Genomic DNA, 288358 nt, shown 5'->3' on the forward strand with positions numbered 1-288358 from the left:
AATAAGGGTGGATAAAGCACCTGGACCAGATGGCATCCACCCATGCATCCTAAAAGAATTGAGTGCTGCCATTTCAAAGCCCTTGCTTCTAATTTTTAGGGACTCGTTAAGGACTGGAATAGTACCACTGGATTGGCGTAAGGCCAATGTGGTACCTATATTTAAAAAGGGATCAAAGTCTTTGCCAAGTAACTATAGACCTGTTAGTTTAGCTTATATAGTCGGGAAGATACTGGAGAGTTTATTAAAAGACCACATAGATGAGTTCTTGCTGGAAAAAAAAATTTTAAGCAACAGACAGCATGGATCCATGAAAGACAGAAGTTGTCAAACAAACCTGATTTCTTTTTATGAGGAGATAAGGAAAACCTTGGACAGAGGGGTGGCTGTGGACGTAGTATACTTGGATTTTGCAAGAGTAATGTAGAGAGTAGTGGTTAATGATTCTTACTCTGAATGGTCTAAGGTTATCAGTGGTGTACCCCAAGGTTTAGTGTTGGGACCCTTGCTTTTTAATATCTTTATAACTTATATAGGTTCTGGGATTAAAAGTACAATTTCAGTCTTTGCAGATGACACCAAGGTTTGCAATAATAACTTCCTTACAGGATGTCTCCAACTTACAAGCTGACCTCAATGCACTGTTTCATTGGTCAACTATGTGGCAAATTAGGTTTAATGTTGATAAATGTAAAGTTATTCACTTGGGGGCTAAGAATATGCATGCATCATACATACTAGGGGGAGTAGAACTGGGGAATCCATAGTGGAGACGGATCTGGGTGTTCTGGTGGATCCTAAGCTTAATAATAGCATGCAATGCCAAGCTGCGGTTTACAAAGCAAGCAAAGTCCTTTCTTGTATTAACAGAGGCATGGACTCCAGAGAGAGAGATATAATTTTGCCCCTGTAAAAATCATTAGTAAGATCTCATCTGGAATTTGCAGTTCAGTTTTGGGCACAAGTTCTTAAAAAGGATATCGGGGAACTGGAGAAAGTGCAGAGAAGGGCAACCAAACTGATAAGAGGCATGGAGGAGCTCAGCTATAAGAAAAGATTAGAGGAACTGAAATTATTCTCTCTTAAGAAGAGAAGATTAAGGGGGAATATGATCAACATGTACAGTGGGGATCGAAAGTTTGGGCACCCCTGGGAAACATTTGTAATAATGTGCATAAAGAAGCCAAGGAAAGATGGTAAAATCTCCAAAAGGCATCAAATTACATATTAGACATTCTTATAATATGTCAACAAAAGTTAGATTTTATTTCCATCATTGACACTTTCATAATTACAGAAAACAAAAAAATGGCATCTGCAAAAGTTTGGGCACTCTGCAGAATTTATTGCATGTACTGCCCCCTTTGAAATGCTGAGACCTGCCAGTGTTATGGATTGTTCTCAATCATTGTCTGGGAAGACCAGGTGATGTCAATCTCAAAGGTTTTAAATGCCCAGACTCATCTGACCTTGCCCCAACAATCAGCACCATGGGATCTTCTAAGCAGTTGTCTAGAAAACTGAAACTGAAAATAGTTGACGCTCACAAAGCTGGAGAAGGTTATAAGAAGATAGCAAAGCGTTTTCAGATGTCAATATCCTCTGTTTGGAATGTAATTAAGAAATGGCAGTCATCGAGGGGGGCGGAGCGACCGCGGACGTGCATGGCCGCATGAGATAGGAGCTCCGGCACAGGACCAAGGAATTTACCTCTACAAAGCCGAGCCCTTCTCCACATTCGCACCCCCCGAACGGCGGTGAACCCGAGCACAAAGCGGAGATGTCTAGGAGACAGCAGGACCCGCCACAACCGCGTAAACTGACCCTGTACTTCCCTCCAGCAGCGGGCCGCTCGAGTCAACATGGCACCCGGACCTCTCTCAACAGGGATGCAGCCAGCGCTCTGGCAGCAGCAACTCTCCTGCGAGATGCACAGATCTCGACGGACAACAATCCGGACATAGCCTCAGGTCAGTCGACTCCCTCCACCCACAGCCCAGCTAAAAGTAAGCAGAGGCGATCCTCAATTTCTGAACTGTCCGGCTCCACACATGGCGGGAACATGGCGGGGGACACACTGGATATGGAAACTACCATCCCGGACCCCATTGCAGCTTTCCCAACCACAGGTCAGCCCATATCTGACACAGCCCTTAAGGACATTGTGATGCTGCTGCATTCCTCCCTGCAAGCTGATTTGTACTCTGGCTTGAAGGACTGTAAGAGAAGTGTACAAGTTGTGGAATCCAGGGTTGATCATATGGAGAATCAAATGACAGATTTTGCGACCTCATTTAATACCATGGTGGACGCTCACACGTCTCAGGCAGATGACATATCATGGATCAAGTCCAAATTGGCGGATCTGGAGGACCGATCAAGAAGGAGTAATCTCAAGATACGCGGCATCCCTGAAACGGTTTCCTCTAACCAACTCCCGCACTTTGCAAGAGACCTCTTTCTAGCTGCGGTTCCAGGTTTCTCTCCCACGGATGTGACATCGATCGTATTCACCGCATCCCTAAACCTTCACATCTTCCTGCGGAAGTGCCGAGGGATGTGCTGCTCAAAATGCACTATTACCAGGCTAAAGAAGGTATACTCCTGGCCTTTAAACAAAAAGACCAACTGCCTGAGCAAGCAAGGAATCTACAAGTATTCCCAGACTTCTCCCGTTACACGATGCAATGCCGCAACAATCTGCTAACCGTTACCAAGGCCCTGCGTAACCATGACATTCCTTATAAATGGAAATACCCGGCGAGCCTGACAATTACTAAAGAAGGGTCTACTAAGACAATACATTCGCTGGAAGCTGGATTGGAACTCCTCCACACCTGGAATATCATTCCCCCCCAGTTCCCAAATCCTGCGCCGCCTCAGAAGGCGAACTCGTCACTTGGGTGGTCCAAGCCCGCCCACAAAAACCGCAACAAGTTTTAACGGCAATCCTCAGACTCTACCCTGCTCTACGGACTTCCCTGGTCCAGTGCCTTGGTACATACTACCGTACCTCACCCTGCTAAATGTTGCAGGCTTGCCTGCCCGAATGCCTTCTGAGGAATTCCCTTTTTTATGCCTGGCAACAGGCTTTTCTGTTACTCCCGCTGGAGTTAGTTGATATCGTCCATCAGCATTCAACTTCCTGCTTTGGCGAATACTTAAGCAACGCCCGAAAACCTTGTTCCCATGGTCCAGTGTCTATTGTCAACTCCAAACTATTTCACGTCCTCTTTTCCACTTGCCGCCCCAAAAGATCGTCAAGATTCATTCTGGTACACCACAGATCTAGCAATCCAGTCTTTGAGCTCAAGACGCACAGACCACCTAGCCCATCTCTTCTGCTCCCTTTCCCATGGGTCTGAAGATCCTATCTATTAACTCCAATGGACTTAACCACCCAGCCAAACGGAGGACCCTGTGGAAAGACGCCATTTTGCAAAAAGCTGACATTTTGGTAGTCCAGGAAACGCACTTCCAGGCGGACGCATCTCCCTACTGCCAACACAAGAACTTTCCTCACACCTTCTTTGCCTCAGCTCCTGTAAAGAAGAACGGCATTCTGGTCGCCATCAGAGACTCAGTGGTGTTTAACCTTAAATCGTCCCATCTCGATCCGGAGGGTAGATATGTCATATTGATATGTGTAATTGATAATGTACCTTTAACATTGGTATCTGTATATGCTCCTAATGTTAAACAAATGTGCTTCTTGCGAAAGATCCTTAAAAAGGCTCGGGCGCTGAGGGAAGGTCACCTCATCATGTGCGGTGACTTTAACTTGCCCCCCGACCCTTGGATCGACACCTCCTCTTCTTTTCGGCCCGACATAAATCATATTCACGAATCGACCTTTTTATTCTTAATTCTTGGTTATTGCAGCTATCTCCATTGTAATCCATCTGGAGAAGCCTGGTCCTGGCTTCTCCACCTGGAGATGTGACAATAGGCTGATCCAGCTACAGCAACATTCCACTACACTCCAAAATCACCTAAAATCTTTCTTCCAGCTCAATGATAACCCGACTGTTTCTCCACAGATATTATGGAATACACATAAAGCTGTCATGAGGGGCATATTGATCCAGCTTAAGTCTAGGGAACGGAAATCGCACAAAACGGCTGTGGACTCCTTGCTGGCGGACATCCATAAACTGGAGGCCGCAAACAAGGCCTCCACCACTGACGCACAATCGACTGCTTTAACTAAGCTCAGACATAAATTGCGTTTACTCCTGATTCGAGATCATGATAAGGCTATGCGATCTCTCAAGCTATTATTCTACTCGCAACACAACAAGGCTGAGAAATTCCTCACTAACCGCTTGAGAGCCCGCAGAGCTAAAAGCAAAATACCCCATATTCTCCACCCCTTCACCAAGCAGAAACTCCTAAAACCCCAAGATATCGTGGACGCGTTCTCTGACTACTATGGGGCGCTGTATAATTTGAAAGATGATCCTTCCTGCCCTATCCCATCTGACCAGTGTATTATGTCATTTCTTGATGACATTTGCCTTCCCACCCTGACGAATGCCCAACTCCTGACTTTGAACTCCCCCTTCTCCCCTGAGGAAATTACCCAAGCTATCAATCACCTACCTAATGACAAATCTCCAGGCCCTTACGGTTTTACTAATGAGTATTTCAAACAATTCCAGGATATACTGTCCCCATATCTGCTTCGACTGTACCGGACTATCTCCCAATCTGGCTCTTTTCCACCGGAGATGCTTAAAGCGCACGTAGTGGCTCTCCCGAAACCGGGCAAAACGCTGGATGTCCCAGCGAATTTTCGCCCAATCTCCCTGCTAAACATGGATGTAAAAATATATGCCAAAATAATAGCCACCCACCTTTCCGTTATCTTGCCCACCTTAATAAACCCAGACCAGCTGGGATTTATGACAAATAGACAAGCGGCGGACGCCACGCGTCGAGTCATTAATCTAATCCACTATGCAGAGATGACAAAAACCCCCTCCCTTCTTTTATCTATCGACGCTGAAAAAGCCTTCGATAGGGTCTACTGGAAATATATGCGGTTGGTTTTGGAGAAGTTTGGATTTCAGGGGCTAATTCTATCGGCCATCCTGGCGTTATATTCTACTCCTTCGGGTCAGGTGTTTATATCGGGCATCTTGTCCAAGCCCTTCTCCATAGCCAACGGTACCCGCCAAGGCTGTCCATTATGCCTGAGTATATTTAATTTGATGATGGAGCCACTAGCTGAACGTATTCGTTCACACCCCCATATCTCCGGCTTCCGCATAAGAGGTACCCCCCACAAAATAACGTTATTCGCTGACGACGTCATCCTGTCTATTACCAACCCTATAGTGTCCATGCCATTCCTGCACCAACTTTTGGAGTCCTTCTCATCCATATCATATTATAAAGTAAATTTTACTAAATCGCTTATCCTCAATTTTGGGATACAAAAACACACCAGACAACACCTTGAATCGCAATTCCCGTACATATGGACTGACCACGAAATCTCGTACTTGGGGCTAAAACTGACTCCGTCGATTTCCTCTATGGTGGAGGCCAACTATAAACCACTGATTGCAGACATACAATCGGACCTTACAAAAAAATCATACCAGGAACTCTCTTGGCTGGGTAGACTAGCAGCCTTCAAAATGATGGCTCTCCCCAAAATACTGTACGTTTTTCGAACCCTCCCAATGCCTCTCCCGCCTGCAACGATCACTACTCTCAACCGGGTCCTTAAACAATATATTTGGCAAGGGAAACATCCCAGATGTTCATGGGCTCACCTTATCAGACACAAAAAGGTAGGAGGAACAGGTATGGTACAACTTACTGACTATTTTCTAGCGTCCCAACTAACCCAGCTACGTACGTGGTTCCCAGAACATCCTGGCATTCACTGGTCCCACATAGAAGCCGCACATAGTAAAGTAGACCATTTATACCTACTACTCCTAGCAGACATGTGGAAGCCCCAAACCATGACAGACCTACTGATTACAACCAAGACGTCCATTTTGGCTTGGAGAGAATTGCAAAAACATACTGATGTGTAAGAAGCACAATATAAACAGAGACTACCCATTAACCTCCTAGACATATTGATCCCGTGTCTCTCCACCCTGAAATGGAGAGATAGGGGCATACACTGGCTTGATGACCTCTTTCTCATAGACCGACTGAAACCGTTCGCAACTCTCACACGTGAATATGACATTCCGAACTCAGAACTTTATACATATACGCGGATCTCCAAGTTTCTGACTAAATATCCCCCTCCCAAGATCACTATCCCACTTCCGACAATCCGATTCCTTACTAACCTCTCTGGACCAACAAAAGGCATCACCTTCTTCTACAATATGTTTAATGCTAAGACCAAATTTCACAAGTCCGGCCCCATGATAAAATGGGAAGGTGACATCAAACGATCTTTCTCGCAATACCAGTGGATGTGCGCATTCCGGCACTCATATGGGGTGTCGAGATGCACCAACCACTGGGAACTATCCCAAAAAATTTTGTCCAAGTGGTACCTAACGCCATACAGGTTGTCCCAGTTTTACCCGACACACTCCCCGCTATGTTGGCGGGAATGTGGCCAAGTAGGTAATTTGTACCACATTCTTTGGACATGTAAAAACCTAACTAGTTTCTGGAACCAAGTCTTTGGCCTCATTTCGTCGGTGACACGTACTCCTATTAAACCGAACCCTGCCTTAGCTCTCCTCACTCTAGATATTGATGTGATCGCAAACAAAGATAGGTGGGTTACAGCACATATACTATTGGCCGCTAGGGCCACCATCACTAGGAGGTGGAAAAATACAGAGGCTCCAAATTTGTCTGAAGTGGTGGCATCAGTGAATCTAACATATGAATATGAGAAATCACTGGCGTTACGTTCCAATTCTGTTTCTAAACACAATAAACACTGGGACCCATGGATCATTTGGAATGACAATTGATAGTTGACTGTACCTGCTATATCTTGCGACTTATTATGACATATATTTGGTTGCAAATGTGAATTACCCTTTCTGTTGTATGTTGACTTGTTGAATGCATCTCTTGTATCTGCTATTTTAAAACTAATAAAAATTATTTGAAAAAAAGAAATGGCAGTCATCAGGAACAGTGGAAGTTAAAGCAAGATCTGGAAGACCAAGAAAAATATCAGACAGAACAGCTCGCAGGATTGTGAGAAAAACAATCCAAAACCCATGTTTGACTGCATGATCCCTCCAGAAAGATCTGGCAGACACTGGAGTTGTGGTACACTATCCCACTATAAAGTGATACTTGTACAAATATGGTCTTCATGGAAGAGTCATCAGAAGAAAACCTCTTCTACGTCCTCACCACAAAAAACAGCGTTTGAACTTTGCAAATGAACATATAGACAAGCCTGATGCATTTTGGAAACAAGTTCTGTGGACCGATGAGGTTAAAATTGAACTTTTTGGCCGGAATGAGAAAAGGTACGTTTGGAGAAGAAGGGGCAAATAATTTAATGAAAAGAACATCTCTCCAACTGTTAAGCATGGGGGTGGATCAATCATGCTTTGGGTTTGTATTGCAGCCAGTGGCACAGGGAAAATCTCACGAGTAGAAGGAAAAATGGATTCAATCAAATTTCAGCAAATTTTGGATGGTAACTTGATGCCATCTGTGAAAAAGCTGAAGTTAAAGAGAGGATTGCTTCTACAAATGGATAATGATCCTAAACACACCTCGTAACCCATGGGGGATTACATCAAGAGGCATAAACTGAAGGCTTTGCCACGGCCTTCACAATCTCCTGACCTCAACATAATTGAAAATCTATGGATAGACCTTAAAAGAGCAGTGTGTGACAGACAGCCCAGAAATCTCAAAGAACTGGAAGACTTTTGTAAGGAAGAATGGGCAAAGCTACCTCAAACAAGAATTGAAAGACTCTTGGCTGGCTACAAAAAGCGTTTACAAGCTGTGATACTTGCCAAAGGGGGCAGTACAAGATATTAACTCTGCAGGGTGCCCAAACTTTTGCAGACGCCATTTTTTTGTTTTCTGTTATTTTGAAAGTATAAATGATGGAAATAAAATCTAACTTTTGTTGACATATTATAAGAATGTTTAATCTGTAATTTGATGCCTTTTGGAGATTTCTCCATCTTACCTTGGCTTCGTTATGCACATTAATACAAATTTTTATCTGGGGTGCCCAATGTAAGGAGATTGGCTGTAAGAAGAGATTGGCTGTAAGAAGATTGCCAAGACCCTGAACCATGCAGCGGTTTAACAGGACAGGTTCCACTCAGAACAGGCCACGCCATGGTCGACCAAAGTAGTTTGCACATGCTCAGCGTCATATCCAGAGGTTGTCTTTGGGAAATAGAAGTATGAGTACTGCCAGCATTGCTGCAGAGGTTGAAGGGGCGAGGGGTCAGCCTGTCAGTGCTCAGACCATATGCCGCACACTGCATCAAACTGATATGCATGGCTGTTGTCCCAGAAGGAAGCCTCTTATAAAGATGATGCACAAGAAAGTTCGCAAACAGTTTGGGCCGCAGGGCAGTATTCCAACATAATAATGACCCCAAATACACCTCCAAGACGACCACTGCCTTGCTAAATAAGCTGAGGGTAAAGGTGATGGACTGGCCAAGCATGTCTCTGGACCTAAACCCTATTGAGCATCTGTGAGGAATTCTGAAATGGAAGGTGGAGGAGTGCAAGGTCTCTACCATCCACCAGGTCCGTGATGTCATCATGGAGGGGTGGAAGAGGACTCCAGTGGCAACCTGTGAGGCTCTGGTGAACTTCATGTTCAAGAGGGTTAAGGCAGTGCTGGAAAATAATGGTGGCCACACAAAATATTGACAATTTGGGCCCAATTTGGACATTTCCACTTAGGGGTGTACTCACTTTTGTTGCCAGCAGTTTCGACATTAATGGCTGTGTATTGAGTTATTTTGAGGGGATAGCAAATTTACACTGTTATACAAGCTGTACACTCACTACTTTACATTGTAGCAAAGTGTCATTTCTTTAGTGTTGTCACATGAAAAGATATAATAAAATATTTACAAAAATGTGAGGGGTGTACTCACTTTTGTGAGATACTGTATATTGTTTAAATATTTTTTGCAAATGTTTTTACAAATTTTTTTGCAACATTTTTTACAAATGTTTTGGCCTTTATTTTTGGAAGTTATGTTGACAAAAGTGCAGCTATGGCCAATTTAAACCCAGGTCATGCAGTGCTATGTATTTTGTGGAGTTATGAGGGGCAGGGGAAAGAGCTACAGTACGAACACCATGGTGCAGACAGGGACCACCAATATAATTTATAGCGTTCACATTTTAACCCTTTATGCATTAATCTGTCTCTTATTAATTTTGCAGGCCACACAGCTGAAAACAAAAAAATAAAAATTACAAGGTATTGAATTGTCTGCAGCTGAAATGCAGAAAAAAGCAGAGAAAAGGTGAGAGAGAGCAAAATCATGTACACAGGGCTGGCATGTCTTATGGTGGCCATTTAGTGTCTTAGATATTATTATTCTTATGTAAACATAGTCCATATTGTAGTTTAGCACATGAGTGGTGTGGTGTGGTTCACACTGTGTTCATACAATAGACTAATGCTCAAGCTCACTAACCCATCACAATAGTTCTGTGTATGATTTGAGTCTGGAGCGTGTATGTGAAGATATATACCTCTTAGACTGTTGCAGCTTCAAAGATTTCAACACCACGTCCTCATGCAGCAATTCTCACACTCTGCTTAAGACTAGAAATTACACCTGACAGGCTGATTGTTATGGATAGATGGAGCCAAAACGCTAGTGAAAGGAGAAGGATCAATGCTGTTGCCTCTCCAGAAAGGTAATTAGAGAGACTACCTCATTAGTTTCCCAAGACTGCGCTGTGTATAAAGGCTGTCCATTTAGATTCTTTTTCTAGATAAGAAAGTGCTTGGGCATCATTTCCTTGTGTCATACAACGTTAAGTCCTTTACATCACATGAAGGATGTTTGGCATTTGGGGAGTTGTTTGTACCCATGTAGGCAATGCTTCTAGAATGATAATAGCAGAGGCATTTGAAAATGACTTTGCTTTTTTGGCACAGAGCTATATGCTGTAAAATAGCAGACTTTTACGGCATGAAGGTTATTCGCATATTCCTATATCTGTAATTCTGTCTGTAAGAAAGGTAAAAAACATGTGATTCGTGATATTAAAATTCCACATGTGCAATGGAGGTGCACCAAGGTTATGTGCTGCGGTTTTTGATGCAACACAAAAAGCCTGATTGGTGATTGAACCTGTAATGTTTAGACAGGGGATTATTGTTAGGTACGTACTTTGTGCCAGCAATTTGGCTTGCCATTTTTTCTTAAAAAAAAAAAAAACAAATTGGCCTTGGTGGGTCTGGCTTGTTTCTTAAAGGGCATGAGTTTAAAGAGTAGTTTACTGTCAATCAGATTGTTGAATGACCAGACTATATGGCCAGAGGGAATAAATACATAGCTCTGTGTCAAAGGTAGATGGAACTTAAAAAAAAATGCCGCTGCATCCACAGTCAGTATGTGTACAAAAAGTTCATAGAGGCTTGTTTGTATATCTTTTTTGAATTTGCTCAATAAAGCACTTTATTGTGAAAAAAAAAAAAAAGTTCCAGCATCATTGTTCAGTAGCAGTAAAGAATGTCTTTGCAGTGGTGACCAGTGGGAGTAATTGGTTTCATTGGGATTAAGAAAGCCCAGCAGCATTAGGGCATTTACTCTTGAATACTCGTCATGTCCCATATTGCTCCTCTAATGCTTGATGATGCAGCAACTGGATCTATTTAGGCACTGTCAGGCAGGAAATCACTTCATCCGACCATTACTAAGATATAGTGATCAGCTCCGTCATATTTGGGATCATAGTCCCAACCCACCTGAGTAATCCCACCAGGAAGCCAACACTGCACACCAATTTGTTTGTTATTCCCATGAAGTCCACATTCAGTTTGTACTGGTGCATATTGTTGTGTCATGTGTTCCAAAAGATATCTTCAATGTGCTCTCCCTCGACTATTTTGTACACTCACCAGATGATGAAATAAATAAGTTCTGTATCGCTGTCCACCAGTGTGTTGGTAATGTATTGCCCTATGACAGTCCCACAGTCTCTATTCTTGTGATAACCACTGTGTAAAAAAGCTTACCAGAAGGAGCGCTTACTTATCGCTGCCTTCTGCCTCAAGCCGCACTCTGTGCACAGGCCCCACAGCCGTGACTTCCCGGGTGACTATGAGGTGCTTCACTTCTTGTTTTTCACAGCTGAATTGTTGGCTTGTGTCTGGTGAGTGTTCTGGCACTCTGTGTCTATCACTGGAGGAACCTTTTCTGAACACTGAGCGATTTATGTAGCTGTTTTTGGACTGCTAATCATACATTTGGATTCTTTGTTTGGACTTCATGTTCACAAACTAATATATTTTGATCACTTTATGAGGAAGATTTTTACTCTTTGGACTGTCACCTGTTTAAACACTGTTGTCATTATCAGCGCTGCATTTAATTTTATTTTACTTAATCAGTGAAACTCTTGTTGTTTGGAATGATGTTTCAAGTGATTTACATCAAAAATAATTTTTCTTTTCGTACATCAGGGGACACAGAGCCATAAATCATAACATATGGGTTATATAGACACCTATAGGTGAAGGACACTAGCAACCAATAAGAAAGCATGTCACCATATATAACCCCTCCCATACGGGAAGTACCTCAGTTTTTTTGCCAGTGTCTAAAGATGATGGTCACAGTGGAGAGTCTCTCCACATATTCTTCAAAGAAGATTAGACTCTCCTACCGAGAGACCCGGGCATCCTACCTCCACCGCCGTTGCCAAAGAGAAGACTCGGTATAGCATGAAGATGTGTCCCCATGACATGTGCCGATCTCCATGTAAAAAACCCGGTGTTCCGTGAGAATTACCTACCCTGTGAGAATTACCTACCCCTCGTCACTTCCGGCCAGAAGCATCTGAGCAGCGCAGCAGTGCGCATGCTCAGAGCGCCGGATACCTAATGGCAGAACAGAGGAGCTAAAACGATCACGGTATACCGTGAAAAAAACCTACCGACGCGGCGCTTACCTAAAACAGCTGTGCTGACATACGAGTCATCCCCGCACCTGTCCCGGTCACTTCCCTGCTCTCGGCAAGTAAATATAAAAGCGGCTTTCGGCTCAGTGATTTATGTTTTCATACAGCCGCCGCCGCTTTTATATTTACTATCCGAGAGCAGGGAAGTGACCGGGACAGGAGCGGAGATCACTCGTATTTCAGCACAGCTGTTTTAATGTACCCGCTGCATTACATACAGTGCGGAGTACCGGAAGTGACGAGGGGTAGGTTTTTCTCACGGGTAGGTAATTCTCACGGAACACCGGAAGTGATGTCATGATATCACTTCTGGGTACTCGGCGCTGAATTCAAATAACTAACAGCATTCAAAACAGCCAAACTTGGCATTTTGAATGCTTTTCAGTGTCGAGGAGGGGTTTGGGGTCTTTTAGACCCCCAGATCCCTCTACAAGGAGTACCTGAAGAAAAAAAATGTTTTACATGTCCGAAAATATTGGCCGATACCGATATCTGATGACCAAAATATCGGTATCGGCATAAAAAAAACGATATCAGTCGATCACTAATGCAAACACATCTTGTTAAAAGCTTTGGATTTTCCTCAGGGATTAAATGTACCAATTATGCCAATTGTGATAATTTGAGCTTGTGTAGTTGTGGGATTGTTGCAAAAATTGTTTAAACATTATTTCTTTGCTTATTTGTTTGACACACTGTTTTCACCCTGGGCTGATCACCTCAAAGTACAGCTGTGTCAAACCAAATTCAGCCTAAGCTGCCTCCATGTTGTTGTTTTCGCCTTGGCTCGTGTGTTCGTCTTCTCCCTCGATAACGTGTCTGTGGCGAAGGACCATTTGCGCTCACAAATCTTCACATTTTAAAAAGAGCATACGTCGCATGGAGGGCGTGTTTGAATGCAATTGGCGTGCACAAGGATGCCACATAGCATTTCCCCAAATGTGCAATACAGCATAAATAGGAACTGTTTCCCAACACACTAGCCTCAGTCAGAGGCTGAAGGGGACACAGAGAAGCAGCAACTGGGTTGCGTGAGTCACTGTGGGTGTATGCTACTGGCATACACAGGTCCTGTATCTTTGGGATAATTTGTGCCGGGTGTGATAAGCTGTATAAGCTTGGCACAAGCCTTAAGTACACTGAAGTTATTACCTCAAATTTGTCTTGCTATAAAGCAATGTCTACCCAAAAGAGGGCTGGGGGGGGGGGGGGCACAGTTGGAAGGGGCACTGTGATGCCGTCGTCAGGCCTTGAAGGTCCTAGCCGTGCTTCCTCTGTGTCTACTCCCCATGAAGAGCCAGAGGCGACTAGCCAAACAGACCCATTATGGTTGTCAGGCATAGTAGCTACTCCAGGTGCTTCTGCCGCAAAAACCTCTGTCACTAAGGAAGATTTGGCATCGGCATTAGCCAGCCTTGAGGGTAAGATTGCTGGCATGATTGCAGAATCTCAAGGAGGGAGGAAACATGATAGATCCCTCTCACCTGAGCCACCCCCTGAATCAGTTCAAGATTGGGCAGAGGATATGGAAGAAGTAGCTGTTGATGACCCTATGGAAGTTCAAGCTGAGGTTTCCACTTCTGGGGAGTCAGGGTCAGAGGAGTCTTTATCAGCTTCTCAAACCCAGAGATCGTTAGTTCAGTCTTTTACTGAAATGGTCCGGTCTGGATACAAATTTTCTCCCTTAGAGACATGTGAAGTCTCTTTCCTCTCTAGGCTCATTACGCCCTCATAGTCCTCGGACGTTTCCCATCCGCTCTTGGAGACCTTGTATAATGATTAGGATCATCCTGATAGGATTTTCGTTTCTCTAAAAATGTTTACTCTATTGTATCCTATGGAGGAAAAGTTTACCAAGAAATGGAATATACCCACTGTGGATGCTGCCATTTCTTCGGTTAAAATGAATGATAAAATTTAACCTGCCCTGTGGATAATGCCCAGGTTTTTAAAGATCCGGCAGATAAAAAGTTGGAATCTTTTGAAAGCCTCCTTTGCTGTTGTAGGATCTGCGATACACCGAGCAGTAGAAGCCATAGGAGTTTTTCAGTCTTTAAAAGATCGTATGAAGCGAGTGTACAAGACAGTTCCTTCTCAAGGAGAGTATGTGGAAGATCTATCAGATTTTCCTCACACTTTATGTTTCGCAGTTGATGCTTTTACGGACTCTATATGCCAAATGTCACAGTTTGCTCTGATGACAGTGCATATGCGCAGAATCCTTTGGTTAAAGAGCTGGTCTGCGGAATTACCATGTAAAAAATGGCTGTCTGGCTTCCTTTTTCAGAGAGAACGCCTTTTTGATGACAATCTGGATAAGTATATACAAAAGATCTCGGGGGGGGGGGGGTTGGGGGGAGAGTACGTTGCTACCTGTAAAAAGAAAGAGCAAGCATCCCTCTTTTAAGATCCCCAGCACTCATACTACCAGTTTTTCTAATTCCAGACGGTGGCGACGGCCTCAGCCATCAGGGTTCGGAATCAAGCCTTCAGGGCAGGGACAGAAAAACCCCTGGGCCCAGAGATCAGAAGTCTTCCTCTAAGCCTACTCTGTGAAGGGGTGCTCCCACTCACTTGGGTGGGGGGGAAGGCACTTCGGTTCTCAAAGGTTTGGGTGGAAACGATCCAAGACAACTGGGTTATCTCAGCCATCTCACAGGGGTACAAACTGGAATTTCAGGTGTTTCCACATCCTCGGTTTGTAAGGTCAAGTATAACGACAGATCCCTAAAAAGAAGATCTCTATTTCTGGCATTGGACCAGCTGAAGACCTAAAGAGTGATAACGGAGGTTCTGGAGAATGAAAGGTTCAGGGGTTTTTACTCAAACCTGTTCATAATCCACAAACCAAAAGGGAAAGTGAGACCTATTCTGGATCTCTAAGCTCTAAACCAGTTTCTGAATGTTCATACTTTCTGTATGGAGTCCTGCAGGGAGGGGAATTTCTAGCATCCGTAGACATCAAGGAAGCATATCTTCAAGTGCCTATATTCCAGGCTCATCAAGGGTTTCTATGCTTTGCAGTAGAAAACTGTCATTTTCAGTTTGTGACCCTACCTTTCGGGTTAGTTAAGAGCTCCAAGAGTGTTCACAAAGATCCTAGCTCCAGTATTGGATGTTCTAAGGTCCCAAGGGATATCTTTAATAGGATATCTGGACGAACTATTACTTATAGATCGATTGGCTCTAAGCCAAAATGTCCTCGAGACAGTACAGTTCCTAGAATGTCTTGTTTGGATCCTGAACTTGGTAAAGTCAGCATTACAGCCAGTCCAGCATCTGGAATATCTGGGTTTTCTTGTGGACACCATATTCTTGCCAACAAGAAAGGTCACAGACCTGAAGGATTTGGTTTGGTCCATCGTAAGGTTGAGATACCCTTCTGTACATCTTTGCATGAAGTTATTGGGAAGAATGGTGTCCGCGTTTGAGGCAATTCCCTATCCTCAATCCCATGCCAGACCCTTGCAGAACAACATTCTGTCTACATGGACCAGAAAGGTTCAGTCTCTGGACTGGTCCATGTCTCTGGTACTAGGAGTACGTCAGAGTCTAAATTGGTGGTTGGTGACCAGAAATCTGGAGAAGGGGAAATCCTTTCTTCCAGTAACCTGGAAGGTGGTGACTACAGATGCCAATCTCTCCGGCTAGGGAGCAGTTCTGGAGGAAGCCACTGTCCAGGGGAAATGGTCTTGGGTAGAGAAAGGTCTCCCCATCAACATTCTGGAAATTCGAGCAGTCAGTCGGGCTTTGAAATACTGGACGCCCAGACTTCGGGGTCACCCTGTCTGGGTGCAATCTGACAATGCCACGGCTGTGACTTATTTCAACCATCAAGGTGGCACAAAGAGTCAGTCAGCCCAGAAAGAGGTGGATATAATCCTGTCCTCGGCAGAGAAATTTGTGCCATGCCTGACAGCAATTTTTATTCCAGGAATAGAGAACCGGCAGGCAGATTTTCTGAGCCGTCAACAGATGTTTCCGGGGGAATGGTCCTTACATCCCGAGACTTTTCAATCAATCTGCCTATGCTTGGGGGTCCCAGATGTAGATCTGTTGGCATCTAGGTTCAACAACAAGTTGAATACATTTGTGTCCAGCACCAGGGATCCACTCACAGTCGAATCGGATGCTTTAGTGACTCCTTGGAAAGAGTATTCCCTGAATTATGCCTTTCCTCCGATGCAGCTGATACCACGTTCGTTGTGCAGGATCCAGCTAAAGGAGAAACCAGCAATTCTGGTAGCTCCAGCATGGCCGAGGAGGGTTTGGTATGCACAAATCCAAAGGTTGGCAGTGACAGGGCCTTGGCCCCTTCCACTGCATCCAGACCTACTCTCTCAAGGCCTGATATTTCACCCTGCTTTACAGTCTCTAAATTTGACAGCTTGGCTATTGAAGCCTTAATATTGAAGGAGCGAGGTGTATCTGGCCCTGCAGTTTATACCCTAATAAATGCTAGGAAACCAGTCTCTAAAAGCATTTATTACAGGGTCTGGAAATCCTACATTACCTGGTGTGAAGCCAGGAAATGGCTTCCCCCCAAATATATCATCGGGAGAATTCTAGCTTTCCTTCAAACAGGGGTAGATATGAAATTAGCCTTGAGCACTAATAAGAGGCAAATTTCAGCCTTATTGGTTTTCTTCCAGGAACTGATCGCTTCCCATGCGTTGCTTCAGGCCTTCGTTCGGGGACTGTTACGTTTGCTTCGACCTGTGAAGCCACCATTGTGTTTTACAAAAACAGCCATTAGAGCCCATGGAACAAGTTCCCCTGGTTCTTCTGACTAGGAAACTAGTCTTTTTGATTGCGATAACTTCGGCTAGAAGGGTATCGGAACTAGCAGCTCTTTAAAAAAACATTCTTGATTTTTCATCAGGATAGGGTGATTCTACGTCCACACCAAGGTTTTTGCCAAAGGTGGTGTCCACCTTTTATTTGAATCAGGACATTATACTACCTTCATTTTTTCCAAAGTTATTGCATTCTCTTAATGTAATGCATGCACTTAAGTTTTTGGAAAGATCAGCTCAGATTCGTAAGTTCGATCTCTTGTTTGTGCTGCTGAAAAGGCCCAAGAAAGGGTTGGCAGCATCTACAGTATGTCTACGATTTCTCATTGGATTCGCCAGGTTATGATTTAGAAGGGAAGGTTCCACCTTTTCCTGTAAAGGCACATTCTGCCAGAGGAGTAGATGCCTCTTGGGTACTTCACCATCAAGCCTCTATGGCTCAGACTTGCAAGGCTGCGACCTGGTTGTCGGTGCATGCTCATTTCTATCGAGTGGATGCTGGGACCCAGGAGGAATCTGCATTTGGCCGCATTGTTCTGCAGGCAGCGGTGTAATCCTTTTTAGGTCTGTTGGCGGTATTTTTGGTGTCCCAATCCCCTCAAATGCATTGCTTTGGGAGATCCCATATGTTATGACTTATGGCTCTGTGTCCTGTGATGTACAAAAAGAAAAATTTATTTTTAATAAATACTTACCTGTAAAATCCATTTCTTGAAGTACATCACGGGACACATAGGTTACTCCCCTCTTTATGGGGTCTTTATTGCTTGCTACAATACTGAGGTACTTCCTGTGTGGGAGAGGTTATATAGGGGGACATCCTTTCTGATTGGTTGCCAGTGTCCTTCACCTGTAGGTGGCTATATAATCCATATGTTATGATTTATGGCTCTGTGTCCCGTGATGTACTTTAAGAAATGGATGTTACAGGTAAGTATGTATTAAAATCCATTTTTTTTGTGAATAAGTAACCATGATCTGTGCACAAAAAAATAGCAAATAATAAATGGTGCAAAAAGTTTATATATAGTTCAGTGCTCCACAATTCAATGTGTTTACTGAAAAGATGATGCTCCAACTTTCCCACATGCAAATACAACAAACTATTTGTAGTGCAGCTAAAATAATCCACAATGGAAAGTGTGTCACCGCTGTGCTCTATATGTGAAAATTGTCCGCTTACCAAATCAAATGATCCCACCAAGAGATTATATGCGTGTGAGTGGAAACGCCTATGAAGACAAGTGTTCAGCCAGCTCCAGGGTATGTATCCAGGCTTATGCTGCTCCTTCATCTCGTTATTCACATCATGTGGTTTTAAAAGATAATGGAAGGTACTCATAGTGCATTAATGCGGTTCTAGGTAAATGTATAGTGGGCTTTGTCTGCCTAACAGCAGGGCCATGATTTCTTTTAGTAGGGTGTCATGGTTTCCAGGTGTGTCTGCTGAAGGGGGAGTCTCCCCACTGGCTCTGTGAGAGACTTCTCATAGGGCAGTGGAGGAAATCCAATAAGGGATACATTCAGGCTTGTAACTACCCCAGAAGGCAGATTCTGCCGCAAAGGATTCTGGGAGTGGTTATAAGTTTGATGGAGAGCATGAATTATTGTATTGTCTTTGGTGGGAAGCAGAGTCCCAGGAGGGAGAGGATAGCTGTCTCTCCTCCTGTCAGAGGAGGTGGGTGTCTCGGGGTGCTGACGGAAAATCCTCAGCTGAGCTGAGGGGGATCTGGTGTGCCGAGAACCAGCGGAAAGCAAGAGGGGTCCAGTCCCAGGAAAGCCTACACAGGTCGTGAGTACTGAGGATTGCCCCTGGGGGTCTGCCTAGAGTCAGTGGGGACCACTCCGGGAAAAAGTTCTAGGATCCAAGTGTCAGATAGCGGTAAAGGGGGTACCTAGTCAGAGGACCCTGAAGTGACACAGGGGGTACCTAGTCAGGGGACCCTGAAGAGTTAAAGGGTGCACCTGCAGTTTGGGCCCTGAAGAGACAGTGTTCAGTGTCTTAATTGAGAGTTGCAGCCATACAGGATTTCACAACAGTCTACCTCAAGCCAGTGCAAGGCTGGGGAGGGAATTAGTGACTTTGTGGTACAGCAGTGTCTGTAGAGCTCATTGCTCTACAGTCCTGGATCTTCTAGACTCAAGGTTGAGGATCTAGCACTTCATTCAAGTTACAGTGTGTTCTGAGCGTCAGTGAGCATTGGCTGGCATCGGCTTGTGTCGAGACAGCGTTAACAGACATTTTCCTGAGAAAATGTCCCAAGTTGTACTTAGTCAAGCCTAAAGGAGTATCCCACTCATTCCCTTCTCCCATCCCCTAAAACTACAATAAAACAACCAAACAAAGATGCCGGAGTTGTCAATGTGTATCAGTTCTAACACCCAGGGCCGCAGCTCACATGGGTTGGAAGGGTAACTGGTATCAATGGCAGACCCATCTCAGGCCACAGGCCTGGAAACCTTGCTACACGTATAAAGCTGGTTTATTACATAAAAATTGCACTTACATCGATTGAGTTTGAGCGATATAGAATAAAATCTTGCATGGCTGCCTGCAGTGCGGCCCATGCTTGTTGACGTCATGTTGCTAGCTCCAATCCAACTCCTCTTAGAAGGCATCGACTGGGATAAAGGCTAGCGAGTGACATCTCTCACTAATAATGGATTAGGGAAGAACAGAAGGTGACACACAGGTGTGTCAAATTAGCAATACAGATAAAACTGTTTGCCGTTTTTAACCATTAAAAGAGTAAATATTATACGTGGCAAAAAAGGAGCAATGTGTGTGTCAAAACTATCACATTTTTTTTTATGCTTACAGAGGAAGTAAAGTCTAAAGAATAATTTGTACCTATATGTAAGCCTTACTTAAAGGTACTGTAAATATCTCCTAAACATGTACCGTTTAGGTGATCTTTACATTGCATGCAGCCGATGACGTCATCGGCGCATGTGCTCTGAAGGAATGGCCACCCGGGCCATTCCTTCAGATACCTGTGCCATGAATGACGGCTCCCCTGCACATACGCGAGAGGGACGTTATCGCGGCTTCGGCATGTCACACAGCTGGAGTCTGCAGACCCAGAAGGAAGACCGGGAGAAAATAGACGCTGCCTCCAGCGACTACATTGCATCGTTGGAGGACTTCGTTCAGATCGGGAGATCAGATCTGTGGCAGCCATTGGGAAACCAGCTGTCACTTGTAATCACATAAGCCAGACTTCTGTGTTCACAAGTGACAGTGGTCAGCAAGGAGAAGAGTGCTGAGCCAGAGGTGGTGGAACTGGGTTCCACCAAGTTCCAGCTGAAAAAAATCCCTGCTCCCAGTACTTCAAAGTCACTTCAGATAATACCCCGAGTACTCTAAAGTTACTTCAGATATTACTACCCGTACTAAAAAGTTGCTTCAGATATTACTCCCAGTACTCCCAAGTCACTTCAGATATTAGTCCCAGTACTCCCAGTACTGTATATTAAAATATCTCAACCAGTTAAAAGATGATTCATATTAATTGACTCTAAACAGTGATTGTGTCTAGTGCGAAGACAATGCAAAATAAAAACGGGACGGAAAACATGTATCAGATAATTAGGATAAACAAAAAATAAATAAATAAATAGAAATATAAAAAGAGAATAAATTAGAATAAAATAAAAATTACAAGTAAAAATTAAAAAATGAATAATGCAATATTAGAAAAAAATAAAGAATACAAAATAATGTTAAAAATAAATAATAAAAAAAGTAAAAAAAATAAATAAATAAAAAAATAAAAATAAAAAATAAATAATAAAAGTGATAATGAAATGACAAAAGGAAAAAAGAAAATAAAACAAGCAATTAAAAATGAGCAAAGATATAACAAAACTCAACTGTAAGGACCCGGCACGTCAGTATAGTGTAGGAAAAGTAAAACAGTCTTACATAGATTAAGAACTGACTGCTAGAAAAGTTTGAAAACATTAAACCTACAAAATATGTGTTTGTCCTCAATAGTTAATTTTAGTCCAAAGCATTAAAAGTGGACAAGACAAAAATATCAACTTAAAATGAGCACAATAAGGGATAGCAGATAATGTGATTAGATCTCAGGCTCCTTGGTTGGTTTATCAAGGAATGCATACATGGGGTAAGATGTGCACTTGGTCGCATCACCAATCTTGTTGGACATTTTACCTGCTACTCTAATGGGGATTTTAAATGGTTACTCTCAGTACTCTACATTACTTCAAAATACTCCTTGTGCTACAGTTCCATGTTGTTTCAAATTACTCAGTTACCCCCAATACTTCAAGTAACTTCAGGTATTACTCCCAGTACTTCATAGACGCTTCAGGTATTACTCCCAGTACTCCAAAGACGCTTCAGGTATTACTCCCAGTACTCCAAAGACACTTTAGGTATTATTCCCAGTCAGTGCTTTTTTCTCAGAAAATAGGGGCAGGAACCTAACCACGACTCCCCCAAACTCCTCCCCAAACACACACTTTGCAAGTGGATGTGGACAAATTTCAGTGGGAAGGTCTTAAAGGGGCATTAAATACCTGGAGTGCATTACATGTAGAGTTCTGGGGTGTGCTACATGCAGAGTTTTTTTGGGGGGGAGGTTACACACAGAGTGCAAATTTCAGGGGTGCGCTATGTGCAGAGTGCAGGGGCGTGCGGCATACAGAGTGCAGAGTCCAGCCTTCTTCCACATCTGCTTACCCCTGCATCCACATCTCACTTTCACTACTCTTAAGCTCTGACCTCTGCATGTAACCCCCCCCCCATCCCCCCTCCTCTCCATCCACTACCCTTGGACCCATCTTCTCCCCACCTTAAAAGTTCTACCATCTTTCACATGTCTTACTTCTGTTGCTGTATTAGGCTGAAGCACCCAACTGGCTCTAGTACCTCCCTGCGCACTGTAGGTTGCTCTATTTATCTCACTTGCAGGGAGATCATCCAGTGGGGATGATGGCATCTGCACTGCCCCCCAGGCACCCGAATCTACGGTGTCCCCATCTTGCACATCCTGTGGGAGCAGATCGGGAGATCAGATCTGTGGCAGCCATTGGGAGACCAGCTGTCACTTGTAATCACATAAGCCAGACTTCTGTGTTCACAAGTGACAGTGGTCAGCAAGGAGAAGAGTGCTGAGCCAGAGGTGGTGGAACTGGGTTCCACCAAGTTCCAGCTGAAAAAAATCCCTGCTCCCAGTACTTCAAAGTCACTTCAGATAATACCCCGAGTACTCTAAAGTTACTTCAGATATTACTACCCGTACTAAAAAGTTGCTTCAGATATTACTCCCAGTACTCAAGTTACTTCAGATATTAGTCCCAGTACTCCAAAGTCATTTCAGATGTTACTCCCAATACTCCAGTTACTTCAGATATTACTCCCCGTAATAAAAAGTCACTTCAGATATTACTCCCAGTACTTCAAGTCACATTGGATATTACTCCCAGTACTCCTAAGTTACTTCAAATATTACTCCCAAGTTACTTCAGATATTACTCCCAGTACTCCCAAGTTTCATTTCAGATATTACTCCTAGTACTCCCAAGTTTCATTTCAGATATTACTCCCAAGTTACTTCAGATATTAATTCCAGTACTCCCAAGTTACTTCAGATATTACTCCCAGTACCCCCAAGTTACATCAGATATTACTCCTAGTACCCCCAAGTTTCATTTCAGATATTACTCCCAAGTTACTTCAGATATTAATTCCAGTACTCCCAAGTTACTTAAGATATTACTCCCAGTACCCCCAAGTTACTTCAGATATTACTCTCAGTACTCCCAAGTTACTGCTGATATTACTCCCAGTACTCCCAAGTTTTTTCAGATATTACTCCCAAATTACTTCAGATATTATTCCCAGTACACCCAAGTTACTTCAGATATTACTCCCAAGTTACTTTAGATATTATCCCCAGTACTCCCAAGTTACTTCAGATATTACTCCAAGTACTCCCAAGTTACATCAGATATTACTCCAAGTTCTCCCAAGTTACATCAGATATTACTCCAAGCACTCCCAAGTTACTTCAGATATTACTCCAAGTTCTCCCAAGTTACATCAGATATTACTCCCAAGTTACTTCAGATATTACTGCCAGTACTCCCAAGTTACTTCGAATATTGCTCCCAAGTTACTTCAGATATTACTCCCAGTACTCCCAAGTTAATGCAGATATTGCTACCTTTACAGGAACACAGGATTCATGTCTTCTGTACTGACAGAATGGCAATCTGCCTTGTTTACATGTGCAGACTGCTGTTCTGCCTGTGTACCAAACAATCAGTGGGTGCTGGCGTACATCGTAAAATCACAACGGGAGCGAGCTACCGCCAGCGCAGACTCACGCCCGATATGCAGAAGTGCAGGATCACATGTATATAAATATAATCCTGCGCAGCCACCCTGTAGCAGTAAATGTGCTATAAGGCAGTCAGTGAGTGGTTTACTAACAGGAAATATTGTATGTGAAATTATTTCCTAATAAAGTGTATGTATGCTGACATTTTTTTTTTTCCGTTTGTCTGGCATCATCTACCATTTAAATTTTACCAAGGAAATAATTTCTGTGTATCCAGAGAACTTCTTGTAGCAGCAGTCTGACAATGTTAACCACTTTAGCCCCAGAGGATTTGGCTGCTCAATGACCAGGCCCTATTTTGCGATTCGGCACTGTGTAAATTTAAACAAAATTGACGTCCTTTTTTTCCCACAAATAGAGCTTTTTTTTGGTGGTATTTGATCACCTGTGTGATTTTTATTTTTTGTGCTATAAACAAAAAAAGAGTGACAATTTTGAAAAAATAACAATATTTTTCACATTTTTTTTTATATGAAATTCTCAAAAAAAAAAAAGTAAAAATCAAAATGTTTTAACATTTTAGACCAATTTGTTTTCTGCTACATATTTTTGTTAAAAAAAAATTGCAATAAGCATATTTTGACTGGTTTGTGCAAAAGTTATTGCGTTTACTAACTACGGGAAAGATTTGTCATTTTTATTGTTTTTTTTTTTTTACTAATAATGGCGGCGATCTGCAATTTTTTTGCGGGACTGCACTATTGTGGCAGACAGATCGGACCCCTAACTGACATTTTTGACACTTTTGGGGGTACCAGTGACATTACTACAGTAATCAGTGCTATAAATATGCACTGTTACTGTAAAAATGACACTGGCAGGGAAGGGGTTAACATTACTGGTGATCAAGGGGTTAAGTGTGACCCTAGGGGCGTGATTCTAACTGTAGAGGGGCATGGCTTGTGAATTAATCACAGAGACATGCGATCCTATATAGCAGGATCGCATAGCCTCTGTGATTACTTCAGGGAGAATGACAGACGGCTGTGTTTACATCAGCCGTCTGTCCTTCTCTCACTACTGTGGGAGATTGCGAGTGGCCGGTGGCCATCGGAGCCGCCGGTCAAACGCGCTGGCTCCCCAGATAACGAGCGTGGGTGGGAGCACGGTGCCGGCGGCACGCGCTCGCCCCCTACAGTCTCCTGAGCGAGCAACGTAGGGCTACGTTGCTTTGCCAGCAGCGTCAGAGTGCCACAGTTAGAGCCCATTCACATTAGCGCGTCTTGTCAGGCGACTTGTCAGCCTGACAAGTCACGCTCGGTCGCGGTCCATTGATTAGCACAGGACCCGTTTTTTACTGTGCGTTCTTCTTTATACATCTCGGGTATGATAAAGTGGCAAACACAAAATCAAAAATTATAATATAATAAATGACTATAAATAAGTTAAAGTATATATATATATATATATATATATATATATATACACACACACACATACACACACACATCACACATTATATATATATATATATATATATATATATATATATATATATACATATACGTATACATATATTATATATATATTTATATATATATGTATATATATATATATATATATATATATATATATATATACATATATTATATATGATATACGTATATATATATATATATATATATAAAGTACAGTAAAACTGCAGGAAAGGGCACTGGGGGGCAAACTAATATCAATTTATTTTATTTTGTAATGAAATCAGTGTGTTTGAGTATTTTACTTTTCAAATTTTCCGCTGGTTCCACCCCCGCTGCGAGCGTCATGTCACAGGAGACGGAAGTCGGGGCTCACAAGCATTGGGTGGAAGATCCGAGCGCCGTATTCCGAAGGGACAAATCGCTGGATCCCGGCGACAAGGTAAGTAGCCTTCTACAAGGATCCAGCGATCCTCCCTGGCGGTACCCCGAGTGTGGCTCGGGGTTACCGCTTATGGCAGTGAAATCCCACCCCTAACCACACTCGGGAATACTGCCAGGGAGGTTAACTGTTCTGAATTGGCTGTAACTGGTTACAAGTGACAAGCTTCATAGCACATTTCCAACCCTTAATGTGGCAGTAATTTTGTTTTTTTCCTGTCCTGTGGTCAAGTCACATCAATACCAGTCTGGCTGATGAAATATGGGCTAGATAGAAATCTTACTAGGAATACAGGTGCAGATAGTACTTATTCCCAAACCATGGCCATTTCTATCACGAGTAAAGGAGAGTTTTGTCTCAGTTGACACCCTCTAATGAAGATTCTCACCTTTGCCATTCTTTAAAGTGCTACAATATCCTGCCCTGTTATCCTAGTACCCACAATGGCATTAAGGGTTGTTGAACAGATGGAGTTTAGAACTGAAAGGCAGATGTTAGGACCACAATCACCTGCTGGTGGCACTGTGGTGCTCTGGGCTGATTGCTGATGTTCCAGTGTCCACCAGCAGCAATTCCCAGAGGCCATCAGGCCCCAGTAATCAATTCCAATATCAAGGCCCCAGTAATCAATAGTTTCAGCTGCTAGCAGGGCGTATAATGCTGCTCCCATTCAAACATGGCATGTCAGTGTTTTGATTGCCATCCTTGCTTCCAGATCCTTATGTCTGTGTATCCTACTCCTGAGCTAGCCTTACATCCTGTACTAAACTGTTTACTCCTGCTGCTTGTTCCTGTATCCAGTATTGATTCCCTCTTTCCTTGAAATTCATGGTATCCCCTGGTACCCGTGTCCCTCATTTTTTTATAGTTAGTTGTTAGGTCTCTTGTTAGGTTAATTAGGTATTTTGTTACTGGAGTTTGTTCATGTTTACGGTTTTCTGCTGTGTGATTGCTTTTTGTTTCACTGTAAATAAATCTCACTATAAAGATATATACATATGGTCTGGTCCCAGTTTCTTTTCTTTTTTTGTAGATACATACTATATATCTGGTCATCCCCCAGCTGCTGACTCCAGCCTTCAAGTATCTAATAAACAAGCAGAATGTCAAGTAGTAGCCAAGGCCCTAAATGTTACTCTTACCCAAACATTTTTTTATTTTTTTTGCACTGCTAATGATGGTTACACTTCCGCTGAGCAGGCGGATGACGGGTCCATGTCTTCTCCGGACACGGACACAACCCGCTCTTTTCTATGGGGCAATCAATTGGAAAAGAAGCGCCTGTACATTTCCATCCGATGCCATCCGATCCTCTAGACATATGGGGAATAGGTCCCCCATCTGTCTGTTTTTGGCAGACAGGATCGGATCAGATCAGATGGCGGCAGGTGTCCGCTGACATCCACTACTCCATAGAAGAGACTGGAGGGTCCAATCAGGAATCAGGTCTGCCTGAAAAGCTGACAGGTGTACCTTATCGAATCACCCATGTGAAAGGGGTCTTAGTATGCATTTATTTCTATATGATATATACACACCAATACATCCAAACTCAGCAAACTGCCGTTACTCATGTTTTTTTTGTAAGTTTTCTGATTCTGTAAGAACCGAAGGGTTAATCTCCTTCCTGCATAATGCATAACATTAGCATTGGCTGAATTATTTCTTCCAGGGTTCACTTAATTAGTCAATTCATTTGTGTGGGTTATAGAAAACAGTTCCATGTGATAGCGGTAGGATACTCTGGAGGAAATACAAAGGTAACGTCTTTAGCTCTCATTCCTGTTTAAAAATTTAAAGCAAGATTGACCTGTGAGAGATTACTTGTGGTTGGACAGCTTAATTGTTTCAGTCCAGATAATGAGACTAAACACCCTTCCTTATAAAAGGCAGCTTGGGAAATGTGAATATAAATGAATAGCGGCAGGTTTGGCAGCTCTCTTGATGGGCGTCCCACAACTCTATTGTTTGGTTCTGCATTTGCATAATATTGCCTTACATTACAATATCTGCGAGTTACAAATAAGATGTGGAAAAAAGCTTCTTTGTACAGGTAAGTAGTGCCGTCTTTAAGTAGATAGAGAAATAATGCAATGTGCTGTTCTCAGTAGAATGTTTTCATATAACAGACAAATGTAACTGGTATTCTAAACACACGTCTGCAATGGAAGCAGAGACCAAGAACCAGCTACTCATTTTTGTCTTTATTATATGTATGCCAAGGGGAAATTAAGTAGATATTTTAGACTTTGTAATTTACATAAGCATTATTTATTTGCAAAATGGAAATATCACAGATGCAGGCCATGCATGACACAGTGAAAGAATTCTCATGCAAGCTGTATAGCAGAGTGCCCATTTACTCACCATGCTCAGATGCAGGCTCAGTCTTCTTTTCCAACTCCATTTTTCACAACTCCCTGGGTTCATATATGTAGTATACTTGGATTTTGCAAAAGCTTTTGACACAGTTCCCTACACATGGCTAACGTGTAAAGTAAAGTCTACAGGCTTGGAAAGATCAGTTTGTATATGGATAGAAAATTGGCTAAAATATAGAATTCTGAGAGTAGTGGTTAAGGATTCTTACTCTGAATGGTCTAAAGTTATCAGTGGTGTACCCCAAGGTTCAGTGTTGGGACCCTTACTTTTTAATATCTTTATAAATGATATAGGGTCTGTATTAAAAGTAACTTTTCAGTCTTTGCAGATGACACCAAGCTATGCAGTGGAATAACTTCCTTACAGGATGTCTCCAACTTACAAGCCGACCTCAATGCACTGTTTATCTGGGCAACTATGTGGCAAATAAGGATCAATGTTGATAAATGTAAAGTTATACACTTGGGGACTAAGAATATGCATGCATCATACATACTAGGGGGAGTAGAACTGGGGGAATCCATAGCGGAGAAGGATCTGGGTGTTCTGGTAGATCCTAAGCTTAATGATAGCATGCAATGCCAAGCTGCGATTTCCAAAGCAAGCAAAGTCCTTTCTTGTATTAACAGAGACATGGACTCCAGAGAGAGAGAGAGAGAGAGAGATATCATTTTGCCCCTGTACAAATCATTAGTTAGACCTCATCTGGAATATGCAGTTCAGTTTTGGGCACCAGTTCTTGAAAAAGGATATCGGGGAACTGGAGAAAGTGCAGAGAGGGGAAACCAAACTGATAAAAGGCATGAAGGAGCTCAGCTATGAGGAAATATTAGAGGGATTGAATGTATTCTCTCGTGAGAAGAGAAGATTAAGGGGAGATATGATCAACATGTATAAATACATAAGGGGTCCATATAGTGAACTTGGTGTTGAGTTATTCACTTTAAGGTCAACACAGAGGACAAGGGGGCACTCTTTACGTCTAGAGGAAAACAGATTTTGTCTCCAAATACGGAAAGGTTTCTTCACCGTAAGAGCTGTGAAAATGTGGAATAGACTCCCTCCAGAGGTGGTTCTGGCTAGCTCACTAGATTGCTTTAAAAAATACATGGATTCTTTCCTAGGTGTACATAATATAAATGGTTACTAATATTTATAGGTAAAGTTGATCCAGGGAATATCTGTTTGTCTCTCGGGGGATCAGGAAGGATTTTTTGACCCTGCTGTAGCAAATTGGATCATGCTTTGCTGGAGCTTTTTCGTCTTCCTCTGGATCAACTGCAGGAATAGGATTGTGTACATGGGATTGAATGGTTGGGTTTTCTTTGCTTTTTTTTGTTTTTTATTGGTTGAGCCAGATGGACTTGTGTCTTTTTTCAACCTGACTATGTAACCCAGTTTGTAAGTTTCTCCACCTCTCTTAGCAGCTCATGTAGGTCACAGCAGAGGTAACTGGACAAATGATCTGCGGCCAGGTGAGTGACCTTCCACTGCCAAAACTGTTGGCCGACAGCCAGGCAAGATCCTAATAGTATGCAACTTCTCTATATGGCTCAGCCACTGTGGGGAGCATGTCCATATTGCTACTAGAGTATTCATATAGGTCACACCACATGTAGCGGGGCAAATTATCTGCAGCCAGGTGAGTGGCCTTCCACTGCCAGAACTGTTGTGCAGACAAATAGGCCAGAGCCTAAGAGTATGCAGCTTCTCCATAAGGCTCAGCTACTGTGGAGAGCATGTCCATATTGCTTCTAGAGTATTCATACAGGTCACACCAGATGTAGCGGGGCAAATGATCTGCAGCCAGGTGAGTGGCTGTCCACTGCCAGAACTGTTGTACAGCCAGCCAGCCCAGAGCCTAAGAGTATGCAGCTTCTCCAAAAGGCTCAGCTACTGTGGGGAGCATGTCCACAATGCTACTAGAGTATTTTAGTTCTAGTAGGGTAGACATTTGTCCTTGGGTAATGCAACCCTCCAGTTGTTTACTTGTGTTACCAGGGCTACCTCTTTATTAAACTTTAAAATGTACTTTTCAAAATGTTGGTTGTTGTTTGGTTTGTTCATTTATATTAGTGTAAGAAAAGCACATCATTCTACAAAAAATAAATGTGTAGCTTAGTATAGTGGATCTACACTCTGTCTATATCAGGTATCTTAGCAGGAAAATAGTGAAGGGCTACTGCATTCAGGATGTTGGCATGCCTGAGGCAGAATGACCAGTAGACTAGCCATCAATACAACAACAGTGCAAATCTACAGTTAGAATCCTGAGACTGATATGTAATTTTTTAAAGTAATGATTGTGTCTAATTCCAGCAGCCATGAGTCTAGGGTTGGAGCTTGGTTACAAAAGCATTAAAGCACAACCATTCAGTGTGCGACAGAGAATGCCCTGGAGGGGGCCAGGAAGATGTGATTATCTAATTAAGAAGAAAAAAAAAACAAAAAACAAGATACACATGCATGTTTTTTTGGTTAGTGTAAAAACCTAATTTACGGTAGATATGCTCCTTTCCCAATAACATACTAATTTGGGCATTTCCAAAGAAAGTGTGTTAAAGATCAGTGGTTTAACTTTGGAGCAGCAAGGGTCTTATCTGTGGCCTATTTTTGTGAGTCAACCTATAAGTGGCAGAGAATGATACTCCTAAAGGCTCTAGTGAAGCTTCCTCCCAATCTTCTGCTGATGTACAGCCCATTTCAGACTCCTATCTCCATTTACAATGTCGAGGAAATTTAGGAAGGTATTTGCATAGAATGCAGCTAGGTTCAAAAACTAAAAAAATGTATAGGGGGTATCTATCCCTATAGAACAATACAATAATCCATGAAGGGATACAGAAGGTAATTAGGACTATAGAATAGCCAGGAATTAATAAAAAAAACGTAGGAAATAGCCTAGAAAAGAATAGTAATGTAAAAGTAAAAAATGTGAAGTTTATTTAGACAATCATTAAAACACCTCAAATGAGGAAACGCAGATAAACAACCAATTAAAACATGAGATCCCATAAAGTGGCAACACAACAATACATTAAAGATGTACCCTAATGGACCTCGAAAATAAAAAAAAAATATATAAAAACCTCCATGTAATTGGGAGAATTCAAACTAGAATCCTAAAGGTTTTCCAGTCAAAGGCCCGGTATTTTTTGTAATGATGGACATAGACAACAAAGGCCTGTATAAAAAAATATTAATAAACATGAGACAGAAAAAAAAAGAAAAATGAAATACCTGTAGTTACCAAAGACTGAAAAAACGGATGTAAATCCTCCTCCAGAGAAGAGAGGAATGAGGCTGGTGTCTAGAGGCAGTTCTATATGGCTGTGCCATCGGAGATCACATGGGAATGGAACAGCCAATCCAAATGTTAAGGCAACAAATCACACCTGCAGTTCAATTACATTTACCAAAGGAGACAGAAAGTCTCCATACATCCTCCGCTGACATCTCCATATACTGGCCCCAGTCGCGTGTGACATCATGGCCTGTGCGCCGGGCGCTTGCGGCAACGTAAACAAACGCGTCTGGGCCTAAGCTAAAATGTCAGTTCCGGAAACGGAAGCAACTGTGCCGCCATTTTGGAAAAAGTCGGAAATGGAGAGGGGCACAGACATGCGTAAAGCCCAGAAACAGAAATGCTGGAATTAGCACAAGATTTCCGGGTGCAGAAGACGGAGCAAAAAAATGACCTAGTGTGCTGCCAAAGTGCCCCTTCTAAAGAAGGAGGCTACACGTGCCGGGTGCTGCCAATGGGATAAAGGGGACCGATGGAAAAGACCGCTGATAAGTAGGGTTGAGCGGACACCTAGATGTCCGTGTTCGACGGGTTCGGCCGAACTTTAAAAAAAAGTCCGGGTCCGTGTCCCGGACTTTTACCGAACTTTTCCCAAACACCGAACCCCATTGAAGTCAATGGGGACCCGAACTTTAAGGCACTAAAATGGCTCTAAAACACCAATGGAAAGGGCTAGAGTGCTGCAAATGGCAGCAAAACGTAGTTAAGAGCATGGCAAGTGCTCTGCAAACAAATGTGGATAGGGAAATAACTTAAAACAACAAAAAAAAAACAGAAAAATAAAACAATGTTCTTCATCTCTGAAGGACGAGGCCCATATGGAGTAGGAGGGAGGTTGAGGTGGTGGTGGATGTGGCGGTGTCATAGGCGTGCGCACAGGGTGTGCCGGGTGTACCTGGGCACACCCTAATCACCTAGGGCACATAGCATTATCGCTCTGTTTGCCAGTGAGGAGATGGGAAAGATCTCCCTTGGACCTGCTCTGCTCTATTTCTCTTTGCCAGCAGGGAGAGTAATGTATCGGGGCCATGTACATGTAGGCAAACACATGCATGTGTATTTCAACTTTGGGGTGCACACCCTAATGCAATAGGCTGCGCACACCTATGGACGGTGTAGGTGGAAGCGGCGGTGGAGGAGGACCAGGGCCGGATTAAGAGCATCATGGTCTTGGTGCTGAGGATTTTGAAGGGCCTTAAGGGCCGTGCCTTGGCATGCACCCAGAGGAGGAAGGGTGCAGCCATGCATGCCTAATTCAACATGGGATGCTGTCTCTGAAGCCCATAAACACATCCATGCATCGGCAACTGTCCCTCCTTGTCAGGCCTTCGCGCTGTGTGGGGAGGTTCTGAGGGTGCTGCCTGGGGAAGCGAGCATAGAAGCCAGACTTCTGTGTTTACAAGTGACAGAAGAGCGGTCACAGTGAATATGGCCAACCCGGGGCCTATATAAAAGGTAGGGGCCTGGAGCTGCAGCTCCAATAGCCCCTACGTTAATCTGGCCCTGAGGAGGAGGACGAGGTAGCCAACAATGCTTCTTTTCACAAATTTTAAATGAGGGTACACCCCAAAAGAGTGAGAAAGAGCAAAAATGGAACAATGGGTGGGTAAGGTCGGTATCCATTGCTATTCTGCACAAGGTACGGAAAAGTCCAGTGGGATCCATGCCTGGTTCATTTTAATGAACGTGAGCTTGTCCACATTGTCTCTGGACAGGCGGCTGCGCTTGTCTGTTATAACGCCCCCAGCCGTGCTAAATACCCGTTCAGATAATACACTGGCTGCAGGGCACGCCAGCACCTCCAAGGAGTAAAGGGCAAGCTCAGGCCATGTGCCCAATTTGGAGACCCGGAAGTTGAAGGGGGCAGACCCCTCATTCACTACATGTAGGCGTGTGCACACATACTGCTCCACCATGTTGGTAAAATGCTGCCTCCTGCTAAGACGTTCCATCTGAGCTGCTGGTGCTGCTGTTTGTTGTGGCGTGCTGACAAAGCTTTTCCACATTTCGGCCATGCTAACCCTGCCTTCTGAGGTGCTGGCGATGCCCTGGTTGCGTTGACGACCTCCTCCTCCTCCTCCTCTGCCTTGTGCTTCCACTGTGGCCCCGCTGTCAGATGGGAATGCCAGCAGCATCGCATCTACCAGCGTGCGCTTGTACTCGCACATCTTGCGATCGCGCTCCAGTGAGTGAATTAAGGACGGTACGTTGTCCTTGTAACGGGGATCCAGCAGCGTGGCCACCCAGTAATCAGCACAAGTTAGAATGTGGGCAACTCGGCGGTCGTTGTGGAGACACTGCAGCATGTAATCGCTCATGTGTGCCAGGCTGCCCAGAGGCGACGAAAGGCTGTCCTCTGTGGGAGGTGTATCGTCCGTGTCCTCTGTATCCCCCCAGCCACGCACCAGTGATGGCCATGAGCTGGCCTGGGTGCCACCCTGCTGTGAACATGCTTCCATCTCCTCCTCCAGCTCCTCCTCCAGCTCCTCCTCCTCCTCATCCTCCAGAACTGTGCCCCTGCTGGACAATTGTGTCCCTGGCATTTGTGTGTGCAGGAACCCACCCTCGGAGCCCCTTGCGAATGACTGCCCTGAAAGCCTTTGAAATGTTACCTCTTCATCCTCCTCCTCCTCCTCCTCATCCTGTGCCACATCCTCTTCCATCATCGCCCGAATTGTTTTTTCAAGGAGGCATAGAAGTGGGATAGTTAAGCTGAGAACGGCGTCATTGCCACTGGCCATGTTGGTGGAGTACTCAAAACAGCGTAACAAGGCACACAGGTCTCGCATGGAGGCCCAGTTATTGGTGGTGAAGTGGTGCTGTTCCGCAGAGCGACTCACGCGTGCGTGCTGCAGCTGAAACTCCACTATGGCCTGCTGCTGCTCGCACAGTCTTTGCAGCATGTGCAAGGTGGAGTTCCACCTTGTGGGCACGTCACATATGAGGCGGTGAGCGGGAAGGCCGAAGTTACGCTGCAGCGCTGCCAGGCGAGCAGCAGCAGGGTGAGAACGCCGAAAGTGCGCACAGACGGCCCGCACTTTCTGCAGCAGCTCTGACATATCGGGGTAGTTTTTAAGGAACCTCTGCACCACCAAATTCAGCACATGCGCCAGGCAAGGGATGTGCGTCAAACCGGCTAGGCCCAGAGCTGCTATGAGATTTCGCCCATTATCGCACACCACCAGGCCGGGCTTGAGGCTCGCTGGCAGCAACCACTCATTTGTCTGCTGTTCCATGCTCCTCCACAACTCCTGCGCGGTGTGTGGTTTGTCCCCCAAACAGGCAAGTTGTAAAACTGCCTGCTGTCGTTTAGCCCTGGCCGTGCTGAAGTTGGTGGTGAAGGTATTACGCTGTCCGGATGAGGAGGCGGTAGAGGATGAGGTAGCGGAGTAGGATGAGTTAGGAACAGGAGGCAAACTGAAGCGCCCTGCAATCCTCGGTGGTGGAAGGACATGCGCCAAATTGCTATCCGCCTCAGGCCCATCCGCCACTGCATTTACCCAGTGTGCCGTTAGGGAGATATAACGCCCCTGACCGTGCTTACTGGTCCACGTATCGGTAGTTAGGTGGACCTTGGCACAGATGGCGTTGCGCAGTGCACACCTGATTTTTTCCCCCACTTGGTTGTGCAGGGAAGGGATGGCTTGCCTGGAAAAGTAGTGGCGGCTGGGCACGACGTACTGTGGGACAGCCACCGACATAAGCTTTTTAAAACTGGGCGTCTCCACCAGACGGAATGACAGCATTTCAAAGGCCAATAATTGTGAAATGCTGGCATTCAGGGCCAGGGATCGCGGGTGGGTAGGGGGGTACTTCCTCTTCCTCTCAAGTGTTTGGGAGATGGAAAGCTGAACACTTCCACGGGACATTGTGGAGATGGTTGTTGGTGACCCAGGTGGTGGTGTTGCTGACAGATCGTCTGTTTGCGGGGTGGCAGGTGCTGGTATGACTACAGAGGTGGCTGGAGCGGCCGAGACTGCAGCAGAAGAGGAAGCAGGATGAGCCAGAGACGTTTCTTGGTTTTGAAGGTGTGTACTCCACTGCAGCTCGTGCTTTGCACTTAGATGCCTGATCATGCAGGTTGTGCTCAGGTTGAGAAGGTTTATGCCTCGCTTCAGGCTCTGATTGCACAGGGTGCAAACCACTCCTGTCCTGTCATCAGCACATTTTCTAAAGAACTTCCACGCTAGAGAACTCTTTTGAGCTGACTTTGGTGCGCTCGTTCCCTTGCTGCGTTGGGCAGTAGCAGGCGTAGTGTCTAGGGCACGGCCGCTCCACTTCTGCACCCTGTTCCCTCTTCTGCTGTGCTGGTGGCTCTGTGCGACCACCGCCTCTTCCTCCAAAATACTCAGGTCACCTGCATGACCTTCATTCCATGTGGGGTCGAGGACCTCATCGTCCTCCACATCATCTTCCACCCAGTCTTCACCCCTGCCCTCCCTGTCGGTCTCCACAATGCTGAACGCCACAGCAGTTGGCACCTGCGTTTCGTCATCATCGGAGACGTGCTGTGATGGTCCTTCCATGTACTCATCTTGAGAAATAAGTGGTTGGGCATCGCTGCACTCAATCTCTTCCACTTCTGGGGCAGGGCTAGGTGGATGGCCCTGGGAAACCCTGCTGACAGAGTCCTCAAAAAGAATAAGAGACTGCTGTATGGCTTGGGGCTCAGACTGCTTGCCTGATTTGCAAGGGGGTGAGGTGAAAGACGGTTGGACATTGGCTGCAGGTGCCAACTCTGACCTTTCTGCAGTAGACTGGGTGGGAGACAATGTGAAGGAACTGGAGGCACTGTCAGCAGCAAACCAATCTACTATCGCCTCTCTGTGTTCTGGCCTCATCACTTCTAGAGGCGTATGATGCCCTACCAAATACTGCTGCAGGTTCTGTTGTCTACTCACACTTGAGGACTCACACTTGAGGAAGGTGTTTCACTTGTGCGTGTAGCTGGCACAGATCGACCACGTCCTCTCCTTGCAACAGGAGCTCTAGCAGCAGCACCACGATACCGGCCACGGCCCCTATTTGACGCTCTCCTCATATTTCTGAAATTTAAGATCTTGCCCTAGAAAGGTCTTTATTGAATAGCAGAACAAAAGAACAACAGTATCGCACGGGTGTATCTCACAGTCAAATATGCAAACTATGCCGCAATTTAATGTTTTTTACACCAAAAGGGTGTGTATTGAATAGCGGAATAGGATAAAAAACTGTGTATCTCACACGTACAAACACAGACTAGGCCCGATTAAATTTTTTCCTACCCTAAAGGGAGGATGAGGAAGAGGAGTATGGAACAGGCAGCACCCTCAAATCTTCAGAAGTATGAGATGAACCTCAAAAACTTGGAAAGGTGGATCTCACACGTACCGACACAGACTATTCCGCAATTTAATTGATCCCCAAAGGTTTTTATTGAATAGCGGAATGAGAAATATGATCAAAAAAAGTGTATGTATCTCACACGTACAGAAGCACACTAGGCCCCAATTACTATTGTTTGTACACCTAAAAGGATGGATGAGGAGGAGGAGGAGTATGGAACAGGCAGCACCCTCAAATCTTCAGAAGTATGAGATGAACCTCAAAAACTTGGAAAGGTGGATCTCACACGTACAGACACGTACTATTCCGCAATTTAATTGATCCCCAAAGGTTTTTATTGAATAGCGGAATAGGAAATATGATCAAAAAAAGTGTATGTATCTCACATGACAGAAGCACACTAGGCCCCAATTACTATTGTTTGTACACCTAAAAGGATGGATGAGGAGGAGGAGGAGTATGGAACAGGCAGCACCCTCAAAGCTTCAGAAGTATGAGATGAACCCCAAAAACTTGGAAAGGTGGATCTCACACGTACCGACACAGACTATTCCGCAATTTAATTGATCCCCCAAAGGTTTTTATTGAATAGCGGAATAGGAAATATGATCAAAAAAAGTGTATGTATCTCACACGTACAGAAGCACACTAGGCCCCAATTACTATTGTTTGTACACCTAAAAGGATGGAGGAGGAGGAGGAGGAGTATGGAACAGGCAGCACCCTCAAAGCTTCAGAAGTATGAGATGAACCCCAAAAACTTGGAAAGGTGGATCTCACACGTACCGACACAGACTATTCCGCAATTTAATTGATCCCCAAAGGTTTTTATTGAATAGCGGAATAGGAAATATGATCAAAAAAAGTGTATGTATCTCACACGTACAGAAGCACACTAGGCCCCAATTACTATTGTTTGTACACCTAAAAGGATGGATGAGGAGGAGTATGGAACAGGCAGCACCCTCAAAGCTTCAGAAGTATGAGATGAACCCCAAAAACTTGGAAAGGTGGATCTCACACGTACCGACACAGACTATTCCGCAATTTAATTGATCCCCAAAGGTTTTTATTGAATAGCGGAATAGGAAATATGATCAAAAAAAGTGTATGTATCTCACACGTACAGAAGCACACTAGGCCCCAATTACTATTGTTTGTACACCTAAAAGGATGGAGGAGGAGGAGGAGGAGTATGGAACAGGCAGCACCCTCAAAGCTTCAGAAGTATGAGATGAACCCCAAAAACTTGGAAAGGTGGATCTCACACGTACCGACACAGACTATTTAATTTAATTGATCCCCAAAGGTTTTTATTGAATAGCGGAATAGGAAATATGATCAAAAAAAGTGTATGTATCTCACACGTACAGAAGCACACTAGGCCCCAATTACTATTGTTTGTACCCCTAAAAGGATGGATGAGGAGGAGGAGGTTTAAACAGGCAGCACCCTCAAATCTTCAGAAGTATGAGATTGTGTTCACTGTACCCCACAAAGATTGTGTTCACTGCACCCCAAAAGGATTGTCTTCACTGCACCCCACAAAGATTGTGTTCACTGTAATCCACAAAGATTGTGTTCACTGTACCCCCCAAAGATTTTGTTCACTGCACCCCACAAAGATTGTGTTCACTGTACCCCACAAAGATTTTGTTCACTGCACCCCACAAGGATTGTCTTCACTGCACCCCACAAAGATTGTGTTCACTGTACCCCACAAAGATTGTGTTCACTGCACCCCAAAAGGATTTTCTTCACTGCACCCCACAAAGATTGTGTTCACTGTACCCCACAAAGATTGTGCTCACTGTACCCCCCAAAGATTTTGTTCACTGCACCCCACAAGAATTGTCTTCACTGCACCCCACAAGGATTGTCTTCACTGCACCCCACAAAGATTGTGTTCACTGTACCCCACAAATATTGTGTTCACTGCACCCCAAAAGGATTGTCTTCACTGCACCCCACAAAGATTGTGTTCACTGTACCCCACAAGGATTGTCTTCACTGCACCCCACAAGGATTGTCTTCACTGCACCCCAAAAAGATTGTGTTCACTGTACCCCACAAAGATTGTGTTCACTGCACCACAAAAGGATTGTCTTCACTGCACCCCACAAAGATTGTGTTCACTGTACCCCACAAAGATTGTGTTCACTGTACCCCACAAAGATTTTGTTCACTGCACCCCACAAAGATTGTGTTCACTGTACCCCACAAAGATTGTGTTCACTGCACCCCAAAAGGATTGTCTTCACTGCACCCCACAAAGATTGTGTTCACTGTACCCCACAAGGATTGTCTTCACTGCACCCCACAAAGATTGTGTTCACTGTACCCCACAAAGATTGTGTTCACTGCACCCCAAAAGGATTGTCTTCACTGCACCCCACAAAGATTGTGTTCACTGTACCCCACAAAGATTGTGTTCACTGTACCCCCCAAAGATTTTGTTCACTGCACCCCACAAGGATTGTCTTCACTGCACCCCACAAAGATTGTGTTCACTGTACCCCACAAAGATTGTGTTCACTGTACCCCACAAAGATTTTGTTCACTGCACCCCACAAAGATTGTGTTCACTGCACCCCAAAAGGATTGTCTTCACTGCACCCCACAAAGATTGTGTTCACTGTACCCCACAAGGATTGTCTTCACTCCACCCCACAAGGATTGTCTTCACTGCACCCCACAAAGATTGTGTTCACTGTACCCCACAAAGATTGTGTTCACTGCACCCCAAAAGGATTGTCTTCACTGCACCCCACAAAGATTGTGTTCACTGTACCCCACAAAGATTGTGTTCACTGTACCCCCCAAAGATTTTGTTCACTGCACCCCACAAGGATTGTCTTCACTGCACCCCACAAGGATTGTCTTCACTGCACCCCACAAGGATTGTCTTCACTGCACCCCACAAAGATTGTGTTCACTGTACCCCACAAAGATTGTGTTCACTGTACCCCCCAAAGATTTTGTTCACTGCACCCCACAAGGATTGTCTTCACTGCACCCCACAAGGATTGTCTTCACTGCACCCCACAAAGATTGTGTTCACTGTACCCCACAAAGATTTTGTTCACTGTACCCCACAAAGATTGTGTTCACTGTACCCCACAAAGATTTTGTTCACTGCACCCCACAAAGATTGTGTTCACTGCACCCCAAAAGGATTGTCTTCACTGCACCCCACAAAGATTGTGTTCACTGTACCCCACAAGGATTGTCTTCACTGCACCCCACAGGGATTGTCTTCACTGCACCCCACAAAGATTGTGTTCACTGTACCCCACAAAGATTTTGTTCACTGCACCCCAAAAGGATTGTGTTCACTGCACCCCAAAAAGATTGTGTTCACTGCAGCCCACACACAGAAAAATGGATGTGGATCACTGACACCTGCCTATCTCCTATCCCACACCACACAGCAATATCGATTGTAGTTTGTAGAACACACTGACCCTATAATTCAGCAGACTCTATCCCTAAAATGCCTACAACTCGCCCTGCCTAAACACTCCGACCTGACCCTAAATTCTATCCGGACACCAATTCGTTTTCCCTGCCTGTCTTTCCCTAATCAGCAGCCAGCACGTATGTGTGCTCTGTCCCTGAGCTAAGCAGCAGAATGACGCCGCTGCGGCTGCCTCGAATTTATAAAGACTTGGTCACATGCTTCAGACGGCCAATCACAGCTACTCATACATTTGCAGGCATGGCTGGGATAGCTTAAGGCACACCAGTTAAACGATTGTTGATTGGCTGTTGAAAGCCCGCCATGAAAAGAGCGCCAAAACATGCAAAACCCGGAAATAAAACGACCGAACACGGATTTTTTACCCGAACATACAGTAAAGTGTCCGTGTCCGTGTTCGGGTAACAAAAATCCAATTATTCGGTACGAACACGAATAATACAGTCCGTGTTCGCTCAACACTACTGATAAGTAAGAAACCCACAGTTGCCTTATCATGCAATATTAGTGAAATATTAAACATTTAAATATACCAAGCACAATGAACAAAAAAAGAAAGTAAAAACATATTACATTAAATGTTCAGAATGGCCTGTAGTAAAACTTTCCGGAAAAGGTCCATAGCTGAGGATCTCATTGAGGCCTGGAGGGTCAGTAGCCCTAAGGGTATATCCTATGAGATTCCTTTTGTAGGAGTAATTTATTCCAGTCAGCGCCTCTGGGGGTCCGGACTGATGGTTTCCAGAGCCCAGAAGCTCAGTGAAGGCATGTGATAATTGTGAGTCTGGGCTACATGTCTACCAATGGTGGTATAAAGATCTCCTGCCTCCGCTGCCTATACATCCTCTTTTATCCTACGCCAAAATTCCCTCTTGGCTTTTCCTATATAGAAGACCCAACAGGGACAATTGATAATATAGATCCAGAAAACAAACAAAAAGTGCTGCACCAGACAATAAATATAATTAAAATTAAAATAAATGTTCAAAGTGATATACAAATTAACCACATGAATCAAGTGATATACAGAATATAAACAAATCTCGTGTGAGTATATTAATAATAATGAAGTCCCAGTGGCCAAAAGTGTACACAATATCATACACCTCCGTGAAAGTACACAAATTAACGTGCTCCTTGATCCACCTCCACCGAAATATTAAAGCCTCTCACCTCCCTATCTGACCCAAGAATCACCAAGGGTCAGATACAGCAATACCCCTCAAGAGTTAATGGATGGATGGAAAGATCAGACTAGGGAGAACGACAAATGATTCCAGGACCAGGCTTCCCTTTTCCTTGTGGCAAATCCCAGGCATAGAAGAGATAAATGCAAAATAATCTAATGCTCTCTGATAGGTTTAATGGATGATTTATTCAAAAGAAAAACACATACAAAGGTGCCACTTTAATTGCAGTTCCCTACATACACAGGAGAGGATGTGACGTCTGACAGACAGGCTCCGCCCCCTATACCCATTACTTCGGCGCATACAGGGTTGACTTCATCGGTAGTGGTGGAGACTGAATGTCCGGAGTCTAATTTAGGGCTGAACCTCCTGAACCCGAAATTAGACTCCGGACATTCAGTCTCCACATAAGTCCTGCTGCTCATTACTGTAATTAGCTAAGCCTTCTTCTCCAACTCCACCTACTTAATGATGTGGGTAGAGTTTAAGTAGAAGAGTTTTGGGGGTCTAGCTGTTGACTGTCTCAATCTGGTGGGCTCAGTTCAGCTGCCTAATGGATGGTTGATCCTATCATTCCCTACATGTCATAGTATGTGTCTTGACAGCACTGTACAATGTTCTCCAGTTTATCTTTATGTACTAGTATATAGGTGTGCACAGCCTTTTGCATTAGGTTGTGCACCCCAAAGCTCAAACACATACATGTGTGTGTGTGTGTGTGTGTGTGTGTGTGTATATATATATATATATATATATATATATATATATATATATATATACTGCTCCAAAAAATTAGGAACACTTTGAAAACACATCAGATCTCAATGGAGAAAAATATCACGTTGGATATCTATACTGATATGGACTGGGTAATGTGTTAGGAATGAAAGGGTGCCACATCGTTTGATGGAAATGAGAATTGTCAATCTACAAAGGGCTGAATTCAAAGACAACCTGAAAATCAAAGTGAAAAAATTATGCAGCAGGCTAGTCCATTTTGCTGAAATTTCATTGCAGCAACTCAAAATGGTACTCAGTAGTTTGTATGGTCCCTACATGCTTCTATGCATGCCTGATAATGTCTGAACATGCTCCTGATAAGATGACGGATGATGTCCTGGGGTATTTCCTCCCAGATCTGGACCAGAGCATCACTGAGCTCCTGAACAGACTGAGGTGCAACCTGGCAGCATCGGATGGACAGAAACATAATGTCCCAGAGGTTTTCTATTGTATTTAGGTCAGGCGAGCGTGGGGGCCATTTAATGGTATCAATTTCTTCATCATCCTGGAACTGGCGGCATACTCTCGCCACACGAGGCCGGGAATTGTCGTGCACCAGGAGGAACCCAGAACCACAGCACCAACATAGGGTCTGACAATGGGTTCAGGGATTTCATCCTGATATCTAATGGAAGTCAGGGTGCCATTGTCTAGCCTATAGAAGTCTGTGTGTCCCTCAATGGATATGTCTCCCTAGACCAACACTAACCCACCATTAAATCAGTCATGCTGAACGATGTTACAGGCAGCATAATGTTCTCCAGACCCTTTAACGTCTGTCACATGTGCTCAGGGTGAACCTGCTTTCATCTGTGAATTGTGGTGTTCAATGGAAAATCTCCACAGTGCCGAGCAGTGAACACAGAGACCACTAGAGGATGTCAGACCCTCAGGCCACCCTCAAGTCTGTTTCTGATTGTTTGGTCACAGACATTCACAGCAATAGTCTGCTGGAGGTCATTTTTAGGGCTCTGCCTGTGCTCATCCTGTTCCTCCTTGCACAAAGGTGCAGATACTGGTTCTGCTGATAAGTTGGGACCTTCTATGGCCCTGTCCAGCTCTCCCAGAGTAACTGCATGTCTCCTGAAATCTCCACCATGCTCTTGAGACTGTACTGGGAGGAACAGTAAACCTTCTGGCAATAGCATGTAATGATGTGCCATCCTGGAGGACCTGGACTGCCTGAGCAACCCTTATAGGGTCCAGGTATCCCCTCATGCTAATAGTAGTGACACTGACCCTAGACAAATGCAAACCTAGCGAAGAACAGTCAGAAAAAAAGTAGGAAAAAAATATACACCTGTAAAACCATTCCTGTTGTGGAGGTTGCCTCATTGTTGCCTGTCTAGTGCCCCTGTTGTTAATGTCATTAACATCAAACCAGCCAAAACTGATTAACAACCCCCTTTGCTACTGACCAGATCAATACAATATCATAGGAGTTGAATTGACTTGATACTATACTCTGATTAAAAAGTGTTCCTTTCATTTTTTTTGAGCAGTGTATATATTTTTTTCAGCTTTTATGTTTATGATAATATGTACCTATAGATATTATTCTGCATATATCCATTTTAGATATCTCCTTCAAGTGGACATCCTTACCCCCTAAAGAAGACTTTTTGTTGAAACGCGTTGGGTTTAATGTGTCCACCTATTTCAGCATCATCCTTTATCTATTAGGGTCCATCTTTAATGCATTTTATGTTGGCACTTTATGTGATCTCATGTTTTAATTGGTTGTTTAACCACTTGCCGACCGCTCACATGGAGCGTAGTGCGGCAAAGTGGCTCGTTCCCGTCCAGCGACGTAGACCTCCTCCCCCTGTAGGCGGCGCTCACCCGCCGCCGGAGGCGCGCTCCCGCTGTTTTTCATTCACAGCGGGAGTCGGGCCAGGAGAGGAGCGGCGGCGATCGTCGGGGAACCGAGTGAGGAGATCCGCCCGCCTGTGTAAACAGAGTGGGCGGATCTCCTAAGTGACAGGGACTGACAGATCGGAGTGTTCAGCATAGCTGAACATCCGATCTGTCCTTCTGTCACTCAGTCACCTCCCCCCCACACGTCAGTAAGCACCAGGCATACATTAACCCCTCCCTCTCCAATAAAATTAACCCGTTCACTGCCAGTGTCATTTTTACAGTAACAGTGAATATGTATAGCACTGATTACTGCAGTAATGTCACTGGTACCCCCAAAAGTGTCAAAAATTTCAGTCAAGGGTCCGATCTGTCCGCCGCAATGTCGTAGTCCTGCAAAAAAAATCGCAGATCACCGCCATTACGCGTTAAAATAAAAACACCAAAAATGACAGAAATCTTTCCCATAGTTAGTAAACGCAATAACTTTTGCGCAAACCAATCAAAATACACTTATCGTGATTTTTTTTACCAAACATAGGTATCAGAAAACAAATTGGCCAAAAATTAAAAAAAATTTGATTTTTACATTTTTTTGGGGGGAATTTCATATAAAAAAATGTTAAAAATATTGTTATTTTTTCAAAATAAACGCTCTTTTTTTGTTTATAGCACAAAAAGTAAAAAGTGCACAGGTGATCAAATACCACCAAAAGAAAGCTCTGTTTGTGGGAAAAAAAGGACGTAAATTTAGTTTGGGTATGTCGTCGCACGACCGCGCAATTGTCAGTTAAAGTCACACAGCGCCGAATCGCAAAAAGTGGCCTGGACGTAAGACAGCAAAATACTCCGGTGGTATAGTGGTTAACTGCGTCTCCTCATTTGAGGTTTTTTATGATTGTCTGAATAAACTTCATCATTTTTACTTTTACATTACAATTATTTTCTGGTCTATTTCCTTCTAAGTTTTTCTGTTAATTCCTGGGTATCATATAGTCCCAATTCCCTCCTGTATCCCTTTGTGGATTCTTGTTTTAGGTATTTGCTTAGAAATCGGGAGTGGAAAAAAAAAATAACGCTTTTCCTGCCAGTTTTAAATAGTATTGCTAGCATGGGGGGGGGGTACAGTGTGGGGTGCACATGGCCAAACTTGGCTCTTAGAGCAAGGCATAATTGAAGATAGTTTATAAAAATCATTTTTATGTAGAGAGGAATCAGATTATAGTAGTTGAAACTAACAAATAAGTCCTTCCTTATAGATTTGGGAGATACTTTGATTACTGGCGTCTGTCTTTATATGGAAATGATGGCGTTTACATACCTCAGGTAGACTGTCTTTGTCTCCTAAGGGTGTAAATTATGTGCGTTTTTCAATACTCAGGGTACGCTTAACCAATTCCCAGACCCTACCAATAAGACAAACAGTGGGTAAAACTAAAAATACCTTGCAATGCTTAATACCAGAATCATCATTTTTATGTCTTTCTAAATGGGACAAATAATAGAATAAAATAATACATTTGATCTACAGCAAAACTTTTTTTTTTCAAAATTGCACCGGTGTTTTCTTCTTTTTTTTATATTTTTTTGTCTAAGGATTGCACAAAAATATTTTTTACATTCAAATATCACAAAAAGGAACCATTGTTTGTCCAATATATATTTTACTTTATAATAGGTTATGACAAAGTTATTGCTACCCAAAAACTTAAAACAAGCCCATAGCAGAAATGTACAAATTACTCTGGTCCATAGGTGGTACATAGGTGGGAATACTAAAATAGTTAAAATAAAAGATTTTTTTGGTGTTCATTGTATGTCTTGTTGCAGACCTTTAGGTACACCATGTATGCTGCCACATTTTACTGACTAAGTAAACCTATACTCATTACAGGTTTAAAAAAAAATATTCCTTTGCTACAGACACACTAGGATGTCTGCTTTTTACTTTAATGCTGCCCCACCTCATAGCTGCAGCCCTATGAAAAAATAGTACTTACAGGCAAAGATCATATGTGACACTCCCTTGCCTCCCACACTTCAGGAAAACAACAAGAGAAGGGCGCACCGACCTTGTGCATTACCACTTAAAAGTTTATTAAAATCAAAGAAGGGTAGCGTACAATATACTCACAGATGTAGCATATGAACAAGCATATAGGAAATGGGCATCGCTCGCTTCCAGGACACTTCTCTACTGCTGGATAGCGTGATGGCGTCCTCAAAACCTGATGTGGCTTACGCGTTTCGAGGGAGGACCCTCTTCCTCAGAGCCAGATTTTGGCTCTGAGGAAGAGGGTCCTCCCTCGAAACGCATAAGCCACATCAGGTTTTGAGGATGCCATCACGCTATCCAGCAGTACAGAAGTGTCCTGGAAGCGAGCTGTGCCCATTTCCTATATGCTATGTTTGTGAGTTTATTGTACGCCACCCTTCTTTGATTTTAATAAACTTTCAAGTGGTAATGCACAAGGTCGGTGTGCCCTTCTCTTGTTGTTTTCTTGTAGTGCCTTTTGGATACCCTTGATCCTGAGGGGGGCAGCAAGACCACTTCATTTGTGTCATAAAACCGCCTAGAAGATTCACCTTCCCGCATACCACTTGAGCGCAGGAGAGATATTGTTGTTCTCCCACAATTCAGCACTTGATGCTTGAGCCGCCAATCCACAGGTTTACATTCTGTCACATGGAAGGGATGCTTAGTGCTCTGCAAATACCAACTTGTGAAAAGCCAGTATTTGCAGAGAAGTTGCAAAACCCTGCAGAATAGAGAACATAGAAAAGGTATTGCTGGGCACCTAGGGCTTTGCTGCAAAGTTTTGAGTGCCAGTTTATTAAACATATAGAAAGTCTAAGGACTTCTTAACCACTTGACCTCTAGAAGATTTAACCCCCTTAATGTCCAGGCCATTTTTTTTTTTCATTACAGCACTGTGTTACTTTAACTGACAATCGGGCGATCATGCGACAATGTACTCAAATCAAATTCATGGCCTTTTTTTTCGAAACAGAGCTTTCTTTTGGTGGTATTTGATCACCTCTGTAGTTTTTATTTTTTGCGCTATAAACAAAAAAAGGCCGATCATTTTGAAAAAATGTATATACAGTATCTCACAGAAGTGAGTACACCCCTCACATTTTTGTAAATATGTCTTTACATGTGACAACACTGAAGAAATGACACTTTGCTACAATGTAAAGTAGTGAGTGTACAGCTTGTATAACAGTGTAAATTTGCTGTCCCTTCAAAATGACTAAACACGCAGCCATTAATGTCTAAACTACTGGCAACAAAAGTGAGTACACCCCTAAGTGCAAATGTCCAAATTGGGCCCAAAGTGTCAATATTTTGTGTGGCCACCAATTATTTTCTAGCACTGCCTTAACCCTCTTGGGCATGGAGTTCACCAGAGATTCACAGGTTGCCACTGGAGTCCTCTTCCACTCCTTCATGACAACATCACGGACCTGGTGGAGGTTAGAGACCTTGCTCTCCTCCACCTTCCATTTTAGGATGCCCCACAGATGCTTAATAGGGTTTAGGTCTGCAGACATGCTTGGCCAGTCAATCACCTTTACCCTCAGCTTCTTTAGCAAGACAGTGGTCATCTTTGATGTGTGTTTGTGGTTGTTATCATGTTGCAATACTGCCCTGCGGCCCAGCTTAGTAAAGTTGGCTCTTTTGAAATTGAGTGTATTTATCCTTCCAACTTGTCTCACTTTCTTATAATATATGGCATAATTACTCTGTGATCACTGTTTCCTAAGTTATCCCTTATTTCCACATCTACAGTCAGTTCTGAGTTGTTTGTAATTAGTAGGTCCAGCAGAGCATTTATTCTAGTTGGGCCTCCACTATTTGAAATTGTCTTGCAATACGTTCAAGAAATACAGAGCTTTAGTTGGGTGAGCAGTTCTGTCTTTCCAATAAATATCAGTATAATTTAAGTTCCATAAGATTGCAACATTGCTATGCATCCACAACATCTCTGTGAAAGAAGACAGGTCTCTTCCCCCCTCAATGTTAGGGGGCCTATAGCATACCCCCACAAATAATTTACCATTTGTTTCATCCCTTCAAAGCTCCAGCCACAAAGAGTCCACCTCCTCACTAGCCCCATTAGCATTGCCATCCCTCATATTCACAAAAAAAAAAAGTCCACCTGGACAGTCACAAACTGTTAGGTAAATTGAATAAACCATGTTTTGTGTAAACCTAAAATATATCTAGAGTTATGCTTTAAGCTTACTTGTAACTAATACGATATGCTTATCCGAGGAAAACTAAAGGAAACAGATGTTCTGCTCTATTTCGAAAAAGGACAGTGACACCACGATAAAGACCAACGGCTTACTTCCCTGTTTGATCAACGAATAGACATTTGTGGTCAAAGAACCAACGAAGTTGACCACCAGTTCTAATGTTTAACCCTCAACCAACCATAAGAAGAAGATGGACTATGATTGGACCAGTTACATGGCCACACCTAGGTTTCAGCCCAGGATACATCTATGTCTCATGCATATTCATTACTATAAAAGTTTAAGCCCTATGGGGGATCGGGAGGAACTACATACAGGCAGACTGAACCTTTAGCTTACACCTGTTTGCATTGTGTATTCCTCCATGTGCACATGAAATAAAACGAACATACTTGTTTTCCTACAAACACCGGTTTCCCAGCCTGAAATTCTTCCAACACAAACCAGTTATGTGAGCAGCCAAACATGATTTCTGATATTCCCGCAAAGTCAGAATCCTCTGCATATAGCAAAAGTTCTGGTTCTTCCATTGTATTACCCAGACTTTTGGTGTAAGATGCAATACCACAGCCTAATATATTAGGCTCCTGTATTCTGTTTTTGGGATATCTATTTGGGAAAATGAAATGTGAATCCGGCTGTTACCTATCAGATATGCATGCAACATGCAGCATAATGAACTAAGGTTTTAAGACTTGCTCAACTTTAGAAACCTAAAGTCACATGTGAAAAAATGCAACCACAAAAACCAATACTGATTTGGAGACAAACTGTTCTCCTGGGTTACTTTTTCATGTTCGATGCAAATGTTTGGACCTTTGAGAGGCAATTATGCATGTTTCTAAAATAATAAGGCTCCTGTGTGGTATTTGTCATCACTTCAATTACACATTCCAAATTATGCAGCCTGATTTGCCTATGAACATCTCCCAACATAGAACACAAATTGTTGCAAGGAATATTCGATGCAGGCAGTATAAATTGACAGTATATTAGTTGTTTTTGTTTTTTTTTGTGTTTTTTATTTTAGTTTTTCTTTTTCAAGAAGAAATGAAATGTACAATTTATATTACTTCCTAAAGGAAAAAATAGTACTTAGGTGTCATTGAGCACTGTTCTTATGTGCACATTAATTTTGATTTCTGGATTAGAATTAAACTCATTATAAATCATATCTTTGACATCTACAACAAGCAAGGATATGATGCAGACAAGTGTCAAGTTTTTTTTTTTTTTAATCTTTTATTTATGAGAAAGACAAATTCCAAGGCGTCATAACAGCAATATTCAAAAAAGTACACATTCTGAAACAATATGGTAATGCACAAAATACTAGACGTTCATAAGACGCAGTCCTGCATCTTACATCGTTAGTCAAACATTCCAATATTTCCTTCCTGGGAAGGAACTAACAAGAAACTAGTTCCAGTGAATGCCCGGAACTGTCTAACACAGTTTTGCGTTTTTAGGATAAGGTAAATAATCCAAGAGATTCATGTAGGTAGGAAGAAAAGAGAAAGAGAAAAGGGGGGTGGAAAAACAAAAAGACAGGTGAGAAAGATAAAGAGGGGGGAGGGGCGGGACATGGGAGGAAAGAAAGGAGGGGGGGTGGGGGGAGCATGGGGAGATGGTCAAGACAAAGACGCAAGGAAGTATGTACATATGTCCGCCATTCTCTCCATCAATAGTCTCCAACATCACACACCTGAATGTGGGATTGGCATCACTCAGAGGTGTTATTGTTAAGAAGGGATCTCCCTTCATTAGAAAGGAAAGTGTCAGATTTAACTACCTATTGAACATGACCAACGAAAAAAATATAAGGGAAAAAAATAATCAGGGTAGAGTTATAGGAAGAAGAAAATATATCGGTGAAGACTGGTAGGATTTTTAAGACACTTAAGACACTTGATTCAGCTAGGTTCTCTCCAGCCAAAAGAAATGGAACTTGGTGTGATGTCAAAATAAGAATTGTTGCAACAGAGCTTGTTTTTACTGCATTAGTGACTGTAGCTTTCATATCTTTTCCATTTGCAACCTTTGTTAAGACAATTTTTTTAGTAATGGATAGAATAGGGTAGGATTAAAACCTCTGTCAGTTTTTTATTGCTGCTCCAAACAAAATAAGGTGAAAGACACACCTTTCTCCTGCGCTCAGAAAACGAGGCTCCCCTACTGCTCTTCCCACAGAGCTTTCCAAAAGGTGTCTCAGATGGCTATGGTCTTGCTGCCTTAAAGGACTGGGGCAGTCCAACAGTACTGCAAACAAAAAACTCAAAAAGGGCGCACCGACCTAGCGCATTATCCTCAATAATGGTTTTATTGTTGTAACATAAAAAATGGCTACTCACAAACGCAGATGAAATCAATCATATCGGACTCAGAAACTTGAGTGTCAAAAGTAGTCCATACGAAAGTCCATTGTCCTATTAGGATGTTTTTTGCCTCTGTAGAACCATGGGTCAGTTCAGTAGTGGAACAAATAGGTATGGCAGCACTTAAAGCAGACCTTCAACCCTGAAAGTACCTAGATCTCTTCTTTCTTCTCTACCCGGACCCTCCCTCTTACACAATTATAGAATAGAGATGAGCTTGGGAATCCTCATTTCTAGCTGAGCTCTGACCCCGTTTGTTTGTTTTTTTTTTCTACTCCAATGAGCTATGGGCCAGATAATTTCCACCCTTCAGCTCATGCACACAAAAAAGCGGTCTGCGGGGTGGAAATGACCAAGCCCAAAGTTCATTGGAGCAAAAAAGTAGTGCAAGTTTGGAGTTCAGCTATATTTGGATTCAGAGAATGCCCAAGATCCTAGACTCGGCAGAGACCTGCAACAAATCTACATGTACACGAGAGATTACCATTGGGTGAAGTTCCTCTTCAACATCAACATTTCTGTCCTGGTTGCATTATTATTTAAAACCATCTTTTACAAGTGTTGTTTCCTATAAAGGATAGGATAAGTAACACTTTCAGTTCCTGTGTGTTTTTACTTTATCCCTTTACCAGAATGGATCCTAATGAAATCAGACAGAAAAATGAAGCCACATTCGAAACAGAGAATGTTTTTAATGTTCTTTCACAAAGGCAATAAAAAAGATTTCCAAACTTATATGACCTCAGTCTTTTCTTGCTTTTTATTTTAAAGGAATTTAAAGGATAAAGCATTTCAAGATATAGCATTTCAAACCGATAAAGTCAGAGATTTGTGAAATAAGTACTAAACGCCTCACTAGCTCCAAATTACATCTCTGGAGCTGTAATCTATATGACTATAAAATACATATTTCTATGTTGCTGCAAACCTTGGTAGCCTTACTCCAATTTATTTACTGATTGTTATGCAGCAGCATTCCTTAGTTATCTACATGACTATCAAGGAATTGTTTATCATTGGAAAGAAATCCCGTTGTATTGAAATAGGGCAATAGCTGCCTTTGAAAATGTTTCAAAATGCTTGGTGCTAAATTATTTCTGTAGCCTCAAGTGTATGAGAAACCATGGCACTAGCGGGCTTTTTTTTCAACTATTGTGGTGGCATTTGCAGGTCAAAACTATCACTCCAATCCTAGTCATGGGTAACATGTTGGACAAATAAGCAATTCCAGATTTTTCATGGAATAAACCACTTTTACTACGCTGTTTCCATAATTATACACCTTTGTGGCTGCACATCACCATTATCCTTGCATAAAATGAATCAGAGTTTTATCTCTGCCTGGAATGGTTCTGTTTTCTTCTCTCTGCAATAAGCACCTCATATAAACTCACTGTTAATGCCAGCCAGAAGTTAGTGGTATTTTACATGAAAAAAAAAAAAAAAACTGCTTGAATTCAGAATACTGCAAAAGGAAAAAACTCAAACTAACAACAGAAATTCTATAATAGCAAATACACGGGCAAATGTTAGGACTGCAAAATTATTTTTTATTGAAATAGAATTACCTTTAAACTATGGCCTCCTATTAAAAAATATGTGCTGCAGCACTGCATGTATATTTAACCTCCCTGGCGGTGTGATTGTTTCTGATTTTAGGTGCTGAAAGCGGTACCATTATTTTGCATGTAATTCTTAAGGACGAGCAGCCCAAACAAACTATATATATATGATTTTTTTTTTACTGTGCGTTCTTCTTTATAACATCTCGGATATGAGAAAGTTTGAAACACAAAATCATAAATTATAATATAATAAATAACTATAAATAAGCTAAAGTATATATATATATATATATATAGATAGATAGATATACATATATATATTGTATATACATATGTATACATATATATAAAAGTACAGTAAAACTGGAGGAAAGGGCACGGGGGGGAGCAATAGGATTACAATATATCAGTGTGTTTATGTGTTTTACTTTTCAAATTTGCCGCCGGTTCCACCCCCCTGCGAGCGGCACGTCACAGGAGACGGAAGCCGGGGCTCACAGCATCGGGCAGAAGATCCGCCCGCCGTATGCTGAAGGGACACAACGCGGGATCTCGGGGACAAGGTAAGTACCCTCTACCAGGATCCAGCGATGCTCCCTGGCAGCCGCACTCGGGGTTACCGCTAATGGCACTAAAATTTCACCCCGAGCCACACTTGGGAATACCGCTAAGGAGGTTAAAGGGTAACTCCACTTTAGTGGGGAAAAAAAATTGCAAATAAAGAAAAAAATAATATAGTGTATACAATTGCAACACAAATCATATTGTAATTGAATGTTAGTAAAAATTGCCTTTCCTTTTCAATCTGCAGCCATTGTAATTTTCTGAAAAAACAATACAATATGGCTACCTGGAGCTGATCTGTACACAGAATGTATACTGACCACACCCCAGAAACAATATTTTCCTGCTTGTGTGATTGGCTCACCAATTTTTCCAGAAGTCTGCCTAAGATACAAGTCAGATTTCTGGCATCCCCTGCAACAAAAATGTAACTTTTGGTCGGATACTCCCAATAGGAACACGTCTAAAGGGATGCGGGCCCAGTATCTTTTCTCATTAGAGCCCTGCAATTGCTGCGTAATGATTATGAAACCACTCCCATTTGAACCACTCAGCACAGAGCAACAGAGGAACAAACAATGATTTCTTCAAAATAACAAAAGGTAGGAATCTTCAACAAAGTTTGTTATAATCCTTGCAATGTACAGAGATCACCCAGAGGGGAATGTTTTTTTCTCAACTAAAATGGAGTTACACTTTAAAGTTTTCCCTTAGTGCCCCATGCAGTCTCAAAAATATATGTTAATTCTGGCAGTCCACCTTACGCACCTTCCTGTAATGGGTTGGCACAGCTATTGCACTACTTCTGATTTCAGAGTAGAGTTGTCATGTCGGTTGTGCTAGATAACACTGCAGGAGAAAGCACGAATGTTGCTGGGGGTTTGTCTAACAGCATTGTCACTGCTGATTCACAAGCCATTAGTTTCAATCAGCCATTTTCCCCATTCCTTCCCCATCCATTGCTTTCTAAATTAACAGTACTGCCTCTGCTACGGAAACCCTTGGGAAAAAAATTGGCTGCACACCTCGGTAGGTCCAATAGATAGTTTTTTGTTTGTTTTGTTATTTTACTTCATGAGGCTTGTGCATTACATTGTACCTAGATTTGGGGCCTGTTTAGATTGTACTGCATGTTAGTAGACTAACAACCCATATCCAATAAAACATGTAAAGTTGTAGAAAAACTCTCATAAGGGGTTGTTTTTCTAAAATAAATGTATACTAATATACACTCACTGGCTACTTTATTAGGTACACCTTGCTAGTACTGGGTTGGACCCAGTGGTGGGATTCAAAAATTTTAGTAACCAGTTCCGACTTTCCCAGCAGAATGACCAGCGTGCCCCCTTTCAATGCACAGTGACCAGCGTGCCTCCTTTCAATGCACAGTGACCAGCATGCCCCCATTTCAATGCAGAGAGATCAGTGTGCCCCCTTCCAATGCACAGTGACCAGCGTGCCCCCTTTCAATGCAGAGAGACCAGCGTGCCCCCTTTCAATGCACAGTGACCAGCATGCCCCCTTTCAATGCACAATGACCAGCGCTGCATGCCCCCCTTTCAATGCACAGTGACCAGCGTGCCCCCCTTACAATGCAGAGAGACCAGCGTGCCCCCTTTCAATGCACAGTGACCAGCGTGCCCCCTTTCAATGCACAGTGACCAGCGTGCCCCCCTTTCAATGCAGAGAGACCAGCATGCCCCCTTTCAATGCACAGTGACCACAGCATTGCCCCTAATCATTGCAGAGTGTCACAGCATTGCCCCCAATCATTGCAGAGTGCCAGCCACAAGATTGCCCCCAATCATTGCAGAGTGCCAGCCACAGCATTGCCCCCAATGATTGCAGAGTGCCAGCCACAGCATTGCCCCCAATGATTGCAGAGTGCCAGCCACAGCATTGCCCCAATGATTGCAGAGTGCCAGCCACAGCATTGCCCAAAATGATTGCAGAGTGCCAGCCACAGCATTGCCCCCAATGACTGCAGAGTGCCAGCCACAGCATTGCCCCTAATGATTGCAGAGTGCCAGCCACAGCATTGCCCCCCAATCATTGCAGAGTGCCAGCCACAGCATTGCCCCCAATCATTGCAGAGTGCCAGCCACAGCATTGCCCCCAATCATTGCAGAGTGCCAGCCACAGCATTGCCCCCAATTGCAGAGTGCCAGCCACAGCACTGCCCCCAATTGCAGAGTGCCAGCCACAGCATTGTCCCAAATTGCAGAGTGCCAGCCACAGCATTGCCCCCAATTGCAGAGTGCCAGCCACAGCATTGCCCCCAATTGCAGAGTGCCAGCCACAGCATTGCCCCAAATTGCAGAGTGCCAGCCACAGCATTGCCCCCAATTGCAGAGTGCCAGCCACAGCATTGCCCCAAATTGCAGAGTGCCAGCCACAGCATTGCCCCAAATTGCAGAGTGCCAGCCACATCATTGCCCCAAATTGCAGAGTGCCAGCCACAGCATTGCCCCTAATTGCAGAGTGCCAGCCACAGCATTGCCCCCAATTGCAGAGTGCCAGCGATCCCCCCGCGAGACCCATTGTTACGGAACCATGAACCAGATGTACAACAACAGATAAGTGAAAATAAGAAGGCTTTATTGAAAATCAAGCTGTAAAGCAAAAGTCCAAACGGATGGCAAAACCGAAGCAGAGTCTTTGCGAAGCCAGAGGTCAGGAGCCAGGAGGGTAGTCAGACGAAGCCGGGATCAGGAACCAGCAGGGTAGTCAGACGAAGCCAGGATCAGGAACCAGCGGGGTAGTCAGACGAAGCCAGGATCAGGAACCAGCAGGGTAATCAGACGAAGCCAGGATCAGGAACCAGAAGCAGCAGCAGTCTTAGAAGCATGTGAACACAGGAGGACCAAGCAAGGAACTGAAGCCACAGACCTCCTATATATATGAGCTAGGCATCCAGCTCCTCCCAGTGGGAAGGAGGAGTGGGAGGCTACAAGAAACCCAGAAACCAAGATGGCCGCCAGCACATGTCAAACGAAGGAGAACAGCAAGAAGGTAAGACCATGACAGTACCTCCCCCTCAAGGGCCCCTCCTCCGCGGAGTAAAGAACGGTTTCTGAGGGAAGCGTGCGTGGAAGGCACGGAGCAAGGCAGGAGCATGGACATCTGCGGAGGGAACCCAGGAACGCTCCTCTGGACCATAACCACGCCAATGAACCAAAAACTGCACCCGACCGCGGACCAGACGTGAGTCCAGGATATTGCTCACCTCATACTCCTCACGATTGCCCACTTGGACCGGACGAGGCCGAGGAACCGAGGAAGTGAAACGATTACACACCAGTGGCTTCAACAAGGAGACATGAAACACGTTGGAGATCCGCATGCCAGGAGGAAGCGCAAGGGCATAGGCTACCGGGTTTACCCTGCGAAGCACTCAGAAGGGACCAACAAAGCGAGGCGCCAGCTTGGGAGTGGGCACTCGAAGGTTGAGGTTGCGGGTGGACAACCATACACGGTCTCCGGCCTGGTAGGAAGGAGCAGTCGCTCGTCTGCGATCAGCCTGGAGTCTCTGGCGCTGCGCAGAAACCTCAAGGGACTTCTGGATCTGTACCCAAGAAGCACGTAGGACGGAAAGGTGATCCTCCACAGCCGGAATATCCTGGGGAGAGAATACCTCCGGTAACACGGCAGGTTGGAACCCATAATTGGCCATGAAGGGAGACGTCCCAGAGGAAGAGTTCACCGCCGTGTTCCTGGCAAACTCAGCCCAAGGCAGGAGGTCAACCCAATTGTCTTGGTGATCGGAGACATAGCAACGAAGGAATTGCTCCAAGGCCTGATTGGATCGTTCTGCGGCCCCATTGGACTGAGGGTGGTAGGCCGAGGAGAAGGAGAGATGAATCCCCAACTGGGAGCAAAAGGCGCGCCAGAACCTGGACACAAACTGACTCCCCCGATCCGACACAATCTCCTTGGGCAAACCGTGCAACCGGAAAACCTCCCTGGCAAAAATCGTGGCCAACTCCTGTGCAGAGGGTAACTTCTTGAGAGGAACACAGTGGCACATTTTGGAAAACCGATCCACAATCATGAGAATGACCGTATGGCCTCGGGATGCAGGGAGATCCACAATGAAATCCATCCCCAGGTGTGACCATGGGCGCTCCCCGGTGGCTATGGGTTGCAGAAGGCCCAACGGAAGGTGCCGAGGGGACTTACTCTGGGCACAAACGGAGCATGCCGCTACATATGCGGCGATGTCGGAACGTAGGGAGGGCCACCAGAACAGACGTGAAACAGCCCAGGACAGCTGATTCTTTCCAGGATGCCCCGCGGTCTTGGAGTTATGGTAGGTTCGCAACAACCGAGTGCGCAACTCCTCAGGCACAAAACATCTGCCGTTGGGTCTCCCAGAGGGAGCACCAGATTGAGCCGCCAAAATCTGCTCACCCAGGGGAGAGGTCAGGCTGGTGCGAATGGCGGCCAGGATCTGATTCGGAGGTATGACCGAAGTCGGAATCGACTCCTCCCTGGACAGGTCGGAGTACTGCCGTGATAAGGCATCCGCCCTGATGTTCTTGGAACCGGGTAGGTAGGAGACCATGTAATTAAAACGTGACAAGAACAGAGCCCATCTGGCCTGACGTGGTGTCAATCTCTTGGCCTCAGAAAGGTAGGTCAGATTCTTGTGGTCCGTCAGGATGAGGACCGGAACCACCGAACCCTCGAGCAAGTGCCTCCATTCTTTAAGGGCCTGCACGATGGCCAATAACTCCCTGTCACCAATCTGATAGTTGCACTCCGCGGAAGACAGTTTCCGGGAGTAAAACCCACAAGGAAGCAGAGGACCCTCTGGTGTTCTACGCTGAGACAGAAGGGCGCCTACTCCCGTCTCAGTCGCGTCCACCTCGAGGACAAAGGGCAACCCAGGGTTGGGATGCGACAGAATCGGAGCCGACACAAAGGCGGACTTTAGAGCCTCAAAAGCTCAGATGGCCTCGAGCGGCCAGACCTGGGAATTACTGCCCTTCCTGGTCAGATCCGTGAGAGGCTTGGCTAGCATGGAAAAGTCCCTGATGAACTTCCGATAATAATTGGCGAAGCCCAAAAAGCGCTGCAGGGAGCGAAGACCACTGGGCTGGGGCCACTGTAAGACAGCCGAAACCTTCTCAGGATCCATGGAGAACCCCTCAGCGGAAATGATGTAACCTAAGAAGGTTACCTGGGATCGGTGAAATTCGCATTTCTCAAGCTTACCGAACAGCTTGTTCTCTCGTAACCGTTGCAACACTCGTCTGACATCCAGAATGTGGGTCTCCATGGATTCAGAATATACCAAGATGTCATCCAAATAGACCACCACACACTGCTGCAACAGGTCACGGAAAACATCGTTGATGAATTCCTGAAAGACTGCGGGCGCATTGCACAACCCAAAGGGCATAACCAAGGATTCATAATGACCGGTCCTGGTGTTAAACGCGGTCTTCCACTCATCGCCCGCCTTGATCCTTACGAGGTTATATGCCGCCCTCAGGTCGAGTTTGGTAAAGACCGTGGCCCCTTTAAGGCGATCGAACAGCTCGGAAATCAAGGGTATCGGGTAAGCGTTCTTGATCGTGATGCGATTGAGACCCCTGTAATCGATGCAAGGCCTCAACTCACCGCCCTTCTTTTTCACAAAGAAAAATACAGCACACTGCCGGGGACGAGGATTTGCGAATGTGTCCGCGTGAAAGCGCCTCCTTCACGTACTCCTCCATGGCCTCATTCTCCGCTACCGACAGTGGATAGACCTTGCCACGAGGAGGAACGGCACCAGGTTGTAACTCGATGGCACAATCGTATGGGCGGTGCGGAGGTAGGGCAACCGCGCGCACCTTATCGAATACATCCCGGTACTCCTCGTATTCAGGAGGCAACAGAGAGTCCGAGGAAGTACACAGCAACTTGACAGGCCCATGGATGCAACTAGCCCCACACTGTGGTGACCACGAGAGGATCTCGGCCGATCTCCAATCGAAAGTCGGATTATGCTTCTGGAGCCAGGGGTACCCCAAAACCACCGAGTAATGTGGAGACGAAATAACCTGGAAGCAGACCGACTCTCTGTGAACGGCACCAATGGCTATCCCCACTGGAAGGGTCTCATGAGTCACGTGTGGCGGCAGAAGGGGTCTGCCGTCTATCGCCTCAAGAGCCAGTGGAGAACCTCGGGCCTGCAGAGGAATGGAATTGGCGGCAGCGAACACACTATCAATGAACAAACCACCAGCACCAGAGTCCACCAACGCCTGGGTCGTCACTGAGCCCCCGACCCAGGAGAGGACAACAGTGATCAGTGGTTTGTCAACACGGGAAACCGGGGACGAGGAGACTCCACCCAAGATCTGCCCCCGACAGGATCTCAGGTGCGAGCGTTTCCCGGACGGTTTGGACATGCCAACCGAAAATGCCCACCGAGACCACAGTACATGCATCGGCCCTCGCGTCTCCGGAGTACCCTCTCCCCCTCGGACAGGCGAGCAAAGCCCAGCTGCATGGGTTCATCCCCAGCCAAGTCATCCCCAGGAGGCGTGGGAGGAGAGGGAGGCACGGGTGGGACAGCAAAGGTAGGCGCCAATCTGTTAGGAGGCCTCCGCAGACTCTCCTTAAAGGAAGGTCTCTCCCTGAGTCTGGTGTCAATCAAAATCAGGAAAGAAATAAGAGACTCGAGCTCCACTGGTAGGTCCTTAGCTGCAACCTCATCCTTCAAGGCATCCGAGAGACCATGAGAGAAAGCAGCGACCAGAGCCTCATTATTCCAGCCCACCTCTGCTGCCAGGGTACGAAACTCAATGGCGTATTCAGCTACGGATCGTGAACCCTGTCTGATGGACATAAGGAGCTTCGCAGCAGAGGCAGCATGAGCCGGCACATCGAATACCCTCCGAAGAGAAGCAACAAAACCGGAAAACTCGGCAACCACCGGATTGTTGTTCTCCCATAAAGGGCTGGCCCAGGCCAAGGCCTTGTCCGAGAGCAGCGAAATTAAGAAGCCCACCTTTGATCTCTCAGTAGGAAAAGCATGTGGCAGCAACTCGAAATAAATGCCCACCTGGTTAAGGAAACCTCGGCACTGAGTTGGCTCTCCCCCAAAGCGCTGTGGAAGGGGGGCAGAACCGGTCATACCCCGAAACACCGCAGGCGCAACAACAGGTGTCGGGGTAGACTCTGGCGCAACAACCGGAGCGGCAGTAGGAGCGGGCCCAGGAGCGACAACCGACCCATCGGCAACGGGAGCGAAATGAGCCGTGCGTTCAAGCAGGATTTGCAACGCCACGGCGAACTGACCCAACAGGTGATCCTGCTGATCAAGTCTGGCAACCACCGTGGGTAGCGAGGATGGCCCTGTACCGTCAGAATTCATGGCTTGGTCCTAATGTTACGGAACCATGAACCAGACGTACAACAACAGATAAGTGAAAATAAGAAGGCTTTATTGAAAATCAAGCTGTAAAGCAAAAGTCCAAACGGATGGCAAAACCGAAGCAGAGTCTTTGCGAAGCCAGAGGTCAGGAGCCAGGAGGGTAGTCAGACGAAGCCGGGATCAGGAACCAGCAGGGTAGTCAGACGAAGCCAGGATCAGGAACCAGCGGGGTAGTCAGACGAAGCCAGGATCAGGAACCAGCAGGGTAATCAGACGAAGCCAGGATCAGGAACCAGAAGCAGCAGCAGTCTTAGAAGCATGTGAACACAGGAGGACCAAGCAAGGAACTGAAGCCACAGACCTCCTATATATATGAGCTAGGCATCCACAGAATGGGCGGGTCGGGGCGCACTGCTCCGCCCTCAGCCGCCACGTCTGCCCGAACGCGGGACATTCAATTGTACTGCGCATCCTTAGACGCGCAGAGGGATTCAGCCGGTTCTGCGAACTTGCAGAAAGTTAGCAACCGGTTCTATGAAACCGGTGCGAACCGGCTGAATCCCACCACTGGTTGGACCCCCTTTGCCTTCAAAACTGCCTTAATTCTTCGTGGCATAGTTTCAACAAGATGTTGGAAACATCCTTTAGAGATTTTGGTCCATATTGATATTATAGTATCACGCAGCTGCTGCTTATTTGTCAGCTGCACATCCATGATGTGAATCTCCCATTCCACCACATCCCACAGGTGCTCTATTGGATTGAGATCTGGTGACTGTGGAGGAGTACAGTGAGCTCATTTTCATGTTCAAGAAACCAGCTTGAAATTATTTGAGCTTTGTTACATGGTGCATTTTCCTGCTGAAAGTAGCCATCAGAAGATGGGTAAACTGTAGTCATAAAGGAATGGACATGGTCAGCAAAAATCCTCAGGCAGGCCGTGGCATTTAAAAAATGCTCAATTGGTACTAAGGGACACAAAATGTGCCAAGAAAATATCCCCCACACCATTACACCACCACCAGTCTGAACCATTCGATAAAAGGCAGGATGGATCCGTGCTTTCATGTTGTTTTCGGCAAAATAAAAAAGTGGTCTGGTGCCACCAGTGGTGCACCTCCATCCTTATTAACTATGCAAAAAAATCAGAACTATACCCTGGGACTTTAATTGAGATCTACCACAAATAGTCATAGACTACAACATATATATATAAGTAGATTTATTGAAAAATCAATACACTGGTCGTAATGTTTCATCAAATGCAGATACAGTAAACAAACCAATTCATAGTAATTAAAGTGTATAATACATGATTGGTACATGTCAGTACATGTTTAAAACAAGGCATCATAAAAACTCAACACGTTTCGTGAGCTACAGCTTACTTCCTCAGGAATGGATGCACATAAAACATGTCTTTAGGGTAAAACATAAATATTTAGAATATATAACATATAGTCATGATAAGTATTGCCCTTCAAGTAATAGGAATAACAGGGGACACCATAAAGGACCCCATACTTACAAATCGGCTGAGTTTGAATATTGTAGCAGCATTCGCAGATGGTAACGGCCAGGAAAAATGTCTGGCCCGGGAGTTGTAGGTGCGGGACCAGGAAAGACCAGGGGGGGGGGGGCAAATGGAAGGTATACACAGCATATGTGAAACCAGATTGTGCCCCTTAATTAGTGTCATCCAGAGTAATAACTGAAATAAAATATATAGATGTGTCTGAATATTTAATACAGCAAATTGCTGGCGTGACAAAATGATTTGGAAAATAAGGACTTAGAACCAAATGCAAGGATAATGGGGCCAGGTGAACCAACTGCATTGGTATTATAACCATTGCTACAAGGCAGGATGGATCCATGCTTTCATGCTGTATATGCCAAATTCTGACCCTACCATCTGAATGTCGCAGCTGAAATCAAGACTCATCAGACCAGGCAATGTTTTTCCAATCTTCTATTGTCCAATTTTGGTGAGCCTGTGCAAATTGTAGCCTCATTTTCCTATTCTTAGCTGATAGGAGTGGCACCCGGTGTGGTCTTCTGCTGCTGTAGCCAATTTACTTCAAGCTTTAAGGTTATGCATTCAGAGATGGTATTCTGCATACCTCGGTTGTAACGAGTAGTTATTTGAGTTACTGTTGCCTTTCTATCATCTCAAACCAGTCTGCCCATTGTCCTCTGACCTCTGACATTTACAAGGCATATTCATCAACACAACTGCCGCTCACTTAATATTTTCTCTTATTTTAGACCATTCTCTGTAAACCCTAGAGATGATTGTGTGTTAAAATCCCTGTAGATCAGCAGTTTTTGAAATACTCAGACCAGCCCTTCTGGCACCAACAACCATGCCACGTTCAAAGTCACTTAAATCCCCTTTATTCCCCATTCTGGTGCTCGGTTTGAACTTCAGCAAGTCGTCTTCACCACATCTAGATGACTAAATGCATTGAGTTGCTGCCATGTGATTGGTTGATTAGCAATTTGTGTTTCCAAGCAATTGAACAGGTGTACCTAATAAAGTGGACAGTAAGTGTATTTAACCCTTTTCAGTCTGCATTCTGCTAATGGGAGAAGAAATTTAGGTCTCAAAAGGGCAGCTAATCAATTGATCTATAAATGTGTCACCAATCAACAGTAATAATAACCCAACCTATGAACTTATTTATATAGTATCAATCGGAAAATGTTATAAATCAAACTAAAACGATCATGAATATATAAACCCTGATTATTTAAGGTATACAATCTAAACAATATACCAAAACAACATATGCTAATGCATAAGAATGTGGTGAGTAAGACCCAGAGCAGTCTGTTTCTGTAACGTGGACAAATGTTTCATAGATACTTCACATGTTTTTATGTGATGAGTAAATTTCTTCAGAGCTGTCAGATTACAACAAAATTGATAATATAATATGCATGTGGAAAATTCAGCAGATCTGTACAATAAAACAAGTGATGAATTAAAAAAAAAAGTGACTATTAAAATAAGCAAATGTGCACGGTGCTAGAAATACTGCGGGCATTGTGCTTTTGTGAAGTGATGCTACTGCACAGTTAAGTGTTTTATATTTATGTCTTTTATTGAGGCTTTTAGCCTTTTTTTTTTTACTTTTTAATTGTTTCCTGACTTCTTGTCTTTGCAAATAATTTTTAAATTCATTCAAACATGTTAACATAAAGGTATACCATGCACTACAATGCGACTGAGATTTTCATAATGTTTACAGTATTTAAACTAGTGTAACAGGTTTACCTTTTACATAAATTATTGCAACCTCAGTCTATTGATTTCTGTAAGCTTCTAACCAGACTGTAGTCTGTGCATTGGTTTAGTGTACATGGCCTGGCAGTAAAACAGTGCATTAGTGTTATCGCATTGGCTGAAAGTAGCTGCAGCTCTACATTAGTACATGGAAAAAAGTAACCATGTTAGAGTCAAGCCACTTGGATTTTCCTTTTTCCTCCTCTACATTTTTAAGTGACCACAGTGCCGACCAGAGATGTTTTAAAAAATGGATGGGACCAGTGCAAATTTCTCATTGATAAGTCCCTTGTTACTTTAAACAAGCGCCAGAATTGTCAGCAGTCCTGGATGCTGAGGATTAGCCTTCATTACATAGTTAGTTAGGTTAAAAAAAGACATCAGTCCATCCAGTTACGCAGTGCCAGCTAACCTATCCTCCATCCTTAAATTCTCTTTACTTCACCCCTCTTCTCCACCCCACAGCTTATATATATCATCCTCACTTCTGTCCTCACCTTATTACTGCACTCACCATCTCCTGCTATTTCTAAATCCACATGCACACAAATCTTCAAGGACACTGAGGCATGTCCCTTCATATAAATCACACTCTCATATTACCACCCTCACCTTTCTGCTTCTCCTAGCCTCTGGAGACATATCCCCAAACCCTGGGCCTCCATCTACCCATGCTCAATACACCACCTACCCTACACCATCTGGCTGCAGTCGCAGTCAGCACAATCTAGTTCCTATCTCTCTTCTTCCCAAGACTGGACTCCCTTTCTCTTGCGCCCTTTGGAACGCCCGCTCTGTCTGTAACAAACTCACCTCTCTCCATGACCTTTTCATCGCTAATTCATTTAATCTGCTCGCCATCACCGAAACCTGGCTTCACGAATCCGACACTGCGTCTTCTGCTGCCCTATCCCAAGGTGGTCTTCTATGGACTCACTCCCCTAGACCCAACGGACGCAAGGGAGGGGGTGTCGGGATCCTTCGAGCCCCACATAGCTCCTTTCAGGTACTTCAGCCGCCTCCCTCTCTGTCACTCTCCTCATTTGAGGTACACTGCATTCGTCTTTTCTCCCCTGTCTCTCTAAGGATAGCTGTGATCTACCGCCCCCCTGGACCAGTATTAACCATTTCTAGATGACTTCTCCGCCTGGCTACCCTACTTTCTCTCTTCTGAAATCCCCACAATCATTCTTGGCGACTTCAACATCCCTATTAATACTAACACTCCTACCACTTCCAAACTTCTCAATCTAACCTCCTCCTTTGACCTGAAGCAATGGATACATGCTTCTACTCACTCTGAAGGCAATATCCTTGACCTTGTTTTCTCCCACCTATGCACCCCGCACAACTTTTCCAACAATCCTTTCCCTCTCTCTGATCACTACCTTATTAGTTTCACTCTTTCCCTCTACTCCACCTCCTCTCCCTCCAGCTACCGTACAGTTACCCGCAGAAACCTACGCCATCTCAACCCTTCTCTTCTCTACTCTGCTACCGACCACCTCTATGACAAAATCGCACCCCTGTCCTGCACCAACCTAGCCACTTCTGTCTACAACACTTCACTCTTAGCCTCCCTGGACACATTGGTCCCCCTCACCACACACCGAATCAGGCCCAGACCCCTTCAACCTTGGCAAACCGATAACACTAGAAGTCTGAAAAAGCATAGCCGTGCTCTTGAGCGCCTATTGCGTAAGACTCGGTCTCAGAATGATTTCAACCAATATAAATCCGCCCTCCAAAAATACAATTCCAGTCTCCACACTGCCAAACAGACCTATTTTATAACTCTCATTAACAGCCTGTCATCACGCCCCCGGCAACTCTTCGCTACCTTTAACTCTCTACTCCGTCCTCCACTACCCCCTCCCACCGACTCACTCACTGCCCAGGAGATTGCCAACCACTTCAAACAGAAGATTGACACAATTCGTAAGGAGATCGTTGCTGTTCAGATACCTTCCTCCATGCCTTATGCTTCACGCCCACAAGTGCGATCATTACTTCCCTCATTCAACCCCGCCACTACAGACGAGGTTGCTAAACTACTTGCTAACGTCCACTTAACAACCTGCCCTCTGGATCCTGTTCCCTCGCAAATGCTACGTTCACCTTCTGGCCCTATTCTACACTCTCTAACCCACATCTTCAATCTCTCTCTCTCTTCTGGCATCTTCCCCAACTCTCTAAAACATGCACTAGTCAGCCCCATACTTAAAAAGCCCTCACTGGACCCAACCAATCTGAACAACCTACTGTAACGCTCCTGCGTTTCATGTATGGTGTGGATTTTCAGCTGCAGAAATATTCCACTTCAGTAGTCATGTAAGAGAGATGCTGAGATACCATTCCCAACCTCAATGACTCATCATGTGTGGAAGGTCTTAATTCAGCTAGTAAATACACACACTCAACAAACTGGTTCCTAGAGTGACTTTATGTATGTAGTAACACAGTGATGAAGATTTAAGAGACAGGTTGAGTGGAGGTGGTAGGTGACAGACACTTGAAGGTAAGACAGTAGCAGATGGATGCAGGTAGGTTTAGCAATCATGTATGGTAGCAGATGACAGAGTAGCAGGTGGACATACAAGGGAGATCAACCCAGTGCAGGAATAAGTAGCAGTAGTCTTAAGAGCTAGCAATCTAGATATGCAGATGTGATAAATAGTCTTTACTATGCAGAGCTAGATAGTGTAAGCTTAGTATAAGTTTATAAAGGGTTCCCCTGCGGGGTACTTAGCACTAATAGCAATACAGCCGAAGGTTGGTTCAGGAGGAGCGGATGATCCGGAAGCGGGATACAGGGATCAGCGCAGCGAGGTTCCGTCAGCGAGGTATGCTTGCAAGCACGAAAGCTTCAAGCCAAGTTAGCATCCAGGTAAGGGTGTTTGAACGAACACATGTGAGTGAGAACCGGCGATTTAAATAGCCATCTAGTCCGGCGCTGAGTGATGACAGCTTCAGTCTTAAAGGTGTATGCGCACCTTTCCAAAAGAGAATGGTGGGGCGCATACACTTGTAAAAAGAGTAATTTAGGGTACCAAAGGTACCGGAACATTACAATACCCCCCCCTTAAGGCCGGCTCCTGAAGGCCTCTGGAGCTGGTTTGTCTGGGTATCTCGCATGAAAATTGAGGATTAATCTAGGGGCATGTATTTCAGAGGTGTTTAGCCAGGTGTCGTCTTGGGGCCCATAGTTCTTCCATCTAACCAAGTACTGAAGTCTTCTTCTGTAGATACGAGAATCCAGAATCTCTTTTATCTCGTATTCTTCTCCACCTTCAACTTGTACAGGAGGCGGAGGTGGAATATTAGGCCTTATTCCTTGGTCCGGAACATGGGGCTTCAGTAGCGACACATGGAAAATGGGATGGATTTTTAGGTCTATTGGCAATGTAAGCTGTACTGCAGCTTTTCCAATAAGTTTTTTGATTGGGAAAGGTCCCAAGAACAGAGGTCCAAGCTTTTTGCTAGGGATCTTCAGTCTTAAATTTTTTGTTGAGAGCCAAACGAGGTCCCCGATAGTGTACTGTGGAGAAGGTCTTCTGCGAAGATCATAGTACTTCTTTTGTTGACTGTGAGCGTGTGCAATGGTAGTATTTAATAAACCCAGAGAATCCTTTATTTGGGTAAGATAGTCTGAGGCTACTGGGTTGTTTGAAGGAAGGATGCGTGGTGGAAGAATAGAGGGATGAAACCCATAGTTCAAGTAGAACGGACTCTGCTTGGTTGTACTGTGGGTTGCGTTGTTGTAGGCAAATTCTGCCAGAGGGAGAAGATCCACCCAATCATCCTGTTGGTAAGAAGTGTAACAACGTAAATACTGCTCGATGCATTGGTTGACTCTTTCCGTCTGTCCGTTGGTCTGCGGATGGTAAGGAGAAGTGAGCTTCCGCTCGATCCGTAGTATGTGACATAGTTCTTGCCAGAACTTAGAAATAAATTGGGATCCACGGTCAGACAGAAGAGTTTTTGGGATACCATGTAATCTAAAGACATGTTTCATCAGGAGTTCTGCCGTTTGTTTGGACGAAGGTAGTCTGCGAGTAGCAATGAAATGTGCCATCTTTGTCAGATGGTCCACTGACACCAAGATGGTATTAAATCCTTTGGAAAGAGGCAATTCTACGATGAAGTCCAAGGACAAAACTTCCCATGGAGTTTGGGGTATTGGTAGACTGCATAGTAGACCGGATGGTCTCGTAGTGTCAATTTTGGACCTGGCACAGACATTGCATGAAGAGACGAATTTTTGTATAGATGTTTTCATGTCAGGCCACCAGAATTGCCGGGAAATCAAATTCAGAGTCTTTGTCATACCCATATGTCCTGCCATAGGCACATCATGAGATAATTCCAAGATCTTGGTGCGTAGGGTAGGTGGTATGTAAAGTTTGTCGTTGTAGTAGAGGAAGCCTTCTGCATCAGTATTTAGTTGTGGTGGGGGTGAATCCAAACTTATACCATGCAAAACCTCTTCCTTCAAGGAACGGACAACTCCAATAATGCGTTTGTGAGGTATTATAGGAACGGAAGGGATTTCAAAGTAGTTTTCTTCAGTTAGTCGTGATAGTGCATCCGCCTTTTTGTTCTTATCTGCAGGTGTGTAAGTCACTAGGAAGTTAAACCTTAGAAAGAATAGTGACCATCGTACCTGTCGGTGCGAGAGAGTTTTGCTAGTCTGAAGATATTGGAGGTTTTTATGGTCCGTGTATATAATTATTGGTAATTGGGTGCCTTTGAGTAAATGTCGCCAATTCTCCAGAGCCAATTTTAAAGCAAGCAGTTCCTTTTCACCCACGGGGTAATTTATCTCGGGACTGCTTAGGGATTTAGAAAAAAAGGCGACTGGATGAAGTGGTGAAGTGTGGGTTGGTCGTTGGGAGAGTATTGCTCCTACTGCCATGTTTGACGCATCTACCTCCAGAATGTATTGGAGGGATGGGTCTGGATGGCGTAATATGGGAGCGGAAGTAAACCTTGTCTTTAACAAGTGAAAAGCTTTATTTGCTTCTTCTGACCATTTGAATGGATTTTTATGCTAGTGAGCTGTGTGAGGGGTCTCACAAAAGCAGAAAAGTTTTTAATGAACTTCCTGTAGAAATTTGAAAATCCCAGGAATCGCTGTAGCGCCTTGCGTGTGGTTGGTGTAGGCCAATCCTGAATGCAGGATATTTTACTCATGTCCATCTCGATTCCTGTTTTGGATATGATGTAGCCTAGAAAGAGTACCTCGTCTTTATGAAACAAGCATTTCTTCAGTTTCACATAAAGGTTATGTGCAAGCAATCTCGATAGTACAAGTCTTACATGTCTTATGTGTTCAGACAGGGATCGTGAATATATAAGTATATCGTCCAGATATACCACAACACAGACATCTAGTAATTCTTTAAAAATATCGTTTATAAATCGTTGGAAAACTGCAGGGGCGTTGCATAGCCCGAATGGCATCACAAGATATTCGAACAATCCGTATCTGGTTCTGAATGCAGTCTTCCACTCGTGTCCATCACGGATTCGAATGAGATTGTATGCTCCTTTCAGGTCCAATTTTGAAAAATAGGTAGCTCCACGCACCTGCTCAATGAGCTCAGGGATAAGCGGTAGAGGATAGCGATCTTTTATTGTGATAGCATTCAATTTCCTGTAGTCGATTATAGGTCTGAGACTTGAGTCCTTATTGCGAACAAAAAAGAGTCCTGCTGCTGTGGAAGAAGTGGAAGGTCTAATAAAACCTTTTTCCAAATTCTCATCCAAATAGGTTTTGAGATGGGAAAGTTCATCCTGTGAAAGAGGATAAACATGATCGAATGGCAATTTGCTATTTGGGAGTAGATCAATGCTACAATCATAGTCTCGATGAGGAGGTAATGCTTGAGCATTTTTCTCAAGAAAAACCTCAGAAAGATCCTGATAACATAGTGGTGCAATCTCATCTGTCACCATAGACAGAATCTTCCCGGAAGACGGGAGGTTACACGTATCCTCGCAATAGCAAGAGAGGAAGGCCAAGGACCGTTCCTTCCAATCTATGGTTGGTTGGTGTGTGTGTAACCAGGGAAGTCCCAACACAATGGGAAAGTGGGGTGAAGGTATTAAATCGAAGGTAGTAGTCTCCCTATGAGACTCGTTAATAGTGACTAGAAGTGCTTGTGTCTGATCGGTGATCGGACCAGAGGATAACGGAACACCGGTAATAAGACTTACTGAGACAGGTTTAAGTTTAGAAATAATAGGAATTTTATTTGAAGCAGCAAAACATATATCAATATAATTTCCACAAGATCCTGTGTCAATCATGGCCTTAGTAGTAATCCTGTTCTGGTCCCACTGTAATGTCAAACAAACAAAAATGTAAGGGTTAGTGAATGAAGTTGTCAATCCCCCTAGGAGGACATGTGAACACTCACCCTTCTTTTTGTTGACTAGGGGACAGACATTTATCTTGTGATCCGGGGATGCACAGTACAAGCAGAGATTTTCATATCGTCTTTTGGCTTTTTCCATAGTTGATAGCGGTGGGCGTATGGTTCCTACCTCCATAGGAACGGGGTTAACGGCCGGAATCCGAGAGGAAACGGATAATGGCATTCCCATGTTCTCAGCCTTTCTTTCTCGTAGTCTTCTATCTATGGTAATACTGAGTTGTATTAATGCATCCAGGGTTTTTGGTAGATCCGCTCGGGCGAGCTCGTCCTTAACGGCTTCTGATAGGCCAAGCCTAAATTGGGTTTTCAGAGATGGATCATTCCATTCTGAATCAAGGGTCCATCTCTTGAATTCTGCGACAAAGTCTTCTACAGGCCTCCTTCCTTGTTTCAAGGATCTTAATTGAAGATCGGCAGTACTCTGCCTATTGGGGTCATCATATAGGCTAGTGAGTTCTGCTAGGAACAAGGCATAGGAGTTGAGAAGCTGGTCGTTTTTCTCAAAAAGAGAGTCTGCCCAGGCTCGAGGATCGCCTGTTAGGTAAGAAATAATAGTACAAACCTTAATGTGATCAGTAAGGTAGGTACGAGGTTTTAGCAAAAAAAGTAACTCACATGCGTTTTTAAATTCGCGAAATTTTTTGCGATCGCCTGTAAATACCAAAGGGGGATTTATCTTGGGTTCAGGGGACTGAGCAGAGGTAAGTTGTGTCAGTCTAATTACCTGCTGCGACAGAGCCTGATTGTCTTCTTTTAATTCAGCAAGTGCGTGTATTAACGCAGTTACTTGCTGTTTTAATTGTGTCACCTGAGTGGTTATTTCTGCTGAATCCATTTGTAGGTTCGTTCAATCTGTAACGCTCCTGCGTTTCATGTATGGTGTGGATTTTCAGCTGCAGAAATATTCCACTTCAGTAGTCATGTAAGAGAGATGCTGAGATACCATTCCCAACCTCAATGACTCATCATGTGTGGAAGGTCTTAATTCAGCTAGTAAATACACACACTCAACAAGCTGGTTCCTAGAGTGACTTTATGTATGTAGTAACACAGTGATGAAGATTTAAGAGACAGGTTGAGTGGAGGTGGTAGGTGACAGACACTTGAAGGTAAGACAGTAGCAGATGGATGCAGGTAGGTTTAGCAATCATGTATGGTAGCAGATGACAGAGTAGCAGGTGGACATACAAGGGAGATCAACCCAGTGCAGGAATAAGTAGCAGTAGTCTTAAGAGCTAGAAATCTAGATATGCAGATGTGATAAATAGTCTTTACTATGCAGAGCTAGATAGTGTAAGCTTAGTATAAGTTTATAAAGGGTTCCCCTGCGGGGTACTTAGCACTAATAGCAATACAGCCGAAGGTTGGTTCAGGAGGAGCGGATGATCCGGAAGCGGGATACAGGGATCAGCGCCGCGAGGTTCCGTCAGCGAGGTATGCTTGCAAGCACGAAAGCTTCAAGCCAAGTTAGCATCCAGGTAAGGGTGTTTGAACGAACACATGTGAGTGAGAACCGGCGATTTAAATAGCCATCTAGTCCGGCGCTGAGGGATGACAGCTTCAGTCTTAAAGGTGTATGCGCACCTTTCCAAAAGAGAATGGTGGGGCGCATACACTTGTAAAAAGAGTAATTTAGGGTGCCAAAGGTACCGGAACATTACACCTACGCCCTATTTCCTTGCTCCCCTTTTCATCCAAACTCCTCGAACGTCTAGTCTACAACCGACTGTGCGACCACCTTGCCGAGAATAGCCTCCTTGATCCCCTTCAGTCTGGATTTCGGCCTCAACACTCCACTGAAACTGCACTCCTAAAGCTGACAAACGATCTGCTAACGGCCAAAACCAATGGACAGTATTCTGTACTCCTACTTCTGGACCTTTCTGCTGCCTTTGATACGGTTGACCATCCCCTCCTCCTCAAAAAACTCCATGCCTTTGGTCTCCGTGACTGTACTCTTAACTGGTTATCTTCCTACTTATCTAACCGCACCTTTAGCGTTACCTACAATTCTACTTCCTCCTCTCCTCTTCCCTTCTCTGTTGGAGTTCCCCAAGGCTCTGTTCTTGGACCCCTCCTATTTTCAATCTACACCTCCTCTCTAGGTCAGTTGATAGCCTCCCACGGCTTCCAATACCACCTCTACGCTGACGATACCCAAATCTACCTATCCACTCCTCAGCTCTCTCCCTCAGTCTCCTCACGTATCACTAATTTACTATCAGATATATCGGTCTGGATGTCTCACCACTTCCTCAAACTCAATCCATCCAAAACCGAGCTTATAATTTTTCCTCCACCTCGTGCCCCTTCCCCTGATTTCTCCGTCAATATCAATGGCATTACCATCAGCCCATCCCCACATGCCAAGGTCTTAGGTGTTGTCCTGGACTCTGAACTCTCCTTCAAACCCCACATCCAATCGCTGTCCAAATCTTGCCGCCTCAGCCTCCGCAACATCTCCAAAATACGCCCCTTTCTAACCAAAGACACAACAAAACTCCTAGTTCACTCCCTGGTCATCTCGCGCCTCGACTACTGCAATTCCCTTCTCATTGGCTTACCTTTACACAGGCTATACCCCCTTCAATCCATCATGAATGCTGCCGCCAGACTCATCCACCTCACCAATCGCTCAGTGTCCGCTGCTCCTCTCTGTCAAGCCCTCCACTGGCTTCCGCTCACCCAACGAATTAAATTCAAAATACTTACAACATCTTACAAAGCAATCCACAGCCTAGCCCCCAGCTACATCACCAGCCTCATCTCAAAATACCAACCTAATCGCTCTCTTCGTTCCTCTCAAAACCTCCTGCTCTCTAGCTCACTCATCACCTCCTCCCATGCTCGCCTCCAGGACTTTTCCAGAGCCTCTCCAATCCTATGGAACTCCTTACCCTTATCTGTCCGATTATCCCCCACTCTATTAGCTTTTAGGCGATCTCTGAAAACCCTCCTTTTCAGAGAAGCCTATCCTACCAACCCCTAACAAATGTACCTCCTTTTTCTCCATCAACCCATCCCCCACGGTTATTGCCTTTTGTTTCACTTGACCCTCCCTTCTAGATTGTAAGCTCTAACAAGCAGGGCCCTCTAGTTCCTCCTGTTTTGAACTGTATTGTAACTGTATTGTCTTCCTTCACATTGTAAAGCGCTGCGCAAACTGTTGGCACTATATAAATCCTGTATAATAATAATAATAATAATAATCCAGTTAAACCTATGATGTGTGTGTGTGTTTTCTGCTAGCCATACATTGTATACCCCTGTATGTTGTGATTTTAAACTGCTTGCCGACCGCCACACAACTATTTACGGCGGCGGTCAGCCCTGTACAGGCAAAGTGACATAGGGCTACGTCACTAGCCTGTGAGCCTCTAGGGGGCGAGCGCACCACGTGCGCCGCTGGAGGCGCGCTCCGCCCCCGCTCGTTTCCTAGCAAGTCCGCGCATGTGCCCGGTAGACTCGATGTCCGCCGGTCACTCGCGATCGTCCGGTGCAGAGGGAGAAAGGCAGGCGGCTAATGTAAACAACCTTTAAGGTTAAACCATTTTTCTTCTAGTTTTAGTGAATGGCCCCGTGTCTTATTGAATTCCCTTACTCTGAAAAGTTTGTTCCTTATGCTAGGGACACCAGTACAGTATTTGTACATTGATATCATATCCCCTCTCAAGCGTCTCTTCTCCAGATAGAATAAGTTCAGTGCTTGTAGTCTTTCCTCATAGCTGATGTCCTCCATTCCCCTAATTATCTTTGTTGCCCTTCTCTGGACTCGCTCCAGTTCCAGCACATCCTTCCTGAGGACCGGTGCCCAGAACTGGACGGAATAGTCGAGATGTGGCCAGACCAGAGTCTTGTAGAGTGGGAGAATAATCTCTTTATTTCTGGAGTGAATCCCCTTTTTTACACATGTCAGTATTCTGTTGGCTTTGCTTGCAGCGGCTTGGCATTGAATGCCACTGCCAAGCCTGTTGTCCAGTAGGACCCCCCAGGTCCTTTTCCATCTTAGATTCACCTAGAGGTTCCCCCCTTAGCGAGTAACTTGCGTTCGTATTTCTGACACCCAAGTGCATACCATTTTTCAACATTAAACCTCATCTGCCATGTAGTTGCTTACCGCAATATTTTGTTCCGGTCTGCTTGTAAGGTTACCATGTCCTGCATAGAAGATATTGCCCTGCTTAGCTTAGTATTGTCTGCAAATACTAAGATTGTGCTGGATATCCCCTCCTCTTAGTTTATGAATAAATTAAAAAGGATTGGTCCTAGGACAGATCCTTGAGGGATCCCTCTTTCCACATCTGCCCAATCCGAGTACTCATCATTTATCATCACCCTCTGCACTCTCCCCTGGAGCCAGTTCTATATCCAGATACTCACCCTATGGTCCATACCTACCATATGTACCTTAGTTTGTACAGTAAGCGTTTGTGGGGATGGTGTCAAAGGCCTTTGCAAAGTCCAGATACACCCCATCCACAGGCCTTTCTTTATCTAGATGGCAGCTCACTTCATCATAGAAGGTTAATAGATTGGTCTGGCAAGAATGATTTTTCATGAATCCATACTGATTACTACTAATAATACTGTTTCTACAACTATAGTCTTGTATATAATCCCTTAACATCCCCATTAAAATTTTGCAGACTACTGTTGTTAGGTTAACTGGCCTATAATTCCCTTTCAGTCCTTTTTTAAATATTGGTACGACGTTGGCTTTTTTCCAATCAGCTGGCACCATACCCGTCTGTAAACTATCCATAAACTGAATGGACCAGCGCGTGTCTACCCTTCACCGACAGGTGCGGCTAACCCACTGAACCCCGTTCGTGATAGGGATCGGGGATTGCAATTATTTCCCATGAAAAAGGAATTCCCAGGAAGTGAGGGTCATAAGCTTGCATTGATTAAGTCCCTGCCCTTTGTACACACCGCCCTTATACCCCTTGCATAAGCCCTGCTGCTCATTACTTTAATTAGCTAAGCTTTCCTCTCAAACTAGACCTATATAACAACGTAGGTAGAGTTTAAATAGAAGAGTCTTGGGGGTCTGGCTGTTGACCCTCTCAATTTGGTGGGCTCAGGTCAGCTGCCTAATGGATGGTTGATCAAATAAACTCCCCTCATAGCATATGTCTTGACAACACTGCACAATGTTCTCCAGTTTATCTTTATTCATTAGTACACATGTGTATAATAAATATATATATATATACAGTATATATATATATATATATATATATATGTGTATAAATATATATACATTGCTCAAAAACATTAAAGGAACACTTTGAAAACACATCAGATCTCTATACGGATTAGGACTGGGTAGTGTCAGGAACGAAAGGATGCCAAACGATGGAAATAAAAATTATCAACCTACAAAGGGCTGAATTCAAAGACAACCCAAAAATCAAAGTGAAAAAAATGATACAGCAGGTTAGTCCATTCTGCTGAAATGTCATTGCAGCAACTCAAAATGTTACTCAGTAGTTTGTATGACCCCTACATGCTTGTACGCATGCCTGACAGCGTCACGACATGCTCCTAATGAGATGACGGATGGTGTCCTGGGGTATTTCCTCCCAGATCTGGACCAGGGCATCACTAAGCTCCTGAACAGACTAAGGTGCAACCTGGTGGCATCAAATGGACCGAAACGTAATGTCCCAGAAGTGATCTATTGGATTTAGGTCAGACGAGCATGGGGGCCATTCAATGGTATCAATTCCTTCATCCTCCAAGAACTGGCTGCATACTCTCGGCATGAGGCCAGGCATTGTTGTGCACCAAGAGGAAACCAGGACCCACTGCACCAGCGTACGGTCTGACAATGGGTCCAAGGATTTCATCCCGATACCTAATGGCAGTCAGGGTGCCATTGTCTATCCAGTAGAGGTTTGTGCGTCCCTCCATGGATATGCGTCCCCAGACCATCACGGACCCACCACCAAACCGGTCATGCTGAACAATGTTACAGGCAGCAGAATGTTCTCCATGGCTTCTCTAGACCTTTTCACGTCTGTCACATGTGCTTAGGGTGAACCTGCTCTCGTCTGTGAAAAGCATAGGGCACCAGTGGTGGACTTTCCAATTCTAGTGTTCAATGGCAAATGCCAATCAAGCTCCACGGTGCCAGGAAGTGAGCACAGAGCCCACTAGAGGATGTAAGGCTCTCAGGCCCCCCTCAAGTCTGTGTCTGATTGTTTGGTCAGAGACATTCACACCAAATTTTGTAGGGCTCTGGCAGTGCTCATCCTTTTCCTCCTTGCACAAAGGAACAGATCCTGGTCCTGCTGATGGATTAGGGACCTTTTACGGTCCTGTCTAGTGGTGCCGTAAGCAGAACTCCCAAAAAAGGAATGAATATCCCATATATATTAGCTTTAATCATACGAAAAATTTGACACTACAACTTGGTACAAACGGCCACGGCCTTTATTAAATATTATAAAAATACCATGTGGGATTTAAAAACAAAGGTATAGCTTGGCCCTAAAGCCCAAACTAACCACAACTGAAATATTAAACAAATAATACATATATATACTGTAGGCTAGCCAAAAAGCTCAGCCTATACCACCAAATAATATTAAACATCCCACAAGCACTAAGACCGTGACAAAAACAGAACACAGGGCGGGCGGGAGGGACAAAACTCCTGAAGCTCTTGTCTGTTGCTCCCGCTGCTGAGTGATGTCACATTATTGTGACGTCACTGGCGCAGTTTGCTGTCCAAGGGGCAGTTCAGCCCTCGTTTTCACCCTCACTCTCCGGAAGCCGGTTCAACATCCATACTCACAGAGGAAACGAAGAGGAAAGAATATATCCAACCTACTGGAAGCACACAAGGACCCACCGTCCAGGACTCACAAAGGGACTCTTTACCTTTACCCTCCCATTTCAGGCTTCATTTACTCATGACAAATGTGAGATTTGAGGAACCTGTATGCGTTTAATACATTTTCAACAGTCTTAGAGACGCTTCTGTGTTTCTTCTCTTTCTGAAAATTTTGGGAATATTGCTTCAGTCATTCCCCCCCTCCTGCTGACGGCTGCCTGGAAGACATGTGGACTCACCTTCTTATGGTGACCCTTATACTTCAGGACACTGTAAGTTCAGAATAGACTTGATATAGCCCATGAACTAGCACCAATTTATCCATAATTGTACACCCCGTGCACACGCCTATGGTCACAATTCAACCTGTAAGTATGTGGCAGCTGTCTTGCAGGATCCTAAGTGCTCACCTGACATAAGCTATCTGAAACTACCCTGTAAACTGCATTAATGTTCTAACATTGACAACAACTTGCCCCTTCATCACTAACAGAGAAGTATAGTGTAGTATATGCAGAAGCAGCACTATAGTTCTTTCAAGGACTTAAAGTTTAAATTACTTTAATTAACAGTTTCTTCATAAAGACTGCTAGCATAGACACCACTTCTAGAAGGTAGGCTTAAACTCTATAAAACTGATATCAATTACAAGACTTGAGAATATCAATTAAAAAAAACTACAGCATATAACAATAGTATAACATAATTAGTGGTTCAGCCAGCGCAGCAGTTTTAAAATAACCTTCAGCATTACTCCTTAAGTGTATTAATAATTTGTTCAAATTTTTAATATCAGGGTGAAAGGAGCAGACTATTGGGAAGTATTTGTATACCTATAGCTACAGTACATGCAAACCACTGGTCTAGATTGACCTTTGAATATTAATTTTACTTCAATTTGTTCTAAAAGCTTTCCTTTTGTAATTTAATCAGTGATGGGTCCCTTATCCAGCTCTACATACACTAACTAAAAGGTACATTAGATTGCATCATATTACAAAAATATGTATAATGTTATGATAGCAGTTTTTGGTCAAAGCTGAATTCCAGGAATTTTTTTATTTGAATTTATTCATTGGTCTATTTTGGCACAATGTAAGTATAAATATCTTATATCTGATGGACCACTAGAGAAGCTGCACGCTGCATCAAATTGGTCTGCATGGCTGTCGCCCCAAAATAAAGCCTCTTTTAACCACTTTACCACTAAGCCTATTTTTGACACTTTTTGTTTACAAGTTTAAATCAATATTTTTTGCTAGAAAACTACTTAAAACCGCCAAACATTATATATATATATATATATATATATATATATATATATATATATATATTTTTTAGCAAAGACTCTGGAGAATACAATGTCGGTCATTGCAAAATTTTTTATCACGCGGTATTTGCGCAGCGGTCTTTAAAACGCCATTTTTTTGGAAAAAATTTGAAAAATCACATTTCACTGCATTTAAAAAATACTAAACAGTAAAGTTAGCCCATTATTTTTGTATATTGTGAAAGATGATTTCACGCCGAGTAAATAGATACCCAACATGTTACGGTTTAAAATTGCGCCCCCCCCCCCCCGTGGGATGGCGACAAACTACGGTCAATAGAGATCTCAATCTGCGACGCTTTAAATTTATTTAACGGTTACCAGTTTAGAGTTAGAATGTAGCTCTTTTTTTAAAAAATTGCCCACGCTCTGGCGATCGCGGCGATACCTCACATGTGTGGTTTGAACAGCGATTTCATTCGCGGCTCGACTTGCGTATACGTGACGGGGGCGGCTAAATTTTTTTTTTTTTTTTCCTATTTATTTTTTGCTTTTTTTTAACTTTATTACAGGTTTTTTTTTTAAAAAAAAAAATCTGATCACTTTTATTGCTGTCACAAGCAATGTAAACATCCCTGGTGACACCAATATGTAGTGACAGGTACACTTTATGGAGGGATCGAGGGTCTAAAAGACCCTAGACCTCTCCACTACACTTCCCTGTATGCAAAACGCCGAAACGGCATTTTTGCATACAGCCGTTTTTCAAATCTGCCGCCTTTTGCAGCACAGTAACCCGAAAGTGACGTCATGGACGCCGCCTCCGGGTTACGTCATCGGAGACCCGATCGATGCCGTTTCCGGCATTCATCAGGACTCCATCCAGCCAGCGGACGTGCCGGATGGGTGCTCGGGGCTCCCGGTGGGACCGGAGCCCCGAGCAAAGCCACGGAAGGCAGCGGGAGGGGGGTGAACGTCCCCTCCCGTCCCCCCGGGTAACGATCGAGCGGCTCCCGAGCCGCATCGGTCATTACCGACGGAAAACCGACCATCGGCTTCAAACCACGGTACCGGGATGATGCCTCTAGCTAGAGGCATCATCCCGGTATAACCCCGCAAAGTCAGCCGACGTAGGTCTACGTGGCTAGACGTTAAGTGGTTAAAGATGATGCACAAGAAAGCCCGCAAATAGTTTGCTGAAGACAAGCAGACTAAGGACATGGATTACTGGAACCATGTCCTGTGGTCTGATGAGATCAAGATAAATGTATTTGGTTCAAATGGTGACAAGCATGTGTAGCGGCAACCAGGTGAGGAGTACAAAGACAAGTGTGTCTTGCCTACAGTCAAGCATGGTGGTGGGAGTGTCATGGTCTAGGGCTGCATGAGTGCTGCCTGCACTGGGGAGCTACAGTTCATTGAGGGAACCATGAATGCCAACATGTACTGTGACATACTGAAACAGAGCATGATCCCCTCCCTTCAGAGACTGGGCCACAGGGCAGTATTCCAACATGATAACGACTCCAAACACACCTCTATGATGACCACTGCCTTGCTAAAGAAGCTGAGGGTAAAGGTGATGGACTGGCCAAACATGTCTCAAGACCCAAACCCTATTGAACATCTGTGGGGCATTCCCAAATGGAAGGTGGAGGAGCGCAAGGTCTCTAACATCTACCAGCTACATGATGTTGGAAGAGGACTCCAGTGGCAACCTGTGAAGCTCTGGTGAACTCCATGCCCAAGAGGGCTAAGGCAGTGCTGGAAAATAATGGTGGCCACACAAAATATGGACAATTTGGGCCCAATTTGGACATTTTCACTTAGGGGTGTACTCACTTTTGTTGCCAGCGGTTTAGACATTAATGGCTGTGTGTTGAGTTATTTTGAGGGGACAGAAAATTTACACTGTTATACAAGCTGTACACTCAATACTTTACATTGTAGAAAAGTATCATTTCTTCAGTGTTGTCACATGAAAAAATACCATAAAATATTTATAAAAATGTGAGGGTGTACTCATTTTTGTGAGATACTGTATATTTGTACATGTTGATCATATCTATTCTATTATATTTCATTACATCCTTTTCTATTATATTCCGTTACTTTCCATTCTATTGTATTCTCTTCTATTCTATTCTCTTATAATCTGTTCTATAAGGTAGCCTAAGTAGGATTTATCATCTTACTTCACTTTTTTACCTAACTGTATTTATTGCAATATGTCTCCATTTCAAATGTGAATTCATATTCTAATTTGAATTATTTTAAAAGTAGAATAGAAAAGAATAGAATGGAGTAGCACTGAGGGTGTGGCTGGCTTAAAACAGGTTTAGTCTCCACTCAGAGACTGGCTACATTAATCACCTTGCAGGTGGACGAACAGACAGTGAGAATACAGCTCAGCCAAAACCAGGATGCTGGAATGAGACTGACAATTATCATGGAGCAGAAGCTTTACACACTCCTGCCAATGATCTGCCAGAACACCCAGGGCCTTCTCTACTGTTGACTACCCCAGCTGCTCTCCTCCTAGTATGTACAGTATGATGTATGCATTTTTTAGCCTTAAAGTGCATTACTTTACATTTATCAACATTAAACCTCATTTGCCACATAGTTGCCCAATTAAACAGTGCATTGAGGTTGGCTTGTAAGTTGGAGACATCCTGTAAGGACGTGTCATCTGCAAAGACTGAAATGGTACTTTTAATTCCAGAACCTATATCATTCAAATATATGTTAAAAAGTAAGGGTCCCAACACTGAACCTTGGGGTACACCACTGATAACCTTAGACCATTTAGAGTATAAATCATGAATCGCTATTCTCTAAATACGGTCTTTTAGCCAGTTTTCTATCCATTTACAAACTGGATTTTCTGTGCCTGTAGACTTTCATTTAAACATTAGCCGTGTGTGGGGAACTGTGTCAAATGCTTTTGCAAAAGGCATGCTACATCCACAGCCACTCCTTTGCCTAAGATTCTGCTTACCTGCTCATAAAAAGAAATCCGATTAACTTTACAACTTCTGTCTTTCATGAATCCATGCTGACTATTGCTTGAAATAATATTTTCTAACAAAAACTCTTCTATTTCTTCTTTTATTAAACTTTCAAATATCCACTGGAGATAGGTTACACCCCCCCCCCCCTCTTTTTGTAATTTATTTTTTATTTTTATTTTTGTCCTTTTTCTCTTTTCTTCTCTTCTTTTCCTTCCCTTTCTCTTCCAAGATACTTGGCCTGTTCCCTATAAAATACCATGTTTCATCTTGTTATAAATACTGAAAATAACACCATCACAGGGAACATATCTGTCACATCTAACATGTTTGAACCATATAATGATTCACTCAGGCTTGTATCTACCCCACACAGCATTCTGGGAGTGGGTATAAGTTTGAGGGGAGCACATGACACAGCGTCTTTGGTGGGAAGCAGAGTCCCAGGAGGGAGAGTATGGCTGTCTCTCCTCCTGTCAGAGGAATTTGGTGTCCCAGGCGGCTTGCTTGAGGTGACAGAGGGCTTAGCTGAGCTGCAGAGAGGATCCGGTGTGCTGAGGACCAGCGGAGCTGAGAGGGGTCGAGTTTCAGGAAAGCATTCCCAGTTCGTGAGTACTACAAACTGCCCCTGGGGGTCTGCCAAGTGAGAGGGGACCACCCTGGAGAAGGTCAGAGGGAACCGGGAGCCACCTAGCAGGTGCAGGAAGTAAGTGTAAAGGGGGTGCCAGAGTTTGGGCCCTGAAGTGTACAAGGGGGTGCCAGTGTGTGGACCCTGAAAAGTAAAGGAGGGTGCCAGTGTGTGGACCCTGAAGTGTAGAGGGGGTGCCAACAGTTGGGCCCTGAAGTGTTCAGTGTACAGCGTGCAGTGTACAATGTTGAGAGTAGTTGCAGCAGAAGCAGTTTACAGAAGCTACCTCAGTCAGGAAGGAGTGTCAGAAGTTATTTCTCAGTACAGTCCAGGACTTTTAAGCTAACCAGAGTGTCAGAAGTCAAGTTTCAAGTACAGTACAGCAAGTCAGAGTTTTTCAAGCGTCAGCAAGCGTTGGTCGGCACCCAGCCTGCATCAAGACAGCGCTGAAAGGCATTTTTCTTCAAGTGTCCCATTTTTTACCTAGTTGAGCCAGAGGAGTATCCCACTCATTCCCTTCTCCCATCCCCATTATCAAATAAACAAAACAAACCAAAGATGCCGGACTGGTCTTTGACTCAAATCTCACACTTGGGTATTCAGCTTAAATGGGCTGAAGGTGTTACCGGTGACCATGGCCGACCCACATCAGGCCCAATGCCTGGAAAATCTGCTACATTTTGATAGGCTACGGTATCAGGTTTCATGTGCACCTTCCTTACAGATGAACAGGACAACATTAAGCCAGTAAAGACAACTCAATTGTTACATCACCTGTCTTAGTGTCAGCCTGACAAGTCGTGCACCGTCGCGGTCCATTGTGTGGTACAGGAACGGTTCTACTAGGAGCGACACAAGTCGCTCTGACTTAGAAAAAGGTTCCTGTACTACTTCGGGGCGACCTGGAGCAACTTGCATAGACATTCATTTTATGAAGTCCGTGCAAGTCGTGCCGAAGTCGTGGTGCACGCAACTTCACAGGTCGCCCCCGAAGTCGTGCCGCTTCAGTGTGAACCAGCAGTAAAAGGGAAAGCAAATCGTTACTTTGTAATGGAATGCCCCCCTTTTTTTTTTTTTTACAAACTTTCTCAAGAGAGTGGGATAAAGTATTCAAAGAGGGGAAACATTAAAGTAAATCCTAACAATGAACTTTGTGTATATGTTCCTTTTGGTCTGCTAAACATACAATTTAAAGTGTTTTGTTATATCTGTTTGATAAGTGCAAAAAATACTTGCTGACTTTACCAGAAAACCTGTGAGCTGATCAGAGGGGATTATTATGAGAGGGAACTAGAATCTGGAAGCCAGGAGATCCCTATCTGGCATCCCCCACCTGCAACAGAGTTCCTAAAAAAGAGATAATTTCCCTGAAACATTGTTAACTGAAGAAGTCTGCCTTCCTAAGCCAGAATTTGCCGGTGGAGAATATTTCCAGACAGCGGCCGATTGGCCAGGCAGGGATGCGATCATGTGACAGCTATCTGCTGGTTCTGCTGAACTGGGTTCAGAATGAGTTCCAACCCAGCTCATCTTTAGTCCCTAGTTAAGTTGCTCCAGATTTTGGTATATTTTCTGTCCAATCAAATTGTAAGGGCATGAAAAATCCATTGTTCCTAAAAAACGATTTTAACAATAATGTGTTGCTGTGAGCCATTTTGAAAAACAATTCTATGCTTCACTTTTTGGCTCAATTATCTGCATTCTCTAATTCACTGGGGTTCTTTAGAATGTACATTAAAATAAATCAAAATGTGTTTTAATGTGCATTTAAACATAGTAAACAAACAACCTTAAAATATTGCGCTCGTGATATACCACAATTAAATTGAAAGCTGCACCACTAGTGGTGATATGAAGGTTAAGGAAGCAATGCATTTGCAAGTTAAGTCATATTTCTACAAGGAAGATTTATTTTTGTTAAAATATAGTATGTTACATTAAAATTTGCATTTTTTTTTTGCTGGAAATTATCCTGAAAACCCCAAACAATTATATATTTTCTAAAATAAGAGGCTCTGTAGAATAAAATTATAGTAGTTGCGATGTTTACATTTCACGATATATGTGCAACTGTTTATCAAATGCTTATTTTCAGGGAAAATTGCACTAAAATGAAGTTTAGTGCAAACAAACACAATACCCAATTTTCTGTAGAATTTAAAAGATGGGACTGTGTAAAATAAATAGATACCAAACATGTAAAACCTTAAAATTTTGTGCACTCATGAAAACGCAGAAACCTATTGTACACAAAATGTTTCCATAGATGACCATTTAAAAGGCTTTACAGGTTTCCAGTTTAGAGTTAACTGTAACTTTCGACCCTAGAAGTGTTACTTCACATTCCGATGTTTGTGGTGATACCTTACGTGTGTAGCGCAATTTATGCTTGCAAACACTTGTGCACTCTACACTGTGCGCTTGCATTGGTGGTGCAGCTTTTTTAAATAAAAAATATATTTGTTTTATTACAATTTATTTATTTTTTCATTTGTTTCATTGTTTTTGTTATCACAGGGGGGCTAACAAACCCCCTATGTGAAAGCACGGACAGGTGACAGATCCTCCTTATAGAGGTACCAGGGGTCTATTAGACTTCCCTAATCCTTTAATTTACTCCTCTGTAGGTGTGAGTTGTCAGAGTAGAGATGTTAAAAGGGCATTATGTGTGGAAGACAGATGCCAGTTTTATAGTAAAGTAAAGTTTTTTGTTTTTTTTTAAGTACCAAAAATATATATATATATTTTAACAAATAACAAATGCTTCTTGATACATTGTAATTTGATACGAGAATAGAAAAACACATATAAACAGAATATGTAGGCATCAGGAGTAACAAACATATAAAAAATTACAGGCTCATGTTAACTTCATAACAGGAACAATAGATCCCTATTGACCCCATTGGGACCATACTGTCAACAGGAATTGTTCCTCATCTTAAAGGGGTGAAGGGAAAACCAGAGGTAAGGAATAAGGAAGCTACTTTTCGTGATACAAAACGTAGCTAGAGTGTACTCAATGCTTATTAAAGTCTTTCATGTAGTTTGAAGCTCTGGGGTGTAACAGCCAGGCTTGCCATAGCTTTTTATATTTTGTGGTGGTAAGGTTCTTGTGAGCTAGCATCAGTTCATAATGAGCCTGTGTAATCTCAAAATGACCTCAGAGAGGTTGGGAGCAGCATTGGATTTTTGGATTTCCATAGCGTGGCTATGGTAAGTCTTGCTGCTATTAAGATATTGGCTACAATAGTTCAATAGTTAAAAGGGTACATATCAAGATTAATTCCTAGTAGGGCAATTGCAGGTGTGAGAGGGATTAGATTACCTGTAAGGGATGCAATAAAGGATGATACCACTGGAAAGAAGCAGGGAAGAGTTTTGTAGTTCCAGAGTGTGTGATATAATATAATGTACCCGTATGGTCATTGCATAATATAATATAATGTACCCGTATGGTCATTGGAGAGTTTATAGGGTGTCATATACCAGCATTTTAGTATTTTCTGGGAGTTTTCCCAGTGGCTAATGCAGGATGTTGTGGAGCAATTTATTTTAATGTCTGTTTGCCAGGACTTCCAGGAGAATGTTCGGGATAGTTTGTTTTTCCTATTTGAGCATGTGAGTGCTCTTAATGTCATAAATGGTACTCTCTGTCCAAGATGTGCACCCCACTCTCGAAAGAATGTCACTTTTCCTTAAGTTGTAAGGAAACCTGTGGGCTAGAAGTATTGACCTGTAGAATTTGTCCTGCTATGTTGGGCCATTCATTTGCTGAGGGTTTGTTTTTTCTCACTAATGCTCACGTTTTTGCATTCCTTACTACGCTGTACTGCATATACCAAGTTACTTTGCCTTTGTTTGGGTATAAGGTATTTTGAATGTGCAAGCTTCTGCCTCTATAATTATAGACACAGGGATGCAATGTTTGGTAAAGATCTTTCTATACTACATACTACTAGACTTTATTACTGTGCGAGTTCTCCTTCTCCCCACTTTCTCACGGTTGTTAATGGCCCACTTTTTGCTTGACCTTGTGAATGTTTTAAAAAACCCAGTTTGGATAGACCCATACTTTCAAAGCACGCCTGAGATGTCTGTATATAGATTTCCTGTAGACCTCATTGTCCAAGTCATCCCCCTCCTTGACATGTGACATACAGTCCAAAAAGGATAATTTATTATTCTTTTGCCTCTTCCCACATAAATGTGATGGTTTTGTCCACTGAATTGATCCCCAAAAGATGTTTACTAGGATTAAATATTTTGCAGACTTCTTGGCACCAAGGATAGCATTATGTAACTAGAACAGAGTGGTAGCACAACTTTCACACCTCCTATCCTGTTTTTGGACAACCAGTATCTGCCTTGACACATTCCATGGTGATAGAATTAAGGTGTCTGTACTACCTGTGTGCAAATAAATGCAGGCGTATGTTCAAGACACTCATTAGAATTGAAGAAGTGGCTTAGATTAGCAAGGAAACAAATTCAACATTACAGAACAAGCCCAGTTGATTTTGACTAGGTACTGCTAGTAAAAAGTGCAGTGTATTTTCAGGGAGCGCCTATTCTAAGTTATTAAGGCAGTATTTTTTACAAATAAACTTATTCTTCCATATTTTCTTTATTGTGTTAAATATCAAGATATGCAGATTAGTCACTAGAGGGAGCTTTACATATGCTTCACTTCTACCTATTAAAAGTAAAGCTGGCATAAGAGAAGACTGGAAGCAAAAATCACTGACCCTTTCTCATAATTCTAGTTGCCTGGCTGTTTTTGAGACCCACTGGTTTAGATGCTTTCCGACCTAATGATCTTGAATAAGTCAAAATAGTAAAGTCCGAAATCTGAGAGGGAAACATTACCATTCACACATTAATAATATTTTTTACAAGCTCATTTTTTTTACTTGAATATCAAACAAAAATATTTAAAAGATGATATAGTCCTTATAAGAAAAATATACTGTATCATGATCAAATATACCTCTCATTTAAACAGTGGATTAATGCAGAAGCAGATTTAGCCCCTCTGCCCATCTCTTACGCAAACAGAACTTTGTCAGATGGCTGTTCATGAATATTGCAAAAGACCAACGATTGGACTGTGGTTTTTAATTACACATTGGAAGCCAACACAGCCATAGAGGACATTTATTATTCTGTCTTACATTCTTTTTTGAAATTTGTCATCACTGACCATATATTGAAAGACAGCAGGAATTCTTATTACCCCTCGAGTGTAGAAATTACTAGCACATTAGCTCTACTCCTACTTAATCTCCTTTAGTAATATCCCTGTCTCTGGACACCTACAGACAGACCCCCAGGTTATGATTTTTATTTAATGTATAGATTAGTCAGTAGTCATTAATGGCTGATGATTTGTCTGTGATCATTACATTTGCCCCAAAGTCATTACAGACATTAATCTATCCCACTGCGTATTGGCAACCAAAAGTTTACTAGCTGCTTCTTGATGCATGCAATAGACCTCAGCTATATCCCAGGGTGAATTATGTTGTATCCTCCTACTAATATAAGCCATTTTCACAAAATGATGGATGTGTAAATGACCGCGCTACCCTAATAATTTCCTGTGACAGTATAAATATAAATATAAAAAATATATATATATAAAAAGTGCCTGTGCAATCTTATAACCAATGCTCATATAGTACCTTAGTAGGATGGATAAACAATATATTTCTGTGAAATACCGTGATACCTCTTAAAGTGCAACGTGCTGATAATAAATATACTGTAAAATATACCACTCAAGAGATAGATAAATAAATATAATAAATAAAATAAAATAAATAAATATAAATGTCCAATGCAATCAAGTCCATAAAGTGAATACAAAAAAGATTGTGCAAAAAAACGTGCTCAAACACTGCCGGTGTGGGGATGAAAGTGCTGCGTGCCGGTGATCCTTGGGTTCTCACTCTGTGCCCAGGGGTAAGGTAGCACACTTACCGGAAGGTGTGGATTCCAATGGCATACGCCAAAAGGAATCAAAATCGCTTTGTCTGCTGCTCCTGTATATCGATAGGTGGGTGGACGGTCTCCTTATGGATATAGGTAAGCGTAGTATTACCTATATATATTTTGAGTGTCTCATCAAATTCATTCCATCTGTGTCACGGAACCATGAACCAGACGTACAACAACAGATAAGTGAAAATAAGACAGCTTTATTGAAAAACAAGCTATAAAGCAAAAGTCCAAACGGATGGCGAAACCGATGCAGAGTCTTTGCGAAGCCAGGGGTCAGGAACCAGCAGGGTAGTCAGACGAAGCCAGGATCAGGAACCAACAGGGTAGTCAGACGAAGCCAGGATCAGGAACCAACAGGGTAGTCAGACGAAGCCAGGAACAGGAACCAGAAGTAGCAGCAGTCTTAGTAGCATGTGAACACAGGAGGACCAAGCAGGGAGCTGAGCCACAGACCTCCTATATATATGAGCTAGGCTTCCAGCTCCTCCCAGTGGGAAGGAGGAGCCGCAGGGTGGGAGGCTACAAGAAACCCAGAAACCAAGATGGCCGCCAGCACATGTCAAACGAAGGAGAACAGCAAGAAGGTAAGACCATGACAGTACCTCCCCCTCAAGGGCCCCTCCTCCGCGGAGTAAAGAACGGTTTCTGAGGGAAGCGTGCGTGGAAGGCTCGGAGCAAGGCAGGAGCATGGACATCTGCGGAGGGAACCCAGGAACGCTCCTCTGGACCATAACCACGCCAATGAACCAAAAACTGCACCCGACCGCGGACCAGGCGTGAGTCCAGGATATTGCTCACCTCATACTCCTCACGATTGCCCACTCGGACCGGACGAGGCCGAGGAACCGAGGAAGTGAAACGATTACACACCAGAGGCTTCAACAGGGAGACATGAAACACGTTGGAGATCCGCATGCCAGGAGGAAGCGCAAGGGCATAGGCTACCGGGTTTACCCTGCGAAGCACTCGGAAGGGACCAACAAAGCGAGGCGCCAGCTTGGGAGTGGGCACTCGAAGGTTGAGGTTGCGGGTGGACAACCATACACGGTCTCCGGCCTGGTAGGAAGGAGCAGGCGCTCGTCTGCGATCAGCCTGGAGTCTCTGGCGCTGCGCAGAGACCTCAAGGGACTTCTGGATCTGTACCCAAGAAGCACGTAGGACGGAAAGGTGATCCTCCACAGCCGGAATATCCTGGGGAGAGAATACCTCCGGTAACATGGCAGGTTGGAACCCATAGTTGGCCATGAAGGGAGACGTCCCAGAGGAAGAGTTCACCGCCGTGTTCCTGGCAAACTCAGCCCAAGGCAGGAGGTCAACCCAATTGTCTTGGTGATCGGAGACATAGCAACGAAGGAATTGCTCCAAGGCCTGATTGGATCGTTCTGCGGCCCCATTGGACTGAGGGTGGTAGGCCGAGGAGAAGGAGAGATGAATCCCCAACTGGGAGCAAAAGGCGCGCCAGAACCTGGACACAAACTGACTCCCCCGATCAGACACAATCTCCTTGGGCAAACCGTGCAACCGGAAGACCTCCCTGGCAAAAATCGTGGCCAACTCCTGTGCAGAGGGTAACTTCTTGAGAGGAACACAGTGACACATTTTGGAAAACCGATCCACAATCATGAGAATGACCGTATGGCCTCGGGATGCAGGGAGGTCCACAATGAAATCCATCCCCAGGTGTGACCATGGGCGCTCCCCGGTGGCTAAGGGTTGCAGAAGGCCCAACGGAAGGTGCCGAGGAGACTTACTCTGGGCACAAACGGAGCATGCCGCTACATATGCGGCGATGTCGGAACGTAGGGAAGGCCACCAGAACAGACGTGAAACAGCCCAGGACAGCTGATTCTTTCCAGGATGCCCCGCGATCTTGGAGTTATGGTAGGTTCGCAACAACCGAGTGCGCAACTCCTCAGGCACAAAACATCTGCCGTTGGGTCTCCCAGAGGGAGCACCAGATTGAGCCGCCAAAATCTGCTCACCCAGGGGAGAGGTCAGGCTGGTGCGAATGGCAGCCAGGATCTGATTCGGAGGTATGACCGAAGTCGGAATCGACTCCTCCCTGGACAGGTCGGAGTACTGCCGTGATAAGGCATCAGCCCTGATGTTCTTGGAACCGGGTAGGTAGGAGACCACGTAATTAAAACGTGACAAGAACAGAGCCCATCTGGCCTGACGTGGTGTCAATCTCTTGGCCTCAGAGAGGTAGGTCAGATTCTTGTGGTCCGTCAGGATGAGGACCGGAACCACCGAACCCTCGAGCAAGTGCCTCCATTCTTTAAGAGCCTGCACGATGGCCAATAACTCCCTGTCACCAATCTGGTAGTTGCACTCCGCGGAAGACAGTTTCCGAGAGTAAAACCCACAAGGAAGCAGAGGACCCTCTGGTGTTCTACGCTGAGACAGAAGGGCGCCTACTCCCGTCTCAGACGCGTCCACCTCGAGGACAAAGGGCAACCCAGGGTTGGGATGCGACAGAATCGGAGCCGACACAAAGGCGGACATTAGAGCCTCAAAAGCTCGGATGGCCTCGGGCGACCAGACCTGGGAATTACTGCCCTTCCTGGTCAGATCCGTGAGAGGCTTGGCTAGCATGGAAAAGTCCCTGATGAACTTCCGATAATAATTGGCGAAGCCCAAAAAGCGCTGCAGGGAGCGAAGACCACTGGGCTGGGGCCACTGTAAGACAGCCGAAACCTTCTCAGGATCCATGGAGAACCCCTCAGCGGAAATGATGTAACCTAAGAAGGTTACCTGGGATCGGTGAAATTCGCATTTCTCAAGCTTACCGAACAGCTTGTTCTCTCGTAACCGTTGCAACACTCGTTTGACATCCAGAATGTGGGTCTCCATGGACTCAGAATATACCAAGATGTCATCCAGGTAGACCACCACACACTGCTGCAACAGGTCACGGAAAACATCGTTGATGAATTCCTGAAAGACTGCGGGCGCATTGCACAGCCCAAAGGGCATAACCAAGGATTCATAATGACCGGTCCTGGTGTTAAACGCGGTCTTCCACTCATCGCCCGCCTTGATCCTTACGAGGTTATATGCCGCCCTCAGGTCGAGTTTGGTAAAGACCGTGGCCCCTTTAAGGCGATCGAACAGCTCGGAAATCAAGGGTATCGGGTAAGCGTTCTTGATCGTGATGCGATTGAGACCCCTGTAATCGATGCAAGGCCTCAACTCACCGCCCTTCTTTTTCACAAAGAAAAATCCAGCCCCTGCCGGGGACGAGGATTTGCGAATGTGTCCACGTGAAAGCGCCTCCCTCACGTACTCCTCCATGGCCTCATTCTCCGCTACCGACAGTGGATAGACTTTGCCACGAGGAGGAACGGCACCAGATTGTAACTCGATGGCACAATCGTATGGGCGGTGCGGAGGTAGGGCAACCGCGCGCACCTTATCGAATACATCCCGGTACTCCTCGTATTCAGGGGGCAACAGAGAGTCCGAGGAAGTACACAGCAACTTGACAGGCCCATGGATGCAACTAGTCCCACACTGCGGTGACCACGAGAGGATCTCGGCCGATCTCCAATCGAAAATCGGATTATGCTTCTGGAGCCAGGGGTACCCCAAGACCACCGAGTAGTGTGGAGACGAAATAACCTGGAAGCAGACCGACTCTCTGTGGACGGCACCAATGGCTAACCCCACTGGAAGGGTCTCATGAGTCACGTGTGGCGGCAGAAGGGGTCTGCCGTCTATCGCCTCAAGAGCCAGAGGAGAACCTCGAGCCTGCAGAGGAATGGAATTGGCGGCAGCGAACACACTATCAATGAACAAACCACCAGCACCAGAGTCCACCAACGCCTGGGTCGTCACCGAGCCCCCGACCCAGGAAAGGACAACAGTGATCAGTGGTTTGTCAACACGGGAAACCGGGGACGAGGAGACTCCACCCAAGATCTGCCCCCGACAGGATCTCAGGTGCGAGCGTTTCCCTGGACGGTTCGGACATGCCAACCGAAAATGCCCACCGAGACCACAGTACATGCATCGGCCCTCGCGTCTCCGGAGTACCCTCTCCCCCTCGGACAGGCGAGCAAACCCCAGCTGCATGGGTTCACCCCCAGACAAGTCATCCCCAGGAGGCGTGGGAGGAGAGGGAGGCACGGGTGGGACAACAAAGGTAGGCGCCAATCTGTTAGGAGGCCTCCGCAGACTCTCCTTAAAGGAAGGTCTCTCCCTGAGTCTGGTGTCAATCAAAATCAGGAAAGAAATAAGAGACTCGAGCTCCACTGGTAGGTCCTTAGCTGCAACCTCATCCTTCAAGGCATCCGAGAGACCATGAGAGAAAGCAGCGACCAGAGCCTCATTATTCCAGCCCACCTCTGCTGCCAGGGTACGAAACTCAATGGCGTATTCAGCTACGGATCGTGAACCCTGTCTGATGGACATAAGGAGCTTCGCAGCAGAGGCAGCACGAGCCGGCACATCGAATACCTTCCGAAGAGAAGCAACAAAACCGGAAAACTCGGCAACCACCGGATTGTTGTTCTCCCATAAAGGGCTGGCCCAGGCCAAGGCCTTGTCCGAGAGCAGCGAGATTAAGAAGCCCACCTTTGATCTCTCAGTAGGAAAGGCATGTGGCAGCAACTCGAAATAAATGCCCACCTGGTTAAGGAAACCTCGGCACTGAGTTGGCTCTCCCCCAAAGCGCTGTGGAAGGGGGGCAGAACCGGACATACCCCGAAACACCGCGGGCGCAACAACAGGTGTCGGGGTAGACTCTGGCGCAACAACCGGAGCGGCAGTAGGAGCGGACCCAGGAGCGACAACCGACCCATCGGCAACGGGAGCGAAATGAACCGTGCGTTCAAGCAGGGTTTGCAATGCCACGGCGAACTGACCCAACAGGTGATCCTGCTGATCAAGTCTGGCAACCATCGTGGGTAGTGAGGATGGCCCTGTACCGTCAGAATTCGTGGCCTGTGGTACCGTGCGTTCAAGCAGGGTTTGCAACGCCACGGCGAATCGACCCAACAGGTGATCCTGCTGATCAAGTCTGGCAACCAGCGTGGGTAGCGAGGATGGCCCTGTACCGTCAGAATTCATGGCTTGGTCCTAATGTCACGGAACCATGAACCAGACGTACAACAACAGATAAGTGAAAATAAGACAGCTTTATTGAAAAACAAGCTATAAAGCAAAAGTCCAAACGGATGGCGAAACCGATGCAGAGTCTTTGCGAAGCCAGGGGTCAGGAACCAGCAGGGTAGTCAGACGAAGCCAGGATCAGGAACCAACAGGGTAGTCAGACGAAGCCAGGATCAGGAACCAACAGGGTAGTCAGACGAAGCCAGGAACAGGAACCAGAAGTAGCAGCAGTCTTAGTAGCATGTGAACACAGGAGGACCAAGCAGGGAGCTGAGCCACAGACCTCCTATATATATGAGCTAGGCATCCAGCTCCTCCCAGTGGGAAGGAGGAGCCGCAGGGTGGGAGGCTACAAGAAACCCAGAAACCAAGATGGCCGCCAGCACATGTCAAACGAAGGAGAACAGCAAGAAGGTAAGACCATGACAATCTGCAATAACTCTTTATACACATAGGAAATCAGGTGGAATAATAGGCACCTACAATGGGAGGCTGTGTTTCCTTTTTTTTTTACATACATTTCATAAACAGATGTGTTTTAAAAATATTAAGTAATATTCAATTGAGACCTGTCATATTGCCTTTGGTGCTGCTTAAAGTAGTGGTGAAGGCACTTCCCTGTATCAAAGAACATGAGGTGCAGACTTTTCCTAAAACCAATCCAGAAGGCTAGTATATGTAAGAGGAAAGGATCGCTGCTACTCCCAGGCAGCCCAGGTGAATAAATGATAAGGAGCGGCCTCAGCCTACATGTTTTCACCAAACCACACAGCCTTGAAACATTTTGACCTGCCAATTTTCCATCATTTGAAGTAATGGGTAAGAATTTTAGAAAACAGTGGACGAATGTACTGGATGAAACATCTTTTTAGACTGATCATTTATCATAAAAAGAGATGTTTGGAGGCTCTGAAGTACAACATCTCTAAAATTAAACATGACCTGGATAAATCCTGAAATCAGTCAGATTTCCTATGAAAAGGGACGATGGAATGCTAAGGACGCATGGTAATAAGCTCTGTGTTTTCCCAGTGATAGCCAATGTCTTTACCACTTGCTTCTACTCTCTGGCTACATGTCGGATCATAGCTCTCCCCACTGTCACTACAGAGGCTCACAGACAATTTATCCAGCGCTATCTCCTCCACACAGCCCAGACAGAATCCTGGCCTGATTGAGAAAAGATGGCAAAGGCCATAACCCCTACCAAGCCACGGGCAGGTAGCAGCGCTCCGGCAGCATCCTCCTCCTCACAGGCAGATATGCACAGCCTGCCCTCTGCCAGCACTTTGGACTCAGTACCATCTGCCCATACTGAAACTCGCCCATCCCCAGACATATTAGAAGAAAAGCCCAGAGGTAGCACTACATACGGAGATAAAGGGTTCATCTGGCTCTGAATTCGCAGCCCTGATTTGAGTGTTTCGGGTAAACTTTGAATCCTGGACTACCAAAAAAGAGTCATCCCTCCATAAAGAAATAGATGCTCTTTATCGACAGGTGAACACCTCCTCAGCAACTATCATTACCCTTGCTCTTACCCAGGCAGACCATGCTACTCAGCTCTCTGCTTTTGAAGCCGCATCATCTGCAAACCTTTCTTGACTCCAGCAACACCAGGTCCTCATTGAAGTGCACATTGGAGCCGCAAAAACCAACATTTGCCTAAAAGGAATCCCAGATGCCAATACTGGTAAGACCTAAAGCCCAAAGTCAAGGAAAGCATGTCCATAGTGCAGAGGGAGTTTCTTGGCGCATACACAACAGGCTTCAGTAAGGGCTCATTGCTGTTTGCTCTGCAGCTTCTGTGTGATGTTCCCTGATTCCTGTGTTTGACCTCTGATCCTGACATGGCTTACTTCTGACCTGCGTTTGTCTGCTACCTGACCCAACCTTGGCTTGTCTCAGGATTATGTTTCTGCCTTCTGTTTCTGCTTGATCTATCTCCCATTGCTGACTTGACTGGTGACCTAACTATCCTACTGTTTTCTGTCTATGCCTGATCTGCCCGACCATTACTGACCTGGCTCATCTGACCCTGCATCTTGCTCATCCAGCCTGCTACAACTCTTCAGTCCAGCAAGCTCTCATCTGGCTCCTGCTTCCAGCTGCCTACAACAGTCTGCCACCAGCCAAGCTCCATGCCAGCTTATCTGCCAACAGCTTGTTCTGCAGCCAAATCCACCTGCTGAATGATGCCACGCAGACTACTGGAGTAATCACAGGCACTCATACCTTGCCATGCTCCCGTGGTGGCTGTCTTACTACCAGTGGCCCCTGAGCCAGAGCTGTACGAGAAGCCTTCCTCTGCATGCCAGGCTCACTGACCAGGTACATGACACCCTTTATAACCTCTATCCTCAATCTTGTGCTGGTCAAGACCAATAGAGCAGGACAGGGTTCATAGGGTAGTGTGCCCTGGAGATCTCCTGCGGGATGCATTGTGCCAGCCACATTATTATACGTTAAAGGAGGAAATTATGCACAAAGCCTGGCATCAGGGGCCGTTGGACTTTGACAAATCCACCATTCATTTATTTCCAGACTTATCCAAACACACACTACATATATGTCGGGTGGTTAGGCCCCAACTTGATGTAATATGCCAGGCAGGTGCCACCTACACATGGGGACACATCTTGATCCTCTCAGACCCAGACCAACTCCCTGCCCCCTCCCTCTTTCTAGAACAGGAACAGATACAGATCTTGACCTAGTTGGACCCCCCCTGATGACTGTCTACAGCAAACTTGGATGGCTTCCCTACCTCAACATCGTAGACGTCCTCAATCCAGATATGTCTTTAGGAAAACAGGGCCTTGACTACTCACCTCTCTGTAAGACTGATTCTGACTTGAAAACTAAGCCTATAGTCTACTGGACACTGGTTGGACTTATCAAACACAGTACTGGTACCCATTGTTTCTCTTACCAATCTGGTTTACATGGAGGTCTCCGATGCCTCATGCTCCATCCCCTAACCCCAAGACCTCTACGTAAGTTTTGATTGTTACAGCTTTATTGCTTTTTTTTTTGCCTACATAGACTCTGGTTATATGCTTATTGTATATAAACCCCTGGGCTCCTGCTCAGGCTCAGACCCAACTTGACCCAGGCCAAGTACTCTTTGACGCTATGTATTTCTGTGCCTTCCTTGCCCTTTCACATTACCATAGTTTGGGACTAGTTATGGCATCATTATGCTGCTCTCGGCATACAGTATTTGGCTACATAGCCCACCACACTTATCTATTATGTTACATTTGTTTTGGGAATGGGTCCGGGGTAATGAGATGGAGCAAGCAACCTACCACCGTTTTGTATAGGCCTTACCTCCTGTCCTTACCCCCAGCTGTAACAAAGGCTGAAAAAAGAAGTCAAGGGGCTCAAGTAATGGGAGAAACGTACAGTGGAGAATGAGCGGTCCCAAATTCAAAGAATCTGGAGGGTAAAGTCTATAGGGGAGATGGGACAGCTACAAAGTGTAGGCGGTATCCAGGGAAAGGCACATAAGTCAATGGGGTTCATATGGCCTTCTAAGTGGACCCATAGCTTAGTGGAAGAATGAGGGAACCTGTCCAATATTCTGGTGAAAATTTCTGCCTTGTGGTAGAGAGAGGTGTCCGGTATCCCCACACTGCCCTGACATATCAGAAGTGACAGGATTTTATAGCAAAGTCGTGGACAAAAAGCATTCCAGCCCCTGGGCCTTGACTCTTTTTTTCAGTAACCCAGTTTTTCCACCTGCTCTCACCTCCTCTGCCTTTTGGCCCTTGAAACAAAAGAGACCATCTAAGGCTCTCCCAGGTTCTCCAATCCGACCCATCATTGACTAAAGCTAACTCATCAAACACATCACTACGCACTCCTATACAATTCCTATAGAAGCAGCAGATTCTATCCTATCTTCAATCCATTAACAAACTCTCTGCTCACTGCTGATCCCACTAATTTCAAATCTATCTTTCTACAGAAAGACCCACAGTAAAATTCACTGCTATAAGCCTACAGTACGTAGTATGTAAAAAACAAAAAATCCTGATCAACTCCCCAGTGTAATACAATGTAACTATGGGTTTTTTTTTTACATACTGTCACCAGTCAGTGTCCCTGGTCACTGCCACGCCAATCATATTATGACACTGTACTGCACTGGTGACAGTATATAAAAAATTTCAAGAAAACTGTGAAAAAAAAATTTTTTTTTTCATTTTCCAAAAAAGTGACAAAACAATTTACAACTTCAAAAAATGTGCCATGTCTCTTACTATTTGGCTCACACTGTCTCCTTTCCAAAAAAGGGGTCATTTTGGGGTATTTGTAATCTCCTGGCATTTTGTGCTTCAAGAAATGATATAGGCCAGTGATGGCGAACCTTGGCACCCCAGATGTTTTGGAACTACATTTCCCATGATGTTCATGAACTCTGCAGTGTAGTGGAGCATCATGGGAAATGTAGTTCCAAAACATTTGGGGTGCCAAGGTTCGCCATCACTGATATAGGCCATCAGTACATCAGGATTGATCAGTTTTGGTCTGGTGCCAGTTTCTGTGTGATTTTCCTTTCTTTTCAGTTTCATACAATGAGATGGCTATACATGTGGTGGACAATTGCTAATATGCCCACTGGTATTTTCTCTGAAATCTATGTTACATTCCCTTGAACAGGATAACATGAAATATTTTAAAGTTTTAAATTTCAACATAATATTTAATATAACATTTTTTTTTTTTAAGACAGACTTTTTTTAAAACACACTTTCACATAAAAGAAAAATCCCAACCTCTACATTTATACTGCCCATCAAAATATTCCCTTCTTATATTTATACTTTTATTTTTTCACTTCTACGTTTCTATTTGGATTTTTTTACTCACTTTTCCCTCCTTTTTTCCCATTTTGTATTCTTTATTCTTTCATTGGGATGTTTTAATTTTTTATATTTTATATTTTATGTTTTAGTCCTTCCTTTCTTTTATATTCCATTTTTTCACAGTCACTTCTCCATATTCTTTAACACAACACAATTACAATAACACATATTACCGTATTTTCCGGCGTATAAGACGACTTTTTAACCCAGGAAAATCTTCTCAAAAGTCGGGGGTCGTCTTATACGCCGGGTATCATCTTATACGGCGGATGCTGGAGCCGAACTGGAGAATATGCGGTGGGGGAGTGAGAGAACTTCAGCTATGCTGCCACACAGACTGCCTAAGCTAACAGAACTCCCATCCAGGCTCCCCCGCCCCTACCTCTGCCGCTGTCTAAGTTACAAAGCCTGTGATTTGTTGTTGCTAGGTCCTAGCAACCAATCTGCCTGTTAAATGGAAAGTTGGACACTTCCTGCCTTATGCTCGGACATGCTGCATCCTCTATCTGCTGTGTAAGGTAAGGGGGGGGGCTGTAAAGGGCACTGTGAAAGGGAGTAATGTGCAAGTAAGGGGGGGACAACTGTAGAAGAGACTGGGATACAAGGAGGGTGACTGTGGAGGGGATTGGGAAACAAGGAGGGGTACTGTGGAGGGGACTGGGATGCAAGGAGGGGGGTTGTAGAGCATGGCAGCTCCCATGGATTTATTGTTTTATACTTCCTTTCAGCTTTAGAGTGAATTTGTAAAAGTTTAATCCACTTGCACTGTTTTATGCATACTCTATATTTTAACTGGAAAAGTTGGGGGTCGTCTTATACGCCCAGTCGTCTTATACGCCGGCAAATACGGTAATTGTTCCTATTTATTTATTTTTATTCTTCATTATATCCTGTTTATTTCTTGTCTAGATATTTTTTTATTACTTTTTTTGTTCCCATCTCTAGTCTTTATTTCATTATTTCATCGTATATTTGTTTTGTGTTTTTATTGTTGTCTATAACAACACTCTCCCATATTTGTTGGTTAGGTTACACATTCTTGTTATACACCTTTTCTTCACTGCAGCTTTAATTCTGTTCTTTAGCTAGTTTGCAAATGCGTTTTGCCTTTTATCAGTATTCTCTCCCTGGGGCTAATGATGCCTAAAAGCTTTCATCCTGCTCTATGCTCCCAACCTATAACTAAGACCTGGCGGGCAGGGTGAAATGCATCAGTGTGCGTGGTTTGGTGGAGACATATTCTAAAAGTTCTCCAAAAAACACTCCAGCAACAACAAACTGCAAAAAACACAACCTTGTGGTTGTGGATTATCATAGACAGATTTTATTTAACACGCAAGACAAATGGATACTCACAGCTCACAGTTAGCTCTGAGGTAGGGGGTCTGTCCCCCACAATCTGTCAGCCATCCAGGGTTTGGTCCTATGACATTGACAGACACATTGCCTTGGCTGAAGCATTTGTGTTTCATGTTTATTGATTTTATCTGTTTGTAAGTATCAATTTGTCTTGCGTGTTGAAATAAACCTATCTATGGTAATGCACTAGGTGTTTACGCCCTCCTATGTGTTTTTTACGTAGTCTGAGGCTGCTTCTTATCTGTTATTCACCTGGGCTGGCTGCAAGTAGAGCGGATCCTTTCTTCTTTACATTTACTACTACTACTTTCTGGATTGATATTCAATTGAGTTGTTTAGATGCATACTTTATCATTTTTGTTTGACAATCCTGTGTGGCGCAGCCTTATCTCATCAGTTTAAAATGCAAACTTATGTCAAAATGTCCATGTACCGTTCAGAGTTTTTTTGGCAATACTGGCACATTCTTCAGAATGATATTGTAAAGGTCCCTTACACAAGTTTGTGGTGTTCCCTTGGGAAGCTAGCATAATGGATTCTATTATAAAGTAAGAATCTGTCTGCAGTTTTAGAATGCAAAGGAACAATATGGGCACCACAACACTATTCTGTTAGTACAAAGAAGAATCCTGTTAAATGTTGAATTTTACAAGAATCGTTGAACAGTACTTTGCCATGGCATTTCTTACTCTCTTTTTAAAAGTAAAGTTTATCTGTCTATTTTTGCCATCCCAATCTGGACATTTTCTTATTTATTGGCCATGAATTTGGAACTGAAAAAATGGAAGAAGAAACTGGCAGCAAAGTTAAGAATGTTTAACTGCTGTAAAATGGAGAATAAGGGGCTGTTGGTGGGACTTGAGGAATATTCTAGAAGCCATCCTCTGTGCCTGCAGTAAGCAACCTGAGGTGATGGTTTGCACATTCTCTGTGTGACTGCCCTGAGACTTAAGGGAAAGTCCTCTGCCTACATGCAGGACAGGAAGAGCCACTGGAATGTTGTCCTATGTGTCTGGTGCTTGCCACCCTGGGTCTGTGCTGGGCCCTTAAATTATATGCATCTGGTCCCTTACCGTAGAACTGATTGAAAGTGAAAAGTAATTTTCAGTTAAGTGTGCTGAAAAGCATTGAGGAGCCCCTTTTGTCATAAGAGCAAACTTATGACAAAATTTTCATGTAAAGTTTAGGTTTTTTTTTGGTAATACTGGCACACTTGCAAAATCTGAGGTAAGTATTTCTTTAGAATAAGAAAAAAAAGGAAGTGTGTAAGGGTCCCTTACACAGCAGTTTGTGGTGTTCCCTGGGGAAGCTGGTATGAGCTGCAGATTTAGAATGCAGAGGAACAATATGGGCACCCTAACATTATTCTGTTAGTACAAAGAAGAATCCTGTTAAATGTTGAATTTTACAAGAGCCAGTTGAACAGTACTTTGTCATGAAATTTTGTATCCTATCATTAATTTTTATTGGTCTTTTTTTTACCATCCCCATCTGGACATTTTCTTATTTATTGGCTGTGAATCTGGACATGAAAAAATGGGAGAAGAAACTGGCAGCATAGTTAAGAATGTATAACTGCTGTAAAATGGAGAATAAGGGGCTGTTGGTGGGACTTGAGGAACATTCTATAAGCAACCTGAGGAAATAGTTTGCACATTCTCTGTGTGACTGCCTGGAGACTTGAGGGAAAGTCCCCTGTGTCTACATGCAGGACATGAATAGCCGCTAGAGCTGTCCTCTGTTCCTGGAGCTTGCCACCCTGGGTCTGTGCTAAAGAGAAATACCCCTTAAATTCTATGCTAAGCATCTGGTCCTATAGATTTGATTGAAAGAGAAAAGTCATGTCCAGTTAGGTGTTCTGAAAAGCATTGAGGAGCCCCTTTCACAAGTAGTCTTTTCTAGAAATGCTGTTTTCTAAAATTATTTTTTCAAAAGTACTGACGCAGAAAAGGAAGGGGCAATAAAGTGAGCACACAACCTTATGACACAACAATGTAGTAAACCTCTGCCACACTACATAGCCATTATTTATTTTAGCTATGCAGGTCCCTGTGTCACCTACCCTTTTATATGAAAAGGATCATTACCCATTATGTGAGGATGACATTTCATAGTCTATTACACAGGTAGGTAATACAAAACCTGCATAGGTGATGAGTAAAGAGCAGTGTCGCCGTCCTTTCTGAACCTCTTTCTGTGAAACACAAGACTGACTTAACAGAATGACACACCCCCTTGGAATGTAAAATATGTCACAAATACTAAGTATGTCTGTACAGTTATTTGCCCAGAGTTCCTGAAATAACAGTAAAGGCTGTTAAATTGTTGTCCTGTATCACCTAAATCCTACCCCATTAGCTCATTTTACCATGTAAGCCCCAGGTCTATAAATAGTCTTATGAAAGTGGCCGATCACTGGCTCAGTTTATTTTCAAGGTGTTCCAAAATACCAAGGTTTATTGGGAAAAAAAATTCTGCACATAACTTTCTAGTTGATAACTTTCCCAACTCCCACTGCACTGTAATGACTGTAAAATATGGCGGGTAGCGTCCCTGTCCAATAGGGAAACCTGTGGGCGGGTGAAAAGCAGGCCAATTATCAGAAATTGTATAAGAAAAAGAATATCTATGCTTGGATAAATCTATGTAAATTAACAGATAATAAATAATCAATAGTAGCAGCCAGGGAGCAAAGTCCATTTGATCTTGAACCTAAATGCCAGTACAAATGTAGGTGTAGCAGCACCCTACAGGTAGGTGCTAGGTAAATGTATAGTGGGCCTTGTCAGGGCTGTGATTCATTTAGTCAGGGTGTCAGGGCTTTCAGATGTGCCTGCTGAGGGGAGAAGTATCTTCACTGGCTCCTGTGAGAGGCTTCTCATAGGGCAGTGTGGGAAGCCCAATCAGGGGACACATCCAGGCTTGTAACTACCCCAGAAGGCAGATTGCGCTGCAAAGGATTCTGAGAGTGGGTATAAGTTTGGGGGAAGTGCGTGACAGGGTGTCTTTGGCGGGAGCAGAGTACCAGGAGGGAGAGAATGGCTGTCTGCGGATTGTCCCTTGGGGTCTGCCAGAGTCAGAGGGGACCACTCCGGAAGAGGTTCTGAGATCCAGTGCCAGCTAGCTGAAAGGGGGTTAGGTTGAGGACCCGGAAGTTACAGAGGGGGGTACATAGTCAGTGAACCCCAAATAATTCAAGTTAAAGGGGGCACCTGCAGTTGGGCCCTGAAGTGTACAGTGTGTGTCAGTTAACAGTTGCAGCTTTATAGAAACCTACAGTGTACTACGTCAAGCCAGTGTAAGGTGGGAGGGGAGTATTCAGTGACTTTGCAGTGCAGCAGTGTCAGTAATTCTACAATTCACAGTCTTTGGTCTTCTGGACTTATAGTCGAGGATCTAGCACTTCTATCAAGCTACAGTGTGTTGTCAGTGTTAAGGAGCGTTGGCTGGCATCAAGGAAGCGCCAACGGGCATTTTTCTAGGATTAAGTCCCAAGTGTAATTAGTTAAGCCTAAGAAGTATCCCACTCATTCCCTTCTCCCATCCCCTTAAATACAATAAGACAACAAAACAAAGATGCTGGCGTTGTCAATGTCTCAGTTCTCACACCGAGGGCTGCAGCTCACATGGGCTGGAGAGTCAACCATTAACAATGGCAGACCCACCTCAGGCCAAAGGCCTGGAAACCTAGCTACATAAACATGCTGCGCTAAAGAGTTAATAAAAAGTCCATAGACATTACGATTATTGGATCCATGTAAAGATGAACACAGAAGAACCCAACACCAGCTTCAGTAGTGATGGAAGGCAGCACACAGCACCAAAACGATCCACTCAAGCCGCTTACAGGTTAACAAGTGCCTTCAAATTATTGAGTGGTCACTAGAGCTCAAGACAATAAAAATCTCCCGATCAATCTAACAGCACTGGTATTTCAAGGGTTAAATAATTCCTTGATAGTCAGCACAGATCCAGCCATTATGGGCATATTCTTTTGGAAATATTGGCAACCGGGTCTCATGTGGGACAGCTGTATGGGTGTCAGGAGTGTCCTGTGGGATCCAGAAGTCTTCCAGGACGGCTTGAGTGGTCCCCAGTTATCAGCAGGGTGGTGTTATGGCACACATAGGCACAGGCTCAATGCCTAGAGAGTGGGTGTTTGCATTGGCTGGGAGCCCTGCTATTAGCGGGTGGCAGTTAAGTGTGCCCACGCAGATACAGCAGTTGCAATCCTGCTTCTGGAATCTGGGTCGCCCTGTGGATGCATCGGTTGCCCTGTGGAAGAGGTCTGCTGGAGTTGGTTCTCTGATGTTATCAGCCAAGAAGTGGATGGATTTTGGGTACCCTTGTGCAATGTGAGAATATACTAAGTACACAGGCTTCAAGAGGAGCCTAATTTATATGTAAAGTGCTGAATAAATTGACAGCACTATATAGGTAACTGTAATAAATAAATACATAAATTGTAGATCTGAAACCACTTTAAAAATAAAGATGATCCTAAAGGATCCTTTAATGAAAAATACAACACTACTGATTGTCTTGCCATTGCAGCTAATGTGAATGCTAGAGGATGTGAATGGGTTAAAACTACAAAGGCCCTTTTGCTGATGCCTTTAGTTTCACCCAAAAATGTAACTAGAAATTTGTATGCCCTGGGCAAAGCAATTATAATAATGCACCCCTTCCCCCATAAAATTGCAATCCTGGATCAGTTTTCATGTTCCCATAGCTCTTGTCATGCTGTATTTTCTAGTGCACTTGGCAATTCTAGTAAAAATATAACAATTGCAAGAAAAGGATCTACTTTCCAGCCTCATGCACAGACCTCAAAGGAATTTTTAATGTTTTCCTTTTTGTTCTTCTTCACCATTGTGATAGTGTACCAGTTCTGTAAGGTCATTCTTAAAGCTGAATTTCAACAGCTAAATACATATATATATATATATATATATATATATATATATATATATATATAGAGAGAGAGAGAGAGAGAGAGAGATGAGCTGATTTTGTAAGGACTACAATTATTTTCAGCTCTCTAAAAGACAGCAGACAGAAACAACCCATAAAAGTTAGATTGAAATATTAGTATAAATATAAAAGGATATATGAAAAACAATTAAAGTTCATAAATTAATTCTAGGATGAGCAGATAAAGGTGAAGGCAGCAGAGACATACACATACACTGGCAGCTTCATGCCAGTATAGGGATTCCCTCAAGAATATGCAAAACAAACACCCTACTCTTGTTCTTTTTACAAGAGATGAGCTGATTTACCCACCAAACTACTTGTATTACTTTCCATACAGTCCTTGTATTTCTGTCCATGCAGCATGAGTTCAGGGACACCCATCTGCACCTGTAAGGCTGTCAATTTGGGACGAGTGCCTTGTTTCTATGAAGTCACTGTGACCCAAAAGACATGGATGGGATTACCTGCATACGGACGCACAGAACACCTGTGCATCCCATATAGGGAAACACACACAGATGTACACATAAAAATGCCCTTGTGAAAGAGGCCTTACAAAGAAAAAATATAGTTGAAATTGATGGCAAATGACAGCTTTGGCCGCTTTACTTCTGTCTGTAAATAAATGGCCAGGGATTCATGTTGTCCATACTAGACCTTCATCTATGATAAGGGTTTGGTATAGCTGTTAATGGGGGATCACCATAAAAAAAAAAAAATAAAAAAGGTGGCGTTTCCTCTAAAATAACATGCCAAACCCTTATCATTGGTGAGGATTTGGTATGGATATCAAGAAGGACCCCACGCAAAAATAAATACTGCTACTGTACATGACAAACAAGTAAATAGGCCGGTGTTCTGAATCCTGAGCGAGGAGTGCTCGAACAGCCAAAATTTGGACTGAACTGTGGCATATGTGTGTAGCATATGCAGCTAATACATTCAGACTCTATAACCATATCTCCTTAACCTGCACTTATTATTCAGAACAATGTAGCAATGCCCCTCTTTTTGGTACAGCTAGCACCACATACCATCAAGCTATGGAGGTATCGCTGTTTGTCATATTTTAAATTTGGTGGGTAAAAAAAAATCTTCCTTGCATGCCTAACTTTAGGTCATTTGTGCAAGCTGAGGGGTACTTTTCTACTAAAATATAATGATGGGATTTATTAATACTTATTTGTATCACAGTGATTTATGTGATATGTAGACTTTAAAAATAGGTCAGTTTCAACTAATGTTTTTTTTTTTTTTACTGCTTTTCTATTTACTAAGTGTAGCACTACTCCCTGGGGAGCTGCTTGAAGCAGGTTCCCCTGGGTTACCCATAGCAACAACTAGCAGTTCAAAGTACTTTCAGCATTTGGCTCAATCAGAAAACAGTCCAGGGGATGTGGGGTTTTTTTGGTTTTATTTTAGAACTTGGATAGGAGAAGGGAAGAGTGGAATACTCCAACTGGATGAACTATTCCCCTTTTTTTGGACTTCTAGGTATGTTGAGTGCGGCAAGACCGCTGCTTCACCTTGCCACTGTAGTGACGTTTTTGATAAGCGAACTGTATAGTGAATTAATCTTCAGGGCCCCGCTTGGCACCCCCTTTAACCCTACTCTTCAGGGTTCTACTTGCCCCCCCCCCCCCGTTACTCTTGCATACTGTGTGAGCTGACCTTCTATCCTCTGACTTCTCTGAAAAGATCCCCCTTCCTGGGCGGACCCCTTGGCAAGCCCCCTGGTACTCACGGACACTGTTTTTCCCAGCTAACTCAGCCAGCAGCTCCACCTTTCACTTTCCAGGATCCTTCGGACTCAGCTCCACACCTGGCTCACCAGGCCGACTGCCAGTAACCACTTTCCTCAGACAGCAGGAGGGGAGACAGCCGTCACCCTCCTCCTGGGACTCTGCTTCCCGCCCTGTCACATGTGCCCTTGGCTTTTATAGTCAATCACAGGATGCACTGCAGTAGTGCCCTCCCACTGGAACTGCCACAAAAGCCAGTTTGCCACTGCCCAGGTTTCCTCCACTGTCCAACAGGCTACACTATTGGATACAGTGGGGACACCCTCAGACCATGTGACTCACACCTGGACATATGCAACAGGTATGACTAACAGATCAGGCTCCCCTAATAAGCAGATGGAGGATAATAATGCTTTTTTCCTAGCACCTATCTAGGAGGGTGCTACATAAGAATTGGTTGAAAGCATTTTCAAAGTAAGAGTAATCTCTATTGTGTCTTAGTCTGCTCTTAAGCATCTTAATCTTACTTTAATTTTAAGAAAACAGAATGTTTGGCTTACAAGCAGCAAATAAAATGGAATCTGCCAGGATTGTGGTAAAATTGTATAAGTGTGGAAGCTGTCTTTGCGGACATGCATTGGGACTGTCATTCTTTCTCTAGTACTAAGTTGACACACTAGGATGTGAAGCACAGATAGGGATGACAACCACAGATATTGTACCTTTAAAACAATCCAGCAATAACATCTTCAAATTATATCCTGACAGATTCCCTTTAAAGCAAACCTGTTTATTGCTCATGCAATACAAAGCAACACATTCACTTAAAAGTCATGTCTCCTAGTAGCACCTACTCACCTTCTGAAATCCGCCAGCTCTGGTGCAGCGCTTAAAGCGTTGGTTACCCTAAAGAAAAAAAAAAGATCCTGTTCGTTTAAAGCATGTACAGTATAACAGCACAGTGCTTGTATGGTGTCATTTGGCCCCTTCTATCACCTGCAATGCTTGCCTGATCCTGCCTGGCTCTGCCCCCCCCCCCCCCCCGTAAACTGACCAACGTACTGTATATCATGGCTGCTGAGCCCTGACACTGTGGTCAGTTTATATGCCTCCGTCATTTGCAGCCCTGCTCTCTGCTCTGCTGCGTCTCATGTGTCCTCCTTCCTCCTCTCCTCTCTGCCTGTCAGCTCCGTGTCAGCCCCCCCCCCCCCACCCCCCGCTGCTGAAATTACTGTTATTGCTTTGTATAATCCTGTTTGTTTTCTAATCCTGTGTGCCCCTGTCTCTGTGTTTTATAAAAAAAAAATGCAGACTATAACTGATTTCAGAGTGCTGCTCGGCGCTCACGTGATCACCTGGCTTTCTCCTCCCTCCTCCTCTCCTCATGACTGACGTCAGCAGGGGATTTTCGGGCTCCTCCCGTTCTAGCTGTCAGATTGGGAGAGTGGAGAGCTGGCCGGTCACGTGAGCGCCGAGCGGTACTCAGAAATAAGGTACAGTCTGCATTTAAAAAAAAAAAAAAGACACCGGGGCACAGAGGATTTGGAAACAAACAGGATAATAAAAAGATATGACAGTGACTTAACAATCACTTTAATTGAACAAGCTGGAGTTAGAAGCTGATAGGCTACCATGCACAGCTGCACAGATTTTGAGTGCACCCGTTTTTAGTAAATCTCCCCCATAGGGTTATCTCACTGGTGTGGCTATCTTAAAGTATTAATTTTGATTTAAGCGTTCTGTTTCCCAGGCAGGCAGCTTCTACAACCCAGAGGATCTCCACAGCTTCCTTGGCTTGTAGTGTAATGTACCAAAAATGGAAATTGAAGCACTTCACCTCTGCTAAGAGATCCAGATACAACAAATTGGAATATATTCCAATGAAAAAATAGCCAATGCGTTTTGGGGGACCAAGAGCCCCTCCTTCATCAGGGCTAAAAAAAGACTCCATATCAATCTGATATCAATTCAATATCCCCCTCTGGGGTCATATTTAAAACCAAATACCCAATAACTAATAGTAATTGAAGTATAAAAATTTACATCAGGTAACATTCAATAATCCATGTACAAGAACCTTAGACAATTGTGAGAACATTAATAATAAATAATATATAATCCTTTAATAAACAATATATAATCTTTTGATACATTCTAGGTTGCACACAGTACAATTTGATCATACTGTCTCATTTGGATCCGCCACTAAAGGATTGGGCTGCTTGTGTAATGCATGTTACTCTTCCGTAATGGGTAAATGACTGAGGCTCTCTAACCGTCTAGTTCCAGAATTTGGCCTCAATTGATGTATGCATGCACAATTTAAAATTCTCATTAAAAAGGGTTGCTATGAGGATGTGATTTACAATACTCTGTACAGACTACTATACACTCATGCACCAAATGTTTTAGACTTGTACGGACGTTGTGAGCATTTGGTACTGACACAAGCCCTGTCAAGTAAATCATTTGAACATTAATAGAATCTGCTTGATATATGTCTCTTCTTGTGTTATGCAGTAGGACCACAAGTAAATGGGAATGAGTAATTCTTGCCACTGCCGTGATAAGCTGCTGCAAAGGACAAAAAGCTCCCAAGGCGACATTCTCTGTACATCCGCATGCTTTAAAAACAATGCCGTTAGAACACCATCTCCTTCACGCTGTCTCCATCACAGCTCATTCATGGCTTATCATTGCTCAATCTTGTATTTTGTAGGATATTAAAGTTTCTATACTGAGTTATGATCACTTTTAGAATTTTTGAAAGATGTTCACTCGATTCCACTTTCCTTTACATATTCCGTGAATTCAGCACACACCTGCCCAACTTAATAATAATAATTTAATTATAATTCTAAATTAAATTTTTTTCTTTAACCACTTCTGGACCAGGCCTTTTTCTGACACTTGTTGTTTACAAGTTAAAATCAAGTTAAAACTTGTAAACTTGTTGTTTACAAGTTAAACATTTTTGGCAGAGACTCTAGAGAATAAAATGGAGATCATTGCAATATTTTTTTATCGCACCGTATTTGCGCAAAGGTCTCACAAACGCAATTTTTTGGGAAAAAATACACTTTTTTTTATTAAAAAATAAGAAAACAGTAACATTAGCCCACTTTATTTCTATAATGTGAAAGATAATGTTACGCCGAGTAAATAGATACCCAACAGGTCATGCTTCAAAATTGCGTACGCTCGTGGAATGGTGACAAATATTGGTCCTTAAAAATCCCCATAGGCGACAATTTAAAAATTTCTACAAGTTACCAGTTTAGAGTTACAGAGGAGGTCTAGGGTTCAAATTATTGCTCTTGCAAAACCTCACATGTGTGGTTTTAACACTGTTTACATATGTGGGCGGGACTTGGGTATGCATTTGCACACGAGCTAACGGGGACGGGGCGCTTTAATTTTTTTCCCTAATTAATTTATCTTTTATTTTTTATTTTTACACAGTTTTTTTTTTTTTTTTTTAATTTGAATCACTTTTATTCCTATTACAAGGAATGTAGACATCCATTGTAATAGAAATAAGCATCACATGACAGGACCTCTTTAATGTGAGATCTGGGGTCAAAAAGACCCCAGATCTCACATCTACACTAAAAAAGAAAAAAAAAGCAATTTTTTTCATAATGAAAAAATGGGCTCTTTAAATCTGTTGCTAGGAAGCGACATATGACGTCGCTCCGGTCATCCAAGGCCATAGAGTCGAGTGAGAGCCATCTTGCCCTCACTTGACTTCCTGCCTGAGGGTACAGTGGACCAGATCCTTTTCCCCCCTACCGACGGCTCTGGTAAGCGGGGGAAACGGATCGAGAAGCGGCTGGAGGGAGGGGAGGGGGCACCTCTCCCGCTGCCCATAAAGGTGATTCTGCGGCGAATCTACCGCTGGGACCACCCTTATGTTAAAGCGAACCGCCCACAGTTTAAAAAAATACCGGGGGGGTTATGGTAGCTATCTGCTGCCATAACCCCGGTATTTAATGTAAAAATATTGACGTAAAACTGTGGTGGGCGGTCCGTAAGTGGTTAAAAAGGTTGTAAAATCTGAAAAAAAAAAGAAAAAAAAAAACCCTGTAAGACAAAGGTATAATGAGCTAATATGCATTGCATACTAGCTCATTATGTAATACTTACCTTAGAACTGACATGGCTGAGATTTTTCCCTGAGTTTCTTCCAAGTTCGTGGGCTCCCAAAATTTGATTGGCATTCATGGCATGGGGGGCTCGGAAGGAACCGCACCCATGGCCGTTCCTTCAGAGCGCATGCGCCAGTGATGTCACTGGTTGCATGCCATGTAAATATCTCCTAAAAAGGTACATGTTTAGGAGGTATTTTCACTACCTATAGGTCAGCCTTATTATAGGCTGACCTATAGGTAAATGTCTGCCGAGGAAGTTTACTTCCTCTTTAAAGTGGATGTAAACCCTCACATATACCCAGTGAAGTGAACAGCCCCAGATGATACACAGAGATGAAAAAAATCTCCTTACATAAGTTTTACTTGCATATCTGCTGTCTTCAGCTTTCTACAGTGTTTAGAAAGTACACATCATGTTACAAATTTTCTGGGAGGGGAGTCTAGGCATACACTGTGTGTGGGATGATTGGAGGAAAGGCACATACCCCCCTCCCCCCTTCACATAGGCAGAGGAACCAAGAAACTTGCAGAGCTGTGCTGTGAATAGACCAGCTCTCTGCTTATCTATCTCTTTGCACCCACCCCAACACAAATTTTCAGCTGCTTTTATCTCCTGTGTCAGAGAATTTGTCAGAAGTTATCATGCTGATAAGAGAGGAACAGACACAGGAGCTTTAGAGAGAGATAAGTAATATATGTGCCCAGGTCAGATTTCATGAATGGGGTTTAGATCCACTTTAAAATAATAAACAGGTTTATTACTTGCTCTATGTCTTATCTCAAATTTGGATGTTCCTTACTGCAATTAACTACTGAATGTGCAGATGCATGCAAACATATCTCCTCTTAGCCTGTCATTACTTTGTACAGGCTGAGCAGCCACCACTGTTCACATACACCTGTCACCCCAACCGTAAAAATCTGCTGATTTTACCCACTGGAATCCGGGCTATGTGTGTAATCGCCCATGTGAAAGAGGCCCTAACAAACTGATTATGTATTGGAGAGCTGTTTTCAAAATGAATAGTTCATATTTATTAGGAGTACTAATATAATGCCCTAAGTTATGCAGCACTTTACACATATATTGTACATTATTGTTCGAACCACCTAGGTGGCCTGAGCAGAAATGGCACACCCTTGTCCTATCAACATGGGGACAAGGTGGTTTGGAGTTCTTGGAGGCAGAGCGCTCGCTCATCCCCCCCCTCTTTTCCTCACCTGCCAGGTTGCATGCTCAGATAAGGGTCTGGTATGGATTTTGGGTGGGGGGGGGGGGATTTTTTAACATTTTCCTATTTTTGGCAATGGTATTGTATTGCTGGTAATTTAAATGTCATTTTATAATTTTTTTTCTTTAAAAAGGTCATTTTTGCTGCAGCAAGTTCTATACATGCTATAGATGCGCCACTTTACAGGCAGACTAAGGAAGCCCCCTAGGCACTATAGTCAAAATATGTTTTTATTTTTATTGTTGCACTTTAACCGGTTGCCGATCGCTGCACGACTATATACTGCGGCGGTCAGGCCACGGCCAGGCAGAGTGACGTACCGGTACGTCTCTTGCCTGTCACTTCCTTGTGAGCCAATAGCGGGCGAGCGCGCGCCCGCGGAGAATCTACCGCTGGGACCACCCTTATTTAAACAAGCCACCTGTCATTCTCTGATTTAAACAAGCCACCTGTCATTCTCCCCTGTGTAGAAACAGTGATCAGACGGTTCTAGTATGTAGAACCGTTGATCACTGTTCCTACACTAGTAGCCACAGCCAATCACAGTAGAAAGCACGCCCCTAGGGACACACTTAACCCCTCCCTCCCCAATAAAGTTAACCCCTTCCCTTCCAGTGTCATTTTGCAGTAACAGTGCATATGTATAGCACTGATTACTGCAGTAATGTCACTGGTAACCCCAAAAGTGTCAAAAATGTCAGTCAAGGGTCCGATCTGTCCACTGCAATGTCGCAGTATCGCAAAAAAAAATCGCAGATCGCCGCCATTACGCGTTAAAAAAAACCCACCAAAAATGACAGAAATCTTTCCCTTAGTTAGTAAACGCAATAACTTTTGCACAAACCAATCAAAATACGCTTTTTGCGATTTTTTTGCTCCCCCCCAAAAAAAATGACATGCCAAATGTGGCATGTCAGGGGGGTAGGAACACCTAAAGCGGAAGTTCCACTTTTGGGTGGAACTCCGCTTTAAGGCTATGCATACACTTTAAATGTCTAGCCAGAGGTTGGAGTGGGTTCTACATCAGGCAGCATTATTTAGCTGCATAACAGTGTGTAGGAGGGTCTAGGACCAGGGTGCCTAAATCAAAAGATTGTTTGAAAAGAATTACAAATTCTTTAGGTGGTAAAACAGTTCCCATGGATTTAGTTTGTTTGTAGTTCAATTTAAATATGCAGGGCTGGCTCTTGTCCTAGATATTCTAACAGTGCACAAGGTGAAGAACTCTAATAAGCACAGTTTGTCCATAAAATTGACATAAAGTATAATCCAATAATACATTTAGAAAACCAAAAATATTTTCCAGAAAGCAAAACACATTTATGGCATTCCAATGCCTGTAACTGCCAACTATATTTATATGCATTTGAATTGTGTATAGCTATATTTGCCCTTTATGTAGGTCCGAAAAAGATTTTTGTTAAAAATAAAGTTGCCGTAATGCGTTTAGAAACTTTCTTGTCATTTATTTTCCTGTTTGTAATACTATTTTTACTGAATTTTGAAAAGAATGTACAGAATACAGTAGACAAGTAAAACTATGGAAAAGAATATACCAGATTCTTAGATTGAGACAATAGATGCTATAAAACAGAATAGTCCTAATGAGAATACCTGCATTTTACAAGCAATTAAAAAAGGTATAAACACAGCTTCTCAACATAACAAGATGACAAAGCACATTTTTAGCAGTGGTATGATGGGACCCAACAGATTCCAAATAGCCAAATAATGGTCTTGTATATACTGTAGCACCTATCCCCTTTCTTTTTTGTGTAGCAGCCTCCTAGGTAGGTGCTGGTGAGAACGTATAGTTTTGAGCTCTGTCTGCTTACCAGAAGGGCTGCAGGTAAATCTATATTGTTCTCTGCCTACCAGAAAGCAGGATCTGTTAGTGAGGTCTGCTCATTGTGCTCAATATGCAAATAATTCAGTCTAGAGAGTGTTTCACTCTGGTCCAATAGGGAGGCATGTTGGACAGTGGGAGGAAACCTGACAAATGGGTGCATAGGCTTTTGATACAGTCCTGATGATTGGCAGAAGACAGGCTGCCTTGGTAAATGTTGGGATACTGTAAAAAGTCAGGAGCACATGTGCTCGGGGTCTTTCGTTGGAGAGTGGAGTCCCAGAGGGAGGGGGTAGCTGCCTCCTCCTCTGTAGAGGTGCCATGTGGTCTCAGGAGGTTGCCCCGAGGGCCGAAAGAGTAGCAGTGAGGAGCTGAACCCAGAGGTCCATGGAAGCTGACTGAGAGGGGAGACATTGAAGGACCAGTTTCTACAGTATTGTGAGTACAGGAACTTGTGTCAAGAGGCCTGACCTGAGGGAGGCCATCCCTTCTCTTAGGATAGTCAGTGGACGGGTGTCAGCAGGAAGAGGATGCTAGTGAGAGTGTCCTGAGAATAGATTATTGTCCATCAAGTCGTCTTGTCAGAGAGCAAGCAGAACAAGAGACTTAATCCCAATCACCCTAGTGGCAGGGTGAACCAACAACCTGGCTGTTTCACATTCACCACCAGGGATCAGAAGATAGAAGTTCTCAAACGATGTAAATAGTTCAAACGGAGTATCCCACTAATCCCTTCTCCCATCCCAAATTAACAATAAAACAACAAAACAACCAAAACCATAGACTGTTCATTTGTGTGTTGAGCCTTTGGGAACCAGGAAGGATTCAGAGACTTTCCTAAGTAAATATGTGCTGGTAACTAGGGGAGCCCATAAAGACAGTATCCAGCAGCCCCTACGGGGGCAGTGCTACATTTGGGGGCTCGTCCGAAATGTATCCCTGGATTACAGCAACGGTTACTACCGGCAACGGCCGAGTTAAGGCCATGTCTTTCCAAGTAAAGTGCTGGAGCATTGATGGAGAAAGGATGTGCTGTATTGTACAGGAGAACTGTGTCTGCTTTACAGTAAACGGTGCAGGTGTGCTTTCAAGTGTTGATGGAGAAAGCAATGACCCAGGACATAGGGATCGGCTCGTGAGGGGTCATATCTGTACATGTACAGTGAAGAAAAATGTTGGCCGCGCAGTTGATGACAGCGAGACAATTTTCGGTGGCAGTACAGGAGATCGGTTGGCTTGTGAAGAAAGAACCAACTGAGGCTCAAGTACAGATAGAAGAAGCAGATGTGTGTGTGTGTGTGTGTGTCAGTGTCGGTGAACACAATCTGCAATGCAGTGCCATTAGTGTCGGCTGGGCAGAGTTAGTGCAGCGGTGAAGGGGTTACTGCACCTCGTGGGAAAGCGCACATTAAAGAGATCTGCCAGGAGAAGCCACCGCCAGAGAGTCAGCTAGTCTGGAGTCGTGGGCAGAGTCACCGCCTCGGAGCTGCCAATCTGAGTGGGGGAAGAGAGCTGAGACATCCTATCACATACCTGGTGCTGGAGGCCAATGGAGAGAGAGGGATTCCCTTGCGGCTAAGTTCCAGACCCCCCCTGAGGATGAGAACAGGAGAGGTCAGGCCCAAAGTAGCACGGGTCGCCTGCTGGACTGTGTGCGGAAGGATCCAGAGTACAGCTGGAGTATTGGAGTGGGAGCAGCAGACAGGTGGCGCCCGTGAGGTGTTTGCAGGACTTGGATAATGCTGAGACTGGAACGTGGTCAGGTGAATAGCCAAGCTCAGGAGCCAGGTGGATATCAGAGCAAGCGTAGTCAGGTGGATAGCCAAGATCAGGAGCCAGGTGGATGTCAGAGCAAGCGTAGTCAGGTGGATAGCCGAGGTCAAACACAGGAAGCAATCAGGAGACAGGTCAAGGACAAGCCGGGTCGGTAACAGGAAACAGGAACTGGAATATCACAAGGATAACACACTGGAGGAGCCGAAGATCAAGCAGCAACTAAAATCACTGGCAGGCTTCCTTATATAGGCCCAGGTGTTGCTGGTAGTGCTGCTGGGTCCTAAAGTCCTTCTCCTGCTAAGTTGCTGATAGCGCTGCTGGGTCCTAGAGCCCTTCTCCTGGTGTTTGTTCCCTGACAGTGCCCCCCCCCCCCTGACGGGCAGCCTCCGGATGCCCATTTGTCAATTTTCTCCGGGTGTTTGTCCTGAAACTCTTGGAGGAGTCTGGGGGCATGTACATTGGCTTCGGGTTCCCATGAGCTTTCTTCGGGTGGATACCCTTTCCATTTAACTAAGAACTGGGTTTGTCTCCCTCGCTTCCTGCAGTCCAGGATTGCTTCCACCTCAAATTCTGTGTCCTCACCAATCGTCACTGGCAGCGGAGGTGGCTCTGCTCTCCCTGGAAATGGATCTGGAACAGTTGGTTTGAGCAAGGAGGTGTGAAAAACCGGATGGATCCTATATGAGTCAGGCAAAGATAGTTCGTAAGCCTCTGGGTTAATTTTCTGTTTGATCTGAAAGGGCCCAATATACCTTGGCCCTAGCTTCCGTGAAGGGCAGGCCAATTTCAGATTGGCAGTAGACAGCCACACTTTGTCCCCAACCTTGAAGGAAGGATTTCCCCTCCGTTTCCGATCAAAGTGTTTTTTGTAATCCACTTGGGCTTTCTGTATGGACTCCCGGAGGACCTGATAATTGTTTTGAATGAAAACAAGTCTGTCCTGCAAGGTGGGTACTGAAGTTTCAGGCATGATTTCAGGTAGGGCAGCAGGGTGGAATCCATAATTAGCCCAGAATGGGGACTGGTTTGTAGCTGAATGGACAGAGTTATTATAGGCAAATTCCGCCAGTGGAAGCAGGGATGCCCAGTCATCTTGGGAAAAAGCTGAAAAGCATCAGAGGTATTGCTCAAGGGTTTGGTTGGTGCGTTCTGTTTGCCCATTACTTTGGGGATGGTAGGCAGATGATAGGCAGAGTTCCACTTCCAAGGCTTTACAAAGGGCTCTCCAAAACCTAGAGGTGAATTGCACCCCCCGATCCGAAACAATGTTCTTTGGTAGTCCATGAAGTCTTATGATCTCCTTGATAAATGTGTGAGCGGTTTCCGCTGCAGAGGGAGTACCAATCATTGGTATGAAGTGGGCCATTTTTGATAATCGGTCTACAACAACCAGGATGGTCGTGAATCTTTCAGAGGGAGGAAGATCAACAATAAAATCCATTGAAATCATTTCCCAGGGGCGATTAGGGATAGGCAAGGGTCTCAATAACCCCCAGGCTTTGACTTTGTCGCTTTTGCTGCGTAGACATATTGTGCATGACTTGACGTAGGATCTACAGTCCCGACTGAGGTTAGGCCACCAAAAGGACCGCTGAATGAGCTCGTTAGTCTTACGGGCCCCAAAGTGCCCTGCAAGTTGGTGGTCGTGGAATGCCCTGAGAACCAGAGACCTATCTTCTTGAGGTACAAAGATTTTGTCCTGGTGCCAAAGTAATCCACCCTGCCTCCTTAACGAGTCATGTTCGGATTCGGGGTACGATACAGAAGCTTGTTCAATGGATGCCTTTAGGTTGGGTTGAATCAGCAAAAAATTTTGGGCAGATAACATAGTGCTTGGAGGAGCACATTCAGTAGATTCGGGGAACATCCTGGACAGGGCATCGGCTTTCTCATTTTTAGAACCTGGGCGGTATGTCAAGTGGAAATTAAATCTCGAAAAGAATAAGGCCCACCTGGCTTGTCGAGGTCTTAGGCGTTTTGCAGATCTTAAATATTCCAAATTTTTGTGATCTGTGAAGATCATAATTGGATGATTAGCGCCCTCCAGCAGGTACCTCCATTCTTCGAGAGCCACTTTAATTGCCAGGATTTCTCTGTCACCCACATCATAGTTTCTTTCGGCTTGATTTAGCTTCCTGGAGCAAAAGGCTACTGGGTGAAGCAGGGCCTTTGGGCCCTGACGCTGAGAGAGCACGGCTCCTGTAGCTACTTCGGATGCGTCCACCTAAAGGACAAAGGGAGGAGCTGGGTCAGGATGTTGCAACATGGGAGCAGAGGTGAAGAGAGCCTTCAGTTTTTCGAAAGCTGCTTGAGAATCCTGGTTCCAGGAGAAGCGTGAGTGCAGGCGAGTGAGCTGGGTGATCGGGGCAATAATAGTTGAGAAATTCCGAATAAATTTCCTATAAAAATTAGCGAAGCCCACGAACCTCTGGACCCCTTTCTTGTCAGAAGGTGCAGGCCACTCCAAGATTGCTGATACCTTCTGAGGATCCATGGAAATCCCTTTCGTGGAGATTATGAGTCCTAAGAACTGGATAGATTGTTTCTCGAACTCACACTTTTCTGCTTTAGCATATAAGCCATGGGTTCTTAAGGTCTTTAACACTTTTCTGACGTGCTCTCGATGGAGTTCAAGCGAGGCTGAGAAAATTAGTATGTCGTCCAGATAGACGATTAAAGCGGAGTTCCGGGCACAAAAAAGATTTTTTTTTTGTGCCCCTCCGCTAGGTATGCCGCACCTGAAAAGGAATTGGATAGTTATTTTTTTTTTTTTGTTTACTCACCTTTTTATTGACGATCGTAAATACTCACCTATGACAGCTTCCTCCTCCAGCGCCGAGGCTCACCCCGTCACTTCCTGCCTCGCGATGATTCCTGGGAGCTAAACATCATAGATCCCAGGAATCAATGCGCCGCACCGGCCCCACTCGTCATTTCCGGGCGACGCCGCATTCCCCTGCTAAACAGCTTCTGGGCATGCCCAGAAGCTGTTTAGGAATGCGGCGCCGCGCCGGAAGTGACGAGAGGGGCCGGTGCAGTGCATTCTGGGACACGAAGACGCGGAAGAAGACAGAGAAGAGGACCGCGCCGGCTTCAGCTGCCCACAACCGAGATGGAAACGCTGTGGAAGAAAATTTCTAAGTAAGTATTTCTTCTAAAAGGTAAGTGCGAACCGGGACAGATCAGAGGCTAGCCATTGTGGAATGTGCTAGCCCTGACTGTCCCGGGGGTATGTTCAACAAAAAAACGTTTCTCTGCCCGGAACTCCGCTTTAAGAACAGGTCAAGGTATTCTCTGAAAATATCATTCACAAAATGTTGAAATGTTGCGTGGGCATTACATAGCCCGAAAGGCATCACAAGGTACTCAAAGTGACCAAAGCGTGTTCGGAAGGCGGTCTTCCACTCATCACCTTCCCTAATACGAACCAGGTTATAGGCCCCCTGTAAGTCCAACTTTGTGAAGACCTGGGCTGTTCGGAATCTTTGGAATAACTTGGGGACGAGAGGGAGTGGGTATCTGTTCTTGATAGTAATTTTATTAAGGTCCCTATAATCAATACATGGTCTGAGAGAGCGATCCTTCTTCTCAACGAAGAAAATGCCAGCTCCAGCAGGTGACGAGGAAGGGCGGATGAATCCAGCTCCAGCTCGGGTAAAGGAAAGATGCGCCCGAAGGGTACTTCTGCTCCAGGTAGCAACTCAATTGGGCAGTCGTAGGACCGATGTGGGGGCAAGGCATTGGCACCTCTTTTGTCAAACACATCAAGGAAGTCAAGGTAGACTGAAGGAACAGCATGACAGGGATCCGGTGTAGGTTGAACGGAGAGACACACTGAAGAGCTGACAGGCATGGGGATGCCACAGTGTTGATGACAGTAGGAAGATGAGAAGATGATTTCTCCCTTGGGCCAATCAATTTGCGGTTTGTGGGCCCGTAGCCAGGGTATCCCTAGAATGGCTGGGAATATAGGAGACCTGATGACATCAAAGCGGAGGAATTCCCGATGGCCTGCTTCTGTTGTGGCATAGACAGGGATAGTCTCCTGAGTGACTGGTCCAGAGCTAGGAGCAGTGCCATCTGCTAAATGTACATCAAGTCTTTGTTCCTTCAGTTTCAAGGGTATGCGCAAGTTCTTGGCTAGGTTGATGTCCAGGAAGCAACTACAGGCTCCAGGGTCAATGATCGCCCGCAGCTTTACTTCCTTTCCATCCACCTGCAGAGAGATGGGGAGAATTAAATGAGTGGATATAGTCCCAGACAATTGGAGGTATGAGGGGCGTGGAAGGCTGGGCTTACTTGGGCGAACAGGACAACTGCGAAGGAAGTGGCCCGAAGCCCCACAGTAGAGACACAAGTTATCTTGTCGTCTGCGTGCTCTCTCTTCAGGGGTTAAAGCAGGGCGGAGTAGGCCAATTTGCATGGGTTCCCCATCGGACGTATTCATGGAATGGGGAACAGAGACTGGGAGTGTTGGTCCTGGGACCTTTGGCATTACCCATGTGGGTCGGAGGGTCTGAGTGCGTTCGGACCTTCTCTCCCGCAGCCGTCGGTCTAGTTGGATAGAGACTTGGATGAGACTTTCTAAAGAGGCGGAAGCCTCAATCCTAGCCAACTCATCCTTGAGAGACTCGGATAAGCCTTGCCAGAACTGGTATTTTAGGGCGGCATCATTCCACCCAGTATCAGCTGACCACTTGCGAAATTCCACAATGTAATCCTCCACTGGTCGTCTGCCTTGTACAAGAGCATGAAGGGCCGACTCTGCAGTGGCAGTCCATTGTGGATCATCATATAGGGTAGCCATAGCTTCAAAGAAGGTGGAAACTGAATCCAGGACTGAGTTCTTTTGCTCAAGGAGATTATGAGCCCAGGACTGTGGCTCATCAGATAAAAGTGAAATGATGAAACCCACCTTGACAGTCTCAAGAGAAAAAGTTCTTGGTTGTAGGGAAAAGTAAAGGTCACAAGCATTTTTGAAAGCTCTGAATTTCCGACGGTCACCTGAAAAGCGATCAGGAGTGGGGACTCTGGGCTCCGGAGGGGGTAAACCCATTGCAGGTGCGACTGTAGCAGAACAACTGGCCGTTGGAGCGGAGGCAGTGGAGCTAGTAGCTTGGTTAGGATCCACAGGAGTCATAGAGGTAGTGAGAGAGTGAAGGTGTCCTTCTAGCTGAAAGTAGCCATCTTGTAAGCTCTGGACTGCTTGTGTAAGAGCTGTAATCTGCTGACATAGGGCCTCCAATGCGGAAGCACCTCTCTCGGCCTCAGACATCTTGGCTGCTTGATACTATCACGTACCTGGTGCTGGAGGCCAATGGAGAGAGAGGGCTTCCCTTGCGGCTTAAGTTCCAGACCCCCCTGAGGATGAGAACAGGAGAGGTCAGGCCCAAAGTAGCACGGGTCGCCTGCTGGACTGTGTGCGGAAGGATCCAGAGTACAGCTGGAGTGCCGAGGTCAAACACAGGAAGCAATCAGGAGACAGGTCAAGGACAAGCCGGGTCGGTAACAGGAAACAGGAACTGGAATATCACAAGGATAACACACTGGAGGAGCCGAAGATCAAGCAGCAACTAAAATCACTGGCAGGCTTCCTTATATAGGCCCAGGTGTTGCTGGTAGTGCTGCTGGGTCCTAAAGTCCTTCTCCTGCTAAGTTGCTGATAGCGCTGCTGGGTCCTAGAGCCCTTCTCCTGGTGTTTGTTCCCTGACACATCCCTTCTGCTATCAGGTGGAGCTGAGGAGTAGACACGTTTGTGGAGGAGCAAGATGGCGGATGCACAGGGGGCTATCCCACGTGTTGGCAGAGTACCTGGGGAGCGGGTTGAATCACCAAACTCGACCCCGTGGGATACAGGGGTACGATTGGTGCCTATCGGAAGACTGGCCCTGTGCAGTGGAAGAGACAAAGAGCATCGCCGGGAAAGGAACTGGGCTTTAAAAGCCCGTGATTGGACCAGAAATGTCAGTAAAAGCCAATTGAGGGGACAGGAGTCTGCTAGGAATGTGATTGGAGTGACTAGGGGGTCCAGAGGCCAATCAGTAATGAATATGCCCCCCAGTATATAACATAGCCCCGCCAAATCTCTAGCACTGTAATAGAGAGGCTGTGGAATAGAGTGGAAGCAGTTCTGTTACTCCTGCTGCTCCAATGTCATTAAGCAATTATTAGTGTGAGGAAAGGGATATGCAGTGTAGTTAGGGTACTATATACCACTATAGTTAGATTCAATAATCTAGTTTCTGTAGGGAAAGTGTTAAGTGTTAGGGTGACCGTAATGTAGTTTAGGGTGAACTGACTCTGACTGCTATGCCAGGGTGACCGAACTCATCAATGTCAGGGTGACCGCCAGAGAAAAAGATCATTTTTCTTAGAATTTTTAGTAGAGCAGGGATGGGGTTCCGCTCCTTTCACACCTGGGCGTTTTTGTTTCAGGCGTTTATTTGGGCTTTTTTGTGGACGTCTTTGGAGGCAGGCATGACATCTGAACTACTGTATAGGGGTATATATACACACACACATATATATATATACACATAAGTTTCCTTGCTGTTTTGTAAAGTCCAGTTGGGGACCTGGAGCTTGGAGATTTCGCAGCGATCTGGGTGGGAGGAAATCTCCAATCCTGGGACCTGGGTTTAAGACTAGCCAGGACACCGATGGTTCAGGTGTGGCTGGGTCTTTTAGTAGAGACACATACCTCCCAACCGCCCCGGGAATTCGCAGGACTGTCCCGCAATTTGGAGTGAGTCCCGCGGTCCCGCTGAGCGGGCTGTAGTCCCGCAAAATCATCTGGCCGGCCATCTCTTTTCCCCCCTCCTCCTCCCAGCTCCGCCCCCGTCTTCGGCTCCTGCCTCTAAGCGCCGGGAAACAATCAGAGACACAGACTGTAGTCAGGGCCGTCTATAATGCAGGTAAAAACGGGCTGTCATTTTTGGGGTGCCCAAAGCAGTTGCCCCTTGCCCACGCTTGCCAAATGTCATGGCTTTGTCTAAGCTGCTGTCCCGCTGTGCTCTTGTCCCCGGCTGCATTCCGGAAAGCAGAGCCACGGTTGGGACAGCTTGCAGCCATTTCACTCCATGTTTGCTGCCCGCCCACTGCTCACACATTTTCGCCCCCTGTACCTCCCCCAGTGGCGTACCAAGGGGGGGGGCCGCCCCGGGTGCCACGCACTGGGGGGTATCAGCCGGTGTCCTGCCCGAAACGCAGCTCCTTCAGTCCGCGCTGTGGGGGGGCGGAGCGGCGGTGGGAATAAGGGGCGGAGCCACGGCGGAAGAAGGGGCGGGGCCTCAGCGGGAAGAAGGGGCGGAGCTTCGGCGGGAAGAAGGTGAGTGCCGAAGTGTGTGTGCTGGATAGGAGGGGGATGGGGCAGCTGCATCTTTCCCTAGCTCCCTGTCCCCTTCAGTGCTCTCCACCCCCCTGGTTTTCCCTGCCCACCCCCCAAGTGCTACCTGCCCCCCCCCAGTGCTCTCCACCCCCCTTTTTTTTCCTGCCCACCCCCCAAGGACCCCCTGATATGTGCCCTCCCAACCCCCATAGCATGCGCCCTCCCAACCCCCATAGCGTGTGCCCTCAGGACCCCCTGATATGTGCCCTCCCAACCCCCATAGCGTGTGCCCTCAGGACCCCCTGATATGTGCCCTCCCAACCCCCATAGCATGTGCCCTCCCAACCCCCATAGCGTGTGCCCTCAGGACCCCCTGATATGTGCCCTCCCAACCCCCATAGCGTGTGCCCTCAGGACCCCCTGCTATGTGCCCTCCCAACCCCCATAGCATGTGCCCCCAGGACCCCCTGATATGTGCCCTCCCAACCCCCATAGCGTGTGCCCTCAGGACCCCCTGATATGTGCCCTCCCAACCCCTATAGCTGTGGCTGTGTGTGAGAGAGGCAGAGGCTGGGCGGGATTGCCGTGTGTCTCATTGTAGAGGGGAGTTTGTGAGACTACAATATCCAGCATGTCTATGGAGGAGGAGCTCCCCCCCCCCTTTCTCTTCTCCCCCCTTTTTCTTCTCTCCTCCCTTCCTTCCCATCCTTTACCCCCCTCTGTCCTCACTTCCTCTCTGTCCTCCCCCCCTCTCTCCCCCCTCCCTCTCTCCCCCCCTCTCTCCCCCCTCCCTCTCTCCCCCCTTTCCTCCCTCCCTCTCTCCCCCCCTTCCTCCCTCCCTCTCTCCCCCCTTCCTCCCTCCCTTTGTCATCCCTCCCTCCCTCCGTCATCTCTCTCTCCCTCCCTCTGTCATCCCTCCCTCCCTCTGTCATCCCTCCCTCCGTCATCCCTCCCTCCCTCCGTCATCTCTCTCTCCCTCCCTCTGTCATCCCTCCCTCCCTCCGTCATCCCTCCCTCCCTCCATCATCCCTCTCTCCCTCCCTCTGTCATCCCTCCCTCCCTCTGTCATCCCTCCCTCCCTCCGTCATCTCTCTCTCCCTCCCTCTGTCATCCCTCCCTCCCTCCGTCATCCCTCCCTCTTTCCGTCATCTCTCTCTCCCTCCCTCTGTCATCCCTCCCTCCCTCCCTCTGTCATCCCTCCATCCCTCCGTCATCTCTCTCTCCCTCCCTCTGTCATCCCTCTCTCCCTCCCTCTGTCATCCCTCCCTCCCTCCGTCATCCCTCCCTCTCTCCGTCATCTCTCTCTCCCTCCCTCTGTCATCCCTCCCTCCCTGTCATCCCTCCCTCCCTCCGTCATCTCTCTCTCCCTCCCTCTGTCATCCCTCCCTCCCTCATCCCTCCCTCTCTCCGACATCTCTCTCTCCCTCCCTCTGTCATCCCTCCCTCCCTCTGTCATCCCTCCCTCCGTCATCCCTCCCTCCCTCCGTCATTTCTCTCTCCCTCCCTCTGTCATCCCTCCGTCATCTCTCTCTCCCTCCCTCTGTCATCCCTCCCTTCCTTTGTTATCCCCCCCTCCCTCCGTCATCTCTCTCTCCCTCCCTCTGTCATCCCTCCCTCCCTCCCTCCCTCTGTCATCTCTCTCTCCCTCCCTCTGTCATCCCTCCCTCCCTCCCTCATCTCTCTCTCCCTCCCTCTGTCATCCCTCCCTCCCTCTGTCATCCCTCCCTCCCTCTGTCATCCCTCCCTCCCTCCCTCTGTCATCCCTCCCTCCCTCCGTCATCTCTCTCTCCCTCCCTCTGTCATCCCTCCCTCCCTCCCTCTGTCATCTCTCTCTCCCTCCCTCTGTCATCCCTCCCTCCCTCCGTCATCTCTCTCTCCCTCCCTCTTCTCTCTCTCCCTCCCTCTGTCATCCCTCCCTCCCTCCGTCATCCCTCCCTCCCTCTGTCATCCCTCCCTCCCTCTGTCATCCCTCCCTCCCTCTGTCATCCCTCCCTCCGTCATCTCTCTCTCCCTCCCTCTGTCATCCCTCCCTCCCTCTGCATTGAAAGGGGTCACGCTGGTTATTCTGCATTAAAGGGGTCACGCTGGTTATTTTCCATTAAAGGGGTCACGCTGGCCATTCTGCATTAAAGGGGTCACGCTGGTTATTCTGCATTAAAGGGATCACGCTGGTCATTCTGCATTGAAAGGGGTCACGCTGGTCATTCTGCATTGAAAGGGGTCAGGCTGGTTATTCTGCATTGAAAGGGGTCAGGCTGGTTTTTCTGCATTGAAAAGGGTCATGCTGGTCATTCTGCATAGAAAGGGGGCATGCTGGTCTCTCTGCATTGAAAGGGGGCACAATGATCTCTCTTCATTGAAGGGGGGCACGGCATGCTGGTCATTCTGCATTGAAAGGGGTCACGCTGGTTATTCTGCATTGAAAGGGGTCACGCTGGTCATTCTGCATTGAAAGGGGGCACACTGGTCTCTCTGCATTGAAAGGGGGCACGATGATCTCTCTGCATTGAAGGGGGGCATGGCATGCTGGTCATTCTGCATTGAAAGGGGGCACGCTGGTCATTCTGCATTGAAAGGGGGCACGCTCGCCATTCTGCATTGAAAGGGGGCACGCTCGCCATTCTGCATTGAAAGGGGGCACGCTGGTCTCTCTGCATTGAAGGGGGGCACAGCATGCTGGTCTCTCTGCATTGATGGGGGCACACTCTACCTTGATTACTGAAGGCCCCTTTCACACTTTTGTGACCTCAAAGTCACGCAATTTTTAACAGCGTTTTTTGCCGCAAAGCAATGCCTATTAAATTTTTCTGTTTGCGCCCCCCAAAAGGGGGCATTTGGGTTGCATGGAGCTGGGGTGGGCATATGGGGTGGATGGAGGTTGGATGGGTGTTTGGGATAGATAGTGCTAGGGTGGGCATTTGGGGTGGATGGAGCTAGGGTGGGCATTTGAGGTGGATAGAGCTGCTGGGGGCATTTGGGGTGGATGGGGGGGGGGGTGTATGGAGCTGGGTGGGCATTTGGGGTGTATAGAACTGGGGGGGTGGATGGTGCAGAGTCTGACCCCTGCATTCTGTACATTACATACTCCTGTCTCCTGCATTCTGTATATTACATACTCCTGTCTCCTGCATTCTATACATTACATACTCATGTCCCCTGCATTCTGTACATTACATGCTCCTGTCCCCTGAATTCTATACATTACATACTCCTGTCCCCTGCATTCTGTACATTACACACTCCTGCACTATATACACAATACTGTACATTATATACTTCTCACCAAAGTCTTCATTGTCTCAACAGTTGCTGGTTGCTATGCAGTCTCTGACTATTTTAATGAAGTTCTTCTTTAAGGTAGGCTGAGCAATCAAAGCATATTTTATGAGTACTAGGAAGTCTGGGTTTTGTTTACCCTATCCCTTAAGCCCCTCCCACTGCTAAGCAATTGGTCACACCCACAATTTGCAGCGGCGCGCTACGCACGCCGCAGGTTTTGTTTCCCTTTCAGTGTCCCTCATTGCGAAGTTCAAAAGTTGGGAGGTATGGAGACAGGACCAGGGTTCTGGGCTCCACCCTCCCAAGGAGTCCTGGCAAGCAAGGGAGAAGTGTGCAGGTCTGACAGAGCAGACGGAGGGCCAAAACCTGTGGGCCTGAGCAGCAAGGAAGCTGTAAAAGGAGAGTGTCAGGAAGGGTACAGAGTGTGTACCATTCAGGGACACTGTTACAGGGTCAAGAGGACCGAGGTCAAAGCCTGAGGAGCAGTGCTGACCAGAGAGCCAGGTGGCTTGGTATTATTCGCTTATTATTTCTTTACTGCTGTGTAAAGTTGAAACCCCTGTGTGGGAAATCCTGGATGGACTGTTTTCCTTTTCTTTAATAAAAGTGGGCCAACAAGCCCTTGAAAGGCACAACTGGAGTGGACTCAGCTCACTGGTAAGCTCTACATTTACGCTAAACTAACCCCCAAATGTTACAAGTGGTGCTCGGATGCGGGCATACCTGAAGATCCTTGCATATACCAGTGAGCTTTTTCTAGACTGTCTATATTGCTATTGCTGTGTGAGCAAGAGTTGTGTGTTGTCTCAGCCTTAAGGAGACAGTACACTTAAAAAAACTTTTCTCTAAGGAACTGTGTTTTCCTGACTGCAGAGATGGGGCGGTCAAAACACAAAAAGGAAGCGAGGCTTGCTGAAATGAGAGACAGAACTCTGTGGCTGGAGGGGTTGTTACCGACCGAACAAGCCCCAGCAGAATGCAAGATGCATATAGCCACACTAGAGAGGGAAAGTCTGTTTGCAAAAAGGAGAAGCTGCAGTGAAGATGTTTGTGCAAAAGTGTCGGCTGTTACCACTGGCAACAGAAAACCTGTTTGGTCTGCAGTGGATGTTGGAGAGTCCAAAAAGGCTGCAATGTCTCCCTATATCCATGTGGGGGTATCTGCAAAGTTGAATGTTGTTGCTCGTGACAACAAAGTCAAGGTCAATCGTGAGACCTATGGTGGATGGGGGAGTGATCCTGATGAGACTCGTGGCTTGTGGGCTCAAGAGGAACCATTACAGCCAGTGGGAGAATGCTGGAGAAGTGCTGTGGGGAGAGTGCGGTCTCCCATGGCAACAAAGGATGAAGTGTCATCTGGATGGTGGAGCTCCAGTGGAGAGGCAGCTGTTCATTCCCAAGGAGAGGGCTATAATGTCCGAGAGTCGGTGATGCCTAGGAGAGCATCTGTTGTTTCACCTTGTGACCGCATGGGAAAATACACCAGGAAAAGGGCCGCAGAGGAATGGTTCCTGCAGCGACGCATGCAAAGTGCAAAACACACCACTTGGACTGGTAAGACTGTTCCTGTTTCTTGTGTGAAAGAGACTGAATATTTGTCATATCTCGGTGAAGTGGTGGCAAGTCCGGTGGGGAGATCCGCTGCCAAGAGAGACTTGCTGCTGTGTAGTACCCTGCATAATGGGGAAGCACAGGTTAATGCTGAACCTGCAACAAGACTGAGGTCTGATAAGGACTGGTCTTTAGGCAGTGTGCTGTGTAGCAGGAAGACCAGGGATGAAAATAATTATGTGCTGTTTACTGAGAGTAAAAATGCCAAAACTAAGATATGTGAAAATACTCATGGTGATAATGGGTTAATGCAGTCTGTCATTGGAAAGGTTGATGTGTTGAATGAAGCTCCATCTGCTCATAGTGATGAGAGTGGGGTACTGAAACCTGCTATGATTAAAAAAGTATTGCCACAGTGTGGTTTAAACCAAAGTGATAGGTGCGTCCAATGCTGAGCCACTCTGTCCTGTGTCTCCTTTGGTAGACGGAGCAGTGCTGCGGAGTGCTGATGATTGGTGCACAAACAAGGCAGACTGGGATAGTATGGCTAGAAGGATATTGGCATGGTGGAAAGAAATTTCTGACGATAATAGTGAGGTGGACACTATGGCTGCTGTGACAAATGGAGAGGCTGCAGAGTCAGTGTTCACAGGTGCATTGGCTGTTGCAGAAATTAACCCTTTTATGACTGAAGGTCCGAACAAGTGTGAACGCACAGCAGAAATTTTGTCCACAATGCATACAGAGAAAAATGATGTGTATTTTGTGACAGACATGCTAAAAGAAATGCTAGCATCATGGAGTGTACAGCCGGTGTATATCTTGCCATCCTCTCCTGCGTTTGGAAAGCTTGTACCACGGGGTATGGCTGATTGGCGCTGGATATTGCAGGCTATACTGTGCAGAGATAACCAATGGTGGAATCATTTAATGCAATGTTTGGTGTTATGGAAAGTTGTCTCACAGTGTGCTGAATGGTTTCATAAAGAGGTTGTGTATGAGAGGCACTCTGGAGCACTGTTGGACAGGTCAGATGTATTGCAAATACCAGCGGTAACCAAAGTGCTTAGAGACTGGTGTGGAAAAATGTTTCTTGGTAGAACAGTTGCTGATGGAGTGTTGGACAACAGGGAGCAATGTGAAACTATTGGAAGGTCCCAAAGAGAGTAACTGCTTTCCTGTATGCGGTCCCTCCAGAGACACTGTCCTAACAAGCGGTGGGACAATGTTTCTTGAAGTTTTTGACAATGTGGAGGATGTGTATATTTCTGAGAATGTGGTGGCTGCTGAAGGGGGTAACCCTCGTGAGAAAGGACGAGATAAGGGCAAGCAAACAGCAGAGACTTTGTCCGTTACCCACGGAAGTGTTGTCACTACTGATGATCTAGAGCAGTCCCATGATGATGAACCTGAGAACTTGGGTATGAGTCCAGCACCTGGCAGCGCTCTGGAAGAGCACCAGGGTGTGGTAACCTCCAGCGGGGAGGAGATTTTGTTAAACTTCACGACTTCTCAGGTCTCAGCAAGGGAGTCTCTCTGCATTCCCAGTGTCATGGAATACCCCAGGAAGGACTTGGGTCTGGAATCAGGGGTCTGGTTCATAGCAAAAGTGTTAGAGGAGATGCTTGAACTTTGGGATGTACAGCCTATCTTTACTGGGGTGTCTCCTCCACAGTCTGACAGTCTGGTACTGCGAAGTACCACTAGGTGGAGCACCGAGGGGTAGGGTGTACAGACAAAAGTGGTTTATTTCTAAATTTACTACTTTTATTAAAAGTAGCCTCTGGGTATGCTGCTGGATTATTTCCTGAAGGTTTGGTATATGGGAGACGCTTTGGAGAAACAAAAAATGCATCCAAGGTTTCACCTCCTGACAGCCAGGTGGAAAGCATTTCTGCTGCTATGGTCCAAGGTGGTGCTGGTCAGTGGGCGGTGAAGGGCACGTATACTGCACCAGTGGCCAAATCACATGAGCTGGAAGGGCCAAGTGTGGACCAGGAAACGGCAGAGGTTCTGTCCCGGGCTCAGACGGATGTGATTAGAGAGACTGGGGACACCAGTTCAACAAAAGGTTTATGTGACAAACCAGATAGGGTCCCTGAAACAGGGAATTGGATAAGAATTGTGGAGAAAGCTGTATGTGGATCAGACAAGAGCTCGCCTGTTCAAGTTGTGTTAGGACAGCTGCCTGCTGAGTGGGTGACACCAGGGGAGGTGGCATCTTGTGAGGTTCCCATGGGTGATAGCCACCCTCCACTGTGTGTACCCTGCGCAGACGCTGTCCTAACAAATGCTGGAAACTGGGGAGTGCAGGACATTTGCAACAATGAGAGGTGTAATGTTGGTTTGAATATGTCTGTTCTTGATAAACTGAAAAATGTGTTGGTCGTACATAATATGGTGCCCAAAGGTACATGTAAACCTGAAGCGTGGAGGCAGAAGGGTTGATGGAAAAGCCAGGGGGACCCCTTTAAAATTTCACAAGAGGAAATGCTTATGGAAGTGCACCCACAAGAAGAGTTGGGAAGGTCTCTTTAAAGCCCATAGCAGAGTGACAGTGGGGCATAGTGAGAAACGCCAAAGGAGGCATTGGGTAGAGTTCCCCTTTAGGAAAAGTGTGGTCAGACAGGTTTGGACTCCTGTAAATGATAGCTGGTACAGAGGTGCCAATTGGAAGAAGGTAGGCTGGTGTGTTACGCCCCCTCCGGGGTTGAAACAGGGGGGGAGGATATGTGACAGTGCAGTCAGATGTGAGGGTGTATGTCGCCCAGGATTGTCAACCAGACAGGTTGAAAGGCTCCAGGAGGATTCTTTTATTTGCAGGAAACTGGCTTTTAAGTTTCCTTGCTGTTTTGTAAAGTCCAGTTAGGGACCTGGAGCTTGGAGATTTTGCAGCGATCTGGGTGGGAGGAAATCTCCAATCCTGGGACCTGGGTTTAAGACTAGCCAGGACACTGATGGTTCAGTTGTGGCTGGGTCTTTTAGTAGAGACAGGACCAGGGTTCTGGGCTCCACCCTCCCAAGGAGTCCTGGCAAGCAAGGGAGAAGTGTGCAGGTCTGCACAGTGCAGTCTGACAGAGCAGACGGAGGGCCAAAACCTGTGGGCCTGAGCAGCAAGGAAGCTGTAAAAGGAGAGTGTCAGGAAGGGTACAGAGTGTGTACCATACAGGGACACTGTTACAGGGTCAAGAGGACTGAGGTTAAAGCCTGAGGAGAAGTGCTGACCAGAGAGCCAGGTGGTTTGGTATTATTCGCTTATTATTTCTTTACTGCTGTGTAAAGTTGAAACCCCCTGCGTGGGAAATCCTGGATGGACTGTTTTCCTTTTCTTTAATAAAAGTGGGCCAACAAGCCCTTGAAAGGCACAACTGGAGTGGACTCAGCTCACTGGTAAGCTCTACATTTACGCTAAACTAACCCCCAAATGTTACAAGATGTATATATACCCCTATACAGAAGTTCAGATGTCATGCTTGCCTCCAAAGACCCCAAAAAATGCACAATAAACGCCTGAAACAAAAACGCCCAGGTGTGAAAGGATTGGAACCCCATCCCTGCGCTACTAAATATTCTAAGAAAAATTATCTTTTTTTTCTGGTTCTGGACATGCTACAGAGCTGAAACTTCACAGGTACACTTTTTAGACCCCCCCCAGACACTAAATACAAAGAAATCTCTCTTTTTTTTTTTTTTTTTCAATAATTTTTTTCAATAATTGGCTCTCTATCAAAAACGACAACTTTTAAGAACTTTTTTTTTGCCTGATTCATAGTCCCTGGGGCATGACCCAGAAACCTAGGCACTTTTTAGGGGCATTTATTGGGTTTTAGGGCTTCAAAATGTTGTTTTTTGATTGCCAAAGTTCGGGTCCCATTGATTTCAATGGGGTTCTGGAATCCGGACCCAAACTTTCAGGAAGTTCGGGTGTTCTGGCCGACCTGAACTTTTCAAAAGTTTGATGATCATCCCTACTGAGGATTGGTGACCAGAACTGGACGGAATACTTCAGATGTGGCCTAACCAGAGTTTTATAAAGTGGCAGGATTATCGTTCTATCTCTGGAGTATATCCCCTTTTTTATGCATGTCAAAAATCTGCCAGGTTTGGTATCTGCAGCTTGACTTGCATGCTAATGCTCAGTCTGTTATCTACTTAAGACCCCCAGATCTTTCTTGATGCCCCCAGAGATTCTCCCCCTAGTGAGTAGTTTGCATTTGTTTTAGCCCCCCAGTGCATGACCTTACATTTCTCCACATTAAACCTCATTTGCCATGTAGTTGCCCACCCTATTATTTTGTTCAGGTCCTTCTGTAAAATTTCTATATCTTGATGTGGTTATTGCCCTACTTATCTTTGTGGCGTCTGCAAAAAACGGAGACTGAGCTATTAATCCCATCCGCTATGACATATATGAATAAATTAAACATAATTGGTCCCAAGCAGAACTTTCCCTTATGGGTGGAGCTCTTTTTTTTAGTCTAGTACACATTATTAGAAAATCAGAGAAACGATTGTGCAATTTCTCCTTAAGGCCCCTTTCACACATGGGAGTCCGTTGGCAGACTCCGTTTTTCTCAGCGGGGGATCGACCTGCCAATGCCAATGTGTGCGGAGACAGAGCTGTCAGGTCCCCACTGTCCTCTATGGGGGAATCATCCGATCTGCTGGACGGATGGAAAATAGGGTTTCCATCCATCCAGATTTGACAGATCGGATCGAATGTCAGCAGACATGTCTCCACTGACATCCAATGCTCCATAGAGGTGCATTGGGCATCCGTTCAGATCCACCTGAAAAACTGACAGGCAGATCTGAATGGTCCGCAAGTGTGAAAGGGGCCTTATATTCATGCCGTGCGGAAAACAAGAATGCCATTAAAGTGGTAGCAAACCACACCAACGCTTGTGCTGGGTAGCTAGGGCTTCATATTCCTTAGTTTTGGCAGTGATCACCTTGTGAGCTTTCTTAAAGCGGAGTTCCACTCAAAAGTCACAGCCGGGTGCCAACAGTAGTGATGCCGGCACCGCGGGTAGAAGAGGGGGAGAGAATTGGGGCTTCCGCCGGCTGCATCGTTGGGTTGTGGGACAGGTAAGTGCGGGTTTATTAAAAGTCAGCAGCTACACTTCTGCTGGAACTCCGCTTTAAGTCTGGACATCAACTGAATCAGAAAACCCCCAAACAGAAGCTTGGTGTGCCACTAAATTGATGGCGGGAGTTGTGCCCTCTGCCCTATTAATATCAAAGTAAGCTTTCAATGGGTAATATCTAAGCAGTAAGATTCATTACTGAGTATAGATTTGTTTAATCGCCAGTGTTACTTAGCCAATTTAATTGTCAAATTAGAGAACGATAAAACTACGAGGTCGTGGTTGGCAGTACATTGTTTAAGCACTGATCACTGTATTAGTGTCACTGGTCCCCAAAAAAGTGTCAGGTGTCCAAGTTGTCCACCGCAATGTCGCAATCGCGTTAAAAGTTGCTGATCTCCGACATTACTAGTAAAAAAAAATAAATAAATAAAAATTCTATAAAAATATCCCCTAGTTTGAAGACGTAATAACGTTTGCGCAAGCCAATCAATATACGCTTATTGGGATTTTGTTTACCAAAAATATATAGCAGAATAAATAATAGCCTAAATTGATGAAGAAATTGGATTTTATATTTTTTTGTTTTTTTATTGGATAGGTTTTATAGCATAAAGTAAAAAATATTATTATTATTTTTTTTAAATCAAAATGGTCACATTTTTGGTTTATAGCGCAATAAATAAAAAGCACAGAGGTGATCAAATACCACCAAAAGAAAGCTCTATTTGAGGAAAAAAAGGACATCATTTATTTATTTATTTGGGTACAGTGTCGCATGTCAGCGCAACTGCCAGGTACAGTAACGATGTGCCGTATCCCAAAAAATGGCCGGTCATAAAGGGGGGGGTAAACCTTCTGGGGCTTAAGTGGTTAAAGCCCAACTCCAGGCTACATTTACATTTACCCATGTAGTTGGATCCCCCAGCACTACTCCCAAGGGTTAAATGCTCTTTTGACTGGGGGGGGGGAGTTGAATAAATTGAAATACTTACCTTATTCCTCCCATTCATGAAGCCAATGCCTGCTTGTGCCTCGCAGCTCTCCATCATCATCATGTACAATGCAACACCAGAACTCCTGTAGGGTACATGAGAACGGTGAGGGTCCTCCTACAACAATAAAGATCAGCGGAGATCACTGGTGAGGAACGGGGTAAGGGTTAATAATTATTACAGTCCCCCCTATCTAAAAAGACATTTACCCATACAAGGCATACAATGCTGGAGGAGGGGGGCACCACTGCATGGGTAAATTTAACAGAAGCCAGTGTTTGACCTCAATCACGTTACTGCATATTCCAAAATCAAGCCAATCAATTCAATATGAATGGTGGCACAATGCACCACTGTCTACTAGCATGCATGTGGAGCCAGTCCTTAGAAAAGTACAGCAATTACCAATTAATTACCTTTGTTGTTATAGTATATCTCTATAACTAACTGGTAGAATTATTTCCAGAAGAGAAACTTAAAGTAGAACTATGGGCAAACCCTTCCTTTTTTTTCTCATTTTGGATAGAGCAAAGTAAGGTTATAACCCCTGCGAGAATTTTTCTTTTGCCCCTTTTTTGTGTCCCTTTGCAGAGATTATCCTTCACTTCCTGTCCCATAGCCAAACAAAAAGTGGGAGGAAATCCCTGCAAATTAAGGGAATTCCTTGGGGACCCCCAGGTCATCAGAACTAGTGTCTCCATTGGAAGATTTCTATTACTTTTCTGGGGACAACCCGAAATGGAGGACTTTCTTTTACTTTCACTTTCAATGATAATGGTAAACAGGACAAAATAGAGAGGGGATATCTCCCCATCAGGGACACAGACAACAATAAAAACTGACAGGGATTCCAGTCCCTCTCCAAGCAATACAAATTTTTTTTTTTTTAAAAATGTGCTTTTAGTTTTACTTCAGGCTCCATTCACACCTGAGCGTATTGCTTTAAGGCTTTTTTTTGGGGGGCGTTTTTCAGGCGTTTTTTGCAGGTGTTTGGAGGCAGGCATTGACATCTAACAAAAGCGCTTGTAATCTGCCAAAAAGAAGCTCATGTACTTTTTTTGAGCTTCGGGCGTTTTGTTTCAGGCGACAAAACGCTCATATGTGAACAGGGGCCACTGAAATGAATAGGATTTTGCATTGGGCATTTTGAGACTTCAGAGATGAGCGTTTTACGAGCTGAAAAGCGCTCAGGTGTGAACAGGGCCTAAGCACTTAGCTGCAGCCAGATTTGTACCCTGTACTAACCAATGGCCAATGCTTCCCTTGTTTACATGTTCCTGTTCATTCAATCACTGATATCAGTGGGATAAACTAGTCCCCACTGTTGGTGTCATAAGGAGTAAATACAAGACCCATTATTGGTGTCAGTGGGAATATAAATAAGCCCCATCATTGGTGTCAGCAAGTGGGTAATAAACCTTTTCGCTGGTATCCGCCCATATGAGGGGTGTTAGTGGGAGGAAAATGGCCACACATTGGTAGGAGTGGAAAGACCCTATATGGGTGAGGTCAGTGGGGAAAGAATAAGCCTCATCACTGGTGTCAGTGAGGAGAAAAAACTTGTCACTGGTGTTGGCAGGAGTAAAAGGAAAGGAAAATAAGCCCCATATTGTTGGTGACAGTGGGGGAAAAAAATGAGCCCCGTGATGTCCATGTCAGTGAGAGTAAAATAGGCCTCATGCTGTTTGTGTCCCAGGAAGAAAATATGCCCCATAATCCTGGCGTCAGAAGGAATACAAATAACCCCTCACTGATTTCACCTTCAATGGTGTCATTCATAGGACAAATAAGCCCTGTTATTGGTGTCAGTGGCAATAAGAATAAAATTTAAAACCCGTATTGTTGGTGTCAGTGGGAGTAAAATGGGCCCCAAGTCATCAATGTCCTGGTGAGTGAAATAAGTCCCATTGTTGGTGTCATTGTGTAGAAAAAGAAAAAAGCCCCACTGTTGGTGTCAGTGGGAATAAAAATACGCCCCATCATTGGTGTCAGGGTGAGTAAAATAAGTCTCATTGTTGGTGTTACTGGGAATAAAAATACGCTGCATTGTTGGTGTCAGTGAGGATAAAATAAGCCTAAACCTTAATGTAATTTTGGATAAATATATCTATATATAAAAAAAAAAAAGTTCCATTGTTGGTGTCAGTCGGAGGATAATAAACCTTCTGTTAGTGTCAGCAACAGCAAAATGAGTCCCGTGTCATTGATGTCAGTAGGAGGAAAATAGGACTCAAATTGGTGTCAGTAGGAGTATAATTGGTGTCCCGGAGAGGTAAATAAGCCCCATATCGGTGTCAGTGGGAGGAAATAAGCCCCAACATTAAAATCACTGGGAGCAAAATGAGACCCACCATTGGTGTACGTAAAAATAAAATAGGCCTCATGTCCTTGGTGTCAGTGACATAAAATAAGTCACATATCATTGAGTGGGTGGAGTAAAATAAATCCCAATGTTGGTGTTAGTGTGAGTAAAATAGGCTCCATTGTTGATGTCCGTGGGGATAAAATAAACCCCACCATTGGTGTCAGTGGGGGGGAAAACATACCACATCACTGGTGTCAGCATCAGCAAAATAAGCTCCAAATCATCAGTGTAAAGAGAAAAATAAGCCCCGTAATTTTGGTGTCAGTGGAAGGAAATAACCCCCATATCTTTAATTGGAGAAAAATTGCTCAATTGTTGGTGGGATTAAAAGATAAGCCCCATGTTGGTGTCAGTGGGAGGAAATAAGCCCCATTTTTGGTGTTGGCACCAAAAAATAAGCCCTATATTGGTGTCAGTGAGAAAAAGGATGGCCCACATCGGTGTCAGTGGGTTTAGATGAGCCCCACATCAGTGTTACTGAGCCTATCAGTGTCATTGGGATGAAATGTTCCCTACATCGGTGTCAGTGGGAGGAAAATAGCCCCATTAATGGTATTGGTGGGAATAAAAAAAGTCCCATAATTGGTGTCAGTGTAAAAAAAAAAAAAACAATCCCTATCACTGGTGCCATTGGAAGTAAAAATAAGCCATGGTTGGTTGGTTAGTGTCAGTGAAATAAGCCCCATGTCACTGGTATCAGTGGGAGTAGAAATAAATTTGTGTTTTATCACTTGCTTTCCTAATTACCCGCTCTTGTTGTGATGCCTCTTTGTTGAAGCCATGACTATACCTTGACTACAGTGCCAGGCGCTCTGCTTTCCAGCACCCGTCACCCCACTGACACTGTGAACTTTGCATACAATGAGACACCCTGCAGGACATGGACCTTGTAGAACAGAATCAGCAATGGTCTGTCCTGCATGATGCAGAACACTTGGCAAAGTCATGTAGTAACCCATAGCAACCAATCAATGTTCATATTACTATACCATACCCCCCAACCATCCCAGATTCGCCGGGACTATCCAAGGATTTCAAGTAAATCCCGGTGTCCCGCAAATCTAGGCTAAATTCCACAGCGGAGCCCAACAAGTTTCAGCACTTGACTCCACCTGCCAGTGTGCGCCGTGCTGCAGCTGTCAAGGTTGAGACTGATACGCTCATTGCTGACCCAGCACAGCCCCCCCCCCCCAGGGTGTTTTCTGAGACTACCTGCTCTCCCGCCTTCCCTTCCCCTCTACATTCTGTATGAAAGAAAGAGGAGGGAGGCTGGGTCTGCTCCACCTCCTCCCCATGTTCCCCTGTGTCTGCTTACAACCCCCGCTGTGTAGCCAATCCTGTGCCTTTGAAGGGGTTTTATGGGTGGGAATTTTGAAGCAGTGCACCTGATGTCACTGCCTGAGCCTCTGGAGCCGAGCCAACCCTGGGTGAGTGAATACAGTCTGTGATTGAACTCACCCCTCCCTCTCTTCCTTCTTTTCTTCCACAAAATATAGCGATCCTTCCTGCTTTCTATTTGCCTTAGTGATCCTTCCTTCCTGCCATCCATGTGCCTTAGTGATCCTTCCTGCCATCCATGTGCCTTAGTGATCCTTCTTGCCTTCCATGTGCCTTAGTGATCCTTCCTGCCTTCCATGTGCCTTAGTGATCCTTCCTGCCTTCCATGTGCCTTAGTGATCCTTCCTGCCATCCATGTGCCTTAGTGATCCTTCTTGCCTTCGTGATCCTTCCTGCCATCCATGTGCCTTAGTGATCCTTCTTGCCTTCCATGTGCCTTAGTGATCCTTCCTGCCTTCCATCTGCCTTAGTGATCCTTCCTGCCTTCCATGTGCCTTAGTGATCCTTCCTGCCTTCCATGTGCCTTAGTGATTAGGGATGCACCGAATAATCGGCGGCCGAACATTATTCGGCCGAAAATAGAAAAAATAGCACTTTCGGTGTTCGGCCGAATAAGTCAAAAGGCCGAATAATTTTGTGCCGAATAATAGGGCTGAACGATAGTCGATATGATATTGACTATCGTTCTGTGGCCGTAGGCGATATTTACAGGGGGAAGGGACTCGGAGGAGGACTCACAGACTTCCGTGTTAGGCAGGGGAAGCCGGGACACTTCAGCGGTGAGCATACATACATTACTCACTCGTGCACTGCAGCCCGCCCCACACATTCAGTGAGTCTTACTCTCCTCCCTAGTTTTTTCAATGGCACATTCAGGAAGCCAATCACGCCGTGATTAGCTGCACAGCGAACCAATCACGCGTGCCTGCACACCTGATTGGTTCCGCTGTGCCGCTACTCACGGCGTGATTGGCTTCCTGAATGTGCCATTGAAAAAACTAGGGAGGAGAGTAAGACTCACTGAATGTGTGGGGCGGGCTGCAGTGCACGAGTGAGTAATGTATGTATGCGGCTGTGCTCCTTTCCAGGCTCCTACTAGTCCACCTCCAGCCTCCTACTACCACCACTGAGAGACTGTCTGTCACTGTATAATCTGATCGAGTCCACACTGACACTGACTGACTGTCACTGAGTAATTGATGTTACCACATTAACCCTGACCTGCCCAGTGCCCTGTATCTGCAGTTAAAATTTACAAGGCTGCCTGCATACTTCCTGATTTCCATTCCCAGCATCCTTCCCAATCCCTACAGTGTCACTAACATTAACCCTATGGTACAAGGCTGCAGTGTGCACTGAATCCCATTCCCTACAGTAACATTTAGGGAGAGAGAGACATGAGAGGACGAGAGAGAGAGAGAGACACGAGAGGACAAGAGAGAGGACAAAAAATTGGCAAAATAAATGGAAAAAATGCAAAACACCGCGTTCGGTATTCGGCCTTCGGCCTTCGGCCAAACATTTTATTATTATTCGGCTTCGGCTTCGGCCAAGAATTTCATTTCAGTGCATCCCTATTAGTGATCCTTCTTGCCTTCCATGTGCCTTAGTGATCCTTCCTGCCATCCATGTGCCTTAGTGATCCTTCTTGCCTTCCATGTGCCTTAGTGATCCTTCTTGCCTTCCATGTGCCTTAGTGATCCTTCCTGCCTTCCATGTGCCTTAGTGATCCTTCCTGCCTTCCATGTGCCTTAGTGATCCTTCCTGCCATCCATGTGCCTTAGTGATCCTTCTTGCCTTCCATGTGCCTTAGTGATCCTTCTTGCCTTCCATGTGCCTTAGTGATCCTTCCTGCCTTCCATGTGCCTTAGTGATCCTTCCTGCCTTCCATGTGCCTTAGTGATCCTTCCTGCCTTCCATGTGCCTTAGTGATCCTTCCTGCCTTTCATGTGCCATAGTGATCCCTCCTTCCTTTCTTCCATATAACAGTGATCCTTTCCTCTCTCAAATCTCTTTTTCCTAAAGGTTGGTTCACACTGGAACACAGTACGGGAAATGGGCGTTCCATGCGCATTTCCTACACTACATGCCACTATGCTGTCTTTGTCAAACGCATGCGGGTGCCATTACTTGTTAAAGGCAGCGTCTTTGTGGCCACCAAACCACATGGTACTGCTGTATTATGCATTTTTGGTGTGGTACGATTTGAAAAAGTAGTGTTTTGCAGAGCGTCCCTATTCACTTGAATAGGTCACGGTCAGTGGGCAGTAGTGCCCGCCAGTGCATCAGGGGATATAACTCCGGCTGCAGCCACGAAGCAAGGCATTGCACCTGCAGCATATGTACACCCCGGCTGCTGCCTCTGCAGCTAAAGTGGGAGCACTTGGTGAGATGGTAAAACCCTGTGGTTGCACCACGGTTTTACCACCCTCAATGGGTGACAGCTGATCACGTGGTAACCGGCCCGCTGCAAATGGCCCTTTACTCCGATCTGTAATCAGCCAGGTCCCAAGGATTCTGCGATCACAGAGCGCACCGCCCGTGCACAGCAGGAGGCGAGGGGGTAGAGTGAGAATGGGAGGGCATCCATGGACGCCCTCCTGGCATTTTAAGCCTGCGCTGTAGTCGGCTTTCGTCTATAGCTTGGGCTCCAAGTGGTTAATCATCCCTCTGGTTCCACCTGCTGACCGCCCGTAGCAGATCTAATGTGGCAGGCTGGCTTGGCTGCGCAAATCGTCATAGGGGTACGTCGGTTCACGGCAGTGGTGCTGGGGGGGGGGGGGCGAGCGCGCACTGCCGATGGCGCGCTCCCGCCCCCACTAGGCAGTGGGGGAATCCGATCCACGGAACCTGCTGACAGATAACACAGTGTAAATGCAGCCGACCGTTCTCTCTGAAATGATCACAGAGCGCCTGTGATCCTTCTACAGCATACAGGATTTCAAAAATCATTTCACAAGTCCCTCCCCCATACAGTTAGAAAACACTCCCCTAGGTTCACAATTAACCCCTTGATCACCCCTAGTGTCAAAAATGTCAGTTAGGTGTCCGATCTGTCCACTGCAATGTTGCAGTCCCGCTAAAAATCGCAGATCGCCGCCATTACTAGTAAAAAATAAATAAAAATTACATAAATTCATCCCCTAGTTTGTATAACTTTGGCAAAAACCATTTAAAAAAACGCTTATTGCGATTTTTTTTTTTTTTTTCTTTTCCAAAAATAAGTAGCAGAATACAAATTGGCCTAAAAGGATGAAAAATACAAACTGTATTGCTGAATTTGCACCGCACAGACATCGCATGTGATTTTAGGAGCAGTGCGCTCCGAATCGCATGCAATGTCTGTGATTGCAATAGTGAGAACCAGCACTTACTGCACCTTTTTCTTCTGTAAACCATGAGCCCTGGTTCACACTGATGTGATGTGGGATTTACTGCATTTTTCCCACATCGTACTGCATAACAAATGCACAGCGTCCATGTGATCTGCTGCGGGTGCCAATGTTAGATTAGCAACACCCCAAAACAGATCGCAAAACACAGTGCAATTGCCATAATTGCATCTCATGGGTGTGAACACCGATGCAATGCGATTCAGGTGTGGGGTATAAAAAAGGGTCCTGCACCCTTTTTGGTGCGAATGCAATGCAATTTGAGCCATACAAATTGTATGGTGCGATTCCTGTGCGACTCACATGTGGTGCGATTCCTGTGCGACTCACATGTGGTGCGATTCCTGTGCGACTCACATGTGGTGGATTCCTGTGCGACTCACATGTGGTGCGATTCCTGTGCGACTCACATGTGGTGCGATTCCTGTGCGACTCACATGTGGTGGATTCCTGTGCGACTCACATGTGGTGCGATTCCTGTGTGACTCACATGTGGTGGATTCCTGTGCGACTCACATGTGGTGGATTCCTGTGCAAATCACATGCTGTGTTTAGCATGCACCAATGTGAACCCAGACTCAAACAAAAATGTAGGCATGTTTAAATGGGGTAATGCAATAAAGCAACACTGCCACTGGGCAATAAGGGGTTAACATTTAGGATGTGTGTCTGTGTCAGCTGACCTTCAGGTTTCTAGTTCATCATGACTTTTAATTTTTTCTTATTTTACATTTTATTTCCTATTCTCCGCACCTGTACAGGAATAGTGACACATCTGGGCACTGATTTTCAAAAGGAAAATTTGTTTTCAAACCTTTTTGAGAGTTTGTGAGCTTTGTCAGTTTTGTGCTGATACAAATAAAGTTGGGTAAGGAAAAAAAAAAATGGCTGATTACCCATAAATACCCTCACCTGTGCACATGTCTGTCCTTTCACCAGCACTTGGAAGCACATGGCTTGGTAAGCAGAGATTGAATGCAATTATGGCTGCAGTTTAAACTTATTTTTTCCCTCCCTTTCTCCACTTTGTTTAAATGTGATAAATATGTTGCACTCTTATATGATGGCTTTTTAGTTTGCTATCAACTGTTATATTGTGGCTTCCCTATATGTCTGTATACAAACAGGCTGATCTATGCAGTGTAATGGCTTGCCTTTATCTGCCTTTTAACTCCAGGGAATCCCTGCTGAAACCAAATCCTTGATCAGTGGAAGGCATGCCTCCATCTGTACTGGTGATTAATGTGAGGTATGAGATTGGCTTTTGGCATTTGGTGCTGCTCCCCATGCGGTGCGGATGGCCGTGCGGCTCCCCATGCGGTGCGGATGGCCGTGCGGCTCCCCATGCGGTGCGGATGGCCGTGCGGCTCCCCATGCGGTGCGGATGGCCGTGCGGCTCCCCATGCGGTGCGGATGGCCGTGCGGCTCCCCATGCGGTGCGGATGGCCGTGCGGCTCCCCATGCGGTGCGGATGGCTGTGTCTGCACCTGTACAGGAATAGTGACAAATCTGGGCACTGATTTTTTTTTTTTTTAAACCTTTTTGAGTTTGAGCTTTGTCAGTTTGGTGCTGATACAAATAAAGTTGGCTAAGGGGAAAAAAATGGCTGATTACCCATAAATCCCCTCACCTGTGCACAAATCTGCCCTTTCACCAGCACATGGCTTGGTAAGCAGTTTGAATGGCATTATGGCTGCATTTTAAAGCTACAGCCTAACCTTTTTTTTTTTCTTACCTTGTTTAAATGTGATAAATATGTTGCACTCTTATTATATGATTGCTTTTTAGTTTGCCATCAACTGTTATAGTGGCTTCAGTATATGTCTGTATACAAAAAGGCAAGCCTTTGCACTGCATAGATCAGCCTTTCTCTGCCTTGTAGCTCCAGGGGAACCAGAATGCCTTCTCTACCTTAGGCCATTTTTGGCTTGCTCTGTATTCCCACAGCTTTTTTAGGTTGACTGTTTATGGTTTTAGAAATTGGGGGGGGGGGGGGGGGGGGGAAATGCAAAGCTGCAAAATGCTACTTGCCTGGCTCTGACTACTGTTGCACTCCAGTGCTTTGAGGCAGGCTTCCCTTAGGCCCTGCTCACACCTGGGCCCAACAAGCAAAATCCTATTCATTTCAATGGCCTCTGTTCTCATATGAGCTTTTTTCTGCTAAAGCAGAACTCCTGAAGCTCAAAAAAGTACATGGGCTTCTTTTTTGGCTGATTCCATGTTTGTTTGTTTGTTTTTTTTCTTTTTTTTTTGTTTTTTTGTCAATTCCTTCCTCCAAACACCTGCAAAAAGCCAGAGAAAATGATACGCTAAGGCAGGCCTCGACAAATCCCGGGCGCCAGGTCGCATTTGCGACTAGAATTAGCGACCTGGCGCCTGGGGTGCCCTGCAGGATGTGTCCTGTCCCTTTTGCGCCCCCCACCTCCTCTTCGAGTTCACGGACTTCCGCGGCGTCCAAAAATTTAGTCCCTGGCTTTTCGGCCTTCTTCTGTGAGATGAGAAGCTAGGGGAACTGGCGCCCTCTTGTGGTGGCCGGGAGTAATGCATGTTCTCAATGCCAAAGAGAAGAGAGGGAATTTTTTTAATGCTTCATCTCTCTGTCCAGTTACCTTTGCTTAAAGGTAAGTGGACAGGGAGTGTGGTTATTATTATTAATTCATTTTTTAAATGTAAAAAAAATAAATAATAAATTTTTCTTTTTTTTTAATTATTAAAAAGTTTTTTTTTTTTTATCAATTTTTTTTTCCTCATCGCCGTGCCACAGCCGAAGGCCCCTTTCACACAGGCTGTCTGATCGGGTCCGCCTGTCAGTTTTTCAGGCAGACCTGATCGGACCGTTCAGTCTCCTCTATGGAGCAGTAATCTGCCGCCATCTGACCCTGCCCGCCAAAAACAGACGGATTGTGGTTCTATTTTCTATCCATCCCGTGGATCGGATCAGATGGCATCGGATGGAAAGACCGACAGTCTGTTTCCATCCAATTGCGCTATAGAGGAGAGTGGGGTTCTAGTCATATTTATGTGTAAATTTAGTATCCGTTTTATTAAATAAAGCTTGGTTGTTTAACCGGTTGCCGACCGCCGCACGACTATATACTGCGGCGGTCAGCCCCGGCCAGGCAGAGTGACGTATCGGTACGTCACTCGCCTGTCACTGACTTGCGAGCCTATCGCAGGCGGGCGCGCGCCCGCCGAGGCGCGCGCCCGCCGCGGCTCGTTCACAGGCAAGTCAGTGCGTGTGACCGGCGGACTCGATGTCCGCCAGTCACACTGCGATCGCTCCTGTGAAGGGAGAAAGACAGAGCAGCTTGTGTAAACAAGCTGCCTGTCAGTTCTCCCTGTGTAAAAGTAAAGATCTGACCGTTCTACTATGTAGAACGGTTGATCTTTGCTTTTACACCAATAGGAATGTCCCTACACAGTAGAAAGCACGCCCCTAGGACACACTTAACCCCTCCCTGTCCAATAAAGTTAACCCCTTCCCTGCCAGTGTCATTTTTGCAGTAACAGTGCATATGTATAGCACTGATTACTGCAGTAATGTCACTGGTAACCCCAAAAGTGTCAAAAATGTCAGTCAAGGGTCCGATCTGTCCGCCGCAATGTCGCAGTACCGAAAAAAAAATCGCAGATCGCCGCCATTACGCGTTAAAAAAAAAAACACCAAAAATGACAAATCTTTCTCTTTGTTAGTAAACGCGATAACTTTTGCGCAAACCAATCAAAATACGCTTTTTGCGATTTTTTTTTTTTTTTTTTTTTTTTTTTTTTTTTTTTTTTTTTTTACCAAACATAGGTAGCATAAAACAAATTGGCCGAAAAATGTTAAAAAATTTTGATTTTTACTTTTTTTTTTTGGGGAATTTCATATAAAAAAATGTGAAAAATATTGTTATTTTTGCAAAATTTACGCTCTTTTTTTGTTTATAGCGCGTGATCAAAAAATCGCACAGGTGATCAAATACCACCAAAAGAAAGCTCTGTTTGTGGGAAAAAAAGGACGTCAAATTCGTTTAGGTACAGCGTCGCACGACCGCGCAATTGTCTGTTAAAGTCACGCAGTAAAAAATCGCAAAAAAAACCCTGGTCCTTTAGCAGCCAAATCCTCCGGGGCTTAAGTGGTTAAAAAAAAAACAAAAAAAAAAAACTGGCTCCTAACTTTTTTAGCTGGCTCCTAGATTTCAGGCAAATTTGTCAAGCCCTGCGCTAAGGTGTGAATGGAGCCTAAAACTAGATACACATTATCCAACTTTTGTGGTTTAGATTTCCTTCAGATTTCCCTTTTCTATGTAGTGCAAGGGCCTGCCAGATTGCATACAAAGTGAAAGGGTTTAGGTCTGACCTCATATTATATGGTTTTGGGAAATCTAAAGGAAAAAGTCTTCAGAAAATCTTAGTGTATGGCCCATAAGTCTCAAATGTTTTTCACCCTTTTGGAAGATGCGTTTTGCAAGAAATGTAGAAATTTAGAATATATTTTTAGCGCTAGTTTGTACCCTAAATTGTAAATGTACATATGTTTGCACTATATTACAGGTGAACATGCAGTTTTTCCCTAATATTGTGGCGGGCTGCAGCCATCACACCTCCCCTTCAGACCCTCCTCATCCTCCATTATCTTACCATAGTTGTTGTGCAGGTGTGGCAGTGGTTATTGCTTTTTGTATAGCAAGGCTGTGTATGCTGCTGCTTATTTTGCCTTTAAAACTCTTCATGGTGTCCTTTTTTGAAGTGGTTTGTGACAACAATGCTAGTTGCCTGGCTGTCATGCTGGTGTTCTTTAAATCTAGGCAAGTATGCAGATTGTGACTTTTTATCCAATATATGCATACTTGACAAGGGGTAACTGACAGCCAGATCTAGGAAACCAGCAATGCTAGATCCCACATTTCTCATAGGTTTCTGGTATGAGTTTTGATATAAGCATTCAATTTCAGTGGGAATGATGGCTTTTTTTTTTTTTTCCTGCAGTAACCAGGCTCAAAGCAGCGTGGAATCTCTTCTGTGGCCCTGCAGCGACAAATGGTCGGTTCCCATACAAACACTTGGGTGAGTTGTGAGCTTTTAGCTTTGAAATCCTTTTCCTCTTGGGGGGAGAAGGGTTTGACGCATGCCACTTCCACAAAATGGCAGCACTTCAAACATTTCATTGGCTAGCTTCAAGGTTTAAATGGTCAATGATTTGAAATGTATTGTGAAGCTTTACTGCTTGTTTTAACCCCTAATGAAAATGATTTGCTCTTGTGGTCCCCTTACTGAAATGACACCTTTGTGCCTTTGTTGGAGTCAATAAGGTTTGATTTTCTACTGTCTGTTTGACTGAACTGTCTACTACAATTTTGGGGAGTTTCTAAAGTGTTTACAAAGTGATTTAAATTTTCTATATTTTTATGGGGTTCTCATGCCTACATTTATTCTTGTAGCCGCTGAGGTGCCCATCAAGGCTGAACTATGGCAACACTGAACAGATGAAAAATTTGAGGTATGTATCGAATTTGACTTATAAAGGCTGTAATCTATGGGACCATTTAAGTGGAATGTGTTTTGATAGTGTGCATTAAGATCAAAAACCTTCTATGTAGCAGCCTCCCCAGCACTCCCTAATACTTGAGGTCCTTCTCTGTCCCAACGATGTCCAGGAGGCCGTTGGGGACTCTCCCTCTGGATTGGATGGGACACAGCCGTGATGCCATTAGCTCCCACGGCTGCCAATCAGGAGAGAGGGGGCAGGGCTGAATGGCAGCCCCATGTCAATGGACCCACTGAGCTGCAGCATGGCTCGGGTGTGCCCCATAGCAAGCTGCTTGCTGTGGGGGCACTCGACAGGAGGGAGGATCCAGGAGCAGTCAGGTCAGCAGTGACCCTTTCTCATGTCATGTGTTTAACTTTGTATTTTTAACCTTAACCTCATTTTATCTCTTTAAGTAGACCCATTGCCATTGAAAATGTGATCTTTCCATAACTAGTTGGAAGCCTTGACAACTGCAAGTTATAGGCTGTGAACACTCCAAGCAAGATGGAATCCCTTCTCTTCTCCTGCAGCATTAGTGGATGGTTGGTACCCACCTAAAACACATTAAGGATGATAGCCTAGCTTGGTTTGCTATGTTTCACCAGAGTTACAAGCTTCTATTGTAACTTATGGCTTGGGTTAGCCACACTTCTGTGGACCCATAAATTCATTTAGGAGGATAGATGATAGTAGAGCTTGGTTTGCTAGGTCTTACCAGAGTTATAAGCTTTTATGACTCTTGGCGTGGGTTAGCCACACACTTATGTGGACCCACAAATAATGGAAGGATGATAGTCTAGCTTGGTTTGCTAGGTTTTACCAGAGTTATGAGCTTTTTTTAGAACTCTTGGTTTGGGTTAGCCACAGTTTTGTGGACCCACAGGAATTTACTTAGTTTTAGTCCATAACCTGCTATAGATCACCAGACTTGGTTATGAACTTTAGATCATAACTCTATCGTATCCCATCATATCCCTTAGTTTGGGGTCTAAGAGAGAATGAATTGTTCAGACGGAAGTCTCTGGGAAGAAATGAGCTCCTGGATTGTGGATTGAGCTTGCTGTAGCAGGGCGGGGCATTGCATCACTGCTACTTCAGACTCTCCTTCATCCACATTTTGCTTACCCTGCAGGTTACCGGTTTCTGGGAGTTCTTTCTGCCATATACAGGGATGGAAGAAAGAGCAAGGATTTTAATCTGAAACCTCTTGGGGGGAAGTCTACAGAGAGCAAATCTGCTCTCTGGAAGTAAAGGGTCTGCTGTTCTTAGATGGTTTGACCTTACCTTTTGTGGGTTATGATTGGGTCTCTGGGCTGGTGAATGGGCTTTTCTGTAGCAGAGGACTTGGAGACTGGGTCAATCTCAGTCCTGGCTGAATTGGAGGGCGAGTGCCCAGTCCTTCATGAAGGACGGGGCTAGGGGAGATTCTTTCTTTTTGCCCTCTGCTGCAGAACGGCTTGGGATCCAGTCCAGGGGCTCAATTGGGGCTCATGATTGGAACGGGAGGATTATCTTTGACTGCACATCCTTTCTTCCTGGGAATACAGAGTGTTGATTTGGACTGCTCCTGGTATTTCTTGGTTAGAGTATGAGGGCACCATACTAGAGTCAGCAGATGCTTGGACCAGGCCAACATCAATACTCCTATTCTTGGGTCAGACTTTTTTGGTATTGCGTTAGAATCCTTATGCCCTTAGGGGAAAAGGGTCTAACACATGCCACTCCCACTAAACACAATTGGGTTTAAATCATTGGTTTACCTGTTAAGCTCCACTAAGGTAGCTTAACAGTTTGCACATCAATTTGTTTTCAGGCCCTTTTAGCCCCACTGAACGGTTCCAGAATATGTTGATTATTCCCTTGTAGATCACTGAAGCCCATTCTAGTTGCATTTTTATACCGTGCCAGTGATTCCTCTTCGCTGGTCATTTATGTCCACCCTGGTGCAGTAAAGGATGTGAATGTCTTGTTTTTTTTTTTTTTTTTTTTGCAGGCTTTGTGGTGCCACAAAGAGCCACATCACTTTTTTTTTTTTGTTTTTGCTCAGACCCTAGAGCAGTTTAAAATATTTAAAAATATTACATTCTTTTAAATTAAAGATGATCAATGGTATAAAATGATGAAATTGTTCACTCCTGTTTCTTCCAAGAGTCCAGTCAGGAATTCATGTCATGGTTTTTACAATGTCTGGTTTGTCTACTGTTCCAGGTTCACACTGAACTTCAAAGTTGTAAATAAGTCCATGCAAATGATCCAAAAGTAGCGCAGGAACCTTTTTTCTAGTTTGTTGCACCAGTTTAGAACCGTTCCATTGAACAGATGTTTTAAAAGTTGATACTCAGGCTTAAAGGCACTTAATCATCCTCTGTGTGTTTTTTAATGGTGCCTCCATTTTATTCAGATGACTGGATGAGCAGCACGGCTAATTTCTAGCAAGACACTGTTGGTGTTGGAATTTGGTAAGCATCCATATGTAACCTTTTGTAGTACTAACAATTATAGGAAATCTATGTACGTGATACAATGGGATGTAAGTAAAGTGTTTATTTCTTTTGATCTAGCTTAACAAAAGCATTGGGGGACTGGGGGTTCTGTTGGCTTTAAGTGTCTGGTCCATATGCTCTCCTGTTTAGAATTATTTTCTAAATACTCATTACTAGCTTTGGTACAGTGTAGCTACTCTACTTTATTGTGGCCACTATTGTACAATATTTCCATTAATTTGGTTAGTTTTTCTGGATTTTTGTTATATATTTGTGAGGTGTTATAATTTTAACTATACATTCATTTTCTACACAATAGATCTAGCACCACTCAATTTTTATTCATTTTAAGGTTCTCTTTAATGACCCCCTGCATCTCTCCCCTATGCTCCACTGAATGTAAAGCAATGCACATCGCACTGCATTACATTCTTTTGTGGCTTTGATGGCTGGGGAAATTGTCAATGGGGACCCAGAAGTTGTCACACATCCCTTCTGAGTTGGCCACCAGAAGGGGGGAGGAAGAGCGCATGTGCACCCACTATGCTGGTCTTAGGCTTGCATATGGGCAAGCAGAGCCCAGGATACTTGGGGTGGGCGAGTGCTGTTTGTGTGGAGCATTTGGTTGGCAGCCTAAACACCAGGATGCAATTTCTTTGGCCATGCTGACCTGGTTCCCTGGGGTTCATCCAGTCCTGCCTTAACCATAAGAAGAGTACAGAGGCTGCCACTGTTGGAAGACTTCTTTTGTGAGAAGGTTTGTTCTGGCCCTCTGCAAATTCTTTGGCCCCAATGCTTTAAGTGTCTGACCTGAAAAATAAGGAATTCAGATGTTCACCGACTGCTTGGTTGTTTTCAGACTAACTTTAAGTTGGCAAGGCAACAAGTCCATTGCTGTCTGCTGTTCAGTATACCATTGCAAGGTAGAATTGAAGCAAAAAAATACTGGCTCTAAGTATAGAATTACCTAGGGTAGTTTTTTTTAGGACTAGAAGCATAGGAAACAATGGAGGGTTCTGGAAATTTCACTTGCTTGGCTGTCATACTGAAGCTCTTAACCAGGACAAGTATGGAGTGATATGGAACACCTAAAGCCAAGTGTTAAGCATAACAGCAGGTAAAGAATTTTACGTCAGCAGTGAGCCGCTCATGTCTTAACTTTTGTATTTTTAACCAAAATCTCATTTTATCTCTTTAAGTAGACCCATTGAAAATGTGATGTTTTTTTTCATAACTAGTTAGAAGCCTTGACCACTGCAAGCAAGTTATAGGCTGTGAACACTCCCAAGCAAGATGGAATCCCTTCTCTTCTGCAGAATTAGTGGAAGGTGGGTACCCACCTAAAACGCATTAAGGATGATAGTCTAGCTTGGTTTGCTAGGTCTTACCAGAGTTATGAGCTTTTATTATAACTCTTGGCTTGGGTTAGCCACACACTTATGTGGACCCAAAGGAATTTGCTATCCAGTTAGTCCATAGCTTGCTATAAATCACCAGACTGAGTTATGAACTTTATATCATAACTCTTATCATATCCCATCATATCCCATCATATCCCTTAGATTTTGGGGTCTAAGAGAAATTCTTGTTCAGACGGAAGTCTCTGGGAAGAAATGAGCTCCTGGATTGTGGATTGAGCTTTGTTGTAGCAGTGTTTAGCCCCGCCCTGCTGCTTCAGACTCTGTTGGCCTCCTTTAATCCACATTTTGTGCTTACCCTGCAGGTTACCGGTTTCTAGGAGTTCTTTCTGCCATATACAGGGATGGATGGAAGAGCAAGGATTGCGCTCTGAAACCTCTTGGGGGAAGTCTACAGAGGGCAAATCTGCTCTCTGGAAGTAAAGGGTCTGCTGTTCTTAGATGGTCTGACCTTACCTTTTGTGGGTTATGATTGGGTCACTGGGCTGGTGAATGGGCTTTTCTGTAGCAGAGGACTTGGAGACTGGGTCAATCTCAGTCCTGGCTGAATTGGAGGGCGAGTGCCCAGTCCTTCATGAAGGACGGGGCTAGGGGAGATTCTTTCTTTTTGCCCTCTGCTGCAGAACGGCTTGGGATCCAGTCCAGGGGCTCAATTATGGCTCATGATTGGAACGGGAGGATAATCTTTGACTGCACATCCTTTCTTCCTGGGAATACAGAGTGTTGATTTGGACTGCTCCTGGTATTTCTTGGTTAGAGTATGAGGGCACCATACTAGAGTCAGCAGATGCTTGGACCAGGCCAACATCAATACTCCTATTCTTGGGTCAGACTTTTTTGGTATTGCGTTAGAATACTTATGCCCTTAGGGGAAAAGGGTCTAACACATGCCACTCCCACTAGACACAAATAGGTTTAAATCGTTGGTTTACCTGTTAAGCTCCACTAAGGTAGCTTAACAGATTGCACATCAATTTTGTTTTGCAGCCCTTTTAGCCCCACTCTACGTTTCCAGAATATGTAGATTATTCACTTGAAGATCACTGAAGCCCATTCTAATTGCTTGTGTATACTATGCCAGTGATTCTTCGCTGGTCATTTTGTGTCCACCCTGGTGCAGTAAAGGATTTTTTTTGTTGGTTGCAGTCTTTGTGGTCCCACAAAGAGCCGCATCCATTTTTTTGCTCAGACCCTGAAGCAGTGTCAAATATTAATGTCAAATATTAAAACTAAAATATTACATTTTTAAATATTGATCAATCGTAAAAAATTTTCACTCCTCGTACTTCAAGAGCCCAGTCAGGAATGCATTTCATGGTTTTGCAATGTATGGTTTGTCTAATGGCCCAGGTTCACGCTGCACCCAACTTCAAAGTTTTATCTTAAGTCCATGCAAGTGGTACCAAAGTCGGACCAAAAGTAGCATAGGAATCTTTTTCTAAGTTGTTGCAACTCAAGTTGATCTGATTAGAACAGTTCTGTTGCACAGAATAGGCAGAATGGTAAACAGATGTTTATAAAAAATTATTACTTGGTCTAAAGGCACTGTCATCCTCGGTGTGTTTTTTTTTTAATGGTGCCTCCATTTCATTCAGGTGGCTGGATGAGAGCAGCATGGCTAATTTCTGGCAATGCACTGTTGGTGTTGGAATTTGGTAAGCATCCATATGTAACCTTTTTGTAGTACAAATATTTCAAGGAAATCTATGTATGGGGTGCGATGGGTTTAAGTGGAAAGGTTTTTTCATTCGATCTAGCTTAACAAAAGCATTTGGGGAGGGGTGTTCTGTTGGCTTCAAGTGTTTTGTCCATATACTTACTGTTTTTTTTTTTTTTTTTTTTAATTTTTTTTCTAAATGCTACTCCACCCCTATGGCTGGAAGCGGAGTGCATATAGACTATTTTAGCACTGAGCCAATATTGGCACAGGTATAATTAACCATTTACACTTTCACTATCCTTTATAGGGTAATGGAGATTTCCTGGAACTCTGTTTGGTACAGTGTATATTCAGACCCCATAAAGAAAACCTCACAAAGAGCATGCAGGGATTTTTAAGAAGGTAAAGTACTTTAAAAATGTTTATAAATATTAATTTTCTAAGGTATGCTATGGTAACTGCAACATTTAAGGAATATAAAAAGTGGGTGTAATGTGAATATGGCTGTAAATGCACTTTAAAGGCCATGCTCAGAAATGTCTTTTCTCTAACCTTATCTTTACTTATTTTTTTTTTTTTTTTTAGCTGCTGCCTCCATTCTGCTCACCTATACTGGCAGTGTTCGTATGCAAGCAAAGTCAAGGTGAACTCAGGAGGCCAAGTGACGTTGACATCCTTGGAATGACCGAACATTGTAAAAAATAGGCCTTGTAACATTGTAAAAAATATTGTACAGAATTGTGAAGAATAAATGTTGACATGATTAAACATAAGCAGTGTCTTTCCATATTTTACCATGTGTTTTAACTAGATGGTTGTGGGCAGTGTGCTTGCACTTAGATTAAAAGGTAATTCAGATGGGTTTTTTATTTTAATCCATTTTATGGATTAAGCTAAAAAGCCTTCTGTGTGCAGCAGTCTCCCTAATGCTTACCTGAGCCCACTCTCTATCCAAGTGCCTCAGCTGTCTGAGACTCTCCCCTGATTGGCTGACATCGCCATTGGCTCCCACTGTTAAACTCGGCTCCCACTGTTAAACTCGGTCAATCGGGAGAGGGGGTGTGGCCGAATGTCAGCTTCATGTGCATGGACACAGGGAGCTGCAGCTTGGGTGTCCCCATAGCAAGCTGCTTGCTGTGGGGGCACAATATGAATGAGGGGCCAAAAGCTATAGCCAGGGACCCAAGAGGAGGATCCGGGCTGCCCTCTGCAAAACCACTGCACAGAGCAGGGGGGGGGGAAAGTATATTTTTTTTTGTGTTAAAATAACATGACTAACTTCTGAAAATGTACAACTTTACCATAAAGAGAAAATGTGATCAGACTTGACTGGTACAGAATAAGTGTATGCACATAATAGTAATAGTAGTAGTAGTAGTAATAGTATTCCAGCTTTGTTAAAATTTAAAATGCATTGCATGATCTTAAATTTATAACTACTACAACATTGGCTTAGTATTTGACCACTAAAGTATAGAATTAGGCCTTGTGATGGTGGGTCCCCTTGAAGTTATTGTTTTCTCAACTAGCTGGACTAGTTGAAGAAAATGCAGGAAGGTAGGTAAGTGATGCATACTAAAATCATAGAATTAATTTAAAACAAGATTACATATAACCTTCAAACTCCTGAATGTTCATTGGTTACCTCCCACCTGGCCAATGCAACGTGCCTGGGCCGGACGGGCATCATTCTAAAAGGACATATCAGTGCATCCTTGGTGTCAATGTTTAGTGAGATCAGTTCTGCGGACATAGATTACAGATCCCCGGTGTACTGGCCCACTGTGATTGGCTTTGAAATGTGATTGCTGTCTGCTCTGATATAAGTGTCTATGTGCCACCAACTGTCTGATCACTGCCACAGCAGTAAAAGACCAGTGCTGCCAGTCAGTATCCCTAATCGCTGCCACATCAGTCAGTGTCTTGATTGCTGCCATACTAGTCCCCAATGTCTTCAGACCAGTGTACACCAGCAACCGTGTAGTGTTGTCTTTGCCTGTTTATCAGCCACACTTCTGCCTGGACTGATCTATCTGCACATCCTGCGGACTACATTATTGTGAGATGCCAATCCTAGCCATCCCCTGCATGCCTGGAACCACAGAAGCTTTTTCCTTTCTTCAGCCTCCTGTACTTCTGGCCAGTGAACACGGCATTCTTGGGGGCAGCCATGTACCAGTAGGCTAAGCTTGCTAGACTTGTAGGAACTGTGACATTACACTACACTAAATTCCCTGACCATTACAGTACATTTGGTTGATTTGTAATACACGATGCAAAAGATGCACTATCTGGTCCATAATCTATCCATAATGACTCAAAACCTAAAACAGATTCTGCTACTCCCGAGTATGGGGATACCACGTGTAATTCTTAGCAGGGCCACTGATATGCAGTACAGCCAGCCCTCCTTTACTGGGCCCAGGCACCATCTGTTCAAAAGGGAAGGGGGGGTTCAGGCACCTGATCGGCAGGAGGGCAGGCTGTACGGTCTTATTGCAGCCCCGTTCCTTCTCTGCCATCCCCTGCAGCGCTGCCAGTTTCTCTTCCTCTGGTTGCACTGCAGGAGGATTGGTCCAAGCACATGTGCCCATTTCCCCTGCAGCACTGCCGGCTTCTCTCCTCTCCTGCGGGCACAAAGGGATATGTTCCAGGATAGATATTGGGAGGGGTTAGGAAATATCATTTCCTGGCCCTTTCCATTTCGGAGTTAAGTGATTGGTACTAATCACTCCTGTGTCCACTAATCTCTCCAAGAATGGTACAGTGTTTACTATGCTTCAGTTTGTGACTGAGCAGGAAGCCTCAGAGCGTTTCCCATTCATTGATCTGTGCTGGTGAGGCTGCAAAGAGACTGATAAATAATGTCCTTAACTTTCAGCCAGGAATGGGGGGGCCCTGTCAGGTAGGCTGTGTAGCAATATAGCCAGGCATTGGTCTGTGGGTCTGCCATGGTCACCGGTAACATCAACAGCATATTTAAGTTGATTGCCCAAGTGAGATCTGAGTCAAAGAACAGTCCAGCATCTTTGGTTTGTTTTATATGGGGATGGGAGAAGGGAATGAGTGGGATACTCCTCTGGCTCAACTAGGTACAAAGTGGGACACTTAAGAAAAAATGCCTTTCAGCGATGACTTGACGCCAGCTGGATGCTGACCCAACGCTTGCTGGCTCTTGAATCACTGACTTGCTTGCACTGTACTTAAGCCTGACTTCCGACACTCTGGTTAGCTCAAAAGTCCTTGAATGCTGCTCCCTCCAACCCTTCACTGACTGAGGTAGCCTTTGTAAACTGCTTTTGCTGCAACGCTTTACACTGCACGCTGTACACTTAACACTTCAGGGCCCAACCGCTGGCACCCCCTTTACTCTTTCAGTGTCAACTCTAGCACCCCCTTTACTCTTCCGGGTCAACACTGGCACCACTTTTTCTTCTGCTCCTGCAACAGCTAGCTAGCTCCTGGCTCCCTCTGACTTTCAGAGTGGTCCCCTCTCACTAGGCAGACACCAGGGGCAGTTTGCAGTACTCACGACTGGGAATGCTTTCCTGAAACCCAGCTCTACTGGTCCCTAGCACACCGGATCCTCTCTGCAGCTCAGCCCTCTGTCCCCTCAGGCCAGCAGCTGGGACACCTGATTAGTCTTGACAGGAGGAGACAGCTGTACTCTCCCTCCTGGGACTCTGCTTCCTGCCAAGGATGCTGCGTCATGTGCTCTCAAAATTATACCCACTCCCAGAATTCTCTGCGGCACAATCTGCCTTTCTGGGGTAGATACACGCCTTGGTGCGCCATTGGCCTGGTTTCCTCCACTGCCCAATGAGGGCCCTCATTGAGCACAGTGGGAGACTCCCCAGTCTAAACAGCCACACCTGGGAACCATGACAGCCCAGCTGAAAATCATGGCCTAAGACTATTTGCCTTCAGTGAATCAACCCCTATTTTTTTTCTGGTTGCCATCTGTGTCGTTTCTGTCCCTGTGTTAGAAAAAAAAATGTAAAATCTGAAAGACAAAGACATAATGAGCTAGTATGTATCGCTTGAAATACCATAGAATGAAGCCCCTGCAGTGCCGCCCGCTTACCGATAACAGGGCAGACATGTATGGTGGTTCTTCCAGGTATGCATCCTTCAGCCACCTGATTGGCCGGAGGCGCGATGATATCACAACATACGTGTGGGAGCCGATGTTGACAGCACAGGGCTCTGAAGGCACGACAGGGGTGGCTGGTCCTTCAGAGCGCATGCTCCAATGAAGTCATTGGCTGCATGCAATGTAAATATCTCCTAAACAGTGCAAGTTTAGGAGATATTTACAGTACCTGTAGCAGACATCCCAACCTGCAAAAACTCAATTTAGGGAAGTGGCGCTCCATGCCAGCTTCCCCCAGAATTCATCAACTGGCAAACTTTTGTAGTTTGGCACCAGTCCTTCAAGGTTAGTTGAGACATAATCCATGACTTCTAAGTGGAGCTGCTCTGTCATCTGCCTTGATCACATTTGCAATTCTCTCTGCCAAAATCAATCTGCTCTGGATTCACCTCATCTTGGTTCTCCATATTGACCACAGACAGTTTCTTTAAAATTTGATCTTTCATTGGGAACTTCAAGATTTCTTTAAAGCTCTTGGCATAGAATGCTCTGATCTCTTTAAACTGATTTGTCTTGTAATGGGGCATCTCTTATCCTTCCTCACTTAACTGCCTCCTTGCCAGGTACCCAGTAAAAAGCTTGTTGCTTACATTGATTTACTCAATGTTTTGTTCTCTCATTACCTTTTGGTTTTATAAATCTGCTTGCTATTGCATGAAGGAGCTTGTGTACACTCTGATGCAACTCGAAGAGGACAGGTGCCTTGTTTTGAAAATTTAAATTTGTCAAAGCATTGTGACGTTATGGAGCAAGCATGCATCTAGTTTATTTTGGGGATCTTTCAGCCTGTTCTGAATATGAGCTGACTTCTGATTCTCACTGTTTGACTGAAAATATGAAAGAAAAGCTGGCCACTGGTAGATCAGATGGTCCAAACTTTTTTTCCTAAAGAAAGCCAGCGTGTAGGACAATGCTTTTGGCCTCTCTGCTGGGCAACATTGCAAAACTCTAACTCTTTTAGGTCTTCTCTTTGAGGTCTTCTTTGTTTGGAACTTTTCTAAAAGTAGTTTGGAACTTTTCTCAAAGTAGTAGTATGTCAATGAGCAGTTCCTCAGTTGACGCTGAGAGCTCCTTACTGGCAGTTTTGGTGCAAATGTTGACTAGGCGACTTGTACAGCCAACACTGTAAATATGAGGGGCTGTGCTTTCCCTCTTGTCAGTAGAGAATGGAGTACTGTCCGTGATACTGTTGGGTATTGACTTCCGCACCGCTGGAGTAGCTAGGCATAAAGACTTAGTCAAAATTACAAAGGCATTTGCATATACACACCCATGGGGGCTGTCCCATCTGGTCAATACCCCCCTGCAGTGACCACTCCCAACTGCCTAGCGTCGGGAGTAGTTAGGCTGAGACTGTAGCCCCAGCACAGGGAAGCCTATCTAATCTTTTATTTGATTTTCTTTTGAAAATGTCAGGTTTTTTTTCTTTTACTAGCTGTTTATTTTGTCAGCTTTTAGTTTTTAGTCGACTCTTCGGAAGATGGATCATGCGGTGCTGGGATTCGGACTGACCACCCTAGTTCTCCAGGTCAGAGGGTCAGATGGACCCCCAGCCCGCCATCGAGCGTTCAGCCGTGGTTCGTCCTGGCACTATGAACGACCCATCCCTGTTTGCAGCAGGGATGCAGCCGTGAGGTGGCTACTTCACAGGACACATCTGTGATGCTGCAGTGTCATGTCCCTGGCTAACGGCACTCCCTGTCAGATGAGGACAGCGGCTTTCCGTTCTGAGAGGCACCCCACACAATCTGGTACAGGTAAGTACTTCTGTGTGGGGCCTCTGTCTGGGGTGGCAGTCCTGTGTTGCTGTGTCCCCCCATGTCTGTGCCTGTGTGACTCCCTGATGCGGTCCCTGCGGGATCGCTTGTGCATGGGCTGCGGTGCTGTATGTTTTTGGGGGTCCCCTTCCCTGTGTCACTTCGGTGCTTGAGGGTGCCGACTGTGTGGTGGCCGCAGCGGGGTAAATCTGCGCGGTCCACTATTTTAGGTATAGGCAGGCATGTTTGGCTTCTCTATGGGCAATACTACATGCTGTTTTGGCGCCATCTGCTGCCATTTTGCAGTACCCGAACGATCGTTCCGACCGCATGTCATGCAGCCTATAAGTTCAGCCTACTCTAGCAGCACTTCCTTTTCCTCTGAAGCAGGACATCGGTGGCAACGCTCTGCAGGTTATCGCTCTCAATATCTTTCTGTATTGTCGCTTCTGGCTCAGTTTTTCTTCTGTGTGGGGGTCTTTGTCGCTGTAGCGGTGGGCTGCGCACTCTGCAGCAATCTTAAAGGGGCAGTACAAAATTTCTTGCACTGTAGCAATGGATTCTCAGGACAGCAAATTCCCCCCAGCTCTGGTGGGGGTCCCCAGTTCTCCTGTGGCCCCTCTGAGACCTGATTTGGCCGCTGTAGTGGCGACTTTGGTGTCAAATATGGAAATGCTGATGGCTAAACGTGCTGCTAAAAAGAGGCCCAGATTGTCCCTCTCTTCTGATTCAGATTTTGATATGGCTGCTGCTGCTGCGAGCGTTCCCTTTTCAGGGTCTCGCTCATCCTTAGACCTGCTGGGGAGGCAGAGGTGGAAGGGGATGATACCACCTCCCCGGGGTCGCCTGAAGAGCGGGCGACCATGGATGAATTGTTTCTGTTAAGGAAACACTACATTTGGAGGCTCAGCCCAGTCCTCCGGGTGTTGTGTCCTCATTTGGGAAGCACAGGACCCGCAAGTTGGCGCAGGTTTTTTCCTGCCCAGCTGAATTTCATTACACTGTTAATGAAATTTGGCGCATGTTAAAACGTCCATTCCCGGTGCCTAGTCGGTTCAAATTGCTTTATCCCTTTGCACCGGCTACGGAATCACGATGGTGTGTGCCTCCACAGGTGGATCACACTGTGGCCGTGTTAAACAAGGCTACCTTGGTTCCTTCTGAGGATACCCCGGTTTTCCGGGATCCCACGGACCGGTGGTTGGAGTCTCTAGCCCGCCATTCCTATACGGTGGCGGGCTCGTTGCTCAGACCCATTTTTGCGTCCGTTTTGGTGGCTCAGGCGGTGGCTGATTGGACTAAGGTGCTTAGGAGCAACCTCGTGTCTGATGATGTTCCGCCTGCCCGGCTGGAAATGGTGGATCAAATCCACCAAGGAATCATGTATCTGTGTGATGCGGCCTTAAATGAGGCCCCCTTAGTAGCACGCCTCTCGGCTGACCAGTCCTCGCAGAAAACAGTTGCTGATTTTCCCTATGCTGGCTCTCGCCTTTTTGGCGAGGCGTTTGGATACCCTGGTGAAAGGCGTCATGGGGGGCAAGAGCACTTTGCTGCCCCAGAACCCGAAGAACAAGTCCTTTCGTGGCAAGCGGGGTTCTGCACCTAGATCCACTCAGGGGTCCTTTCGTGCCTTTCGGAACCAATCCAAGGGCAAGCCCTTCAAGGCCCAGGTCAGCCAGAAAAAGCCCTGGGCGGGTAAGCTGAAGTCGGGAAATGCTGGCTCGGCGGGTCAGTCCGCCTCTGCCTGAAGGGGCGCCCTCACCCATTTCAGGGGTTGGGGGATGTTTGCGCAGTTTCCTCCAACCTTGGCTGCTCCGGATATCGGACAGGTGGGTTCAGGAAATCATTCGATCGGGGTATAAGATCGAATTCCTTTCCCGGCCGGCGCACAGATTCTTTCCCTCAAATCTTCATTTGCCTCCGGGGCGTCTGCAGGACCTGCACCAAGTGGTCCAGGACCTTCTTTCTCAGGGGGCAATTGTCCCTGAGGTTTTGGGGGTTTAATTCAAATCTGTTCACTCTGCCCAGAAAGGAGGGCAAAGTGAGTCCTATTCTGGACCTGAAAGCGCTGAACCGCTTCGTGCGCGTTCGGAAGTTCCGTATGGAGTCTCTCCGTTCGGTGGTGGCCTCCTTGAGTCCAGAAGAATTCCTGGCCTCGATAGATCTAAAAGATGCGTACCTGCACGTCCCCATTTTCGAGGGTCATCAGTGGTACCTTCGGTTTGCTATCGCAGAGGACCACTACCAGTTTGTGGCGTTACCTTTCGGTCTTGCTTCGGCACCAAGGGTTTTTACCAAAGTGTTGGCGTCGTTTCTGGGCCTGCTGAGGGCACAGGGCATTGCGGTCTTGGGTTACCTGGATGATCTACTTCTGAGATCACGTTCCAGCCAGGACCTAGTGCGCCATCTGTCTACCACGGTACAGACGCTCCAGGAGTTCGGATTGACCATCAACGTTCAGAAATCAACGTTGTCTCCATTGGTTTGTCTTCCCTATATGGGAATGATTCTGGACTCTGCTCAGGCAAAGGTGTTCTTGCCGGAGGACAAGCTCCGGACTTTGCGGGACGAGATCAGGTCCCTCAGGGACAACCCGTCCTCGTCACTCAGGACCTGTATGCGGGGCCTGGGGTTGATGGTATCGGCCTTCGAGGCGATACCCTTTGCTCAGTTTCACATGTGGGCTCTCAGGCGGAGATCCTGGCCAGGTGGGACAGACTGCCTCAGTCCCTGGATCGGAATGTCTCTTTGAGTCGTCAGACCAGATTGGCTCTTCTGTGGTGGCTCCGGTCCCCGTCGGTGGCGGAAGGCAAGTCCTTCCGTCTGTTGGTGTGGACGTGATTACCACGGATGCCAGCCTGTCGGGCTGGGGTGGAGTCCTGGGCAACCTGTCTGCCCAGGGCACTTGGTCGAAGGAGTCCTCCCTCCCGATAAATGTGCTGGAATTGCGAGCGATAAAACTGTCTCTTCCAGTGGTTGGACCGTCTTCGGGGCCGTCCTGTCTGGGTACAGACGGACAATGCTACCGCGGTGGCTTACATCAACCACCAAGGAGGAACCACGAGTGCTCGGGAGACTCATGTCCCGGCAATCTCAGCAGTTCACATTCCGGGTGTGGAAAATTGGCAGGCTGACTATCTGAGCCGCCAGACCCTGGACCAGGGGGAATGGTCCCTACACCTGGAGGTCTTCCAATTGCTGTGTGCGAAGTGGGCATCCCCGGACGTGGATCTATTCGCATCTCGGCTAAACCAAAAGGTTCATGGCAAGAACGCGCGATCCACTGGCGGACGCCATGGGTGCGTTGGTGGCCCCTTGGCATCAGTATTGTCTGATGTATGCCTTTCCTCCGATTCAGTTGCTATCCAGGTTCCTCCGCAGGTTAGTCTCGGAACTGCACCTGGTGATTCTGGTGGCTCTGGACTGGCCACGCCGGTCCTGGTACACCGACATTGTTCACCTGGCAGTGACGGCTGCCTCTGCGGAAAGATCTCCTGTCTCAGGGTCCGATCTTCCATCCTGCTTTACAGTTGCTGGCTTTAATGGCCTGGCTGTTGAGACCCAGGTCCTGAGGGACAGGGGTCTCTCCTCTGAGGTCATTCCTACCCTTGTCAATGCTAGAAAAACCTCCTCTGGTAAAATCTATTACCGTACCTGGAAGGCTTATTTCGCCTGGTGTGAGTCCAGGGTGTTCTCCCCTTGCTCGTACTCAGTGTTGAGAGTTTTGGCCTTCCTCCAGTCTGGTGTGGACCAGCGCCTGGCGCTGGCCACGATCAAGGGCCGGGTGTCCACACTGGCTATTCTTTTCCAACGCCCTGTGGCATCTCATTCTCTGGTTCGCACCTTCATTCAAGGTGTGTGACATTTGGCTCCTCCCAGGAAGGAGCCTTTACCTCCATGGGACTTGAACTTGGTTCTGTCCGTGTTACAGCATGCTCCCTTTGAAAACATTCGGGATATATCGTTGCCTCTGCTGTCTAAGAAGGTTGCCTTTTTGGTGGCCATCACTTCGGCTCGCAGGGTGTCGGAACTGGCAGCGTTATCTTGCCGTTCTCCATACTTGGCTTCAGTGCACCTGGGCCGCTTCCTGCTAGGCCCCGATCCACCACCATCCAGCGCAGCCACTCCTGCCTCCGCCACCGTCCCGGGCATGCGCCGACTCGAGCCACCAGCCGCTCCACCCGACTGGCTGGTGCCCGCCAATGGCCGCCTCCCACGCCGAGCCGCCCCCACCGATCGGTCATCACCGGCTAGGGCGGCTGCAGATCCAGCAACGATCTGACGAGCAGGCGGGGCCGGAGAAGAGGAGCGGGCGGGACCCTGCCCGGACGAGCTCCGCCGCAGCAGGGGATTCCTCCCAGAAGTTCCGCCGGCCCTAGCAGGAGAGCGCCGGGCCGGCGAGCCTGAAGGGTCCACGTGTGGGCTCCCGGATCGGCGCTCAGCTGGGGGGGACACAGGAGGGCTGTAACGCTCCGGCGGCCGTGACCGCCAAGCGCGGGAACGCCCGTCCCCTTTTCGCAGCAGGCCCCCCGTCCAGCAGTGAGGAGACCTGTGCCTGCAGCCAAGAGGAGCCCCGTGAGGCGGCAGCCTCCCTCAGCCGTCTAAACAGTGAGTCCAAGTCCTCCATTACAGCAAACAGCAGCGCAGCAGTGAAATTCCTCTTTCTTCTTCACGATCCTCACGGCTCTGCTTGTGACCTGCAAGCCCACACCCAGTGTTACCATAACTGTGACCCCACCCCACCCTGGATAACCCAATCCCCACTCTTGACCACCAGCCACAGCCCACCAGTTAACCCTTCCTTGCCCATGTCCCGTGTCCCCTATCAACCCCATCATGAGGCCCTGCGCCTATTTTTTTTTTTGCTCCGGGCCTATCTTTCTGGTGGCCTCGTGCGTTCTGTCTCATCAGGTCAGACAAGACAAGTCTCATCAGGTGCGTCAACTGTGACGAAAGCGTCGTGCGTGGTTACGTCATTTCCGCCCCACTGGAACGCAGATCCGGTCGCTGGCTCGCATAGCGTCCCGGAAGCAGCCGCCAACGAGGGATTCGCGGCCCCTACTGCCTTTCATGCTTGTTTGCCACGTTTTAATGTGAGTACTATTCTTACTTTTATGCCTAATAAAGAGTTTAATTGGTACATCACTATATGAAGTCTTCCTTTTTGCATATTACCTCGGGATATCTCCTTATACTTGAGCGATGAATACCATGTTGATCTAGTGTATTGGAATTATCTGACCCCGCTGAGAGGAAAGATCCAGGGATATCTTTACCCACAAGCCCACTACATAGGAACCGTAGGAAAGAGGCCATTACCCTAAAGCTCATTACCCCTATAGGGGTATATATCTCTGGTGAGTGCGGGATATATTCGAGGGGTGCACGTTTTCTCTCACCCTATATTTACCACCCGGGTCACTTCTCGAATATCACCCATCAATAATACTAAAGCACTATTGTTTTGTGAAGCACTTTTTTGCAGCACTTTACGGACTGTTTTTGGACTTTTTTTGATTTAATATATATATATATATATATATATATAATATACGTTTGGTGTTTTCACTGGATGACTTGCACTGGCACTTTGTTTATTGTCATCTTTATTTATTGCACTTATCACTTTATGTTCACAATTAATGTATACATTTTAACTCCCAATTAATGTTAAAACACTTTTATATATAGTTTTATTTACAGCATACTGTTGTGGACATGTTTGCACACTAGCACTTTATTGTACATTATTTAAACCCCTTCTATAAATATACATACACTTTTAAATAGGCAGCGCCATTTTACCTCATTTTTTTTCTATTGTATGATATAGCCCACTGGACTATATTTTGGGGTAGGCTGCAGCCTAGTTTTTTTCCATAAGCGCGGAATTTGTACCCTTTACAGACTATGTAGTCTATTGCCTCACTTGCCTGTGCAAGCTTCTATATGTAGGCCGCACCATTTGCCCACTTAGGCAAAGGTTCGGCAAACACCGTCGTTTTATAGAAGAAGGCATAGACTTGCATAGCGTCCCAAGGCATTTCTTAGAGGCTCACCACAAATCCACTGAAGGTCTCCGCGTTTGGATAATAGAATCTATACCACCTCATTTCTCTTAAGCAGAGCGTTTTTCCAGACTATGTCAACGTGAGACCTTCTGGATCTACATCCTCGACACCCTTAAGCCTTTTGGGTTAAACGAGGAGTTGGAAGTCAGCACCATCTTGTAAGACCTTTCTATTGGGCCTATACGGTCCCACCTATGATCTTCACCTTCTCACACGTGTACACACAGGCACATAGTTTTTTTATATATGTGTTTTGTGTGTTAGTATGTGTATATATGCAGGTATGCACATGTAAACTTTTCCATATAATAATTTTATTTTAACCTATTATGACACTATTACATCTGGTGCCTGAGGGAGTAGAAGCATGTATATGGACACATTAGCATATATACGAACACATTTTTCATGCGGTTAGGCTCATGTGTGGGTGCCTGCCCAGGTTGTTAGGCACACATGTGCGTGTCCGCTTCAGTGTGTTTAGCTACTACACACTCCACATTTATCCCCCCCCCCCTCTTTTTTATAACATATCTTTATTCTATAACATTTCCTATTTCCCCTTGAGTCATCCATCTTTCTTCAGTATACCACTATATATATATATACATATTTTGTCCTAGTTTTATACACATTTTACATACATCCTTTTGTCCTGACACCATTTAGTGTCTTTCACATACTTTTTTATATATCTCTTTACATTGTATGCATATACTCTATAATGTTTATAATTCCTAGGATTACAACCTGTATTTTGCATACATATAGATATTCATTGATTTGTATTTAATTTTTATTTCTCGTTTTTTGTTTTTCTTTTTGATTTTTCCTCTGTAAAATGTATCCAGTATAATATAGTGTATGGTTCAGTTTTGTAGCCGTCCAATGGGAACATTATAACTTCTTGCAGCCACTTCCCCCTTGTTTATTTTAGCCCAGCATATATACGGCTTGTCTCCTGAACATTTTCCTATCCTGCACCTGAAAAAAGAGCGCGCACGCCCATTGAGTCATGCACCAGCTCTGAAACGCGTTGTGCCATTGGTTCTTCTCCGGTGACGTCAAGCAGCATGCGCTGCGTTCCAGCGTGGTTCTCGAGCGCTCAGCCGCACTTGGTACCCGGAAGACCGGAGGATCCTCTACCTAGCGTCTGATCGTCTATCCAGCAAGCACCAAGCAGTCCATCCTGCGGAACCTCGGGGCCTACAGCTACGTTTTCCATCTATCACCGGAGATTACAAGCCTTGATTACTCTCTATCTAGTGAGTTGCTTTTATTATGATGTCCATTTTTATAATAAATTGGTGCACTTAAAGTCGCTCTGTGTCTCTCTCTTTTTTCCATATATTTTTCCACGTAACTTATTGTATTCACTGGCCACATATGGGGCTCTGTTCTTGGACCCCTCCTCTTCTCCATCTACACCGCCTCCCTCGGTCACTTGATAACAGCCCACGGTTTCCAATACCATCTCTACGCCGATGACACTCAAATCTATCTGTCTACTCCTCACCTCACTCCTTCAGTCTCCTCTCGCATTGCTAACTTACTGACATATCAAAATGGATGTCGCACCACTTCCTCAAACTAAATCTCTCTAAAACTGAGCTGGTAATTTTCCCCCCGCCCGTGCCCCCCTCCATGACTTTTCCATCAAAATTAGTTATGCGACCATCAATCCATCCCCTCATGCCAGGGTACTAGGTGTAATCCTAGACTCTGACCTGTCCTTTCAGTCCCAAATCCAATCATTGTCAAAAACTTGTAGACTTCACCTCCGCAACATCTCTAAAATTCGCCCCTTTTTAACAACTGAAACCACCAAGCTACTCATTCACTCCCCGGTTATTTCTCGCCTCGACTACTGCAACTCCCTTCTCATAGGCCTACCACTTCATAGGCTATCCCCTCTTCAGTCTATCATGAATGCTGCTGCCAGGCTTATCCACCTTACCAACCGCTCAGTGTCTGCCTTCCCTCTCTGCCAATCCCTACACTGGCTCCCGATTGCCCAGCAAATTAAATTCAAAATACTAACCACAACATACAAAGCCATTCACAACTTTGCCCCGAGCTACATCACCAATCTTGTCTCCAAATATCACCCAAACCGTCCTCTCCGCTCCTCTCAAGACCTCCTACGCTCAAGCTCCCTTGTCTCCTCCTCCCATGCTCGTGTCCAGGATTTCTCCAGGGCCTCTCCCATCCTCTGGAATGCTCTACCTCAACCTGTATGGCGATCTCCTACTCTAGCTGCTTTCAGGCGATCCCTGAAAACTCATCTCTTCGGGGAAGCCTATCACCCCGCCAACTAATCTTCCAACAGCTCATTCCCTACTGTTAACAACCTCTTGTAACACCTGCGCCACCCCATTAGATTGTAAGCTCTTCTGAGCAGGGCCCTCTTAATCCTCTTGTATTTCATTGTATTGTTGTAACTGCATTGTCTCCCTCTAACATTGTAAAGAGCTGCGTAAACTGCTGGCGCTATGGAAATCCTGAATAATAATAATAATATGCCCCATGGCCCTGTACATGTGTTATTTCTCTTTTTCCCCTTTCCAAGTTTGTGGGATACTCCATAAAATTTTTTGCACAATTTTTTTTGTAGGGGCGGCTGCCCAGAGCCAATGAGAACATGGCCGTTTGGTGCTAGTGAGAAAGTATAGTTTTGAGCTCTGTTTGCTTACCAGAAGGGCTGCAGGTAAATCTATATTGTTCTCTGCCTACCAGAGAGCAGGATCTGTTAGTGAGGTCTGCTCAGTATGCAATTCATTCAGTCTAGAGAGTGTTTCACGCTGGCCCAATAGGGAGGCATGATGGACAGTGGGAGGAAACCTGACGAATGGATGCATAGGCCTTTGATACAGTCCTGATTATTGGCAAAGGGCAGGCTGCCTCGGTGCATAATGGGATACTGTATAAAAGCCAGGAACACATGTGCTCTGGGTCTTTCGTTGGAGAGCGGAGTCCCGGAGGGAGGGGGAAGCTGCCTCCTCCTCTGTAGAGGTGCCATGCGGTCTCAGGAGGTTGTTCTGAGGGCCAGAAGAGTAGCAGTGAGGAGCTGAACCCAGAGGTCCAAGGAAGTTAAATGAGAGGGGAGACACTGGAGGACCTGTTTCTACAGTATCATGAGTACATGAACTTGTGTCAAGGGACCTGACCTGAGGGGGGCCACCCCTGCTCTTAGGATAGTCAGTGGACGGGTGTCAGCGGGAAGACGATTCAGTGAGAGTGTCCTGAGGATAGATTATCGTCCATCAAGTCATCTTGTCAGAGAGCCAGCAGAACAAGAGACTTAACCCCATTCACCCTAGTGGCAGAGTGAACCAACAACCCAGCTGTTTCACATTCACCACCAGGGATCAGAAGATAGAAGTCCTCAATTGATGTAAATAGTTTAAACAGAATATCCCACTATTCCCTTCTCCCATCCCAAATTAACAATAAAAAAACAAAAAAACCAACACCCTAGACAGTTAATTTGAATCCTTCCTGGTTCCCAAAGGCTCGACATACAGAGACTTTCCTAAGTATATATGTGCTGGTAACCAGAGGAGCCTGTAAAGACAGTATCCAGCAGCCCCTACGGGGGCAGTGCTACATTTGCTTCCCTTCTATTTTATAAGCTGTCAATCTGACTTATGGGGCAAATCGCAAAACAGGTGCTGAAGGACAGATTCTTAAATACAAATCCTATAGCAGCTGCTTTTGCTAGAGGGGATAGCCAGACTTAGACTCTTTTTAAGCAGTATCAGTCCTTACAGCAACCTCTGGCAATAAACCCCAAAGAACATGCACACCTGGAGCCCTAGACAAAGGTCCTACAAGATCCAAGGACAGCTGTCGTGCACCCAGCTTCTGTGTGACACTCTTTAGTGGGAAAGGCGGTCCTTCTCCTTTTATACTCATTGAATTATTATATATATATATATCATGGTATCTGTTAATATTTGAATGTAAAGATATTAGGTGCACATTGGCTTGATTTGTGGTTTTGCACATTGCTCGTTATATATGCGATTATCTATGTGCCTTTTATTTCATCTGAGTCGCATGATATTAAGTTTGTGGATATGAACAGATATTTAGGCCCTGTTCACACCTGAGCGTATTTCAGCTTGTAAAACGCTCATCTCTGAAGTCTCAAAATGCCCAACAAGCAAAATCCCATTCATTTCAGTGGCCCCTGTTCACATATGAGTGTTTTGTCATCTGAAGCAAAACGCCTGAAGCTCAAAAAAGTACATGAGCTTTCTTTTTTGGCAGATTACATTCATTTTTGTTGGATGTCATTGCCTGCCTCCGAACACCTCCAAATAACGCCTGAAAAAATGCCTGATAACAATGCTCAGGTGTGAATGGAGCCTTATTCACTAACATTTTATTTTCACCCTTTTGCTTGATCATTATATAAAATACACACAGGATATTGCACAATCTAATTGGCAGCGCAGCACTATTCACTTTATAATATACCATTAACAATATCTGTGGATAAGCAAAAAATTTGGGGGAGCATACCCATGTATTTCTAAAGCTGGTGCAGCTATGAACCAAAAGACATGTATATTAAAAAAGAATAGCGCACACATGCAAAAGAAATTACCAAATTTGAAGACAATCCATAAATAAAAATGGGGATTTGGTCCCACCATATGGCCATATAGTGCTCAAGCCCACCACTACGTCAAAGTACCCCATTATCAGTGGGTCCTACACTATCCATGAAAAAGAGATGAATCCAGACTTTCTAACCCTTGGAGACAACACTCCTTGCTGGGAAAGATGTGCAAATGCCCTACAGGGGACTCCTCCTATATCCACTTGATAGTGGACACTGATGGAGTACAGGTGTGTGTGGGGGGTGGGATGGGTTGCTCAACCCCAGTAGTCTGGTCAGACCGAATACATAATAGACAAGCAAAAAATTTGGGGGAGCATACCCATGTATTTCTAAAGCTGGTGCAGCTATGAACCAAAAGACATGTATATTAAAAAAGAATAGCGCACACATGCAAAAGAAATTGCACATCTTTCCCAGCAAGGAGTGTTGTCTCCAAGGGTTAGAAAGGCTGGATTCATCTCTTTTTCATGGATAGTTCAAATGGAGAATGTGTTTGTATCACAAAATTATAAACAAAAGGTACCACATCCCTAATCTGTATATAATCTATACTGGGAAAGATATCCCAAAGGATAAAACCCACAGCTGAAACCTGAGGTGTACAGGTGGGTGCTGGGGTAGGAAACAAGGAGAGGAGGAAAACAAATGAAAAAGGAAGGGGGGGAAAGGAGAAGAAGGGGGGGGGGGGGAGGGGAGGGGCGGAGAGAAGGGAACGAGAAGAAAGAGGGAAGGGCTAAGGGGAAGGAAAAAGGGGGGGGGGAGGGAAGAAAGGGGGGAAAGAAACGGAGGGGGACAGGGACAAATAGAAGAAAAAACCGGAAAGCAAGAAAAATGAGACCCGAGGGTCAGAAAAAGGAATGGGAGGGCTGGTGGGACTTTTAAGGTACCGGATAATTCAAAATAATAAAGACATAGTTAAAAACTTAGAATATTTATTATCATAACATTTTTAAAATCAAAGACCGACAATACAACATTGGTACATGTATTTTGACATATACAAAAGAAGAATATGTAAGACACAAGGCAATAAATGGATGATGAGGATGAATAGGTCCAATGATGAAAATCAGACCAATCCCGACATGTTTTGCGGGCAACAGTGCACCGCTTCTTCAGGGGGATAAGAACATATCAATGTACAGTGCCTGTATAATACAGCAACAACAAACATTTGTTATTGGTTCAAATACATATATGTATATCATCAAACATAAAATGCATGCCAATATGGAACATCAAGATGCATCCGAAACCGCCACCACAGAGAAATCCACCACCAGACCAGTCAGATGAAAGCACTCCCCAAGAGAAACGTCTCCCCAGCGGATGTGGAGGGGCATATAAGGCAAGATAGAGATATAAGTGTAGTAAACTGGAAAAGCCTCCACCATCAAAAAGGGGAGGGGGGAAGAAAAGAGAACGGGAGGCAAAAAGAAAAAGCCTATATATAAAGCTGGTATATATACCTTATTCAGTGTCTAAAATAGACACATTCATATAGTCATAAATGCACAAGGTTAGGAGCAGGGGGGCTCATATATGGCGGCGATGTTGGAAACCCCCACGTGGGATGTTAATCTGTTGGGATGGAGGTCAGATAAGTATACTTACAATCCAGAATCTATAGGGTATCTCTCCAATGGGAAGTTGGAAAAAAGGAAGGGCTTTACCTGCAGAATGGTAGATAAGCCTTTTCTGGTAAAGATGGGTGGCTTAAAATCTAATAAGGCCCAGGTATAGGCTTTTATACTTCTATCACTGGATCAGGGAGAGTAATGCCAGCCGTTAAGCACTTCTATACAGCATAACCGGAGAGATAAACAATTAGAGAGTTAGTAAACCGTCTGTCACCGAGTAATTTGTATACAGGTATAGTCCGAAGTTCTTACCCGCGTGGGACCGCCATACCGATGAACGCCAACTCCTGAATGAATGGAGCGTTTGATCCCACCTGATATGGCCCTCAACCCGACGCCGCGCTGCGCATGACGTGATGCGCAACGTGGGCGGGTCAGGTCCTCAACTGTGCGCGCATCCTAGGAGGCGCTTGCGCAGTGTCGTTCTGATCGGGCCACAAACGGCAGCCCCGAACGGCCACACCAGCGCCGGACAGAAGAGAAGCATCCGGCCAGCGATGTGTGAGAGGACCACACATCCGCTGGGACGTCTGGGGAGCACGGCACCCAGCGGCCGGAGGGGAAACTGCATCGGGGGACAAAATTTCGGATGCAAATTGGCTACCAAAAGGATCATGACATGCATATACATGAGAACACATAAATAAATACAAATTAACCAAAGAAACACCTGTTAAACATTTATTTAGAATATAGAGAAGTAGTCCTAAAATATAAACTATGATTTCAATAGAAACCTAGAGGGAACATAAAGTCCCCTGCAGTTTCTGCATATGGGTACCCTGTTTTGGAGTGCACGAACCCTCCAACACCGGGAAAAAACCCATCAATATAAAATAAATAATAATCATGGTTTCAGATGCTGCAGCGATTACGGATATAAAATCTAGGAGAGACACAAAAGGGGAAATTTGAATCAATAAATATGGACGAGTTAAAGAGAAACCAGTATTTCCAATAATTGGAATAACGGAAAAACTTACCAGTCTCCAGAGTCGCAGCTGCGGTATCACAGGAGGTAGATGGTCTGGAAGGATGGTGTGGGCAAGACAAGGGCATGGATGCCCGGCAAATCACATGGATCAAATTCAAGGGTATTTCAAAAGAGTGTGTAAAAATGAAAAAAAAAATAAGGGAGGAAAAAAGGGGGGGGAAGGGGGAAAAAAAAAAAAAAAAACCTTATTAACCTAGAAATGGTTTATAGGTCAAGACCTCATTGATCCCGGGAGGTGTGGTGGCCTCTAGGGATTCTATCCAGTACGACTCCCTTTGTAGGATACGTTTGTCCCAGTTCCCCCCACGGGGGTCCTGGGAAATGACCTCCAAGACAAAGAACGAGACCATGTGTTATCATACTTGTGGCGAAATCCTATGTGACGTGTGACACTGGTTTGTATAGTACCACCCTCAGAGTGGTAAATGTGGTCATCTATACGTTTGCTCAGTTTCCTAATGGTTTTGCCGACATAGAATGCCCCACAGCAACAGCTCATAAGGTAGATAACCCCCTGAGTGTTGCAGTCGGCATAATGTCTGGAATGGAGCCATTTCCCATTAGGTAAGCGGATACCTGTTCCGACTTTAACCCAAGGGCATTTGTCACAGGACCCACAACGATACGTGCCTTTTTTAAGAACTGAATGGGTGGATTCATTGATGTAATGACTTTTAGTTAAGCAGTCCCGAAGGGACATCGATCGTCTAAATACCAGACTAGGTCTGGCACTTAGATATTTGTTCAGGGTGAAATCTTGAGTAAGAATCGGCCAATGACGTTTCAAGATATTTCGTAAAATATCATCGTGTGCAGAATACGTGGTGATAAACCTGATACTTTTATCATCTTTTTTAGAGGTAGTTTTATATAAAAGGTCGGCTCTCGAATGGGTATTGGCCCTGTTATAAGCCTTTCTGAGCAACGTCTTGGAATAACCTCTGGCAAGGAGTCGCTCACGCAGCAGGCCAGCTTGGACACGAAACTTGGCCTCCGCGGAACAGTTCCTGCAGAGCTTTAAATATTGGGCATAAGGGATACTTGCGATCAAGGGGGCGGGATGGGCACTTGCTGCGCTAAGAATGGTATTGCCTGCGCTCGGTTTGCGAAAGAGATCTGTATCAATGAGACCATCCGGGGAGAGGCTGATGTTCAGGTCCAGGAACGAGATCAAATGTCTGTCAAACGTATGAGTAAATTTAAGATTTAAATTATTGTTGTCAATGGCTTTCAAAAAGAGTGAAAGTTCATCTACTGTACCTGTCCATATGATCAACAGATCATCAATGAACCTGTACCAGATTAGAATATGAGACATCCATTGTTCCATTCCTTCATCCGAAAAAATCAGCCTCTCCCAGTCGCCCAGACACAGATTGGCATAGGAAGGAGCGCAGCAAGTGCCCATAGCTACCCCCTTGATCGCAAGTATTCCTTATGCCCAATATTTAAGGCTCCGCAGGAACTGTTCCGCGGAGGCCAAGTTTCGTGTCCAAGCTGGCCTGCTGCGTGAGCGACTCCTTGCCAGAGGTTATTCCAAGACGTTGCTCAGAAAGGCTTATAACAGGGCCAATACCCATTCGAGAGCCGACCTTTTATATAAAACTACCTCTAAAAAAGATGATAAAAGTATCAGGTTTATCACCACGTATTCTGCACACGATGATATTTTACGAAATATCTTGAAACGTCATTGGCCGATTCTTACTCAAGATTTCACCCTGAACAAATATCTAAGTGCCAGACCTAGTCTGGTATTTAGACGATCGATGTCCCTTCGGGACTGCTTAACTAAAAGTCATTACATCAATGAATCCACCCATGCAGTCCTTAAAAAAGGCACGTATCGTTGTGGGTCCTGTGACAAATGCCCTTGGGTTAAAGTCGGAACAGGTATCCGCTTACCTAATGGGAAATGGCTCCATTCCAGACATTATGCCGACTGCAACACTCAGGGGGTTATCTACCTTATGAGCTGTTGCTGTGGGGCATTCTATGTCGGCAAAACCATTAGGAAACTGAGCAAACGTATAGATGACCACATTTACCACTCTGAGGGTGGTACTATACAAACCAGTGTCACACGTCACATAGGATTTCGCCACAAGTATGATAACACATGGTCTCGTTCTTTGTCTTGGAGGTCATTTCCCAGGACCCCCGTGGGGGGAACTGGGACAAACGTATCCTACAAAGGGAGTCGTACTGGATAGAATCCCTAGAGGCCACCACACCTCCCGGGATCAATGAGGTCTTGACCTATAAACCATTTCTAGGTTAATAAGGTTTTTTTTTTTTCCCCCCCCCTTCCCCCCCCTTTTTTCCTCCCTTATTTTTTTTTTCATTTTTACACACTCTTTTGAAATACCCTTGAATTTGATCCATGTGATTTGCCGGGCATCCATGCTCTTGTCTTGCCCACACCATCCTTCCAGACCATCTACCTCCTGTGATACCGCAGCTGCGACTCTGGAGACTGGTAAGTTTTTCCGTTATTCCAATTATTGGAAATACTGGTTTCTCTTTAACTCGTCCATATTTATTGATTCAAATTTCCCCTTTTGTGTCTCTCCTAGATTTTATATCCGTAATCGCTGCAGCATCTGAAACCATGATTATTATTTATTTTATATTGATGGGTTTTTTCCCGGTGTTGGAGGTTTCGTGCACTCCAAAACAGGGTACCCATATGCAGAAACTGCAGGGGACTTTATGTTCCCTCTAGGTTTCTATTGAAATCATAGTTTATATTTTAGGACTACTTCTCTATATTCTAAATAAATGTTTAACAGGTGTTTCTTTGGTTAATTTGTATTTATTTATGTGTTCTCATGTATATGCATGTCATGATCCTTTTGGTAGCCAATTTGCATCCGAAATTTTGTCCCCCGATGCAGTTTCCCCTCCGGCCGCTGGGTGCCGTGCTCCCCAGACGTCCCAGCAGATGTGTGGTCCTCTCACACATCGCTGGCCGGATGCTTCTCTTCTGTCTGGCGCTGGTGTGGCCGTTCGGGGCTGCCGTTTGTGGCCCGATCAGAACGACACTGCGCAAGCGCCTCCTAGGAGGCACGCACAGTTGAGGACCTGACCCGCCCACGTTGCGCATGACGTCATGCGCAGCGCGGCATCGGGTTGAGGGCCATATCAGGTGGGATCAAACGCTCCATTCATTCAGGAGTTGGCGTTCATCGGTATGGCGGTCCCACGCGGGTAAGAACTTCGGACTATACCTGTATACAAATTACTCGGTGACAGACGGGTTTACTAACTCTCTAATTGTTTATCTCTCCGGTTATGCTGTATAGAAGTGCTTAACGGCTGGCATTACTCTCCCTGATCCAGTGATAGAAGTATAAAACCCTATACCTGGGCCTTATTAGATTTTAAGCCACCCATCTTTACCAGAAAAGGCTTATCTACCATTCTGCAGGTAAAGCCCTTCCTTTTTTCCAACTTCCCATTGGAGAGATACCCTATAGATTCTGGATTGTAAGTATACTTATCTGACCTCCATCCCAACAGATTAACATCCCACGTGGGGGTTTCCAACATCGCCGCCATATATGAGCCCCCCTGCTCCTAACCTTGTCCATTTTTGACTATATGAATGTGTCTATTTTAGACACTGAATAAGGTATATATACCAGCTTTATATATAGGCTTTTTCTTTTTTCCTCCCGTTCTCTTTTCTTTCCCCCTCCCCTTTTTGATGGTGGAGGCTTTTCCAGTTTACTACACTTATATCTCTATCTTGCTTTATATGCCCCTCCACATCCGCTGGGGAGACGTTTCTCTTGGGGAGTGCTTTCATCTGACTGGTCTGGTGGTGGATTTCTCTGTGGTGGCGGTTTCGGATGCATCTTGATGTTCCATATTGGCATGCATTTTATGTTTGATGATATACATATATGTATTTGAACCAATAACAAATGTTTGTTGTTGCTGTATTATACAGGCACTGTACATTGATATGTTCTTATCCCCCTGACAAGCGGTGCACTGTTGCCCGCGAAACATGTCGGGATTGGTCTGATTTTCATCATTGGACCTATTCATCCTCATCATCCATTTATTGCCTTGTGTCTTACATATTCTTCTTTTGTATATGTCAAAATACATGTACCAATGTTGTATTGTCATCTTTGATTTTAAAAATGTTATGATAATAAATATTCTAAGTTTTTAACTATGTCTTTATTATTTTGAATTATCCGGTACCTTAAAAGTCCCACCAGCCCTCCCATTCCTTTTTCTGACCCTCGGGTCTCATTTTTCTGGCTTTCCGTTTTTTTCTTCTATTTGTCCCTGTCCCCCTCCGTTTCTTTCCCCCCCCTTTCTTCCCTTCCCCCCCCCCTTTTTCCTTCCCCTTAGCCCTTTCCTCTTTCTTCTCGTTCCCTTCTCTCCGCCCCTCCCCTCCCTCCCCCCCTTCTTCTCCTTTCCCCCCCTTCCATTTTCATTTGTTTTCCTCCTCTCCTTGTTTCCTACCCCAGCACCCACCTGTACACCTCAGGTTTCAGCTGTGGGTTTTATCCTTTGGGATATCTTTCCCAGTATAGATTATTTTCATGGATAGTGTAGGACCCACTGATAATGGGGTACTTTGACGTAGTGGTGGGCTTGAGCACTATATGGCCATATGGTGGGACCAAATCCCCATTTTTATTTTTGGAATATCTGTGGATAAGCTATGGAGTGTCAGCAGCAGGCGTATTATTAATTTCATTATACTGTACATATATTGATATTGTGAGAGTAACACACTATACATATTATTGTTGGCCCCTAACTGGACATTCAGCCACACAATGCAACTTGGGGAGTCTATAAGTGTGCAGGCAGCTGGGCCTGTATAATAGTAGTATTATATTAGTATATAAGCATGTAGCTTCTACTGTACTGTGGGTACCCCCCCCACAAGTTGCTATCAGAGTACTCTAGTTCCATTGGGGTGGCCCTCTGTCTTTGGACTTTGCATCCCTCCAGATTTTTACCTGTTTTACCAAAGCTACCCCGGAGTTTATTGTGAGGGACACTGTTTAAGAGGATAATTGCAAGAGATGGTGTTCTGAACTGTTTTACCTAAGTAGTAATTCTCAGCTAGATGTTCTAAGGCCTTTAAGAAACTAAGCTATGAAGCCTCATTAGCCTGATTAATTTACAGAGACATTGTTGTAAAGAGCCTGTTTGTGTGCTTTCATAATCAGACTCTGAAGTGTAGAGTTGAGCGGACACCTGGATGTCCGTGTTCAGCGGGTTCGGCCGAACTTGAAAAAAAAGTCCGGGTCCGTGTCCCGGACTTTTTTCGAACTTTACCTGGACACCGAACCCCATTGAAGTCAATGGGGACCCGAACTTTCAGGCACTAAAATGGCTCTAAAAAACAAATGGAAAGGGCTAGAGTGCTGCAAATGGCAGCAAAATGTAGTTAAGAGCATGGCAAGTGCTCTTAAAAAAATTCCCCTTTAAATTTGTAATTTTTAAATAGCAGATTAGAACAGCAATCTGTAGTAAAATATAGCTGAACGCTGCACACAACAGACTGATAAAAATATATTTGTTTCTCCCTCCTCCTCCTCCTCAGTGGGCTCAAGTGAGGGCAAAAAGATTGTTCACTGCACCACCCCCCACACAGCAAAATCGATGTAGATCGCTAATGGACGATTGTTCTGTCCTGTGTCTCCTATCTGTCCCTGCCTAATCTCTCCAGCCTGTCCCTAAAATGCTCAAATATCTTTCCCTGCCTACACTCCGACCTGTCCCTGCATTTTTTTCGGGCACAATTTTTCCCTGCCTGTCCCTAATCAGCAGCAGCCAGCACGTATGATGTGTGCTCTCTCCCTACACTACAGCAGAATGACGCACCGCGCTGTGTCTCTCGAGCTTATAAAGACATGGGTCACATGCTTCAGATGGCCAATCACAGCTCCTAATACATTAGTAGGCATGGCTGTGATGGCGCACACCAGTTAAACGCTTGTTGATTGGCTGTTGAAAGCCCGCCATTAAAAGCGCGCCATTACATACAAAACAGGAAATAAATTTACCGAACATGGATTTTAAACCCGAACATACAGTAAAGTTTTCGGATCCGTGTCCAGGTAACAAAAATCCAATTATCCGATAATAATACAGTCCGTGTTCGCTCAACACTACTGAAGTGTACAAATGTTCAATTGCCATCATCAACTTGTTTTTCCTTAGTATATGCATATTTTTGCCACCCTAAACTTTTCTTTGAAATAGTCCCTGTTTAATAAACTGTTATAGATACTCCCTGTTTGATCGTTTGGTCAATTCTGTTGACCCTCTATCTATTCTGTTGAAGGTGTACCCGAGATACACCACTTAAGGCACATAGACTTTCAGGGTATTTAAACCCCTTTATGACCGCCCAAAACATATGCGCAGTTGCAAATGGGTGGGCTTTTACACTCACATGCTGAACATATGCATTGCTGGGTGGCCTATATTAATGCACTGAGAGAACGCTCTCACCACCAAAACCGAGCCATCAAAAACAGCCCTCTGTCTGGGTTAAAGACTGATGGCTTGGGGTACCAGCATCCTATCATGTGGCCACTGTGACAGTGGACACATGATTGTTGATCCTTCCTGCCCCCTAGGCATTGCAAACTATATAAAGGGATGCCAGGGTGGACAGGAAGGGGTTAAACAGCATGCATTTGACTTTAGTTTGAGATGCTTCTGAGATCATCCAGAATTCATTATAGGCTCATTTGACCTCCTTCTAAGCTGCATTTGACCTGATTGAACTGCTTTTGAATTGCAATAAACTTAAATGGGGAAAAAAAAAAAAATCAGTTTTGAAGTTAACAAAAGCATATAGACACAGGCCTTAAATCTGACTTTGCAATTTAGCTGCTCTCCTATTGCAAGGCTAATTACTGAACTGTCACTTGATTTTATTTTGTGAATTCAGTTGGTTCTTCCTTAAAATATGGGGCAGCATATGTTGATCTCTCTAAAAAAAAATCAAATTACCTGGCTGTTATACTGACTTGTAGTATCATTACCTTATAATTGACCTTGATCAAGTATGAAGCAAGTGATATTGGATTTATTGACCTGCATAACTGTTTCCAGGTTGGTTACCACAGCCAGGAAACTAGAATTTCTAGAAAGAAGGGTCAACAATAGGAACTACAGTATTCCTCACAAAACATGTTCCTTTTCAAAGTTGTGAAAGAAACAAATACTGTACGCACTTTTCCAGTCCTAGCATGAGTAAAACCCAACAATAGAGCTGAAACAAATGGCTGTGCTCAAAGCATATGAGAAGTGGGGAGTGATCACATGCTAATAGATAGGGTTAACCTTTTACACACCACTATTATACTTTTACACACTGCTAGCAAACTATTGCATCAAAACAGGGATATCTGGTTTGCTATAAATTTTCAAGCTGTCCAGCTGCATCAACGTGATCCCTTTTTGGCCAAGTTCTACTCTACTTTGCAAAATGCCCAATACTTATTTGAACACAGCATACTTTAACCAGTTTCCAACCACCCACTGCAGATATACTACGTGATTTCGTGCACGCAGTCTCAGCAGCGAGCACGCGCTGCCAGAGCCGTGATTCTGCTGTGATTAGACACAGCGGGAGGCGGGCCATGGGAGGAGCAGGCCTCTCGCGATCATCAGAGAAACTGACAGAAGACCTGCCTGCATATGTAAACAAAGCAGGCGGGTCTTCTGTCACACAGGCAGAGAGAGATCAGGAGTTTCAGCTAAGCTACAACCCCGATCTCTGTGTGCCTGTCACAGAGCCCTCCCCCCCCCCCCCCCCATAGTCAGTAAGCAATATTAGGCATACATTAACCCCTTTGATTACCACCAGTGTTAACCCCTTTCCTGCCAGTGTCATTTATACAGTAACAGTGCAAATTTTTAGCACTGATTACTGTATTAATATCACTAGTCCCCAAAAAGTGTAATCGTCGCCATTACTAATAAAAACAAAAAAATAAAATAAAAAGTCCAAAAATCTATCTCGTAGTTTGTAAACGCTATAACTTTTTGCGCAAACCAATTAAAATATGTTTTGTTTTTTTTTTTACCAAAAATATGTAGCAGAATACAAATTGGCCCAAACTGATAAAAAAAAATAGATTTTTTTAATTTTGAATGTTTTATAGCAGTAAATAAAAAATATAATTTTTTTTTCAAAATTGTAGCTCTTTTTTTGTTTATAGCACAAAATCTAAAAACCGCAGAGGGGATCAAATACCACCAAAAGAAAGCTCTATTTGTGGGAAAAAGGGACATCAGTTGTATTTGGGTACACAACTGTGCAATTTTTCGTTAAAGTAACACAGTTCCAAATTGAAAAATATTGCCTGGTCATTAAGGGGGTAAAACCTACCGGAGCTGAAGTGGTTAATAGACATACGGTGCCAATATGTACTAGTAAACGGACATAGCTGGATTGTCTATGTTTCAATTCTACTGCAAAGTATAGATCAGTATACGTCATTATCTAGCTCTCCTCCGACTGTGTTAGTCCACCCCATATTGACACTATGAGTATAATTTACTAAAGGAGTTGAGAATATTCACAAAATAAATAGTGTAAAGATTTACTTCAATAAGCTATGGTAAAAGAAAATGTCTCTTTACTTATTGCATCTGCACATGATTGCATAATTGAAGTGAATAATCAAACAATTTATTGTATGAAGATTCTCAACTCCTCTATATGTCTATTAAAATATTCTATGTGCAAGCAGTTTTCGTTTTGCAGAGTAGAGAATGGTCAGATAGGATCAATTTGATGCAGCTGACCAGCTAGAACATTTATTGTAAACCAAGAATCCCTAATTACTTTACAAAGTTTTGCTACAGGTGTGTTAGAGTGTACAGCAGTGAGAGTGCCGGTTCGCACTTGTGCGGATGCGCTGATCGCATGTAATTCGGAGCGCACTGCTCCTTCATTACATGCGATCTCCTGTGCGGATGCGAATTCAGCCATACACTTTGTATGGCTGAATTCGCACCGCATCCGCAGCAAACACGCACAGGAGGCATTTTTTGAGCCGCCTCAGAATCGGATCGCACAGTGGTTGTAGATTGCACTGCGATATGCGATCAAACTGGGGGTGTCATTAACATTTAATTGACACCCCCTGCATATCGCATATGTCAGTGTGAACTGCCAGATGTGAGGATGCGATGCGGGAACAGGCTGCATATTCGCAGCGTTCCAGCATCGCAGAAGTGTGAACCGAGCCTGAAGAGGATATATTCAAAATCTTAAATCACAAGTTTAGGTGTGTAAGGATCCTTTCACTTGCAAGTGTTTTGTTCATCAGCAGATCCGTGCTGAGTCAAAGTGGAATGAGATGGATGTGCCTTTTTTGACATCTGTGCCTGTTCAGTTTTTGTCTGCATTTTGATAGTGGACAACAGCAGACCTGTGATGGCTTTATGAGTGGCCAGGTGTAAAGAGACTTGCATCTGCTCCCATTTATGTTTAGAAAACATAAATGGGTGTAGTGTTTTCCATTTTTCATTCTAGGCCTAGATGGGCTTAGAGGTAGGCGGATGTAAACGGACCCAAGTCTGTTTACATATACCTGTCCATAGACCTGCATGGAACTTCCGAACAGGTCTTCCTGGAAAATTGACAGATGGACCTGATCATAAAGTCTATGTCAGGGGTACTCAACTGTAAACTTGAAAGGTCCACTTACAAATTTTCCATTCAGTCCGAGGTCCGGAAAAGTGACCGTCAAATTCCAAATACAGAACGCCAACAACAAAAAAAGGCATTCCCCAAAACTTGCCCCCATCCAATGCAGATTTACCATGTGCGTGTCCCCATTAATGCAGAGCGACCAGTGTGCGTGCCCCCATTAATGCAGAGTGACCAGTGTGTGTGCCCCCATTAATGCAGAGCGACCTGTGTGCGTGCCCCCATTAATGCAGAGCGACCAGTGTGCGTGCCCCCATTAATGCAGAGCGACCAGTGTGCGTGCCCCCATTAATGCAGAGCGACCAGTGTGCGTGCCCCCATTAATGCAGAGCGACCAGTGTGCGTGCCCCCATTAATGCAGAGCGACCAGTGTGCGTGCCCCCATTAATGCAGAGTGACCAGTGTGCGTGCCCCCATTAATGCAGAGTGACCAGTGAGCGTGCCCCCATTAATGCAGAGCGACCAGTGTGCGTGTCCCCATTAATGCAGAGCGACCAGTGTGTGTGCCCCCATTAATGCAGAGCGACCAGTGTGCGTGCCCCCATTAATGCAGAGCGACCAGTGTGCGTGCCCCCATTAATGCAGAGCGACCAGTGTGCGTGCCCCCATTAATGCAGAGCGACCAGTGACCCATGCCCCCATAAATGAAGAGTGACCAGTGTGCATGCCCCCATTAATGAAGAGTGGCCAGTGACCCATGCCCCCATAAATGAAGAGTGACCAGTGTGCATGCCCCCATTAATGAAGAATGACCAGTGCGGATTAGAGAACCGCATGATTATAAAAAGCCAAGTCATCACCGGCTTCTATGATAGACGTCACCAGTGTTCTGTCTATCATAGGTAGGAGCCAGCCCAGGAGGCGGGACTTTGTATGACAGCCTCTCCGCCGGGTAAGCAGAAGAACTCGGCTTTTTGTAATCATGCAGCGCTGCCAGTGTAAGACACAGCCACTCCGATCCTCCCGATCCTCTCCATTCTGCCCCCCCCCCCCACTGATGACAGAAGGAAGTAGACCGCATCGGTGGTCCAGATTTAAGTGCGTGTGGGTCCGGAGGTGGCCCGGAGTCCGCCTATTGAGGACCCCGGGTCTATGTGAAAGGAACCTTACAAACAGCCCCCCTCCTAACCCTAACTACTTCTACAGATGCAGCTTCCGTTTGGTGTCTTTAGACCAGTCAATAAAAATCTAGTGCCCTAGTGCCCACAGCTACACTATAAGGTCCCAGACTTAAATAGGACATGAAATACTGGTATGTCCTAATCAATTGTTTGGGCTTTTAGAACATAGATGCTGGCAGATGAGCACTGGATTTTTACAGCCAAGGCTTTAAGACAACCAGGGAGGCTGCCATGCTGGAGGAGCTAAGTAAGCATTTATGGGGGAAGGGATTGCTAGAATGAATATGTGTAGGGTGCTAGGGTTGGGTGCTGGGAGGTTTTTTTTAACAATCCTGAATGTGTCCTTCAAATGTATCTCAGTTTTGGCTACTCTATATTTGGACAGAAAAGATTACAGCAACCAGCTGGTTTGATCAGCTGCAACTGGTAATCTGCAGAATTTGAGTCTGTTTTCTTAGCAGTGTTTCATATACCCAAAGCCCATAGCAGCAGCTATCCACCATCCAAACAACACATGTTCTATTTATAGGGGTGCCATGGTCCTTATTGCATTGTGGGGCATCTTTATCTTTAAAGGATTAATAGAGTTTAAACCAAGCTCTGTAATTAGATGTCTGAAATAACAAACCCATGTGTTGTACTTGTGCACACTATGCAGAGAAAAGAAGCACAAAAATGTGTTAATTGTAGGAACTGGCCAACAGCATTGCCTGTCTGCTCCCATGTGGAAATCTGATGACAAATATTCCTTAAACCCATTCTGACTTTCTCCTAGAGCAGTACGCGATGTGTTACTTGATGTCTTGCAACAGGAGCATGATTTGCCCAAGCAGAACATGTCTCCTTCCATTAGCTGCTATGGGACATAACTGTATATAAATGTGTTATTTTCACCCTTTATTGCGCTTATGGGATACTGACACCGAGAAAGGAAGACCTTAATTTGATGTATTTTTAGGAGTAGGCAGTGGCTTCCTTTCAACACTTAACAGGACATTGCAGTGACAGAGGAGAAGTGCTACAAACGTAAAATGTCAGAGCTATACATCAAAACAGTCCCTCGCTGCTGGAAAACCAGCTGCGTGACAATGAGTTTTATGGCTGCGCATCTAAAACTTTAACCCTGTTAGCACTGGCTGGCCACAGTGCAACAGATTAAAAATCTTACTGGTGTGCTATAGAACCTTTCTTTGCAACTTTCCATAGCAAGTCAATAAATGACTTCAAAGGACAACACAGAGGGAGAGGGAGCACTGTGCAAAAAAGGTGACTTGTGTTTGTGCCATAACCAAGAATTGGGAATGCTGTGGGTTACCAAGGTCAGCATATGAATAAAAAAGGGAATTGAAGCTTTGCCTCACAGTGGATCTCATCAAGTATATCTCCCAGGGAACCTTTAGATGTGTGATTATTATGAAAAACAAAGACATGTAGGGGATTTCACTTTTCAAAACAAAATGCAAGCAGATGTACCAAGGGAAATATGTCAAGATAGTCTACAATAAGCACCAATACAGAAGAGCTCTCATAGAAAAGAAATGCATCGTAGTGCACAATTATGTGCAGTTCAATATGAAATGGAAGGGAGCCCCAGAGCCCAGAAAAAGGGAATCTTAACTGCTGGGAGGCATTTCATTTGAGGATGAGTTGTTATGCAATTTAAAGTAGATCTAAATTTTAACTGATTGACATGAAGTTTGCTAAAGCACTGTGTATGATAGAACAATTTTCATTTTTTAAATAAAATTCTAGATAATAATTGTGCAGGGTTATAGGTTGTTTCCTTTAGATGATTGGACACTGGCAAAGCTTTTGAACATGCCCCCCTTGGGCCCCCAAAGGGCCTGGTATAGATGTTGGGGGGACCCTACGCCATTTTTCTAAAATAATTCTGTCATGGGGTTCCCTTTAACCACTTAAATTCAGGGCACTTTCACCCCCTTCCTGCCTAGACCAATTTCAGTGCTTATTGGCGTCTATGGGAAATCTTTGTCAGCTTTACATGGCACTGCTCCCTGTCTTTTACATTGGCATCTATTGGAAATATTGGTCAAATTGACATGGCACTACTCACGAACCATAAGTGACAAGGACACCAAACCTGGGGAGCACTGAGAGGGGACACAGGACTATACCATATCCATACATTTTTTTTTAAGGAATCTTTATTTAGTTTTGCATGTAAAACACATATAAAGAAACAACAAAACAGAAGGATAGAAACAAGGGGGAGGTTAAACAGTGCCACCCCCCCCCCCCCCATGGACACAACATATCAGGTCAGAATACAAGGCACAAAGTGGCAAGTAGCATAACCGTAGCAGCACAGGACAGAGGACCGATTGCCGGCAACCAAAATCACGTGGCAACCGTGGGTAGCCACAAACGCCATCCATGACATAGCGTTAGCTCCAGGGGACCCGGGGGCAGGGCCCACCCCGAGGGAGGGGGGCCAAATAGCCTCCATCAGACCTCCCCCAACGTGCCCCCGAACAGCCAGGGACCCCCCAAATCCTGTCCCCCCTACCCAAAACAGGCAGAAGGGAGGACGGCAAGCTGCCCAGTGAAGTCCACAAACAAACCATCTTTAGGTAGTATAAACATCATAAAATGGAGAGGAAAGAAAGGGGAAGAAGGGAGAAAGGAAGAGAAAGAAAAAAGGAAGCAAGAAAAGGAAAGGAAGAGAGTGTCGTACCTGTCGACATCCGAAGCCCTCCAAGTGCCGCGCCCCGCCAAGGCCATCCCAAACATCTAGAAGCTCATGATACCGTACTGCAGATGGTCTAAGTAGGAGGCAAAGAGGGCCCACCCAGGGACGGGTCAGCCAGCACCAATAAGGCCTGGTCAAGGCTCGAGGACAGCAGGGCTGAGTCACCTGCATAGTTGAGCCATGGCTGCCATTTCTCATCGTTACGCTCCCATCTCCCCCTGCATTTAGCTATCCAGTCTTCCGCATCTCTTATACTGTCCACCACATGTTTCCACTCCAACCTGCCCGGGACCTGCGGCCGCTTCCAGTAAATCAGGATCAGCCTCCTAGCAGCATTGAGGAGGTGAGGCAGTATGCTACGCCGGTAACGGCTGAGCAGCATGCAGGGAACGTGGAGGAGGAAGTGGAAGGGACTGAACGGGACATCAAGATCCAGAATGGACTTGATCTGGTCCCTAATGTCGCTACATAATGGGGAAATGACTGGACATTCCCACCACAAATGGAGCAGGGTACCATGTCCCCCACAGTTCCTCCAACATGCAGCGGAGGTAGAAGGGTAGATGCGGGCCAAGTCCACCGGTACTCGGTACCAACGTATCAGCAGTTTGTAATTTGTCTCCTGCATTTTAGAGTTGACCGAGCTCGAGTGGGTGAGCTGGTACAGATGGGCCAACTGAGTATCTGAGAACCTCAACCCCAGGTCCCTCTCCCACATCCAAATGCATGTGGGCTCAGAGGTGGGCGATGCTGCACCCAATAGTACCTAAAGGCACCCTGCCTTTGGCCATTCATGGCTCTGACTGGACATGTGCTGTGATTGGCTAAAGCAGTGGTCCTCAACTCCGGTCCTCAGGGCCCACTAACAGGCCAGATTTTAAGTATTACCTTGGGGAGATGCAGACTAGAGTACTGCAATCACTGAGCAGCAAATGATATCACCTGGGATGGATTTCAGTTATCTTGCAAACCTGGCCTGTTAGTGGGCCCTGAGGACCAGGGTTGAGGACCACTGGGCTAAAGCATACAGGTCAGGTGAATGCTTTGGCCAATCACAAAAACGTGATGCACTACAATCGCGCAGTGCATTATGGGGCACTCGTCAGCAGATGAACTTCCCGCCGAGCACCCCGGTTGCTTGTGTGTTCAGCAAACACATGAACACCCGATGTTCGAGTCAAACTTAAGTAAAGCATAACTTAAAAAACATAAAACCCATCCCAAAAAATCAGCATCTTGGAGTTTACAGCAATCAAATTGGCTGGACACCACTGGACCTCATCTTCTTCAGGGACACCTAATAAGGGTGCTATCAGACAGTGCCCCAGCAGTGATCTACTTCAATTATTATGGGCATACCAGGAGTCAGGCAGTCTTAAAGGCAGTAGGTCTGATGAACTCCTGGGTGGAAAAGCATTGTCTAGCAATCTCTGCTGTTCACATTCCAGGAGTGAACAACTGGAAGGTAATTTTCCTAAGCCACCATGGCCTGGACATATTTGGTCTCCTATATCACTAAAGGGGGACAACAAGTTACCCCTGTTTTTGTTTTTGACCAGAACCAAGAATCCTCTACCACTGGCTAGGGATGATCGAACGGTTCGGGTCGACCATCGGTTCGACCCGAACATTGGCTGTTCGAGGTTCGGCCGAATTCCGAACTTTTTGCTGAAAAAGTTCGGAATTCTGCAACCAGAACCGACCAAAATGCAAAGGTACAGGAAATGGGCTTTAAAAGCCTGTGATTGGACCAGAACCATCAGTAAAAGCCAATTGAGGGGGCAGGAGAATGCTAGGAATGTGATTGGAGTGACTAGGGGGTCCATAGGCCAATCATAAGTGAATACGCCCCCCCAGTATATAAGATAGCCCTCGCCAAATTCCTAGCATTGTAATACAGGGACATGGAAGAGAGTGGAAGCAGTTCTGCTACTTCTGCTACAAAGTGTCATTTAGCAATTTTTAGTGTGAGGAAAGGGATATCTAGTGTAGTTAGGGTGCTCTTTTCCACTATAGTTAGTTTTAATAATCTAGTTTCTGCAGGGAAAGTTTTAAGTATAAGGGGACCGTAGTGTAGGGTTAACTGACTCTGACTGCTATGGCAGGGTGACAAAACCCTTCCATATCAGGGTGACCGCTATAGAGAAAAGATTGTTTCTCTTAGGTCACTTTCAGAGCAGGGATATGGCTTCTCGCCGGTCAGCTTGATTTTTGCTGCAGGCGTTTATAGGGCTTTTTTGAGGAGATGTTTGGAGTCAGGCATGACATCTGAACTTCTGTGTAGGGATATATATACATACACCCATGTCTGTATATATACACATACACATATATAGGTGTGAAAGGAGCAGAACACTATACTTGCGCTAATGAAATAATGAACACCAATATGTCTCCGCTCCTATCACACCTATATATGTGTATGTGTAAAATACATATAAGTGTGTGTGTGTATATATACCCCTATACAGAAGTTCAGATGTTTTGCCTGCCTCTAAAGACCCACAAAAAATGCCAAAAAAAACCGCCTGCAACAACACACCTGGGCATTTTTTTTTGGCGCAGGCATTTTTTTGGGCATTTTTTGTTGGTCTTTGGAGGCAGGCAAAACATCTGAACTTCTGTATAGGGGTATATATACACACACATGTATGTATATATATATATATATATATATATATATATATATATATACCTACACATACATAGGTGTGAAAGTAGCAGAACACTATGCTTGCGCTAATAAAATAATTAGCAGGCATATGTCTCCACTCCTATCACACCTATATATGTGTATGTATATATACATATAAGTGTGTGTGTATATATACCCCTATGAAGTTCAGATATTTTGCCTGCCTCCAAAGACCCCATAAAAAATGCCCAAAAAAACCGCCTGCGCCAAAAAATAAAAAAAAACAGGTGTGTTATTGCAGGGTTTTTTTTGGGCATTTTTTTGGGGTCTTTGGAGGCAGGCAAACCATCTGAACTTCTGTATAGGGGTATATATACACACACACACTTATATGTATTTTACACATACACATATATTGGTGTGATAGGAGCGGAGACCTATTAGTGTTAATTATTTCATTAGCGCAAGTATAGTGTTCTGCTACTTTTACACCTATATATGTGTATGTGTATATATACATATAAGTGTGTGTGTATATATACCCCTATAGAGAAGTTCAGATGTTTTGCCTGCCTCCAAAGACACCATAAAAAATGCCCAAAAAAAACGCCCAGGTGTGTTATTGCAGTGTTTTTTTTTGGCATTTTTTGGGGGTCTTTGGAGGCAGGCAAAACATCTGAACTTCTCTATAGGGGTATATATACATACACCCATGTCTGTATGTATACACATACACATATATATGTGTGAAAGTAGCAGAAACCTATGCTTGCGCTAATGAAATAATGAACACCAATATGTCTCCCCTCCTATCACACCTATATGTGTGTATGTGTATAAATACATATAAGTGTGTGTGTGTATATATAACCCTATACAGAAGTTCAGATGTTTTGCCTGCCTCCAAAGTCCCCCAAAAAATGCCCAAAACAACGCTTGCTACAAAACCGGCAAGGTGTGAAAATAGCGGAGCCATATCCCTGTTCTATAACTGACCTAATACAAACAATCTTTTTTTTTCTGGTTCTGGACATGCTAGAGAGCTGAAACTTCACAGGTACACTTTTTAGACCCCCCCAGACACTAAATCAAAAGAATTTTTTTTTTTTTAATTTTTGCAATAATTGGCTCTCTATCAAAAATGACAATTTTTAAGAACTTTTTGTTTGTGTGATTAATAGTCCCTGGGGCATGACCCAGAACCCTAGGCACTTTTTAGGGGCATTTATTGGGTTTTAGGGCTTCAAAATGGTGTTTTTTGATTACCGAAGTTCCGGTCCCATTGATTTCAATGGGGTTCTGAAATCCAGGCCGAACTTTCGGAAAGTTCGGATGTTCTGGCCGAACCGAACTTTTGAAAAGTTCGATCATCCCTACCACTGGCATCCTATGCTCTTGTAATCCCATGGACTCCCTTTAAGTTAATATATGCATTCCCTTCAGTGTGAATTCTTCCTAGACTGCTCCAAAAATAGAGAAAGAGAATGTGATAATTCTTATTGCACAAAACTAGCCCAAAAGAACCTGATACATAGACATGCTCAAAGTTCTAGAAAATTACCACTGACCTCTTTCAAACAGGCCAGACTTGCTGTCTCAAGCCCCTCTGGTCAATCCTGCTTCTCATTCACTAGCTTTAATGGCATAGGTATAGAAACCCAGGTATTAAAGGACAGGGGTATATCTTGTGCTGTCATTCCCAGAAACTTTGAGAAAAATCTACTACCATACCTGGAAATCCTTTTTCACCTGGTGTGAACACAGGCATTTCAACCCCAGAGACTACTCGGTATAATGCATTCTGGCTTTTACTGCAGTCAGGACTTGACCAAAACTTGGCTCTAAGTACTCTTAGGGTCTTGCCCATCTTGTCTTAAAATACCTATGGCTTAACTTTCACTTGCTAGAACCTTCATTCAATGTGTCTTATGGATCAGACACGCATTACAGCACTTTGTGATTAGGGATGATGGAATGGTTCGGGTCGACCATCGGTTCGACCCGAACATTGGCTGTTCAAGGTTTGGCCGAATTTAGAACTTTTTGCCCAAAAAGTTCGGAATTCGGCAACCAGAACCGACCAAAATGCAATGGGACAGGAAATGGGCTTTAAAAGCCCATGATTGGACCAGAACCATTAGCAAAAGCCAATTGAGGGGGCAGGAGAATGCTAGGAATGTGATTGGAGTGACTAGGGGGTCCATAGGCCAATCATTAATGAATACGCCCCCCAGTATATAAGATAGCCCCCGCCAAATTCCTAGCATTGTTATACAGGGACATGGAAGAGAGTGGAAGCAGTTCGTGGACTTCTGCTACAAAGTGTCATTTAGCATTTATTAGTGTGAGGAAAGGGATATCTAGTGTAGTTAGGGTGCTCTTTTACACTTTAGTTAGCTTTAATAATTTAGTTTCTGTAGGGAAAGTGTTAAGTGCCAGGGTGACCGTAGTGTAGTGTAGGGTGAACTGACAGTGACTGCTATGGCAGGGTGACTGAACCCTTCCATATCAGGGTGACCGCTATAGAGAAAAGCTAGTTTCTCTGAAGTCACTTTCGCTGCAGTAATATGACTTCGCCCCTGTCAGCTTGCTTTTTGGCTGCAGGCGTCTATAGAGATTTTTTGAGCACATGTTTGGAGTCAGGCATGACATCTGAACATGTGTATAGGGGGTATATATACACACCCATGTATGTATATATACACCTGCACATATATAGGTGTGAAAGGAGCAGAAAACACTACTTGCGCTAATGAAATAATTAACACCAATATAGTTACGCTCCTATCACACCTATATATGTCTAAGTGTAAAATACATATAAGTATGTGTGTTCAGATGTTTTGCCTGCCTCCAAAGAACCCCAAAAAATGCCCAAAAAAACGCCCAGGTGTGTTGTTGCAGGCATTTTTTTGGGGTTTTTGGAGGCAGGCAAAAAAAAATGTGAACTTGTGTATACAGGTATATATACACACATACTTATATGTATATATACACCTAGACATATATAGGTGTGATAGTAATATATGCTTGCGCTAATGAAATCATTTACACCAATATAGTTACGCTCCTATCACACCTATATATGTCTAAGTGTAAAATACATATAAGTATGTGCGTATATATACCACTATACACAAGTTCATATGTTTTGCCTGCCTCAAAAAACCCCCAAAAAATGCCTGCAACAACACACCTGGGCGTTTTCTTTTTTGTGGCGCTAGCGTTTTTTTTAGGCATTTTTTTGGGTTCTTTGGAGGCAGGCAAAACATCTGAACTTGTGTATAGTGGTATATATACACACATACTTATATGTATTTTACACTTAGACATATATAGGTGTGATAGGAGCGTAACTATATTGGTGTAAATGATTTCATTAGCGCAAGCATATATTTCTGCTACTATCACACCTATATGTGTCTAGGTGTATATATACATATAAGTATGTGTGTATATATACCCGTATACACAAGTTCAGATGTTTTGCCTGCCTGAAAAGACCCCAAAAAATGCCCAAAAAAACGCTTGCTACTAAACCGGCAAGGTGTGAAAAGAGAGAAGCCACTAACCTGTTCTATAAGTGACAAAATACAAACAATCTTTTTTTATGGTTCTGGACATGCTACAGAGCTGAAACTTCACAGGTAAACTTTTTAGACCCCCCAGATACTAAATCCAAAGATTTTTTTTTTAATTTTTTCAATAATTGGCTCTCTATCAAAAATGACAATTTTTAAGAACTTTTTTTGTGTGATTAATAGTTAATGGGGTATGACCTAGAATCCTAGGCACTTTTTAGGGGCATTTATTGGGTTTCATCGCTTCAAAATGGTGTTGTTTGATTACCGAAGTTCGGGTCCCATTGATTTCAATGGGGTTCTGAAATCCGGGCCGAACTTTTGGGAGGTTCGGGTGTTCTGGTCGAACCGAACTTTTCAAAAGTTCAATCATCCCTATTTGTGATTCCTTGGGTGCTCAATCTTGTTTACTCCTCCCTGCAGAAACAACATTTAAACCTATTTGGGAACTCTCCTTGGGTGATCTCACTTGCAAGTGGCCTTCTAAATGGCTATCATGTCTGTCAGACATGTTTCAGAGTTAGAAACTCTCTCTAATAAGGAACTATTCCTAATTCTTCACAAGAATAAATGATTTTCTGTTCAAGACCCTCATTTCTACCTAAGGTGGTACCACCTCCTTAACCACTTACCGCATACTAACGTAGGTCTACGTCGGTAAACTTTGCGGTAGTGTACCGGGATGATGCCTCTAGCCAGAGGCATCATTCCGGTACCGTGGTTTAGAGCCGACGGTTGGCTTTCCGTCGGTACCGACCGATGCGGCTCGGGAGCCGCTCGATCGGTACCCGGGGGGGCGGGAGGGGACGCCCCCCCCCTCCCGCCGCCTTCCGTGGCTTTGCCCGGGGCTCCCGTTCCACCGGGAGCCCCGAGCACCCAGCCGGCACGTCCGCCGGCTGGATGGAGTCCCGATGAATGTCGGAAACGGCATTGATCGGGTCTCCGATGACGTAACCCGGAGGCGGCGTCCATGACGTCACTTCCGGGTTACTGTGCTGCAAAAGGCGGCAAATTTGAAAAACGGCTGTATGCAAAAATGCCGTTTTCGGCGTTTTGCATACAGGGAAGTGTAGTGGAGGGGTCTAGGGTCTTTTAGACCCTCGATCCCTCCATAAAGTGTACCTGTCACTACATATTGGTGTCACAAGGGATGTTTACATTGCTTGTGACAGCAATAAAAGTGATCAGATTTTTTTTTTTTTTTAAAACTTTAATAAAGTTAAAAAAATAAATAAAATAAATGGGAAAAAAAAAAAAAAAAAAAATTTAGCCGCCCCCGTCACCGTTAGCTCGCGCACAAAAAAAAAACGTATACGGAAGTCGAGCCGCAAATGAAATCGCTGTTCAAACCACACATGTGAGGTATCGCCAGAGCGTGAGCAATAATTTAAAAAAAAGAGCTACACTCTAACTCAAAACTGGTAACCGTTAAATAAATTTAAAGCGTCGCAGATTGAGATCTCTATTGACCGTAGTTTGTCGCGATCCCACGGGGGGGCGCAATTTTAAACCGTAACATGTTGGGTATCTATTTACTCGGCGTGACATGTTCTTTCACAATATACAAAAAAAATGGTTTACTGTTTAGTATTTTTTAAAATTAGTGAAATGTGATTTTTCAAAAATTTTCCAAAAAAATGGCGCTTTAAAGACCGCTGCGCAAATACCGCGTGATAAAAAATATTACAATGACCAACATTTTATTCTCCAGAGTCTTTGCTAAAAAAATATATATAATGTTTGGGGGTTCTAAGTAGTTTTCTAGGAAAACATACTGATTTAAACTTGTAAACAAAAAGTGTCCGAAATAGGGCTGGGGCTTAAGTGGTTAATGATAACATTGTTTTTCCTTGTGCCCTGCTTCTAAGCATTCCAAGGAGACTGCTCCCCATTGTTTAGTAGTCAGAGCTATAGAAGTCTATCTAAAAGTCACAGCCTCTATCCAGAAAACAGACTCTCTGTCTGTCTTGCCAACAGGGTCTCCTAAAAGGACAACCTGCTTCCAAGTCCACTGTTGCTAGATGGGTAAGAAAACTCATTGTAAGAGCTCACACTCTAAAGGATAAGATTTCTCTTGTACTGTTATATGCTCACTCCACTTTATAGGTGGAGCTTTCCTTGGCATTTCAATGTCAAGTGTCTGTTGCTCATCTTTGTAAGGCTGTCACCTGGTCTTTAGTTCATACCTTCTCATGGTACTACCAGGTAAATGCCCAGGCCTTTTTGGATGCAGTTTTTGATCAGCAAAACTCTGAGTTGGATTTTTGACTTTTGTCTGTTTTTTGGGCCCGTTGGCACAGTTCTGTTTGCCTTGGTGTTGCACACCCCTCTGCTTCATTGCTTGGGGATGTCACAGGGTCTATCAAAATATAAAAGTCTGTGTCCCATTTTGTATGAATAAGATGAAAAGAATTTTAATTTACCTAAAAAATACATATCTTGGAGTACAATACAGGATACAGGCCACTCTCCCCTCTGTTAAAGGTAAATTGAGCCTACGCGCTGACCATCAACCAGATGTAGTAGAGCTGAGAGATTATAGATAAAGTAAGAGTAAAATGAGATAAAAGAGGCTCAAGGATTGGCAGCCAATTCCTAGCAGTGTCCCCACATACATATAACAAGGTAAGTAATAAATAAAATCGGCGCTCAATCACCCCCAATAATATAAATTCACAAGAATAAATAGTAATAACTCTAAAACCAAGCAAAGCAACTGCAAACACAATGCACAATAAGAAACAATATATGTGATACCAATAGTGTGCAAAAAATCACAATAAATAGGTAAAACACTAAAAAGATAAAATATTATAGAAAGTGAAATAATATCACAAAGTGATAGAGTGCATGGTGAAATGTGTATAATAACACATATAAAACGTGATCAGAAGTGAAGGGGTTCACTGAAGAAAAAAGTGATGAGAATCGATAAATAAATAAATAAAGTGCACCGTGCTTCAAAAAACATTTAAATCCACTATGGAGCAGGGAAAAATGGGACTATACCCACTACAAAGTGATGTAGTGCATAATAGAAATGGTCACAGTGACAATAAATAGTCAAAATATGAATAATGACACCCAAAAAATAATTGGGTAAAATGAAAAAATATGTGCAAAAAATTGACAAATTGGATAATGAAAAAATGTGGAAAAGAGTTCGTCAGTTCATAAAAAACATCAAAGTTCATTAAGAAGGTGCTGGTGAGAAAATAATTCAAGAAGTGGAAATTCCTTATAGTGCGGGAAAACACTTTATACTGTGGTGGTGAGCTAGGAATCCTTAAATGAGGGAATTGGCCGCTCACCTCTAAAACACTCAAAATGAGCAATTGTACCAAAGGTAACAGGATCTCCACTGTAGAAATAGGGGTCCAATGATGGTTCCTTTAGAGCAGGCTCCTCTGTTCCTTATTGGAAAGCCAGCATCAGCATCAAAAGGGTGGAATCCTAGGTAAGGGATCCCTTGAGAAAGTCATGTTCTTGATGTGACGCAACGCGTCGGGAGAAGCGTCTGACGTCACTTCCGGTCTTCGGCTGAGATCGGAAGTCCCTGGATTTCACTGCCTTGCCGCTGCCACGCTACGTATATGCTGTTTTTACTTTACATAAATGTGAGTGCATTACTTTATTTATATAAATAAATGCTCTTATTTAACGTACTACACCATGAAGTGCCTCCTTTCATTATGGGTTTGAGCTCCAAACCTTACATAGGATTCCACCCTTTTGATGCTGATGCTGGCTTTCCAATAAGGACCAGAGGAGCCTGCTCTAAAGGAACCATCATTGGACCCCTATTTCTATAGTGGAGATCCTGTTACCTTTGGTACAAACGCTCATTTTGAGTGTTTTGGAGGTGAGCGACCATTTCACTCATTTAAGGATTCCTAGCTCACCACCACAGTATAAAGTGTTTTCCCGCACCATAAGGAGTTTCCCGCACTTGTGGAATTATTTCCTCACCAGCACCTTCTTTATGAACTTTGATGTTCTTTATGAACTGACGAACTCTTTTCCACATTTTTCTTTATCCAATTTGTAAAATTTTTGCACATATTCATGAACGAACAGTTGAGACGCATTAAGCATGTGCTGGCAGTGCCTAAGCGTTTTCAACGCTGCTACACCTTTGCAGACCCAGTACCCAATCACTAGACGGTGACACTTAAGGTGGACCACACTATTTCCAGGTTGAATAAATCCACGGGGATGCCCGTGGAGGACTCCCCGGTGTTTAAAGACCTGATGGACAGGCGGCCTGGAGTCACTTTCCCGCCACATGTACCTGGTGGCGGGCTCGCTCCTCAAGCCTGTGTTTGCTTCCGTGCTGGTGTCTCAGACCATTACAGAATGGATCAAGGTGCCTAAGAGCAATTTGCTGACTGAGTCGGTTCCCCCGACTCTCATTGAGCTCACGGACCATATGTCCCAGGCCATGGTGTATCTGTGTGACGTGGCCCTGGACGAGGTTCCCCTGGTCGCAAGACTTTCTGCGGTGGGGATTGCACTCCGCCGCATGGTGTGGCTTAAGAGCTCGTCGGCAGACCATGCCTCAAAAAAGACTGTGTCTGATCTCCCCTATTTGGGGGAACATCTTTTTGGAGACTCCTTGAATGAGAAGGTCAAGGGTCTCACAGAGAGTAAGAGTACCCTTCTGCCCCAATACGCAAAGGGTGAAGCACCCTGAGCACAGCATGGTCCTTCCTTCAAGGTTCACCAGGGGCTTTTTCATGCCTCAGGGGCGCAGGAAAAAGGTAAACCGTTCAGAGCCTCCGGTGAGGACAAGAAGGTTTGGTCGGATGAGTCCGAGCATAGCCAGTCTGGTTCGAAGAACGATTCCTCCTCCGCATAAAGGGTCACCCTCACCCTCTTTGAGGATGGGGGAACACCTGTGTTGCCTTCCAGAACCCTGGGCATCTCTGGTTCAAGACTCATGGGTTCACAAACTAATTTGTTCAGGGTTCTAGTCCATATCCCGGTCTCGCCCGGCGGACAGGTTCTTTCCACCATATCTCCGTTTGTCTCCGAGATCGTTTGTGGGCTCCCAGGGAGGCGGTGCGGGTTCCACTTGCGCAGGGAGTGGTGGTGCTGTTTCCTCGGCAGGAAAGGTTTCAGGGTATTTTATTCACCCCTGTTCCCGGTGCCCGGGTACCCTGAGTCTTCACCAAGGTTTTACAGGGGTGTTAGCCTGTCAATCTTCTTTTCCGATCAATGTCCTGGAGTTCAGGGCGATCAACCTCTGCCTGCTCCTTGGATGTCTTGGCTGCACGGTCTCCCGGTTCGGGCGCAGTCTGACATTGCCACGGCTGTGTCTTACATCAATCGTCAAGGGGGCGAGATTCTGCCTTGGGCCGAGGTGCATGTTCTAGCTCTCTCTGCTGTTTGCATTCCTGGAGTGGAGAACTGGCAGGCGGACTATCGGAGTCGTCAGTCCCTGGATCAGGGGGAATGGTCCCCGCATCCGGAGGTCTTTCATCTCCCATGTGCCCAGTGGGGGACGCCAGACGTGGATCTGTTCACGTCTCGTCTCAATGGAAAGGTTCATGGCCAGGGCTCGAGATCCTCTGGCCGACACCACGGATGCGTTGGTGGTGCCTTGGCACCAGTATCAACTGATTCATGCCTTTCCCCCGATTCAACTGTTGTCCAGGTTCCTCTGCAGGTTGGCTTTGGAACAGGTACAAGTGATTCTGGTGGTCCCAGACTGGCCTCGTCGGTTTTGGAATGCAGACCTCGTAAAGATGGTCGTTGATCCTCCATGGCATCTACCTCAGAGAGGATCTGCTGTCATAAGGGTCTTCCAACCTGCTTTTCGGTCTTTGAATTAAACTGCATGGCAGTTGAAGGCCAGGTGTTGAGAGACAGAGGTCTCCCTGATGCTGTCCTTCCTACCTTGCTGAGAGCTCAGAAGGCTACCTCCAGGAAGATTTATCATCGTACCTGGAAGGTGTACATTGCCTGGTCGCAAGGGTTGCATCCTCGCTAATTTTCGCTGGCGAGGGTCCTAGATTTCTTGCAGAAAGGTGTGGAACGGCATTTGGCCTTGGCCATTTTCTTCCAGCGTCCCTTAGCGACTAATTTCCTGATTCACACCTTTATTCAAGGGGTGCATCATCTGGCTCCCCCGCGGAGGGCCCCTTTGCCTCCGTGGGATTTGAATATGGTTTTGTCCGTTTTGCAATGACCTCCCTTTGAAAATATTGGAGAAGTATCTCTGCCTGTGTTGTCCAAGAAAGTTTCTTTTCTGGTGGCTATCACCTCTGCTCACAGAGTGTCTTTGGCGGCTTTGTCCTGCTGTTCACCTTATCTGGTCGTTCATAGGGATAAGGTTGTTACAACCAGTCTTTTCTCCCTAGGGTGGTGTCTGCTTTCCACCTCAATGAAGATATTGTTTTGCCTTTGCTTTGTGCGAAGCCTAAGCTTCCCAAGGAATTTGCCTTGCATTCGTTGGATGTGGTTCGGGCAATCAGGGTTTACCTGTCGGCCACGGAATCCTTTAGGAAGTCTGATTTCCTGAGGGATCTTGGAAGGTTTCGGCTGCGTCCGCTGCAACCATTTCTAAATGGATCGGACAGACTATTGTTCAGGCCTATTCACTTAAGGGTCAGGTGCCTCCTTTCTCTGTGAGGCCACATTCTACTAGAGCTGTGAGTGCCTCTTGGGCTTTTTGCCATCAGGCTTCTGTGGCTCAGGTGTGCAAAGCAGAGACCTAGTCGTCTGTGCACACTTTTACAAAATTCTACAAGATTGACATGATGGCATCCTCGGATGCTTCCTTCGGCTGCAACGTTTTGAGCGCTGCTGTTTGTTAAAGAGACATGTTTTTTCTCTTCTTGGGATGAATTTTTGTTCTGGGGTTAGCTCCTGTTTGGTTGAGCTTCTGTTGCCCTGTTGGCTAAGTTTAGTTCTGGCCTTGTTGACTTGTTACAGTTTTGTTGGTTACTTTTCTTCCCACCCCTCACACCTGCACTGCTTTGGGACATCCCAATAGTGATGAAACCTGGAAGGGCTGCATCTATCAGAGGACGTAAGAGTTAATCAAATTTTTGTAAGACCTTACTGTAAAATTATTTTCTGTGAGTCCTCTGACAGACACAGCCCCCACCCCTCTACTTTGGGGTTGGGGTTGGTTGTCTTCCTGTACTGTTTGCTACGAAACTGATTAGTAAGTTCAATGTGTCTAGGGGTAATGTCTGGAGGGACAGCCCCTAAAGGTGTGTCTAGTGAAAGTTTTTCGATGAAGTTTCACTACCTAGCCTGCTCCTGCAGAGGGCGCCATTACCCAATAGTGATGAAACTTGGAAGGGCTGCGTCAGAGGACTCAGAGAAAAAAAATTTACGGTAAGTTCTTACAAAATTTCTATTATCTCTATAATCAGGACTGAAAAAGTTTGAGTATATGTGGGAACTGTGGATATCTTGGGTTAACTGCTAATGTTGTTGTGTTTGTTATGAACATCTAAATCTATTTTGTTCTTCCAATTTAGTTGTCGTCTTTTGTAGACCATGTGACTGTGGATATATTGTCTATTTGTTCTTTTTTGTGAAAACTTCAATAAAAATGTATTAATATAAAAAAAAAAAAGAAACCACTCCTGTTAGACTCACTTCTGCACTTCAGACAAACACACAGGGATTTCTTCATAATAACAAAAGGTAGGAATCTGCAACAAAGTTTGTGAAAATTCCTGCTAATGTAGCTAACGTACATAGATCACCCAGAGGTGAATGTTTTTTTTCTCAACAAAAGTGGAGTTACTTTTTAAGTAAATCTGTAAATAATTATGAACTTATTGGGCTTATGTAATGGTGTGGGCATGGGTATCTCTCTAATTTTTTGCTAGGATTACACACATTCACCTTGAAGACTTCAGCTATCTGATCAGTTCCCCGTCAGCCCTTCCTGCCTGAGCTTAATTGGTTGTCAAAGCTTTATTGGCAGGTTATGCATTGGCAGCTTACATATGTGCTGCTGTTTACTGTTTATGTTCTCAATTGGGTTCTGGCTTCCCTCAAAGGAGTTTTGTCTGGTAAGGAAAGCATTTATGATATATTTTAGGTATTGATCAGGTGCTCTCAACATACCTGTGATTGGAAAGAGTTTCCTTGTTTGTAATGGTTATTTATATGATGCTAAACTGGCAGACTTCAATGAAACTGTGGCATTGTCCTTTTTTTTTCACTTAAGTTTGTTTCTAAGTATTGGGCAAGGCTACCGTTATTAATCATATCCTTCACAGCAGTCAAATTATAGATTAGACAAACCTGTGTTAGTGCTAAGCACTAATAGATAATTTTAACATAGAGCTAGACTTTCTGCATATGTATTTGCAGCACGCGATGAAAATAACAGAAGGACCAGTCTTGCACAGAACTGACGTCTCTCACAAATAGCTGTAAACACTGAAGTGTAAAAGCAAAGAAAGCAGTAGTAAAGAGATAAATGAGGGCCTATTTACAAAAATGAAATTTTAGCCCTTACCCCCCCCCCCCCCCAGGCCTCTAACACTGGTCTTCCGTTCTCTCTAGCTTTCCTTATTCTCTCCCTGGCTCCCTACTTGTCAGGTGTGCACTTTATCTTTCCCTAGCATCACCTTTTTACTTATCTTCCTCTTGGTTTCTGATCTATTTCCTCTTCCTAGATTTGAATAGGCTACAAATTGCACCATTGTATGGATATTGGTGGGCCTAGAGGATACCCCGCTGTTGAGGAACCCTCCCCAGGACCACTTGGCCCCCATGGCTTGATGAAAAAAGGCCTATAAGCTAACTTTTGTTACCAATGTCAATGCTAGCCCTTACTTGGCTGGAACAATAGTGTTAAAGACTTGTTAAACAGAATAAAAATGATTGAAACATAAAAAAAACAAATTTTTTTGTAATTTAGTGGTAAAAAAATGACCTTGTGGGTACATTTTCTAAGACAGAATGCAACATGCTTTCATGTGAATTTGAAAACAGTTTGAGAAACTTCTGAGATCATTTTGAGTTCATTAACAGATGCATGTGACCTGCAGTTGACTTCCTGTTGACCTGCATTTGACCTGCTTCTAAGCTGCATCAACCTGCTTTAAGTTACTCTTGCATTCTCAATGACTTGTGTGGAGGGAGAAGCAGTTCTGTTGCTTGCAATCTGTAGATGGTTGATTTACAGAACTCTGCCAGAAAGGTTGGACCTGGAATAGAGCAACAAGCACAGGTGGTAGGAAGTGGCTGATTCAGTAAAAATTGATTTTGCAGCAAAATTAGTGGCTTCTTTGATGGCAACATTTTTCCAAAGTGGAAACTCTGCTTTGATCATTGAGCTGCCTGGGCCAAATTTGAGGTTGTAAACCTCATATGCATCATTTCTCCAATGCATGCACCATTTTATAGATTGTTATGTAAAAATCTAAAGTGCTGTATTTTTACTTCTGTACTTTCCTTGTTCAAAGTATTTTATTAGAGTTATGTACATACAATAGATACAACAGAAGTATAAAAAGGATACAACAAAAATGTAAAGAAGATAGAGTCCAAATATAGAGTGGGCAAATGGTATACAAGATATAGAGAGAGTCAATGAGCGATAATGAAAAGTTAATAAGTATAATAAATAATGTAGAAGTGGAAGTCCATGGGGTTGCAATAATAGGAATAGCGTGTCCGTGTCCTCCCTATGGGTCACCCCTAATGGGTTCAAGCTGTGACCCAGAAGGAGAATGGGAACCTTCCACAAATAAAGGATCTTCGAAAAAGTTATACATCTTATTCTTGACTAATAAAAGTATCTCGTAGAACATATGAAGAACAGCCTAATATAGCATGACACATAGTCATCCAATTGTTCAAAATAAACGAAGACTCAAATCTAGTAGAGAAAGTAAATTGTTGTATCGAAAGATTACTAGAAACCAAATAATAATAAAAAATAAAAAGAAATAGAGGGAAGGAGAAGAAAACAGAAGACAAGAATGCCAGAAAGGAAAAAGAGTGGAAGATAGAGAAAAGAAGTGGGAACAATTATCGGGAATAAGGCAAGGCAGAAGGAAACAATATAAAAGGACGTGTAGGAATGTTACCAAGAAAGTAAAACATCTTCATTGAAGTCTGGGGAAAGCATCTTGGAAATCCAAGGTTTCCAAAGAATGTCGAATTTATTCAAAGTGCCATTATCCAAGGCTGACATCTTGGCATGTATCATTGAAATGTTCACTCGTTGTTTAGTTTCACAAAAGTTTAAGGAAGAGGATTTCCATGCTTTGGCGATAGTCTGTTTAGCAGCTGTTAAGAGTTGTATAAGGAGTTTAAACGGAGTGCGTGTAAGAATATCTGCTTTTGCATTTAAAAGTGTAATCGTTGGGTCTGGCAGTAGTGGCATATCAAACAGCTTAGAGGCCAGTCGAAAGACTTCTCCCCAAAAAGAGGAAACAATTGGGCATAGCCCCCAGGTGTGAAAGTGGGTACCAACCTCCGAACAGCCGCAAAAACAGAGTGCTGAGAGTCTTACTTCTGTACTTTAATCTCTAAACCGGTCACATCTCTCTGAAAATCTCCAGTCAATAAGCATGTCTATGGACTGGTGCTCGGGAGGCGGAGTCATGACATCACTGGCTCCACATCCCCACTGTACACTCCAGCTTAGTAGTGCTGGAAGGTGGGGAGTACAGCTGGGTGGTGGGGCCAGTGACATTACTACTCTGCCGCTTACGGACCAGAGAGCTGTGATAGGCTTGTAGATGAAAGTATAGAAGTAATAATACAGCAGGATGGATTTTTACTGAAAAAACTGTAAAATGGTGCTTGTATTTGGGAACTGATGCTTATGAGTTTTACAAGCACTTAAAACGAAACACTTTTACTAAAACTGGAGTAGCAGGAGACATGCACCCTTCACTCATGAGTCTCCTCTGCATGTCAGTCACTCAAAGAAGAGGGGGCATGGTGACATATATTATTATCATGTGCCAGATTTTTCTCCAGTTGCAAGGCAGAGAGGATTACAGCTGACAGGATGCTCATAGTCCTTCCAGACTGTGAGCAAATGAGTTGTGCTGCTTTGCTGAATTAGCTAAACTGTTTAATTATTGTTATCTGGGTTTAGACCTACATTAATATATATATATATATATATATATTTTTTTTTTTTTTTTTTCTTTTTATACTTACTTACTTTATACTTTATACTTTTTTAAACTTATATATGATAGTATACCTTGTTTAATTTAGTTTTTTTATGTATTTTTTTTCCAATTTCTTATGTATTTTATTCTTATTTGTTTATTGTAGATGTAGCACCCTCCTAGGTAGGTGCTAGGAAAACGCATTAAGTGTCTCTTTCTGCTTATCAGGAGATCCTGCTCTGTTAGTTTTGCCTGTCACATGTTTCCAGGTGTGATTTATTGGGTCTAAGGGAGTATCTCCACTGTATCCAATGAGGGAGCTTGTTGGACAGTAGAGGAAACCTAACCAGTAGCACTCCAGGGTTTATGGCTGTCTCAGTGGGTGGGCATTCTTGCAATGTATCCTGGGATTGGGAATAAATCTTGAGGGGGCATGTGACAGGGTGTCTTTTGGCGGGAGAAAAGTCCTAGGAGGAGGTGAACGGCTGTCTCTCCTCCTGCATGTGTGAGGAAGGTGGTTCGGGCGGTTGGCCTATTGAACCAGGTGTGGAGCTGGGCTGCAGAGGATCCAGAGAGCTGACAAGTGGAGCTGCTGGCAGAATATTTTGGCAAAAACAGTATCGTGAGTACCAAGGTCTGCCTAGGAGAGGGGACCACTCCAGAGAAGTCAGGGGATCAAGGAGCCAGCTAACACAGGAAGCTTAACAGTACAGGGGGTGCCGTGAAATTGACCCTAAAGATTAGGAAAAAGGGGGTGCCAGGAAGGACCCTGAAGTTGTTCTGCAGTACAGTTTACTTCAGGATACAGTTTACCTCAGAGAGCTCATACAGTTCTACTTCACAGCCAAGGGCAAAGTGAAGCAGCGGCCTGGCCATGACTAGCATTATTCAGTGTTACTCAGCGTTATTCAGCATTATTCAAGTTGTCCCAGCCAATTGTGCATAGTTCTATTAAGTTGGAGTATCCCACACATTCCCTTCTCCTATCCAAGTTCTAAATAAAACCACAAAAACCAAAATTGCTGGACTGTTTCCTGACTGAGCCAAAATCACTATGAAAATGTTGAACTGTCTTATTTATCACTGCTAATGTTAAGCCAGGGGAACCCACATTCAGCAGATCCCAAGGGAGTAGTGCTACATAAATTTGTTTTTTTTGGGTGTACATTTTATTTTTTCTGTGAAAAATTATGAAGTAGTGTAATGAATAGATGCTTTTTGGCACATAAACAGGTCAAGGATCGTTAAAAGAATCTTCTGTAACCTGTGTTAATTTAGTCAACAAAAACATTTTCATCATAATTTTCGTCAGCAGCATGTTTCCAGTGATGAAAACTAAATGAAAATTACCCCACATTTTTGTCAATTGACAAAAACTTTGAAGAAAATCAATTCCCATTTTCGTCAAGGAACAAAAAACAGAATGAAAATGTGAAGGAGGGACGTTTGCCTAAGTGAACTTTAGTGTTGCCAACCCCCCGGAGTGAAATTTACTGGCAGAACATCGAAAATTTATGGACTGCCCCAATTTTTTACTGGCACTGCAAAAATGTACATAAAATAGCCGTTTTCAGTGCTAAACCGTGCAAATATGAATAATTAAACTATAAACATGTAGATAGTGCTATTAGCAATGAGTTTAAGTTAAACAAAAGTCAGTGCCCACTTACATTATTGTATTCTCTCCCCCTTACATCAGTGACCCCCCCCCCATCAGACTGGTCTGGCGGCGCTGTCACTGACCTCCCCTCAGGTGCACTGTGCAGGGCTCAGTCAGACAGCTCTGGTCTCCACTCCGCAGGCCGGGGCCCCACACATCTAACTTCTCCCGTAACCCCCATCCCTTGCGGCGCTCTCACTCTTGACTCCTTTCCAGACTCGACTGCAGACACGATAAAAGAAAAGAGATGGTTAGAGACTGCGGACATTGAACAGGAGGTGGTCAGAGACTGCGGACATGGTACAGGAAGTGGTCAGAGACTGCGGATATGGTACAGGAGGTGGTCAGAGACTGCGGACATGGTACAGGGGGGTGGTCAGAGACTGCGGACATGGAACAGGAGGTGGTCAGAGACTGCGGACATGGTACAGGAGGTGGTCAGAGACTGCGGACATGGAAGTCACCTCCTCACCCCTCACAGTAGTTTCTTCCTATGTCCCCCTTCATATTAGCACATCAGTGTCCTCCTCCTAAGTCCCTTTCACCTCTCCATAGCCATATCAGTGACATTACTGCAGAGTGAAGCTGTGACACTGCCTGTGGAGAGGTGAAGGGGGCACAGGAGCAGGACACTGATGTCCTCTGCCCCCTGACTCATCTCTCTACTCCAGTCTGCTCTGCTAGCTGTCGGAGGCTCGGTGCCCCATTCACCAGTCCTCTTCTCTTCTGTGTGCTCTGCGGGTGGCTGCCTCTGCTGTCAGTCTGTTGCTCTGTCCACTCCACCATCCGTCCAGACTCCAGCTGCATCTTCTAGTACTCAGTCCACAGGGCCAGGCACAGTTCATCAGACTCCACTCCACTCCACTCCACCACACTGTCCCTGGCGGCCGGCCCGGCGGGAAAACTTAAATGACGGCGGGGGGCGGAGGCAGGGGCGGGCGCACGCGGGCCGTGGCACTAGTCTCGTCCGACGATCATCTGACACAGCTCCGTCCATTGGGCATGTGTCAGGTGCGGAGAGTCAGGGGAGGCTGTGATTGGTCGAGACGTGCAGCGCTGGGTGTGCGAGAGAGGGAGGGGGGAAGCTGGGGCTGACGTCCGTCTGAATCTCACCGACGTCTCTGCGAGAGAAGAGAACTCAGCTCGCTTCGGGGATCTCTGTGTCCGGGACTGCGCACCGCGCATGCGCAGTTCTAACCTTGCCGCCGCCGCCGCCGTAGATTTACTGGCACTTTTCTCCTGCTACGGGCATTTACGGGCAGGAGAAAAGTGCCCTGATTTTACGGGCTGTCCGTAAATCTACGGGCGGTTGGCAACACTGGTGAACTTTCAGTTTCCTCAGAGCTCCATCTGTAAAGCCTGTGAGTGTTTCCACTCCAAGCACGCAAGGTAGGGACCATAGCAGCTTTACAGGCCTCCTCAGACGACCGTTCAGAGCACTGTGTGCATCACCCTCCTCAGACCACTATATAGAGCACTATGTGATCAATTTACTAACATTTACAGCATGTGATAACATGGTAACGTGACTAATTTGTATGAATTATTGCATGCAGTAAAAAAAGTCCAATTCACACAAAAAAAAAAAAAAAATATTATGTAGTTGTAGCACTGCCCCCATGGGAGCTGCTTAGATTGGATTCCCCTGGGTTACCCATAGCAACGACTTGTAAATTCTTAGCACTTTAAAGGGCCATACACACTATAAGATTTTCTGAAGACTTTTTCCTTTAGATTTACCTTTTCTATGTAGTGCAAGGGCCTGCCAGATTGCATACAAATTGAAAGTGTTTAGGTTTGACCTCATATTATCTGGTTTTGGTAAATCTAAAGGAAAAATTCTTCAGAAAATCTTATAGTGTGTATGGCCCATAAGTCCTTGGCTCAGTCAGTAAACAGTCCAGGGGATTTTTTTTTTTTTGTATTTTATTTGAACTTGGATGGGAGAAGGGATGAGTGGGATACTCCAACTTAGTAACTATGCACAATCTTGAGGACTTCTATCAGTACTGAATGCGGCAAGGCTGCTTCTTCACCCTGCCACTGAAGTGAAGTTTTGAAAGGCAAACAATTCAATAGATTACTCTTCAGGGTCTAACTTGGCACCCCCTTTCTCGCTGACTGTGTGTGCTGTTCCTTTGTCCACTGACCTCACTGGAGTGGTCCCCTTCCTGGGCAGACCCCCTGGCAAACTCCCTGGTACTCACGGACACTGTTTTTTTCCCAGGTAGCTCTGCCTTCAGCTCCACTGTCAGTTCCCTCTGGACTCCTCTGGCTCAGTTTCACACCTGGCCCACTAGGCCGACTGCCTGTGACCACTTTTTCTCTGACAGAAGGAGAGACAGCTGTCACCCTCCTCCTGGGACCTGGCTTCCCGCCCAAAGACACCCTACCTCATGTGCTCTGCGCTTTTATTTCCAATCCCATGATGCACCTCTCCAGGTGCCAACGCACTGGGACGGTTACAAAAGCCTGTGTATCATTGGCCAGGTATCCTCCACTGTTCAACAGGCCTCCCTATTTGATGCAGTGGGGACACTGCCTCAGACCAGATGAATACACACTGAGCACAATAAGCAGGCCTAACTAAAAATCAGGCTCCCCTGATAAGCAGATGAAGAAAACCAATGCTTTTACATAGCACCTGTCTATGAGGGTGCTACATCCACCCCCCACCAAAATTGAGCCATGTCCCCATTGGCTCTGGGGCAGCCGTCCCCTACAAAAAAATCCCTACTGGAAAAAAATACTAGGAGTATCCCACAAACTTGGAAAGGGGGAAAAGGGAAAAACGAATTTACACAATAAGTTAAGTATAAAAATATAAATACTCTGTATATACAGTATGGTACAGGTAAGGTACATTTAGGGAAATGCACCCCCCACCAAGCAAATTATGCTCTGGTGGGTGGACATGACATCCTAACTGACTAACTCTAAATTTCTAAACCTGAAAGGAAAAATGGTTAGGCACTTCTGCAATTGTATGTCAAACAATACAGCCTTCTAACACACTGACAAATGGCAGCCGGGAATCTATCCTTTTATAGTAAGGGGGCTGGCACATAATAAAGCCCTGACCACGGTTGAAAGGTGCATTATGGCTTCAAAGAACTTGGTCTGGAAAATTGCACACTCCATCTGGTTAATATTAAACCCCTCGGATCTGCCACAAACCTGAGCCTCATCCCTATTAGGAAGGCCTATCCATTTTTTCTGGTCATAATCTCTGTGGTGACATACACACTTTGTGCCAAACATATCTGAACTTTAGCAGTGGGAAATACTTTTCACACAGCAGTGTGTGTCTTCCTAAAAAGTATCATTTAATTTTAAAATACAGTATAGGCAGCAAAATGAACAGATTCTTTGATGGCATGGCACATGTTTTTATGAATTTTTCATTTCAGATTACCAACATTTTATGTCTCAGTCTATGAGCTGGAACCTATGTGAAATGATGCCCAGTGCATGCTGGTATCTTGGCATCACACACACAAACAGAAAGCAATTATCAAGATGTTCTCTGTTGCAGGCTTGGCATTTTAATACCTTATTTTCAGGATTAAACAGTCAACATTTTCTGTGCTGCATTCAACAAGAGAAAGTGACACTGCATATAAGAAGCATAGATTCTTTCTGCAAAAACGAGTAATCATTGTGGATGGGGAAAGCAGAGGAAATGCTGTAGTCAGCATAATGGTATTTGTGTAAGCAAAGAGGGAGGATCATATCAGTGCCCATTATTAATATTCATTTCACACCAGCCATAAATGCCAAGTTTTACAATACAGTTATGAAAAAAAAATGAAATATATAGAGAGACTGTGCAGGGCACAGAGAAAAGTAAGAGCCATTACCTGCTGGAGTTTAACCAGTTCACTAACAAGTTATTCATATCTTATCTGCCTATATTCTAACCTTATTAGATCAGAACGTTAATTAAAATATTTAATTTCTAATTACCGGTATATTTCCCATTTTCGGACAACTGATGATAGGTTTTTATCTTAATCTGAAAACCGAAACATAATATATTTTTGTTAAAAAAATGTTTTAAAGTGCCTCTGCTCCCTGTATCTAATGTAAAGTAGCATTCAAATGTTAGTACAGGTACCCAGCAGTTACATAATTCCCAACTGTACCTCATTTGGAGGGACTATTCTTTTGGAACCAGCAGGATAGGAGTTGGCGCATCACACATACCTATATAGCATCAATGGGTATGCAGTTCATGTATTTGTCTGGTGTAGTTGATGGCTGAAATAGATGACACTCAGGGCCAGCTCAGCTGCAGAGAGAAGTCAGCTCTGAAAGTGGAAATAAAAAGAAAAAGCAGAGCGCCTCTAAGTGTTATCAGTTTAATTAAAAGGGTAAGGCAGGTACAGGAAAACTGCTCACATTTAAAACAGTATAAAATAGCTCATCTGTTAGGTGGTCTGCAGGGACAGAGGGATCCACAGCTGGATGTTTCTGGCTCCAAGAGCTGGTGCAGGGGATGGTGAAGGAGGGAGATGTCTGGAGGGCCAAGAGACCAGATAGTAGGATGGCCAGCGGCTTCAGGAAGGTGTTCTGTTCCTCAGGGAGACACACGGTGAGCCGAGAGACTGTTTGGTAGGATGGCCGGCGGCTTCAGAAGGGCGCCCTGCTCCTCAGTACATCCGGCGCCGACAGATAGGGGAGTCCAGTGTGACAGATCCAACAGCCAATCGCACAACGCATTTCCGAGCGTGTGCAGTAGCCTCACAGGGTGTGCGCGCTCCTTTCTCAAGTGCAGAAATTAAACTGATAACACTTAGAGGCGCTCTGCTTTTTGTTTTTATTCTTTTGGAACCAAATCCTTCTGTCTCTCTTTCTTTCTTCCTTGACTCTTTTAACATAATCTTTAGGGTTCCTTTTAAAAAGGGCACACGAAAAATACTTGGTAAAAAAGAGCTAGTGTACTTAACCTAATATTTCCCATGTGCATCCTGCCAACGAATTTAGAAGGTGGCAAGCGCCTGTCGGCCCTGCGCTGCTGCCAGGCCACTTGGGCCGGGGAGGGGGGGGGCCCAAAACTGCAGTAATGCCTGTCCGCCTCCACGGGAACAGGCACACAGAAGACAGTCGAGTCTGACTCCCGTCCGTATGTGTGTGTCGCCGAACTTGGAAGCTGTCATTAGCCTGGCACTGCTGTACCAATAAATATCGCCTTATCGATAATTTGCATTTTTAGTGGGTGATTGTGTAGGCAGAGCCCCAGTGCACTGCATTGCCCGGGGCTTTTTAATGCTCTTAAGATGGCACTGCTTCCTATTAAAGTGCTATGTTGCCCCAACATTTCATATTCCTGATATGTGTCTGTTGTACCATATACTTCTATTAACAAGTATTCTGCATACATTACATTGCTTCCTTTTTGTAAAAATACCTGGTGTTCCTGTCAGTCCTCTTGCTTTCCTATTTGAAACTGACCATGCAAGAGCATGGAAGCACATCCATCTCAGTGTGGTCAGTTTTTTCTCTGTATTCTACTTACTCAAACTTCTGCTGACACACCCTCCTGCACAGCATTTCACTAGAAGGTCAGTGTACTGCTGTTTCTATGCCTTCTGCTGGGTTACTTCATTCTTTGCTAGGAACAAAGCATGTAACAGAACATTTTTAATCCTACCCTAATTATCTTTCTGTTTTGTTCTTTTAAAATCCACCTGTTAGGGGCGTGTCTTGGTAATGGCGCTGTAAGGATGCATATCAGGGAGTTCCATGCTGTACCCATGGAAAAAAGCCTATTTTAATAAGCCGACCTCAACTTCCTTATATGTCCGCTGTCGACACAGCCCCAGGGACACCTTTCACTCACAGAGAATTGGACATATCCATTTACTTCTTGCAGAACTTCACTACTCCGGTCCCTGCCTCGGACTCCAAGATGGCACCCTGCTACCGCTGGTCCCGCTGCTCAGAAGAAGGCAGCGAAAGTATATTCAGCCCCTGCTCCTGCGGCTCTTCAGCTGTCAAAATGCCCGGATTCCCCAATTCTCTCACCAGAGATCCCCAGGGCAGATTCTCCAACAGCTTCTATAATTCCCAGTCCACAGCCCTCAGTAGCTGAATGGAGGGACATCATCTCCCTTCTCCCCACCAAGCAGGACTTTACAGAGATGGCAGCTTCAATTGTGAGTACCCTTTCCAAAGAAATACATGACCTTAAACAACAGATTGACAATGTAGACTCACGAGTGTCTGTGGTTGAATGCGTCAGAATCTCGTGTCACTGCCCTTGACGAGTGTCATGCACAATACCATAACTATGCTACAATTGTTGATTGACGATGGAGAGTATTCGTAGAAACAACATTAGACTGTGGAGTATATCAGAGGTTACGGCTGGGGGAGCTTTCAAGGTCACCTCCATCTTCAATCGTCTGCTAGACAAATCGCCCACAGAGGAGTTAGAACTGGATCAGGTGCACAGAGTGCAGGGAGAGGGCGATGCACCTTACCCGAGAGATTTCCTCCCCAGGGTCCATTTTTAAACCATCAAAGAAGAAATCATTCACAGTGCATGGTCCAGGGGCCCAGTGGACTTTGATGAAGTAACCCTTCGACTCTTCTCTGACCTCTCCCGCCTAACCCTTCGGATGCGTGGGACTCTTCATCCATTACTGGAGGTCGTTAGGAACTCAGGGGACACTTATCGCTGGGGTCAGCCACCTCAATTTTCTGCGGTCCTTGGTCCAAATTCTCTTGGAATTCCCAGAGGGCATTTTTATGTTGGGTGGAGATTTTAATTTATTTCCAGGGCCACTACTAGACGTCTCGAGAGGGGCATCTCACATCTCCTACTCGTACCTTAAGAAGTTGAAAATGGAATTGTTAGAGTTGAATCTGGTCAACCCTTGAAGAATAATGCACCCAAAAGAGAGGGATTATACTTACTATTCCTCGGTCTTTCACACGTACTCCAGGATTGATTTTTTTTCTGATTCAACACAAAGATTTGTCACTCATATCCTCCTCCCAAATTTGCCTTATTTCCTTCTCTGATCATGCATCGATACACTTGACCTTGGCATGGAAAGCTACCTATTTCAGTCCCCCGACCTGGAGGCTTAATGAATTGCTGTTGCAGTTTCCGGAAGTTTGCCTTGAACTTCACAAGGTACTATCTGATTATTTCACAGAAAACATAGATTCAACCTTGAATCCTGCAACTGTCTGGTAAGCACACAAATGTATTGTACGGGGTACGCTGATTCAGGTAGGGGCTCAAAAGAGACAGGAGAGGTCCCAGTGGATTGATGAGCTTGTTACTCAGATGCTCTCCCTTGACTTGTTACATAAGCGATCCTTGGTGGAATCCCATCACATGGCTCTCCCGAAGGCCAGGGAGGAATTGAATGGTTTACTTTATCAGAAGACCACACAACATCTGGCCTGGGTCAGACGTTCTATATTTAAATTTCCAAATAAACCGGGATCTATGCTGGCAAGAGTCCTGCGTGGACCAAGGAAACACACCTTTATCTCATATATTCCCATCAGACAGGGAACTAAGGTAAATACTTCTAAAGAAATTGTGAAGGAATTCTGTAGTTTCCATCAGGAATTGTATAACTTATACTCTGACTTGACCCCCGAGACTGTTGCAGACCAGACAGAGTCAGCAAGAGCATACATCAGAGCCTTGGGAATGTCCACACTATCTGATGAAATGAGAAACTTAATGGAGACTGAGATCATAGCTGAGGAACTCAGCTTAGCCTTAGCCCAAACACAACCTAAGAAGGAGGAAGGGAAGGACAGGGCAGAGTGTGAGAATTACCCCCCCCCCCCCAATTACTCTACTAAACATAGATTTAAAATTATTTTCTAAAATTCTGGCAAACAGGCTCTTACTATGTATCCTGAAGTTGAAACATGTAGATCAGGCATTTCGTGCCATCTTCTGAGGCGAGAGATAATACGGTTTTTAATCTAATTCACAAGGTCCGATCTTCACGACACCCTTTCCTTTGGCTTTCCATGAACGCAGAAAAGGCCTTTTGACAGGGTGGCCTAGCACTTCATGTGGGCCACCCTGTTCCATGTTCGCCTGGGCCCTAATATGTTCCAATGGATCTTATCACTCTACTCCACTCCACTCCTTCAGCAGCGATCCGGGTAAAGGAGTGGCGCTCTGACTTTTTTGACATAGCGAATTGTACGAAACAGGGCTCTCCCCTCTCCCTGCTTATTTTTATTTTGACTTTGGAGCCCTTTCTTTGTTCCTTCAGAGGCGACCCCAATATTGTGGGTATACAGAAATCCTCAGGGCACTATAAAATTGCAGCTTACGCAGACAACTTGATCTTTTTTGTCTTCAGTCTGTATGTCTTCCTCTCCAATATCCTTGAAGCCCTCCGTGCCTATGGGGAATTATCAAATTTTAAGATAATTCTTGCCAAGTCTCCGGTGCTGAACATAACACTCCCTGACTCCAATGTTCAAAGCCTGCAATTTTTTTTCAAGTTTCAGTTGCGGACAAATCTATACGGTACCTGGGTATAAACATTACTCCTGACCTTGCAAATCTGTACTCCGCAAACTTGCTGCCCTTGTATCAAGTATTAAAAACTGAATTCCAGCACTGGCATTCCCTGACTTTGACATGGTTTGGGTTTTGCAATGCCTTGAAAATGACTGTTCTTCCAAGGTTACTGTATGTACTTCAAGCCATGCCAATCCGCGTTCCCTTGACTTTTTTCAAACAGCACCATTCCCTCTTCAGGGACTTCATATGGTCCAATAAATCTCAGAGGATAAAACTGTAGATTCTATCTCTTCCCAAGGCAAAAGGGGGCATAGGTCTCCCCGACCTGCTCAAGTATTATAGAGCAGTGCATCTCTCGAGGGTTGTGGATTGGCATTGTAGCATGAGTTCCAAGCAGTGGGTGACTATGGAGATTGAGGTTGCTCCCATCCCCCTGATGGCATCATCATCACCTCTCCAACCCCCGGGGACATGCAGTAACATCCCCTGATTGGTGCTATAATTGCAGAGGTTAGGTCTATCTTCTGCACCACAGATTTATCACTGCTACTCTCCCCTATGATGTCTATTATAGGAAACCCCAATTTCACTCCTGGGCTCACTAGTGGCAAGGTTAGGTGGCTGAACAAACATGGGAAATCTCACCTGATGGATGTGTGGCTACAGGATGGACTTCCTTTCCTCGCTGACATTTCCAGGTTCTCGAATCTACCCTTGGATACCCTGAGCACTAATAAACTTAGACACTTTTTGCAGACTTTCCAGAAAGCGCAATTACACTCCTCGTAACCTTACTCCATTTGAATCCTTGTGTAGGAAGGGGGAACCCTATAGAAACACACTGTCCTTGTTGTATAGCTACTTCAGATGAACTGACTCTGATATTTGTTTGCCAATGGGAAAAAGACCTAAATATTCAATTTACGTCAAAACAAACAGATATAATTCTCCTTTTGGCTCACAAATTTTAATTAAACAGGACAATGTACTATGATAATTTGATATGTTGTATCTGAGAATCTTTGCCATAATAAAAGAATTTTAAAAAATACACCTGTTGCTTGATTTACTAAATGCAGCTGTCAATCAAATGAGATGGGAGAACACAGGGTGGACCTGTGGAGCCATATTGTTCTGTGCATTGATGTTCTCTGCCCTTTGTTGAAACGCGGAAGCATATAATTATACTAAGTAGGAGGTGGGGAAAGCCTATGACCAAGCGCTATTTAGATAGAAGAGATCACGCCAAAAGTCATATAGTATGTACAGCTGTTATACTTGAATACCTTCAAGGTTTTTCAGGTTGGAACGAAATTATTATTTTTAAATTGCAATTTTAGAGTTTTTGAATTAACAAGAATACAATTTCATTATGCTTTAAGAACTCCTCTGCATTGCAGGCAATGGTTTCAATTTTGAGCTAAATAAGTATCAGAGACAGTGTCACCTCAACACTTAAGACATACAGGATGAATTTTAGCTGAGTATTGAAAAGGTTTATTCCAATATTCTCTTGACCCCGACCCAGCACTGTGGTTTCATCCACCATGTTGCAACATTAAAGTAGGATTTCAAACAGGTGTAAAAAATTGACTTAATAAGCCTACTATAAGTACAAAAATCACACTAGCAGCGCTAATAGTGTACATAAACAAAAGAATATCAAACAGGTGCAAAGTTGACTAAGTAATCCCAGTATCAGTACAAAGTCACACAAGCAGCGCTAATAGTGTACACAAATCTATACACCGCATAAGAGAGAGCAATGCTCTGCAGCTTAAACTCCCCCAATGTCCAAGTGAACAGAATTGGATTAAAAAGGATCACAGAAAAAGTCAGTGCTCCAATGGTAACTTAATTCACCTCCATCGCACCACTGTGAAGCCCCTCTGCAATTCACACTCACCAAATGCGACTGTTACTGCGCCTTTATCCAGTCACTATAAGGCTTATGCCACCCGGAGGATCCAAGTCCCGCTGTTCACCAAGACAGAATGGTCCAGATGATATTCAGCCAATAGTGCTACTTGATCATATGGAATCTCGTATCATGTGCGAGGCATGAAAATAAAGGAGGGAGGACTCATAGCATAACTCGCATAATATTTATTAAAACAAATAGCCCTTTCCCCCTTAAATACAACTCACATTGATATAATATAACAAGGCATAGTAAAATCAAATTAAGAGAAACGTTAACCTGTCTCCTCCGCCGACTCCACTCAGCGTATTTGCGGCTCGGTACCTAGCTGACAGAGCTCCGTGGCGTGACGTCAGACGTTACCCTGGATATGGATATGGCTAATATGGAGCTTAATATACCCAAGGTTTATAACTCATATATCACTGTATTATTCTAAGTACCTTCATACAGGGACATCAAAACATATTAAAAATTATACATCGACAATAATTCCAAATAATATCCATCTTAAATCTTATTAAAATGCAATCTAAATTTGTATCGCATACAATCTTAAAAAAATATATAAAGTTATATATATAATATATACTATATATATATATATATATATATATATATATATATATATATATACAGTCAGGTCCATAAATATTGGGACATCGACACAATTCTACTTTTTTTTGGCTCTATACACCACCACCATGGATTTGAAATAAAGCAAACAAGATGTGCTTTAACTGCAGAAGTTCAGCTTTAATTTGAGGGTATTTACATCCAAATCAGGTGAAAGGTGTAGGAATTACAACAGTTTGTATATGTGCCTCCCACTTTTTAAGGGACCAAAAGTAATGGGACAATTGGCTGCTCAGCTGTTCAATGGCCAAGTGTGTGTTATTCCCTCATTATCCCCTTTACAAGGAGCAGATAAAAGTTCCAGAGTTAATTTCAAGTGTGCCATTTGCATTTGGAATGTTTTGCTGTCAACTCTCAATATGAGATCCAAAGAGCTGTCACTATCAGTGAAGCAAGCCATCATTAGGCTGAAAAAACAAAACAAACTCATCAGAGAGATAGCAAAAACATTAGGTGTGGCCAAATCAACTGTTTGGAACATCCTTAAAAAGAAAGAACAAACCGGTGAGCTCAGCAACACCAAAAGACTAGGAAGACCACGGAAAAAAACTGTGGTGAATGACCGAAGAATTCTTTCTCTGGTGAAGAAAACACCCTTCACAACAGTTGGCCAGATGAAGAACACTCTCCAGGAGGTAGGTGTAAGTATGTCAAAGTCAACAATCAAGAGAAGACTTCACCAGAGTGAATACAGAGGGTTCACCACAAGGTGTAAACCATTGGTGAGCCTCAAAAACAGAAAGACCAGATTAGAGTTTGCCAAACAACATCTAAAAAGCCTTCACAGTTCTGGAACAACATCCTATGGACAGATGAGACCAAGATCAAATTGTACCAGAGTGATGGGAAGAGAAGAGTATGTTGAAGGAAAGCAACTGCTCATGATCCAAAGCATACCACCTCATCAGTGAAGCATGGCGGTGGTAGTGTCATGGCGTGGGCATGAACGGCTGCCAATGGAACTGGTTATCTTGTATTTATTGATGATGTGACTGCTGACAAAAGCAGCAGGATGAATTCTGAAGTGTTTTGGGCAATATTATCTGCTCATATTCAGCCAAATGCTTCAGAACTCATAGGACGGCGCTTCACAGTGCAGATGGACAATGACCCAAAGCATACTGCGAAAGCAAACAAAGAGTTTTTTAAGGGAAAGAAGTGGAATGTTATGCAATGGCCAAGTCAATCACCTGACCTGAATCCGATTAAGCATGCATTTCACTTGCTGAAGACAAAACTGAAGGGAAAATGCCCCAAGAACAAGCAGGAACTGAAGAGAGTTACAGTAGAGGCCTGGCAGAGCATCACCAGGGATGAAACCCAGCGTCTGGTGATGTCTATGCGTTCCAGACTTCAGACAGTAATTGATTGCAAAGGATTTGCAACCAAGTATTAAAAAGTGAAAGTTTGATTTATGATTGTTAATCTGTCCCATTACTTTTGGTCCCTTAAAAAGTGGGAGGCACATATTCAAACGGTTGTAATTCCTACACCGTTCACCTGATTTGGATGTAAATACCCTCAAATTAAAGCTGAAAGTCTGCAGTTAAAGCACATCTTGTTTGTTTCATTTCAAATCCATTGTGGTGGTGTATAGAGCCAAAAAAAGTAGAATTGTGTCGATGTCCCAATATTTATGGACCTGACTGTATATAAAATAAAACATTAATAATGATAAAAAAATGCAGTAAATGATATTAAATCTCACCAGGCCCATAAATCCCTCTCTGGGGACCAAAACATTCTAACAGTGCAGTTCTTGTAATATATAACACCCACAAGGGGAAATTATATAACACATACGGTATAGAAGAAACCTGCTACCATTAAAGGAGTCAATAATTACTTATAAAGCAGTTCACGTCTAGGTCTATGTTTAAACCCTTGGGATGCAATAAATCTGTAAGGAAGATCCACTGGGTTTCCCACTTGGAGAGTTCCCTTACTCTATCCAAACTGGATCCACAGTTTCAATGCCCCAAAACTTCAAATTAGAGGGATCTCTATTATGACAACATCTAAAATGTAAAGACGCGCTGTGGTCTTTAAAACCCTTCCTAATGTTGGCAATATGTTCCGAGATTCTTATGGCCAGGGTCCTCTTGGTCCGCCCGACATACATCAGGCCACAAGGGCACTCCAGGCAATAAACCACATGTGTTGTATTGGATGATATAAAATCTTTGATGTCAAAGGAACGCCCATTAGATGAAGCCACAAAGGAGGTAAAATTCCTCAAATGTATATTCACCTGCCTACAGGCCTTACACCTTCGACAGGCATAAAATCCTTTTCTATTGTCCCAGAACATTTCGTTGGAGGGTCCAAGATTTTTTGGACAATATGATTTCTGAACGTGGGGCCTTTCCTATAAATGAAAGTAGGTTCTGATGGTAGAACCTTCCCCAACACTTTATCCATGCATAAAATCCCCCAATGACGTTTTATCACTTGTTCTACTTCTTTGTGTTGTGAATTATACTGAGTGATAAAACCCCATTCATGTTTGGTATTTGGCACTTTGTTCTGATCTCTTAAACATTCTTCCTGTGAAAGCATTTCCACTTCTGTGATAATTCTATTGAGAACGCCACCATTATAGCCCTTCTCCTCAAATCTACATTTTATGATTTGGGCCTGAGAATAGTAGTCAGAATCCATAGTGCAATTTCTCCTAAAACAAAGTAGCTGGCCCTTCGGGATGTTTCGTAACCATTGCTGATGATGCCCACTCTGGATGGGCAAATACCCATTTCAGTCGGTGGGCTTAAAGCCTTGGTCTCAACTCCACCATTCCTCAGCATTACTTCCACATCCAGATAATGGATAGTCTCTCTACTCCAACTGAACTCCAGTTTGATATTATTTTGATTGGAGTTTAGTGAGTCGGCAAACCTCTCAAGTGAGCTTTCAGTTCCTACCCATATAAAGAATAGGTCATCTATATATCTTTTGTACATGGTTAGTTCACTTCTTTGTGAGGCATAGATATATCGATCCTCCCATTCCCCCATAAAAAGATTGGCTGAGATTGGGGCGAATTTTGCGCTGAGGTTGGGATTCGGCTAAAGCTGGGCATCAAATATCTTTTTTCCTTTTTGGTAAGTATCCTCTTGTCATATCCAAATTGGACCAGGTCATTTAGATCTTTCCGGTAACTGGCAGTAGGGTCCCCTTTCAATACTACATAGGTGGCGGTATCCGATAACATGTCTATCAACTGGGTATGGTAAAAAAACTTTGTCAAGAATCACCACCCCCCCCCCACCCTTATCCGCCGGTCCTACTATGACGTCCTTACGCCTCTCTAATGCCTCCAAACCCTCCTGTATGTGTCAGGGATTAACAGATTTTTTTGGATGAATCGCATCCAAATCCCTGATCACCAAATTCTTAAACACTTCAACATGCTGATTGGAGGGTTGTTGAGGATTAAAGTGAGAGTGTTTTTTTAAACCACTATCTATTGCCACTAACCCTGTATAATTACAGGATGGTTCTCTAGGTATCAGGACAATATCCCCCCGGACAATATCCCCCTGGAAATATCCCCCAGGACAATATCTCCCTGGAAAACATCCCCCTGGATATAGGGTTAGGGTTAGAGGGTTAGGGTTGGGGTTAGGGTTAGAGCGGAGGTGTTGTCTAGGGGGATGTTGTCCAGGGGGATATTGTCCAGAGGGATGTTGTCCAGGGGGGATATTGTCCGGAGGGATGTTGTCCAGGGGGGATATTGTCTGGGGGGATATTGTTCGGGGGGATATTGTCCTAGAATCTGTTCTCTATTAATAACCCTGTTGGTATTCAAAAAATATCTCTTTAAATTAATTCTACGTATATATTTATGGACATCCCTGTTGACATTAAATTTGTTGACCAGTTTATGTATTGCACATTTAAGACCTGCATTGAGGATGGTAATTTCTTTATCCGTAAGAGATATCTCAGCTACATTATAAATGCCTTTCATTCTGTCTCCCGCCTTCTTTTTTCGCAACTTTCTTCCAGCTCTACAGCCTCTAGTTGTCGGTCTATTCTGGGTCTTTGTCACTCCTGTGGTCCTTCCCACCATGTATCCTGGTACTTCATGTACTCTCCTTGGGGAGCCATGGCAGCCATGGGTCTCCCCCTCCACGGCCTGCCCCCTCTTCTTCCTCCCCTGCCCCTGCCTCCCTTCCATAAAAAAGGGCGAGGTGGGGTTGGGGCCGGAGTAGGGGAGGTGTTTCTTGACAACGTTTTTTTTACCATACCCAGTTGATAGACATGTTATCGGATACCGCCACCTATGTAGTTTTGAAAGGGGACCCTACTGCCAGTTACCGGAAAGAACTAAATGACCTGGTCCAATTTGGATATGACAAAAGGGTACTTACCAAAAAAGATATTTGATGCCCAGCTTTAGCCGAATCCCAACCATATATACCCTACCAAAGATTCATAAGAGTCAAACAAATCCTCCGGCTAGGCCAATTGTGAATGGGATAAATTCTGTCTCATCTAGGCTTGGGGAATATTTAGACTTCTTCTTACAAGGGAGTGTAGTAAAATTAAGATCCTATTTGAGAGATACAAAAGATTTTCTATGCACTCTTAGAAGTATTGAATTACCCCAATCTGATAACATCTTTTTGGTCACCGCAGACGTGGCTTCACTATATACAGTGATCCAGCATGACGACGCCCTGTTGGCGTTTAATTGGGCATTTTTTTAATCAAAGGCCCGACCTCCCAGACCCCCAAAAAAGATTTTTAAAGCAAGTATTGGAGTATTGTCTTTCACACAATTACTTCTGGTACGGTGGCACTTTTTATAATCAGAACAGAGGCGTGGCGATGGGCGCAAAATTCGCCCCAAGCTTAGCCAATCTTTTATGGGGGAATGGGAGGATCGATATATCTATGCCTCACAAAGAAGTGAACTAACCATGTACAAAAGCTATATAGATGACCTATTCTTTATATGGGTAGGAACTGAAAGCTCACTGGAGAGGTTTGCCGACTCACTAAACTCCAATCAAAATAATATCAAACTGGAGTTCAGTTGGAGTAGAGAGACTATCCATTATCTGGATGTGGAAGTAATGCTGAAGAATGGTGGAGTTGAGACCAAGGCCTTCTTTAAGCCCACCGACCGAAATGGGTATTTGATCATCCAGAGTGGGCATCATCAGCAATGGTTACGAAACATCCCAAAGGGCCAGCTACTTCGTTTTAGGAGAAATTGCACTATGGATTCTGACTACTATTCTCAGGCCCAAATCATAAAATGTAGATTTGAGGAGAAGGGCTATAAGGGCATTCTCAATAGAATTATCACAGAAGTGGAAATGCTTTCACAGGAAGAATGCTTAAGAGATCAGAACAAAGTGCCAAATACCAAACATGAATGGGGTTTTATCACTCAGTATAATTCACAACACAAAGAAGTAGAACAAGTGATAAAACGTCATTGGGGGATCTTATGCATGGATAAAGTGTTGGGGAAGGTTCTACCATCAGAACCTACTTTAATTTATAGGAAAGGCCCCGTGTTCGGAGATCATATTGTCCAAAAAATCTTGGACCCTCCAACGAAACCCAAGATGTTCTGGGACAATAGTAAAGGATTTTATGTCTGCCGAATATGTAAGGCCTGTAGGCAGGTGAATACACATTTGAGGAATTTTACCTCCTTTGTGGCTTCAGCTCTGTCAGCTAGGTACCGAGCCGCAGAGACACTGAGTGGAGTCCGCGGGGGAGGCAGGTTACCGCTTCTCTTCATTTGATTTTTACTATGCCTTGTTATATTATACCAATGTGAGTTGTATTTAAGGGGGCAGGGGGACTATTTGTTTTAATAAATATTATGCGAGTTACGCTATGAGTCCTCCCTCCTTTATTTTCATGTGATCAAGTAGCACTATTGGCTGAATATCATCTGGACCATTCTGTCTTGGTGAGCAGCGGGACTTGGATCCTCCGGGTGGCATAAGCCTTATAGTGAATGGATAAAGGTGCAGTAACAGTCGCATCTGGTGAGTGTGAATTGCAGAGGGGCTTCACAGTGGTGCGGTGGAGGTGCACTAAGTTACCATTGGAACACAGACTTTTTCTGCCATCCTTTTTAATCCAATTCTGTTCACTTGGACATTGGGGGAGTTTAAGCTGCAGAGCATTGCTCTCTCTATTGCGGTGTATAGATTTTTGTACACTATTAGCGCTGCTTGTGTGACTTTGTACTGATACTGGGATTACTTAGTCAACTTTGCACCTGTTTGATATTCTTTTGTTTATGTACACTATTAGCGCTGCTAGTGTGATTTTTGTACTTATAGTAGGCTTATTAAGTCAATTTTTTACACCTGTTTGATATCGTTTGTTTGACAATTATAGCAACTGCTTTACATTTCCTGTAAGGGAATTCGATTTCTATCAAATTTATTGTTTGTTTCAATATAGCGCTGGGTGAGTGGGTTGATCAATTTTATTTTATTCATCCCCTATTCCTTACGATTATTAAAGTAGGATTACAGGCAAAACATTTTTTTTTCATTTTGGATGGACTAATGGAGGGTTATAACCCCTTTCAGGTTTGCTTTTTTTCATCTGTGTTCCATTGAGGGATTTACCTTCACTTTCTGCCCAAAACAGGAAGTGAGAGGAAATCCATTTAAAGTGAGGGAATCCCTAGTTGTCACCAGGGTTACCAAATCAAGTGTCCCCATTCGGATATTCCCCCCCCCCTCTATTCCTGTTCTGGGGACAGCTCAGTTTTATTTTTTTTCTTATACTTTAATGATAATGGGATAGCAGGACAAATAGAGAGGGTGAATCTCTCTAGCGGGGGGTACAGATAACAATAAAAACCTGACAGGTTTTATAATCCCTCACCACTCTATCCAAAACTAAAGAAAAAGTTTTCAACAAATAGATGGAGCAACCCTATATTCCGTATAGCAAATTTTATTGACTATATAAGAAAACAAAAAAGCTGATGCGTTTCGTCGAGAGTCTTAGTCATAGCATATTTTAAACTGGAATGGTAACACATTTATCCATGTACAAACTCCACCCAAAAGTGAATTAACAGAATAAATTGATGCAATTATCCAATTAAAATATTTGTACAATAAAACCAAAAGCAGGCAAAAAAGATGATACAAAATGTCACTGGATTCAAAGAACAAAGTTTGGCAACAGCATACAAAAGAAAAATGATACTCAGAAGGCCATATAGAAAAAATAGAAAAAATAAGAAATAAAAATAAACAAACAAATCCATATATAGCGAGTAGTATTGAGCGAACACGGACTGTATTATTCGTGTTCGTACCGAATAATTGGATTTTTGTTAACCAAACACGAAAACTTTACTGTATGTTCGGGTTTAAAATCCGTGTTTGGTCCTTTTATTTCCTGTTTTGTATGTAATGGTGCGCTTTTAATGGCGGGCTTTCAACAGCCAATCAACAAGCGTTTAACTGGTGTGCCTTAAGCCATCCCAGCCATGCCTACTAATGTATTAGTAGCTGTGATTGGCCATCTGAAGCATGTGACCATGTTTTTATAAGTTCGAGAGTCCCAGCGCGCTGCGTCATTCTGCTGTAGTTTAGGGACAGAGCACACATCATATGTGCTGGCTGCTGATTAGGGAAAGACAGTGATTCTGTGAAAAATTTTGTCCGAAAAGAATGCAGGCAGGGAGAGTTATTAGAGCATTTTAGGGCGAGGCTGGAGAATAGGCAGGGTCAGTGTTCTACATCGATTTTGCTGTGTGGGGTGTTGTGCAGTGCCAGTGAACGATCTTATCGAGTATATTAGGGACAGGCTGGAGAATAGGCAAGGTCAGTGTTCTACATCGATTTTGCTGTGTGGGGGGTGGTGCAGTGAGCACAATCTTTTTGCCCTCAGTTAGGCCCGCTGAGGAGGAGGAGGAGGGAGAAAAAAATCAATTTTTATCAGTCAGTTGTGTGCAGCGTTTTTGCTTCAGTGCTGACTGTGATAAGACACTGCTGTGTTCACATGTGCTACTGAGTGATTTTCAATTTTATACACTTTTTTCTATTCCACTATTCAATATACACCCTTTTGGGTTAAAAAAAATTAAATTGTGGCATAGTCTGTACTAATCTATTTAAAAATTACAAACTTAAAGGGGAATTTTCTTTTTTTTTTTCCCTTCATAGCCTGCAGCAGAGCTGACTGACATAAGACACTGCTGTGTTCACATGTGCTATTGAGTGATTTTCAATTTTATACACTTTTTTCTATTCCACTATTCAATCTACACCCTTGGGGTAAAAAGAATTAAATTGCGGGATAGTCTGTATCAGTACGTGTGAGATACACCTTCCAATCTTTTGGGGCGCATCTTCCACCACCGAGGATTGCAGGGCGCTTCAGTTTGCCTCCTGTTCCGAACTCCTCCTACTCCTCTTCCTCATCCTCCCTTTAGGGTACAAAAAATTGTAATCGGGGCCTAGTCTGTGTTTGTACGTGTGAGATACACCGTTTTATATCCTTTTTTCTATTCCACTATTCAATATACACCCTTTTGGGGTGAAAAAAATTAAATTTGCTTCATACTTTGCATATTTGACTGTGAGATACACCCGTTGTATTTGTATACTGTTTTTCTATTCCGCTATTTAATAAACACCCTTTTGGGGTAAAAAAAATTTAATTGCGGCATAGTTTGCATATTTGACTGTGAGATACACCCGTGCGATACTGTTGTTGTTTTGTTCCACTATTCAATAAACACCTTTCTAGGGCAAGATCATAAATTACAGAAATATGAGGAGACCGTCAAATAGGGGCCGTGGCCTGGGCCGTGGTGCTGCTGGTAGAGCTCCTGTTGCAAGGAGAGGACGTGGTCGATCTGTGCCAGCTACACGCACAAGTGAAACACCTTCCTCAAGTGTGAGTAGGCCACAGAACCTGCAGCAGTGTTTGGTAGGGCATCATGCGCCTCTAGAAGTGATGAGGCCAGAAGAAGTACAGGCGATAGTAGATTGGGTTGCTGACAGTGCCTCCAGTTCCTTCACATTGTCTACTGCAGAAAGGTCAGAGTTGGCACCTGCAGCCAATGTCCAACCGTCTTTCACCTCACCCCCTTGCAAATCAGGCAAGCAGTCTGAGCCCCAAGTCATGCAGCAGTCTCTTCTTCTTTTTGATGACTCTGTCAGCAGGGTTTCCCAGGGCCATCCACCTAGCCCTGCCCCAGAAGTGGAAGAGATTGAGTGCAGCGATGCCCAACCACTTATTTCTCAAGATGAGTACATGGAAGGACCATCGCAGCACGTCTCCGATGATGACGAAACGCAGGTGCCAACTGCTGCGGCACTCAGAATTGTGGAGACCCTCAAGGGGGGCAGGGGTGAGGACTGGGTGGAAGATGATGTGAAGGACGATGAGGTCCTCGACCCCACATGGAATGAAGGTCATGCAGCTGACCTGAGTAGTTTGGATGAAGAGTCGGTGGTCGCACAGAGCCACCAGCACAGCAGAAGAGGGAGCAGGGTGCAGAAGCGGCGCGGCCGTGCCCTAGACACTACGCCTGCTACTCCCCAATGCAGCAAGGGACCGAGCGCACCAAAGCCAGCTCAAAGGAGTTCTCTAGCATGGAAGTTCTTCAGAAAATGTGCTGATGACAGGACACGAGTGGTTTGCACCCTGTGCAATCAGAGCCTGAAGCGAGGCATAAACCTTCTCAACCTGAGCACAACCTGCATGATCAGGCATCTAAGTGCAAAGCACGAGCTGCAGTGGAGTAGACACCTTCAAAACCAAGAAAGGTCTCTGACTCCTCCTGCTTCCTCTTCTGCTGCAGTCTCGGCCTCTCCATCCACCTCTGTAGTGATACCGGCACCTGCCACCCCGCAAACAGACGATCTGTCAGCAACACCACCACCTGGGTCACCAACCATCTCCACAATGTCCCGTGGAAGCGTTCAGCTTTCCATCTCCCAAACACTTCAGAGGAAGAGGAAGTACCCCCCTACCCATCCGCGATCCCTGGCCCTGAATGCCAGCATTTCAAAATTCTTGGCCTTTGAAATGCTGTCATTCTGTCTGGTGGAGACGCACAGTTTTAAAAGCCTTATGTCGGTGGCTGTCCCACAGTACGTTGTGCCCAGCCGCCACTACTTTTCCAGGCAAGCCATCCCTTCCCTGCACAACCAAGTGGGGGAAAAAATCAGGTGTGCACTGCGCAATGCCATCTGTGCCAAGGTCCACCTAACTACCGATACGTGGATCAGTAAGCACGGTCAGGGGCGTTATATCTCCCTAACGGCACACTGGGTAAATGCAGTGGCGGATGGGCCTGAGGCGGATAGCAATTTGGCGCATGTCCTTCCACCACCGAGGATTGCAGGGCGCTTCAGTTTGCCTCCTGTTCCTAACTCCTCCTACTCTTCTTCCTCATCCTCTACCGCCTCCTCATCCGGTCAGCGTAACACCTTCACCACCAACTTCAGCACAGCCAGGGGTAAACGATAGCAGGCAGTTTTAAAACTTGCCTGTTTGGGGGAAAAACCACACACCGCGCAGGAGTTGTGGAGGAGCATGGAACAGCAGACAAATGAGTGGTTGCTGCCAGCGAGCCTCAAGCCCGGCCTGGTGGTGTGCGATACCGGGCGAAATCTCATAGCAGCTCTGGGCCTAGCCGGTTTGACGCACATCCCTTGCCTGGCGCATGTGCTGAATTTGGTGGTGCAGAGGTTCCTTAAAAATTACCCCGATATGTCAGAGCTGCTGCAGAAAGTGCGGGCCGTCTGTGCGCACTTTCGGCGTTCTCACCCTGCTGCTGCTCGCCTGTCAGCGCTGCAGCGTAACTTCGGCCTTTCCGCTCACCGCCTCATATGTGACGTGCCCACAAGGTGGAACTCCACCTTGCACATGCTGGAAAGACTGTGCGAGCAGCAGCAGGCCATAGTGGAGTTTCAGCTGCAGCATGCACGCGTGAGTCGCTCTGCGGAACAGCACCACTTCACCACCAAAACTGGGCCTCCATGCGAGACTTGTGTGCCTTGTTGCGCTGTTTTGAGTACTCCACCAACATGGCCAGTGCTGATGACGCCGTTGTCAGCTTAACTATCCCACTTCTATGCCTCCTTCAAATAATGATTCGGGCAATGATGGAAGAGGATGTGGCACAGGATGAGGAGGAGGATGAAGAGGTAACATTTCCAAGGCTTTCAGGGCAATAATTCGCAAGTGGCTCCGAGGGTGGGTTCCTGCACCCACAAACGCCAGGGACACAATTGTCCAGCAGGGGCACAGTTCTGGAGGATGAGTAGGAGGAGATGGAGGAGGAGATGGAACCATGTTCACAGCAGGGTGGCACCCAGGCCAGCTCATGGCCATCACTGGTGCATGGCTGGGGGGATACAGAGGACACAGACGATACACCTCCCACAGAGGACAGCCTTTCTTTGCCTCTGGGCAGCCTGGCACACATGAGCGATTACATGCTGCAGTGTCTCCACAACGACCGCCGAGTTGCCCACATTCTAACTTGTGCTGATTACTGGGTGGCCACACTGCTGGATCCCCGTTACAAGGACAATGTACCGTCCTTAATTCACTCACTGGAGCGCGATCGCAAGATGCGCGAGTACAAGCGCACGCTGGTAGACGTAATGCTGCTGGCATTCCCACCTGACAGCGGGGCCACAGTGGAAGCACAAGGCCAAGGCAGAGGAGGAGAAGGAAGAGGTCGCCAATGCAACCAGGGCACCGCCAGCACCTCAGAAGGCAGGGTTAGCATGGCCGAAATGTGGAAAAGCTTTGTCAGCACGCCACAACAAACAGCAGCACCAGCAGCTCATATGGAACGTCTTAGCAGGAGGCAGCATTCCACCAACATGGTGGAGCAGTATGTGTGCACACGCCTACATGTAGTGAATGAGGGGTCTGCCCCCTTCAACTTCTGGGTCTCCAAATTGGGCACATGGCCTGAGCTTGCCCTTAACGCCTTGGAGGTGCTGGCATGCCCTGCAGCCAGGGTATTATCTGAATGTGTATTTAGCATGGCTGGGGGCGTTATCACAGACAAGCTCAGCCGCCTGTCCAGAGACAATGTGGACAAGCTCACGTTCATTAAAATGAACCAGGCATGGATCCCACGGGACTTTTCCGTACCTTGTGCAGAATAGAGATGGATACCGACCTTACCCAGCCATTGTTATATTTTTTATCTTTCTCAGTCGTTTGGGGTGTACCCTCATTTAAAATGACTGAAAAAAAGCAGTGTTGGCTACCTTGTCCTCCTCCACCGCCGCTTCCACCTACACCGCCACATCCACCACCACCTCAACCTCCCTCCTACTCCATATGGGCCTCGTCCTTCACAGATGAAGAATTTTTTTTTATTTTTCTGTTTTTTTTTTTTGTTGTTTTAAGTTATTTCCCTATCCACATTTGTTTGCAGAGCACTTGCAATGCTCTTAACTACGTTTTGCTGCCATTTGCAGCACTCTAGCCCTTTCCATTGGTGTTTTAGAGCCATTTTAGTGCCTGAAAGTTTGGGTCCCCATTGACTTCAGTGGGGTTCGGTGTCCGCGTAAAGTTCGGAAAAAGTCCGGGACACGGACATCCAGGTGTCCGCTCAACTCTAATAGCGACCAAAAGCAGTTGCAATGCAATGTAATACGATACATAACAATGCTACATGAATGTAAACATAGAGGGTGCAATAATAAAGCACATAGCTCCAAACAAAAGTGTTCCATGGAAAAGAATGTGGATCACATCACTTCAAAAATACATCTACCTCCTATCAATAATTAATTCCTACAATAATCCATGTCCCCAGAAAAAAGATCCACCATACTTCCTGTTCAAGGGGTTTCCGGTGTATATCACTTAAGTTTATCCTTTAGTTATACAGTCATTTACTGGTCTTACTATATCAACTAATATAGTGAGAAATTCAACAGATTTAGATTATTTTCCAATAGCTGCAACAGTAGGGCTTCATATACACTACAGCTTCTAAGTTTGAGTTTAGGAGCTTTTGCCATTTTTTTGCCAAAGTTTCTAAATTTACCTCCATAAAGCCTATGTCAAATTACACATAGGCTTTTAGCAGAGTTTAGGAGCTGCTGCGGTTAGGCAAGCTTCAATCTCCTTCTCCTGAATGCAAAAGAACCACGTTCTGGATAGAAACATTTTGACCGCGAGCTGCAAAAAGTGGCATTCTCTGCCAAATAATGGTGTGATTTTGCAGCGTTTTGCATTTTGCCATGGCTGGCGGTCAAAGTAGAAAAAATGGAGAGAAAGGAGTTGCATGTATGGCTCAAACACTGGTAGATGGTTTAAAAATATATACTTTATTGAAGCAGATAAAATACAACAATATGTAAATAATTTCAGAAAAGTAATTGGACACAGGATAAAACACAAAAACAAATGAGGTCCACCTTGGATGACACAAAGTACCCCACTTGGGCTCCACCCACCACCCGGGTGACCCCAGATACTCAAATAGATGAATGAACCCTATAGTAGGCCCCTAGAGTAATTCTTCCCGCCTTGTGATCCTTGATCAATATAGGGGTTGTAGAATCCCTAGAAATGCAGTGAATAGGGAGACATGATAAGCTGATATTTGGAAGCAGGCTGCATAAATCTGACAGGGGGCAGGATAGGGGGAGAGGGAAATTGCAGACTGTAGTGAGTAGTTGAGAACAATGTTCCATCCACTAGATCAAAGCAGTAGGTTATATGTCTCCACCGTGTCACTTTCTGGTTACGGCATATATAATCACATAGGGTTCCGGATAAGTATCTAATATGTTGCAGACAGTTCAGGAAATATTCACCAATGTGGTATACAGCAATCAAGTTTAAATAGCATCGGCAGCGTTGCATAAAGCAGACAGACTCACAACATATATGCAGCAGCACATATAGCACATGTAGCAAGCAGATGAAAGTTCAAAACTTGTGTGATGCCTTCCTATTTTCCAAGCTCTGGAAGCAAATCATTAGGAGGTATTATTCCACTAGTGTATATAGATATATGTAGATGTGGACCCTCCGTTCCTTAATGAGCAATGGAGAAGAGGCTACACACTTGTTTAGTAGGTACGTCAGACAGAGTGTAGAGTTGCGGTCAAGCTTAGCAAGCGTATGACGAGCCTGAGCAATTAGGTAGTGGTATCCTGAACTCACATGTCTTAGTGGAGGGTATTCAGTCAGTCCTCCATTGATTTCCAGAGGTTTCGTATCCGGTGATGAATATGGAAAGATATTTTCGTATTAAGATGCCAGCCAGAAGAGCGGGAGATTGCCACAGAATTGTTTGTGGATGGAAATCACCATGATCAGCTGCGGGGCTGCCGTAGTCTCACTAGCAGGGAGTAGCGGTGGTGTGTCTTTCCGGGTATGGTGGGTGGAGCCGTTGTCGTGAGGTCTTGGACGCGTGTGACGTCAACGCGTTTCTACGTCCTGAAGAAGCGTGCTGCGTCACGCGAAACGCGTTGACATCACATGTGTCCAAGACCTCACGACAACGGCTCCACCCACCATACCCGGAAAGACACGCCACCGCTACTCCCTGCTAGTGAGACAACGGCAGCCCCGCAGCTGATCACGGTGATTTCCATCCACAAACAATTCTGTGGCAATCTCCCGCTCTTCTGGCTGGCATCTTAATACGAAAATATCTTTCCATATTCATCACCGGATACGTAACCTCTGGAAATCAATGGAGGACTGACTGAATACCCTCCACTAAGACATGTGAGTTCAGGATACCACTACCTAATTGCTCAGGCTCGTCATACGCTTGCTAAGCTTGACCGCAACTCTACACTCTGTCTGACGTACCTACTAAACAAGTGTGTAGCCTCTTCTCCATTGCTCATTAAGGAACGGAGGGTCCACATCTACATATATCTATATACACTAGTGGAATAATACCTCCTAATGATTTGCTTCCAGAGCTTGGAAAATAGAAAGGCATCACACAAGGTTTGAACTTTCATCTGCTTGCTACATGTGCTATATGTGCTGCTGCATATATGTTGTGAGTCTGTCTGCTTTATGCAATGCTGCCGATGCTATTTAAACTTGATTGCTGTATACCACATTGGTGAATATTTCCTGAACTGTCTGCAACATATTAGATACTTATCCGGAACCCTATGTGATTATATATGCCGTAACCAGAAAGTGACACGGTGGAGACATATAGCCTACTGCTTTGATCTAGTGGATGGAACATTGTTCTCAACTACTCACTACAGTCTGCAATTTCCCTCTCCCCCTATCCTGCCCCCCGTCAGATTTATGCACCCTGCTTCCAAATATCAGCTTATCATGTCTCCCTATTCACTGCATTACTAGGGATTCTACAAGCCCCTATATTGATCAAGGATCACAAGGCGGGAAGAATTACTTTAGGGGCCTAATATAAGGTTCATTCATCTATTTGAGTACCTGGGATCTCCCGGGTGGTGGGTGGAGCCCAAGTGGGGTACTTTGTGTCATCCAAGGTGGACCTCATTTGTTTTTGTGTTTTATCCTGTGTCCAATTACTTTTCTGAAATTATTTGCATATTGTTGTATTTTATCTGCTTCAATAAAGTATATATTTTTAAACCATCTACCAGTGTTTGAGCCATACATGCAACTCCTTTCTCTCCATTTTTTCTACATGTTCATTAGTTGCTTGGCTCACCGGCTATATGCCGTTAGGTTATTGATGGTATTATCTGTAATCGGTGCCACATCCTCATATCCTTTCACCTTAAGGATTTTTTGAGTGACTCCTTGATGGTCCCTCCCTAACCTCCCCCCTTTCCCAAACTTTTTTTGGCGGTCAAAGTAGGCTATATGTACATGAAGCCTTAGAATGATTTCTTCATTGTGGTGCACAGGCTTTGCCTGTGGGATACATAATAGATGATTGATGATTTAACACACCAAACTTTTCCCAAAACTGAAATATTCTTTATAGTTAGACTGAACATGTTAGCTTTGTCTTGTGTAAGATAAAAATACTACAAGGTGAAAGGGAGACCACCCTACTGCATTTTGATTATACAGAGGGTAGGGTGTCATCAATTATTTATTCTGCTTTGAAAAGCAATTCAAAATGTTCAAATCAGCACAATATTCACTTAACCAATACAAATCAGTGGTAGTTGAAAGCCAATGTGATAAGTCCCAGGAAAAGGACCTCTGAAATCCCTGCACAGATACCAAAGTGCACCTCCCTAGGATGTCTGTACTTACAATGGCTAGACCAACATAGAGTGCAGAAATGACAGTCACTGAGCTTTTCCCTTCATAGTGCCTGAGGTGGCAGTCTCCCCCACCTTTGATCACATCATTCTTTGTTGCATTCAAATTTTTAAGGCGAAAAAGGTGTCATAAAAAATTTCCACACCTCCAACTTCTTCGGCAAGATGTAAACTGAACAGCCTCAGGACATTATGAGCACTACTTGCTATAGAAGATGAGCAGGCTGAGTCTGGAGAAGTCAAGTTTGATCAGCCTGTTTTGGATTGCCACAGAAAATTGTCCAATCCAGGTGTCCGCTCTGCTTTTTTAGCATGATTTTAATGGTAAAAAGATAAGTACTGTAATAAAAGACCATTGCTACCAATCAGCATGTTTTAGTGGAAATTGGTGTGAGCATACTCATCTCTTCTTGCTACTAAGATATTGTTCAGCATGTCTTCATGTTCTATTTTATCCCTTCATAAAATGTTTGCTGTCAGTCCATATTTCATAGCAACATTTTTGCTAGCCCAGCATAAAAATATGTAAAGTACATAGACAGTTCCCACTTCTGTTGTTTTACTGGCTCCCCGTTTTTCCCTTCAACTTGATGCATTATTAAAACAGTGCCCTCTCAAGGTCACACAGCTGCTTTAATGGGGATTATGCTTTAAATCACAGTGGATAATTAAATAGGATAGAAAAAAATAGCAGCGGGCTTTGTACAAGAGACAGCAGGGGCAAAGACAATATGAAAAGCAGTTGTTTGTAAGTGAGACAGATGAGGTTAATGAAGGACGGTCATCTTATATCCATATGTCAGTACACACAAGAACATACTTTTATGTCTTGCAGATTGGAATAAAAAAATTTTTTTTTTTCTCATTTTCTGACACTTCTTCTTGCTATATGTGTCTCATTCTTTTTACATACCATATGTATATGTCACCAGCACTGCAACATTGCTCTGGTACAAGCACTTATTCAGTCATAAATCAATGTGCAATGTTACAGAATGACAAAAGGACCCACCACCTTCATCAAAACAAGGCTTGATAGTTTACAAAGTGCAACCTGTGATGATGTTACAGCCATGTGTTTTGTACGGCCAAGCCAATGACTAAGTGTAGATTAATGCAAGGACATGCAAGTGCTGGTGTCTATCATACATGCTGATGTTGGTGGAGTTGCTGTGGAATTGATTATTTTGTTAGTAATTAAGCAAGTAGCTTGGCTTGCTTGAAAGAGCAAGGAGGAAAATGGTCAGAGAGGCTTAAGGTTTTTTCCCCCTTCTGGGTTGAGTCTGGCCTTGGAAAAGGTATGTGTCCCTGGTTATGGGCCGGGCTCTCCCAAAGCTGTCTAAGTTCTGAGTCCTTCTGGTAGGGACGGGGCTGCACTAGTCTTGCCAGGGACCGGGATTCTGAAAAGCCTGTGGTGTATGTGCCCCTGGAGTGGCAGTCCAGGGGTGCCATAATTCACAGTGGATGGCAACACTATGAGTATGGCACCAAAGACACTGTACTTCCTACACAGGTTTTTCACACCTGCCTCTAGGGCCGAGCCTTTTGGTCAGGAGTCAGGACCAGAGGAATTTTTTATTCCTGGCCGAAGGGCATGCCATAGTATTGCAACGTGGCATTAACCTTGCACTTCTCCACTATCCCTTTCCCCACTTTTATGTGTTGTGTGTCTCACGTTTTGTGTTTTTTATTGTGGCAGTACACTTTATTTTGCACAGCTTGATTAGTAGGGTGTAGGTCCTTGGACCTGTCCCTGAAAGTCTTGGGAGGGGGTGGATATGGCCTTCTGGCTTTGTTCGCCCTCTCTCATGGGGTCTCTCTTTGGGATAGCCCCACCTAGTACATGGGGTGGTCTGTTTCAGCAGACCTCCTAAAGAACGGGGCTGCCTGGTTTCAGCCAGGTTAGCCAGTGTAAGTACCCCAGTCCCTGTCAGGAGCCTTGCACCCTCGGGGATCAGGGTCAGGGACCATGTGTACACCCTGTGCACTTTTTGTGTTTCACTTTTTGGTGTGCACTTTTTATGCACCCACTGGGTGATAATCTGAGTGTGTTCACACACCATGGGCTTAAAAAAAAAACAGCTGATGGTCCTGGTTATTGTGGCATGCCGACAAAGCTTTTCCACATTTCATACATGCTAACCCTGCCTTCTGAGGTGCTGGCGGTGCCCTGGCTGCGTTGGCGACCTCCTCCTCCTCTGCCTTTGCCTTGTGCTTCCACTGTGCCCCCGCTTTCAGGTGGGAATGCCACCAGCATCGCTTCTCGACCTTTTGGCTAAGATCAAGTGTAGTATCTGTTGTTATCAGGTAAATCAGTAATTAGTAAAACTGCCTGCTGTCATTTACCCCTGGCTGTGCTGAAGTTGGTTGTGAAGGTGTTACGCTGACCAGATGCGGAGGTGGTAGAGGATGAGGATGAGGAATCGGAGTAGGAGGAGTTAGTAACAGGAGGCAAACTGAAGCGCCGTGCAATCCTCGGTGGTGGAAGGAGACGCGCCAAACAAATTTAAAGGGTGTATCTCACAGTAAAATAATCAGCAAATGCTGCAAAATTATTAATTTTCCCCTAAATGGGTGTTTATTGAATAGCGGAATAGAACAACAAAATCCAAAGGGTGTATCTCACATGTACAGCTATAGACTAGGCCGCAATTTAATATTTTTTCCCCTAAATGGATGTTTATTGAATAGCGGCATAGAACAACAGTATACAAAGGGTGTATCTCACAGTAACATATGCAGACTAGGCCGCAATTTTTTTTTCCCTAAATGGGTGTTTATTGAATAGCGGAATAGGACAACCGTATCCAAAGGGTGTATCTCACATTAACGTATGAATGAAAAATTTTTAATTTTCCCTTTAATTGGTGAATTTTTGAAGAGCAGATTAGAACAGGACTGTGTGTAAAGGCTGTATGTCACAGTAACGTATGAATGAAAAACTGAAAAATAATTATTTTTCCCTTAAATTGGTGATTTGTGAATAGCAGATTAGAACACAGCAGTGTCTAAAACGCTGTATGTCACAGTAAAATATGAAGGAAAAAAAGTTTTTTGTTTTTTTTAAAATCCGGATTAAGCAGACACATATGCACTGAGCTTGCATTAAATGTCCGCTGCACGTGGCACCTAACAGAGTGATAAAACTCACTGGGCTCAGGTCAGGGCAAAAAAATCGTGCACTGCACCCCCACACAATAAAATCGATGCTGCACTGGCCAATCACAGCCATGCCATTAGTAGGCATGGCTGTGATGGCTTCTAAGGGCACACTAGTTAAACGCTTTTTGATTGGCTGCCCTGCAACTGTTGAAACCGCGCCATTAAAACTGCGCCAAAACAACCGAACAACGGACTGTATTCCGAGTATGCAGTAAAATGTTTGGGTCCGTGTCCGGGTACTGAAAATCCAAAAGTCCGGTAAGATCCCGAACAATACAGTCCATGTTCGCTCAACCCTAGTAGTGAAACATACTTATTGGTCAAAGGGCTTTTGGGTGGACTTTGGGGGTCTACCTTTGAGATAGTGGTTTCACCATTCCCTTTATTCATGATTATCTAATTTTTTATGTCCAATAGTATTATTATTTTTTTTCTCACATCCCCTCTTATTCAATATCACATACACTGCATTTTCCTTTTTCCTTTTTCTAATTTGGCCCTTAATTAGTAGCTTCCCCCCCGTTTGGCAATATATAGGAGTTTAAGACGACTGCATCGGTAGACTGGTCCTTGCTATGAAGAAGGAGCGTCGCTGCATTACACATCGCAGCCAGCAAGCTCGGAAACACGTTGCATGACAGTGACATCATCTCCCTTCCCCGGATGGCTCTCTGTGCTTCAGGCCTCATATTTGGATTTCAATTGAAGTTCGGGCGTCCTGTCACACCGCACATCCGGCTCTATACATTGCAGTGTTGGACCCCCCCTGATAGCGCTTGCCTCCCCTGGATGTACATAGATGACCCACTGAGGATTTCAAGTCTACATGCTTACCATTTCTTCCATTCTGTCATTTTATTACCAATTGTAATAATAAATTTTACCCTGCGGATTACTCTTAGGGGCACCTCCTGTTCTTTTGTTTTCTTTGCAGTTTTCTTGGGATTTTACTTCTGGTCCCTATGGATGGCTGCCTTTAGATGTAACGAACTTAATATACTGGACTAAATATATATATATATACATTTTTTTCTGGTATGTTTCCCATATACCCTTGCTATTGCAGATACAGTGTTTTTGGGTTACTCAGTGTTCTAAACAGTTGCGCCTTTTTGTGTATTTTACCTTCCAACATGACAATGACCCAAAGCACACAGCAATAATTACCACACATTGGTGGAAGGAGAACAAGGTGAATGTCCTTGCATAGCCCAGACTTAAACCCCTTTGAAACTCATAACCCTATCAAAAGTGTTCTTGCAACAATGCTGTCTAATGACAATCTGATACATTGTCTGGAAGCTGGAGAATTTAGAACTTTATCTCAGTACCCTAGCTTGGCCTTAATAGATAAGATCTGATGTAAAGCCAAACAGCTTTTCAATGATATGGGTTGTACCATTTTCACTCGGGTCTTTAACAATAGTAACTATTTTGAACTCCACGAACTTCAGGGATTTAATGGCTGGTCTGTATATGGTTTAACTTACATTCCACAACTTTATATTGGTCAACTATTAAAATAGTTCCAGATACTGAGAGAAGAATATGGTCTACCGAACCAAATATTCTACCAATATTTACCACTCAGGCATGCCATTTCCTCCCGTTCTAGGGTATCTACTTAGGTTATCTTGCTTGTAGAGCCAAAGTTACTTACTCAACTTGAAACCTCATTGCCTATAAAAGGACAAATCTCATCTTTATATGGCTCTCTCATGTCTCAAGTTCTCAAATCCAATGCTATGTCACTAAGGTGCAGAACTTGATGGCCAGAAGACTTGGGACATGTTTCAGATGAAAAAATTGTCCACTATTCTTGACAACTTTGTCAACAACTCGCAAACTCACTCAGCTTATTATCATACACCACACATATCATACTCTGCATAAACGACATGCTTGGCATAAAAGGAACACCCCTCTTTACCCAAGATGTAATGTGGATAATGGCATGCTCCTTCACTGCTATGCAAGTGTCCAAAACTGACGAGATACTGGATAAGGATGATTGGATCTATTAACAGTATTTGGAATCTTTTTACATAGTTACATAGTTACATAGTTAGTGAGGTTGAAAAAAGACAACAGTCCATCCAGTTCAACCTATGATGTGTGTGTATGTTTGCTTTTAACCGTACATTGTATACCCCTGTATGTTGTGGTCTCTAAGGTGTCCATCTAACAGTTTTTTGAAACTATCAATGCTCCCTGCTGATACGAGAATTCCACATCCTTACCGCTCTCACAGTGAAAAACCCCTTACGCATTTTAAGGTTAAACCGCCCTTCCTCTAGTTTTAGTGAGTGGCCACGTGTCTTATTGTATTCCCTTACTCTGAATAGTTTGTTCCTTATGCTAGGGTCGCCAGTACAGTATTTGTACATTGATATCATATCCCCCCTCAATCGTCTCTTCTCCAGAGAGAATAGGTTCAGTGCTTGTAGTCTTTCCTCATAGCTGATGTCCTCCATTCCCCTAATTATTTTTGTTGCCCTTCTCTGGACTCTTTCCAGTTCCAGCACATCCTTCCTGAGGACCGGTGCCCAGAACTGGACAGCATACTCCAGATGTGGCCGGACCAGAGTCTTGTAGAGTGGAAGAATAATCTCTTTATTTCTGGAGTGAATCCCCTTTTTTATACATCCCAGTATTCTGTTGGCTTTACTTGCAGCGGCTTGGCATTGCATGCCACTGCCAAGCCTGTTGTCTACCAGTACCCCCAAGTCCTTTTCCATTCTAGACTCACCCAGAGGTTCCCCCCCTAGTGAATAGCTTGCTTTCTGGTTTTTGGCCCCCAAGTGCATTACTTTACATTTTTCAACATTAAACCTCATCTGCCATGTAGTTGCCCATCCCGTTATTTTGTTCAGGTCCGTTTGTAAGGTTTCTACATCCTGCATAGAAGATATCGGCATGCCTAGTTTAGTGTCATCTGCAAATACTGAGATTGTACTCGATATCCCCTCCTCTAGATCATTTATGAATAAATTAAACAGGATTGGTCCCAGGACCGAACCCTGGGGGACCCCACTTTCCACACCCGTCCAATCCGAGTACTCCCCATTAATCATCACCCTCTGGACTCTCCCCTGGAGCCAGTTCTCTATCCAGGTACTCACCTTATGGTCCATACCTACCTTCCTTAGTTTGTACAGTAAGCGTTTGTGGGGAACGGTGTCAAAGGCCTTTGCAAAGTCCAGATACACCACATCCACAGGCTTTCCTTTATCTAGGTGGCGGCTCACTTCATCGTAGAAGGTTAATAGATTGGTTTGGCAAGAACGATTTTTCATAAATCCATGCTGATTACTACTAATTATACTGTTTTCATTACTAAAGTCTTGTATGTGATCCCTTAACATCCCCTCCAACATCTTGCAGACTACAGATGTTAGGCTGACCGGCCTATAGTTCCCCGGGATATACCTCGGATATACTTCGGCCCCTTTTTAAATATTGGTACCATGTTGGCTTTTTTCCAATCAGCTGGCACCATACCCGTCTGTAAACTATCCTTAAAGATCAAGAATAATGGTCTGGCAATCACCTGGCTGAGCTCTTTAAGAACCCTCGGGTGCAAGCCATCCGGTCCCGGTGATTTATTTATGTTAAGTTTCTCTAGTTTAGTTCTAAGTCTATCTTCTGTTAGCCATGGGGGTACTTCCTGAGGTGTGTTGTTTAGTTCGGCCTTACAAGCAAGGTTTGTGTAGCCCCCCCAATTCTTTTGTGAAGACTGAAGAGAAGAAATGATTTAACACTTCCGCCTTTTCTCTGTCCTCAGTGGCCATATTTCCTTTGTCATCTTTTATGGGGCCAATGTGATCTGGCCTCGCTTTCTTACTGTTTATATACTTAAAGAACTTCTTGGGGTTCTTTTTACTCTCTTTCTCTATATGTCTCTCGTGTTCTATTTTAGCCGCCCTGATTTCGTCTTTACATTTCTTATTACACTCTTTGTAATGCTTAAATGCTGCCAATGACCCCTCAGTCCTGTATTTTTTGAAGGCCTTTTCTTTAGCACTAATATGCATTTTTATGTTGGTGTTTAGCCACCCAGGGTTTAATTTTGCTCTTTTAAATTTATTTCCCTTTGGAATGCACTGGTCAATCCCCTTGTTAAGTATGCTCTTGAAGCATTCCCATTTTTCCTCCGTGTTCTTTGTTCCCAGGGTTCTATCCCATTTGATATTTTCTAGCAGCGAGCGCAGCTTTGGGAAATTGGCTCTTATGAAATTCAGCGTCCTTATATTACCCCCCTGCTTCCTATAACTGTAATTAATACTGAAACTTATTGACCTATGGTCACTGTTTCCTAAGTTCTCCCATGTTTCTATATCCGTGAGCAGGTCAGTATTGTTGGTAATCAGTAGGTCAAGTACCGCATTTTTTCTCGTCGGTGCATTCACCATCTGACTCATGAAATTGTCCTGCAAAACATTTAGGAACTGCTGAGCCTTGGCTGAGTGTGCGGTTCCTTCTGCCCAGTCTATATCTGGATAATTAAAGTCCCCCATTATAATGACGTTTCCCGTCCTTGCTGCCAATCCTATCTGTAAAATGAGGTCCACCTCCCCCTCCTCCCTCTGGTTGGGGGGCCTAAAGCATACGCCCAATATTACCTTCCCCACCATGCCTTCCCTTTGAAGCTCTACCCATAGGTATTCTGCCTCGTCCTTAGCTCCATTATTAATATCATCCCTCATATTTACCTGTACACTGTTCTTAATATACAGACATTTCCCGCCCCCTTTTTTTACCCTCTCTATCTCTGCGATAAAGGGAATACCCCTGAATGGTCGCCATCCAATCATGAGAGCTATCAAACCAAGTCTCAGTTATCCCCACAAAATCGAAATCCTTCTCAAACATCAGTAGCTCCAGCTCTCCCATCTTGTTGACCGGTTACATTTATCCTCATTTGATGTTTTTAGGCTGCTCTCTTGATTTTTCCCCATACCCACCCTGGGTATAGGAGCTCCGAACACCCTACCGCTAATGCCCCCATTTCTGCCCTCTGAAACTTGCTTTCCACTGGCTAATTCTACATCTGTACCCTCCCCCCCATTCCCTAGTTTAAAAGCCCCTCTAACATTTTGGCCATCCTCGCACCCAGTACGGCTGCACCCTCCCCATTTAGGTGCAATCCGTCCCTACCAAAGAGTCGGTGGCCGACTGAGAAGTCGGCCCAGTTTTCCAGGAACCCGAAACCCTCCTTACTACACCAGCTCCTCAGCCACTCGTTAACTTCCCTAATCTCCCGCTGCCTCTCTGGTGTGGCTCGAGGTACAGGTAGTATTTCGGAAAATACTACCTTGGAGGTCCTTCTCCTCAACTTAGCGCCTAAGTCCCTGAAATCGTTTAGGACTCTCCATCTTCCTCTGCCTATGTCATTGGTACCCACGTGTACCATGACAGCTGGGTCTTCCCTAGCCCCACCCAATAATCTGTCCACCCGATCCGCAATATGCCGAACCCGAGCGCCCGGCAAACAACAGACTGTTCGGCACACACGGTCTTTGTCACAGATTACACTGTCTGTCCTTCTAATAATTGAGTCCCCTACCACCAGCACCTGTCTTTCCTTTCCCTTTCTCCCGGCCTCACTGGTGGAGTTCTTCCCCTGGCAGCTAGGGGCGTCGCTCTGCTCCAGCAATGCTGGTCCCTGACTGGTTTCCCCAACATCACACAACGGGGCGAATTTATTGGGGTGCTCCAGCCCAGGATCAGCCTCCTTGCCTTTTTGCCCTCTACCCTTCCTAACTGTCACATATCTACTCTGCTCTGCTGCCTGCACCTCCGTCATTCTGCCCACCTCTGTGCAGACCCCTGCCTGCACCTGGCGGGTACGATCCCAGCTCTCCTTCAGTATGGACATACGTCTCAGTGTTGCCAGTTGCTTCCCTAGATTCAGGACCTGAGCTTCCAGGGAAACAACGTGCTTACACTTTGCGCATTTGTATTCGCCCTCGATCTCATGATCGAGGAACGTATACATACCACAAGATGTACACCGAATCGCATCTCCACACCCGCCGGGCATTGTACCAAATAATCTAATCTAATGGGGATTCAGTGATTTAAGTCTATCCTATGTGGCTATTTGCTAGCTTCCTATCTCTACCTTCTCACCCTCTGGTACTCCGCTACCCTCACTTGACACTCAGTTGCACAACACTCACAATCTCACAGCTCGGTCAGTCTCACGACACTCCCAGTCGCACCACCCGGTCAGTCGCACAACACTCCTGTCGCACACACTCACAGTCTCACAGCCCGGTCAGTCGCACCCACTATCAGTTGCACAACACTCACAGACACACAGCCCGGTCAGTCGCACAACACTCACAGACACACAGCCCGGTCAGTCGCACAACACTCACAGACACACAGCCTGGTCAGTCGCACAATACTCACAGACACACAGCCCTGTCAGTCGCACAACACTCACAGATACACAGCCCGGTCAGTCACACAACACTCACAGACACACAGCCCGGTCAGTCACTCAGGTAGTAACAGGTACTCCCAGACACTCAGGCAGTAACAGGTACTCCCAGACACTCAGGCAGTAACAGGTACTCCCAGACACTCAGGCAGTAACAGGTACTCCCAGACACTCAGGCAGTAACAGGTACTCCCAGACACTCAGGCAGTAACAGGTACTCCCAGACACTCAGGCATTAACAGGTACTCCCAGACACTCAGGTATTAACAGGTACTCCCAGACACTCTGGTACTACACTACAGTACACCCTCAGTCAGTGTTCAACCTCAGTCACCAGTCTTACTTACCTAATGTGTGTCCCTTTAAGCCTGTCACTTGCAGTTCCTCCCTCTCCCTCAGTCGGTAAGTCTCCACTCTGCACCCACCTCCCTCGGTCACTTCCCTGTCAGCTAGTCTCCTCTGCTCTTCTCTGTGGGGGGGGGGGGGATCCCGCACCTTACTCTTACATTAGACCCTAAACTCTGTCTCCTGGGTTGGTTAGTGGAGGAATTGTATACACCACACACATACCCAGCTATTATTAGAATTTTCATTACTGCTCGGAAACTTATAGCACATAAATGGCTCTCTACAACACCTCTGTCCCATAAGGAATGGGTCACTGCTGTTAATGTGACATTTATAAAGGAGAAAGTAGTTTATTAACATAGAGGTAGTCCAACAAAATTTGTACATATATGGGATGCCTGGCTGGGCACTCCTGGAGTGGTTCCAGTACAATTGGTCCAAAATAGAATTCTTGGAGGAAGAGTTTCCTTGGGTTTAGCGTACTAACACTATATAAGCAATGGTTTCATTTAGTATGAGGTTCTAGTTTTTAATGGATTGCTAGAGATCAAAAGGTAATAAAACCAGATGCGTATGGTGCCTTGGCAGGCAGAGACAAATAGTTTGCTTTGTTTTTGGCACACTAGTGCTTGCCACAGTGTACACCTGCCTTTTCGGGTTCACAAGTTTTGTTTTTCTTGCTTCCCTTCTCTTTTTGTTTTTGGGAAATAGGGAGTAAGAAATTAAGATCAAGGTTCATATACATGTTTTCTTCATTTCTGAAATAGTGTGTTTTTATAACTACTCTGCCTTACCTTGTTTTTCTTTTGTTACCTTTAATGCAGTACCTAAACCTTTTTAAAACTCCATGTGTTGACTAGAGTTGAGCGGACACCTGGATGTCCGTGTTCGGCGGGTTCGGCCGAACTTTAAAAAAAAGTCCGGGTCCGTGTCCCGGACTTTTGCCGAACTTTTCCCGGACACCGAACCCCATTGAAGTCAATGGGGACCCGAACTTTCAGGCACTAAAATGGCTCTAAAACACTAATGGAAAGGGCTAGAGTGCTGCAAATGGCAGCAAAACGTTGTTAAGAGCATGGCAAGTGCTCTGCAAACAAATGTGGATAGGGAAATAACTTAAAACAACGAAAAAAAAAAACAGAAAAATAAAACAATTTTCTTTATCTCTGAAGGACGAGGCCCATATGGAGTAGGAGGGAGGTTGAGGTGGTGGTGGATGTGGCGGTCTCATAGGCGTGCGCACAGGGTGTGCCGGATGTGCCTGGGCACACCCTACTCACCCAGGGCACATAGCATTATCGCTCTGTTTGCCAGTGAGGAGATGGGAAAGATCTCCCTCGGACCTGCTCTGCTCTATTTCTCTTTGCCAGCAGGGAGAGTAATGTATCGGGGCCATGTACATGTAGGCAAACACATGCATGTGTATTTAATATAATATAATGCAATAGGCTGCGCACACCTATGGGCGGTGGAGGAGAACCAGGGCCGGATTAAGAGCATCATGGGCTTGGTGCTGAGGATTTTGAAGGGCCTTAAGGGCCGTGCCTTGGCATGCACCCAGAGGAGGAAGGGTGCAGCCATGCATGCCTAATTCAACATGGGATGCTGTCTCTGAAGCCCATAAACACATCCATGCATCGGCAACTGTCCCTCCTTGTCCGGCCTTCGTGCTGTGTGGGGAGGTTCTGAGGGAGCTGCCTGGGGAAGCGAGCATAGAAGCCAGACTTCTGTGTTTACAAGTGACAGAAGAGCGGTAACAGTGAATATGGCCAACCCAGGGCCTATATAAAGGTAGGGGCCTGGAGCTGCAGCTCCAATAGCCCCTACGTTAATCTGGCCCTGAGGAGGACGAGGTAGCCAACACTGCTTCTTTTCACAAATTTTAAATGAGGGCACACCCCAAAAGAGTGAGAAAGAGCAAAAATTGAACAATGGCTGGGTAAGGTCGGTATCCATCGCTATTCTGCACAAGGTACGGAAAAGTCCCGTGGGATCCATGCCTGGTTCATTTTAATGAACGTGAGCTTGTCCACATTGTCTCTGGACAGGCGGCTGCGCTTGTCTGTGATAACGCCCCCAGCCGTGCTAAATACCCGTTCAGATAATACACTGGCTGCAGGGCACGCCAGCACCTCCAAGGCGTAAAGGGCAAGCTCAGGCCATGTGCCCAACTTGGAGACCCAGAAGTTGAAGGGGGCAGACCCCTCATTCAGTACGTCTAGGCGTGTGCACACATACTGCTCCACCATGTTGGTGAAATGCTGCCTCCAGCTAAGACGTTCCATATGAGCTGCTGGTGCTGCTGTTTGTTGTGGCGTGCTGACAAAGCTTTTCCACATTTCGGCCATGCTAACCCTGCCTTCTGAGGTGCTGGCGGTGCCCTGGTTGCGTTGGCGACCTCTTCCTCCTCCTCCTCCTCCTCCTCCTCTGCCTTGTGCTTCCACTGTGGCCCCGCTGTCAGGTGGGAATGCCAGCAGCATCGCGTCTACCAGCGTGCGCTTGTACTCGCGCATCTTGCGATCGCGCTCCAGTCAGTGAATTAAGGACGGTACGTTGTCCTTGTAACGGGGATCCAGCAGCGTGGCCACCCAGTAATCAGCACAAGTTAGAATGTGGGCAACTCGGCGGTCGTTGTGGAGACACTGCAGCATGTAATCGCTCATGTGTGCCAGGCTGCCCAGAGGCAACGAAAGGCTGTCCTCTGTGGAAGGTGTATCGTCCATGTCCTCTGTATCCCCCCCAGCCATGCACCAGTGATGGCCATGAGCTGGCCTGGGTGCCACCCTGCTGTGAACATGGTTCCATCTCCTCCTCCGTCTCCTCCTCCTCATCCTCCTCATCCTCCACAACTGTGCCCCTGCTGGACAATTGTGTCCCTGGCGTTTGTGTGTGCAGGAACCCACCCTCGGAGCCCCTTGCGAATGACTGCCCTGAAAGCCTTTGAAATGTTACCTCTTCATCCTCCTCCTCCTCATCCTGTGCCACATCCTCTTCCATCATCGCCCGAATTGTTTTTTCAAGGAGGCATAGAAGTGGGATAGTTAAGCTCAGAACGGCGTCATCGGCACTGGCCATGTTGATGGAGTACTCAAAACAGCGCAACAAGGCACACAGGTCTCGCATGGAGGCCCAGTTATTGGTGGTGAAGTGGTGCTGTTCCGCAGAGCGACTCACGCGTGCGTGCTGCAGCTGAAACTCCACTATGGCCTGCTGCTGCTCGCACAGTTTTTGCAGCATGTGCAAGGTGGAGTTCCACCTTGTGGGCAAGACACATATGAGGCGGTGAGCGGGAAGGCCGAAGTTACGCTGCAGCGCTGACAGGCGAGCAGCAGCAGGGTGAGAACGCCGAAAGTGCGCACAGACGGCCCGCACTTTCTGCAGCAGCTCTGACATATCGGGGTAGTTTTTAAGGAACCTCTGCAGCACCAAATTCAGCACATGCGCCAGGCAAGGGATGTGCGTCAAACCGGCTAGGCCCAGAGCTGCTATGAGATTTCGCCCGTTATCACACACCACCAGGCCGGGCTTGAGGCTCGCTGGCAGCAACCACTCATTTGTCTGCTGTTCCATGCTCCTCCACAACTCCTGCGCGGTGTGTGGTTTGTCCCCCAAACAGGCAAGTTTTAAAACTGCCTGCTGTCGTTTACCCCTGGCCGTGCTGAAGTTGGTGGTGAAGGTGTTACGCTGTCCGGATGAGGAGGCGGTAGAGGATGAGGAAGCGGAGTAGGAGGAGTTAGGAACAGGAGGCAAACTGAAGCGCCCTGCAATCCTCGGTGGTGGAAGGACATGCGCCAAATTGCTATCCGCCTCCGGCCCATCCGCCACTGCATTTACCCAGTGTGCCGTTAGGGAGATATAACGCCCCTGACCATGCTTACTGGTCCACGTATCAGTAGTTAGATGGACCTTGCCACAGATGGCGTTGCGCAGTGCACACCTGATTTTTTCCCCCACTTGGTTGTGCAGGGAAGGGATGGCTTGCCTGGAAAAGTAGTGGCGGCTGGGCACGACGTACTGTGGGACAGCCACCGACATAAGGTTTTTAAAACTATGCGTCTCCACCAGACGGAATGACAGCATTTCAAAGGCCAAGAATTTTGAAATGCTGGCATTCAGGGCCAGGGATCGCGGGTGGGTAGGGGGGTACTTCCTCTTCCTTTCAAGTGTTTGGGAGATGGAAAGCTGAATGCTTCCACGGGACATTGTGGAGATGGTTGGTGACCCAGGTGGTGGTGTTGCTGACAGATCCTCTGTTTGCGTTGTGGCAGGTGCCGGTATCACTACAGATGTGGCTGGAGTTGCCGAGACTGCAGCAGAAGAGGAAGCAGGATGAGCCAGTGACGTTTCTTGGTTTTGAAGGTGTCTGCTCCACTGCAGCTCGTGCTTTGCACTTAGATGCCTGATCATGCAGGTTGTGCTCAGGTTGAGAAGGTTTATGCCTCGCTTCAGGCTCTGATTGCACAGGGTACAAACCACTCGTGTCCGGTCATCAGCACATTTTCTAAAGAACTTCCACGCTAGAGAACACCTTTGAGCTGACTTTGGTGCGCTCGTTCCCTTGCTGCGTTGGGCAGTAGCGGGCGTAGTGTCTAGGGCACGGCCGCTCCGCTTCTGCACCCTGCTCCCTCTTCTGCTGTGCTGGTGGCTCTGTGCGACCACCACCTCTTCCTCCAAACTACTCAGGTCACCTGCATGACGTTCATTCCATGTGGGGTCGAGGACCTCATCGTCCTCCACATCATCTTCCACCCAGTCTTCACCCCTGCCCTCCTTGTCGGTCTCCACAATGCTGAACGCCGCAGCAGTTGGCACCTGCGTTTCGTCATCATTGGAGACGTGCTGCGATGGTCCTTGCATGTACTCATCTTGAGAAATAAGTGGTTGGGCATCGCTGCACTCAATCTCTTCCACTTCTGGGGCAGGGCTAGGCGGATGGCCCTGGCAAACCCTGCTGACAGAGTCCTCAAAAAGAAGAAGAGACTGCTGTATGGCTTGGGGCTCAGACTGCTTGCCTGATTTGCAAGGGGGTGAGGTGAAAGACGGTTGGACATCGGCTGCAGGTGCCAACTCTGACCTTTCTGCAGTAGACTGGGTGGGAGACAATGTGAAGGAACTGGAGGCACTGTCAGCAGCAAACCAATCTACTATCGCCTCCACTTGTTCTGGCCTCATTAATTCTAGGGGCGTATGATGCCCTACCAAATACTGATGCAGGTTCTGTCGCCTACTAACACTTGAGGAAGGTGTTTCACTTGTGCGTGTAGCTGGCACAGATCGACCACGTCCTCTCCTTGCAACAGGAGCTCTACCAGCAGCACCACGACCCAGGCCACGGCCCCTATTTGACGGTCTCCTCATATTTCTGTAATTTAAGATCTTGCCCTAGAAAGGTGTTTATTGAATAGCGGAACAAAACAACAACAGTATCGCACGGGTGTATCTCACAGTCAAATATGCAAACTATGCCGCAATTTAATGTTTTTTACCCCAAAAGGGTGTATATTGAATAGCGGAATAGGATAAAAAACGGTGTATCTCACACGTACAAACATAGACTAGGCCCCGATTACAATTTTTTGTACCCTAAAGGGAGGATGAGGAAGAGGAGTAGGAGGAGTTGGGAACAGGAGGCAAACTGAAGCGCCCTGCAATCCTCGGCGGTAGAAAGAGATGCGCCAAACAAATTTAAAAAGGTGTATCTCACATGTACGGATACAGACTATCCCGCAATTTAATTTTTTACACTCAAACAGGGTGTATATTGAATAGCGGAATAGGACAAATTTTACAAAACGGTGTATCTCACATGTACAAACACAATCTAGGCCCCGATTACAATTTTTTGTACCCTAAAGGCAGGATGAGGAGTAGGAGGAGTTCGGAACAGGCAGGAGGCAAACTGAAGCACCCTCAAATCCTCGGCAGTATGAGATGCGCCCCAAAAATTGGAAAGGTGTATCTCACACGTACCGACACAGACTATCCCGCAATTTAATTGTTTATACCCAAAGGTTTTGATTAAATAGCGGAATAGAAAATATGATCAAAAAAAGTGTATGTATCTCACACGTACAAAACCACACTAGGCCCCAATTACTATTGTTTGTACCCCTAAAAGGCTGGATTAGGAGTAGGAGGAGTATGGAACAGGCAACACCCTCAAATCTTCAGAAGTATGAGATGAACCCCAAAAATTTGGAAAGGTGGATCTCACACGTACCAACACAGACTATCCCACAATTTAATTGATCCCCAAAGGTTTTTATTGAATAGCGGAATAGGAAATATGATCAAAAAAAGTGTATGTATCTCACACGTACAGAAGCACACTAGGCCCCAATTACTATTGTTTGTACCCCTAAAGTCAGGATGAGGTGTAGGAGGAGTTTGGAACAGGCAGCACCCTCAAATCTTCAGAAGTATGAGATGAACCCCAAAAACTTGGAAAGGTGTATCTCACACGTACCAACACAGACTATCCCGCAATTTAACTGATCCCCAAAGGTTTTTATTGAATAGCGGAATAGAAAATATGATCAAAAAAAGTGTATGTATCTCACACGTACAGAAGCACTCTAGGCCCCAATTACTATTGTTTGTACCCCTAAAAGGCTGGATGAGGAGTAGGAGGAGTTTGGAACAGGCAGCACCCTCAAATCTTCAGAAGTATGAGATGAACCCCAAAAACCCCAAATATCATTCAGCTCTGTTGCAGGCCACAATTTAATTTTTTTTAACCCAAGCCTGTATATTGAATAGTGGAATAGAAAAAAAGTGTATGATTTTTGAAACCACTCAATAATAGCACATGTGAACTGAACACAGCAGTGTATGATCAGTCAGCACAGCACAGCACAGCTGAAGGAAAAATGCTGCACACAGTGACTGATAGAAAAATACTTTTCTCCCTCCTCCTCAGTGGGCAAAAAAGATTGTGTTCACTGCACCCCAAAAAGATTGTGTTCACTGCACCCCAAAAAGATTGTGTTCACAGCAGCCCACACACAGCAAAATGGATGTGGACCACTGACACCTGCCTATCTCCTATCCCACCCCACACAGCAATATCGATTGTAGTTTGTAGAACACACTGTCTGACCCTAATAATCAGCAGACTCTCTCCCTAAAAGGATTGATAAGATGATGATCGTAGATCGGGTGACTGCAAACCCCACCCCACACAGCAATATCGATTGTAGTTTGTAGAACACACTGACCCTAAAAATCAGCAGACTCTCTCCCTAAAAGGATTGATAAGATGATGATCGTAGATCGGGTGACTGCAAACCCCACCCCACACAGCAATATCGATTGTAGTTTGTAGAACACACTGACCCTAAAAATCAGCAGCAGCCTCGCCCTAAAATGCCTACAACTCGCCCTGCCTAACACACTCCGACCTGTCCCTCAATTCTATCCGGACACAAATGTTTTTTTTTTTCCTGTCTGTCCCTAATCAGCAACCAGCACGTTGATGTGTGCTCTGTCCCTGAACTAAACAGCAGAATGACGCCGCAGCGGCGCTGCCTCGAACTTATAAAGACTTGGTCACATGCTTCAGACGGCCAATCACAGCTACTAATACATTTGTAGGCATGGCTGGGATGGCTTAGGCACACCAGTTAAACGCTTGTTGATTGGCTGTTGAAAGCCCGCCATGAAAAGCGCGCCAATGCATGCAAAACCCGGAAATAAAACGACCGAACATGGATTTTTACCCGAATATACAGTAAAGTTTTCAGGTCCGTGTTCGGGTAACAAAAATCCAATTATTCGGTACGAACACGAATAATACAGTCCGTGTTCGCTCAACCCTAGTGTTGACAATATCTTTATGGCACACTGCTATTTTACAACCATAGTATTTTGTTCTGCATAACCTTGTGAACATGTATGGTTCCCTTAGTCTCTTGTTTTGTTTGTACAGAAAAAATGTAATAAACAAAATCTGATTTAAAATAAAAAAAAACCCCATTGAAAATCTGTGGAATGACTGGAAGACTACAGTCGACAAACGATCACCATGAAATTGAACTGAACTTGAGCAGTTCTTCAAAGACGAGTGGGCAAATATTGCAAAGTCTAGATGTGCAAAGTTAGTAGAGACATATCCCAACAGACTAAAGGCTTTAATTAAAGCAAAAGGTGATTCAACAAAATACTGAGACCCTGTTCACACTGGGGCGACTTGTCAGGCGACCTGGTCGCCTGACAAGTCGCCGTGGGTCGTCTGCCATAGAGTAGCACAGGACCCGTTCTAATAGGAGCGACAAAAGTCGCTCGGACTTAGAAAAAGGGTCCTGAGCTTCTTTGGGGCAACCTGCATTGACCTCAATGATTTGAAGTCCGTGCCGGCCGCTCCGAGGTCGTGGTGCGAGCTGCGCACCGTGACTTCACAGGTCGCCCCGGCAAGTTGGGTCGCGCGTATGTGAACCGGCTCTGACACAAAGGGGTTCTCCTTTTTCCAACTCTGTGATTCTATTTTTGATATTTTTTATATATATTTCTTCTGCCTTATTTGTGTTATATCTTTCACTAGGATGTTATAAGTTGCACTAGGTAAATACAGCTGGATGAAGCAAAAACTGTTTCTGTCTTCATTTCAGGCTGCAAAGCAACAACATGTGATTATTTTAAAGGAAGGGGGGGGGGCTGATTCTTTTCTATACCCACTGTATGAAAGAAAAAGAGTACAGATCAGCGTATTACAACAAGAATTAAGAGATTACAGGTTATACAGCAGTGTACAACCTGCCAGCAGCAGAACAATTTTAAATAACAAATCTGGGCCCAGTATACTAAAGACAAAGAGCTTGGGGCTTCACTACAAGATTTAAGATACTACAGAGGCTACATCTATATAAAATTGATCACCAGCAGTAAATATTTATTATGAAAGAATTGGTTGAAATATACTAGAGTCAATGAGTGCAGAAAGGCGTTTTACTACAAGAACTAAGAGACCACAGATGATAAAGTAGAGTACAAATGGCCAGCAACAGGACAATTTTAATGAACAAGGCAAGGTCAAATTTACTAGAGGCAAAGAGCATATATTGTGGTTTTACTACAGGAATTAATATTCTGCAGAGGATATAGCAGTATAAAACTGGCTATTATATAAAATTCTTCATGAGGCTACTCCCTTGACTGAATTTATTTATTCAAACATGAGCAAATGGTCTCATACTCTTCAACAATCTATTTCCCTAGCAGACTGGCATAAAATTTTGGAATCGGCCTCCGATGTTTCACGCTTTGTGGTGCAGAGAGAGACTGTTTTCAATATCCTCCTATTTTGGTATATGACCCCAGACATCTTACATGCCCGTAATCCAGAGACCTCCCAGCTGTGCTGGAGATGCAGCACTGGCGTAGGCACCCGCTATCATATTTTTTAGGACTGTTCCCTTATTTTTAAATAGAAAATAAGTTTTTTTGTGCTGTTTAAATACAATACAAAATACAAAAACTCATTAACACGTGAATTTCACACTTGTGAAACACTTAAAGTGAATTTAGTGAAACAAGATATACCTTCACCATACAAAAGAAGAGGTACAATGATATCATGTTATAAATATCTCACTCAGCAGCACCCGCCCTGGTAATATATCGATTCCACCCTATCTATGAGCATTAATCAAAAAGTCATATCCATACCCCGGCCCCACTGCCTCCCCCCACCCCCCAAGGACTTCAGAAAAAATAAAATCACAAAAAATGTATACATTAAATGTACGAGTACTCTCTAACCACTGACTCCAGATTTTATCAAATTTCTTGGGACACTCCCTGTGTTTATAAATCAACCATTTATAACGAAGAGCAGAATTTATTTTAGCGATCCAGTCCTGAAGAGTAGGGACTGATTCCCGCATCCACTGTCTAGCTATAAGTTTGCGAGCGCTAAAAATATATTCCTGAAGAAAAATGGTGAGAAATTTGTCAATGTCACAGTCAGGGAACAAACCTAACACACAGGGTAAAACATCCAACTGTAAGAGGGAGCCCATATGATCATGTAGGGACTCTTCCCTTATTACACTCTTCTGGGACTTTGTCCAGACCCTTTTACAAAACCTATTGAATGTAAGTTATGTAATTATTCCATTAAACCCTATTCATTATTTGCTGGGTCTTCCCTTTATGGGCATCTCCAAACCTGCAGGGAGGCTGATGGCCTTTATTTTATTAGCGGCCAAAAGAGTAATTTTCATGTTGTTGGTTGTCTCCTTCTCCTCCCACTGGCTCCGAACTCCTGTCTACTGTAGCCAATAAACGTAGGATGGAATACATGACTGCGTTAATTGATGATTCAATACCAAGATTTAAAAAAATCTGGAAGGTTTGGGATGATTCTGCCTATTGTCCTGAAGCAGTCCCTCAAGAGCCTTAGATGTATACCTCTTATGTTTATTTGATTTTGCAATGCTGATCTTTTGTGTTTTTAAGTTTTGAGATCTATGGTGTCCCCTCTCTCCCTAATCTCCTTACTTCATACTTTGTTTATTGTATGACATGTTCCTGCCTGTTACACTGGAGGATTATGCTGTTATTTGTTAATTATTATTGATGTGTTTTACTCTGGCCCTTCAGCCATGTAGGAAGTTTGTCTTTCAATTATATAGTTCTGTCAGTTAACATGCCCTTATTTGTAAATGTTCTTGACGCATACCTTATTTTTTGTATGTTTAAAAATACCAATAAAAATACAATTTAAAAAGAAATGACCAGCAGCTGGATAGTTTTAATTAGCAATAATAGGATCAACTGTTGTATGCCTAACTTTTATTTCATCTATGGGGATGGTGGGGGGGGGGGGGGGAGGGTAAGATGAATGTTAGTGATCATTATGAGATGGTTTAGATGCACATTGTTGTTGCTCTAAGAATGGATGGTCAGTACAGGGTCTGCTTTGAGCATTCCCAAATTTAAAAAACATAGAATTAAGCAACAAAAAAAAAAAAAAAAAAACACAAAAGATACAAGATCCCCAATAAACCATCCTTGGAAAAAAGTAAAAAAAATGTTTTTAACTAAAATAAAGGCTCTATCAACATACCAATATACCCCCAAAATAAATGGAAAGCACAAAATACCACCTTCTTTTGAAAGGAAAGCCTGGTATAGCAAAAAACATTTTGCTATGAATGGGGTAGCAACTAAAAGTGACAGCTGACCACAAATCAATCATGAACTGTAAGGCAAAAAAAGCTCCCAAAATAGGAACAAAGGGCCAGCAGAAGGGGTTGATTGCCCAGAAAGCTAGGAATCGGAATTAAAGTTGATTCCTAACTGACCCATAAGTCTCCTTTTTTTTTTCAACGTATCAGCTTTTCTAAACTTTCCTCATATTAGGTTTGTATAAATGGAGGCAAGATCAAATGTTATTAGGCAATTTCCTCTCCATTTCAAATCTTTTTTTCATTTATAAGAATAGAGTGAATCATGAAAATACTATAATCATAGTGGCAATCATAGTAAATAAGTATTTGGGTGAGATAAAACAGCTTCTGCAGAGAGTGAACTCCTACTAAGAATTGATACAATGCTGGCAATATCCACATCCTCAAACAGTTGTACAGCATTTTATTTTTAATATTAAACCCCTATGTCTTTTCTGTGACCTACCTTTCACAGAAAAAGATGCTGAACTAAACAAAATCCCCCTAACTAGCCCTTCCAAGCTTACTGGCCCCAGTTCAAAGGCCATGCAGTGCATTATGGTAAAAAAAAAATAAAAACCTGGTGAATCTGTACGTAAATTCACTGAACCACAAATTCTGAACCAGCAGGAATCTCCTTGAACCATAATAGAAGCAAACCTCAACCTCGTTCCTAGTAATGACCCCTACAAAGCTATTAAAATACTTGTGTCTGGACATTAGCTTTAGAGTTACATAACTACACCAAGTTTATAAAAATAAAAAACATTTACAATATAAATGAAATAGGAAATTAAATACTGTAGTGTCACTGTGGATCATGTCTGCTTAAAGTTCAATCTTGTACATTCTCATGTAAAAAAAAAAATTATTGTTCACCCAGTACAGCTTTTATGGTCTTGTACTTTGGCAACTTTTTGCAACTTTTTATTTAAAAGAACACGTGCCACACTACATTAGAAAAAATGCACTTCCCTGCCACCAGCTCAGTAAAGAGCCCTCTAAACAATTGTCACACAACCTGATGCTCTTTTGGATAGTCTTTCTAAGCTGCACAGTGAAAGTGTTAAAACTCCTCTGACATATTTATTGATGCCTGTGTAGATTAACCCTCTTTGTCACTGAAACAGAAATAGAGGGGATATCTTCTAGTCTGGACACCTGTTCCTGTAACAGTTGTCAAAGAAAAGATTCCATCTCATTTCCAGCTGTTTCCCCCAATTTTCCCAAAGGGACACATCAAATATGATCAAAAAATTGAAAATAAAGTTGATGTTAACATGTCTATAATCCTGCCATGAAACATGAGCAAAGCATATCCTTCTATAGTGTGCACTTGCCTCAGTCCAAATCACTTAAGGCCCGTACACACGTACCGATCGTCGGCATACAAACGTCGGCGGACGAAAGATCTGCCGATTGTACGCGTGTTAGTATGGTGCCTCCGACAGATGTCTGCGCACAATCCGCGGACAAAAGTCTTTCTTGCAAACATGAAAATTTTTGTCTGCGGACACCAAAACGGACGATTGTTCGCCTGTCAGTACAGAATTCGGCCGACAGACCGCAGATTTGCAAGACTGGGCATGCTCAGAAAATTAAAAACACAGGGAAAGTTAACCATTACATGACATCACTTCTGCAGTCAGCTGAAGTCTGCAGACAAAATTCTTGTGCTGTCCTTGTGCTGTCTTTGCACTTTTCAACAGACACCGACATCCCGGGGAGAAAAGACGAACATTTGTATGACGACGATCTGCGTGTGTGTACGGGGCTTTAAGGCCCGTACACACGTACCGATCGTCGGCATACAAACGTCGGTGGACGAAGGATCTGCCGATTGTACGCGTGTTAGTATGGTGCCTCCGACAGATGTCTGCGCACAATCCGCGGACAAAAGTCTTTCGTGCAAACATGAAAATATTTGTATGCCGACACCAGAACGGACGATTGTTCGCCTGTCAGTACACAATTCGGCCGACAGACCGCAGATTTGCAAGACTGGGCATGCTCAGAAAATAGAAAACACAGGGAAAGTTAACCATTACATGACATCACTTCTGCAGTCGGCGGACAAAATTCTTGTGCTGTCCTTGTGCTGTCTTTGCACTTTTCAGCAGACACCGACATCCCGGGGAGAAAAGAGGAACATTTGTAAGCCGACCATCGGTACGTGTGTACGGGGCTTAAGGTAACACTCAACTCTCCTCTCTAAGCTGTGCAGTGTGACATCAGATCACCATACCCTGCCTCTGGAAGCTCAAAAATCTGTGTAAATTCTGGACCTTAAACGGCTGTAGAGGAGAGAAGGCTTCAGATTAACAGATACAACTTACTGTATGAAGAGGAATTACAGTTTTACTAAACCCAGGGCTCTGCATTCACTATATCTGGTCGAACACAGTACACAGAATATGGAAATGCAGTTATTTTAGTAAATATAAACTGCAAAATACCTTTTCTCATCAGCAGTATATAACAATCTTGTGACTTCTATCAGTGTCCGGCCGGGCACTGGTTAAAGCGTGTTCATTGTTCCCTGATTGTCCTATGAGGCTGCATGACCTCTGACCCTCTGTTTGGACAGTGCTGATTGGCCCTATGCTGATCACATGCACCCCCCAAGAGAAAAAAACTCTCTAGCAATACACACCAAACTGAGCATGTGCAGAGTGACTCCAAAGGCTCTGTATTATCAGAAGATGGATTGGGGACAGTGGAAGCCAGGGAGGATCAGGCAAGACAGGATAATACAGCCTTTTACACAATGCAGATGATTGAGTGCTAGAGTAAGTTTTTTTTTTTTTTGACAGAGTAAGTAAATTGTTCAGGCTTGTGTTGTTAATCTGTGTCGGGGGAGTGACTCAGAGAGGCCGGTAAAACACCTGGCAAAAAGTATAAAATCACTACTCTTGGAAAATGTTCATTCAATTGTTTAATTGTGTAAAAAAAAAAAAAAAACAGACATGCCTCAAAACTATTTTCATTTAACATTCCACCTTCTGGCTTTAAGAAACACTTAAAAAATAAAAAAATAAAGAAAACGGTTGTCAATTGCAACTGTTTTTGCAGATCAATCAGAGGAAAATATGGAATCATTCAATTCTGAGGAAAATATTATAGAATCACCATGTACTTTGCAGTTCTAAAACAAACATCTGCATCAGATTACCGTATATCTGCTAATTAGTCTGCAGTTAACCACTTGCCGACCGCCGCAAGTACATTTACTGCGGCAGTCAGCCCCGTACAGGCAAAGTGACGTAGTACTTCGTCGCTAGCCTGAGAGCCTCTAGGGGGCTTGCGCCCCTGCTCGTTCTGATGTCCGCCGGTCACTCGCGATCTCCCCGTGGAGAGGGAGAAAGGCAGGAAGCTGATGTAAACAAAGCCGCCTGTCACTCTCCCTGATTTAACTGCAGAGATCATACGATCCTGCTATGTAGGATCGTATGACTCTGTGGTTACATTACTAGCCACACCCCTTTACAGTTAGAAGCATGCCCTTGGGGACACACTTAACCCCTGCATCACCAATAAAGTTAACCCCTTCCCTGCCAGTGTAATTTTTACAGTAACAGTGCATATGTATAGCATTGATTACTGCAGTAATGTCACTGGTACCCCCAAAAGTGTCAAACATGTCAGTCAAGGGTCCGATCTGTCTGGCGCAATGTCGCAGTCTCGCAAACAAAATCGCAGATCGCCGCCATTACTCGTTAAAAAAAAAAACACCAAAAATGACAGAAATCTTTCCCTTAGTTAGTAAATGAAATAACTTTTGCGCAAACCAATCAAAATACGCTTATTGCGATTTTTTTTACCAAACATATGTAGCAGAAAACAAATTGGCCTAAGATGTTAAAAAAAATTGATTTTTAAATTTTCTTTTTTAGGAATTTCATATAAAAAATGTGAAAAATATTGTTATTTTTTCAAAATTGTCGCTCTTTTTTTGTTTATAACGCAAAAAGTAAAAATGGCACAGGTGATCAAATACCACCAAAAGAAAGCTCTGTTTGTGGGAAAAAAAGGACATCAATTTCATTTGGGTACAGCGTCGCACGACCGCGCAATTGTCCGTTAAAGTCATGCAGTGCCGAATTGCAAAATAGGGCCTGGTCAGGAAGGGGGTAAAATCTTCCGGGGCTTAAGTGGTTAAGGTGAGCTATTGCACCAACCTGATTGACATGAATCATGGCTCCAACGTGAGAGATGTTGGTTGAAACAAAGGAGAGGATTATAAAACTTCAAGAAGGTAAATCATCACGGAATGTTGCAAAAAATGTTGGTTGACCCCAAATCTGGACCAAGTACAAATCAAATGGGAAGGTTCTTATAGGGAAGCATACTGGTAGACCGAGTAAGACATCAAAGCATCAAGATAGAAAACTTAAAGCAATATGACCTGGGGCGTGTCCAGAGTGGTGACCAGGACAAATGCATAAGTGAAGAGCTCTTCTGCCAACGGGAATCTTTTATCCTGTTACACCGACCTGTCTCCCCTGCTCCTTTCACCTAACTCTCGCTGTTGTTATACCGAGGGTGATGACCCGAGGTCGGAATTAATCAGAGCCTGGAAAACACTGTACAGCGCAAGGTAAAGCGGACGGAGCTGCTGTGCACGTGGTGAAGGCGGGCAACATAACGACGCAGATGGATGATCCAGACCCCGGCTCTCACGGAGCAGGTGAACTTTACTGCACTCATGCAAGCCATAACAGGCTATCAGAATGCCCTCACTGCAAAGGTAGACTCTCTGCAGATGGATGTGGGCTTGCTAAGAAGGGACATGGACAAGGTCCATGGTCATATCACAGAAGCTGAAAGCAGGATTGGGAACACACCCTCCAGACCAAAGTGAAGGCCCTGTCAACTAGAGTGGAAGGATGCTGAAAATCGCAACTGCCAGAACAATCTTATCAGGTTACCTTAGAGAGCGGAGGGAAATGATCCGACTGAGTTTACTGAACGTTTTCCCAATGGCCAACTTCTCCTCCTTCTTTGCGTTTGGAGGGGCCATAGAATGCCGTCAACCAGAGGCCCTGTTAAAACACATATAGGCACGTTCATATTTTGCTTGCTAAACTTTTGGGACAGAGATCTGATTTTGCTTGAGGCTCGCAAGATGGATATGATTCGATTTGATGCTACCAAACTGATGATCTTCCCGGACTTCTCCATGGACACCCAGAAACGCTGCAAGTCCTTCAATGCAGTGAAGCAATCTCTCCGTCAACGAGGTGTAAACTATAGTATGCTTTTCTCTGCCTGTTTAAGAGTCCAAGATGTAGAATCTTTCCATTTCTTTTCCTTGATGGATGATGCCTTGCAACGGGTTAACACACTGCCAAGGATGTAATCTACTCTTTACCTGCTTTGTCCCGTTGGGCCTGCTATACAGTTACCTGCATTGTGTGCCTTATGCCGGAATATAGAGACATGGATTCTTGGGATCGCTATATTAGCCTCGCTTCTTCTGGCCTGCTAATGCCTAGGTAACGTTTGACCCCTTTTTTCCCCTAGTGCATTATAACCTATGATACAGACCATTTCTGCTGGTCTGTATGGAGCTTAGATATTGCCCTCTGGCTTGGTGCTATTAGTCTGACCACATATGTTATTCATAGATATATGGAGGTCTCTATGTGGACTGTTATGCACATCCTGGGGATTAAGCTGTGACTTCTCCTGTGCCTTTCCAACACCATGTTTTTGTGCTTTGCGGGCCTCTGCCCTGCAGAGGCTTTGGCCGGATGATTCGACAGACACTATGCTAAAATGTTCTTGATGGAAAAAAGTACTAACACTGTGACTTAACTGACGGGTATATCGAGAGGTTTTTCTCCTTAGAGTTACTGAGGCCAAAAAGCAAATGCTATATCAGTCGCAGAGGATGAGCAGGGGGAGAGGACAGGGAAGCTGCTGGCATGGCTGTCTAAAGAACAATCTTTAACTACTTCAATACAGTGCACTTTCACCCCCTTCCTGCCCAGGCCAATTTTCAGCTTTCAGCGCTGTCACACTTTGAATGACAATTGCGCGGTCATGCTACTCTGTACCCATATGACATTTTTATCATTTTTTTTCACACAAATAGGGTCTCGGGGGTGGTAGCGTCCCTTGATTCTGAAAAGGCCTTTGACTCGGTGGAGTGGGACTATTTATGGAAGGTGTTGCATAAATTTGGTTTTGGCCCCAACTTTATCTCTTTGGTACAAATGTTGTACTCAGCCTCAACAGCCAAGGTACGAATGAACAATACTTTGTCTGCATCTTTCCCACTCCACCAAGGAACACAACAGGGATGTCCCCTCTCCCTGGGTCTCTTTGCCCTAGCTATTGAACCTCTGGCAATACTTATCAGATCATCTCCCAGTATTCAGGGTATACAGGTTGGACCTCTAACAGAAAAAGTGTCACTTTACGCTGATGACACTCTTTTATATATCAATGATGCTCAACAATCTATGGCGGCAGCATTGGAGATTATACATTATTTGGCTCCTTTGCAGGAATCAGAATAAACTGTATTAAATCCTTACTATTCTCTTTGACCTCTGTAGTGACTCATCCCATCCTGCCGGCTCCACTAAAATGTGTGACCCTGTTTAAATATTTAGGTATCCAGATTCAAAGAGACCTACCTGATTATTTAGTCAACAACTTATACCCCATTTTAAATAATATTCTCCAAAAATTCTTGATTTGGAAGCCTCTTACAGTGGTGAGTAGGGTGAATCTGGTCAAGATGTCCTATCTTTCTAAATTCCTATATGTCTTTCGACACACCCCTGTAATAATACCTGGTACTTTTTTTTCAGAAACTGGACCAAGCCATCCTGTTTTTTCTCGGGGCAGGTAACGTTCCTAGGATAGCCAAAACTACTTTACAGTTGCCTTTGACTGAGGGAGGCATTGCCCTAACTTTTTTCAAGAGGTATTACTGGATGGCGGGCTAGGTAACTGTACTGTGGTGGTTTGAGCAAGTCGATTCCAATCTGGCAGTTACCTTGGAGGTGACTTTGTTGGGTTCCTATTTGGAGCTCAGTAATCTTGTCTATAGGGGCCCCCAATCTAATCCTAATATTTACCCCCTATGAAAACCACCATATTTGTTTGGAGACAGGTGACTAAGGCACTGAGTGAGGCCCATACTTTCTCTCCTCATACACCATTATGGGGCAATCCAACTCTACCCCATTTTAGATCAATCCCAGATCCGCAGGTCTAGGCGAGGTACGGCATTAGGACCCTGCATCATATTATGCCTGTGGGTCATCTCTTAACTTTGATGAGATGAAGCATCGATTTCAATTACCCTCCTGGATGCTCTTCAGGTTCTTAAACTAAGGCATGCAGTATGGGCGCAGTTTCCTGATTCGGTTGCCCTGAATTCTCACTCGGTACAAAAACTGTTAACAGCTGGTATTATTGATACCTGGAGGGCTTAATGAGGAATTGGAGGTGTCTACCATTTTATGACCTTTGACCATTAACAATATATTTATTTCTCCTTTCATTCAAATGAGAACATACATTGTACCTATCTTCTTATGGTTGATTGGGTGGTGGGCGTTCCTCCTTTAATAGTAAGTAACTACACCAGTCAGCATTATATTATAATAAACACATATAATTGCTGTCTATATCATGACCTTATACTAGTTTAAACATTTTTGAGGTATTTCCCAAAATACTCATACAGAGGTACCCCTAAGCCACAGGTGTCAGTTGGTGGCCCTCCAGCTATTGCGAAACTACAAGTCCCATGAAGCTTTGCAGTTACAAGTATGACTCCCATAGGCAGAGGCATGAAGGGACTTGGAGTTCTGCAGCACCTAGAGGACCGCCAGTTTGACACCCCTGCGATAAGCTATATTACTACATTCCCCTTAACGATTAATCCTCAAGTTTTTCAGATAACCCCGGAAGCCTTACTGAATACTAAAAGTACATCATCACCCATAGCTCTATCTCTTGTTCATATAGTTGTACTATTAGTTCATCATAATAATCCAATACTAAACAGGATATATCCCATATTATAATAGTACTGCTAATACTTTTTCTACATAAATATAGGGGTTCTTCTTATTGATGGCCTTTTACCTCCAGTACCCTGAGTACTAATTTTAATAACACTTAGACCAACAAGTCTGATGGAAACCAGACCCTAATGGTTTCCCCTCTTGGTACAATAATATAGATATCCCCATTATACTGACTCATATATCATCATTCCCTTCCCCTTAATTCTATATCAATTTCATTTCAATAACATATTTATCTCGCCAACACACCTATTTTTAGATACCTGGACAAATACATTAATACCAGGGTTTATAACATAGTCCTACATTCTTTTATATTCATGTATTTTGTATTACATTTTAATTATCTGAATATATGTATATTTGTATTATTTTGTTGAGTATTGTGCTATACTGCACAATTTTTACCCTATTTTATTGTATAGATAGACATGTTTTTGGTTGAAAATGTAATCTTTATTTGCATAAAAGATATACAAAAAACAATACTTTGTCGGGGTACATTCTCCCCTGTACTGCGACGCAGCGCATAAATACACTACATTACAATACATTTCCGGTCATACTAATAAATACATTCAATCACATACATTCATTCTGCGGTATGATGCCTGATGTGTTGTGCGGAGTAAGGATACCCCGTGCCATCACATCATGCATGACGCCGCAATACCCCTAAAGCATGAAACTAAAAACATTGTCTATACGTTGCATTACTCAAACGGTATCAATATAATAAACATTTCAAAAAAGCAACAGGTGTGATGGGGGGGTGGGAGAGTGGGGTAAGGGAAGGGGAATGAAATCACAGGCCCGGAGCTTTATTGAATGGACAAAGACACACAAGGGAGAGTGGGGGAAGCGGAAATCTTCAGACCTCCTCTTCCTCCATGAGATCCATCAGGTTATAGTCTCTGAGCAGACTGTGGACCAGTCTGCGACAGTCCTCAATGGACATCCTCTCCCTCTGGTGGATAAGGCGCTTTCTGGCGCACCATAAAGCGTCCTTAAAGCAACACAACACCCGCCAGGCGTTGTCAATGTCCTCTTGGGAAAAATTTCCATGAAAAAGTCAGTTCAGCACACCGAAGTGTGTGATGGCAGTCTGTGGAACAAAGTCTCTAAGTTCAGGTTCCAAGGCCCTCAACAGGCTCTGTGCAAAGGAGCACTCCCAGAAAACGTGAAATGACGTTTCCTCATGGATGATACAAAAGGGGCAGTGCCTGTATCTGCACAAGTTTCTGGCATGCATAAATGTCCGGAGTGGCAACCCCCCCTGAACAGCCATCCACACCAGATCTTTATGCCTGTTGGTGAGTCCCTTTGAAGAAACATTCCTCCAGACCACTTTGCATGTGGCTGAAGGGAGGCCTGGAACAGTCTCAGCAATGTCCGATGCTCTGATCAACTTGTAGATAGTTTTTGGCTTCCACAAGTCGGGCTTAACACCATGTAGCCCCTGCTCCTTGATGAACTTGAAAGTGTCCAAGTAGTACCAAGGAGTGTCCCAGTTGTAGGGGATGTAGCTGTCCCATTTTTCCCATCCAAGGGACCTCCAGAGAGGCAGGAGGAAAAAACGGGACATGGAGTTGCCGCCAGAGTTTAAAGTTCTGTCAACCAAAGTCCTGCGGATGCAGTTGCAAGCAAAGAACACCCCCAGTAGCGTTGCGATGTCGGGCACTCCCTTACCGCCCTTGAGGGGTTCCTTGAACATGACTGCTCGCTTCACTCTGTCCATCTTGAAGCCCCAGATGAAGTGGAACACCGCCCTGGTGATGGCCTTACAGGTGTTGACCCGCGGGGGCCAGGCCTGGGCGAGGTACTGCAACACAGGGAGAATCACACTGCGGAGTACCAGTGTTTTCCCTTCGATGGTGAGTTCTCTGAGGCTCCATAGTCCAAACTTTTGTCTCATCTTGGACAGTCTCTCCTCCCAAGACTTCAGGGCTGCGCCCTCAGCTCCAAACCAAACTCCAAGAATTTTGATGAAGTCCTCCTTGATGCTGAAAGGGATGGATGCAGAAGAAGGCAGGAACCACTTTCCGAAGAGCATGATCTCTGACTTCCCTCAGTTGAATTTTGGTCTCACAGGTCTGGACGAGCAAGTCGATGGAGCGCTGGTCAGCACAGAACACCGTTACGTCGTCCATGTAGAGTGAGCACTTGACAACCCTTCTGTCCGGTCCCGGTGCGGTGATCCCTCTGATCTCTGGGTTCTGTCGGATGCATTCGGCAAAGAGCTCTATACAGCAAACAAAAAGCAGAGGTGAGAGAGGGCAGCCTTGTCTGACCCCAGAGAGAACAGGGAAAGGGACAGTTTTCCAGCCATTCACCAACACCGTACTACAAATGTCATAATACATCACATTCACATACGAACAAAACATGTCCCCAAGACCAAACCTGCGCAGAGCTCTGCACATAAACTCATGGGAGACACGGTCAAAGGCCTTTTCCTGGTCAAGACTGACCAGGGCCGCGTGCACACGGCGGCCTCAAAGGTACTGGACCGTGTCCCGGACAAGCGCAAGGCTGTCCGCAATCCTGCGGCCAGGAATGCCACAAGTCTGATCCGGGTGGATGATCTGTCCGATGACAGATTTCAGCCTGTTGGCCAAAACCTTGGCGAGGATTTTGTAGTCCACGTTCAAGAGAGAGATGGGACGCCAATTTTTCAGATCCCATCTCTCCCCCTTCCGCTTATACAAAATCGTGATCATCCCCTCCCTCAGCGACGGAGGCATTGTGCCCTCCACCACCATCTCCTCGTACAGCTCGAGCAGGTCCGGGCCAACGACATCCCACAGCGCTACATAGAGCTCCGCTGGGAGACCGTTGCAGCCCGGGGTCCTGCCTTGCCTAAAGGATCTGACGGCAGAGTGCAGCTCCTCCAGCGCCAAGGGGGCGTTGATTGCCGACATACCTGCAGGATCAATTTGGTTAGAGATACCTGACAAGAACCTGTCGGCCTCAGCCGTATCTGTTTCTTTCGGGGAGTAGAGGTTGGTGTAGTAGTTGCTGACCACTTGCATCACAGCCTCCTTCCCCTTCTGGAGTGTTCCGGTCTCGTCCCGCAGCTCCGACAATGGTGTGTGTCCTGAGTGAAGTTTCCTGAAAAAGGAAGAGTTACACTTCTCACCTTTCTCAAGATTCTCCACCTTGGAATGGAAGACGAGGTGCCTGAATTCTTCCTTGAAGTGTCCTTTTAGGCTCTTCTTGGTGTCCTCCAGGTCCTGCCTAACGTCCCAGCCGCAGTGGTGAAGGTCCTGCAGGGACTGCAACTGACGTTGCAGTCTCCTGAGTTCCCTCTTCCTGGCACACACTTGCTGGCGTCCCCTTGCCTGAAAGAAGCTGCGCAGCTTGACTTTCACAAACTCCCAGTAGTCGCTTACCTTTCCGAAGAACCTCTTGTCCTCCTTCTAGGTAATGTAGGCCTCCCTGAGTTCCTCCAGCAGTTCCTCATTTTCCAGCAGGGTACCATTCAGCTTCCAGGAGCCCGTACCGGGGGCAAAGCCCTCGCCCAGGTCACCCCGAAAGTGAATGGCCCTGTGTTCAGAGAAAAAGCAGGGGACCATGGAGAACCCGCGGTGTCTGACTGTCTTGGAGGTGAGCACGAAGTCTATCCTGGAACGCACAGATCAATCAGGACAGCACCACGAATAGTTCACGGAACCTTTCCCTATGGATCCCACGGCGTCCTTCAAGGAAGCCTCCGCAATCATCTCCTTGAGCAGCCTAGACGTGGTGTCAAGCTTTGCGTACATGCTGGAGCTGCGCCCATCCTCCTCAATCGGACAGTTAAAATCACCGCCGATTACTACTGCCCTGGTGGTGACGAGTTGGGTCCGCAGGGTCTGGAAAAGCTCCAGTCGCTCATTCTTATCTGGGGAGGCGTACACATTGATGAGCCTAACTGGCTCTCCCGCCCACGAGCCGTCTACGACCAAAAGACGGCCACAGACGAGCTCCTGGACGGAGTCAACCGTGAAACGACCACCCCTGACAAGAATGGCTACCCCTGCAGACTTACAATAGACACCCCCGGACCAGTAGGAGGGACCATGGGTCCACTGGGAGGACAGATGAGTGTACCTCCTTGAGAAGGGTAGGGCACACTCTTGAAGCATGTAGACATCACTCTGCTGGGTGGAAAGAAAGGTCAGCGCCACCTGTCTTCTAGACGCATCCTTGATGCTCCTAACATTAATGGAAAAGATGGAGATCTCTGCCATCATGTAAAGGAGATGAATGGGCTAGTTAGCAGGTGGGCTGAAATTACCTCCCCTGAGGGGGGGTGGTTCTTCCACTGCCTCTTGTGCCTGTCCGATGTCCTGGTTCAGGCCGTTTTCGTCGAGGATACTGTCCATCAGGTCTTGGGTGAGGTCAGTCCCTGGGGGGGCCAGATCCTTACCTTCCTGCATTTCTCCTTCGTCTTCCCCCACAGACTCGAGGTCCTCGAGGTCCTCCACCACTGGGTTTGGTCCAGCAATGTCATTTTGCTGGGTCACTGTGGGCCGCTTGGTGGGTTCTTCGGTTGTCGGACTGTCTAAGTTCCTTTTTCCGGCTTTTGCCTTTGCTGGTGGGGGGTGGGGTGGGGGGGGGGGCGGTGGGCAGGGTGGGGAAGTCCTCCATGGAGGACAGGGCGGGGGGGGCTGGGAGGGGCAGGTGAGGTCACCTCCGGCTCAGAGGGGGTGGGAGGGGATGGGTCGGAGGAGGTGGTAGGGGCCTGGGGAGGAGGGGACTCACCAGTGGCTTTCCGGGTTTCCTTCGCTGTCTTTTCCCCTGGCTTCTTTTTCCCAGCGCTGTCTGGAGCTTTGCCCTTGGTCAGGGCTCCAGCGTAGGACCGGGATCTCTGGGGGCAGTCTCTGTAGACGTGCTCCGCCAATCCGCAGAGGTTACAGGTCTTGGACCTCGGGCAATCCTTGGTCTCATGGCCTGTAGCCCGACAGAACCTGCAAGAAGGTTCCTGACATCCAAAACTTACGTGACCCTGCTTGCCGCACCTGTGACAGGTCTGGGGCATGTCTGCGTAGTAAAGGAGTCCTGCGGAGGCTCCCAGAGAGAAGTAGGGTTTCAGGTGCTGGAGATCCCCCGAAGGCTCTCTCCTTAACCTGCAAGAAACTGCCCACTTACCTGTCCAGAAGCCGTTGACATCGAGGATTCTGACTGGGTCTTTGGCCACGATGCAAAACCTCTGAAGGTAGGTAGCGATTACTTTTCCTGGGGTATGGGGGTTCCTCATGGACACAGTCACCCGCCTTTCATCCCGTTGAATGGGAGTATTCGCAACAAAGTTGCGGAAAGGGGAATCCGGGCCACAATTCTTCACTGCTTCCCAGTACCTTCTACAGACCTGTAGAGACACAAAAGTGATATAAAATATACCTTTCATGAAGGTCTGTACGGACAGTGTCTCCTCCTCGCTGAACCCCTGTTCGAGGATCATCTTTTTGCTGAAGATTTCCGGGGTCATGTCGGGGACTCTTCTGTCCACCTCCTTCAGCTGCAGCACCACTGTCTGCCTCATCCAGGGTTCCAGGGTAGGAAGCCCGTCTGCGGACCTGGTTGGCCTTGCTGGCCTTGCTGGCCTTGCTGAACCCGGCTGGCTGACGTTGGCCGGGGTGGGGGTGGAGGCGACTTCTCCCGGAGTCTTGGCTGAAGTGGCGGGGACATTCTTTTTCTTCCCGGTGCTCTTCCCCATGACGGAGGAGTTTGTTGGGAGTCGCTTCAGGTAGACTTCGGCGGCTTCCTTCTTGTTCCTCGGCGTCTTCACTCTTTTGAAGCCTTTAAAAAGGCCCTTTTTGCGCCTACTGCCCGAAAGTAGTAGCGCTGAGTGGGGGGGGGAGGAGGGAAGATCGCAGTCTCGTTCCTTGTGGGGGCTAAGCCTCAAGCCCAATACCAGCAAGTAGGTGAAGCCGAATTTAATCGACGATCCTACAAGGCCGAGCAGAGGGTACCCCACAAGGACCAAATGGCTTGGATAGATACAAGTGGCTCTCAACGTCCTAGCTGTAAAGCAGAGACACCCCTAAGGGCTAAAGTCAATACTACACTTGATCTTAGCCAAAAGGCTGAGAAGCGATAGACATGTATCTATGTTAACAAAGGCAAACGTTTTCTGTATATTTGTAATATGTAATCTGTAATCTAGCATTGCTATAGAGGGATTAGCACTCTCTCCACTAGCGGGCAGTGCACCTTCATACATATATATATATATATATATGGCACTCCCCTGCCCTAACCCATCAGCCTGAAGAAGGATGGTAGTGCCCCTCTAGTGTGCATGCTCCGAAATGCGTCGCAAGCACGCCAGTGATGTCACCACGGAGGACGCTGTCGTCCAGCCTGCATTCCAGCCCTCGTTCCTACGCACCATCATTACAGCCACTTCCTGCTGGCCAGGAGGGCCTCAGTAACGGCAGAAACTGTTCCCAGGACGGTTCCCAGGATGGACAAGCGAATCTCCCGGTCACTGGCTTACTTTATGTGCCTACAATTTTGTAAATTATGTGAGTTTCATTCTTATTTTTATCATTAAAACCTGGGCAGTCTGCACTCAGAGGCGCCTGTCTTTCTTCTTTCGCATTATTGATATACTGATATTATTTATATATTGAAGAAATTTTAACTGAACCAGACTGTCACAGGCTGAGATCATCAGAGGTAAGTATCGTTGGACACCTGCATCCCAGTCCTCTCTGGCTAAAGTGGGTAAATCTCGATACCAATTCTGAAATAAATGGTCAGTCCTAGAGTCAGTATAAACCATAAGTCCATATACCTTAGACTTATTAGAACAAATAAGGTTAGAACCTCTGGTCCCAGTAACCAGTAGGATCCTGGAGAGTGGGACTTTACCAGGTAGGTAACATAGTACGGTAAGCGTATATATAAAAAATAATTATATTACAAAATCACATAAAAACAAGCATCAATTGATACAGCCAATACAATGTTGCAAAGCATACAAAAATGCATAGATGAGTAATAATACTTGATCCTCTCATTCAACGCGTTTCGCGGGTTGATATACCGGAAATTGCTTCATCAGGAATGAGTGGGAAATTCTATTCATCTATTATGCTTATAAATAAGAAAAACTAGAGTAAGTTACAGAGTTCATATGGCTATATCCAAAATGTACAGACAAATTCATGGTTAGCAGCTTACTATACACTGTGGACACATTTACACATAAATTCAAGTTCAGACGGACTCCAAGATATGGAATGACTCCCAAGGAACAGTATACCCACAATCTGGCCGAAACTACCCAACAGGCCCTATTGTGTCTGCTGAGTGTCAGCCATAATGGCACAGCCTGGACCAGCCAATCGCAACGGTGTGAGTCCTCTGAAAGGAGGCTCCCAAAGATAGCATTCTTTTCTTGAATCAAGTCGGGAGAGACGGGGAGGTACCACTCTCTATTGGAAAGAATGGTCATGCACATTTGTTCATATTGATTGCGATCCATAACGACCACATTGCCACCCTTGTTATCTTTCAATTAGACAAATTCTGGCAAACAATTGGCACTTCCTCAAGGATGATCAAGTTGTTGCTAAATATGTTGCGCCTCAGCCACAGATCACGTTCAGGCGACCAAGGTCGATCAGGGACACACTCGTCCACAGTCATTATCAACCACCCTCTCAGCAGGGTGACGTTGAGGTTAGAAGAGGAATTTTTAGATGTGGAGAATGTGACTTCTGCCCCTGGGTTCGGGAGGGTGGCACTGTCGCCCTCCCTCGAGGAGGGACACTCAAATGCCGCTTCTATGTGGACTGCTCCACGGAGGGCGTGGTGTATTTAGCCACGTGCCTCTGTGGGGCATTCTACGTGGGAAAAACAAAGAGGAAGTTTTCCAAGCATATTCAAGATCATTTATACTATCTGGAGGTAGGCCTAATCTTTACACCCATCTGTAAGCATGTAGGCACCTACCACAGTTTCAATCCAGACTATATCAGCTTTTCGGTGCTTGAGGTCATCCCCCGCAATCCGCGCGGGGGTGACTTTGACAATAAAATTCTGCAACGTGAATCTAGGTGGATTTACAAACTACAGGCCACCACATGGCCAGGTCTCAATACGGCTGTTTCATTTAAGCCGTTCATCTAGTTTGCGGTGTTGTTCTATTTTATGGAGTGAAATATATATATTTTTTTTCTTCTTCTTTGTTTCTGTTATTGATATTCTGGCTTTGTTTTTGTTTTAGTTTTTGTTTTTACTTTTCTCAAGCTATTCATAGTATGTTGTCAACATGGGAACATTTGTTCTTATGTTTGGTGTTTTGATATGTATTGTTGTTCTGAAACATTGCATGCAATCATTGTGCTAATTTATTGTAATGTGACCTGGACTCCAATATGGCCGACCCCGCTCTGGATACAGTGATCCTCTGTCTACAGGCACAGTCTCGGGCGCAAAGCAAGAGGTAGGCGCCCACTCCGTGGACGCTATGCCTCTTCCGGTCCTTCTGACCGGATCTAGCTGACCGCGTGATTGGGGGGTGTGTTCACCTTCCATCATTGCGGGCGGCAACGCAATGCTCCCGCGCCGGAAGTGACGCGGGTGGATGTGGCGTCACTTCCGGCGGGACCAGCCATAAAAGCGGAGCGCACGTGGAGGACGCCGTCAGCGGCTCCCCCCGTGCTCCCGCATGTTGCAACGGTGGAAAAACTTGTCCAACTACCTACAGGTAAATGAGTGTTATGCCTATTTTAGTCAAAGCTGCACAATATGGTGGACTTCTCAGATCACATTGGCTTTCATAAGAGTTCTTGTTTTATAATAATCTGATGTGCCTAGAATTGATTTAAGGTAATCTAAGACATCAAGAAACTAGCCTTATATGATTTTGACCGAGCCTCATTATATTTGGGAGCTTGCCTATCCCGTGGATACTGAATTTCTTCTTATCCATTGTGGATATAGACAGGTTTGCCCTTATAGTTCGATCACTTGGGGATACTTTCAACCTATCTAGATATATATATATATTTTTGAGTATAGGACTGTTATTACTTAATACTTGGCCCTAATGTCCTCTCTAGGTGCACTAATACAACAAGTATGTTTACTAATTGAGCCTATTTGAGCATGTCCACATATGCAGCAGACTTTGCGACTTTGACCATTGGTTGCTATAATGAAGGTGATCAATTGGCTTATTATATTATTTATACCCCTTTTTTTTATAACGGATTATTGGGTAATCCACCAGGAGATCCTTTTTCCCGCCAAGGACTCACACCGTTGCGATTGGCTGGTCCAGGCTGTGCCATTATGGTTGACACTCAGCAGACACAATAGGGCCTGTTGGGTAGTTTTGGCCAGATTGTGGGTATACTGTTCCTTGGGAGTCATTGCATATCTTGGAGTCCGTCTGAACTTGAATTTATGTGTAAATGTGTCCACAGTGTATAGTAAGCTGCTAACCATGAATTTGTCTGTACATTTTGGATATAGCCATATGAACTCTGTAACTTACTCTAGTTTTTCTTATTTATAAGCATAATAGATGAATAGAATTTCCCACTCATTCCTGATGAAGCAATTTCCGGTATATCAACCCGCGAAACGTGTTGAATGAGAGGATCAAGTATTATTACTCATCTATGCATTTTTGTATGCTTTGCAACATTGTATTGGCTGTATCAATTGATGCTTGTTTTTATGTGATTTTGTAATAAAATTATTTTTTATATATACGCTTACCGTACTATGTTACCTACCCGGTAAAGTGCCACTCTCCAGGATCCTACTGGTTACTGGGACCAGAGGTTCTAACCTTATTTGTTCTAATGTCAATGAGGGATGTGGGTAGGTTTCTAGGGACAGCACTTAAACAATAATCAAATACCTTAGACTTATTGTTTATACTGACTCTACAACTGACCATTTATTTCAGAATAGGTATAGAGATTTACCCACTCTAAACAGAGAGGACTGGGATGCAGGTGTCCAATGATACTTACCACGATGGTCTCAGCCTGAAACAAGCTGGTGCAGTTAAAATTTCTTCACAGGGTCTACTATACACCCAAGAGATTGTCAACCATTTATCGTATTTCACAAGTACATTGTCCCAAGTGTCAAACTGAAGTGGGAAGTTGCTTTCATATAGTTTGGTCTTGTTTGTATATTCAAGATTTCTGGAGGGCAGTGGTCACTGACATAAACACCCTAGGTGCGGTTAAAATTACACTTTAATTCTCTTGTTGGGTATAACTGATAATCTCCAGGCTTTCAAGCACGGTTTATTATGCCAGGAAAACAATTCTCTCTAAATGGAAGTTAGCAGACCCCCTGACAGTGGTGGCATGGAGATCCATAATTAATGCAGTGCTTCCTCTTTACAGGCTCACTTACATGGGACACAACTGACCAAAGAAGTTTGACAAGATCTGGTCAACATGGGTCTTACCTTTGATGCATAAGTGGTGCTCTCAGATCTTATCCTTTCTTCTACACACCCTCGCTCATTCCCTTAGACTGTATTCCCACTCTTATCCCACTCTTAACACCAATGGTCTGAGTGCCCTTTTCTCTCACCCCTTCCCTCCCCCCATCCCTTATCCTACTTTGTCCTTTGTCCCCCCTCTATGCCCCCCTTTTCCCCCTCCTACTTTCCTACCCTATCTTATAAGTACTAGTGGTGTACTGTAGTGTTTTCTTTTCCATGATTCCAAAATATTTTCCTCAGAATTGAGGGATTTCACACATTTTTTCCTCTGCTTGATCTGCAAAAACAATTGCAATTGACTAGATTTCTTTCTTGTTTTTTTTTTTTTTTTTCAAGTGTTTCGTAAAGGCAGAAAGTCGAATTTCAAAATGAAAATAGTTTTGAGGCATGTCTGTGATTCATTTTTTTTCTACACAATTAAACAATTGAATGAACATTTTCTAAGAGTTGTGATTCCAAACTTTTTGCCAGGTTACATAGTTACATAGTTACATAGTTGGTGAGGTTGAATAAAGACAAAAGTCCATCCAAGTCCATCCAGGTGTTGTCTGACTCACAGGCAGCATCTCTGGATGTATATAGTTGTCCCTAAAGAATTACTACCTTGATCAAGTGGGAATCCCATAACACCCTCAACCATACCCAAGTTCAATTCCCATAATACAAAAAACAAAGCTGCAAAGACTGTTTTCTGGCTACAGTGTGCTTGGAAAAATTGTGTGCCTGGCAGTGCAGGGTGGAAGATAACCAGTGGTTCCTACGGGGGTAGCGCTAAATCATCATGTTATACGGCATGTTAAAAATATCCTGCATATTTGAGTATTTCACCTGCAGTTTCCTATGAAAGTCAACTAAATGTAGACCTCTGAAGAAGCCATGCAATGCGCATTGAATTTAGTTCAACACTTCATTGGGTTTATAAAATTACCACATTTTTTGCTAAAGAAACCTAAAACTCTACAATTATAGACATGTTTCAATGCCCCTTATTAAGGCTAGGTTTACACCTGTGTTCCTACTTTTTCATGTGTTTTTTGGTGCATTTTTGCAACAAGTTGTTGATGTATTGCAATGCACTTTTCCTGTGTTTTCATGCTTCAAGTTTTTTTTTGCATAATTAGTGACAGTAGAGCAAGTTTGTATGCCAAGGTGTAATTTTAATAAAGTGCATAGCACCAAAAGTAAATGAACAACAATGAAATGTTATATCAAGGTAAGCCGCGCTAAGCAGTGAATTTGTGCTATAACTCACAAAATATTATATATGGTGAAAATACCAAGTTAAATATTTGAAATATAAAGTGAATAAAAACAATAATAATAACAACAACTTGAATGTGACATACACCCAACCAGGAAGTGTGTAAGGCAAGTTGTGTGCAGAGTTAATTAAAGTTCAATAGTCCCTATAAGGACCCAAAAATCAACAGTGACAAATAAAAATGTCTAAAGGTCAAAATTGATCTTGACCCCAAAAACTGCTGGAAAACTCCTGGGGATCAATCCAGTAGTCCGTGTGACATTCCAAGGTGTTAGATCACTCCTATTGCAAGGAACAGCCACTAGATACCCAGACTGCTTATCAGATTTAGGTATATCAAGTGCCTGATTCAAAAGTGTATGCTCCCGGGATCTTCAATAGGATAGACCTCTGGATAAATTCCAACCTCAGACGACAGGAAAAGCTCAACAAACATGGACCACGTGCATGTAAAAAATGATACAAGATCCTATAGCGTAACACTGTATAATTGTTATGGGTGCATATATCACAAACGTACACCCAATGGTGAAATTTGCACCTTAAGTGCAATCCACTTAATAAGGAATAAAGTGCTGAAGTGAAAGATAGTGACCTCCACCAATATTACAAGCTGCTTACCAGACATACAAATGAGTATAGCCAAAGGAAGTTGCAAATAACTAAGTATGTGCCAAACTCCAGTCAGAGAAGCGACCAACACCCACATGCACAAGCTGCTTACCAGATGCACACGATTAAGTGCCAGTATCAGATAACAATTTGTTTGAGGGAATTAAAGCCAAAGGAAGGAAATCCCAAGGTGTGCGGAAAAACTTCAGTCAGAAGCGTGACCACCACCGACATACAAAACTGCTTAACAGATATATTTAGTAATAAGCCAATGTCCAATGCCAGTAAACTCAGGATCATAGAATTCAGCAGGTCCCAACATGGAGGAATGCCTCCAAACGATATCCCCAGCAGGCATCAAGTCACAGGTTCATATAAAAAATAATAAAATGTGAATACTATCTTATAAATGGACAACACATTGAAACAAAGTTCAAAAAAGTGCTAAAGTGAAAAAATGTATATATATATATATGTAAGTCAAATCTTGAATGAAAATCAACAATAAAAAAACAATATAGTAAAAAATATAGATTTAAATGCACAGTCCCATCATAGGATCAGCAATATAAACTTATTGGTGAAAGCACAAAGTTCAGTGCAAAGATTTGCACAAAAAATTGGTGGTGACTTGAAAAGCGAAGAAGTGATCCAATACAGTGCTCAAGAATCATCCACCTAACCCCTGTGAAATGGACACTCACCGGAAAAGCTGGCTGCCGTTACAGCAGCAAACAGCAGCAAACATGCACTCAGTGTAGATCCATCATCTTTTGTGGTGAAGGCTGTTCAGTAAATACCACCATCTAGATGTAACTGTGGTAAATAAAGCTCATTGGGAGCCAGGTGAAGTCTTCATAGTGCAGTATTTATTGGTTTTGTATGTTACAAGTCAAAATAAAATGAATCATAAAACCATATTACAATGGGTGCCCCTACCGACCGGGTATCGGACAGGGGCCTGACGTCAGCACTAGTGTCACCTCCCCAACATGTTTTGTCCAATAGGACGTTATCAAGGGGTCCTCTAGTGTCAGACGTCCAATTCGTTTATATAGCCTCTCAAAAGGCACTTTTTTGGACTTTATTTTCAGTGTGTTGTCCATTTATAACACAGTATTCACATTTTGTTGTTATTCATTTACTTTTGGCGCTTCACACTTTTTCTTAAGATTATTTAAAAGTTTGGTATAATACTTATAGATAACTTTAATCAAAAGTTCGATCATCCCTACTGTATATGTAATGCCAAAAAATGTTTTGTTTTAGCATTTAGCATTTGTGTTAACATTAGGGATGATTGAACTTTTGAAAAGTTTGGTTCGACCAGAACACCCGAACTTCCCAAAAGTTCGGCCTGGATTTCTGAACCCCATTGAAATCAATGGGACCCTAACTTCGGTTATCAAAAAACACCATTTTGAAGCCCTAAAACCCAATAAATGCCCCTAAAAAGTGCCTAGGGTTCTGGGTCATGCCCCAGGGACTATTAATCACACAAAAAAAAGTTCTTAAAAATTGTCATTTTTGATAGAGAGACAATTATTGGAAAAAAAAAAAAAAGAGAGATTTTTTTATTTTGACTTTGGATTTAGTGTCTAGGGGGTCTAAAAAGTGTACCTGTGAAGTTTCAGCTCTGTAGCATGTCCAGAACCATAAAAAAAAAAGATTGTTTGTATTATGTCACTTATAGAACAGGTATATGGCTTCGCTATTTTCACACCTTGCCAGTTTTGTAGCAAGTGTTTTTTTGGGCATTTTTGGGGGTTATTGGAGGCAGGCATAACATCAGAACTTCTGTGTAGGGGTATATATATATATATATATACACACACACTTATATGTATTTTACACATACACATATATAGGTGTGATAGGAGCGTAACCATATTGGTGTTAATTAATTAATTAGCGCAAGTATAGTTTTCTGCTCCTTTCACACCTATATATGTGCAGGTGTGTATATACAGACAAGTGTGTGTATATATAACCCAATACACAAGTTTAGATGTCATGCCTGACTCCAAACTTGTCCTCAAAAAATCCCTATAAACGCCTGCAGCCAAAAAGCAGGCTGACCGGCGAGAAGCCATATTAGTGCACTGAATGTGACCTAAGAGAAACAATGTTTTCTCTATAGCGGTCACCCTGAAATGGAAGGGTTTGGTCACCCTGCCATAGCAGTCAGTGTCAGTTCACCCTACACTACATTACGGTCACCCTGGCACTTAACACTTTCCCATCAGAAACTAAATTTTTGCATTTTACTAAAGTGTAAAAGAGCACCCTAACTACACTAGATATCCCTTTCCTCACATTAATAAATGCTAAATGACACTTTTAAAGTAAAATTAACAGAACTACTTCCACTCTCTTCCATGTCCCTGTATTACAATGCTAGGAATTTGGCGGGGGCTATCTTATATACTGGGGGGCGTATTCACTAATGATTGGCCTAGGGACCCCCTAGTCACTCCAATCACATTCCTAGCATTCTCCTGCCCCCTCAATTGGCTTTTACTAATGGTTCTGGTCCAATCACAGGCTTTTAAAGCCCATTTACTGGCCCATTGCATTTTGGTCGGTTCTGGTTGCTGAATTCCGAACTTTTTCAGCAAAAAGTTCTAAATTCGGCCGAACCTCGAACAGTCAATGTTCGGGTTGAACTGATGGTCAACCCGAACCGTTCGATCATCCCTATTATACAGCGCAGAGATACACCTTTGTTATCTGTCCTTTTGATGAGTATACATTAGCATATGCATTAACCATGTAACTACTGGGCACCTTTACCCCCTTCCTGCTCAGGCCAATTTTCAGCTTCCAGCGCTGTCGCACTTTAAATGACCATTGTGCGATCATGCAACACTGTATCCAAACTACATTTTTATAATTTTTTTACACAAATAGAGCTTTATTTTGGTGGTATTTAATCACCACTGGCATTTTTATTTTTTGCTAAATAAACAAATACTTTTTGAAAAAAAAAATTCATAGTTTGTTATAAAATTTTGCAAAGAGTTAATTTTTCTCCTTGACTGATGTGCACTGATGCGGCTACACTGATAGGCTGCACTGATGGGCACTGACAGGTGGCACTGATAGGCGTCACTGATTAGGAGGTACTGATTGCGCACTGATTGGCAGCACTGGTGGGAACAGATTGGCAGCACTGTTGGAACTTCACTGATAACCAGAACACTGATAATCAGCGCCCTAATTATCAGTGTACATGTCCCTTTTAGAGAAACCGAAAGCACTTTTTTAACATAGGCTGAATTTGCAAGAGAAACTGAAGGCATTTAAACCATCCTTTTTTCAAAAGGAAAAAAGCCCAGAGAAAACTGTAATCAGTCCATGGATTTCAAACTTTTTTAAATAACACTGTAGAGTCAGACTTTATAGATTTTATATTTCGGTTATCATCAAGGTAATTTGATTTTTGACAACATCTAAAGAAAGAGTTGATTTTCTCCACATCATTGCTATATGGATTTCACCAGCCATTGCTATAAATTGTATTAGCTTATGACAAAAAATTTTAAAACTTGGATATTTGTTTTCTAGAAGAAGGACCAAGGAAATCTTCTAGACATTTATTTTTAAGAGTACAAAGAACATTCAAGTGATGTCAGTCCAGAGGAATGATGCAGCTGGAATTTGCCACCATATGTGAATAGAATGGTATACTTCTATGCCACCTCTTAGCAACTTTGAGAGAAAAAAATGTCAAGTGAAACTTCTCTGGAATCATATAGGTTCTATGTAAGAACCAAAGTAGGAAATCCATTGGTGTAACTTAATACGGTAGTAAAGTCTTAAAAAAAAAAAATGAGTACACCGCTCACATTTTTGTAAATATTTTATTATACCTTTTCATGTGACAACACTGAAGAAATGACACTTTGCTACAATGTAAAGTAGTGAGTGTACAGCTTGTATAACAGTGTACATTTGCAGTCCCCTCAAAATAACTCAACACCCCTAAGTGAAAATGTCCAAATTGGGCCCAATTAGCCATCCCCCCCCCCCAGTGTCATGTGACTCGTTAGTGTTACAAGGTCTCAGGTGTGAAAGGGGAACAGATGTGTTAAATTTGGTGTTATCACTCTGACTTTCTCATACTGGTCCCTGGAAGTTCAACATGGCACCTCATGGCAAAGAACTCTCTGAGGATCTGAAAAAAAGAATTGCTGATCTGCATAAAGATGGCTTAGGCTATAAGAAGACCCTGAAACTTAGCTGAAGCACGATGGCCAAGAACATACAGCGGTTTACCAGGACAGGTTCCACTCAGAACAGGCCTCGCTTTGGTCAACCAAAGAGGTTGAGTGCACATGCTCAGCATCAAATCCAGGGCTCAGAAGGTGTCAAGCATGTGTGGCGGCAACCAGGTGAGGAGTACAAAGACAAGTGTGTCTTACCTACAGTCAAGCATGGTGGTGGGAGTGTCATGGTCTGGGGCTGCATAAGTACTGCCATCACTGGGGAGCTACAGTTCATTGAGGGAACCATGAATGCCAACATGTACTGTGACATACTGAAGCAGAGCATGATCCCCTCCCTTCGGAGACTGGGCCGAGGGCAGTATTTTAACATGATAATGACCCCAAACACACCTCCAAGATGACCACTGTCTTGCTAAAGAAGCTGAGGGTAAAGGTGAAGGACTGGCCAAGCATGTCTCTAGACCTAAACCCTATTGAGCACCCTATGGGACATCCTCAAATGGAAGGTGGAGGAGCGCAAGTTCTCTAACACCAACCAGCTCCGTGATGTCGTCATGGAGAAGTGGAAGAGGACTCCAGTGGCAAACTGTAAAGCTCTGGAAAACTCAATGCCCAAGAGGGTTAAGGCAGTGCTGGAAAATAATGGTGGCCACACAAAATATTGACACTTTGGGCACAAATTGGACACTTTAACTTAGGAGTGTTCTCACTTTTGCTGCCAACGGTTTAGACATTAATGGCTGTGTGTTGAGTTATTTTGAAGGAACAGCAAATTTACACGGTTATACAAGCCGTACACTCACTACTTTACATTGTAGCAAAGTGTCATTTCTTCAGTGTTGTCACATGAAAAAATATAATAAAATATTTACAAAAATGGGAGGGCAGTACTCACTTTTGTGAGATACTGTGTATATCTATCTATCTATCTATCTATCTATCTATCTATCTATCTATCTATCTATCTATCTATCTATTTATCGTATATATATATATATATATATATGGTCTCCTGCAAGTTAATGTGCACCACACACTAGCACATTATGGCAGACTTACCTTCCAGGTGTGTTGTAACTTCTACAGGTGCTTTCAGGTGCTCAGTCTTTCTTTCGGTTTTGTGCAATCCAGCAATTTGAATAGCTGGGCCACAATTACATCACTTCCATGCAGGAGTCAAAATTATGGTAGTGTACACTGCATTCTATGGTACAAACTGCTTGCCCTGAATGCAGAGTGTCACTGCACATGCATTGTTGACCTAATCGGCGGTGAACATTTAGAAACTATTCATTGTACCTACAGGTAAGCCGTATTGTAATCTTACCGGTAGGTGCAAATTTAAAGTGGTAGTTCTACTGTTTAGCAGTAAAAAAAAAGAGAATGCTTGATTATCAAGTTTTTTTGGGGCCCTTATAGATCATATCCTAAATAAATAATATTTGGTAGTACAATCAGCACACCAAAATGACATGTGCTTAAAAATAATTGGTATCAATAGGAACAAACACAAAATATATACACTACTAAACAAAATTAAAGGAACACTCCGAGTATAACATCAAGTCAATCAAACTCCTGGGATATTGATCGGGTCATTTAAGTAGCTGAGGGGGTTGTTAATCAGTTTCAGCTGCTTTGGTGTTAATGAAATTAACAACAGGTACACTAGATGGGCAAAAATGAGACAACCCCCAAAATAGGAATGGTTTACAGGTGGAGGCCACTGACATTTTTTCCCCTACTCATCTTTTCTGACCGTTTTTCCCTAGTTTTGTATTTGTCTAGGGTCAGTGTCACTATTGATAGCATGAGGGGATACCTGGACCCTATAGAGATTGCATAGGCAGTCCATCTCCTCCAAGATGGAGCATCAACATGTGCCATTGCCAGGTTTGCCGTGTCTCCCAGCACAGTCTTAAAAGCATGGAGGAGATTCCAGGAGACAGGCACTTACTCTAGAAGAGCTGGACAGGGCCGTAGAACGTCCTTAATCCATCAGCATTACCGGTATCTGCTCCTTTGTGCAAAGAGGAACAGGATGAGCACTGCCAGAGCCCTACAAAATTACCTTTCAGCAGGCCACTCGTGTGGATGTCATTGACCAAACAATGATAAACAGACTTCATGAGGGTGGCCTGAGGGCCCGACATCCTCTAGTGGGCCCTGTGCTCACTGCCCAGCACCGTTGAGCTTGATTGGCATTTGCCATTGAACACCAGAATAGGCAGGTTCACCACTGGCACCCCATTTTCAGAGATGAGAGTAGGTTCATTCTGAGCACATGTGACCGATGTTAAAGGGTGTGGAGAAGCCGTGGAGAACATTCTGCTGCCTGTAACATCATTCAGCGTAACCAGTTTGGTGGTGGGTCAGTGATGGTCTGGGGAAGCAAATCCATGGAGGGAAGCACAGACCTCTACAGGCTAGACAATGGCACCCTGACTGCTATTAGGTATCGGGATGAAATCCTTGGACCCATTGTCAGACCCTACACTGGTGCAGTGGGTCCTGGGTTCCTCTTAGTGCACGACAATGCCCGGCCTCATGTGGTAAAAGTATGCAGCCAGTTCCTGGAGGATGAAGAAATTGATACTACTGAATGGCCCCCATGCTCGCCTGACCTAAATTCAATGGATCACCTCTGCACATGGGGGCCATACGAACTACTAAGGACCATTCTGAGTTGCTGCATTGAAATTTCAGTAAAATGGACTGCTGCATTATTTTTTCACTTTGATTTTCGGGGTGTCTTTGAATTCAGACCTCTGTAGGGTGATAATTTCAATTTCCATCAAACGATGTGCCATCCTTTCATTCTTAACACATTACCCAGTTCACATAAGTATACAGTATCTTACAAAAGTGAGTACACCCCTCAGATTTTTGTAAATATTTTATTATATCTTTTCATGTGACAACACTGAAGAAATTATACTTTGCTAATATGTAAAGTAGTGAGTGTACAGCTTGAATAACAGTGTAAATTTGCTGTCCCCTCAAAATAACTCAACACACAGCCATTCATGTCTAAACTGCTGGCAAAAAAAGCGAGAACACCCCTAAGTGAAAATGTCCAAATTGGGCCCAAGTGTAAATATTTTGTGTGGCCACCATTATTTTCCAGCACTGCCTTAACCCTCTTGGGCATGGAGTTCACTAGAGCTTCACAGTTTGCCACTGGAGTCCTCTTCCACTCCTGGTGGATGTTAGAGACCTTGTACTCCTCCACCTTCCATTCGAGGATGCCCCAAAGATGCTCAATAGGGTTTAGGTCTGGAGACATGCTTGGCCCTTCCATCACCTTTACCCTCAGCTTCTTTAGCAAGACAGATGTGTGTTTGGGGGCATTATCATGTTGGAATACTGCCCTGCAGCCCAGTCTCCAAAGGGAGGGGATCATGCTCTGCTTCAGTATGTCACAGTACATGTTGGCATTCATGGTTCCCTCAATGAACTGTAGCTCCCCAGTGCTGGCAGCACTCATGCAGCCCCAGACCATAACACTCCCACCACCATGCTTGACTGTAGGTAAGACACACTGGTCTTTGTACTTCTCACCTAGTTGCCGCAACACACGCTTGACACCATCTGAACCAAATACGTTAATCTTGGTCTCATCAGCCACAGGACATGGTTCCAGTAATCCAGGTTCTTAGTCTGCTTGTCTTCAGCAAACTGTTTGAAGGCTTTGTTGCGCATCATCTTTAGAAGAAGCTTCCTTCTGGGACGACAGCCATGCAGACTAATTTAATGCAGAACCCCCACCCCTTCAACCTCTGCAGCAATACTGGCAGCACTCATACGTCTTTTTCCCAAAGACAACCTCTGGATATGACGCTGAGAAAGTGCACTCAACCTCCTTGGTCGACCATAGCGAGGCCTGTTCTGAGTGGAACCTGTCCTGGTAAACCGCTGTATGGTCTTGGCCACCGTGTTTCAGCTAAGTTTCAGGGTCTTGGCAATCTTCTTATAGCCTAGGCCATCTTTATGTACATCAACAATTCTTTTTTTCAGATCCTCAGAGAGGACCTGCTCCCCATTCACACCTGAGACCTTGTAACACAAACGAGTCACATGACAACGGGGAGGGAAAATGGCTAATTGGGCCCAATTTGGACATTTTAACTTAGGGGTGTACTCACTTTTGTTGCCAGCGGTTTTGACATTAATGGCTGTGTGTTGAGTTATTTTGAGGGTACAGCAAATTTGCACTGTTATACAAGCTGTACACTCACTACTTTACATTGTAGCAAAGTGTAATTTCTTCAGTGTTGTCACATGAAAAGATATAACAAAATATTTACAAAAATGTGAGGGGTGTACTCACGTTTGTGAGATACTGTAGATATCCAGCATTATATTTTTCCCTATTGAGATCTGATGTGTTTTCAAAGTGTTCCTTTAATTTTTTTTTGAGCAGTGTATATACAGTATATGTAAGAACATATTATAAAGTCATATGTTGTATACACATGCACCAATACAAAACACAATATTTCCATATGCACTAACATTCTAATGGGAAACAGTAACCTTAACCACAACAGCTTTAACCTATTAAAGATGTTTGAGAACAGCATAATCACAGCAATGGAAACAGTTAAAAAAAGGCAACATACATGATAATAGCAAAATAGAAAATTAGGCCCTAATATCAATATTTTAAGGTTCACAACAATCGCATAATCAAGGTACAGTGCGCCATGTGTAAAGTGACCCTATCACTATTACTAACAGAGGCATGGACTCCAGAGAGAGAGATATCATTTTGCCCCTGTACGTACAAATCATTAGTAAGACCTCATCTGGAATATGAAGTTCAGTTTTGGTCACCAGTACTTAAAAAGGATATCGGGGAACTGGAGAAAGTGCAGAGAAGGGCAACCAAACTGATAAGAGGCATGGAGGAGCTCAGCTATGAGAAAAAATTAGAGGAACTGAATTTCTTCCCTCTTGAGAAGAGGAGATTAAGGGGGGATATGATCAACATGTATAAATACTGTATCAGTTGTGGATTTTTCATGAACTGTTCCCATACATGTGTAATAATCTTTCTCACCCACAGGTGGTCTCTTATTTCTAAAATGGCTGCTGCATATTTAATGAACCATGTGCTTGTAGGGGGGAGGTGCAGCCATGTGTGGATGACCTCACTCAAAGTGACCTAGGAGTGGTCAAAAGGTATGACCACATCCTGTGGGTGGTCTTTCTGTGTACAGGACTATAAAAGGGTTAATTTGCATGAGAAAAGCCCTTCTTCCCTCACCCTTGCTCTGGAGGGTCACACAGAAAACATACATGATGCAGCCTGGCTTGTTTGTTTGTTTGCAGTTGGAACATGCGGCGAAGACCTCTTTGTCCTGTTGTTGCAGAGATCTGCTGAGCCCACCACCAGAGCTATTAGAGCTAAGTATTTATTCAATATTCTTGGGATAAAGGTTGTATATTTGTTCATGGTAACTATTATGTGTAAGGAAGCTTTATGTATTATGATGTCCAGTAATGCTAACTTTTAAGATGTGGAAGGAAGCTTTGTGTTTATGATGTCCAGTAAAGTTTTGTTTTATGCTTTTTTATCAAAACTGTTATTGGTGCCTGCTTTCATTTTAAATATTCATGAGATATGTCAGTGGCTGTCCAGTATACCTGAATTATACATTTTGTTGTTATTCACCATTTGATACAACTGCCGTAGTCGGCAGGATACTGCATGGTCACTAAATATAGAATATTTGGATGAAATATTGTGTTATATAGAGGGTGTATGAGTAGCATCCATTGAATTTCTGCTAGAGTGAGCAGTTTAGTGAATAAGCCCTAAAAACAATGTTATATAAGAGGGTGTATGAGTAGTGTCCCTTGAACTGCTGCTAGTGTGAGCAGTTTAGTGGATAAGCCCCTAAGGACAGTGTTAAAGAGGGTGTGTGAGCATCCATTGAATTGCTGCTAGAGTGAGCAGTTTAGTGGATGAGCCCTAAGCACAGTGTTATTTATTGAATTGCTGCTAGTATGAGCAGTTTAGTGAATAAGCCTTGAGCACAGTCACCTTGAGCCAGGACAATACACTAAGATTGTGATTGTTTTTGCATTTGTGTTCCCCCTGAGAGTAGAGATGCATAGTCTTTTTAAAAAAATCAAGAAAACAGGAGGGAAGGAATCCGTTTCTAAGTACGGGGCGATTCCTACATGGGTCTGTTCTGGGTACTGGAAACCCATTGCAGAGGTATTGATTAAATATGCTGCTCCAATCTATCCAGACCTTGGTACTGAACTGGGTACACAGACTTTGCGTTTAGATTTGAGCGTATATTTTAAAAAGGAGCGGAAAGCCGCTACCTCTATGGGGTGGTTGGTTGTGCAGGCCTTTTGCAGCGAGGTGCAGAAGAATGAAGCGCTTGAGAAAGAGTTGCAGGAAGTGAAAGAGATGTTGGTTCAAAGTAATGCACGTCGAGTAGTTGCTAGAGAGGATGTGTCCTGTTCTGATGGTAGTGATGCAATAATCACACATCAGAGAAAAGGGAAAATAAATTGTGAGCATGGTGGAGAGAATGGTTTGCGGAATAGGGCTTGTGATAAACTGAATGAAGTGGAAAAAGGGCCTACTTAAATTGAGCCCAAGGAGCAGCTTGCAGTGGTGACCGAAGACACTGCAAGCGAGGTAAAGTATTTAGGTAAAGTTAAACCTCCAGTGGCTTTGAAGTGTGTTCAAACTTCTTTAGGCAGAGCTGAAGATTTGAATGAGCGGTGGTCACCCCCCATTAGCATTTCTAATGATGCCACAAAGGACAAAGGCCCTAAGCCTGCAAGGAAATCAAGGCCTATGGTCTCCAGAAGAAACATGTGCACTGATTTACTTAAGGCGGAGGTTCCTAGACAGGAAATAGATAGGCTTCCTATACCAGATTTGTTTAAGAAGTGGGAAAAAGTGGATGGGAATGGTATTTTCAGCCACATTAAGTATTTCTGCTGTCATAGAATGGGGCATTTTGCTAGATACTGCCATGCTGTGACGATTGGACAACAGCAGGCCAGTATTCGCAGGACAGCACTGAGAGAAATGCAAGTTTATTCCTTTCGTTGGAAGTCAAAGCCTTTCAGTGAAAATGTAACCAGGCTACAGTGGGCACCCTATAACAGTTTTGCAGTTAAATGTGAGCAGTGAGCTATGTTTTTTGGCACAGGTGGAAGGAACATATAATCCACTTTGTCTCTAATTCTATTAAGGTACCGAGCATCGAGAGGTGGACCAGGCAGGGCAGATGACCAAACCGGATGGGATGGGACAGACCAGAAGATGAGAGCCTGAGGAAGATGCAGATGATTTCCTGATGGTGGCTTAATTGGAGTGGACTTACATCTGAGCATTTACCAGGAGGAGGACAAGGAACTTTCATGATTTGGGATTTTCTTTCCACAGACTGCCCAGGACATTGCTAACCCTATTGAAAGTAACGTTGTAACTGCCAGGGACTTGGTCTGACCGCTCTAATTATACGGGGGTTGAAAGGGAATTATTTCCTCCCATTGAACGGGGGGTTTATTTTTGCCCTTTCCTGGCAAAGGCTTTAGGAGATGTTGAAGATTCACATGCTATAGTCAACAGGTGGTATGTGCTGCTATGGTCTACTTGTAGTGACTTTGTTGCCATAATATGGAGTTTAGATTTTCAGGCCATAGATTCTTGCAAGCTATGGCCCTCCCCATTGATATGCAAATAAACCAGTCTGATTGGTTTAGGAGCAAAAGGAACAACATGTCTGTTTAAGTTTTTTCATTGCATTCACATTGTACATGCTTAAGATAATTAGCTTGTGCATGTTGTAGACATATTTTTTGTAAAGAAGTAGAAATGTATGTAATTGTTTGTAATGTTGGTAATTATTGCAAATGTATGGGATCAACAGGTGGATTGTATCAGTTGTGGATTTTTCATGAAATGTTCCCATACATATGTAATAATCTTTCTCACCCACAGGTGGTCTCTTATTTCTAAAATGGCTGCTGCATATTTAATGAACCATGTGCTTGTAGGGGGGAGGTGCAGCCATGTGTGGATGACCTCACTCAAAGTGACCTAGGAGTGGTCAAAGGATATGACCACATCCTGTGGGTGGTCTTTCTGTGTACAGGACTATAAAAGGGTTAATTTGCATGAGAAAAGCCCTTCTTCCCTCACCCTTGCTCTGGAGGGTCACACAGAAAACATCCATGATGCAGCCTGGCTTGTTTGTTCGTTTGTAGTTGGAACATGCGGCGAAGACCTCTTTGTCCTGTTGTTGCGGAGATCTGCTGAGCCCACCACCAGAGCTAAGTATTTATTCAATATTCTTGGGACAAGGGTTGTATATTTGTTCATGGTAACAATTATGTGTAAGGAAGCTTTATTTATTATGATGTCCAGTAATGCTAACTTTTAAGATGTGTAAGGAAGCTTTGTGTTTATGATGTCCAGTAAAGTTTTGTTTTATGCTTTTTATCAAAACTGCTCTTGGTGCCTGCTTTCATTTTAAATATTCACGAGATATGTCAGTGGCTGTCCAGTATACCTGAATTATAAATTTTGTTGTTATTCACCATTTGATACAATACATAAGGGGTCCATATAGTGAACTTGGTGTTGAGTTATTATTCACTTTAAGGTCAACACAGAGGACAAGAGGGCACTCTTTACGTCTAGAGGAAAACAGATTTAGTCTACAAATACTTATAGGTTTCTTCACCGTAAGAGCTGTGAAAATGTGGAATAGACTCTCTCCAGAGGTGGTTCTGGCTAGCTCACTAAATTGCTTTAAAAAAAGGCCTGGATTATTTCCTAGGTGTACATAATATAAATGGGTACTAAAATTTATAGGTACTGTAAAGTGGATCCAGAGAATATCCGATTGCCTCTCGGCGGATCAGGAAGGAATTTTTTTTCCCCTGCTGTCGCAAATCGGATCATGCTTTGCTGGGGTTTTTTTTCACCTTCCTCAAGATCAACTGTGGGTATAGGATTGTGTATATTGGATTGTATGGTTGGGTTTTCTTTATTGTTTTTTATTGGTTGAGCCAGATAGATGGTCTTGTGTCTTTTTTCAACCTGAGTAACTATGTAACTATGTGATACTTAAGCTTCTTTCAATAGATAAAGCTAAATATATGCCTGTCTAGTGGATAGTGAGTTAAATGTTCAACCTGTAGCGCACTGACCAGATTGGTCTTGTGGTTTGGTCCCGATTCTATTCCCTGTTCGGCACACAGCAACCAGGCAAACAACTTTGCATTCTGAGACAATAAACAGGCCATGCAGCTCTATTTTTTTTGTGTTTTTATTTTTAGGGGTAGAACTTTGATAGGGTAGATGTGAGCATGGGGATATGCCAGAAAACTATATTACAAACAATGAGGACTCTAATCTGAACCAGAACTTCAGGGTGAAGGCACCCACTTTGAAGTTGTAAAACAGCAGCAGGCATACAGATATCCCAATAGAGATGCAGTCCCGTATGCAGAAAGTTGTAACACTGAGCAGTAGGAAAACAGGGATCCCAATTGAGATACAGTCCCGAATACAGAAAGTTGTAGCTAAAGATCCTCCAGAGGAGTTTAGCAAAGTCTCTAGATCACAGAGGCTGGTACTCACTGTTTTTGATTTCCAGGCAACCATGTGTAGGGTCAGCAAACTTTACTATCCCAGCAATCTGTGTTCTGGATCTGTAATCGACTTTCAGAGAACACTTCAAGATGGGCGGTGCAAAGGTTCCCCAGCCAAGCCATAGTGGGGACCCTACAAAAGTGCTGCAGTCCAGGGTGAAACTCCCAGGGATGCCAATGCCATGAAACTGGGTCAAGAGACCTCTGCTCTAGGCCTAAGCTCATTTATACCTCTCTCAACCCCATGCTGGTCATCTGCATATCAACCAGGGATTGTCTGAGGGGATATTAACAGGCAAACTGGGATATAAACTCTCCCAACAACCATGTCCCAGGATACCCTGGGATACAGGGAGAAGCATTTGAGCCCAAACCAATAGAGTCCTGGACAGACCTATTAATCAATAGATGCTCTCCCTGGTTAGAAACAAAATTAAGCAAAAAACACACTAGTTGTGAGGGCACTACAAACCTGTTCCAGAGATCCACAGCATTACTTGTAGTTTCAGAGCTACAAATGATGCTGCTTTATATATTGTCTACCATGAGAAATTTTGGTTACTAGTGTCTTATTTTTCATCTCATTTGTAAGCGATTAAGCTTAGTCTATTTACCCTGCTTCCATTACTGTTATTATGCTCCTGTACAACATCTTTACAAGTATATACTCCCATGGTTAAATGTTACAAATTTTGGTTAGCATTTTAGTGCGTATTGAGTAATGCTTTTTGTTGTATTGTATTATTACAATCATTTTTCTGAAGCGCATATCATTTGAGCGTGCTGAATACTGTATATTAATAATTTAATTACTTAAAGTGACACTGAACAATATCCTTATTTTAAAAAAAATAATCCATACACATCTATTACTTAATGGCGGTTTAATCTATTTTTCATGAAATTATTTTTTAAGCTGGCCGTGGATGGAATGAAATTCAGCAGAAACCGGTCAAATGTTGATCCATTTATAGCTATTCCTGTTCAAGGAGACAATCTAGTGATCAATTCCTCCCAACAGCCAATCGTATGCAGCGCTGATCAGTATATTCTGGCAGCAGAGGAGTGCCACTATTAGAATACAGTAGCACAGCAGAGAGGATTTCCCCATCCACCTCAAATGTGTGGATAAAGAAATCCTGTCATTTTTTTTTATCAGCCTGCTGGTTGATCAAAAAAATGTAATATTCTATAGACAGCTTTACTTTGTTTTTTGCCTCCTTTCAGTGAGCCCCTAAACCTTTACTTTTCCCCTCACTTCCATTTGTTTGGAATGAGCAGTGCATGCTAATTGTGGTCATGTGCACTGCTCCATACACACTACACATCCCATAGTTCATAGTCCCAATCCAATCTCGAAAGTGAGCAAGAGAGAGTGGCTATGTTCCTAAATACAGTGCGAACATGGAGAATGAACACTACCACCCTCTAACAAGAAGTCAGATCACTGTAGTAAAGAAAAAATTAATAAAGCAAAAAAAAAAAAAGAAAACTCCTGCAGAAGGAAGAGCACCTGAGATGTACAAGGGGGTACAGCAATTATGGCCCTAATATTATTGGTGCTGGTTTACCACAAAAAAAACACCCATGTCTGGAGCAGAAGGAAGAGCGCCTGAGATGCAAAAAGGGGTACAGAAATCATGGCCCTAAAATTATTGCTGCGGGTTCACCACCAAAAAAAAAAAAACACTCACGTCTGGAGCAGAAGGAAGAGCACCTGAGATGCACAAGGGGATACAGCAATTATGCCTCTAATACTATTGGTGCTGTTTCACCACCAAAAGAACACCCACATTTGGAGCAGAAGGAAGAGTGCCTTAGATGCACAAGGGGGTACAGCAATTATGGCCCTAATATTATTGGTGCTGGTTCACCACCAAAAAAAAAACCCACATCTGTAGCAGAAGGAAGAGCGCCTGAGATGCACAAGGGGGTACAGCAATTATGCCCCTAATATTATTGGTGCTGGTTCACCACCAAAAAAAACATCCACGTCTGGAGCAGAAGGAAGAGCGCCTGAGATGCACAGGGGGGTACAGCAAATATGGCCCTAATATTATTGGGGCTGGTTCATCAGCAAAAAAAAACACCAATTTCTGGAGCAGAAGGAAGAGCGCCTGAGATGCACAAGGGGGTACAGCAATTATGCCCCTAATATTATTGGTTCACCACCAAAAAAAACACCCATATCTGGAGCAGAGGGAAGAGCGCCTGAGATGCACAAGGTGTACAGCAATTATGCCCTTAATATTATTGGTGCAGGTTCACCACCCAAAAAAACACAACAGAACCTGATGCTGCTAAAAATAAATATAAACCAGTTCCAAAAAAGTTGGGACACTGTACAAATTGTGAATAAAAACAGAATGCAATGATGTGGAAGTTTCAAATTTCAATACTTTATTCAGAATACAACATAGATGACATAGCAAATGTTTAAACTGAGAAAATGTATAATTTAAAGGGAAAAGTACATTGATTTTAAATTTCATGGCATCAACACATCTCAAAAAAGTTGGGACAAGGCCATGTTACCACTGTGTGGCATCCCCTCTTCTTTTTATAACAATCTGCAAACGTCTGGGGACTGAGGAGACAAGTTGCTCAAGTTTAGGAATAGGAATGTTGTCCCATTCTTGTCTAATACAGGCTTCTAGTTGCTCAACTGTCTTAGGTCTTCTTTGTCGCATCTTCCTCTTTATGATGCGCCGAATGCTTTCTATGGGTGAAAGATCTGGACTGCAGGCTGGCCATTTCAGTACCCGGATCCTTCTTCTACACAGCCATGATGTTGTAATTGATGCAGTTTGTGGTCTGGCATTGTCATGTTGGAAAATGCAAGGTCTTCCCTATAGGAGACGACGGATGGGAGCATATGTTGTTCTAGAACTTGGATATACCTTTTAGCATTGATGGTGCCTTTCCAGATGTGTAAGCTGACCATGCCACATGCACTTATGCAACCCCATACCATCAGAGATGCAGGCTTCTGAACTGAGCGCTGATAACAACGTGGGTTGTCCTTGTCCCCTTTAGTCTGGATGACATGGGGTCCCAGTTTTCCAAAAAGAACTTCAATTTTTGATTCGTCAGACCACAGAACAGTTTTCCACTTTGCCACAGTCCATTTTAAATGAGCCTTGGCCCAGAGAAAACGCCTGCACCTCTGGATCATGTTTAGATATGGCTCCTTTTTTGGCCTATAGAGTTTTAGCCGGCAACGGCGAATGGCACGGAGGATTGTGTTCACCAACAATGTTTTCTGGAAGTATTCCTGAGCCCATATTGTGATTTCCATTACAGTAGCACTCC

Source organism: Pelophylax lessonae, assembly GCF_965119305.1.
Source record: "Pelophylax lessonae genome assembly, chromosome: 13".
NCBI classification, from domain to species: Eukaryota; Metazoa; Chordata; class Amphibia; order Anura; family Ranidae; genus Pelophylax; species Pelophylax lessonae.